Here is a 229,237-nt window from a genome sequence, read left to right as displayed (position 1 = left end):
TTCTTATTAATTATCTTCCTTCTAAATTTTAAACAGTGATTCTTATAGTCAGAAAGAATCTCTCAATTAATATTCTTCTTTTCCAAAAATCAAATAATCTTTTTTTATAGCATTAAAATAGCTCTAGTTTTTGGTTTTTTATTTGTCAGCAATCCAAATAGTTAATACACAGCAAAACTTCATAAGCCAGCAAATATCTGATTGTCTTACAATGAAATCAGTGAGTAATCATAACAGGAGTGATAAATATTCTCTTTAAATTTAAGTATAGCTGGTGATTGTCTTTCTTCAAGAGGTGGATTCTAAGACTAGTACCCTTGTGTTTGGAGTCCTGTTAGTGTCTGCTTCCACTTCTGTCTGTGAGGCTTCTGCACCCCAAGGACTCTCCCACACTAGACATGGTCATGGTTATGAGAAGCTGGGCAGTAGGCAACATAATTCATATCCTGCTCTGGGCTACACCTTTAAGTACCAGCTAATTCTTTCAATTCTCTGCCCTAAGTATCATAATCAGAGATCATTAAAACCAGATATATTGCCATTACCTGTCATTTAGTAGTTCTTTGCATCCATATTTTCTACTAGCAGAAAATACTTTCCTTTAAAACTGCTATTATTTGGACAAACTATTGGAAAAAAATGAAATTTAGAGGAGATTAGAGAAAATTCATTATGAGAAAATTCTTCTGATTCTTGGCTATGTAACCCTTAAGTATCTTTAGCCACAGAATCTTTGTATTAATTTCTTCTGAAAGGACTTATAAAAGATGTAATTCACAGATGCAAATCTGAAAAAGATTAGTATTTGCAGCATTTAAATTACTGGTCACATTGTCACATGGTAGAACCTCTAACATTTTTAGAGAATACAGAATGTTGGCATGCAAACCAAGATTTTGTTGAAAAGAAGCAAAAAATAGTTATAATTTCTGTGTTTCTGTAATTGTGTGATTAACAGTCACTATTAGCTCTCCATTTTGTATCATAGAGTGGATGAGTTACATTTATAAGTGCAAAACCACTCTCAGTTCCCAAATCAAGGCCTCCTTTGTCACTGATTCTGGCAGTGGTGGTGTATTTTGGGAATTGGCTGCATACACCTTCAGAAAATGTCTGACCTTCCTCTGCAGCCCTTAAGGAAGGGCATAATTCAGTCTGCAAATGCTCTCTCAATTACCTCAGGTATGCAGAGATCACAAGGGACGAGGAAAGAGAACAGCCAAGCTCCCAAGTAAGAAACTCCTCTCCTTATAGATCAGATGCTTCTCTTCACAGCATGTAGCAGGAACCATACTCTTATCCTGTCAGGTGAATGAGGGGGACAAGGAGAAGAGATAAAAGAACTGTTTTCCCCCTGGTCACTAGCTGGTTCTTTTCTGACTGCTTACTTATGCCACACAGCAAGAATTTACACTCTTTTTTCATGATATGTTTTTATCAGTACTTCATAAGAAATTCTAAACGCAGCAACAATGAAGCTGCAGTTGTGAAGGTTTGGAAAAATGCTCATATTAGATCTTTAAATACTATTTTAGGAAATAGGATTTTTTGTATTATTAGCCATTATATCACATACTATTTGTGATAGTTGCCTCCAAAAAACTCTCTTTGAGAGCAATGCTTCTCTAAACCAGCATTTATGAAGATACAAGCCCTATGTATCTTGTGCTTGATTGATGCTTTGCCCTTTCAAGTGCCACCACCTGACAAGTGTAATATATAGAAAATCTGAGCATCAGACTTGCTTTCTCAGAGTTTGTTTAGAGTCATATTCATGCTACTTTGTTTACCTTCTCTTAAAATGTGTAAGGGCAGCCAGAAGAACAGAGAGAAATTGTTTACAGCATCTTTGCTGAGTCTTTCCTTTACAAGTACAAGATGGTCTATATTTGATTTTAAATAATCTGCTAGTCTCAGGTGAATGCCTTTTCATTCAATCCATTAAAGCAAAGAGATTTGCAATACCCTTGGCAGTCCTCTGAAACCTGACTTCACCCAGGCATGGAACATCTTGCTAATGCAAGTTGCTCATCTGTTTCATTTTGCCATTAAACTTTCCCTTACTTACCATTGTTTTCTCATGCAGGGCTTCTGTTTTACTGAATGGTAAAATCAAATCAGAGAAGCTGCCTGTGTCTGGGCTCTGTGTAAATAAAAGAAGGAATGTGCTGTATGCCATTAATTCACAGTGAGGAATCTAAACTAAGGCTGGACAATAATGGCTCCAGTGCAAACACTGCTGGTAAGAGTTTACCAGTAGTTCACCTGTTCCTCCAAGCCATGACACCATTGCATGGGATAAATTGTGTGTGGGTAAGAACAGTAGGAGCTTTTCAAACTTAAACAATCCTCAGCTGTCCTGTGTTGTGTCTGCAGTTTCTTTTAACAGGAAAAGGTGACATGATTTGTCACTGCATCTTTGGTGGTTCAAGCTTCCCTTTCTTTGAGGCAAGTCCGCTTTTATTGATGCCTTTCCTATGGGCGAATAGCAACGATAGTTTTTTACAAACTCCACAATGTCCAAAAATGAGCAAAATTAAAGGAACAAGAGAGGAGTGAACAAGAGCAGAGTGGCAGGTGTTTATTGATGATATGATGTCTTCATTGGAGGTGTAAAGATAAGGCTCTGGATCTTGGCATTCCTGCTGCCTGCTTTACTGGACCAAACAACCTACAGAATCCCCCCAGTTTACAAAGGACTTCTTAAACAAATTAGTCTTCACCACACTTGTAAAAGACAAATAATGCCAACACATGTAGCACGTTCACATAAAGATAAAATTAGTATACCACAATCAACTGCCTGAGATAAGAGGTGCCTACAAGACCTTCAAATCATTAGGGAGTAACCTTTGAAGTCTGCTCTTGGCTGCTACCAAAGCCTGCCTGGTTAGCTCATCTAGTTAAAGCACATCCTTTTTTCTCCTGTTGGCTGGATTTCAGAGGCTGTTTTGGCAGGAGCCAGGAGATCTGCAGCACTCCTGGTTGCACCAGGCCTTAAGAAACACCTGAAATGCTGAGATGACAGCACGCCTTAAATAATTGGAGATGACTGGGCCTAGGCTTCTCATTTAAAGAGACAATTTTCTGCTGCTCTTCAATCTGTACTTGATTTATTTGTTAATCTAACTTGGTAACACTCTCCCTGATACTTCATCTTTCTCATGGCAGGGACATGCTGTGGGTGACATCCCAGGCTGCTTAACCTACTGTGCTTCACAGAATTATGGGAAAGGAAGGAAAGATGTGCAGCAGAAGTAATCATCAGATTTCTGATCTACCACACCTGGAGTACGATCACCTCATTGACAATCAAATGTCCACTAAGGAGCACATTAAAACAGTCTGTCTCATCTTCAAAAACAAACAAGGACACTTGTGAAGACAAAACAAAGCAGCTGTATGCAGGAAAAACAAAAACAGAGGTAAGCCTTGTGCTCAGGTGGGTTTTACCAGATGTTAGATATTTTTCCAACACATGTTTAAAAACTTTAAAGAGGTTTGTTTTTATAAAATTCTATGTTTATCTGGTTGCTAAACTGTCTATAAGGTTGTCTCACCAGAAATTCTAACTGGCACCCATTCCGATATGTGTTCTACAGGAAATTAGGAAATTCATATTAAAAAAAAAATTTCCAGAGGAGAACAAAAGTTTAGAAATACTAGAATTTCCTACCAAAATTTTTTCTGTTTCTGAAAACTAAATATTACTCAAATCTGTATCTTTGAAGATGGAGTAAATTGCTAATCCTAGCTTAGATTAATTCCTTACATCGTTCTGTTTTCTGAAACAGCTGAGGGAGTAACCCTGAAAAATTGCTTAATGTAAAGCAGGGCCCTAAAACTTGAGAACTCTGTGGCAGAGTACCAGGAAGCTCTGTGGTATGTGTGTGAATTCTGGGGCCTCGTGGGACCCAAAGATTAGTAACCACAAGAAGCTTTTGCTTCAGTTGAGCAGAAATCTGTCATTTGTTAGCAGTGTGAAAAACTATCTTTTTGTTGCTATTGAATAATTTTGATTTCCAGGAATCAGCACTTTCTAATAAAAATGAGTGAAAAAACATTCCACACAGAAGCATGCTGCTAGAAAATTTCAAACCAGATCATTTTCCTTACAGTATAAACTTAGAGAGCAGTGATTTAATAAAAGGCGCCATCATCCCTTCACACAGCCAAGTACTAAGGAAATACACAGCACAAAGTATATTTGTGTAAGTCTGTATGTAGAAGGACTGGAAGTATGAGGAAGTTAAAGTTTGGAAAGGCAGAAAAGCAAAAGATAAGTAATATGATGAACACTTTAAAACAAGGAATGGGTTTTTTTTGTTCAATGTTCCCTGAATGTTGTCTGTTACCTGAAAATTTCTCAATAGAGTTAACAGTAGAAGTGGTAGTAGAGACTGAAAAGGCATTTTTATCATCTTGACACAGAGAGCACAACAGTAAACAGTAAACATCAGTGACTTCTGTATTCAAAGTATTCCACCTGCCACTAGGTAGGAGTGGAGCTGCACTGAAATTTAAATGTTAAGAGGATTTGAGTCTGCATACGTGCAGCTTCAGTACCAATTAAGGCATTCAAATTACTTCTTTCACTGTGTCTTATTTTCCAGGTTCTTAAGAAATAGGTCACACAGCAACTATCATTTCTGATTTGCATTTTAAAAGCTAGCATAGAGGAAGTGACCTTCTGGCCTTCATGAAGTCATTGAGGGAATTCCCATACATTTCAGCACTAGCAGGATTTTTAGCTTAAGAATCAAGGGCTAAATCTGAATTAAATATCTACCTTTAAGAGGAAGAAAGTAAGGATGTTTTCAGATGTAAATTTTCATATTTTTCCTTTCTCCTGGAAAATTGACCCAAAAACCTATTTGGGAAATAAGTAGAAAAAAGGTTTTTATATTGCCTCCTCAACTCAACAGTGCTGGTCCAGTTGGCCCTTGTCCACTAATGGTAAGACCGTAAGATTTTGAAAATCTGGGGTCCAGAGAGTTATGACAAACCCGTAAGGAAGTTGCACAGGGACTAGCTACCTCCTCTGTGTTTGCAACTTTGAAGTCCAGCTTTATAAATCAGAGGAGCTCTTAATTCTAGGAAAAGTTAAAGATTTGCAAATCTTTTGCAAAAATAGATTTGCAAAGAGAAATTGAGACATTAAGAAGCCCCTGCCATCAAATTTACAGTGTAAATAACCATTGCTATCTGATCTAAAAGAGAAATTTGAGTTTATAAGGGCTTACGTAGAAGGAATGTTACTAGCTTAATTGGTCAAGCAAAATTTACCACCTACTTAATGATATAATTGTACTTCCCTTATTGCTTCTGGATTGTCTGGCTTCCCTTCGCCCCCTCACACGTGATATCAGGTCTGCAGACACATTCACAGGGTTCCTTAAGGGTTCCTTATTAGAAAAGAGACCTACCATAGCTTCTGGCAGGATTTTGGGATCTTAAAACAATTGCAGTCATTATTTAACTTTCAATGCCACTTCTGTGATCTGGTTACAAGTGAGTGACTGCATTTTAAGAACATTTGAGCCATCAGGAGAGCAGATTGCTCATCTTTCCTCCTCAGGAGTACTGTCTGTTTGTCCCAGCAGCCTCAACTCTTCTATACCTATGAGCAGTCCAGGAATTTCAGTGCATCAGGTCATTCTCATTCCACCTGCAAGGGGCAAGAAGCACATGCCAGTTGCCACAGCATTAGAAAAGGAATATTATATATATGATCTAGCCATCTATACGTACTTAACCCCGTTTCTGCTTCCTCTCTGGCAAAAAGTCTTGATGTACAGCACTCAACAGCATATTTTAGTCTTTAAAAAATAAGAAAGCTTCCATTTTGCAACATTGAGAAGTACTCTTCACAAATCAGGAAAAAGTGTTAGATGGAACATGCACTGATGTTAGTTGTAAGTACATATTTAGTTTTCATACGTGATCTGGAAACACTAGATTTTTTTTATAGGAGATTAATTTATAAGTGATTTATTCCATTGAAGTTTTGCATGCAAGGTGTACATTGCATGTTGTGAAATGCATTACTGTTGTAACACTTTGAGGAAAGGATTCTCCAGATCTTGTCCACCACTGCTGACAAGCTGTTTACCTCTGTTGCAAGCTGTCATTAGGCTACTAAAATGCAATTATGTTTTGCATTGCACAGAACTGCAATGAATTGGATTCTGATAATCCCCCCACGTTTCCATAAACACCAGCACAAACACTGTTTTGCTTGGTTATTTTAATTACTTTCTCCCAGTAGGAGAGAGCACCCACTAATTGTTGTTCGGTTATTCTTTGCTCGATTCTTGCTAATGGAACGTGCACTGCTTCCTGTCTTTGCTCTGTACATTTTAGTGCCGGCCATGGCGGTAGAACAGAGGTTATTTTAAACATCTTGTCATCTTTGCTACGGCAAAATTAAGCTGTTTTAATCACTCAGGAACAAGCTATTCCTGCAGAAAGAAAAATTTCTCTTCATGACACCTATCTGTGATCAACCTCTCTGTCCACTGGGTGACACCAGCAGCCTATCTGACATCTGCTAGCTGTGCACAGCGCCACAGAACACGTATCTGGAGAAGATTTAACCACAGAGCTGCTTTTTTTCCTGGTAACACTAGGAACATTGTCTCTCTGGTGGTAAAGTGAGATAAATTAATGGGAAAACCGAAATGCAGGAAAAAAACTAAAACGTCTTCCAAACCTACTACATGTAGTTTACAAGGCTGAAGGAGACAAAGCGAGAAAATACTCCATAAAATACACATTGAACTGAGGGCCTGTTGTACAAACTCATTAAGAGGACATGCTTTAATATGAATGACCCACAGCTGAGGAAAATGATTGTGAACAGCTCTGAGTCTCAGGTAACAAATTACTGAGATGCAGTTTGATTCTGTCCCATGTTACCTTTTTTGCATTCCCATATGGAAATAATTTATCAGTTTTGAAAGAAAGATCATGATAACATGCAATTTTTTTCTGGCTGATAAACTGATTAATCCTTAGAACAGCTTACAAACTACTTTTTAAAAATAATTTAAAGACATTCTCATATATAGGCAACATTTTAGTTTGGTTTTGCTGTTGATTTTGTCACTTTTACTTTTCCTTTACCTGTAATTCACTGCAACAAAGATTAGCCACTAGTACATGCTCGATTTTAGTCCTCCTCTGATACAGATATAAACAAAAGATGCATGAGGAGTAAAACCTAAAACCTAATTAGACTGTCATCGTGGTCTTAATTGTTTTAAAAGCTCAATGGTAAAAGCTAGGTGGCTGGTTCTTTTGCTCAACAAGAAACTAACTGTTGTTTAAGGAAGAATGGAGTTTGTTTTTAGAAGGAATGTGTTAATAGTCCTTCCTGTCAACACTCCTAATGTCTGTCATATGGTAAATAATCACTCCATGAGCCTATTCCACCTGGTTACCCCTCCTATGGCCTTTCAGCTGATAGAGTGAACATCCCATACAAAGGGAGCTCTTTTTGCTGTTTCCAGGGGAGTATTCAACCCATCTTCAAGCAATTCCCAGACAGACTCACCCAGCTGTTCCTGTGCTCAGCTGGAACAGCTTTATGCTACCAAGAGCTGTAGCAGTTCAAAACCGTTTCCCAGGACTGCCTTGTTGTTATGCTTGACCAAAGCCGTACTGCAGGATACCAGCATTCTCTGAGGATAGGGGGACACTGAAGAAACCTGCCTGAAGTAGCAGCTCCAGCTCTCCTGGTGTTATTGCATACAGTAGTGACCCGAAGAAAGATAAGAAGCTTCAAATGCAACTCTGCCAGAAGTCACAAATTGGAAAGGGTCACAGACATCTCCAGAGCAGCTCAAAAGCAAAGTAATAAATAATATTCAGAAATTCTGGATTCTAAAATAGGCTATGGTACTTTTCTGTTGGACAACGGCACAGCCTCTGCTGAAGATCTGAGACTGGCCCAATTGCAGTTTAAAAGTAATAGTCATAACAAATGAAGTCATTACATTTAGGGTAGACTACAATTCCCTTTTTCTGTATTTCTGAAAAATTTGTCATGTGCCAGAGATGACAAAATTCATTGATCAATTGGCCACGCTTGATTGTGTCTGGAATGTTCAAAGCTTGTTACAGACAGCTCCAGAAGCATTGTGCAATACTCACTAATTGATAATCAGTTGGTATATGAAATCAGTAGTCTGCTAGTCACTAAGTGCAGAGTAATTTACATGAGGAAAAAGATTCAGAATTATTCATAAAGATGCAAAATGGATACAATAGCTTTTAACACTGAAGTAAGAGATCTAAGACTCATTCATTGACAAATCCCTGAAAACTTTTGATCATTCTTTGTAATGCAAGCACAATGTTAGTCAAAGGGTAAACAAAACATTCTTGAGATTCTGGTACACAGCACGTGACTGTCTTCATCACATCTCAATGAGGGATATAAATATAGAATGGCTGTTCATATAATGAAGGACTAAATAAGGTAGCTTACAAAAGAGGCTAAGATGAGATAAGAGAGATCTTTTTAAAGCAGAAATGTTGCGGCAAAGGAATAGGAAATAATTATTGATCGTTTCTCAACACACAGACTGATCCGACGCACCAAGGAAGAGATAAACAGCAGATTTCAAACAAAAGGATGTTCTTTTTCTTATAGCACGTCATTAAATTGTGGAACTCTTTGCCACAGGATGTTGAGGAGGCCAAAAGTGTAAGTGTGTTCAAAATGGAATTAGATACATTCCTGAGGGCTGGCTCTGTTGGCAACTGTGAATAGTCATGGCCCAGACACAACTTTTGGTTGAGGAAATCCCTCAATTGTTAATCCCCTGGTAATGGAAGTCCACTGAATTGTTAACTGCTAATGGCTGATATGGATCACAAAAAGAAGGATCTTCTTTTAAATGTTGTTCCATTCCTCCCCCAGTTACCAGGCACTCACAGGGGACAGGATGGTGGACAAGTTCAATGAGCCTTTGGTATAATCCTGCACATCTGTTTTTATACCAATATGTGCAAGGTTATTGCTTTAATTGGAGTAAAATTTTAGGATTAGGGAGGAAAATGCACAGAGTTCATGAGAAGAAGGTTCTTTACCTCTGAAGTCATCCTTGGCAAAATATATCAAACAATTTTGTATATATTTAATTTTTAAAGCCTTGATGAAGCACAACTAATGTTCCCAGGAAGGGAAGGTTTCCCTCAAACTGTGTAAAAGATTAAAAACCTACTTAATTTTACATACTTTCTTCTGGAGGCAGATAACTAATTTCCTCTGGTCCTTGGAATTTCCTCAGATGATCAGGAAAAAAAAACCCTTTAAATGAAACACAATTGTGTCTATGTCTAATAATTTAAAAGGCTACCCTTAGTACACTTAGGACAGAGTCCATCCTTAATTTCCTACTAAAATTATTGTTCAGCTAAACAAATACAAATGAGTTTGAGAGAAGGAATTCATGGCCTCAAAAAAAAAATTAGGTTCAAGTTTTAATGAACATGTTAAGCAAGAAGGAAATGCTGTATGATATTAAACATTTGCCTTTAGACAGCTTTCTATATAGTCTCTTAGATGCCTCAAGGAAATGGTTTTACAGAAGCATCACAGTAACGTAGTTGCTCTCAGGGGCAGTTGCTTCTCCTGATTGTGGCATGTACTTCCTGCCATATGGACAATCCCACTCTCTCCCCCTGCCCCCATCTAAAGATCTTCAGCCAGGACTTAATTCCGGTGCTTTCAAAATGTTAGGGAGCTGTGTGCTTGAGGGGTAGGAGGCAGAAGGGAACCAACATTTTATTTGCAAGAAGTGCCTTTTCAAAAGCATTGTTTGTGCTGAGTTAAAATAACTACCAAACACCAAACATTCCTTCACTTTTCTTTCCCCTAGGATTTTCATTCCTCTTTTTTTTCCAAAGTAGATGCCTTTTCTATGTAGTTTACATTTTGATAATCATTTGCTATTTGTGAAGAAATGACAAGGATAACATATGAACCCTACAATAATAAAACATGGTGTGCTTACATACATGCAAAACACAGTGCTGTTCCAGTTTAAGAATGAACTTAAGCCAAGGTACCTCTTTGTCCCATCAGTGCCATACAGCATGGAGCAGTGGTTAAATATCATGAGAGCTGGCTGAGGGGCACTGGCATTAAATGATTACATTTCTAGATGTATAATCACCTCTGGATATGACTGAGTCACCTCTAGCAGCAAAATTCTCAACAACTGCATTTTCCAGTTTCTGGAGCATGTCAAACTGACACCATGATGTGATAGAGAGGGGAAAGCAACCTGAAATCTAACCCATATCCATGGGTCTGGAAACGTGTTCCCGTGCTGAGGAAAGCAACAAGGGCTGTGAAAGTTACTGACACTTACTTAGTGTTTACTTAGTGTAAGCACAGATGGATTTGGTCCATTAGTCCAGATTCTCCATTTATCTCAAACAATGACAGAGGCCTCTCCAACAAGCAGCAGAGTGCCTGGTTTGTGCCACTGGCAACCTGCTAAGTGTGAAAACCAGCCACAAGCTCACCAAATGTGTGAGGAAGCTGGAAGAGGAAAAATGAAAAGGAAACAAAGCAGGAAGAGGAGAAAGCTTGCCCTCGGTAACACCTGCTGCATTTACCATTAGTGGTGAAATTCTACACACCTGTAAAGAGACATCTATGGGGAAATCAGCCATCCAAGCATAGATGCAAAGCCTGGGATGAAGAGTAGGGAAATCCATGGATTTTCTTCCCCAGGATATGAATATGTACCAGACTCCCATAAAGGTCAGGTGAAACCAGTCGAACTTTAACCAATCCCAAACTTCCCCATCCTCAGCCAGTGTCCTAGCATGCAGGTTTGAGATGGAAAACCTAACAAAGATTTCATTAAATCCACTGGTAACTTTTCATTGCTGTTCCTACATGAGTCTAGGTTGAAAATATGGAGACAGCATAGTGATAAGGCACAGTACACATTTATAACTAGTTGTACCAGCCAAGCTAATTTGTCAGCATGAGGAACTTTATAGGTGAGGTTTTCATGACACTTTTCCCTTGAAAAATAGAGTACTGCCTTGAAAAAGGTGAGGGAAAATTACACCATTTCATTTCAGCTGATTCTCAGGATCCAAAACTCTTAAAAGGAAGGCTGCATTCCATAATTGCATTTGCCTTCCAGGCTTGCCAGCTTCTTAAGTGCACTCATTGTGAGACAGGCTGAATGCTTTGAGCTGATTCAGCAGCTTATCAATGGCATGAAGGAATTTCTGCCAGTGAATTTGGACTTCTCTGGATTGAAGGGTTGAATGGGAGTCTTCTGAGAATATAATTCAAAATAGTTTCTGCCATTTTTTGCTGCAGATAATTAAGATGACAGTGTTTTTAGTAATTTTCTTCCAGTAAAAGTAATGCTTAAGAAATAAGCCCAGGATGTGGAATCCTCTGTTTATACAGTGAACCTAGCAATACACACATCAACTCTTTGCACAGTTTTATGGTTCACAAAAGATATCTTGAAAAGGCCAGTCAGGAACTCAGAGGGAAGTCAATGCTGCTTCAACTCTTGGTTTCTTAGATTAAGAAAAGCATTTTGTTTATTTTGTGGTGATAGTGTTACTTGTTTGCTTATTAACCATTACATTATTCACTATCTCATTCCAATTATTCAGCCAAGCAGCAATTAATCAATAATGAATTTTTGTTACTGTCATCCTACTGTACAGGCAATTTGGTTTTCAGTTAGGCCTTTAGGCAAACGGTTAGTGACAGTTCTTTACTTCCTCCATGGTCTAGAAATAATCTGAAGAGGTCGTCAAGCCTTGCTGTTTTTACCAGTACAAAATCAATCTGTCAGTGTCATTACAGAGACAAGAGATGGTGCAATCCTTACAGAGCTGTAGACATCTACAAAACAGAGCTTTAGACTTGAATTGATTTTCTAGAGTCTTTCACAGCCCCTGAAGGAAAACAGGCACTTTCACTGTGAAATTTGTCTCCTTCCAATGTACGGTGGGAGTGGGTCAAATGAATCACATGCTGGAAATGCCTGTTTCTCTCCTGAGGGATTCAGCCTCAGGTGAGTTGAAATCTACTTTTGCTGGTTAAGCTGTTGGTAAAAACTCAGTGATAGAGAAGCCACAATATCTTCATAAAAATACATCTGAATGCTTTATTCTCTCATTGCTTGGCAGTTTTTCCTATCTAGTTTTTGTTCCTATAGTTAAAACATGTTCTTTCTTTCTCTGTTTACACAGACATGGAAAACAGGCTGTTCTCTTTCTTTCTGTAGAAGGTCATATTTTTATGTCCCTTTCTGTCTCCCATAACTGTACTCCTGCACTCAGTCTTCATGTCTGTGTGCTAAACAAGCCCAGGTTATGCAACCCTTCTTTATTAGTTGTATCTTCTGGAGCTCTGGCCACTCCCCTTGCTTTCCTGCAGATTCATGCTGGTTGATATGCATTTGGCCACTCCAGCATTGCTGAACTTACAAGTTATAGTTTGTGTTTCCCAGGTTAGATTGCTATCTGCATACCTCATGGTGATTAAAAGTTGTATGCCATCATCACCAGCACAGATAATCTTATAATGTGAAAAGGACAGCTCAACCATCTTGTTTGTACATTGCAAGCCCAAGAAGGGTGGTACTACAAACCCAAAGAGATAACAAAGCTTTCATTACATGCATTTCAGCTATAGTGATCAAATTTAAATAAACTTCAGCATGAGCAAATCTTTTTTAATTTTTAAATGTGCATGCACATCCACATATGTATTTGTCTAGTTGCCTCTCTAAGGGGCAGTTTGAATCAACAGAATTGTTTTTATGATGAGAGCATATGAAGTTTGGTAATCCACATGAAATATTCCTCGACAGAAGGCAGAAGGAAATTAACCTCAAGAATGACCATCTCGGTCAAAAAATGCTAGGGAAAGAGAACATGAAGACAGCCCTAATTGACTCCTTTTGTCAGCTGGAATGATGCAGAAGGGCACATAAGAGGAAAAGTATGGGGTGGGCTGAACTCACAAAACCCCTACTGTGCATTGCTTAATGTCTGCATTTAATATCTCAAAGTTCCCATTCTCCCAAAGGTTAAAAGAAATCAGGATGGAGATATATATGCTTATAAAACCAACCTACTGTTGCCAACAATAAAACACTTTTTATTTTGACTTTTTTTTTAATGTTCTGACAGATTACTGCATAGAAGTTCAGGATTGCATTAGTATTAAAGTTCATCTTTGACCTTTCACCTTTTTATGTGGAAGAATTAGGGAGAAAAAAACATTCCTCTTTGCCCTGGCTTGCTTATTATGACTCTCTCAAGAATTTCAGTCTGGGGCTATATGCCAGAACTATGTTTAGCTCTGAGAGGAGAAAAAATGTCCCCCCACCCCCCCAGAATGCCACCATCCAAATTTATCTCTCAGCTTTTACTAAAGACCTGGGTTTAAAACACTCTGGATTAAATTTATCCCAGTAGGAGTAAAAGCTTTGCTATGCCAGTTTATACTTACTGAGAAAAGTTGACCTTGAGAGCTGCTTGCTAATGAATCTTATTTTATAAGTTCTTGGTGTTTTAGAGGTGAAGGAAGCCAGAAAGGTGTCCTGTAGAAAGTAAAACTTTTACTTATGCCATAAAATGCCAGCCTGTGACAGTCATGTGTTACAGAAGGCTGTAATAAGGGTGACAGAAACTTGAAGAGCACTGGAAAACTTTGACTGGTAACATTTATGTACCATGTGAGCACAGCAAAGCTTCAAGCATACTTGAATTTTATGCTTCAAGGCACAAATTGATTGCTTGTAGAGGAAAGAATAATGAAATTCCTCAATGTCATAACATCACAGAATCAACCAGGTGAATTGTAATGGAAAGGGTTACATTCCTCTGACAGCGATGATGATTGCCAGAGGCAGCCTTCTCATTTATATTCACTTAGAAAAGTTTCAATGCAGTGTGCATTTATGCATCAGATCATTTTTGGAACAGAGGTACCTACCCCGTCCATCAGCCTCTTCATTTTGTACATTTATGGACCACATGTATCAGAGAACAGCAGTGCTGTTTGCAAAGCACTCTGTAGGCAGTCCCTCAGTGGCAGAAGTTTGCTTCCCTACCTGCTTGTTAGCCACACTGAAACACTATCAGAGCTCCAAATGCAACAACACAACCAGTGTGCATCCCACCGTGTTTTGGCAGAAGGATAATGCCCATGGTTACACAAAGCCAGCATGGGAGCGGTGCTGGGGCTTCCTCATCAATGTGGCAGTGGAAGGCTCAGTTGGACTACACTACATGTGAGGACCAAGCCAAAGTGCAAATCCCTGGTGTATGGAGCAGAGGCAGTAAGCTGGGCTGGAAGTGGCTGGGGGTTTCTTCTCATGTTCTTTGTGCCCCCACCATAGGCAAGGAGAGAACATGCAGAACTGAGGAAGAATGATAAGAGAGATAGAGAACCAAGAGACTGGATGATCTGTGTAATCAAAAACATGATAGGGAAGGGGAGAGAAGAGGAAGTTATGGGAAGCAGGATGAGGCATTGTCAAAAATGAAAAAAAAGCAGGGAGAGAAACATAGTACAAGATATGAGGAAGAGAATGAAATAAGAATAAGAAAATCAAGAAATAGTGAGGAAATAAATAAGAATTTGTCTCAAGGGAAAGAATACAGACATAAAAGGGTCCATGTAGCCAGAGAATCAGTAGCTGAAGCCAAGTGCTAGTTGTCATTTGCTGACGTATACTCAAAACTGTACCCCAAGGAGAGCTTATAGGATTCCCTCTGGTATGATGCTGACACAGCTCCCAGCAGTGAATTTAAACAAGAGGACAGAGAAACAAGGACCTTTGCTGTAATGTGACATGTATTATATTGATGTAATTGTTCATCACTTCCAAATCTACGCTGCTTTGAGTGCTCGTCTCACACAGGTAAATAAAGCTCTTCATAGTAATGGGACTAATGCTACTCAGCTGAAATAAAAATGTTTCAGAGTTGAGTAAAACATTGCTATAATAATTTTTGCTATAAAACTGAAAAATCCTGTTCCCCCCCTCTCAATTACCCATAAGTAAAAGCAGTAAAAGCAGTGTTCTATATTACATTCATTACTGGTTATATCACAGATTAACACATACTGGTATGAGTGTAAGATGAAGGCAATTCAGTGGTCCTTTGGATTTCCATCTAGTGAACAATACATCCATTGTTGCTTGAATATGCATTACCCTGAAGTATTCATGGAGTCTTGCAAGCTGAGAGCTTCCCTGAAGTAAGCCAGAGGTTTCCATGTTTAACACCAGGAACATCCCACAACACAAGCAGCTTTGGATAGTACAACAGCTTAAATGATCCTTACAGTTTCAAATTCAATTCAGCCAATTTTCTCTGAACCAAGGCTCCTTTACACTGCCAGAACAGTGACATGGCCCTTCATGTCAGCATGAATCTGACCCAACTATGTCACTGATCAAGAAAAGGCTATTGCTCTCACCTTCCTTCTTGTGTCTAGTATTTCAGCAGGCTTTTCCTCAAGCCCTAAGTCTGACATCATCCATATGCTATATCTATGCATATGTTATATGTGTGGAACAGTCTTTGCCATATGTTGGAAAATTATTTATCTTATTTGAACTTACTCTGGTAATTTTGAATCTGGGGACATAGACTAGTGTGTGATACTGTGACTAAAACCCAGAGTGAATAGAAGCACCATAAAAACCCAGAAGGCTGCCTCCTTTCATTTGTTCATATCTTACTACAAAATGTATCGTTATCTCAACTTCTTCAAGAATTCTAGCACAAAAGAGAATTTGGCTTTTAACTCATCTGCTTTGTTGAGAATGTCATGATGTGATAGCAGTCTATAAATACCACCTTCAGGAAACATTCCAATGGTTGAGACATGGTTAAATTCACTTCAGAATCAAAATCAAGTTCAAAACTGTGGAAGTAAGAGTAGGGAAATGTTTTTGGATCTTTCTGAACAGCTCTGAATTAGCTTTAGTTTTGTGGTTCACTTTTCTAGGGAGAAAAAATTACTAAAGTTTCAGATTTTGCCTACATTTTGAAAACTTATGGCTTTGAATATCACGCCTAGTTAATTCCTATAGGTTTATAATCACTTGTCAAAATAACCTTGGTCATCTTTCTTCTCTAGAAAAGTTTCCTAAGAGATACAGTATTTAAACAGGAAAGTTCACTGCTACTTACCAAAGTTTAAAAGCAGGATATCCTACTTTACCCGTTCTTGGTAAAATGACAAAACAACAACAACAACCACTACAACAACAACAAATCAAATAAAAAAAATTGTTAACATATGAAGAGAAAACCCAAACAGTTGGTATTTCCTGTGTCTAAGGTACTTCATTGTGTTCATCTTCAAATATGTCATATTATGACACACCTAAACGGAAATGTTACCAAGATGGATGGTGGGTTTTGATAGTCCATGAAATAGCATGCAAAATGTTGTTTCGTATACTCCCATATACTCTTTGGAAATCTTGGAAGGACCAGAAGAATCTGAGTTTTATTTTTAAATTCTTAAATAAAATAAAATATTTTATACATAAAAGTCATGAAAGGTGAAAGCTGATCCCATAATAAAGTTGTAAGTTAGGCTACCAACAACCCTCTTTGTTTTTCAATCTATCATCTTCATTTAGACTAAGAGGTTGCTCTTGCCAATTCAGCATTTTCTTTGTTCTCTTCTTTGGCAGATGTACATCCAAGGAAAGCTGCTCTTTGCCAACTCTATTATCATTGGGCACAGCCAGTCTACTAAAGAGCTTAAAAATAGCTAAGACAAAGAGTGATTATCACATGGGTTACTTCCAAGTGATTTCACGTTCAGGTATTTTACTTTCCATCAGCCTTGGTTGTAATAATTTCATTCTGAGACCTTTGGCTTCTTTGTTTAATTTTTTATATATAAAGCACTGTGACTCAGAGCAGCAAGTACAGTAGTCTCAGTATCAAAGTACTTGGACATTTTTGGTGTGTTTATTAGTTCTTCATCTTGTATATTCCTTCCTGTCCCATTCAACAGTTTGGGCTGTCTAAATCCAGCTGCTGAGTCACAGAATCTTTACTATTAGTTACTGTCAAGGAGGAAACAAGAAAAGAGAGGAAGGTCCTGGGCTCATCCCCTGTTTCTTTGTGCATGTCTGACCAAGACTTGTTTTATGGGTTGTTATATATACATTTTGGCACTTGTCATAAAAATTTAATTGCAATTAAAGGAGCAATTACTTTTGCCAGCTGTCTTCTAGCAGTTAGCTTCTTAATTTCATTAATATTTGCAGGGAAGATTTAGAAACATAACCTAGAGAAATAACAGGAGATGGTCAAATACCTCACATCCTCATACTGAGCATACAGCTCCTGAAGATATGAGGAGCTAAAGCATGTCCTGCAATAGTTGGCTCTCTCACAGAAGTTTTCAAAGCAGAAATAAAGATAGGCAGGAGAAGGAAATAATTGCAACTTCTGCAATTTATTTACTACATGGCTTTTTGGAACCATATATTTATTTTCAATTAAAAGCTGATGCAAGCCAGTAATCAAACTGAAACTTCAAGAGTGCCTGGAATGAATGCAAAGATCACTGTTTTCCATTCTTGGTTTAACCAATAGATCATGCAGGCAATGCTGCTGCTGCTGCTGCTGCTGCTGCCGATGCTGATGATCTATTAAGCTACTGTTAAGAGCTAAGAAGCAGATGATAACAGTGACAACAAAGAATAACACAGAATATAGGCCAAAATGAATTGAGCAGCCTTTTGCTGAGCTGATCTCAGCTAGCTTAGACAGGTCATGGAATGTCTCTGACTTCTTTTTAACTTAACAAAACAATGTATTTCATTTATATCAAATAATGGCACATATTATAGTTGCAGTCCATTCATCTCTGAAGGAAGCTTGTCACTTCATGAACACACCAAACAATTACTGAGTTGTAGAGTATTATTGAATTACCGAGTGGTAGAGAAGTCAGGGATTAAATATACCAGATAATTAACAGTAGCATTGTCGAATATATTCATTACTGGCCTATCATGCTTTCTCTCCAAGTCAAGCATTCTTGATTGAAGTCTGGACAGATCAGCTTTAGGCTGGGTGTTTTTGCAAACACTTCTGTGAGTGATTGAGAAGGCTACAGTGGCCTATGGAATTCCCTGTGCTAGTTCTTCTCTACACTAGAATTTTCCTTAATATTTTCCACTGTGGTATCATCCCTAAATGCAACTTTAGAAGCAAATAGCAAATGTATGCAGTTGCACAGACAGGCATTTGCCTAATCTAAACCTACATATAACCCAAGTCAAGTGTGGTCAGAACCAGCATGGTTATTCTACATGTGTGTTTCTGCTTCTTGCTACCACAACACCATGACAAGAAATCCTTAAATGGACTGGGACACTCCATGGGGTTCTTTCATGCACAGGTGCAACTGTGGCACAGAAATAGTTTTAATGAAGGAGAGGGCGATGAAGCGTCTCTGTGAAAACCAAGGCTAAGTGACATAGCTATTTCCATATACTCTGCCATAATTATAAAGTTGGTGCTAAAGATGAGATTAACTTCATCCTTAAGTTTCCAAGAGTAGAAGCTTCTGATATTTTCCCTTCTTGCCAGCTGATTTCCAAGCCCTAAAAATTGCCGGATACTCAACACACAGGTGCACATGCATGTTCTGTTCACTTCCTTTCTTCCAATACCTTGGGCCCACTGTACAGGACCTTTGAACTCTTTCCTCCTGCATACCATTCTGTGGGGAAGAGAGCCTATTGAGAGCTCCAGGTTAGGGAACATACTGCACTGCTAAAAAGGAATTAGCATCAGTGAAACACTTAAAATCTTGCTTTTCACTGGGAGGATAAGAGAGCACTATCATTTCTCTATCATGTTCATGGAGTGATTTCTTGTGAGACAGCATTTTCTTGTTTGTAAATCAGCTGTTTCTTTAATGGAAGTAAGCAAGCAGGTCCTAATCTGCATTCACTTTTTTCCACTTCATTTACCTGTACGATGAATTAAGCATGGAGATGGCACAGATAACTGACTAACTTAAATTGATGACCATATTTCTAGGAAAAAATAGTCCTTGGAATCCTCTTCCAAATCTCTCCTCAAAATTTGCTTCCCTCAGGAAGCCCACCAATAACTTAATGAATGTAGGCAGAAACAACCATCCATAAGAGTTATGGGCTTCATAATTCAGTACATTTTTTGTACTTGTCCATTTGTTTATACCTTGAGAGTCCCATTCCAGGTTTCTTCTTTACTATATTATAAAAATACAGACTGTGCTGCAAAATTAAGCTTAATACAATAAAGCTGATTATGTGTTGGGATCAGTGGAACAAGATAATGTCTGAATGATTGGCTTTTTAGGACTGGTCTGGATCCACCTCAGGCTGACCCACTACACTAGAGCTGGTTATTTGTTATGGTGTGAGTACTTCCAATATGAAGCAGCACAGTAGAAGGATGAGAAGAACAGGTTTTAATGAGAGAAAGAAGAAATACAGCAATACAACTGATACAAAAATTACACAATATAACACAAGAGTCTAATAAATTAGCAGAAAACTTGAGAAACAGGAAGAAAGTTTCAGATGGTTGAAGAAAGAGGCTTGCTCAAAAAGATACAATCTTAAGTCTTCATAGATATATATACATTCTTGGCAGTATAGGAAACATACAGTTCTAACATAGAAAATATTGACTGAAGTGGTAGTATCAATTCCTGAAGTATATTTGCATATGGTACATTATGAAGTATACACACAGGCAATTTAGCATTCAAGAAGTCTCCAAGTAAAGGAAAACATTATGGATTCCTTTTTGGTAGACAGACATCTCCTTCTAACAGCAGCAATTGCATCTATTCAGTATTCCATATGAAAACAAACACACAAACCTGAAAACAGCAAACATTAAGCAAGACCTTTTGCACAGTGAATTATGCACCAATTTGGCAGCAAGATTCAAAAGAAAAAATACTCCTGCCTCACCTCTTGCCTTTCATGATCAAATTATTTCCCTTCTTCCCAGTAACCTCTAAAGCTTGCCTTGCTGGGGATGTGAATTAGGTGAGAGTGGGTCATACCTAAGTGAGAAGAGTGGTCAGTAGCTGTTAACCCTAAAACCAAATCAGGGAATGTTTACAGGAAGAGGTGCACATCAGCCCCAACTCCTAACAGCAGCAGAACACAGCCTTTGATAAGTTCTGATACAAAAGTCTAAGCATTACCAGGGAATGGAAAAGCTCCAGATAAAAGGAGTGACTCTGTCCTGTTGCTGCTCTTTTGGCACTTCTGAAGCCTACAAAGGAAGTCTGTCTCTTAGGAGTCACACACAAGTGAATACATCTCCTGCAGAGCACCTAAGCCCCATTCCTGGATTAAAGATCTACTTGCTACCAGTGTCCTCAACTGACACTGACACTTTATTTTCTTCCTAAAGCCCCACCTACACAGCCATTTAGGTGATGCTAAAAGGAGTTTTGCCAACAGTTGCCACAGCACAGAGGTCTCTGAAGGATGAGGGGAAGCTACAATGGGAGGCATATGACACACAGAAAAAGCATTCTTTCTTCAGTCATCACTAATTCAGGAGAGAGTAACAAGTGCTCATTACTAAAGTGCTTGTACCAAGGAGTAAGCAAAATATACTGCAGAAACTATTGCCAGGATTGCTTAGAATTAATTCCATCTTCAGGATGAAAGTGGAATTATAATAAAATTCTGTATAAAAAAATCAAGCAAAGTGCTCATACAGCATTTTTGCATCCCTGTTTAAGCATCCTCTATTCCATTCAATCATTACTAATTGGAGGATGGATAAGCCACATCCACTCCACCTAGGCAACTGTCAGGGATACAGGATAAAGAGAAAAACCGATACAGGCATTAGTGAGGCAGAATTTTATTACAGATGCTGAAGAAATAATAGCAACCAAAAGGACTTTAAAAGTGGTTAGCATTACAGTTAAGAAAACTACTTCTGAAACTAGGGAAACCTAGGCACAAATTTTAAAATGGCTTAAAAATAATCCTGGTGATATACATGATTAAATATGTAAAGAAGACTTTAGGTCCAGATTCATATCCATGGGAAAAAGAATAGAGGTAAATGAAAGTACAAAAAAGAGAAACAAAATAATTTGAGGAAATATCATAGGCAGGAAACCCTATCACAACAAAAGGTCAGCATCCAGGAATGTCTTCCTGCTACTGCCTATGTCCAACCCAGAACTTGAGTTCTTGGAGCCCTAGCAGAGCCAGCCCCCAGGCTTCATACCTGCTTTAAGGACCTGCTGATCTAAACCTCCTTGAGGCTGATCGAATGACCCTGTTTAAAGCAGCATCAGCCACGGGCAGGGCGGGTGCAGGGGAGGCTCCACAGAGCCAAAGCACACAGGTTTTCAGTGCAGTGGAAGGAAGGAGACGGACTTCACACAGAACTTAAAGGAAGAGATGCAGAGCTTGATTACACAGCTTGAGCACACAGCACAGAAAGCAGCAAGTTTTTCTATGGAAATGAAAGAAAGATAAAATAGAGAGGTTTTTTTTAAAAAAAAAAAAAGCTGCTGAAGACTACCAGTCTGGTGAGCGTTTCCTGTCTCTACATGGACAAGAAACTGTGGATCCTTCCCAGTGTCTGCAAACTTCAGAATGTATCATGTGATTTCCCTCTGTAGCCCTGCCAGAAGTTTCTTGCTGCAGTTTGTTCTTTTGAACATTTCCTCTTACATTTTAGCTCTCATTTATTAGCCAATTAAGAAGCAGCTTATCAAGATTCTTTTCTTTCCCTTCCCTGTGTTCCTTGGCAATCTGTGCTGCCTTTAGACCCCATTTTGGGAAATGCTAGGACTAGCAGGCAGGAGATGTTGAGGAACATGTATTTGTTTTACATGTTTAAGACAGGGCAAATGGCCATACAGGCACTCACAGCAGCTCAGGTGCAAAGACTTGACAAGTGAAAACAAAGTGAAGCAGCTTTTCTAATAAAAGATGTAAAATTAGGTTTGAAATACTTCCAGAGTTTGCTTGGTAAAATACAATTCTTTTGCCTTTGGATAGCAAGAATTAAGTTTTTGTTTACCTTTCAAGTAAGTAACGGGATAGTTTGATATGAAAAAAATACAGCCTATTTGCTAGACAAGCCTTGCAGTGGGACATCTGGCAATACACATTTACATCATGAAGGGGTGTGTGTGTGTGTATACACATATATATCTGTATGTATGTATATACACACACATATATATACATTTATAAAGCTTATTCAAACCTCTTAAATTAAGAAATAATTTGTTTATGCTCCTCAATAAAAACTCAAAATGGTTCTATTCAGGGAGATTTAGTAATACTTGTATTCTGAAAACACCTGCTCTTTACCAGTGGAAAGGTTTAAGCACAACTGCTAGATCCCAGCAGCTTTCTGAGATCAAGATCAGGCAGCTGTGGAGCCAAAGCACATTAACATAGCAGCTGGAGAGTACATGTTCAGTCCCTACTGCTGAAAGCAGCAAACTTGTTTAGGGGAAGGCAGACTCAGCCATGCCTGTGCCAACCTCCTGTGGGAAAGAACAAGTAAGGCTCGTGTAATGAAGAACATGTGTTCGAGGGTCAGTCTTGCTGAGGAGGCATTAGCATCTTAGAATCATTAGGGAGGGAAGGAAATTCCTGGGAGTGAAGTTCTGAAGTCCAGAAAGAAACAGGAGGCCAGGTTGAAATGTAGGTCAGAGCTTCCTGGAAGGAATGTCAGGACAGACATTGCACCAGCCCGTACCAACCCTTTTGTTTATGAGTTTATGACTGAGGATGCATGGCAGCACCTTGGTGTGGATTCCCTCTAGCCTATCATTTCATAAAGTTTAGACAAAGGCCTCAGAACTAATGGAAAAAAGTGGCCAAATTCCTCAGCAGTTGGCAAGAGAATGCTGGAGAAGAGCTGAAGGCAGCTAAGAGGGAAGAGAGAGACAATCAGAGAAAAGGTCAGACTTAGTAAAAACTGGAGCTTTGAAAGACACCTGCAGAGTCATCGCACTTAGCTCAGCACTCCTGTGGTCACCCATCTCAGGAGAACCCTTTGCAGAAGTGGTCAAACCAGAAGAGCTTCTTCAGCCCAGGGTCCATCTTTTGCAGTTTGGTTACTAATGTTTAAGTTTCTGCAGGGGATGACTTATCTGGTGCATTACAGATAGTCCCACAGGTGAGAAACAAACTATAAAACCCTCCCCAACTGGTTTGGGTGGCCTATGAAAAGGAAAGGTGGGAAGGAAAAAGTTCACAAGTGGGATTGCATACGGCATGGATGCTACAACAGAGGAAGACAGACAATAAATCCAAAATATTTGTGAAGCATCCTGTTCCTATTTAGGTTTCACTCAGCACTGTTCTGTGATCACTGCAAGCTTTGCAGACCTCAAGCACACAGGTGTCTGCAGACCACCCGTGAAGATCCACGCTGGGACATGAAAAGCTTGGACTGCAATGTCATACTGAGCAGCGCAGGAACAGCCAACATGAACTTGTTTAAATTTCACCAGCTGTGCCTTTGGATGAAAGATCTACTGGACAGTTTGTACATTTCTGGCTTTTATCCCATAATACAGCTAAAGCCTATTATTATTATTATTATTGAAACACAGATATCAAACATTATAAATAGCCTGCATTTATGGTGCTTCTATTGAGATCAAATGCCTGATTCTCTGTCAGTAATGGCTATTGAAGATACTGACATTTCTATTTTTGTTTGTTTAGGAATGGACCTTTCTTTAATAGCACAAAGTAACGGAAAGGATTGGTTGCTCTCTCTTTTGGAAATCCGAGATTATTTTCAGTTCTCATCCACACAGCTGGAGAAGGTCAGGAAGCAATCTTTAAATATTAAGATTTGAGCATAAATCAAGCCAACTAATGACACTTATTTTGGGACCTTGTAATAGAATTGCAGTTATTTTTAAAATGCAACTTTAAAATGTTTTTCAGTAAGCCAGAATTACTTATAAGAGTCAATATACACCAAGAGTGCGGTATAAATTTGAGCTGCTATACATTATTATTTCTGTTTTGACTGTACATTCCCCTTTTATGGTGCCTGCCTTCTGTTTCAGTTCTCAAGCGAGAAAGTCAGTACACAACTCTAGGTCTAGTTATTTCTGTTACAAATACGTGTAAAAAGAATTTGTGTGTTATTTTAAAATCTGAACCTCTTAAGAGTGGTGGTAAAGGGAGAGGACCATGGATGTCAGAGGGTCCAGAAGGATGAAACGAGTAAGTAGAAAAAAACATGCACAATAATTTCAGTTTTACTGGCAGTATCATAAACAGTTCCTAGAAACTTTGGGGAATAAGACACAAATGGTCTTGGGCAGCCTAGGCCTCAAGAACAAAAGGAATCAAAATGAGTGAGGAAAAAATGAGTGGCATCATCCTCTTTAGGACTGAGGAAGCCAGCTGCAAGTTAAAGCACTGATGCACTTCCAGTCCTATCCATATCCTAGATCACTGAGTGCTCACAAAAGCCAGCCTAGAAGAGGGACTGGATTTCATGACCATGAAGTGATTTAAGCTGTCATAGAACTGCATCCTCTAAAGCAAACTGTCCAGGAGGCCTTTAAGATTTAAAGCTGAGAAGGTACAAGGGTCAAAATATGCTGATCACATGAAAGTAGTCAAGTTTTGGTCCCATTCAACCCTTTTACAATAAGCCACTTTGTAACAGAGAAACTTTTTCCTTGTCTACTAAATTGCAGTCGCTTTTTCAGAGTCCTGTGTTCAATACAGACAGTGTAACATGGGCTAACAGTGCACTCACCCTGTTGAGCCAAGTTCTGTTCTGATAAGCTGCCAATAACCTGAGCCACAGCAGTGTGAAAGGGAAGGCAGCACATCAAGAACAGTTTCATATCAAGCCACATTGCTTTATCCATCTAGAAAGGAAGTTCATGGGAGGTAGACTTTACCCCTTGCTATGACTGTGTCTTACCACACACCACCATTACCTCTTATCTGATTTCTGCAAATTTCCAAGTTGAATAATTTGGATGTATTTTTTAGCATTTAAAATTCCAGGTGGCAAAATAAACACATATACAGGAGGGAATTAAATATAATGAGAAAATGAATAAAGCACACCACCAAGCATTTTAAATATTAGCCTTTGGTTGAGAGGCCTTTGGTTTGATCTCTGATATCCATATATCCACTGCCATGTTTCTTGTGTGATAATATATTTTGCATCAGAGACCAAAAAAGCTCTGCAAAGTCAAATTGAAATTTAAACAAGTGTTGTTTGGCATCTTTAGTTTGTGTTAGACCAGGTGGCAGCTGTTGGGAGATAATTTTGTTTTAACAACTTTTTGTTTTGTTAGCAAAGAAAAACATTGTCCAGCCAAATCCTGCTGACAGTGAATAAATATTTCTCCTCCATCAGACCAAATATTTTCATTTGCCATCCTAATAACTAGGGCTAAAAGATCTAAAAGGATTTTTCTTTCTATATGGACTCAAATATATTTAAAAGGTTTGGGGTTTCATGGGAGGTGATTATTACTCTGTACTCTTCACTGCTGAGGTTAGTGTGGAGTACTGCACCACACTTTGGTCATTATACATCCAAAACTGGAGAGATTTGTAAGGAAAGCAAAGAAAAGGCAGAAAACAGGACCTCTGCAGAATGACTGAGGAAAGTAGAACATCAAAGAAGTTTATTGACTAATCTTCTCATGTGTACAAGACAGTAATGATGATGTACTGGCACTGGATCTAGGAATAATTGAGCAAACATGAGCCTGAGCACATCTATGGAGAAGGATTCCATCAGAACCTGTTAAGGTGACATCCACCACCACTGGGTCAAGAAGTCCCTGAGCCACAAATAGCTGAGGAATAGTCTGGAGAATATCCCTACGCAATAGTTTCCCTCAGCATCTGTTTAGTCCCTGTCACAGACAAGATCCCAGAGCAGCCTGGCCCTTTACACTGACCAAGTGCCATTCTCTCACTCTGCTCAGATGACATAGTAAGAAATCTGTTAATTCTAAAAAGCAGTTAGCTCTGGGAACAAGCCACTTGCAGAACTACAGCCACCCTTCACAAAATAGTTTAAAGGTCAAGGGCAGTTTAGTGTACTTGTCCTCTTGTTTGTTAAAAAAAAAAAAAAAGGAAAAAAAGAAGAAAGGGATAACCTACAAGATTGCAGAATTTAGTGTGGGCAAACAACTCCATGCAGTCCACCATATAAATTAATGAGAAAGTTGCAAATTTAGCACTTCTGAAAAAAACATAAAATTTCCAATATTGTAACAAACAGTCACATGGAGACAGGTGTGCTCGGGACAAAGTCTGAAATCTCAGTAAAACTGGCTACTCTATCAGATACTATCTTGCATTTAGAAATCTAAGTACATGATTCAGTGATGTCCAGCAATCCTCTGCTGGGAGTAAAACTGTCCCATTTCTCTGACTGATGGCAGAAGCCTTCACATTTGCAAATCTTGCCTGTAGTTGACAGAGGTACATTTAACTGCATTTGCAAGATGCTCTGCATTTGAAAGATGATCTGTAACTCTCTACATTTGCTTCCATGACACAACAATTTAATTTCTGTCATGAACACATACACTTAAAAAAAGGGACAAGTTACCTTCTTATCACAGATCTTTGCCTAGATTTAAGCCTTTACCTAGATTTTTAGCTGTAAAGTGAAGTGATATAAAAAGATGTAGTGTTAAATTGTAATCCAATCCAAGAAGCAAATATTGTCTTTGGAGTGCTTTCCAGGTAGAAGGAGAAGAAATTATTTAACCCTATATAACTTGTTTCTTTACTTCACAGGACTACTAATTAGAAATGGGATAGGGAAAATGCATTTATTGTTAGCTCTGCTCTTCACAAAGGATTTTGGCTGCTGATATTCTTTGTCATAACCCATAATTTACTGTGGACTTCCTGCTAAATGTTTCAAAAAGTTGCAAAGCTCTAAGAAGCAAATGTTCTGTTTTCACAAAAATCCCTATCTTGGGTAACGAGCCAAAGAACACAGAACTGCACTCAGACCTTGACATGCTCAATATATTAAGACAACTCATTAGAGCTAATGCACACTTCAGTGTGTTCATAAACATTATTTTAAAGGCAGCAATAAATTATGCTAAGAAATCTTTCAGGTTCATGAAGGAACCTACAACATGTATATACAGTCATTTCAAATGACATAATTATGAGGAAATGTGGATCATAACAGAGTGCATGACATACACAGATGGAACCTGGTTATCAAATCGAGAGAAGTCAGGCTTTGTGTGCTGTACACTGTTAGCAATATTTTTCTTCAAGGAGAATATTAAACAGATCAAAAGAAATGACCTGATGGCTGTTTTATACAGAGGTGATGAGAGGCAGAGAAAACAAGTGAGTCCAGGTGTTCATATGGGCCACTTCTATGACTGCATTAAGTTAGACCATGGAAATCAGTTAAATTGCTTGTAGAAAATCTATTTGTTCAAAGTAGGATCAGGACTTCCTCCAAAAAGTCATCGTTTGATCACAGCTGTGTCTAATGTCAAGGCTGTAATTTCACACTACACCATCTTTGCCAATAAAGTAAATGTGGGCTATCCTGAGCCTCAGGCCAGCAACACAGTACATGCTGACACAGCTGTTTTGAGGTAACTGCTGTTACTGCACTGCTGCAATGAGAATGGTGACAAGCAAAAATGCCTAAACAGGGTGAATTTTTTACCTGGTGGACTCATGAACTGGTTTATAACATGGCCACAAAACCCCATGTTGACACATCTGCTGGAGGAAAATTAACAACTCATGATGGACAGGGCTTTTTAGGCCAGTTTCATTACCAAGACCAGCATATAATAAAACTGGGCCCCAAGTGAGCCACCAAAGTAGATTCTCCAGGATTTTTACTAAGGACTGCAGCAAAGGAATAAAGAGATAGCAGCTTTTATAAATGTGAGATTGGTCACCAATTCCAGTACCAATGCAACTCAGGCTACTTCTGACTTCATCTGAAACTGTGAACACAGTGATAATTAATATCCTAAATCTGATTATATTTCCAGGTTGGTATTATAGTCTTACACACCATAAACTATGATTTGGATCCCATAGAAAAAGGTCAGGAGTACCCTTTCTGGGATACACAACATCAGATCGTGAGATGATGGTGGATGAGTTGATGGAAAAATATTGATGGAAGATACATTTAGGCTGTCACAACAATTAGCTAGGAACAAAAAATATCTGGGCACTTTGTGAGGATCTCAAGTTAAGAATGAGGAAGACTTCTTCAGAAGCATGGACAATGCTTCAAACACAATCTATCCAAAGCAGCTGTTCTAGACTTGTCAAAAAAAAAATTGCTTACCACAGAGAAAATAAAAGTGTTTCATCATCTTAGCCTAATCTTTAGTTATAGAAGAATACACTCTACCACTAAGAGGAGGCTTATCTTCTGAATACACTATGAAAAGCATCTGATTTTTTTTTTCCTACAACCTCCTTAAGACATCAACCACTCAGCTTCCAGTCACTTACACAAAATAAAGGACACAGAACACAGTGTTACTGGTCAATGAAAAACGGCAACACGTTCTCTTCCCAGAACCTGTGTGTGAGGGAGAAGACAGGCACTATACAGTGAAAGAACACTGTAAGTCATACTCCCTTCTCTATGAATTGGTATTTCCCTCTTTACCATCTGTGAAAAAGTCCACATATTTCACAGTGTTCATGCAAAATCACTAATAGAGGCCAGGGAGTTTAAAGAAAACACTCAACTTCTGACATACCATCAAGAGTTCCACCCTAATCTGCTGACCAGTGTTACCTTGCCTGCTTTCCATCCTAGGAAAGATATTGCTCTGCACCACCAGCATCTAAAAAGTCCTTTACTCTATAGAATCTGCAAAACACAATAAATACTCTAAGTAACTGATGCAGTGTTTTGTCCTGGAAGTGTAGCTGGGTCCAAGTAGAGTATTCCACACAAAGAAGTGGTGCTCTCACCATTAGAGACACGGGAGCTTTGCTTTGTTATGTGTCAGACAGCAAAAGGAAGAGAGGGCAATGAAACAATTAACCAGCTCCTCTGTGAGGTTAGCATGAGTTTCCTGCTCCTTGTAACACCACCACAGAGAAAAAAGCAACCTGCATAACCTCATACCAAATATCCAGACTTCATCATCAGTTAACTAAGTTACAATAAACAAAATACACAGCTGTAGTTCTCTCATGGATTCTTAATCCCACAGATTAAAGTTGTGATCTAAGGAAAAGTGAAAGAACATTAGTGAACAGCAACTATGGTGTTCAAACAAAACACTGCATGTTGTTAAGCTCACAGATAATTTCCTTTAAGAAAATTACTTCAGGACATAAGCAAAAATGTACAATCAGTCATTATATCAAATCAAACAATTACATTAAGGTTCAGTTTACAAAAGGTTAACAAACAATTAATAGCTGGCTTAATAAATAGGTGTTTACTTCTCATCTCTGTCAATCCAATAGATAGCTTCTAGCTATCTGTAATACCTTCTACTGATGTGCTTATAACCTTCCCTAAAATTTACTTACAACACATTTCTCTAACACGAATTACAACTTACAGACATCATTTATTAACCCTTCATAAAATTCTAAATAAACCTTAATATGAAGCAGGACTAACTTTATACTATTTCAGCCCCATACCCCAGGACACATGAAATACTAGCTCTTTCAAGTTTTTATTTAAAATTCTACATTTTAGCTGGGTGCCACATCACTAGTTGAAGAATCACAAATGCCTATCATGGCTTAGCCAACACACTGCAGACACAAGCAGTGAAACAAAAGTGGTGGGGGACAATCACAGGGAACAGTTCAGGTTCTTCCAAAAGAAATGTCCTGGCTGTTTTTGTTGGAACAAACATTGATACCATGACAAAAGAATCAGAGAGGAAAAAAATGGAGTCTGTTGTAAATCAAAACATTGCTTTTCCCTCTTTTTAGAAATGAAAAACTACAACATGTCATAGAAAATAAATAAAACAGAAAACACAAAGGTAGATTCCAACCCCCATCACTAGGATCTTAAAAAGGGACAGCCATCTATTTCTTGGGTGCATCCCAAACTTCTCTTACCTGCAAATTTTCAATATACTTAGAAGTCCTATTTAGTGTATCAGTCTTAAGGGAACATGATGTATTATATTGAGGTCTCCTTTTTTTTCCATCCAGTATTTTCAGCTTCAACCCCGCACCTCAGTTTTTTTCCATCAAACTGCCTGCTGTTAGTTTAATAAAGTTCATCTCAGACTTATACTTTTCCTTCACTTTCAGAGCCTCTCTCTTCATTTTCACAGTTGTCCACAAGGTCTTCATTCTCCCGTGTCTTTTCTTCTTCCTCCTCCTCCTCTTCCCCATCATCTCCAAAAGTCTCTTCCTGCATTGTAGTAAAAGTGAAAGACCTGGCAGCAACTTGTGCAGCCAGACCAGATGTGAAGTTAAAATCTGTTGATATGTGGAGCTGGGCCAGCCTATGCTTGATTTTTGAATGTAATTCATCCTTAGAGGGAGGCTGTGAAGCCTCTACTCCATCCACACTACTTGGCTTGAGCTCTTCAGCATCCCCTTCACACTGATAATACATTCTTCCTTCAGCCCCTGTAGAAACATCTTTATCTGTAATACTGTCTTTGTTTTTCTCCACCTCAGGATCTGCATACAAATATTCTGTCCTGCTTTTATCAGCAGCATTCACTTCTGGATTAGAGTCTTTTTCTTCAGATTTATCACAGCTTTGGCTGCAGTCCTGCTTTTCTGTATCTGAATTCATATGTGATTCCACATTATTTAGTAGCTTCAATGGTTCTACAGGAGACAAGGGTTTCACTGCAGCTTAAAAAGGGGGAAGAAATTAAATGATAACTAAAAGTGAGCTGCTATATACAAATAATTTATTTGCCTGAAAAGATGCAAGATTATAAGGGTTAAAATTACTTTAAAAAATCCCAAAACAACAGAAACACAACCCACACCAAAACTTAAAAGTATTTTCTAATCACAGAGCTGAAGTGAAATGTGACGGCTACGTATAACTATTCCTTAAAATCTGTGATGTGAAGAGACAGCACAAAATTGATGGTGTTTAAAGCCAGCATCAAACACAGAGGATGTATTCAGTGTTAAAGCAAAACCCGAGTAAAACTACTGTAGTGCATACAGATTTAACTGTCTTCTTGTGAACAACAGTTTACCTAATCCACTAAAGACAGCTGGTACATGAAAAAGTCCTTATAGGCAGTATCTGATCTCATACAGCACAACATACAAATACAACACATAACCACACAGTCAGGTCAGGTGTCCTCACAAATAAAGTGTGGTTTAATTTAGCCTCTCTTGAAGTTAGTAGCAGCAGTGAGTCCCATTGCCAGCAACGGGATGCTTGCCAGGAAGTCTCTCCTCCCAGAGTTAAGGGTTAGTGTAACTTGGTACAATCGCTCCTTGAAGAACAGGCGGCTTTCATGTTAACAAAACGATATAATGTCCATTTCCAAGTAACAGATTCCCTAAACTGCAGCAGCTCCATTACAGTAGCAGCACGAGCATAAATGAGAGCGGCAGCAGCAGATTCCCAAGTTGCATTTCCCTTTCTAATTCCATTCTGACTTTACCCCTGCAAGCAGAGATGAAAATAACTCTGGGAAATACACAAACTTTCATGGGAAGCAAAATTTATGGTATTAGGATTTTTCAACCGCATCCTATTTCAGTAATATTACTTTAGCTAGCTGAAGGCAGGCACATCATTATGGTTGTCACATTGATAACTATTGTCATTAGCACACTGAGAGACTGTGGCATTGAATGTGTATTGCACCGTTTGCTTTAGAACTTGATATACCAAAGGAGCATTGCACCAGACTCGTCTCAGTTGTTTACGGAGTAGTTCTTTCCCTGTCTTGTAAAAAATATGTTGCTACTTATTTCTGCCCATTTGCTTGAAGAGACAGGAATATGCACAGTAATCTTATCATTTGGGAGCAAACTTCTTGCCTACTTCCTCCAAAGAATACTTTGAAAGGCAAAATTTCTCAAAAAAAAAAAAAGATACTTGAGATTGGTAGCTGGCCAATTTATGGAGTTGATAAATTAATAAGCAGGGTGAAATTCATCTGTTTTGAGAGCATGGCTTTCCAAATCCAATAAATAGCTATATAACAACTGTTGTATGGACAAGGTGGGAGAAGGGGAAACAGCTGGATACAACACAACCACCAACAGAATAAACTGTTTTGCAGGGTATAGGTTAGGGAAGGGCTAGAAGTGATTTTGCAGCAGAAGAAAGTTGTTTGACAGTGTTTGACAAATGGAAATGAAGCTACTAAAAACTTAGCAGACCTTTTCAAAAGCACTTTCATGTAGTGGCTCAACAAGAGGCCAAAGGATCAGAAACATAAGCTTACCTACACTCCCATAAACTACCTATTACCCAGACTGTAAGAAGTATTACCATGGTACTGGGCCTTGGAAAACTTGCTTTAGTCTAGTGCTCTGCTAAGATGATCTTTTTTTCTTCTGGAATCCAACCTATCATCTCCAGTTGACTTCATGTTGTGCTCTTAAGACATATCAGCTTATTTGGAGCTGACCTCTTATGTGGAAACCCTCACCAGCCCCTCCTTAAACGAACCAAAAACCCTCATGTCCTTGTTAGGATAAGTCAGAAAGGCTAGTTGGGTGCCTTCACTAAAAAATTAAAGCCTTTGAATATTTCAGAATCTTTTTCCACAATAATCACAAGTTAGGAAAACACAGGATTTCTGGAATTTGATCATCCTGTAAAAGCAAGATTCAAGAGGACTATGGAAAAGTGGTATCATGGCCATCCATTGGCTTGGGTCAATGGAGACAAGAATATGAACCTTTCTGGCTTTCAATCTTCAAGATAAGGCAAGTCAGAAATGTGGAAAGTGCAGATCACATAAATGTCTTTTTAAGGACTGACTTGTGTATGGATAAATTAAACCATAATATGCCAGGGTCCATGATACCATATTTACTGACTTGTGTTTCTTTTGAAAGGAATTGAAGGATTTCCCTAAAAATCAGTAGATGTTATAGCAGGTGTACATATCAGTCTGTCAGATTAGACACACACAATCTGAGCCAACAGAAGACAATATTAATTACTTTCTTGAACTGCCCTCATGTTTTCCATGTTTGTACAGGATGAAGATAATCAATGATTAGTCCTACGCAGCTGGAGAAAATCATACTTTCTTCCCTCCTCACCCTTTTATCTCTAATCCTAAACCAATGAAATAGGAAAGGAAAAGGAACCAACATGAGCCACAAAGGCTTTCTGGTGAACAGTTATTGCAAACTACAGGAGTGAGTTGACTCTTTCCAGCTATGGCCACAGATGGCCTGAGGATATGCTGGTAGGTATTACCTGCTTGGGACAAGTATTACCTGCTCAGGTAAGGAAATGTCCTAGGCAAGTTCTCCTGACAAAAACTCTTTCTGCAAGGGTTTCACTAGGTCTGTGAAGACTTAAACTGGAGGTAGGATCACTTCATCCTCCAACAGTTAGGAAAGGAACACTTGAAGAAATTTATATGAAGAGTTGTGTGGTGTCTTATCCAACAGAAATACAGAAATCCTATTCCTGAGCAAACTGGTGCAATTTGATGTCTCAGGTTTTTAACGCAACTAGAAGAGAAATCAGTACCAATAGTCAAGTAATCTCTTTTACCACAGCTGTAGCTTAATGGATGTAAAGAAGAAAATTGCTAAGAACAGATATTTTTGATGGTTTGATGTCAAAAGAGACAGTCTCATAAATAGGTATGGTCTGTTACTTTGTGTTCCTAGTAAATTACTGGAAATTTGCAATCCTTGGTCATTTTTCTGGTAGACACCGTCAGAGGCAGAATCCTTGGATATGGTGCCAGACTTGAGGGCTGTTTTGCATAACATAGAACATGGTAGTTTTTAGAAAGCTTTTCCTAACCTGTCTTAGAGAGGAAGAAATGAAAATAAGAGAAAGGAAAAGACAAACTCCTGCCAGTTTTAAAGAGAGTAAATCAAATAGCTCAAGCAGTGAGAGGAATCAAGTTTTAACAGACAAGCTGTCTTGTTGAGGCAAGAGAAATTTTCATATCCTGCTTTCAAGTGCAAGTGAATGGAGACACGCAGCAGTCCTCAGAATTAGAAAAGGCTAATTTGAAAGAACTCTTCTTCTTAGGTTGTTGGTGTTGGTTTTTTTGGGTTTTTTTGTTTGTTTGTTTGTTTGGGGTTTTTTTGTGAACATATTCTGTATTCACTCTCTATGGAAACAAAAGGCAGTTTTATTATTTTATTTCACTAATATTTCAAAGTCCAGCTCTTCAGTTTAAGCTATATACTTTTGTACATCTGGGATAATTTTTCTGCTAGTTTCTTTAAATTCTGAAAAGCAATTTATTTATGCACCCTGATAAAAATTCATATTTACTGGAAAGCCATGAAAGAAAGTCAGTTCAATCTGCATGGTTTATATCCTGACAGCTTTCTTTATGTCTTAATATTTTTGTGTGTTGAATATTTTAGCTCAGTGTTTTGTTTAAAGCCAAATTCTCACTTCCATGAGTTCATTTCAATATGTAGGAAAATGACTGCTAAAATATAAAAAGATGGAATGGCAACTAAGACCACACAGCTCTGTCAAAGACACTACTACAGCTAAGCAAGGTCTGAATTCCAGCATAGTCAGAAATCCATGGCAGACGCCCATGTTTTTTAAGGAAGGTATTAATTTTCAAAAGAAATGCTTACCATGTTCACTGAATAGTAGCTGTTTCCACTTCTGTCTTTCAATTTCTGAAGCTTTGAATCCCAGTACAGATTTCAATTCTTGTAACACCCTCTTAGATTCCTGTCTCTCTCGCTCTTGCCTCTCTCTTTCTTCTTGGGAGAAGCAGTAAAAGTCTTCCCTTTTGTATTCATTATCTGTATCTGAATAATCAACATATGCTTCCAGTTCCTAAAGAAAGAAAGGAAGAAACTCTTGATCTTCACTGTCAGGTGCACTCAATCCTATGATCTGATTCATGATCAAGTGATGTCAACACAAACCAACCACAGTAACAGGATGGAGCCCTGTTTGAGCAGAGCCAGTGGACCTGACACTGCTCTTGGTGGTATCTATATGATTTTGGAGCAAGTCCACTCATTAACAAGATTTACCTTCATACACAAATAGGAGCAAGTGATATACCTTGAAAATGGGAGACCATTTCTCTGTAATTACAGGTGGAAATAAGCAATGCTGATGTGGGTTTATTTTTTTTTAAATTTACACTGTAACCAGTTCTTGGTAGTCATGCATCGTGCTAATTTAACTTACATAAATCCTTATTAAGAGGATATAGAGAATAGCAAACTTCTCTTCCAATTTTAAATATACTGGATTACGAGCATAAAAAAATAGAGCAGCATTTATATTATAACAAATTTTCAATAAAGTAATTAGTCCCAGCTTTTTGATATGGAAAAACAGCTAGAGAGAATACATATGGGGGAGAAGCAAGGGAGGGACAGAGCAGAACATGGATGTTCACTGTGCTTTCAGAGTGGATCTGCCACTCAGTTCTGGGATGGAGGAGGCCCACCTCTCTTTAAGACAGCCCAACCATCACCCAGGAGGTCCTCGAACAACACAAAATTGTTCAGTGTTACAGTAAAAAGATATCCAAAAACGCAGAGACTAAGCAAACGGAAGGCAGGATGATTTGTGCTTGAGTTGTCACTTTTTCAGCTGTGTCTGTTTATCCAGCAAAAGTAGGACTATTTCATATACTGCCTTTTAGCAATTCTCACATTTTATTACTTTGACTTGTGGTGCTGCTCTCCTTTGGTCACTCATTTCTAATGATATATATGAGAAATGTATACTAGTGCTCTTTTTTCCAGGATGGGGAATACCTCCCCATGGAACAGCAAAAGGAGTGTACACATTTTTTTGACAAGTCCAATTTTGAAGTGGTACTGGCCACTTGTCTGTCTCAGCAAGACAACAAGGTCACTGCACAAGCAACTGAAAAAAAGAATGGATACAGCAAATAATCCTCAATTATTATTTTAAATGATCCTTTGTTTTTTTTTACCTGCTCTTCAGGGATTGGATCTTTGTTTTCTATGTATATGGCAGGCTGTGTTAAAGGTACTGTAGTATGCTGTAGGTTGTCACAGGAAACTTCAATTTTGCCTTTAGGGGAAAAAAGAAAAGGGATTTAAAAGAAATAAAATTGAGTATTGAATGATGTTTCTGACTCACTCAGGCAGGGTCCAGGTATTTTCATAAGCAGGATTTGCATACATGAAAAAAACGGTGAGAAGGTTGGTTAGGTTACACTGAAACTGTTAGACAGCACTTAAGTAACTTGGCTGTTTTTATAGAAGCTGGGTGCAATGGAACTTGGCTGAAACACTTCAACTAACAAATCTCAAAAATTTTATAGACTTTGAAAACCTGCAGATGGCAAGCAAAATCAGTAAAACCAGAGAAGAGACTTTGTTCGGAAGTTTAAAAAAATTATAGATAAAACAGCTTCAAATGACTGGAAAATATTGGAAGAAATAATTAAAGAAAGTTTACAGGAAGGTATTTGTGAGGTAGCAAGGAGACAAATAACAGCCAGCATGAATTTGTTGAAAATAGAAGATGTTAATTTTGCAATGCAGTAACAGGTCTTGCATATAGAAAGAACTGAAGACATCCTGCATTTTGTTTTCAGTAAGATTTTTGACATGGTGTCATGACATCTTTATAAGGAAAATGCAAAGGCCAGGAAAAGTTGCTATTAGGTGCATAGAACAGCCTCTTGGATCATCACAGCATGATTACCATTTTCAGACTGGAATACATTGAATGAGGATTTGTCTCAAGTCCAATACTCTCCAATATTGGCAATGGGTGAAAGAGAGGTGTTGCATCTCATTAAATCTGCTGATTTGGGGATAATCTGCAAGAACACTGAAGGGCACCACTAGAATAAAAAATAATATTGGAAAATCACTGATACAACCCAGGTAGAAATGGATTTCAGATCCAGAAGTTTGGTGACAATGGCTGCAAATATTTGTGCTTTGGAATAGCCAAGTGCACAAATGCAACACAACTGACTGGGGAGCACCACTGATAAAGAGGTGAGGAGTCTCACCATCAACTCTACCCCACTGCAAGCAAAAAGCCAAACCTCAAACCAGTACATACAAAGCAACAGCAATGACTGTTAAGACACATGAAATAACATTTCTACTCCGGCACTGATCGGGCTGCAGATGGAACATACTGCCCAGTCTGGGGCCCTTTCATTCAGTAACACAGTGGGGCAACTAGAGGGAATATAGAGGAAAACACTGGACATTATAAAGAGGGCTAAATAAAGTATAGTCACCAGGGAAGAGCTGAAGCATAGGGAGTCATATAGAGAAGACAGAAAGAAGCATAATAATCATCTTTGAGAATGTAAGAGCCATCAAGAGGAAATGGATTTCCATTGTGGATGGATCAGAAGTAATACTTTTAAATTGCAGCAAGAGGTACTTCTATTCAGTAATAACATTCTACTGGTAATGGAATTAAGTGCTGGAATAGATGCCTGGAAATACTGTAAAATGTCTCTAAAGGGAGTTTTTTAGGAAGAGGTAAACAACATTTACTCACAAATACTAATTTACCCTTGAGAAGTGAAATGGGTTAAATGACCTTGCCAAGCCCCACCTAACCCTATTTTCCATTTCTAATCTATACACTGAACACTTAGGGAGGGTGAGATTGCAGCAGAGTACCATAGCCTTGGTCTTATAAATATCTAAAAAAGTTGTGTCCATTTGCAAAGATGGTTTAAAAAGAAAAAGGATGGAATTTAAATAGTTTGAGGGACAGTGTTTCAAAGATTAGTAATACAATGCTGTAAGTAGCTAAAAAGAGTACTCCATTCTGTAATATTAACAGTAGATTACTACATGCTTACCTTGTTGAAGCTTTAAGTGATACATTTTATCAGTGAAAAAAAGCAAAAGAATAAAGAAAAGAGCTGAAAGTTCTAGGAAATGAGCAAAGATGCATATGTAGATGAATGATAGATAGGTCCATCGTTGCCCAAGGAATTTAAATAGAGGTGATCTCCCTTAAATGTGCTAAAGCCCCACTTGTTCTGAGGTTCTGCTCTGTACCTGACAGGATCAGTAAGTAAGTAAAGGCACTGATTCTAGAAATACACCAAATCATGTAAAGGAGGAAGCCAAACTGCATTCCCTGAAGGAACTATATGCTGAAATATAAGATACATGCTGGTGTCACCACCAATGACAGGCTGACAGGAGGGTGTGAGTGTCCAATCTATTACACTGAAAGGCTTTGCTTTGGCTCTTTAATGTACCTGTAAGAAAACAGGTCTGACATATAATGATTCAGGGCAAGAAGCTTGTTCAAGGGGACTCATCTCTTTATACAGATGGCTCTGCTGGCTGAACTAGTTAGTTGGACTAAACATCTATGGCAGCAGAAGTGCTCAGCATCCACTTAGACAAAAGGCTCTAAGCCCATGGGGTTCTTGAAACAGCTCTTGTCAAAAGATTGATTTAGTTTTGGATAGTAATGCATAAATGTAAAAGCTGAGCTGAGCTGTTTTATTTATTCAACAGGAAGGTATCTTCTCCCAAAGAGTTTTCAGAAAGTATTGGAAAAAAAAAAAGAAGTAATTTACATAACATGACTGACAGACCAGCTGTTAAAATTTGTAGGAAGACAGCAAAAGAATTGAACTTGATTTCATGTACAGATTGACAAGGTCAACTCACAGAAACTTAGAAATATATCAGGAAAGTCAAATGTTGTCAGATAAAAATAGTTTTCAATGACCAAAATAAATTAAAGTAGCTCCTGTGAATTAGTTCAGTAAACTTGTTGCAAAATAGAGGTTCAATCCCAGCACGTTTCCAGGAAAGCAGTGGGCAAAAGTGAAGGATTTTTTTTTTTTTTTTCCCATGCAATCCCTTCTAGATCACACACAAGGTTATTTTTGTACTGAACTTTAAAAGAAGCAAGTTATAATAAAAAGGCCTGCTGAGAAATTTATACACAAAGTAAAAATAAAATTAAAGTAACTAAAAATACTATTGTGTGGAGTCTAGAAAGAACTTTTAAGCAAAGGGGAAAAAAGATCAGTAGAACTGTAGGTTGTGAAGGTGTCAACAAAACACAATAGGTCAGCACATGCAAATATATCAGGCTACATCTAACATCCTCACAGGCTGTTTTACACAGCACTGAGGGGGAAGCTGTAAGACTGCACTATCAGGCAAAGTGCACGAGTTTGTTTATACCATGTCTGGACCTGCACAGAACCTGCAAGAAGCCTCCCAGTGCTCCAAGTTCTGATGTAAGCATGAACAAGCTTGGCCTGCCTGCTTCTAGGCCCACAGCAATATTTATCCATCTACTGGATATTCCATCCATGCATCATTAAGAGCATAGTGCACTTCAGATTTGGATTTCTGTAGGTAACTTGCTGATACCCCAAGTTCCCCCCTCCAATTTTCCTAGTGCAGTCTCCATTACCAGCATTTTTCAGATGCTGGGCTGTGCCTTCCTAGGACAGTAAAAATGCTCCTGGAAAAAAGAAAGATTAGAAATTACAGGTTCAATTCATGTCAGGAGAGCCTAAATTCACTTCAGTTATTTAAGCTGGTTATGCTGCACAAGAACAGCATGGGCAGTACAGATCCCTAAGGAGAGGGACAAGAAACAAAACACTGGGATATGCTGGTCACTAAGACTCTTAAGAACACCAAAGGGTAGCTCACTCTCTTTGAGAGAGGAAGTAAATGGGTTTTATATGCTCAACATGTCCTCCATGATTTGAAATGTTCCAGGAAATGTGATTGTCAAAAAAGTTTCATGACAATGTCATTATCATTTCAATTAATGGCATCATTTTAATGCAGTAAATAAATGAAGATCTTGAGGGCAATTCATTAAAATCCAACCCCTTCACAGGTGATTTCACCCATCAAAGACAAAAAGCAATTCTCAGTCTACCTGAAAATGTAACCATCTGAATCCAGAGGTCTAACAGACTGAGTTAGCATGGTTGCATTTTTTGCTGAAACAAAAGCTTCAAGGCCATCAAAATGAAAAAGTCTGATATAAGGACACAGTTTTTCAAAGTGTATGGTTTTAAGACCTTCTTCAGCTAAAATTCTGATACACAGGCTGAACACTGTCACTGATTCATTTGACCATTTCATCTCTGAAGTGTATCCCATTAGCTGCTAAAATAATCTCTCACATTTACCTTTTTTATTTGGGTTTCTTCCACTCATTTTTTCCACCTGAGAAATGGCTTCTTCCCAGCAGCTGTTGCTTGCCTGGATATGAGGCTGAATAAACTTTAGTTTTTGTTCCAGAACCTGACGGGCTTCTGTTGTCAACTCAGGTGTCTCCTTAGTGCTAACAAGCTTTTCAAGCTCATCCTCAAGAATTATTACCCTAAGTAATGAGGAGACAAACAGCAGTAAGTAATAATAAATATTTGACTCCACCATTCTTTCCATTATTTAATGTAAAATACTGTTATTTCCTTTAAGTTTTAAGAACCCAACTCAGTCAATTACTCAAAGATGTCCCAAAATTTTAAAATGAAAATATTTTTTCTACATCAAGATACATTGCTTATGTATAAGATTAGCAATGCAATACCTGAGATTGTTATAGTAATTCTTACATGTAAGGTTAAAGGAGTAGGACAGTCTCAACTGTTTCACCAAGGCAGTGACAAATCTTTAAGGATATTTACTAGTTAGTTACTATGAGCTGAATGTTCTTATAAAGCATTAGATATGTGGAAAAATCAATGGAAGATGATTATGTTTTTTAAGGGAGTCACAAAAGCAAGGCAAAATCTTAGCGCACTGCATATCTTCAAGTTTTCAGATACTCAAAGAATACCCAGGAAAAATATCAGATTCCATAGTAAACCTTTGGGCCCATACTGAGTGAAGATATGGCTATGACTGCAGAGACTTTTTTTGCTTTTAACTGGGGACACAAGCAGACAACCCAAAGAACTTCAAGTCCAAATCTTTCTGTTAATTCAGGTGTAAACTCACTCATTGAGCAGGGCCTTGAGGTGCAGCTGCAGGCTGCGCACGGCTGTCTGCAGGCTGTTGAGCTCCCTGCACTGCTGCTTGCCCCTGGCTGCCCACTGCAGGCCCGCCTGGTGCTGCGTTTCGAAGTAGCGGTAGAACTCGTAGCTCCTGCGGAGCTCGGCCAGGCAGGCGGCGTGCGTGCCGGGGAGGCCCTGGGCCACGTCGCGCAGGATGCGGTGAGGCAGCCGCTCCGGGCACGCCGAGGGCTCGGGGCACGCGTTGGCCGGGGAGAGCAGCAGCGCCAGCCTCCTGAAAAACTCTGAACTCTGCCCTACCCAGAGCTGAAAGAGGACCTGCAAAACAGGGGAGGGTTAGCTCCGTGCACCTGTGTACATTTACTTCCAAAGTAAATGTACGAATACACCATGGGAAAACATTCCTTGGCCGGCAACGGGAACTTTGAAAAACTGCAAAAATCCGCTGACTGTTTTTGAAGGGTGTTCCAGAGCGCGTGAGGTTCAGATCTTGTGAACCTTAGGTGACTGTTAATTCCTTGATGAAGGATATTAAATGCAATTATGCTCATAAAGTTGTCAGAGTCCAAAACCTCATATTCCCGTCGGCCAGTTTCATTATTTGCTATAATCTCCACATACCCTACAGCTCATAAAGGGCTGCCAAAATTCCAGTGGCAGCAAAGACATTTTTCCCTTTATAAGGCCAAGCTGTCATTTCTACAATCTAATAACTACTGCATTGCCCCACACCCAACTTTGAAACATGAGCCTAATTGCACTGTACTTCAACAAAAAAATATTCTGCATCTGAAGAAAGTTGGGCTGCCAACTTATTTCTTTTTTCAGCCAAAGTAAGAAATTCCACCAATACTACTAAGGAAGGAAAGTCTTTTATGAAATGGATTGATTAACAATGTTATATATGATACTAAAGAGGACAGTCCATCTAGGAGCAAGGCAGTCCAAAATTTCAATTTCTTGAGAAGTTCCACTTCCAATGAAATGAAAAGAACAGTTTTCTTAGTTTAGAGAAGTTTGCTCAGTAGACCACGACAGTACAGCAGCACCTTTTATGTCTAAAATGCAAAGGAAAGGTTATGATACTTTTCTCTGCAATAATGGCCCTTATTAAAAGGGATCAGCTATAGGTGATTATGAGGTGGAGACTGAAACTTGTTCGCAAGCATTCCAGACCAAGGAAGGCAAAACATTTACTCATCACATCAAAAATACTTGGATGCAAACTGAGAAAGTATTCCAAAAGAAAAAAGAATCTCAATTTACAAAAGATGCTCATGAGAAAAAAGAATACATGAATGACATGAAATTAATTTGGGGTATACATGCAAGACTGATTTGGCTGGGTGCAAAAATACAAAGCAAACAAATGGGCAGCAATCACTCAAGTGTCCCTGAATGTGTAGTGCCCTGGATAAAAAATCAAAAGCTCATGCTGTAATAAGCACAAAAGAAGACCAATCCCTTCCACCAGACATAAATCACAGGCAGTAAAAAAATAGCATACAGAAATAGTGGACTTCAGGAACTGATAATAATAATCAAAAACCTACCTGAAAAAAAGGCACATCGACAAGAGAAAAGGAAATTCCAGATGTATTTATGGTTGCAAGCAGCTTGCTCTGTTAGTAACTACTGATGATCTTTGCTGACACAAAATATCCACCTGGCTCTCCTCAGCTTAAACTGGGATGTTTTTCTTAAGTGAAAAATCTTCACTCTTTAAATTGCTTTACTTCAAGGACAAGGTAGCCAAAAGACACATTTGTCATATGGCCTAGCATGACCTACACTTTATTATAGAGGCAAATTCTCTCAAAGTGAAAAAAACAAAACCAAAGAGGACTGCACACACATCCAAGGCTCACCACACAAATATGTCCCAAGGTTATCAAAGTATGTTATACCTACAAAGGAATCTGCTTAGGACTGATTTTTGTTAATTTAGCTTGGTTCAGCTATACCACACCCAGTCTACATTGCTGGCTTTTATGAGTTACCATAAATTGAGATTTTCTAGTTGTTGTGATCTTAAGTGTATCCAGAAAGCATCCTAACCAGTTTAACTAAAACAGAGTTCAGTTAAATTACTGCAAGTTGCAGGTAAACAAAGGCTTAGCTTACAAGGTTGGGCACCTCTTACCGGCTTCTTGTGCTTAAAAAGAAGTGGGTAAATTAGCAGGCTTACATGGTTGCAATTAGAACTTCAGCTAATGAAGTGCAAGAAAAAAAATCCCAGAAGCTGCTATTTATTGTAGCTCTTAGCTTAAAGCTAATTAGACAAAGCCTCAAAGCTTAGTAATCACTATTACTGGTAGCATTTACTGTCCGAACAAAAGAAGTCAAGGTCTATAAATTAAGAGAAAAAATGTAACAAAAGCCAACCTCAGAGAAACACAGAAGTCATATAATAATGGAATTTTCCATTAAAAAGACAATGCTAAAGGGGAACTGCCCTGGCAGAGGGTCATTAGAGTATAGAAGGCTTGCATTCAAATTAGATCTTCCTTCCAATTGACTCATTCAAATAAAAAAAACCTAACATCTCAAAACAAAATAGATAAAAAGGCCATTATATGGTTGTCACTCTGTTCAGTTAAAAGTTTTTCAAAGATCAAAGAACCACACTGGCTCACGGCAGCAGGGGTCCAAGCTTATGATTTCTGCTCCTCAGTATGACTAAATGCAGCTACTCCCTTTGGCATTTACAACTAATTTGTGATTTTTGACGTCTCTCTTTTTAGTCACATCAAGAGATAGATAAAAAAAGAATTAAGTACAAATCCAGAAATTATTTTATTCAGCTGGGATCAGGTTAAATCAGAGAGCAAAAAATCACGTTTAAGGGGATTGATCAAGCTGATTATAGAACAACTGACTTGAACTTCCATCATTTGCAGAAAAATATCCTAATGTTGTATTGAGTAACTTCTCTTTCTCTACATGCACAAAGAAATCAGGTGAATGCTGATAAATGTAGAACACATGATAGAGCCTGACTGATAACACCTTACCTCCATTCAGTGTGTTGCTACAGGCTAGGACATACAAGCCACAGGACTTCATGACAACAGAAAGATGTTCACCAGGAGCCTGCATGGATGCATGAAGCTCTTCTAGGAGAGCTTACCTTGAGTGCAGGCAAGCTGAAGCCATCAGTCAGATTGTGTGCCTCCTCTTCAGAGACCTGCTCTTCACTCAGTCCCAGGCCCAGCTCCTTAAAGGGGACCACACAGATGTAGCTGGTCACGTTGTCACTCTCCGAGTTCAGAGGGTAAGTTTAGCTGGAGTTAAGGTGGTAAACAAAGCCACTTTTGCATTAAACACACACAAAAGGAAAGAAATACTTAATAAGGTTTCTCATTCCAGGCAATTTTTATGAAATCACATACTTTCATCCCAAATCTACCTGAATCCTGTTTTGCAATCCTTATTTGAAGCACAATTTTTAAAGGCTCTTAGAAGGATGAGAGATAAGACACTGACAAAACACCTATGTCAAAATACAAACATAAAAAGAAACAAAGTAGATTAATGAAAAATCCCTGCATCCCTTTTAAATGAGTGAAACAGCTTAATTTTAAATATTGAGTTTCCAAGAAATAGTTCATGTCAATCTTAAACCAGAAATTAACAGAGGAAAGAGAACAATTGTGCAATTTTAAGTTTAAAGGTAGCCTGTGTTATGGACTAAACTCAGGATGTGAATTCGCTGAGAGGTCTGTCTGTGGATGGACTGCTCAGAGAGGCCTTTACAGTAAAAGATCTTCGACATTTCAGAGAGCTCTGTGAAGAACAGGAGCTCCCTGACTGTGTCATAACATTAACTTTATTGATTACATCATTGTAAAGACATTATGATCTTGGCAGGATGGGTGGCAAACTGGTATCTATCAACACCATTCAGCACATTTAAAATCTCAGTAGGAAAATGTACATTTCTAGTCCTCAAAAATGCTTAAAAAGTAGGAAGCAAGCCAAATATAACTGATACCAGAAAACAGAAAAAAATAATTCATAGACTAGGCAGCATTTATTATTTTTTAAAATTTATTTATTATTAGAATAGCACTAATTTTAGGATGGCCTCAGGCTGGGGAGGAACAGTTCAAGATTTTTTGCATGTTTTCTGATAGTTACCCAGTCACAAAATAGTAAAATTAATTTTAAAACAGAAATGTAAACTTATGGCCATAAGTACAAAATCACATCTGTACCACAGAAATATATATATATATATTTGTAAAGCATTAATAAAAATATGGTCTTAATTTAATATATTTGGTTTTCATTTATAGTTTGATCTAGAAACTGAATGCTCTCATCTCTTGCACATAAAGCCAATTAGAAGTTCTTGTCTCTTGTCCATCTAATGTGTTTTCAGGGGGAAGCTACGAGTTCCATCCGCTTTCACACCCAAATTGTCCATGTGCTAAATTCTCATAGGATTGAACTCGCAAAACTGATTTGCTCAAGAGACTTTTACCAGTTAAGCAGAAGAACATTGCAGGAAAAAGTAATATTCTGTGTCCCAGGAAACAGTAAAGCAAAGTGTCCAGGATGTGTAAAAAAACAACATTCCTCCCTCCTTTATTCCTGATGTCTGGAAAGGAACAAGCCTATTAAGTGTTCAAACAAAACCCTGCAATGTAAATTAATTAGGATCAGAATATTACTGCCGTCACCAGCAGCTGCCTCACATAAGTAGTGTCTACTCTGAATTAAACTGACAGCTTGCCCAGCAGAGGGAGCACATAGGATGAGGATGGTAACTCCATCAGAAATTGAAAAGTCAGGTCAAAACCCTTCAGGACCACTAATCTTAGAAACTACTTGTACTCCTTGTTAGCCTTTTCCTGCAACATGGCATTTCCAACAGTATGAGCACCACAAAAAGCAGTTTGGACACACATGGATTCCTAAGTCATGCTAAAAATAAATTCCAGGCAAAATCTTAAACATGAGGTTTGACCAAGGAGCCACTTACCCATGCTGTGTCTCAGCCAGGGATTCCCAGTGGCCTCCTGCACCTCCTGCCTTGCCTTCCTCTATTGCAGCCCTTCCACTCCCATTTCTATCTGACAGATGAAAGCAAAGAACTGATCCCATGCCCCCACTAACTTCCTAAGGATCAAACATTTAGAGTTTAAACACATACACACCATTATATACAGGAACACACTTCCTTTGTGCACTTTGATCTCGTCGTATTTTTAGCCCTACTGACTCCTAGTCAGTAGTTAAAGCCAAAATACTAAAGCCTAACTATCTTAGACTAGTTAAATTTTTCTTTGTCTCCGTGAAAATATTTCATTCATCTGTTTAACGTACATGCTTTATTAGCTTGAAAGAAGAGAAGGCAATGCTACTTAATAATGAACTGTCAAATCCAGAATAAAATACCTGTACAGTGAATGTCTAACCTCTTATCAGGTTAGACACTCTTATTTACCTATAGAAAAACAAGATTGCTAATGTATCCCTGTATGTAACAATTTAACATTCATACTTCAGTCTTCAAAAGCACATTCCCATCTGAAGACCTAACAGGGGGGCCTCACAGGATCCCTAGGAAATCTAAGCTGCTCTTCTACAAATTCTCACCTGCTCACCAGGGGTGAGCTAAGCATGTGATGAACTGGCTGGTCAAGGAAGAAACACTGCACTGAAAAATGCCCAAGTGTCTCTACTCAGATATTTCAGTGTGGCAATTTAAGCGTTTATAATCTCAAGAGGGTACTACTTTTTGTTTAGCTTACTTGTTTTCTTGCATGAACTTTCCCCCTCCCTAGTTAAAGGTATGGGGTTTTCTAACAGTTCATGATGCAATAACTAAACCTTTACAGAGCAGAAACAAGTTTTTACTAGATTTACTACAGGAAATTTGCAAATGTCCCTGTGCCCGGTGCATCTCAAAGGCACAGAATGCATTTTATATGCATTCCATTCTAATAGGGTTAGATATCACTCCTTTTAAAATACCACTATCCAATGTTTGGTTTTATCACTAATAAAAAAATAACACTATTTATGCCTTGACAGCAAAGAACATCACCTCACACCAAAATCCAAGCTTTTTAAGTTTACGTGGTGCAATGCCCAAGTCCTACCTATGAAAATAGTTCAAATCAGACCATTCTGCACAGCAGAGGATGAGATTATTAACATCAGCCAGTAACATAAGCTACAAGATTTCCTCCATCCAGCTTGTATATAGCTACACCAGATTCCCATGATGCAGAACCCACAAGGCTCTTAAGAATAAAAGTGTTAAGCAGCTAGCATGCCAAGGGAAGCACTGCCTGAGTTACCACACAATTCAATGAAGGACAGTGCAGAGAGCTTTTGAACTGGTCTGCACAACATCCTGTAAATACTTAACCCAAAGTGCCTAATTCCTAGTTTAGGCTTTCAGCCATTGCATCCTGCTATAACCTTAGATTCTGAATTAAAAGAGAAATACCCTTTTCTATGGCATTTTGTTCTGTGACTTTGAGCAATGCACTCTTGCTGACATGAACAAATCAGAGCAAGAATGGTGTGAGCAAATGCTGAGTTGTTTCTGCTAGTACCCAACTGTCTCTCCACACAAAATGTAAGCAATATGACTTTCCCTCTCATTAAATCACTGGTCTACCAAGTTTGACACAACTGCCTGGTATAAGGCTAAAATATGACTGCATATTTTCTCTTCTACATGGGAACAAATTTTAATTAGGTAAAAAATACTTAACTGTACTCACTGAAGGCAGTTATCTAACTAAAAGAAGGTACACTAGTCACAAGCAAATATTGCTGAACTTCTAGTTCTACTGAATAGAAGTGAGAATGATAACATATCAAGTTTATGCAATTTGTACCATCATGAATAAAGCTGTGACCTAAAAATTTTAATTCTCTGTCACAGATTCATCAGACTGATCTCCTTCCAACATAATTTGAGATATACATTAACATAAAAGCTTAATTTGCTGCAGATAATTTGGTAGAAGAAAACCAACTTACCTTTGAACACAGGGATGGCAAGTGAAAGGCCATATTGTTCAGAGAAGAGGATATGTTGGTGCAAGGGATATTTTGGGCTAAGAGGAATTATAAAACAAAATCCTGAAGGGCTCTGAAACACATCACTAGCACTTACACCAAAGCATGGGTGTCAATAATGATACAATGTTTTCAGTGCACTGAAACTTATCACAATGCACAGTACACAAAAAGGCAAATTTAAAGCATGTTCCAAACCAAACACAAGCCCCAATTTACTAAGCTACCTTTTCTTTCACTTGTTTATGTAATTAGATGCTGTGTGCTTCTAGACATCCTGACTCTCAACATTGGCACAAGTGGCAGTAGGCAACATGGACTACCTGAAGTGGAAGGTTTTTAGAGGAAGGATATTTTTTCAGCATGTACAGAGTGGCCAGTCTTGCAGCTCGGAAGTTGGCTCTGACGGATCGATACACGGCTTTCCGGAGGCCAATCAGGTGCTGACTAGGATGCTGTCCAGCTTTATTAAATGGGCAAGCGGCACTGACCCTGTCAAGCAAACTTGAAAAGTAAAATGTGATACAACTGTACAGATGTCCTAAAGTATTTTTAAAGAACAGTACATCAGTTTTCCTATTTCATTGCTTAGACAGCTTTTTCAAATCACTCAGTAACTATGAGACTAAACCCTGATCATATCAATGATATATTTAATCAAAATTTCAGACAGCAGCCAGGATTCCTCAGTAAATAGCCTTCATCTATTCTCATCTGAGCCATGGCAAAACTCCTGAGCACATTTATTTTCTCTAAAATTTTCCAAAATGGTGTAGTAATGGTAGACATACCGTAACATTATCTCAATCAGGACACAAAGCTATTACAAGCCCACTGTCAGCTTTGGAAGTTTTAATAAACATGTATTTAACATATACCTCTTTATATCTAAATTTATTTTTCCAATAATTTTTGCAGAAAAAAGGTGCCAACACATAGCTTTCCATACAAAACACTATATTCTTTTAACCTTCTTGATGCAGAAGGTTTCTAGGTGAAGAAAAATATTATTTGAGAAGTGACATAGATTTTATCACCATGCAATGAATGGCAGCTGTGTTTGTGAGAGTCTTGACAGGTAAACATATGACATGTATACACCACACAAGCATATTGGAAGATAAATTTGGTGTCTGGCTATTCAGGTGAATATACCATTTAAAAGAAACAATGCCATTTGCCTATTAGAATATAACTCAGATTGGCTTTAGCACTGTAAGAAATCATCTCATCTGGAAATAAAATGAATTGTGATCTGGGTGAACATTGAACAGGTCTGCAGAACTTTAGGCTCCAGCTGTATCTTTTCATACACAATCTGATGTCAAACCTGTGACTGAGACTCTGGAAACAGCCTAGGTGCACTCTGCTTGCTGGAACTGATTTTACTAGAATCAGCTCAGGAGTTAACATGGTCTGGACAACAGGACAATCAATTGTGATTAATTCTTTGGGGACTGGAAGCCTGCTTCTGCTCTCACCTTTCCCAGGGCAGGGTGAAGAGGTGATTTCATGTGCAGTCACTTAAAAGGGAAAAGCATACAGGGTACCTGGTAAGCCTGAGGTGGGTTGCTGCATTGGTAACTATTTCTGTAGTCCATCTGACTAAAAAGCTGACCAAGTCAGCAGACTGACACTGCTGGGAAAATGTCAGTCCTACTCCATGTGCTCAGCTGGACCATGCTGCACATTGGGAAGAGAAATAGCTTGTGGCCTTCACTATCAAATATGAAAACCAGAGCAGCCCACCCAGTGAGCAAGGCTGGAACCATATATCAGTATGTTTAACACCATTAACACAAGCAGATTCATGCCAAATATTGCCATATATTGAATATGCTAGCTGAAATACTATAGAAAATATCTGCATACCATTTTAAATTATGTGTTATTAAAATGGTTTATATAACGTCTCATAAATGACTTTAAAATCTGAAAAAAATAAAAACCAAACTGTGTTCATTTCCATTTCTAAATGTAAATTGAAAATGCTAGCCTTGCTGGATCTTTCAGTAGGGAACACAGCATGTAATGCAGTACATGCCAATCTCTAACCTTTCCCTAGCTTTTGGAAGTAACAACTGAAGTGTTTATGTATAAACTCTCACATTAGTTTGTAGACCCAAGCCCATGTGAATTGTCAGAAGAAAGCTCAAAGAAAAGGAGCAAAATTCTTCTACCATAAAAAAGAAACAGAGATCTATATTCTACTACAGTGATGCAGACTTTTCCAGCTCCTATAGAGAACAAATATAGCATAACTCAAGCACAGCACGTACTGCCAGTATGCAGCAAAAAAATCTGCTTTCCTTCTGGAATGGATTGTTTCAGTGCTTTTTATAAAAAATTCTTCCTTATTTGACTAATTTAATTAGTAGAATCTATTATATGTCTTTCTGTCAGGCATATCATATCCCTAAATTCCTAATGTTTCATTTATCTTCACAGATCACAGAATGGTTTGGGATGGAAGGGAATATGAAGATCCTCTAATTCCAAACCCCCTGCCATGGGCAGGGACACCTCCCACCAGGCTTCTCAAAGCCCCATACAGCCTGGCCCTGAACACTTCCAGGGATGGGTAAGTCACCACTTCTCTGAACAATCTGTCCCACCATCCTCACAGTCAAGAATTTTTGTCCTAATATCTGGTCTAAACCTGCCCTATTTCAGTGTAAAGCCATTCCCCCTTGTCCTATCAGCACACACCCTTGTAAAAAGTCTCTCTCTTATCCTCTATCTATTTTAATTGGACTTAAAGTTATCCAAATGTTACCAGCTTTGCATATCAGCGACAAGTAGCAAGAAGCAAAGAAAGTTTAAGGGTGAATTTCCCCTTTTCTACAGCTCCAAACCCACTTTACTGTATAGAACAACATGTTTCTAAATTAATTTTACTAGCCAAATCTTAAATTGGCTTTCAACTTTTAACAAGTTTATATAAACACATTAATAAAAATCTATTACTGCACTCCACCATGAAAGCAGTTCTTTAAAGATGCTCATATAGATCAATATGTATTAAGTTCACAGAGCTTAATTCAAGTTTAAAATACAGTAAAAAGGGAGCATTTCAGAAAAGAAGCTAATTATTTTGGTGACAAGCAAGGGAATAAATACTTGCTGCTTACTGCTGCAGCCTTCCATTATGTATTCCTTCAGTTCTTGTTTTATGATGTGCAAGATAATGGGCATACTTTCATTACCCTCCAGAAATTCCAGGCTGCAACCTGTGATCAGGCTTCATTTGGCTAATTGCAAATGAAGCAATTAGACAGAAATACTGCCCTACCTTTGCTATACAATTTCTGTAATCCAAGCCAGCCAGGTGAGGTGTCAGCCTCACAGAGCTGGTACCAAGCAGACACACCTGAGATTCCAACAGAGCCTTAAACACTTCCAAAGGCCAGGCTGGAATCAGAAAATCAAGTTGTCTTTGAGAGCAGCTAATGTAAGAGAAGCCTGACAGGATTACAGAATCACAGAGTAGTTAAGATTGGAAGGGACCACTGGAGGCCATCTAATCCAAGCTCCCCCCTCAAGTTCTTAGTTCCTGATCGAATTCCTGTTCTGGTTCCTGTGGCTGCAGTCAGTTTTACTGGGAGGTGAATGAAAGCAAAAGGATGTTTGACTATCTATTTGAGTAGAGCAGGCACTACCACACAGTAATAAACCACTTAACCTATAGAGAACTGACCAAAACCTCATCAGTAATAATCTACCATTTACAGAGACAGTCCAGAATCAATTAATAAGGGGCAAATAGGGTGGAATAAAGCAAAGCCATAGATATCTCAATGGATGTATAAATTAGGCTATGAGAATAGCAATGGATGGTGTCATGGGGAGGAAAACCAGCAGTGGAGCATGAGGAACTTCAGGCCAAAGCTGCAGACCTGGACTTGCCCTGTCAGAGTTTAGCTAAGTACAACCAGTCAAAGTCTGAGCATGGCACTATTTAAATAACAGCTGCAGTATCTTTCCACTCACAATATGGTCAATGCACAGGCCTATGCTGAATCAGGAGTACCTTAAAACAGCTGCACATGTAACACTGACCAGGATACTGCACCTCATTGAAATCTCATTCCTTCAAGGATGTAAAATAATACAAGAGGATACTCAGTAACTTTTCAAATGCAACCATTTCTATTGCCATGAGACTGCTTCTGAAAAAGCATGAAAATTACTAAGATTTGATAACCTTACTACAGGAGAAAATACTAAACTTTGTTCTGCTGGTTTACTCTAGAAAACTCTAGGAAAAGAATTTCACACTGCCCTGTGCAGCAGCATCTCTTGCATATGTGGATGCAGAAAAGGACACTCTGGAGTGAGAAGTTCCTCTAGGCTAAACCAACCCAAAACTTGTACAGCATTGACTTCTTTATACTGTACAGTTGTTCCAGTGAAGATGCTGGCACAGTCAAACTTCTCCCACTCCATCCATATACCCAAGTCTTTTGAAAAGCTTGCCAAAGTTTCAAGTAAAGAAGCTATTAGATCAAGCATCAACTTAAAGACCAGTCTGTTTTTTGTTAATCTGTTATCTAAGATATGTAGTAAAAGAACAAGGCAGCAGCAATTTAGACATTGACCACAAGTTCATTTGCTTAAACTTAGGCAAAAATCCAAATGTTTTTCTCATCTGTAATTTGGACAAGCCCGAACAATAATTTCTTTTAAGAACCCGTTTGCAAAGATAAGACTGCCTATTGCTCAAGTATATGCTTCTTCAGCAAAAATCCAGAGCAAAACAAAAACCACATAGCTAGGCAGACTGAAGACATGCTTATGCATTCCAAAGGCAGAATGAAACATTTCTTCAGTGAAATACACTGAAGGTATCTCAAGCTAAAAAATTAATCCAGAATTTTAAGACTGAAGTTGCACACTTGCATGTAAGAACATGTGTGAGTGTAGAATAGTTGGTCTGGCACAGATAAACATCTTGTTGCCGAGAAGGGAACTTATGATTTTTTTTAGAAAGAATTTTGACTATTTTAGGTGTTGGTGTTTGCCACCTCCATTAGCCTTAAGCAGAATTGGCACACATGGATTCATCATAGGCGGTTACAATGCAAAAGCATCCACGGCAATGAGAGTGCACAGCAACAGGCCTGTTGGCTTTGGAATCACTGCATACACTGAACATTTTCTGATGTCCTTTCACACAGCAAATCAGCAAAACTTATCAAATAACTACAAGAGCTAAATACTCAGAGCACTTTTGCATCCCTTAAGTGGAAGAAAGGCAAATTCAACAGTAAATAACTTAAGAATCTAAATGTTTCAACACCTGTATGCAAGAAAAAAAGACTAATGTTAACTTTACTTGAGGTGGGAAATAATGTTTCATGGTTTTTGCTGATTACTGTGTTCTCACTAGTTCAAACATATTTGTTAAATAAAAATAGAATGGTTTTCATGTAATCCTGTTTTGTAAAATATGAATGATTACTTGCAGACCAGTTTATTTACATAAATTTGGTAATGTAAGATAAGAAACTCTCTAAATGACTCTCCAAAATAGTTAACTTAGTTCAAAGTCTATTTCTTCATATATTTCATTGCTATCAGTGCAGGACATTCAAAGGCACCTGAGTTTTGTGAGACTTAATTCATCTTCAGGATGTGGGATTTTAACACTGAGATATTAGAACTCATACTTTTACTATGAATGGTAATTATACTACTTCATGTAAGTTAAAACCATTAAGTATTATGTTTTCCAGTAATTCCAGTTGTTATGGGAGACAGTGTAACAAGACAATTTTAGACAACAGCTGGTTTGTATGGATCTGTGTGTTAAGTAAAGTGAAATACAGACTCACAGGGTAAATCCTCTGGAAATCACTTCAGTCTCCTGAATGAGTCGTAGAGATTTCCTCACGAGGTTAGTGAAGGCCCGGCTATTGGCCACTGTTTCTTCCAGCTGGATACAGTGTTTTCGCAGGGACATTTGCAGCTTGGCTGTCCTCCACGTGCCCCACACTCTAGCGGCTGCATAGAGCAGCAGGGGCGTGCACAGCAGCCACGAGGATTCCTCCCACCACGAAGGAAACATGAGCAGCGCACTTACAAAGGCAAGGAACAGCGAGACATCCCTGCAAACAGAGACAGTACCACCACCACACATTACTCAGGGCAAACAGATGGGAAAATTACCAAATTCTCAGTTACATTTGAGATTACAAGATCTTACTGTGGGGCTTTTATGTAGGTCCTGAAGGGAGCTGTAAACACTGAAAACTGCTCTTTGTGACAGGTTTCAATGAATACCTACATGATATTACTTGGCTGGTAAACTCTAAGGAAACCTTTCTTCAGCTTTTTTACAGCATGAGTAGGAGAGTAATGTACCACTTTGAAAGGTCAGTTTCTCTTACACACTTACATGACTTTAAAAAAATAGAAAAGAAAATTAAAAAAAGAGAAAACCTGACTACTCAGCATTATAAACCAGGGCGTGTAGGAACTGTAATATCTGTACTTCCAGGTTCAAGAGTACAGTAGGGAAGGGCATGTTTCTTTTGGTAGCAAATACCTCAATTAGTGCCAGCTGTATTTTTTCTAGAGTCTGACTCATTTAACTTGGACACCAATGCACCAATAGTTTCTAACACAATTTTATAAAGATGGCTTGAATAATCTTTTTAAAAAATTTGGCACCATTTGAAAATCTGTAAAGAATAGATTTCCTAGTATCTCAGTTATGTCTCAAAGACATTTAGAAAGCTTATAAAGTTGTTACTTTCCTCTATAAAAATTCAACATAAATAAGTAACTGCTAGAAAATACACTGTGTTTCATATATATTACTACATGGTTTTGTAAAATAATCACACTCTTCAGAGAGATGGATGGGATACCAGCTTCAAGGTGCATTACTACTATATTTTTCCAGAATGTTTTCAATGAAAAACATTTTTTTCCTTCATCCCTTAAAGCTGTGTATCCTGCATTTAGGTTTGGAAGTATAAACTTGGCATATTTTTCCATTTCTAAAATAAGGCACAATCTCTGCGTTTCTATATCCTGGACAGTTTTGTGGTCAAATTTCAACCAGGTTTACAAGTGTTAACTCTTTAAGGCTTCTGGCTACTGAAAGGTTTTAGTAAAAATTCAGAGTTAAAATATTCCAAGTATGTAACTACCTCTGAAAGGGACAGACACACAGTCTCTAACCTCCTTGGTACAGTAAAAAAAAAAAAAGTACCACAAATAAAATAAATAAAATCACAACAATGAAAGACTAGAAGGGATTTAACAGCTCACTTCATTCATTTTCAGCTTCTGGTTGGTTAACCTAGATCATCATGGACAGGCCAAAGATGAAAATGGAGACTCCACAGCCAATGTCATGGCTATTCCAACTCCTAAGTATCCTTAGAGTTCAGAAGATGTCCCCCAAGTCCCAGTTTGAATCACTGGCAGATTAATTGCATTATTCTTCCTCATATCCTTCCCTTTTCTGAACAGAACAAATGATGACTGATCACCACCTTGTACATATCATAACACTCTTCCATCCCAGAGATATGCAGATCCTTTCCTGGAGTAGTACTGCATACCCAATTATTCATCACTTGGTGTTTCTTAATTGACTTTTCCTTCCCAAGTGTAGCATTAAACTTTTGTCTTTATCGAATTTTCTATCATTTTCAAAGTATTTCTCCAATCTACTGTTGACCTCTGGTCAACGAAAACACAAACTTGATGTCATATGGAAGGTGAACAACATTCACAAATTTTGTAAGTGTACTTTATCAGCTGAAAGTTAAAGAAACTGAATAATGCCAGGACCAGAAAAATCTGGTTCAAAAGTTCTCTTGTTTGACAGAGAGCATCAATATTGACACAACTTAAACAGCTGAGGTGTGACTCTATAATAATTTTGTCTAATTTTTTAGGGTATATATGAGAAAATAACACTGACCCATATTATGTGATATTTTTTCCTACTGATTACCACATTTCCAAGCAAGACACTGTCAGAACAACCACTGGCATTGTTATTTTTAAAATACAGGGGGGTAGCTATTCGGATACTGCTGCCTCACACACAACATATTTTATAAAGACTACACCAAAATAAACACTTTTTAATTCAGTATTCACACTCATGTCTCATTTTCAAAATCACCTCTGAATAGCTCCAGAAATTAATTACTTAATCAACTATGCTAGTTCCTTCTTATAGAATATATTAGTCAGGGAGTATTCATTCATGTTCATGCAGTTACCTCAGATTAAAATTCACTCTTTCAATAAAATGCCCAGTGGAAAAAACATGCTTATACAAAAATCTGGGGACTAGTAGAATAAAGACCCAAGGACGTGAGAATAAATATAGTTACTTTAATGTTGCATTTTATATCAAGAATGCACAATATACTTTTTGCTTGTTTCTCAGTGACTATAATGGTAGATATCCTCAATACAATACCAAATATTAGGAGTTGCTAGGGAGCGTAGCGTTGGAAGCTGTCTGTTTTCCTGTTGCTTACACTGCCCTGCAGACAGGATACTGGGGTCAAGGAATTCAATCAGTTCCACATCCTCCTGCAGCAGAACTTCCTGTTGCAGGATGGTACGGAGCGTGTCAAATCGAAATCCAACATCCTTACCACATACAAATGGGCAGGAGAAAAACCAGGCATTAGTAAAGAATATGCAAATTCTTAAAATTAAGTTAGCAGAAGAAGAAAAACACCCACACACCCTACACTTTACTGACAACAATCTGTTCCCAGAGCAGTGAAATGTTTCAGATATAGCACAAGTAGCTACTTTTTTATTAAACTTGTTTAACCTTTAAAGCTCACACACTACCTAACAGTTCGGGCTTGCAGGATGCATCACACTGACTTTGTGATCTGACCCAGATTGTAACAATAACTGGAAACACATGACAGAGTATGCCAATTAAAAAACAGAAAATTACTTTTTTTTTAAAATGTCATGACATCATTTATATCATTAACAAACAAACAAAACTTATAGAGAGAAAGAGAGATACTGCTAATTAGTCAACAAATGTCACTTGTGGACACTTAATAACAGCAGTGTCAGCACTGGATCAAAGCCTCAAACCAAGGCAGTGGAGTACCCTCCTGCAGGATTCTGTACCTTTCCCAAGGGACCTCCATCCAAACATGAAACAGCATGGGGCTCTGAAGACCTCCCACCTGCTAAACCTCAGGCAAGCTTTAGGGAGTTACATGGTTGAGAATTTTAAGCCATTAGCATTTGCTACTTTTGCCCCAACTATAGCTCTTGAAGACAAATATGGAGCTCATGAAGACAAATACAGCCATCAGAGTAGCCCCCTGAAATTTTTATTTGCATACTGCACCAAACCATAATTACTTCAAGTTAAGAATGTCATAACAAAACCCAACAAACACTGAACATGTGCATCCCTGAATCTAGCTAAGTACAGGAGAGAAAAGCGAGTATTTCTGAAAAGTCTCTAATAGAAACTTTTAACATAAATGTGACATTTCACAGTACAAAATCTGTTTCATTCTGTCACTGACAGAATGAGATTCTTTATGAAACCATAAGATAGCTAGTTGAGAAATTTAATTCCATGCACAGATGTCACCTCAGATAACTTTCATTCTACTTTTAATGGAAAACATTTGTCTCAGGACTGTGTGCAAGAGGAAACTCTGCCCTCCTCCGACGCATCCTGTGTCATTTCAGTACTCTGCTGGAGTGTGCAGCAGGACAAACATGTTTTCCATGTTCTTCAGTTATGCCTCCATCTTAAGAAAGTAAGGCTAAAAATTGCTGTTAAAATCCTTGATTCAAGAAAAAAAGTCAATCAAAGATCACTAATTTTTCAGAGGAAATTATGTCCTCCTGAGATAAAGGTGAACTGAGATACAGCAGAACTCTGTGAGAAATGGAAAATTCTAACGTCTCATGTAGCTCAGCATTTTCTTTTGAAGCTCCATTTGAAGCCATCATCCCTACAGCATGGTAGAAAAAAATAAATCAAAATTCTAGATTCTGGAACAGTCTGAAGTGACATTTGCAAGCCATACTAGGAGCATGAGGGAGCTGGGTACAAGTTAAAGCAGATCTGAGACAAGCCCAGACTGAAAAGTGGTGCTGCAGAGAAAAAGCAAACAAAGTTTGCTTTGCCTTTCCCAAAGGCAGAAGCCCTGTAGAGAGCAGTGTAGAAACAAAGAGGATTGTTCCCAGGGCAGTAGAGCTACACTGTGGTGGTGCTGTGCCTGAGCTAACAAGCTGAAACAGAGGGTGAAGCAATACACAGTTGAAGCTCTAGAACCTTCTATCTCAGGTGGTCTCTGTGAGGCACTAGGCTACAACATGAGGACTTTCTCAGTGTCTCCCCACTGCCTTCCACCAAAGGGGTACCTACACTGCAATTAAACTCATTTCAGCTTTCAATAATTTCTTAAATTTCTCAAATATTTTATTATCTTCCACATTTTGAACATCTTTAACCCAGCTACTGATACTGTTCCTGTCCTTTTGTGCCCAATTTGGCACTGGTAACTGAAAACCAGAATTAGTATCATCTAAAGAATAAGTCATACTCTTAGAGCCAAAACCAACAATACAGACCAAAGATGATGTTCAGAGGATGACATACAGAGGAGAGGAAGACCTGTGGATTAGGAAAGGAAATGGAAAAATAAAAAAAGTGATCACTTACCAGTCGGTGAAGTATGTCATCATTTTTCTTATACTGTGGAAAAGGAAACCAGCTTCTAAAAAACTCAACTAGTTTTGACAGGATGCCTTGCTGAAAGGAACAGAAATTATTCCAATTAAAAAAAACAAACCAAAAACCAAAGCCAAAGTTAAACAAATAACAGCAGACAAATCCTTTACTTCTGCATTTGATTTTCTTGTTAATTCAGACCCAAGTACCTGTAAGGAAGTTTCACTTACTGTGTCTGGCCTAACTTCAGAGTACACTAAGAGAACATCTGCTTCCTGTCAGTTTGCTTGTGAACAGGAGAATAAAATGAAACCTTCAGTAACCCCACCTATTTGGAGCATAATGGATTGTTATGCTGTTCTGTTAAAAATAACTACAGCTAAGATTATATTGATCCCAAGTTGGCAGCTACTCCATTGATAGGAAAGACTTTCTCTCTCCTGGGGGATAAAAACCCAAAGACTAAATGACTGGCAGGCTGAAGAGAAGTAAAGACCAGAACAGGGACAACCTCTCCTCAGCAGCCCACTGCAGTTTGAGCAGAACTCCAGAGAAGTTGTAAACAGAGACAGGAGGAGTGATGGTAAGAGGAGGAAATGCCCCAAAAACTCCCTGTCCACACCAGTGTGAACCACCAGGTACTTTGTCTCTATGTTGCTTCCCACACAACCTAAATCCACACTTTTGTCTGAGCTGTAAATGTAACTTAAGATGCCACTAATGGAAGTACTCCCTCTCAGTCATCACACATTCTACACATGCATCTTCCTAAAACAAGAAGCATGACAGATTATAACTGAATGGATGCATGGTTTTGCTTAAGTCTGCAGCCATTCAATGAACAAAAAAGCACAGCTTTTGACACACCATTCTATCTACTTTCCCCAGACTGAACTGACAGGAAGTAGTTTTCAAAATATTTAGTTATATATATTTCATGAATTCTGAGGCCCTGTCTCAATCTTCAGACTGCTGACATGTAATACAATCAGGTAAAATGTATGTCAAAAAAATTAATTGTGAAGTGCCTACATTCTGTGGCATACTGTTTCAAAATAATAATAAAAAAAACCCCATACAGATTCTAATAGCTCAGTGTATAAAAGCTAACAGCTTCTGTTTCTCCCTCTTGTTTGGGTTTTTTTCCATTTTTTGTTCCCCTCTTGTTTGTATTTTTCTTGGTTTTCCCCCTAACTACAAGTAGGAAATAGAAGTACAAATGCAAGCAACAGGAGCTCAGAGTTTTGTAGTTAACCTGTGATCAGCCTGGCAGCCTTCTGAAAGGCAGTGTGACCACTCTGGTGCAGCAAGGCAGGGCAGAACAGCCTTAACATCAGGAATTGTCATCCTAAAGCCCTTGTGCTTCAACAGTTTTTGAAATAACTTATTTTGGTGCCCATTTAAGTAAGCTAACTCAAGCTTTTCTTAACAAATGTCTCATCTTTCTGTGTACAGTTCGAGTTTGAGATCTATGCCACAAGGAAGTGTTTTTAGGTCAGTGAAGAGGCAAACCAATAACAGGGATCTCATAATGATAGCTCTTCCCGAAACACTGACATCATTGTGGCTTAGCAGGAGGAGCTATCCCAGCAATTCACACTTAAGACTATGGAATAAATCCAAGTGATTGTATTTTGATGTTGCTCAAGGGCAATTACATAAGTTAAAAGAATGTCACTAACTGCAGCACAAGATCATCCTTCAAGTTTCTTGCAGAGCAGTGCAAAAGGAAGTAATATTTTCTAATTACAATTTGTTGAAAATTGAATTTAAATGAACAAAGGTCTTGCTCTGCATTTGAATTTCAGACAGGTATTTCACTGAAAAGTACTTTTCCGTACATTGAAAGCAGGGTATGGAAAGAGTAATCCATTTGATTTAAGAATATGCCTCTTGGATCTTATAATTTTCAACTGCTTAGCCTTTGTAAGTCTTTGGATTTTTATCGTGAACATTTAAAGTTACACCAAGGATAGTTTTACACTGACTGCTACCACCTTACTAAACTAGACTGTGGAGTTACTGAAAAACCCTAGCACGCTACATAAGCAATCTTTTAGTTTATTCTCCATGGTTTAGTTTAAAAATAAAGATCTGAGCTTGCATAAACACTCAATAGGCAAGTCAGTGCTTGAAAATACAAAGCAAGACAACCCACTGTCTTGGGCTGTGACCCAATACAGTACAGCAACACATTGAATTATTCACATCCTTGGAATAGTGTCTCACAGTTTGCATTCCCATTGGGAGTGTTACTGACAAGTAAAACTACTTTCACCAACACACAAGTCAGGTCATGTTGCCAGGGCTTCCAGAGTATTCTTACAGCTTTAGAACAACACTCAGTCAAACTCTCTGTAAACTAAATAACAAAGATGCATAACTCCTAACATTTAAAAAATATTAGCATAGTACATGCACATTTTAGGTAAATTAATTTGAATCTAAAAAATAATTCTAAGGACTATTTCTCTTTTGTAGACAAATTCTTCAGAAGAAGCTAATGCTACACACTGAATACCTTGCATTAAGTGGGTGGGAAAAAGGCAAAGGACCGGTCCCTTTGCCATCCCACATCAGGTCACCTGCACAGCTACTCACAGCTAGCCCCAACACAATTCTCAGAAGCTGCCTCCAGCACCAGCTCTGTTCTAATGGCAAAATATCATCATATCTAAGGTGGGACAAGGTATGACAGTATAATCAATTTAAACATTCAGATATGCACAGCAGTCTAGGAAGATGGCTGAGAAACGAAAGATGTAAATGGGAAGTGATAAATTCTGTAAAGTTCAAGCAGAATTACCCAAATGAGATTTAATTCCAGCAAACAAGTCTAGGACCTCTTACTAGCAGTGCTTTTGAGTATCAGGTGATCATGAGACCAGGACTATAGCTATAACTTTCTCCAGAGACTGGCACAGCTAGGAACACTGCACCTACAATTACTATGCTAAATCACACGTCCATAATCCCTCAGATGGGAGCTTGGCATTTCATCAGCCTCTAGAACACAATCTTAAAACACCTTTACAGCTTTTTAATTCACAGTTCATTAAGACCATATTCCAATTAAAAAAAAAAAGGCCAAGAAAACACCACCAAAACTACATGTTCTGAGAAGTATTTAAGATTTGCTTCAAATTCAATTTGTCCCTCTGCGTTTCCTTAGGCCTGAACCACACACTTTGCTTGGCAGGACAGCAAGACACAACAGAAATATTTTTATCAGTCACTAGGAACCTCTTCTTCTCCTCAGATTTGTTTTGTCAGTCTCTGAAGATCCCAAAGCAGACCTCTGCTGTGCCAGCTTCTTGCTGCATGTCACCTGCTTTCAGCTGCCCAGGGTTCCCACTTGACTGAACAAAAGAGGAGGAAACAACTCAAAGACAAGGCAAGACTTCAGCTTTTACATTCTTATTTTAATAAAGTGTTTAAGGCATTTGGAAACTTGCTTTTCAGAATAGAAGGAAAGTGATATATACATACTGGGAATCACTCAGTGTGGAACAGCATCTGCTCCCTGTAATCATAGTTACATCAAGCCTCAAGGAAGATCATTTTATATTAGGACTGTGGGTAGGTACATTTTCAGAAGTCAGAAACCATTTATTTTCCAGACATTTTATCATTTCAGTAGACTAGGCCAGGTGAAGGCCAAGAGAAGGGAAATGGTAACAGTCTTATGTAAAACTGAGGAAATTACTGGATAGGAATGCAAATTATTTGTCTGTATGTCATAAAAACATTGCAACAAAGCCTCAGATCTTCCTAAATGCAGTCTACTTTTCTAAATGTGTGGCCAGCTGCCTCTCCCTCATTTCTTTCCTGTTGAGACACTCTACCAAAATGGGACACAGAAATCAAATGACAAAAACAGACTTTCTGACATCAGGTTACAAAAGAGAAGTGTTAACTCTTCCCAACTGGTACTGGAATTGCAGCAGGAAGAACCTCCGACAATTGATCACTAAAAATTACACACAGGTTTCTTCCTCATTTCTACTATGTATCCTTGTCTAGACAGATGAGACAATGTGAACATCACTCAGTGTTTGTAAGAAATGGACAGCCCATTTTCACACACCCACTCCCTTTGAGTTGCAAGGCAAACCATGAAAAATTACTTCTACATCTGACACAATACTGGAGGAATTGCTGCCAACACAATAAAATTAAGTGTAAAATGCTTGAGGGGTAGGGAGGGGAAAAAAACAGAATACCTGAGGTTTCTAAAAGCAGTATATCTTAATACTTTTGAGGTTCTTAACCCCACAGCACTTTTGTATAAAATTCAGTGGAGATTATATACACAAACACAATATCATACTGATTTTTTGACTGCCACAAAAGTAACTATGCAGAATAATCAAGCTGACAGTCCATGCATTACTTCATAGTAACCAACAGATTATCAACCAATGAAATGTCATCCTATTTTTTAAACTAACAGTGAACAAATGTAAACATTAAATAAATAAATAAACAAACAAACAAATGAACACTTAATCAAAGTCTTCGTACACTAAGTCAGAATAGGTACCTTCAGTGTAAACATACCACAAACCAGCCACTAACTTTAAAGAGAAAACATATTTTCAGGTGATTCTTGAGGGTTATGGTGAGTGCCAGCTGACAACTTTGAAAAGCAAAAGTGGTAGACCTAATATTTCCATGAATACTTTTTAAGGTAGCTCGAAATAAAGACAATGGTGAGCTAAATCCTGATTTAAATTCAGCCTTGCTTTGTGACCAGTGATAGAAGTAATCATTATTAGAAATGCAATAGCTATCCACATCAACTATCTCATTCAAATTGGTTACTGCATTTCTACTTCCCAGAAATCCTCTTTCTTAATATGTTGTGTCACAGACAAAGCTATACTTAGCAACCGAATGCCTGGGAAGTGCTGGAAACTATAAATATTCTGTTCTAGAAAATTACAGGTTCTATTCCCAGAACATCATGCTAAGCTAACATAATAAGATCCACTACATAAGATGATTTTCAACACTCAAAAAATTATTTATCAAAGCTTCTTGCTTCCCTAGCTTAGGTAAGTGCAAAGAAACACTCCAAACTATACTGATTAACCACAACTTCCAGATATAAAGGGCTGAGGTTCATTGTCTGGGGGGTTTTGCCTTTGTATTTTTAAATACAGGAAGTGATTTCTCTCTGTTCTGATTTCTCCTATTTGTGAAGCAATGCAGTTCTCTTGTGAGAAGACAAATACTCAGCAACAGGAAACTGCTCACCTTCTGGGCAGCACGCACAGTCTGCTCCCTTTGGCTTTCTGCTGCTGCACATTGTTCTGCCTTCTGTGACGCTGAGGAACATACTTCAAAATCTGTGTGTCCCAAATCCTGCAGATATTGGTACAGTGGGGAATTCTGAAAAGGCAGTTATAAAAAGAAAAAGGAGAAATAAAAACAGTGTTAAAAATCATTCCGTGTTTCCCACAAAACACCACTGTGAATTCATCAACCACACATGAGCAATGAATGGATTGAGAAATGGAAAAAAAAATTAGACAAAGGCTTCTGCTGTCTCCAAAGATGGTACTGGTATTCTGGCTTTAAAAAAAAAATCCCACAGCACACAAACAAAAACCAACTCAAGTTTTTAAAATTGCTGCAAAATGAATGATTTACAGTCCTTAATAAAACAGAAAAAGTATGGAATTCTGATCACCAGAGAACAGTGATATTTAGAATGATCAGTTATTTATCTATATAGATCTGTGAAATATCTTCCTGTTATCTGCACCAGGTATCTAGATTTACTTAACTCTTATTTTTCAGTTATCAACTACATATATGGCAGTATGTAGGGCACATTTGATGAAAACAATACCTAGGGTAACTCCAGTTCTACTCAGGACACATAAAGAGACTTCATTTTTAAGAGAAACTCTCAGCAATTTGTCTGATACAGTCCAGTTGGACAGAGATTAATTTTGAGCTCTGAAAATTTTTATTAACGAGAGTATGCAAACACTAGCCAACTGCATAGAAAGAACACCAACATCCTAATTTAACATACTATCAACCAAAATACTGTATATAGAAAGTAAAAACCTTACAGTAAATGATGCACAGTTGTGAAGGCCTGCAGAAATAACCACCTACAGAACACCTACCACTAATTATTACACTGACTATTATTAACTTGCTGGTGCAAGTTGTGAAGGGGCCCACCTAACTCTGACTATGTACCAACACAGCCAAATCTCAAATGACTGCTTGCCATGAAATAAAACTTGATAGCCATCATGCATACCAGCTGAATAAATTTTTACCTTCAGGAATTTTTCTTAACCCTATCACTAGAGTGCTATTTTAATCCCTCTTATCTATTTAAGGCATGAAAAATCATACTTGTGTTTACTCTGTTTCAGTTACTCACAACACATTCAGCATCCAGTCATTACATGAAACTTAAATATTCATACCACAGGTACAGACAATAACACTCACCCACAATAATAACAATGATTGTGCAAAACACTAGGATAGGTTAATGACTCATTTCCTTCTGAGAAATTTCCTGTGTGATGACACAATCCTATGTTTTCTCCAAGTACCCCTCTTCCATGGTTGAGTACTTTTTCAAAATGCATCCAACTCTAATTAAACTGTGCCGTTCTGGACCAGCTGTTTCTCTCTAAGTAGAACATGCTATTTTACCAGAATTCCCTAATTAAAATGGAGGAGAAAACATAATAGACTAGAATACTTGTTCTATTTAAGACCCTGTGAAATTCACTTAATAACTTCAGGACAAAACTGAGAATATGCACAGATATGCATAACATTGTCTTAAAATGGTTTTCATACAGAGCCAGGCTGTGCACTGCCAACACACCTGGAACAACCTGAACACCTCCACACAAGAACTTTTAGGGTAGCATGGAATTTTCCCCATTTAGATGAAGACACAGACAAAGTAGTGGGTAAACAGAGATTTTTTCTTCAAAAATCATAGTTGTAAGGCTTGCTTCAGGAACTTCAAGGAAATACTCATTAAAAAAAACTTCATATCTCGGCTCTTGGCAAACCTGACCATCATCTTGACCATACTTGCACCTGCCATTATATGACACATGACTGACTGCTCTTTATTGGCACTCACCAGCATACAGACAGCTGGCAAAATAACCCAAAAATAACAAGGAGTTTTTCTACTATTATCTCAGGGTGCACCTTTCTTTGGGGTCCATGATGAGAAAAATTTAAAAGTTGATCAAGAAAACTGGTCTATTGCTGTTTAGATTAGTTCCATTTCCTAACAAAAACGGATGAAGGAAGGCAGAATGAGAGGTAGAGACAGACAGAGATTATCCACTGAAAATGGATTATCTAAAATTTGGAAAGCTATCACTAGTAAGTGCAATATGGCATAGATGTAAGAATGCCCAATTCTTCTGGTTGCCTAGCTACATCACAACCTTCTATCTAACTGTAATTAGTAGATTTTCTACTCTATAGAAACAGTAAAAAATACACCATCTCTCCAAACATTAATGAAATTTCACATCTCAGTCCCTAGCTAGGAAGAATAATTTTATTTGTTCTTGTAATTAAGGTAGAATATGGGCACCTTACTAGTTTTACATAAATCCCTTCTGACTAACTCTTAGAAGACTTTTACATGGTCTTGTAATGGGTAAATTTACACATTTTTATCCCTGTTCAGAACTGGAAATTAGTTTTCTGACTATTAGCTTAGGAAATCAAAATTAATTAAAATTCAATGTAAATGTTATTCCTTTAATTAGATAATGGGTTTTATCTTTCAGTTGGGTCTTCTCTTTCAGTTTCTCAGAAAGTACTCAGGCTACAAAATCTTCCTCTAACAGATTTCTTTGGCTCCACATGCTTTGTCTATTCCATTCTTTCTGAAATATTATTAGCAGAACGTACTTGCATATTGGAAGAATCCTGTATTTTTATAAACTTCAATGACCAAGAGCTATGCTGTGACTAAAATTCCTTATGTAAGTAAAACCACCATCGCTCCTTGTTTCTGAATCCATTAGAAACATGCAAGATGTGGACAAAGAAAGCAATGAATAAGAATTGGGCTGAGGCCCTTCTGAAATTAGATTATTAGGAATCTTAACAACTAATCACAAAAATCATCCATTAAGAATGAGGTCTCTTGTGTAGCACAGGCAGCTTCACATTTTACTTAGAAAAATCTTAAGATTTCACTCCTATTAGAAATACTACAGATGGCATACATACATTAGTCTATGCTAACATAAACCCACACTATTTATTTATTTATTGTATTTCATTTCCTACTAGCGTGTCACTTGCAAAGCTGTGTGGTCTGTATAACTCATGGTTGCCTATAATCAAAGAGGAAAAAATGGAGGATGTCTCCACCAATCTAGAGATAGTATCTCCCATGACATGTAAGTAATGGCTAGAAAATCCATTAAAGCAATTTTTAAAAGTCAAAGGGTAGATTTTATGTGTGGATATTCATACAAAATTTCCAATATTATCAAGGAATCAGAAAATTATTAATTATGCTACTACACAATTGCAATGTGATACCATTAAAACATATTATTTTGTAGACTGTGTTTCAGCATAAAAGACAGAAGTACTACACTTAATGCTTACAAAGCATGTTTCGTCCTCACAAAGCTCTAAAAACAATAATTAAATCTCATAATGTGTCTAATGTATCACAAATTATAGCTCTAAGTTTTTAGCTTAGATCCTTACCCAAACCTCTCACTCCTAAAAGCCTTCTTTCCCATAAAAAAGATTGCAGACCTGCACATATTCTTGAACATGCACTTCTAAATGTGAGAGAAGTTCCTTGGTTTCAACTCATGCTGTTCATCAGCACTGTCAGCTCAGCTGCTTTCACCTGCAAATATCATGATAATATCAAAAAAATACACTTCTTGGTTGGGGAAAATAGGAGGCCTCTGCCTTGTTTCCTCCCAACTTCTTCTGCCCAGAATTCATACATTCCTTTTTACAATAGTCCAACATTAAAAAGGAAAAAAAAAAAAACCAAAACACAACACCTTTTACATTTCTGCATGTGATATAAATGCTACACTTTTATTTCAAGAAATTTAGGATAGACCAGAAAGTTTATCCTTGCAAGCAGTAATAGGTGGTAATAAAAAAAAAATTAGGCCTGTGAAAAAGCTTTTACATTAGAATGTAAGGTAAAGGGACAGCAAGTTTGTTTCAATGGATGGCACGAAGAGGGAATTTTAAATACAAAATCTCATCTTCCTATTAATACAGCATATTATTCTAGAGGAATCTATTCCATGTACTTTTGAATTTTTACTTTTAACCACTCTCAAGTTAGATAATAACTAGAATCATTAGTATTACTCCCATTTGACAGTCAGGTTTGTTTGTTTATTTCTAGTTGTTTCTGGCAGAATGACATGGTAATGAATAATGTAAAAAGTAGAGAGGAAATTTAAAAAAATAATTAAGCTTATTATTATGTTACCATCATACTATCAGTTACATTATCAGTTATATTATCTAAATATTTCCTATCAATTGGTATCAATTTGGTATCTTATCTAAAGTAATTGATACCAAAACAAGGTTTTTCAGCAATATGCTGTATTTATTTCTAAAGTTTCCTCCAAGTTGCTGCTGCTTCTTATAAGTCACTTTCTGAGACACAGGAGACAGGGATTACATTTAGGGCCAGTGCATCTTTTAGAATTATGTTAATTGTCCAAAATGAGTGCTGGAAATGAAACAGTTCCAGAACTGACAGAAGACTAAAAGCCATTCTTCTCTGATGTACTTTATACAGATTATATATAAAAAAATTGTTAACAATTGAAGCAAGATAGTCAGAAACAGCTGATGTACTGAGTAGGAACATAGTTTCTGAAAGTTTGAAGAATCAGAGTTTTCTGTGGACTCAGCAGAGACCAACAAAAAACCACTTATCTTTTTATGACTTTTCTAACTCACTACAGTAATACTGCAAAGTCATTCAATTGTAACCATTTACAGTACAGTATAGGTTTATCTAAGCTTCCATTAACAAAATCAAGAAAGAAAATCCTTTCCTCTTCATTCACAACTCCATGAGCATATTTATTTTACATCCATAGTGCTAAAAATTATTTCACTCACAAACATATGTTTAATTACAGTTCTCCTTTTTTCATTGCTGAAAGTGGTTGAGACTCATTCTAAACCCAGGATATATTTTGCAGGATTAAAGAACAGTCCACTAAATTACTGTGGGTCTTTAACACTTCCCCAATGCTTCTTTTAATAGAGCACTGACCTGGGTTAGGAAAAAACACCATCTAAACTGAAGACTGCAATTGTGTCTGCAATTATAAGACAGTAAAATTTAAAAAAAACCAAAATCAAGGCAAACACTAAAATATAATCAGACATAACATTGCCTATTACTATGTGATGGAAATGCTGTATTAATAGAAAATTCCATAGCCTCAGAAAACAGTTGCTTTTGGTAGATAAATACTCAAATACTTACATCTATTACAGCCTTGCAAGCACAGATACCACACTTAAATATTTGAGGCATTTTGAGAAAAACTTTGCATGCACATATCAGAGACTAAGACACTGTTAGCTTTTATAGCCTTGTTACAATAGCAGCTGAAAATCAAAGCCACACCCAATTATTTTTGCTGATGCATCACGAAGTAAATGACTCAGGATTTCTCCAATAAAGACAGGGGCTTCCCTCACCCATGTTCTTTACTATAACACAATTTGCCACTTAGTATCTAATTAAACAGATTAATCTTATAAGTAGTATTTAATGACATTAAGGACAAAGGCTTAAAGATCTCCTCTTAAAATACAGATGTTGTTCAAAGCTGAGGTTTCCAGTATGTCAAAAACACTGTGGGAACTTAAGCCACCTCCAAAACAACTACAATTATGAATTATCAGTTTAAAACCCCAAAAGATTAAACATTTCTACCAGAATGACAGCAAAAGCTAAGGTATGCTGAACAGGTGGCTAAACTCAGAACAAATTACCAGTATTGAAATCTTCCCCTCTCTCCAAACAGATGTGAAAGAGTTGAGCTAACACTCACAGACAGCGCGATCTTTGTCTCCTGGAAGAGCGTGTTCCATTTTTCTCTTTGGTACTGCTCCCAAGCACCTGAGAGAATGTCGCCCACCTCCCCGTTTCGCTCTGCTTGTCCCTCCAGGATGATCCGAGATGAGGATGAGAAGAAGCTGTCACTGTAACTGCACCTGTGGCCCTGCACAGAGGCATTTTCCTCCCAGCATCAGCGGATGCAGTTTGAAACTTGCCAGGATCATGCGATTTCTCCTGACTAATGTGGCTTTCTAATTGGGAGGAGGGAGACGAAGATGACAGATTGCTAAAGGCTTTTAAAAAGATGCTGCTTGAAAGAATTATTGCACATTGATCTCATATTCAGCCATTAATAAGACTTTCCAAGCAATGGTGTTTAAAAGCCTTGGTCATATTCTCCTGGCTGGTAACCACCTCCTCCTGAGCGCCGGCTGACAAAGAGCCAGGCGCTGCTGACACGGCTGCTATTAGACAATGACTTCAAGGCAGCCAGAGAGTCATTTAGATTTCCTATTCTGCTTTCACTGCCACAGCAGCACAGACCTTGGCTTCTCCAGCACTACTGTATCATCTGCTTTACAAGTAGGCTCTGAGAATTACTTTCAAGCCATTAATCTATTACTGTTCCCAGATATTTTTTGATGCACAATAATTTGGCCAGTGGCAGGACTTGGCATGGGGGGGTGGCATGGGGCTGGGTCAGGGGAAGTTTGGGTTGGGTATCAGGAGAGAATTTTTCACCTTGGGGGTGGCCAAGTTCTGGAACAGGCTCCTCAGGAAGGGGGCCATGCCATCAGACCTGTCTGAGTTCAGGAAGCATTTGGAAAATGCTCTTAGGACTGTGATGTGGTTATTGGGGTGTCCTGCATGGGGCCTGGAGTTAGGCTCGATGACCCAGATGGGTCCCTTCCAACTCAGCCTATTCTGGGATTCCATGATATGTACCTATTTTGCACGGACTCGTGTTCCTCAAGAGTTGGGAAGTTTTACAGCCTGTGTATATTTCTGTATCACTGTATCTCTGACATGGGAATTCTCTTTCCTTTGCATTTTACAGCAGGTGGCTGCACATTACTGCCATCGTGGAAAAGCATTAGAAAAAAACATTACATACTAGACAAAGCACTGAAATTCACTGAGAGCTCTGCACTGTTTACCCATTCAAAAGTGGACCTGCAAACGCAGGTGAAAAGCTGAGCAGGTTCTTTCTGACAGAGATGAAAAATACTGGAAAAACTGCAAGTAAAAGTGGTAAATGTTACTTTCCCTGAAGGACAAGATAAGAAGCCAGCCGGCTCTGCACCTGGAGTTTTGGGTGAGAAGTCACTCATCAGACTAGGCTGATGATACAGCAAGGCTGCTTTGCTTTATACTAGTCACTAACTCACAGATTTACTCCTTCATTTACATTCAAAACTCAACTAATTAAACTAATGCATCCGACTGATAAACTAGTGAAATATTTCTGATACATTTTTGAAACCTCTTTAAAACATTAGCTCCAAATAATCAACTTATCTACCACAGATCATGTCAATTCTTACTCCTAATGACACACACAGTAAAACATCTTTACTGAAGAGAAAGGCAATCAAGAAACAAAAGGCAGTCACATTATGAAGATTAAAAGAAAACTATACTGAGCAATTCTTTCTATTCCAGTGTCTCAAGAAAGTTGATTCATGACTTGAAGTTGTAAAAGGAGTACTGCAGTATTAACCCTCTGTACATGACTCCAGAGCAACAAATACAGAGGAGGATTAAAAAACAGACCTCAAAATTTACTCTGAATCATTGTGTACGCTCATCTTAAAATTTTCTATTAAAAATAGTAACAGCAATATAGATTTACACACTCTATGGTCCATATAATACTTTAAGCTATTTCTTCTGATATCCAGAAATGCTCGATGAATTGACTTGGCCTCTGCAACAACCAGACTGTTCTTCACATAGTTTTAAGCTCGCACTTTATTTTCTCTGTGGTATCATCTGCCCCCAGTCATGTGATGAAAAGGAGCACAGTCTGTCCTCCCCTTCAACTGAGCAAACCGCTGAGAAGCAAAATATCTGAAACAGTCCATCCATCACCGGCCCGTGCCTGTACAGCACACTGCAATCCTCAGCAGAGCCATCTCCCCAGGCTGCATTCACATGGTCAATTGAACCTGCCATTACCCATGGGTGCAGCTGAAAGCTGCAGTACCACTTTAGAACACTGATGTTCTAATTTATGCAGCCGAGTGCTGAGATGGAGCAAGGAAACAATCTGATAGGAAAAAAAACAGGATGCTTTTTTTCCTTAGCCGAATTAGTTTGTCTCATCAGTCTCCTGAGCCACTGTGCAGCATCACCCACAAAGGCAGGTGCCTGCATAAAGAAGAGGATATGAATAAACTGCAAAAGAGGAGTGAAGCCCAAACACTTCTTCTGCTAACAGCCCACACTTCAAGAAGACAAAGCACAGTCCCAGAACCAGCTCATTAGAATGACAAGTGACCTGTGACTTTGACAGAGCTGTGTATTTAGAACTGCCTTTATTGTATGCATACATAAAAAATAAGAGTACTACATCTTTAGTTCACCCAATATTCAGTGAGAAAAATCCTACTAACAGAGCATTACTGACAGTACTGTTGAAGGTATGTGAATGCTGGTTTTCAGACACATTTCTGATACATTTCTGATAGTTATGTACCGGAGCCTTAGGCAGAGGCCTGTTGGTTAGAGCATACAGCTGTTAACTATAGTATCATGGAATCAAAGCCCATCTGTCTAGTGAATTGGAAGGTCCTAGCTTAATTAAAGCACCTGAGTTGCATTTAGGGGATGCAGGGTAATGGCCTGTGGACTTTAGCAGAAACTAAGAGGGTTTAACTCCTGTTTAAGGCTTTGAAGGCCTTCGGTTTAGGTAATCCTAAATTTCTTAGATGATGGTGAGGGTTATGGGGGAGATAGGAAGGAGGCTTCTTTTTCCAAATGTGTGTTTGAGACATTATTTTTTAGAATACAGCATTACAAGTCTGATGCTTGACAAAAAACATTATTTTGCAAACCCTAAAGTTTTCAGGTTTTTGAATGAAAGTGACTTAAAAGTCTCATCACAACAAGAAGTTTCTTGTAGGGGGATAGAATATAAGAAAATAAAGATAGTGTAGAAAGTAATCTTACCCCTAAGGAGTTGCAGCTGGGCCAATTATCAAAGATTAGGAACAGGCCTGACTTTAACAGGCCACAGCTGTAACCAATAAGAAGAAGAGTGCTATAAAAGAGTGGGTTGGCTGGTTGGGAATGGCATTGAGTCAGTTTGCTACTTTGTGAAGAGTCAGTGCTTGGAGGAGCTCCCCAAGAGAAAACACCAAGAAGGTATAACACTTTTGCAATAAGGAGAGAACAGTATGGAACCCCTGCAATAAGGTGACAACAGTTTCAGAGGTTAGATACCATGTTTTTTAAACAAAATTTTTTTAGAACAGTTTATTTAGGTGAAAAACAAAATTTGTGAAAACACGTGACTGAGTGTTTTGATAAAAGCTCAACCTTTTAAACATGTGGTTTACAAGGGTTCAGATAAGGACTTGAACGTTTAGTGATGTACCAATATTCTAAGAAACACCATATTTTAGACATCTTTTACTATTGTAGACATGTAGAGAATGTATTAGCTAAAGGCTGTTCTGTATGCAGTGTATCATGCTGGGAAATGGTGGTGCTTCTGCCTAGAATCTCTTTCCAATCTTACAGAAATCTGTGGATCAGAACATTACATGCAGGCAGCATCTTGGTTTGATGCCTAAATAAGTAGTGATTTATATGGTATTTTTCAGTCTGGGACTTCTACTTCTAAACCCAAATTTAAAAGTCTGGAGTTACAGTAATGATCAGATCCTCTAGATCTAGAATAAAACATTAGCTTCCACAGTGATACAACCATCATGACACACAGACAGCTCTTCTTTAAGATGTAATTTCTACTAGTACTGAAATACCTAATGAATAGCAATATTAAGTAAATAATATGGGCAGAATTGGTTGTAGGAATGGCACAAGACTCATGAATGAATTAAAACAATGTCTCAAGTGAGAAAATATCCTTCCTAATTAAAAATTTTTAAAATGGAAATTTTATGCCAATGAAATTCAGTATTGCACAATTGTACATGTACATAATTCTGATATACAGCCTTGTATTTCAAACACTACATATGCAAAAGCCCTTAAAATCTAAGGTGGTGTCAGTTTGATATTGTGTGTGTCAAAATCATATATTTGTGCAATCTGAGTAACTTTCTTCTAAATACACAGAATTAAATCAGAAAATAAAGTCAACTACAACCCCTCTACCAGAACCGCTCTGACACAGCAAGGATCACTTTCTGGGATTTCAGGAGTGGTCTGGGTGAAACTGAGGAAGGAGTTGGGACCGGTGAGCCTGGAGAAACCTCAGGGTGGGTCTCATATCCAAAGAATGCAAAGAGGAGAGAAATGGGTACTGTTCAGTGGTGCCCAGTAACAGGACCAGAGGCAATGGGCACAAACTGAAACACATGAGGTTCCCTTTGAACATCAAGACATTTTTCTGGTGTGAGAGTGACTGAGTATTGGCACTGGTTGCCCAGAGAGACTGTGAGATCTCTCTCTATCCTTGAAGATGCCTATCTGACCATGGTCCTGGGCTACTGATTCTACATGACCCTACTTGAGCAAGGTAGACCAGATGATCTCCAGAGGTCCCTTTCAATATCAAACATTCTGTGGTTCTGTGAGCACAGCTTGAATATCTGTCCAAAGGTAAAAAAAAGGCAAACAAGCTTGCACTCATTAAAATATAGGACAAATTGCGCAGCTGAAAACAGAAATTGGAAGCTGAAAATGCAGTATTTGGATCACCTTCATCCCAGTGTTCTGAAAGAATGGGCACAGGAGATAAAAGATGCAGCAGAAAGTATTTTTAATCTATAAACTCAAAAGCAGAAAAAATTCCAAGCATAGTGCCTATATTTAAAAGGAGAAAAAGCAATCAAGAATATGTCAGGTCTATGAATTTGATCAAAAGCCAGCATGCTACTGAGAATAATTATTCTTTCTTGCAAAATTCAAAGACAAAGAAAAAACCAAATGATCATCAAAGAAGATATCACACTGGTTCACCAGAGGTAGATTGTACCCAAGTTACTTGACATCTTTCTTCGATAAGACAGCTAATTTTTAGATAAAGGAAATGCAGGAAGTTTATGTCAACTTTTTATGCTATTCTGTATGGTTATGGACTTTTGATACTGTGCCATATCAGTTAGATAAAAAAGATGGGAAAGGAACCAAGTATGTTGATGGCAGAGATAACAGTGGTCTACACTGAATGGAAAGCCCTTGGATCAGAAGGTTACTAATGGGGTTCATGAGGAATGAGTCTTTGGTCAAAGCTTTTGCATTTTTAAAAGCTTTAATATTTGCCATAATTAAACTTATATCAAAAACCTTGCTAATGACATTTCCTGATAAGACCAAGGAGCATCATATATGCAGAAAAGGATTGAAACATAATAGAAAAAGAACGGGAAGGCCTTAAGTGGGTATTGATAATGGCATGCAATTTAACAACAGACAACAGCAAGACCTTACACAGAGGTGTAAGGTCTCCAATTATGTGGAAGCTGTTGATAAAATCAAGGACACATACGAGCAGTTACCCTATCATATTATATGAGTTAAACTCTACTCTCAGAAACCAGCACCAGGATAAGAGGGCACAGCCTCAGGCTGCACCAGGGGAGGTTCAGGTTGGACACCAGGAGAAATTCCTTAACAGAAAGAGGCCTTAAGCACTACTGCCCAGGTAGGTGGTGGAGTTAATATCCGTGGAGGTGTTCAAGAAACAACTGGCCCATGGTCCTAGTTGATAAGGTGGTGATCAGTCAAAGGTTGGACTTGATCTCAGAGGTCTTTTCCAACCTAAATGTTTCTGTGATTCTGTAAATTCTAGAGACAGATAAGAACTATATAAGATAATGGAAAATATTAGCAGATGTGCAAGTAGGTATGAAGTGGCCATGAATAAATTTCCAGTCTGAAATTAGGTGGCAGTTATAAATCATCAAAGTCCTGACACAGTCCCTCCACTGGCATAATGAAGAAATTTAGGTAGTTTGAACAAGAAGCTTCTTTAATTTATACATTAAAAAAAAAAAAAACAAAAAAAAAAAACCCAAGAAGGAGATCACATTGTCCACACAACAATAAAAAACCTAACACAATTCCAGTCTCATACAAATACATAAAATGCTGAAAATTTGCAGAGGATTCCAAGATACACTGTAACTGCAGCATGGTGGTCTTCCAGGTTTTGTATAAAAACTCATCTTAAGCAACTTAACATCAATTTGTAATCTCATGATCTCCCTTAATAAATTCAGACAGACACTAATAAAGAACACCATTTATTGTTCCTCATTGTTTAGTACAATCTACTCTACACTGCCACAACTTTTAATTTGTCATGCTACTGGGTAGACAAGGCCAGGCCCAACACATCAGGGGCACCTCTGTGTTTCTTGAGTTCTGTTCCTCCCCACTGTGTTTGTAGTATTTTAATTAGAAGAGAAACTGCTTGTAACAAATGCAAGAACAGAAGTGCTGGGACTAATGAGTCAATGAATAAAAATTGCTGGCTGCTGCAGGAATTAATTTATAAATTGGATAGAATATGGCAGCATTTAGTAGACAGAGTAAATGCCCATCATTCGCTATTGTTCAATCACGATGATCTGCAGTGGCATTTGAACTTGACGGAAAACACTGCTCTCCCAGAGCAGGAATGAGGTGTTTGTGCTTCTTTGCCTTCAAAGATAAATTAATGTAAAAGATACTTGGATAGTGGTCCTTGGAAGCTCAGAAACATTCATCAGCAGGCCATGATCTGTTTGATGCTGCAAAATTTTTAATGTGGACACCTGTTATTGATGTCTTCAGGGCCAGCTGGACAGAGCTATGACCCAAAAAAACATGCAAAAAATAACCTGGAACACATGAAGTATATCTCATTTGCTTCCATCCTTTTGGGTATGAGGCAAGTGAAAGACACTTCTTTCCTGATTACCTATTTTTTAGCACACCACCACCCCTTATAACATCCATTGGTATCTTGCTGAAGGGAGCTCCAAATGCACAGAGAAAGCAGCTGTTCACAGCAACTGAGGTCTAAAAGCTAAAAGCTTCTTGCAACAGTGATTGCTGAAGAATGGGAAGTGACCTACTGAGGTGCAGAAAAAAAAATGTAGTTGCTCACCAGAAATGGCAAATAATTAAGGGGGAGAGTTTGAGATCCAAGAAAACAAAAATTAAAAATACAAGTATGTTGTAACATTAACTACCCAAATACTTTTTGGCTCCTTGCCAATTCTTATATCTGGCTTGTGTGTGAAGTATGCTCATAATGCTCTGTGGAGGCTTCATTTTAGAATAACATAAACCCTGCTGAGTACTCCTGAAGATAATTTTGGTGTGTATTTCACAGTACCCATTTTTATGAGTTGGCAGCCCACCCAGTTTTGTAGTCCAGCCAATCAGCCAACCCAAACAGCCTGTATTTGTCCTACTGTTGCTTTTCTGATTTTATTACGATGTACCTCGATATATGACAGATCTGTTACTGTGTCATTCAGAGTACCTGTAAGTGTGCATGGATACATACACACACACACACACACACTTGGTACAGTAAATGTACCCAAGAGCCTTTATTAGTGATGGAAGTCCTTTCCCAAAACACAAGGATAATAATGAAGAGCATATGCAAGGAGATCTTTGACTCTATGCAGCAGAAATTTTTCAATCAAAATGGTAGTTGCTGCATGAACTGAAGAACTGTGAAACTGTAAAACAAGTACCACTTTTACTGAAGAGAGAAATGCAGAGGGCAGGCATTATACTTGTGAAATAAAGTATATTAGATTAATATTATATAAATAAATAAATAATATTAGATTAATAGTATGAAAGGAAGCAATTAATGCATCAGCAACATAAACAATAAATCTTATTGTTAGGATCCGAGGTTGGTTGTGGATGAACACAAAACTTTGTGGCATGGACCAAAGACTAAAGACATACTGCTTACACAGCTGAGAAAAAAATAATTGCTTATGTAAAGAGTGTTTTGCATCCTGGTTGAAGGAGAGGCCTTATTGCTATTATAATAATTACTAATTTTATAACAGCATTTCTTTATAACCACTTCGTACACCTGCAATACAAGGTGCGCCCTCCATTAGGATACAATTACACTCACCCGCTGCAAACAGACTGGATTTTGTTACCGAACGGCAACAGCTGATATGTTTAGCCACCATTATTTCAATAAGGCCAAGATGATATTGTAGCTCTAACAAGACGTGATATAACTAGACGCTGTTTATGCAAAGCCAGTAATAACAAACACTACAGAGATAAAGCGGTTCCAGTGCTCGCTGCACAGTTGCGTGCAGAAAGACACCTTTTCCGTGAGTGACCCCGACTCAGAAGCAGAATTTTTTAGCTGTTCACTCCCTGTGCGCTGACCCCACAGTTCAGCCCGGCGGTGCTCACGGGCGGCTCTCGGGGAACCGCCGCCGCCACGGGCCCCGCGACACCTCCCACCGCGGCCGCCCGACAGCGGGGCCGGCCGGCGCGGCACCGCCGCACAAAGGATCGCCCGGCCCCGCTGAGCCGTCCCGCCCTCGGCCTGCGCGGAGGGCGCGGCGCTGGCCCCGGGCTGCTCCGGGCCGCGGGACACGCCGAGCACCGCCCCGACCCGCCGCTCTCGCCGGTCCCGCCCGACGCTGCCCGCCCGCGGCAGGCGCTGCCCTGGGCCCGGCCCCGCGCCCGCCTTGCGCCCCGCGCCCCCCCGGCCCGCCCGGTGCACAACCCCCCGGGGGCCGCGGCGCAGCGAGGGGCGAAGGCACTCGGGCCCAGCCCGCGCCGGGTCGCCCCGCGCCCACCTCAAACACCACTTCTTCGTCGAACTCCGGTGTCATCCTTGCCCGCCATGCCACCCCCTCCTCGCGGGCACGCTGGGAAACCGAGTCCGCCGTGCCGCCGGCCGCCTAGCCCAGCCCCGCCCGCCGGGCGCGGCCTGGCGCCGGGGAGAACTACAGCTCCCAGAAAGCATAGCGAGCGCCCGCTTTCGGGCGCCAAGTGGGCGGGGCTGACGGGGGAGGGGCGGGGCGGGGGAGGGGCAGCGGGGGCGGGGCGGGGCGAAGGCCCGGCGGGGCGAAGACCCGGCAGGGGTGGCCAGTAGGGGGCGCCGGCGGGCGGCGTCTGAGGGCGCTCCGTGTGCCGCGGCCGCGGGGTGGGATGCGGCGGTGGCGGGCGGGGGGAGCTACTCCTGCTCCGGCTGCTCCTCCGGCTGGGTGGCGGCGCGGGGGAACAATGGGCTCCTTCTCCTCGGCCCTCAGAGGGGCCGTGGCGTAAGGGACGAGGGGAAGCGCGGCTCCGCGCCTGGGGAGCACCATGAGCTCCGCCGGTGAGTGCCCGGGGAAACTTTGGGGAGCGGCGGTTTCCGCCCATCCGGCGGCCGGCGGGGTGTCCGCGTGCCCCCGCGGCCGGACAGCGTCGCCTGGCTCGCCCCGCGGCGGCGGGGACGCGGGATGAGGGGCTCTTGCCGCCGGACGGCAGCCGCAGCCGCCGGCGCGCTCCCTGTCCCGGCTGCGCCCTCGGCTCGCTCCGGGGGCAGCGCGGGGAGGCGGGCGGGGAGCGGTGAGGGGCGCACCCAGCTCGGGACACAGCCCTCCAGGGACACAGCCCTTCCCGGGGTCCGCTACGGGCTCCCCACACCCTCGGCACGTTTGGCCGCGGGGCCGTGCGGGCACGTCCTGCCCGGCGCTGGGGCTGCCCGGGCTGTGCTGGGCTCTCCGCTCGCCACCACGCGTGTCCGAGCGGGTCCCTGCGCTCGGGCTGAGCTCACGGCCGGGGAAAGCTGCTGGGGGCCGGGCTGTGCCAGGAGAGCCAGCACCGGGGCTGGGGTTGTCGCTCCGTCTGACTCCGCGGAGCCGCGAGAGTTCGTCAGCTGCGGCTTTGCTTGGGATGTACCTGCCTTGGCCGGGATCTTGCACGCAGGAGCCCCGCGGGGGTGCTGGAAAGCGTTCGCTTCTGGCCTTTCCAGCTGCGGGTTGGAACTGACCTACTTCAGTGCTTTCCTTACCTTTCCTCCCCCGTTTCTTGACCGCTGCCAATTTACTGACTAAAAGAGCTCCAAGGCAAATTCTTGGTTCAGAACAAGAGCACCCCGTGTTTAAGGGAATTGCTCCTATTTATATTTGCTTGCACGGTGGTGTGCTAACTTAGCGCTTTTGTTCAGACATCTGTTAGATTCGTAGATTCCTTTCTTATCTGCCTAACAGGAGTCGTTTCTGCATTGAAAACCTGTCGTGTAAATTATGATGTATTGGATGGAAACATAGCTAATTGTAGGGTTAAACGGGAAGCAGCAAAGTGCTTCCTGCAAGGATTGGGGTGGTGGTGGGTGTTCTAAAGAAAAAGCAATACACAGTTATCAAGCAAAAATATCTACCTAATTCTCAGTGTTTGCCTCTCAAGTATGTCAACTTGCTATTGACTCCAGCGTTAATTAAGTTATCTGAGCTCTCATAGCTAATCAGAATTTACTGGAAAATGAAAAGCGATTTAGTGTATCTTTCCGCTTCATTTAAAGCATTTCCATTTTTAATATGTTTGACATAAGTGATTTTGTTTAGATTTTGAAAAGCATGTAATAAAGCAGGTTATCTCTGCTTAACCAGCTGCATTGTAAGTTCCCGTTTTTAGTAGTGCTGCCGACTGTGCAGTTCACACTGATCCTTTAAGAGTTAAACAGCTGTGCACATAAGTGTTAGGGGGTGCTCAAGAGCTGGGCTGTTAAAATTTGATACGTACTAAGTTTCAGAAAGTTGGGTAGATTTTCAGTACTTAACAGTGATTTCATGACTTTTAGATCTTAGATGGTGTGACTAAATCGATTTTAAGTGTACATTGTGGTGGTGTTTATGGGGAAGGTGAGGACAACGGGGTTCAGGTGAACAAAGTAAGCAAAAGAGAAAAAGGGATACTGAGGAATATGAGAAAGTGGGACAGTTTCATGACAAATCTAAATTTTAGCAAGTTTTTCAAGAGGGAGGCATAAAGAGTACTGGGGCATAAAGAGGGAAAATGAGGGGTATTTAAGAGGGGATGAAGAGTATTTTGCGTGTGATGTATTATGTGAAGATAAAATGCATGGGGAATAGGTGAAACAAGATTAGAGATTCCTGATCCTGCTGACAGCATCATGACAGCCTTTGACATTTCAGTTAAGGAGCTCCTAGGCAGGGTATGAAAAGGCTGAAGACTTCCAGAAGACAGTTCTGAAGGTTTAATATCTCTCTCTTGTTATTGCTGCAGAACTTAGTGCCTGTAATATACAGGCATTCTTTATAAAGCTATTGTTCATAAAAAACATACAAACTTAACAACTCCTGTATTTGAATTTCAGTCTTGTGTTCTATAGAATCTGTTTCCTACACTGAAATTCAGTTCTTACTCAGCCAGTTTTCTGACAACTGGTTGGTAATACAGCGTTTCTGTAAAAATGTTATTGTCTGTGAAGGCTTCAGGTGGAACTTGAAATGCTAGAAATCTTTCCTTCAGTTTGACTTGAAGGACTAAGTGCTTCTCTTGGGTCTTCTTTTAATGTACCTTTAGGACAAAGCAACATGGTACACCATCATTTGTATTGCTTTAATTTTTTTTTTAAGTAGCATTTGCAGGTGTATGCTTGATATGCAGGGCTTTTCTCTAAGAGAGATATTGTGCTATTTGAAGGGACTTTGGTATGGGGAGAAACCCCAAACACAGCTTCTCCCCAAAGACAGAAGTTCCAAAAGGTCTGAGATTGATAACCCAGCCTTAACCTTGCTGCAGCTTACCTTCTGCCTTTCTAAATAATGTCTTGCTGTGTATCTTTTCTATTTCCTCTACAGAATTGTTTCAGTTACATCTCAGTCCAGAAGTAACATAACTCCATGATGGAGTTCTGCCACAGCTGTTGCTTACATGTTTTAAAATGTATATGTAAGTCTGGAATTGTTGCAGCTAAGGAACTATAGCACTTTTAAAAAATACTTCTATATAATTTGAAGATGATCTCATTGTAGTGATCAACCCATATGTTGGTTTCAATCTTCACTTACACCTATACTCCTGCCATTGCTTTCTCATGCACTGCACAAGATATATTTATATATATACACACACTACATCCATGATGCCAATGAATGTCCATTTACTCATTTCTGCCTGAAAGTATTATGCTGGCTTCAAGTATGTGCTTTGCCTTTAAAAGGAAAAAACAAAAGCTCAGAGTTATGAGTTTGACATTTATTATTTCTTGCTGAAGAAACAGTCCTTATATGTGAATCTATAGAGCTTATTTAATGTGGGCAGAATGTATAACTTAGGCTTGAAATTGGATTTGACAACAACAATGAGAAAAATGTATTTTAATGTCAGAAATGTAGTTCAAATGGAAAAAACATAGCAGGAACAGAATAAACAAAATCAACATGACTTTTCCAATCAAACTTCATTGCTTTCAAGGATTGAAAAAAAATGGGGCCTGCAGCGTTTAATGTCCCTTTAACCCTCGAATGTGTCAAGTCTCATTAGGGTTACTCAGCTCTGTCTCTGCATGTGATCTTAAAAGGTTGTTTATTCATCTCTATGTCCTTGCTCTGAAGTTATCCCTAACTTTCCTGTTTTATTTCAATAAGTCAGTGAACAACCTAAGATTTTGAAATGGATGTGTTTGCAGTTTAATTAGGATGTTTTCTAAAACTAGTGGCTTGGAAACCTCAGTTTTCCCTTGTACTTTAAAAACTACATGTGTTATCTTCCGGGATGTTGTGACTCATTCCTTTTTTTGTTTCTTTTGAGCATTGTGGCACCTGAGAAAATCAGAGCCTCTCCATAATGAAAAAATAAACAAACATTTGCAGGAAATAAATTAATGATCACACAATACTTTTTTGAGGTGTTTACCTAATGAAACTTTCTTTTTGTAACTGAAAACAAAGTAATTGACCTGAAAAGCCTTGTAATGAGTCTTTAAAATTAGGCTGCTGGAGAACAGGATTTTTAGAATATTTATGTGTTTCTTTCTGCAGTGTATTGAGTGCCAGTGCAATAATCTCTCAGCATATCCCAAACATAGCAGTAATTCTCTTTCTCCCTATGTGTTCCTTAAAAGCAAGATTGGCTTTCTTGTTTCGAGACTGAGTTGTAGGGTTTTGTGCCCAAAATAGTCTCAGGAGCAGCAAATTGGCTGTTGGAGCAAGCTCTTTCTTCATGTGAGAAAAACAGCCCATTGAGCTCTTGGTAGATACCTTCTGGGCATTGCATCATTTTCATATGTAGCCTACAGATGTGATTTGCAGTATCTGAGAATTCAGTGTGCATATGCAAACAAGATGCCGCAAGAAAGCCAATGCATATATTTGCTCTAGGCCAGCTGCTGCGTGGTAGCTGTTTGAAGCCCTTTTCTTTTCCTAGTGTGTGTGAAATAGATTTGTCAAGTAGTATGTGAAATATATGTAACCCTATAGGTTGCAGATAAGGAATAAACCTTATAGGTTACAGCAAAGAAATAAACTGCCATATATATTGTGTGGTAAGATAAGAGTATTCATAATATGACCAGCTTCTATAAAGTAGCTGATTTGTTAAATTCACACCTTTGCTTACCCCATAGTAATTTGATTGTGTGCCCTTTTCTTAAGCTTATGCTGAGTTGCTGTCGAAATCTGATGCCACAGTGATTTATTGGTTTACTTTCTTCCCACTGTTTTGTGGTTCAGAAGGGGCATTGCTTTAGGGTAGGTTGCAGGATCCTGCCCAGGTGACTTGAGATAGTCCATAGAGCATCCTGAATACCACAAGGAGAATCTCTGTTCATATGAAGCATTGTAAGGAAAGGAATATCAAGTTACATCAGCTTGATAGTGCCTAGAACCATTTGTCCCTTTTCATGGACAGATGCAAGTCAACATGACTTGTTCCTGCTCTTTTGTTATTCCAAAATATGGAAGCTGTTAGCATGATCTCAAAGGTATTGGCCTAAAGATTACCTGGGAAAAACACTCCTTTAGCAACAGTAGGGTTTATTGCAGATGGGGTAGTTCTATTTGATTTTTTTGCCTCAGTTCACCTTCACATATCATTGTTTCTCCTTGTTCCTATGTAGGGCAGGGAAAAGAACAAGAGATAAAAATTTGAGAAGGATTTAAAGCTGTGTATTAATAATGCTTAAGATTGCAATATCTTACTGGCCTTTCTGTTCATTCTCATGATAGTGCATAGGAGAAGACACACAAGTGTTTTTAAGTGAGGTCCTTGGTTGTCAAATTCTATCATCTGAAGAACAGAAATGGGCAGCACTTTAGGGTCAAAAGATTGAAAGTATAAGTTGTTTCAGGATGTTCTCATCCTCCTCTGAAACAAATCAAAGGAAGAACAGGAGCAGTTTCCAGCCAGGCAATAACAAGTGTTGGTCACAGAGGAGATCAGCAGGATGAGAATGGGTGTTGCTTTTTCCTCAGCATGCTGAAGGATGTAATTCACCAGAGAGATAAATGTCTGTTTCTGTGCTGTGACCTGAAGTCAGACAGAGAACACGTGCATTGATCTGCAGAGGTGGTGCTAATGGCAATTTGTTGTTAGACAAGGAATGCCCTTTTAAATCTACTTCTTCTAAGGGGGTTAGGTGTTGGTATTTTTAAGCACTTTTTTTCCTTCAGCACTGAGCCTGGTATTGGCTGTTCCTGTGTGAGCAGCAGATTTCCTGTTAGTAATGGCAGCATTGCTAGTAACTTTATTTATGGATTTCTTCCTTTGCATAGTCAAACAGGTTGGAGGATATCTCTTTGACAGTTTCTCTGGCTCCGAAACATTTCATCTGTTTATGCAAATCAAATTTTATATTTCTACTCAGATTTGCATTTATTACTGGAATCCCTGGATGCAGGGATTCTCTTTGAGAAATGGGTTAAGGTTGGAGGTGGGAGTGGGGAAAATCATAGTGATTCTCTAATTTCCTGAGTATGACAGGCTAGAGAATCCAATGTCCAGTCCAAAGTTCCCTCTGAAAATTCTACACAGGTCAGAAAGTGAGTTTAGGTTGCCTGTAAGTGCTTGTGGCTCCCCCACAACACTAGGTGAGATATTTCTGTAGTTAATTATCCTTTAGTTTTCATAAGGTTTAGAGTTTTCTTTCTAGTTTGAGCATGTCAAACCTCAGTGGTCAAATATGGAATTTCATCAGGGTAAGGTGGTTTTTTTTTTGGTTTGGGGTTTTTTTTTTTTGTGATTCAAGAACCATCTGTTACCCAAAACCTTTCACATGTGCATAAGTATATTTTCTATTACCATCTTAGTTTTTAAATTCTTGGTTAAATTAACCAGGATGAGCTTCCTTGGGATTTGAAGCATAACTTTTAGACCATGGATGCTTCTGTAGTTATTTCTAAGATTGCTGGAAGGTGACATTGCATTTCGCTTACAGTCTGGTAGGTACTATGTACAGAAATATTTTCAACTCCCTTCATCTTTTATAATTAGCAAATTATTTACTGCTTAGCTTCAGACCTGCATGGAGCTCTCATAAAATAATTATGTACAATGATTTCCAAACTCTCTTCAATTTTGACTCTCCTAAGCATAACCAACCATTTCTGTCCTTAGATGAATAGCTAGTTCCATGTGGCACCAGGAAAAAGCCCACTGTCCAAACAACTAACTACCCCATGCATTTGCTCTATAACATTTCCTTGATTATATTTATTGGTTTTTACCTTGCTTTTGCTTGCCATCTAGCAAAAAGTCATTCTCATATGACATCCAGTCATTCCTTACACCTTTATATATAACAGTTGCCTCCTACTTAGATGTTTTTTCTATTCTGGATGGGAAATTGTCCCTTTTAGAGCACTGTTATGTAGAACTGTGGTTTTCATCCAACAATGAGTTGAATTAGTTTATACTGAACTTTGATTCTCAATTTCTAATGTCAATCTACTATACTTTCACCCTTGTCAGCTGCTATAATTTTTTTCTAAGTAGTTCATTGCTTGTATTCTTCAGAAACTTAAAGATATTTTGTTGAGGAAAACTACTGGTATGCATTCCTTCTTGGAGCCTTTCCTCTCACATCACATTTATGTTTGAAAGGGCTCTTCATCGCATTCCTTTCTGATGGTTGACTGCAGATCTGTATTGATACCAAGACTGTAATGTGCCTGTTAGTACATTGACCCACATCTACTCTAGATGTAATGTGCAATCAGTTTAAAGCAGACAGTGCTGTCTTTATTATCCCACACAATTTGCTGGTCTCTTCTGTCTGCCTGAATGCTTTTAACATTGAAGTAATTTGAAAAATTCTAGTAGGCTTCAGAAATCACGTCGAATTGCACTTATTATCAGAAGTGAATTTTTCTGCTCTAGTCATTATCCAGGTTTCCTCCACTGGCTTAGAGACTGTTCTGTTTGCTTTGCTTTTCTTTACACTTTCATGGTTTAGTTTTAATAAAAACTAAACCATGGGGGGTTTTTGATAGTTTATAGTCAGGTAATAGTGTCACATCATAACTGCTGAGTGTGCTCCCTAATAAATACTAGTTAAAAGCCCGGCAGAGTTATCTAGTTTGTTGGTATCCAAAATGTAAGGCACTCCCATTATATAGAGAGAAACTTGCAAGGTTTATGGACTTCAGTTTGTGTGTGGGAAAAATAACCCACAGGATATTGCTTACCTAGCCAGGGTTTAATGTCCCGTATCTTTGTCAGTCTGTTTCTCTCACTTGGGCATCAGGAAGGGTTCCAAAGCAGCCTGTCTCTCTCCTGTTTCCAGGGAGCTTTAACAACTTAGTAAATATTGCTGAGCATGGCCCAGGTCTACTACTGTGTTGTGTTCTGTGACAAACTGGGCATCCCTTCTTTGTCTTTCTACCATGGAACACAGGCTCCTTTATTGCCATCACCTCATACTCCAATTGAATAAGCAGTTGACTTGTCTGAAAGTGGGTGTACAGCTCTCCTTTGCTCATCAGGATCACTAGTTACCCACCTAAAGAGTTAATTTTATTTTTTCCTAGCAAATTGTTGATTCATTTCTCTGTGGGTTTGACACCTGCCTTTAGATGGGATGCAGAAGGTGGGATAACCTTAGAAGTAAGTTGCAGTTGGCTCATTGTTGTCAGTGGCTATAGGGAGCTGTACCTTTGGAAAGAAATTCTGGATTCCCTCTTGTAAAATTTCGTAAAAATTGTCTCTGCCATCAGAGACATCAGAGACTGCCATCAGAGTTTTATCTCTTCACTAATATAATGGCAGCAAGGGCAGCCATTCTCAGTGTAGGTAGAGGCAGGCTGGGTACCATTTAGTGATTCATGTCCTAGAAAAACATGGTTTTACTGTTTCTGGCTCTCTGCTTAGAGCAGTGGCTTGCTGTTTAGGGAGTAGTTGCAACTGAGGGCATCTGTCCTTCTTTTTAATTTTTTATTTTACCTATCTAGATTTCCTTCAGACAAACAAATCCCCACAAAACAAACCTAAACTTTGAAACTTCATTCTAATCTAAACCAGAGATTAGGATATAGTGCATATCTATAGTAATAATGGTGGTAAAACACAACCAAACACCAAACCCACACTTCAAAGGGAACAATAAATCAATGGCTTACCCTATCTATTTGCATGTGAAACATTAACTACTGTGTTTTCTTGAGGGTGTTATTTAACATGTATATAACTTACTGGAAGTATACTAAAATATTGATCAAAATAAGGGTAGTAAATACAGAGGTAATATATAAACAGTACAAGAAGCTTGTTTACTTTAGAAATTTGCACATATAAAAAACACTCAAAGCTCTTAGAAATCTGAAAACATTCCAGCAAATGGAAATGAATTGGTTATAAATAATCCCTGAAATATTCAGATATTTCAGATATACTTTAAAAAAAAAGCAACCACAACACAAACAAACAAAAAACCCCAAAGCTACTCAAACAACAGGTTCAAAACTCTACAATCTCAAAGTTCCTCATGAGCTCCTTTTCCTGAGTGCTGTACACTCTCCCTAGGATTAGTCATCTTGTTGTGCCAAGTGGGTCGTAATTCCTAATAGTGGTGACTGTTTCTAGGTCAGACAAGTTGGGAAGGGTAATTTTGTACAAGGCACAGAAATAGTGTTTTACAATAGAAAGGTACTGCCTTGCTACAAATTACTGCACTAACTTCATACCACAGACTAACTGAGCTGTTGGTAGTGATATGCCAATTTTGCAGCTGGTACAGTAATTCATCTCAGTATTGTTTGAAGAGGAGAGAAAGGGAACGAGGAATTTTGGGTTACACATTTCTCAAGGTGGTGGAGGAAGGGACTGAACTGCCCTAGTCACGATTCTGGCTGTCCCATTGTCTTTGTGGTTTATTGTATGTGTGGCACTTAACATACTTGCAACGTTTTAAAAGGGCATTGCAGTTAAAACTGCAGAACCAGGCAAATCTGCTCTGCTTTTCTTGGCATCAGACTTTAGCATGTGAGGGAGTACATGTACTAATATTATGTTAAACTGTTTGTTTATGAAAAGACTTTGAAAACTTCCCTACCACTTCTTGATGTGCCTATTTAAACAAAGAAAGGCAACTAGTAAAGAAGTGGTGTTAGGGAAGGAAGGCATGCTTTTAAGAAAAATGTATCCATACACACATTGAGTTCTTGTGGATCAGAAATGTTACAAAACTTTTAATGCTACTGCATTGCAGGTAAAGTTGTTCTGTGGGCAGTGGTGACTAAAGTCTTTGTTTTCCATCCTTCCTAGAAATTAAGAAGCCACCAGTGGCCCCCAAACCAAAATTTGTCCTAGGACACAAGGCAGCGCCTCCACCTGTCGCACCGAAGCCTGATATTGTACTTCTGGTGGGATACAAGCAGCAAGGAAAACCAAGCCAGCAATTGCACCGAAACCAAAGGTTCTCAAGAGCTCCTCCATCCCTGAAGTTAAACCTCCATCGTCTACACGAAAAAGCACAAAAAGCTTTGAGGAGCACAGGGAAGATCCTTCTCAAACTCTAGACCATTTGAACTATAAAAATGAAACCTCAGAAGGGAGTACTGGAAACACAGCATATATTCTACCTGTGTCACCTTGCAAATTTGAATGCCTTCATAAACTTGGAAATGGAGAGAACACCTGTAAAACTCAGATCATTCTCGAGCACTTTGACACCTTAGAAAACATCAAGCTTGGTGAAAGAAATGCACTGTCTCTGGGGGATAGTCACAATGAAAAATTGGCAAGTAGAAGTCAGGTGGTTTTGAAAGCCAGCATTTTGGAAGAGAAACTTAAGGATGTCCTAACTCATGGTGTGTTTCCTAACAGCAGTCCTGTGAGACACAGGTATGCAGACAAATTTGACAAAGGGAATGGCAGCGGTTCCAGGAATGATGTTAAAATAGAGTTTATGGAACTTGTACAATCTTCTGAGGTAGTTAAAGGGAAGCAACAAAATGCTGATGGTAAGATTATTGCTGATGAGTTTCAGATGTCTGAAGTTTGTCCTAGTTTGATTGAAAATAATCATAGTTGTTCTTCCTCATTGGACAAGGAAACTCTAGAGATTGAAAATTTAAGTAGCAATAGGATGTTTTCAGGTGAAGTAGGGATGAAAGCAGATGCTGATAAAGCCTCCCTTGAAACATCTTCAGTCCTGAGCTCCAAAGTGCTTCCTGTCCCTAAGCCAAGAAAGCCACGTGCTGCCTGTCTAGTCCGTCAGGATGGCATAGACAGCACAGGAGAAGGAACAAAGGAACCATCTAATTCAGAGAAAGATTCTCATGGTGTTGTGGACCAAAGCTTGAAAAAGCCAGCAAGAATTAATGTCCTTGGTCAAAGTGTTTGTTATAATAATAATGCAGAAGTATTTCATCCTGAAAAATGTGAGGTAACTCAAAGCAATGCAGAAAAAGTGTCTCAGGTAAAGGAGCCTGCTGTGAAAGAGTCAGCTTCACAAAATCTTTTGCCTCAGTTTCCACACGGAAATCCTGATTTGGGGAGACATGTTGAATCTTCTTTAAATGCAGACCATAACTTTGTGGATGAGATAACAGATGACACCAGTATGCCAGATGCTGTGGACAAAAGGACTGACTTTGTCAGGTGTAATACCCTGTCCATGAGTTTGCCAAAGCAGGTCAAATTGGCAAGCAGTCAGCACTCACCTGCTGCCAACAGTCTCCATGTTTCCCCACAAAACTTGGAAAATAAAGAACTTAAAATAAAGGATGAGAGTTCCCCAAAAGTTATTCCTAAGAAGCCACAGAGACATGGCCTTCCAGCTGCTGGCCTGCTGAAAAAAGCTGCGTCAGCAGAGCTTGTGGACAAAAGTTCTTACACCTCCAGTGAAGACAAATCAAGCAGCCTTTTAGAAGGATCTCACTTTGCACATCCACGAGCCAAGGAGCAGGATGCACTTTCGTCTTATGACATACCCAAACGTTCTTCTGAAAAACCCATCTGGAAGTTACCTCATCCTATTCTTCCCTTTTCAGGAAATTCTGAATCATTAAAAACTGCCGCCAGTTTCAGCCACCTGACTGTTGTGACAAAGCCTAGGGCCAAGTCTCTCTCTGCTGTGGACATGGACAGGACAGACAAGCCCTGCAAAGACCATCACAAGAAAAATAGCTTGAAAAAGCTTCTGAACATGAAATTGTCGGTTTGCTTAAAGAAAAGTGACTTCCAAAAATTTCTGTCTAAAGGCAGCCAGTCAGTGGAGAGTGCTATTGCCAACCTTTCCAATGGGAATGGGTATGGAAATAACAGCAGTAATGTAGGGTCTGTAGGCAGTGAAAGGAAAGCTAAATCGGCCAAGGCACATTCCGTAGAAATAAGTAGTCCGGCATTACAGAAGAAAAGGCAGAGAAACAGAAGTCAGCCTGAGATGCGAAATAACCAAAGACTGGAGTCTTTAGAAAGACATGGACTTTTGGGAGAGAATTTGTCCCAAATGCCTTTGAATTCTGTAACCAGCACTTGTGATCCAGAGTACGAGAATGTGCGTCACTATGAGGAAATACCCGAGTATGAGAACTTGCCTTTTGCTATGGGTGCTAGGAGAAATCTCTGCTCGGAATGGCAGAACTCCAGCAGCATGGAAGACCAGAGCACTGACTTCTATGAAGTTGAGGAGCCTTGTGAAGCTACAAGCCGGCATTGGAGACTGGACAGGTAAAATAAAGAGAAAAGGGAACTTAAACAGCTGCATTGTAACTCTGTTGGTTGTAAATATGTTTAAATGATAACTTGAGAGGCTGTACCTCTTCAATTAAATGTCAGCAAGGCAGTTGTTTCTGTATATCTTTCTGTAGGCTTTTGTTATTTTGAAAACTTGCACTTGGCAGTGAGTCAAAAGGAAAAGTAAGCTAGTTATTCCTCATATATTCCTCAAAATTTGGGAAACTTTTCCTAGTTTTATTAAAGCAAATCAGATACAGTCATGTATTTGTATTCAAGAATACTTCAGTGGGGAGGAATGAATTGTACCAGTCTCACAGTGAACTGCAACCATCCAAAGAGTGCATAGTTGCTAGGTTTGTAGGGGGAATGAATATATTTTTAGATCCGTTGATAGAGCTGGGAAGAGCAGACAAGCTTTTAGTTATGCAAATTCTTTATCAAGTCTGGAAAGCTTTTTTGGGTATAACAGAAGCTACTGCCTCTCTCTAAATACAGTGAGTCTTCTGAATCTGTCTGTGCTCCCAGCAAAGGTGATAGTGGTGCACAGTTTCTGTGTGACTCATAGAATATTAGCATGATGGGGTTTGGTAACTCTGCAGGTTGCTGCTGTGTTTCTTTAGCTCAGGAGGTAGTGGAGACAGATAGTGTCAGCAGATTCAAAAAGGGATTGGACAGGTTCATAGATATGAGGAAACGGCCTCCATTTGCCCTAGGGATGTTTAGATTTGATATTAGGAAAAATTTATTCACTGAAAGGGTGGGCGGTCAGGCATTGGAATAGGCTACCAAGGGAAGTGGTGAAATCACTGTCCCTGAAAGTGTTCAAGAAATGTCTGTTTGTGGCACTTGGGGACACAGTTCAGTGATGAACTTGGCAGTGCTGGTTTAACAGTTGGACTGAATGATCTTTGAGGTGTTTTCCAGCCTTAATGATTCTGTGATTCTACATCCAACACAGCTGCTAAATGGAATAGGCAGGAATAGATCTTTTAATATTTGTATTGATGTGATGGATACTGGGAGGAGAAATGGGCCACAGGGAGTGGCCAGACTCATGTGCTCTCCCTAAACAGCATCACTTAGTGTGTCTGTCACCATGCTAACATGTAAAGACATCACTTTGTCCCAATATGGTATCATACAATTTCTTAAATTCCGCTGATCAGTTTCTCTTACAGATCCTAAAGATCTATCTCAAACCAGCAATAAGGATTTGAATCAAATATGCAGCCTGTATATTTCAAAGTCCCCAGCAAACTTCTTCACACTATTGAGAACATATTTAACTTCCTTTTTCACTGAGAGTTACTAAGCTTTATTTCATTTTGGATGTGTGTACAGTAAACACATGCTCCAAAGAATCTGTGTTCTCTTATCTAGGAAGAGACAAATATTTTAAGGGGCATCCTATGTTAATTGTTTTATAGCTAATATTATCAACATGGGTCTATTTATTGGGAAGGGTGAAATCTTATAATGGAAAATAGGATTTCTAGTTATGGGCTAGGTACTGGTACATTTATTCAAGTGGTTGTTGAGTATATTTATAGTTTATAGCAGGGTGTTTCTTAGTTTTGTCTATGGTATACTTTAAGTTCCTGACAGAGTGATGCTTTTTGTTTAAGACTAATCTTTGAGCATCTTTCAGGGATTTTGACCACGCTCTCTTGGTATTTCATCAATTTGGTGTATCTAAGAAGGATGAGGGCAAACTTGCATAAGGATGCATTTCATGTGTTTATGTGACTCATTTGGGGTTGGGTTGTTTTGTTCTGAATACTGGTGAATATCTGTCAGCTTTAGGAAGAGGATAGTTTTGCTGTATGAAGCATAGTAGATGTGAGATTGCAGTTGCTCCTGAAGTGAAATTCTGTAGTTTTCTTGTTTGGCTAAATGTGTGAGATTTATTGTTATTTCCTCTCCACACAAACCTTCCCCAGTACCAGTGGTGATATAAGGGTTTAAGTGGTCTCTCTGACACACCTGCACCTGAAGCTGCTCCCTAAATTGGGTGTCCTTTGCTGGGTTTGTGTTGTTTTTCTTTAAAAAGCACCCATAGAAAACAAGAACCTGAGCCATTAATGTGTTTATTTTAAATCAAATGAAATAGTCGGAAACTGCCTTAGGAAACAAGTAATGCATGTAGTTACTTCAACAGATTTCAGAGAATAAAGAAATCCCTAGGGGAAAAAAAAAGGGCTCATAACAGTACAGTAGTCTCCTGACCTGGAACAGTGCTGCTGAGACAGCAGGGATGAATATTCGTTTTGGCTCTGCCTTGCGAGGTGGAAGGGTCCTCGCCCAGACGGGCCAGGCAGGCAGCTTCTCCACTTTTCCCATCAAGTATTATCTCAAATCCTTTGAAGCTTCCTTATCAATGTTGTCTTACCCTTTCTGCATAGTTCTGTAAGAGCTTTTTATCATTTCCTGGGCCAGGCTGTATTATAAAACCAGTTGGAGAAACAGTGCTGCTGTTGTTACTGAAATGATTGCCTCTTGCGCTTTCCCCTGCCTGTCAGAACATGCACTCAGCTCTTTTTCATAGATTGTGCCACACAAATTCCTGTAATGCGCTGCTAATGGGGATCTCAAAGCAAATTATCTTATGATTAAAACCAACATACAAATGAGATTGTTCTTCTGAGAAATTCAGACGAGTAGCCCACACTTCTAGTCATAATAGCACATTCAGTATATTAAGTCTGAATGCCAATCTTCACCAGAAGAGTTCAGGTGTCTTCAGCTCATGCTTCATTTCTTTCTGAAGGAAGAAATAAAATTTTGATAATGTACTGAATGCTTTGGTGGTTACAGAGGAATCTCCTTACAATCCCATCTGGTAAAACCAGTATGCTTTAATGGAGAATGGTAATAGCTTTTGATGCTTTTATCTGAACTTCATATGTCACGTTTAATTCAGCTATGTATTGTTTACTTGAGCCTTCCCACAGGGAATTACATGCAAGTGGCAGGCCTGGGTAATTAATGGTAGGTAGCAGTTGTCAGGATTTAATTTCTGAGATATTTGATGTCAACCTCCTTTCTACTGAAAAGAGAAGGCTTGGTGTTGAAAGGAAGAGAGTCGGGGTCCTGATCTGGTGTATGAACCACTGAGGTGGAACAGGTGCTGCTGCTGAGAATCAGAATGGATTAGGCTTTTGTTAAGTAGTTCAGGGGAATATTCTCAATAAAGTAAATAATGTCAATAGCTTGGGAGCAGATAGTATATGTTTTGTTTCCACTATACAAAAAAGTAGTCTTTCAAAATGGTGTTGAAGGATTATTTATTTTTGTCTAGCCTACCTGTTTAACTGCCAATTTAAAATGGATAATTTAGATGAATGGGCTTTTATGAGTACTCTATAAACAAAGTGAGTAAAGACTAGATGCTGTGAGATAGAAAATGTTCTGTTAAGTGTAAAAGAAGTTTTAAATATCATTTTCCAGTTAGATAACAGGAAATGCAGCTCCCTGGGATTGCTGGGTTTTGTAGGGTTTCTTGTATGTTTGGTTTTTTGGTTTGTTTGTTTGTTTTGGGTTTTGTTTGTGGTCTTCCTTTTGGTATTATGTTTTCCTATGCAAGGCAGTTGTATTTTAGGTCGAGCGAGTCTACTCCTTCAACCTTCTGGGAATAGCATACTGTATTTACTGGCTACTTTTGACAGTGTTCCTTGAAGATGTTACAAATGTACATGATTGCTATTTTATTTATGACTGTGACATTGTGTTTCCAGCTAGGATTTTTCTTTGGAAAGGCCTGGAGAGGGTGGAGTACCATGTAACAACAGTCCTTTATGATTTCAACTTTGGTTTAATCAAATATTACTTTGTATTTTACCCACACCTGCTGAGTTAGAATAATCCATTGGTTTTCTAGCAATGAGCATGTCAATGCAAAATATAAGTTTAATTTTCTGTACTAAATTCTGCTCTGGGGACTAAGTCCCCAGAGGTCAATTAAGTGTTCATGAAAACCTTTGTGGAATATTGAATTTCGTATTGAAATCTGTGTGGTTAAGCCCTTTGCTTTGATACATATTCCTCTTTGATGTTGTGGTGGGGGTTTTTTGTATGTTTTGTGGGAGTTTTTTGTGTGGTTTTTTGGGGTTTTTTTGCAATTGCAAAATTCCTATTCAGAAACACTGAATTAATAAAAGACTGCAAGATCTAAATAGCATTTAAAATATTGCAAGTTCAAACGCTTATGCTGAGATTTGAATGCACAAAATACATTTTAGATATTGGATGTTTTATATCCATGTCTTACTTTTATTGAATTTTTTTTGAAAGATATAGCTTCCTGATAAATAGAGGCCAAATATGTAGAGATATATATTTTTTATATTTCATCAGTTTCTCAAAGATTATTTTCTGATCTGAAGAAGGTCAGTTCCTCCTTCTGCATCAGCTCTGCAGTTTTGCCTTGTCTTCCAGTCTCCCCCATGTGTCTAGCTGGCTTCTGCCATCCTTGGTTGTACATAAAATTCTTTCCCTGCAATTGCCCATCAGGTTTTAATGAAATAGCTTTGCTAATAGGCTATTTAGCTTTCCTTTCAGGCTTCATTATCCTTGGCCACGTGTTGTCACTGGCTTTCTTTTTGTGTTGTGCTTCCTTGAGCCTGCCTTTCTTTTCCTCTCCCTGCTTTTCTCAGTCGTGGTGCAGCAGGGATGCCTCTGCCAGCTCTGGGGGTTTGTCAGTGGGGAGTGAGTCAGAGGGCTCAGAGCTGCGGCCTCTGGGGCGGTCCCAGCCCCCGAGGTGGGAACAGACAAAGCAATCCTTGCCTATCACATGAAAGGAATAAGCCGTTTTGCTGACTTGTCACTTTTTGCTCTTACAGACCATGAAGAAACAAATTCTGTAATTGGTAGGCATGTGTAATCAGAGTCACATCAGGGAGGCATGGAAATGTTTCTGAGAAGTGGTAGTAGTGCAGTTACTTGGGAATATTGATGTTTCACATCAGGACTTAGGGGAGAGTGCAAGTGCTGGGATCCTTGGGTCTGGAATTCCTCTCTTTTGTAGTGTCAAGTTCATTATTTTGTACCACAAGGGTAGCTACATGGAAGGCTCGCAGTTAGTTGCTCAGGAGAGCATATGGACTGTTTTGGGTTTTCTTTTCTTTCTTTCCAAGAGACTTTATGTGAGTCAGTGTCTCCATGGTGTGCTTTTCCAGTAAGAGAAGTTTTCCTTAGCATTGGAGTGTCTTTCAGTTATACAGCTTTACAGTGTAGTCTGCTAAACAATCTGAAATAAAATGTATATACTGTAAGAAGAAAATAGGCAAACTGGAAAAATACTCAAATCTTCTAAAGCAAACTGGTAGAACTATGTTGGTACTTTCCTCTCTTGCCTCTTCCTCTTTTTAAGATTTTTAAAATATCAGACTAAATAGAAATTTTATTAGAATCTTGACACATCCTCATGCAAATACGTTTTTGAGATGTGCTGATTTAATGTGTTTTGACAGTGGGAGAGATTCTGAGGTCTGATTGTCTCCATCTTCAATGAGAGAGAGAAAGAAGTTGGAGAACTGCATTTTTCCAGTACTGTTATTCTGGTGTACAGTTCAGTCAGGAAAAGATTTAAAATGTCTTATGACATCAAAATAATTGTGAAGATCCCAAGATGGTAGTGAAAAAGAATTTTTGTCTTTGATATTTGTTTAATCCCTCTTTTCAAGGGCTCCCTCTTGATTTTGGTAAAAGAAAGAGGTGGGTATAGAAGGCTGACACAGCCAGGAAAACTGACAGAGTTGGAGGTGCAATAGCAAAAGTCTTGTAAGTGATCAGGTGGTATTAAAAGTGCTACATAAAAACAGGTGTGGTTTCAATCAATGTTACCTTTTTATTTTACGAGAGGCAGTAAGATGGTGTCAGTGGTGATGAGGCAGGCGGTGCTGTGAGCACTGCCCAGCTGCTGGGTGAATCCTCATCTGCTCTCCAAAAGATTTGGTGGCTACTTTGGTCAGTCTTGTGCAGTCTAGAAAATTACATCACATTACATATTAACCTTGATGCACATGCAATCCATATTAAAAATGGCATTGAAAGAGCCATTTTGAGGGTAAGCTGTGCTATCCCTTGTTTCCCACTGAAGAAATGCTCATCCCAGATAGCAAAAATGTCCAAACTTGTGTTGCCGTTGCTCCCCCGGTACAATAGAAGGATGCCCTTGTCCTTCCGGTGCCGCTGGCCTCAGCTCAGTGCCTGGCTCTTGGCCTCAGCTGGGGGGTGCCTCAGTGTGCCTGGGGGAGCTGAAGGAAGCAGAAAGCTCCCGTGTCCCTTAGGCTCCTTCCTACCCCCTGGTCCTGGCTAACAGGAACTCTAGCGTCACGCACTTTCGGAAATTAATCTGCAGTGCTTTATCTTTTTCTTTCCTCTTTTATTCCATGTCTGTGTTTTTCCTAATTTTGGCATTCTTCATATGTATTTCCTTTTCTTGAAGGCAGAGGAAGCTCAGTTAACGCTGCATATTTGTCACCGATGGTGGCCTTTCTCCCCCGCCGTGTGCGCTCTGTCTCCTTTTGCCAACCGTGATATAAATTAGCAAAATGTAGCTCTAGAGAATACATCAGATGCAGAGTGGAGAGTCTAATGGGATATGAGAATTGATGAAAGACCCATTTATATGTTCAAGAGCAGCCTTTTCCTGTGGGTTATTTTCAGCATCAGCTCAGGAAATGTGCTTGTGGAGCTCTGTGGCACAGTGATATTCCAACTGCATTCTAATGTAGTAGTATCTGTAAAACAGTATGATTTTTAGGTGGCACAAAATAAATGTGCAAAGAAAGTGATCAAAATATAAACTTAGTTTTTTCTATAAACGCCAACAGTGATATTAATATGCCACATTTACCCAGCATTTATATTTGACCTAGTTAAAGATGTTTTAATGATTTACAAAACTGTGCACCTATGTTGTTTCAATGCACTAGATAAAATTTAGGTAAAGAAATGCTTGGTTTTATTTTAAATGCTAGAATCCAGTAAGCTTCATTTAGAAACATAAACTTTATGCAAGTTTTAATTTTTCTTTGAAATACCTTTGTGCTTATGAAAAACTGTTCTACTTAAGCAGAAGAAGACTAAAGAAATCTTTAAGATGCATATAAATAAATAAAGGTAGTTTTAACCAAATCTACCATTTTGAAAGCTACAACCTGAGCCTTTTGGCTCAGTGATTTCAACTGATGAAAGTTCACTTGGGTTTTTTGTTGCTTTTTTCCCAGTGGTGTTTGTGGAGGTGGGCTATTCTGTACAGCCCTCCATCTTTTTAGAGAAGATGAAAAGTTTATAAAGAGTGTCTAAATCCCATTCTTCTAATTTGTGCAAAAGATTAGAGGAAGACATAGCACAAGTCTAATAAATAATCTTGCAAGCATCACAGTTATTCTTTACTCTCAGTCTGTGTTACTCTTGACCAAACTATTTCACCCTCTCTTTTCTGACATACTGTCCAGGAAGCTGCATCAGCTCCCGTGCATGCAGAGTTGTGTGTTTAGGAACTTAGCCACTCCATTTTTATTTCGGATCTAGGTCACTGCCTCTTGAGTAATCTGTTACTCAGCTTTTGTCATCTTCTCAATATCTGGTATGTAAAAAAACCCAAGTGCAATAGGATGTGCATTATTTTTAAATTGAGTGAGCAGCTGTTTGAAGAGAGATTTTGGAGCCCTGATTCAGGAATAGTCATGCAAAAATCATAAAACTAATGCTGAGTCAATAGAGAAGATATTGGGTAGGGCCTTGCATTAACTGTGATTACAGTGAGCAGAAGTAGCTATGCATTGAAATGTCACTGTAGCTCTGGCAGGGTAAGATCAATTTTATTTGAAATGGGTACTAATAGGAAGTTTTGTTCTCACTTGGTTTGAGTTTTCCCTTTCCTATTTGATACATTTGTTTTGACTTCTTTTGTCGCAATTACATTCTAGTTTACCAGAAGTCTATTTAGTGTGTGCTAGAGTTCTCTTGTGGTTTTTCCTTTTTTTATGTGACTGGAAAATGAAGTGTTGTTTTTATTCTGATCCTGCCGTCCTTTCCCAATCTACTTCATCCCACATGGGTCTGTTTTGTGAGTTGAGGGAAGTTAGAATAAGAGGTCCTGATTGTGAACGATTGCCATATTTTTCTGGTCCTTTTTTATATTGCTTTTGCCAGGAGCTTCTTCCAAAGATCTTTCCCATGAGCATTGCAGCTCTTCCTATGAAACAAGAATTAATGATAGGGGAAGGCAAAAAGATTTAAATTCTACTGTAAATCTCTGCAAGGAGATAATTCGAGAGCTGTTCACACCTTTTTTAAACTGTGCTTTCTAAAGTCATGCTGCAAAGTATGCTCATGACTGTAAATTCTCTTTACCTACCCTGGGAGACAGGTAATCCCTCACAGCATTTGGTGGTGATGGAAGCACCAGTGCAGGGATCCCTTTCCCATTACATGCTTCCAGCCAAGGGTTTAAATCCCTAGGTTTTGCCACAGTATTTCACCTTACAGTACTAGTGCTCGATACTGTCCCATTGTACCCTCCTGGATCATATTCTGCTACATTGGCATCATCTGCTTAGGGCACCTGTGCTGGGGTGGGTAAGATAAGGAAGACTCCTGGCCTAGGCTGCATTTCACTCTCATTTTTTGCTTCATGGTCCAATATGCCCAAAGCAGAATGGAAAAGCAGAGGGACATGGAGATGACAGTGAGGGAGGGGATTTTTTAGCTCTAATTGTAGACAGTCACTGTTGTTCAGAAGGTCTGAAGTTCAGGTGACGGTTCTGAATTTATGACAGGTTAGGCTCCAGGTGCATCTAGAGTGATATAAGATTCATCTTTATGCTTTCTAGACTGGCTTGTGAAAGGAATTGTGCTGGTGTTGACTTCTTCAGGCTGGTTGTGGAGGGAAGGTATTCAGCAAAATGTAACTCATGCAAAAGGTGCAGTAATTGATGCCTTTACTAATCTTGCTGATCAGTTATCTCATTATATATTTTCTTAAACATTCCATAGAAACCCACTTGTCATCTTGGTTAGTATTCATGATTATTTGTCAATCTGAGTGTCTGTCCTGCTTGTCCTGATGTCAGCCGTGCCTGGCTGTTCAGGAGCTGAGCAGGCCCACTGTGGGCACCAGTTTTTTTGCAGACTTTTAAAGCGAGACCTCTGTCTTTCTTATCCTTTTCTTTTCTAATGTGGCTTTGCTGTGCTGAGTGTAGAAATATCTGAAGCATGCATGTGTGTTTATGTTGAACTTTCCAGGGAACTGAGGAATTGTCAACAAACGTCTCACTGAAGATGACTTCGGTGAGAGGCTGCCTGTGGTGAGCCATCCTTGGGTGCCTCTGGCCTCAGGAGCTCACGTTTGCAAATCGCAGCTAAATAAGGTGATAATTTGAGACTGTTTGCACCTTTTTTAAACTGTGCTTTTTAAAATTGTGCCATGGAAATATGGGCATGACTCTGTTGATCATAGTGTGCCTGAAGTAGGGTTACTGACAGAATGAATTATTTAATAAATTCTGTACCTGTTTTTTTAATGTGAAGCACATATGACAAATGCAGGGTTTTTGTTTTGGGTTGTTTTTTGGTGCTTTTTGTTATTGTTATTTTTTGTTTTGTTTTTTGTGGTGTTTTTGCTCAGAATGTGAGTCAGCTGTATTTTTCTTTCATCTCATTGAGGAAAGTAGTATGTGCTGCATTGACCTGGGGGTAACAAATGCTAAACCAAATGCTGCTGGCTGCAAACACTGGGATAACTTGGTTCAAGCAAGTCAGGTGCAGAAGTTTGCAACATGCTCAGCCAAGTATAGAAGGAGCTGCCAGTGGCATGATCTAACAGCCCAAATGTCATGGCAGCTCTCACAGTGTTTGTGATATCCTCCTTGCCCAGAAGTCCCAGGTGTAACCAGTGAGTGCCAGAGGTAAGGACTGGGACAGAGAGGGTAGTTCTTGGTGTTTGTCCTGGCAAGAGTAAACTCCTGGCATTTCCACATGGCCTCTCTCAGCAGCCAGCCCATTGCCCAGGAGGCAGCAGACAGCTTTCAAACTGAATGAAAATGCATTTCAAGTAGATTGTATTGAGCTTTTCTTTTGTAGTGTATTTCTGTCGTCAGGATTATTTCTGTCGTCAAGATCCTGGCTTTCTGTAAAAAAAGTGAACACTAATGAGTGCATACAATACACAATACTTATGATGTTGTTTAAAATAATTCAGTTTCAATTCTTGAAGTCTTTAAATTGAAATTTGAAAAAGGAACCTGGAGTGCACAAACTCTTTTCAGTTGTAGTTGCTCAGCTGGCTGCTAGTAATTTCTGTTTTCTAGCTGTGATTCTTGAGGAGTGTTTATATTTGTAATTGAATCCTTAAAATTCCCTAACCAGCTTGTAGAGAATATAGCACGACAGTGCTAAGCGATGCAAATAGTCATGGATTCATTGGTATGGTTTGTTTGCCCCTTGTTTTGTGCTTTTTTTATTTTAAAGACCACTATAGAGGTCTGTTTTATTCCTTGCCATGCCAAGTGTGGCAGGATCATTCACAGAAGGAGCTAATGAATCTCACAGGTGTGATCTGTTAGTCTTAAAAGATATAAAGAACAAGAAGATAAAAATCATGTCAAGTTCCTTGGGATCACACCAATAAAAATTCATATCTGGTTGCCTTTTCTCTTGTTATTAGTCGTAATAATAATAATAATAAATTAGTATCATTGACTTCCTACTGCAGAAGAACAAATGGCGTAACTTTAGTGCTGTTGTGTAAAATCATATTTGAGCGGGCACCTTGCTATCTTGCTCTCTTGCTGTGAAAAAGCACCATTTTTGGCAGAGAAGCTGAAGCCCAAGCCACTTGGCTGCAATAAGGCAAGCAGTCTCCAGGGCTGGCAGCCCCATCAGCACTGCGAGACACAGCAGCATCCACCAGCCTTTCTCACACTGTCCACTACCCCTGGAGAAGAGAGATGTGATCTCAGCTTCAGCTTTTTTCATCTGTGAGTCTGTCATTAAACCAGAGAGGTGACTGATGCTGTAGAAGTAATCCCCCTGGCCTGGGTTGCATTTCATCTTCATCTGCTGCTTCATGGTCCAGTGTGCCTGAAGGAGAAATGAAAAGCAGGGGGACATGACAAAAACAAGGGATGGGTTATTTTTAGCTCTAATGGTAAACAACTACTGTTGTTCAGGGAATCTGAAGTTCAAATGAGGGGTGAATATTAAGCTCCAATTAAGCTCCAGGTGCATCTAGAGTGATATGAAATTCATCTTTGTGCTTTCTAGACTGGTTTGCTGGTGTTGACTTCTTCAGGCTGCTTGTGGATGGGAGGTATTGCAGCAAAATGTAACTAATCCAAAAAGTGCTGTAGTTGATGCCTTTACTAATCTTGCTGAACACTAATCTCTTTATGTATTTTCTTAAACCTTCCATAGGAGCCCACACATGATCTTGGTTGGCATCCCTTATTATCTTAGTGCTTTGCCAAGTATGCTTGTTTTCTAGAACTGGTTTTCTTTTTCCAAAAACTTGCAGTAATTAAATAATAAAGACGCTGGACTGTCTTTAAAAAGAAGCATTAAATAAAAGCAGAAGAAATTCACTAAACAAAACAAATGGATTATTAACCAAGCATTAATTTCACTTTTGCTTTGACTTTCCAGGAGCACCTTCTGTTGTTTGAGCACCCAAATCAGGGAATTGCTTCCTAAATTGTTTTGGGATACTAATTCGAGTTCTATATTTACAGTCCTTCCTTGAAAGAGATTCTGAATTTAGATAATACCAAACAGAAAAGATTCTACAGAACATTTTGTTTCTTTAAGTCTTTTACCATTGCATTTTCCCAGAAGTGAACAGCTAGAGTTCATGGAGGGAATCAGTTGGTGAGGCATGCTTATAGCTATTGGGAGTATGAGGGGCTGTGAAAAAATGACAATGTTATCAGCTATTGCCTTCACAGAGATCCAATGTGCTTTTAGGTCTTAAAAAACTAGCAGCTGAATATGCCTTAATTACTAAAATTGATTGCAGGGAATGGTGATGTTAAAAACTGAAAATGGATAAGCACTAATAATAGTTGCTTGCTCTCTGGGGAAAAATGAGGTGCAAGCAGCTGTGAAAAGATGGTGAAATGCTGTAATGATACGAAAAGGATTTGAGATGAGATATTATAATAGGGCATGTTAAGTTGCTCTCTGAAGTTCTGGTATGTTTTTTTAGTTGAGTAGGAACTTCAGTTTGTGTAATTTTGCCTGCATGTTGAAAGCTTGCTTTTAAAATAAATAAACATAAACACCCACAAAAAACCTGCAATAAAATACTGGAGGAAGAGACAGAAAGATAAAGAGGAGTATACCAGACTCTTTTAAAACAACAAAAGGATGAGAAATGAAGAGTTTAGCAGTGTTGTGTGCAAGGCTCTGTTCATTCAGCATTCCTACATATTTTTATTACTTACTGAAAGTAGGAAAAGGATCTAAAAATAATGAAGATCACAAGGAAACGTGTGTAAAGCAGTAGCGTGGATGAATCTATTTTAGCAAATACTTTGGAGCTGTGGAAACTTGCTTTTTAGTAGTTATGGTGATGCTAACACTTGAAGTCATTCCAATATACTATAAAATACTTAATGTTGGAGCATTCCATGGCAGAGAATCTTTCTGAATGATCTCAGTCAACCTTAAAGTACTATTTGCTTTCTAAAGGAGTGGGAAACTGAGACTGAAATGGTAATTGTGACTTCAGGCCATAGTGCCCTATGGAGGGTCCAAATCAACAGTGTCTGAAAGTGAAGCCACAGGTGTATCTGAAGCTTCTATTATAAGACAAATAAACTAGTCTGAACTAGTCTTAGTCATCTCTTGAAGACAATAAGTGGTTTTTATGCTGATTCCCATGGTAATAGTCTGATGGCAATTGTCAGGTTTTGACAGTTTATCTTGCTGTATGTCTTGCTAGGAGCAGCATGTTTTATTTCATTAGTATTTTACTATTGCAATAGGAAAATACAGCACAACATAAATGCATCATCCCATAAGCTGCTCATTCCAAGACAAACAAGTGATTCCTTCATTTTATGTGTGAAATAAAAAAGCCCCACATCTATATTTAGATTACTTGCTCATGAGATATGGCAAGATGTTCTTACTCAGTGCACAGCACAGTGAGTTGGCAGGGCTGGTGTTTCACATGACTGATAATGCAGAAGTTTCTATGGGTAGTGCTGTGGGTAGGACAAAGAATCGTGATGAAGAGGGAACAAGATAGAGACAGTTCACAGTATCCCCAAAATACCTATCAGAAGAGCCACTTAAAATAAGCCTTACTGCATGCTTGTGGTATTTTGGAAAAGGGGCATTAATATGTGCTAGAAAATACTCTGTTTATTTAAAGATTTACTACTATTTCCAAAGGCAGTTAAAGTGCAAGGGATTTCACTTTATCCAGAGATAACTTTAAGAGAACCACACAAACACTTACGTTATAGATGACTTCAGAGGTAAAAGTACAGACAAGAGTAATCAGTAAATACAGATCTGCTTTCTGTTTCACCAGAAAAGCTGTAGCATTTACCATGAAAGGTTAAGGTGTAATGTCTGAGGGTGATTGCCTGTTCTTCAGCACGTGGCTGATAAATACAAATGAACACAGTAACTCTGTCCCCATTTTCTATGAAGAGGACACAACTGGAGATATCACCACAAAGGTATCTACCCCGGCTCCAGTATTGCATCCTATCCCTGGACTGATGGCTTGTTTGATTCTGGAAAATAGCTGAGTGTGAACTGACTCTTGATCATCTAACCATCCAATGTGTTCTTTCTTTAAAAAGCAAAGAAAAGAAGGGAAAAAGTATTAAAAATACCACTAAAAAAACCCTCAACAAGATGTATCATGTGGAAGAACCAGAGTGCTCTGAACTGAGCAAATACAGGATACAAGTGGAGTAGACAGTGTATGTAAGATTTTATACATGGTTCTCTAAGCTGTCACAGCTTTTTTTACATGAATAGTATGGGCATAAGCACCAGAAAGGCCAGAAAAGGAGCTTGCTGCTTAAACATTGTGATTTATAGGAAGAAAAAAAATTTATACAGCGAGTGGCTGTCATTTGTGGACACTTACTATACATCCTAATTATCACTAGTTAATTATTTAAATTTTTACTGTATTTAATTTTTACTGAAACTTTCTATTAAATAAGCTGATTAATCTTATGTTTAGAAATTGCTTCACACAACGCAGGCCAGCTAGTTTGTTCTTCATCCTTCAGTGGTGAGGGGATTGGGTTTGTACAAGTAAAACACAGCTTCATCTGGAAGTATTATTGTTTCTGACTTCCAAAAGGGTAGATTCTCTAAAACTTCTGAGTTTTGGCATAGCTGCCCTGAAAAGTTTAAATGAAGAATGACAACAAAGTCTGGGAGTGGGCATCCAGTAGAATATGCTGAGGCAAAAGAACAGTGGTGTCACAGGTGTGAAAACAATGTTTTCTTGATGAGAAGGAATCTCAGTTAAAGGAAATTAAAACGGCAGTTAAAACAAATATTAAGGGTAGAAAAAAGGGCAATAAAATGTCTATTAACAAAAATAGATATTAATGAATAATGGACTAAAAAGTATATTCCAGTGTGGTCAGAGTTAAAGCACTTAATATATTTTGCAGTAGGGAAAAAATACCCTTGGTCAGAGATAGATTCAGTGACAGATGTGCATGGTAAAGCTGAGTAATTTAGTAAGGGAAGGAGCAGCAGTAATTTCTGTTGCAGGTTTTGACTAAAGCTGGGGCATATATTGACCTTATGTCATGCTACTGATGTAATAAAGATGTTTGTGTTTGTCATTATAAAAGCATATGAGATGGCATCTACTAAAATAAATATTCTCAGCTGACTGTGACATATAAACTAGACAAGGAGTTTTCTGAATTGCTGAAGTCAATAAATAACTGCAGAAATCTTAGTTTCCTGATAGCATGATTCCAGGGAAAGCTCCAGTAAAAAGCTGCTTTTTTTGTCTTCCTGAAACTTCTGGAGGTGCTATGGGAGCTGTCCCTGGCATACACCATATGCTGTTGACATCAGCACCCATCTCTCTGCTGGCTGCCATTTTCCTGCATGCAGCTGATAATTTCCAAACCCAAATAAAGGATGTTTCTCTGCACCCAGAGTGCTGCAGTCTTGGCTCAGGACCTCGTTGAACTCAGTGATGACCTTACAGTCTCCTTCCTTCCCCCGCCCCGTTTGGTTAAGGGAGACAGTAACAGCTTGGGAGTTTCCCAAGTCCTTCCTGTGTTGTCATAATAGAACCAAGTTATTTTAATCTTCTCTGTGTCTTCATGGCTGACCAAGGTCTGTCCACAGGCCAGCTATTCTTTATCTCCAAATACATTTCTATTTGTGATCAGCATTTTTGTGTTGGTTTGTTTGTTTTTAACTCTATCTTGAGCATTGTGTAATAAACACTTTGCTGTAGCAGAATCCCCTTCCTTGACCTGCTGGGCACTCTTGCTGAGGGAGCCCCCAGTCCCTCTGTCCACGTTGCTGACAAACCTGTTTAACCATGCCAGTCCCAATACTGAGCCCAAGCCCTGAGGAATACTTCTGCTTTTCAGATTGCTAGCAGACACCTTCTGTGGGATCCATGGTGACAGATTTTCCTTCTGGTAGCTATCACAGATAGAGGTGGCAAGTCTGAATAGTTACCCTCCATCCCTGCTTTCCTCTGATTCAAAGCAAGGAGAAAAACAGTCCTAACTATACCTTGCCTCAGGAGGCAGAGGGCCAGGTGTATGGAGAAGTGTGTAGCCCTGGCAGTCATTGGCTGTATAAAATTAGGTGTTGGTCAGCCCACTGAGATCTCTGCTGGCTGCAGCAGCTCGTGGACAAGGTTTCCTGGATTTGCTTTTTGTTTTGCAGGATAGCTAATCAGTTTGGGCTCATGTCAATAAATCTGTGGCATCCCAGCATCTTTTTGCAGACCTTGAACACGGATTATGTGATTTTTAGATAGCTTTAATGTAATTGGAAATTATTAGATATTTTTGAGGATTAAAAGTAGGAACCCAGAGATTTGGTGTGTTTCCATGTAACCTTCCAAAAACTTAAGGCTGTTTCCGCTAGTCTGTTTTCCTATCTATCTTTCCCTACCACCTTTTTTATTTTCTTCTAGAATTGCATTTCTTAAATCTCTACTGAATTGTCAAGGCTAGTTAGAGGAAGGAGATTGTGTGCCTGTCTCATGCAGTTCCTGTATTGCAAAAATGGCTGAAGCTAATAAAAAGAGACCTCTGCAATGATTGTACAGCAGCAGAACAAGATTTTTGTACAGCTTTGACAGCTCTCCAAAAGGTGTCTGTTTTGGGGGGATGGGTGTTCTTAATTGCAAAAGATTCTGTATTCCTGCTTTTAAGAAGAGTTGTTGGACAGAATGGTTATGGTATTGCTGTCACTGGAGCAGTTGTTTAGCAAATACATTGAGAAACGGGCCTGTATGTACACGTGCATCAAGAATTTCACAAAGAAAGCTCCAGTGTGAGTACCATATCTGGAACAGGACCTGCTGCTGGGAGACAGGATAGCAAAATGGCTATGACCTTTCTTTATCCTGCACACAGTACAAATGTTGCTCTGTACATGGACATAGCAATAAGGGAATAGATTTTGTTGTTAGGTGAACTCTGCTGGACATGAATAGTATAAATACTCCAAAGGTACTGTGGCTTTTGCTTGCTGTCAATGAGCATTGTATCAATACTAGCGTATATAAAATGTTGCAGAGTTGCAAGTCCACTGTGGAAAAGCCTCCAACTGCTATAATCTTCAGACTACCCTCTACTATTTTCAGGGTGTCTGACACCAAGTAGATAATTTATCGTGGGGTGAAACAGAAAGCTCTTTACATAATTGAAGTTGATGTATATATTTTAATACTAGGTCCTTAGAAGAACACCATGATCATCCCGATGTGGTAATGGGAGATCTTCAGTCAGATGAGGAAGATATCATGAACAGTTCTGATGAAGATGATGACACAAATTCTGATTCCAGTAAAGGGGAGACTGATCCTCAAGAAGATAAACAGGTATTTTTTTATCTTTATCTTCTGAAGCCATTTCTCACTCTTGCAGTATTTCATTAGTTGTAATGTGTTGGGATATTTTCAAATGTAAACCACCTGTTGCCTGTTGAGGTTGAGATCTGACCTTCTATTACCTTCTGTGAGTGTCAGCTTGGAATGATTTTCCTTATTTTAATTTTATTTCTTCTTCAAATGAGGAGCAGGAATACAGTGTTAACTACTCTGAATGAAATGAAGTTATGAGGGTCCTGTCCCTCCTTTTGGGGGTACCCATGTTTTTACTTCTCAGCCCTGGACGCCCTGAAACCAGTCTGCCCGTAGACCAGGGCCTCTCCTCAGCACCAGTCCCGGCAGCTGTTTCCTTTGATAGTAGTTATATCTGCTTCCTTTCTTTAAAAATAATTAAAAACCAAAACAAAACAAAAACAAAGCCCCAACAAGACAAACAGAATAACCCAATGAAACTTTCTAGTGCTGGAAGAGAAGACTTGGCATGTTGGGCCTGAATGTTGTTAAACCAAATGAGAGGACTAAATTGGGAAGGAGAGTCCAGGGAAAAGCTTGTTCCTGTGAAACCAAACGAGATTTTACCTGTATAGAAGCTAACTTACCTTACATGCCTCTACAAATGCCCTCAGCCTTTCACAAGGGAGTTTTACGGGAAAGTGTCCCCATTAGGAGGGTTCTTAGGCAGGTTTTATGGAGTAATTCAGCGCTTGCTGTGAGGCATCTGCCACCCCTTGCTTCAGCTGCCTGCAGCACGTGCAGCCGGCAGCTGGGAATTAACAACCACCTTCTCACAGCGAGAGCAGCTGCCGAGGAGAATGAAGCAGTCTCTGCATCCCCCATCAGCTGGGCTTGTTTCACTTTTCCTTACTGCAAGCATCTGGCTGTTTTGATGCTTTATATCTGTTAGGGGACTTACAGGGCTTCTTTCCAGTGTTGTGTCGGAGAGCCTTATTTGTATCCCTCTGGTTCCCCCATTAGAGACTCTCAGAGCCAGAGTATCTTTGTCTGAGCAAATGCAAAGTGGCCCTTTCAGCACCAGCTGGTATGAGAAAAGTCTTTCAAATGGGGTTGTGATATTTCATTTTCTAATTGTTTAGCGGTAGCATCTTGTTCTCAAACTATTAATTTTCATCTCATTTGCAACTGACACATTTACAGTGATGGCAGATACCTTGCTTTGCATAATTGACTTACTTGTGAATTCAGTCTTGCGGGGAGTGTGTCAGCTGTGCTTTCTAAATAGGCACCGTGGCCTGAGAATAGGTGTTACAATCTCGCCTGAATGTGATTGACTCACACTGGATAGATCTCAGTGTTCTTTGGAAATGAGTTTAATTTCATAAGAAAATTCCAGATCTGTGTGCAGATGTCTATAGTATATTTAATAAATAATGTATTTTGGACATATCTGGTGTTATACAAAACTATTTAATTTAGAAATCAATTTTAATTCAGTAATTAGGCATGGTGTTACTTAAATTCCAATGAAAAAATTAAAGTTAGATTTTGTTTATTATTTTGAGTGCAACAATATCATTAAAACCAACCTATGAGTACTATCTCTTCCATGGTTTGTTTTCCAGCACTTGAGACTAACTTCTAGATTTCAAGAAGAACTAAATCTTCAGAGAAATCTTGTAACATTAGTGCTTATGAATCAAAGTTTTGTGGATAAAATGCCACTGATACCTGATATTCTAAATAAACAGTTCAGTGCCCATATTGTACTACCACACTCAATACAGCCTTCCCAGGACTTCCATCTCACTTGCATTGTATATCCTGTGATATTTTAGGGCTCCTCATCCTCTCTTTCTTTGCAGCCCATTAAAATGAAAGCCTGAATGTGCAGTAGATGTGCTGACAGCTGGCAGCAGAGAAGCATATGGCAAACCATGAGAGCTGTTTGGAGAAAGGTGTTCCATCTGAGGGAGATCCTACATGGGAGTTACACTGTGTAGCAAACACATTTGCATCCCAGTGCCTGCCCCATTTGCTTTGTTATACCTGTTACCTCTGTCTGAGGTTGGACAGGGCCACTGGTTTTTTGGAAGCCAAATGTGCATGTGAGACCCAAAATCATCTCCACAGTGTTTCAGGCAAATGACAAGGCTCACATATCTGCATCTTTGGAGTATAGTTGCTCTGTATTCCAGCAGCTCCATTAGTAGATTGTCAGAAACTGGCTATTCTCTTCAATGTGAATTTTTTCTGGTTTTTTTTTTCTCTTGTCGTCTTGTTTTCACTAAAGAAAATGTGTATGTCTTTTAAGATGTTCCTGAAACACATTTGAGTTCACTGCAAATATTACTGTTGCTGTATTAATCAGAAGCAAAGAATCAAGTAAGATAGAAATACTACCTGTACTTTAGTACTTTTGCTAAACCAGTAATTGTTGTTTGCTAGAACTTCATTCATTATGGGCTTCCTGTAATAATTAAAAGAAAAGGCTGAAGGTTTGCTCCTAGCTAATATTGTTGTTTCCAGACACAAGCTAAATTAATTTTCTCACAGATCCTGAAAAAACAGAAGGTGTCAAAGCCAAGAGATTTCAAAGCAGTATGAAATATTTTTCTTAGAAGTAACTATCAAATAATTACATTGAATTTAAGGAACTAATAGCTGGAAATTATCTTATGACAGTTTTAGTAGGTGCATAGTGTAACATGTAATTTTATTTGCAGGGTAAGGCAGCTGGAAAGAAAACAAAGGTTTACCACATTGCCAAGGAGATCATGAGCTCAGAGAAGGTGTAAGTGTCAATGCTGTTCTTAATAACTATTCAATTTATTTTAATTGGGCAATTAAAATGTAACTGTTTGCTTTTTCTTGCTTTTCTGATAGGTTTGTGGATGTGCTAAAGCTCTTACACATTGTAAGTACGCAAAAAAAAAAAAAGCAGTTTCCTTTTCTATGTATTTAATTTATTAAAGTTTTATGTTTAGGCTTTATGGTAGTGACTGTGCCTTTTTTCTGCTGCATCTACATATTCAAAATATAAAAATTAATCTAATTAAGCTGTACTTCAATGTTTCATATTTTACATAATGGATGAATATTTTGGTGCTTCCTTCTGGATCTCCTTAATAATTTATGCAGTTTCCAGCTGAGTGTGGGTATTGAATACTGAAAATTTAATATATATCAATTTATGTTAATCAGAATCATATTTATAAGCCAGCTTGTACTGGCTTATAAATAAGTACATAGCAACAAAAATAAAGATTTTGGTTAGAATAACTCCTTAAATGGTGGAGGGGGGCAGGAACAATTTATTTTAGAACTGGTACATTAAAATGGTACATTCTTGAAGTAATCCAATTAATAGCTAGTAGCTCTAATGGTGCATCCATCACCATGGCAGTGTATTTTTGTGAGGCTGCAGTTCCTTGACAGACATTTGCTTTCTGATAACACCTGTGATTGTAGTACCTGCAATGTGCTCTACACAGCCAGGGTTAAGTATTTCATCTGTGTTTGTGCAGATCAGTCATCTGTAAAACATGCTGTGCTGAAGGTGGTAATAGGAAATTAATGAAGAATTCTCTTTCTCTGTCTTTATTTTGCGTGTTTTCTGTCAAGTATGAAATTATATGTGTTTGTACCATTTTGTCATTCTATTAAGTGCAAACATAGTGGTATTTTTTTTCTTGGGCAATAGAAGTGGTTATATTGCAAACAGATGCATTGGTCTCAGTCCCTTGAGAAGCATGTTCTGTGGAACAAAGGCTCTTATAGATGGTTGTATACAGTCCTGTAATACAGAGATTTTTTTTTCAGGGAACAAAAAACTCACCACATCTTTTGCTGATTCCTCTTAGCTTTCCTCCTAGTAACTGTTTTTCTGATTCTGTTCAAGCTTGGTTTTTATGAGCTGGCTCAGTCAGTTGAATCCAATATATAATTTATATTCAACATGGTTTCTAATACTGAACTTAATCTTAAATACTGACAAAAGAAAGAGAGTTGTCCTAGGCAAGTTTTAAGCTGTGTAATTTAAATTATCATATTTTTCAGACATTTAACTTATTTGTTAAAGGTATCTTTGCTTTTCAGTGTACCAGATTCTTAGGTAATATGTGCAGTACTGGAAGAAAGCCTGTTGGTAAGGAGGATGTAGGCAAGCAGAAGAACAATGTGAAAAAAGGGAAGAGGAGAGAGCTTAGGAAGTTTCTGGGATAAACTTAAAGCTGTCCCCACAGTGTAGATGTGCAGTGCTGTAGGATGTATTTTGCTTTTCCTTTAATGGATAATTTGCAACTCTATTCATGACAGTCTACTGGTTTCTAGCTGCCAAATAAAAACTATTAGAAATGTTTTTGTTGGCTAGCAATGGCAATCAGCATGTATTCAGCCTGGTCTAACAGGGAGGATGCTAGGTTAGGAGTTTAGAAAATACTTTGTCCTTAACTTGTCAGTTGGCCTGCAGCAGGAACTTTGGTGGGTCTCCTTGTCAAAGAAGGTACTGGTTTTGAGGCTTTGTGTGTGTGCATTCTTCATTAAATAAGAACTGCCATAGCTGAGAAAGGTTGTAGACACCCAATTTTTGTTTCCACAGAGTGGTATGCCTGAGAATTTGTTTGTTTTTCACACACATTATTAAATCAGTTAATTTAATAATATATTTCTTATGGATAATATTTTAATGCTGATAAAATGATCTTTTTGATTTCATGTGCACTGACCACTTTGGCTTGCTAACAGGCAGTCAAGCAACCTCTGACAAATTTCTGCATTAGAACTTAGACTCTCCCCAGACTGGGTGGGCTCTTTTACCCATAGTAAAGATTTGGCTTATTCAGGGATGCTCCATTGCACCTTCTGAGCCATCTATTAGTGGTTTTCCACTTGAAATTTAGTGACTAATTCCATTAGCAATGATCTAAAATGAAAAATACTCTCTTCAGTATATTTTACCAATGTCAGCTAAAAGCATCACATGGCACCAAGGAAGAGGACTGTTGATGTAAGGAAAAGCTTTTTAATTTGCTTCATCTTAGAGCCTTTGAAGTGGAATCTAAAGCAGTTGAGGAGGTAGGAATGTGACTGCAAACAAGTTACAAGTACCACTGAAATTTTTTAGCATTTTTTTCTTTTATGTTGACAAAGTCAAGTTAGGTGGAGCAACTCTTCCAAGATACCAGAGTGCCAGCTTATGTGGACCCTGTGGCACACTACAAATACATCTGACTGCTTCTCTTGAAGACACACTGCAAAATTATAAACACTTGGTGATACTTCTGTAAATACTAAACAAGCCGGTCATAACAGAGATAAGGGGCTCACCTGGCTTTGCACACAATATCAAACAGACTCAGCAAATGGGGTTGCTTGAGGATGTAATCACACATTAGATGTAATCTTGAATTCTCTGTATTTCTGTTGCTGTGTTAGTGCTCTTTTAGGGTGAGATTCCAGTAAAATGCTTTTAGAAACTTGTGGAAACAAAGGAGCTTAAATCAAACTAGCTCTTCTGTATGCACATTTATGAGATGGTTCATGCATTGCCTCCTGAGAGTGAACCAGGGTTGACAATATGGGAGAAGTGCTATTTTTTCCTAAGGATGCCTGCAGAAAAAAGAAACAGTGAGCTGGGTGTAAAACACAAGTGACATAAGAGAAACAAGCTTATCACTTCTCTCTGAGTTGCCCTGTGCCTGAAAAACACCCAGTGTTCCTGGAAAAAGGAGTAAGGCAGGATTAGTGCCCCTTGGTACTTCTTTGTTGTGGGATTCTTTGGAGATGGTTTGCTCTGCATGAGTGAGAGAACCTCCTCAGCAGCTTCCTGGCACTGTGAGGGTAAGCTGTCTGGCTGTTTGTTGTAAATTTTTGGAACATTTTTATTCTGAATTTTGTTCTTTTGCCAAACCCTCCACTCTTTTTCTTCTTTCCACTCTTTTTGATCCTGTTTCCTCCCTGCTGCTTTGGTATAAGCAGCAAGGTCCAGCAGAGCAACTTGGTTTTTTGAGATTACTCCTTACAGGAGTAAAAGCCTGTGGGCTTTTGCCTGAGCCTTTAAATCTGTGCTTCTGACTTAGACCCCTGTTCTGTCCATATTTGGACTCTGAGCCCAAGTAAGTAGGAGCTTGTCAGCAGGCACCTCTTAGTATTTCTGCAGCCACAAGATCAACCTCTTATTGCAGAAGGCAGATAAGAGGTCAGGCATAGTTTTCTATTGTGTGTTCTTCCAGAGACACGAGAATGAAAAATTCTGGTTTAATATTACCATTTTTTCATAAGAAAATAGCAAAATTCTGTATATAAAAAATGACATATAATTTTATATATCTATAGATAGATAGGTAGACAGACAGATAGATAGATATAAACTGATGTCTGTTGTAGCCAAGCATTATGAAAAATAATTCATGGTAGATTTGGAAGAAGAATGTAATGGAAAATAAAATAGCTATGGCCTTTGAGCAAAGTTCTGACTTTGGGTCCTGGCTTACAACTGATGTACTGTTTGACCATGAAAAATTCTCTCAACATCCAACTCTTTTTCCTCCATCTGCAAAATTTCAATATTTGACCTGTCTGAGGTGAATATGTTGATAAATGTTTGGTCTCTGAAGTACTTTACAACTGCTAAGACACTTGACAATGAGTTGGAACTGTGGTCCTCTTACTAAGAAGACTAATAAAATAGTTTTAGTTTAGAAGGAAGTATCGTTCTACTACCCAGCCTATTGCCTGAAATAGCATTCTGGGAATATGCCACAGTCAAATCATTGTTTATTGTAAAAAAATCAAATACATTGTTTTGTTAAGGGCTTATAAATTATTTTATTACCTGAGACAAAAGGTGTGGAATTGTGTGGCAGCTTTCCAAAAGTAATGGCATATGTGAAAAATATGATCCACACTGAGTCATAGTCTTGATTAACTATAGTTGCTGTAGTTTAACTTAGCAGTTTATGGCTAATAGTCTGACTCTAGCTAGGAGTGCCTATTTATATTTTAAATAATCTATTTGTCAAATCTTCTGTAGCTGTATTGCTAAGCAGTCATGTTTACAGTTTGTCACATCTAGCAGCCTGGCTGTTGTGAAACTTCCTCCTCTTCCCTCCTCCTTCGCCATAGGATGTCTGTATATGTGTGTATTCCTTGAAAGGCACCCAAGTGCAAACATGCTTTTTTTCCTTAAATTAAATTGATCTTTGAGCTATCTGCAGGTGTATTTAGCTGGGGGAGTTGTTCTTCAGTGTTTTTTGGTGGTTTGTTTTTGGTTTTTTTTTGCTGATGGTATGTTCTGGGAGAACAGATCTAAGATGAATATTGGTTGAAGCGTGAGGAATAGAATCCGTGACTATGTTTAGATTATGTAATGCTTTCTCTTCCTATTAAATTGGCAAGAAGTTTTCATTTCACCCATTTGAAATCATCTTCATTCAACTGTTAGGTACCTGAAGGTGCACTTGACCCAGTCAGCAGCTGAGCAAGGTTTTGGTCTGCTCAGTACCTCTTTTGATTTACAACTGAAATTGTCCTTTGCTCCTTAGACTGACACGGGCAGATCACTGCAAGCTGGGAATCCTCTGATGGGAAGAACTGAGGGATTGTGAGTCAGGGCCTTTGCAGAGGGGAAGTGCCTGGGCTGATTGGAGGTGATTCAGAACAGGATCAGAATTATCAGATATCTCAGCCTTTTTGTTGTTTAAGGAAGTTGGATTGAAGGAGTGGTGTGAGGAAATAAAAGCAGTGCTGATGGTAACCTCCTCAAATATTGTTTAAAAACTCCACAGCTATAAGGGGAGTGTATACTAACACGATAAATAGAATTTCCTACACATTTTCAAGTTGGAAGTGTTTTATCAGGCAACAGCTCAGCAACAATATGTGCTCAGAAGCCTTTAATATGCCTAGACTAGATTTTCATGTGGATAAGTACCCAGTGGGAGGCTGTCTTAGCCTAGCATAGACTAAAACTGTTTCTGGTTTGGAAAGGAGGTTCTTTTCAAGGATGGCAATGTGTGCTGTTCTCTTGAAGGAGCTGTGTGAAAACAATTACCTTTACCTAATCAGTAAAAAGTGATATCAGAAGATTATTATTGGACCAGAATATAATGTAAACCTAGATACTGTAAACAAGCATTTCAGAAAATGTACAATAGCCTCCCGACTTCTGAAAGGAAAAATAAATCCTGGTAAAAAGCTGGGGTGATGCATTATAACTAGCATAATATTTTGGGTTTTGTCATGCAGCATATGAACCATGTCTAGAGTTGCAAATGCTTTTCAGTGAAATAAGCACAATAATTCCAAAGTGTGGCAAGTTGGTTTTTGGATTTGCTTTTTCTTTTTTAGGTTTTTTTTTGATGAGTAAGATTTCAGTGTTTGAAAGATACATTTTTAATTAGAAAATCTGTCTTTAACATTCACTTGTAATGGATTGCTGCATTGCTTCAAACAGAATAATTTCTAGGACAACCTAGGTGGTTGCCTTTGAACAAGCTGATGAAAGCAGTGCTCTTCAGCAGTTTTATATAGGACAATGTGCTAAATATGTTTGTAATATAAATCACGTCATGCAGGCAAGTACAGATATCAGAGCAATGTATATTATATATTATATATATTATTATATTATTATATATATTATTATATATTATTTGCAAGAGCAATTCTGCTTTTATTTAGCAGTGAACTGATTTCGATTTAGAGGGAGCTAGGTGCTGGTACTTTAAATTATTTTTACTGCAGTTTCTAATTTCTAAGTCATTCACCTACTTGCACTAAAAGTTGTCATCTGAATACTTTTCCACCCCTTGGGGTGAAATTTCAGGGTTTAGTTTGTAAATTAGCTATTTTTATATCTGGTGATTAAAACAGACCTGATCTATATTTTGTCCTTTGGATATGAAATTACTTTCTCAGAAGGCCAGTACCTTCAAGTGTAAACACTGGTAATTCCGGCCTTGTTACATTTGTTTTTCTTTTCCCACCCCCGATCCCCAGGCATGTGCTCTCTGCATTCAGCTCTTGAGTTTATCTCAAGATGAACTTGGCATGACAGTTACTTCACACCCACTGCCAGGTTAAAAATAAATCTTAATATGATTACAGTGACAAATGCATAGTCAGTAATGAAGATAATTTTAAAAAGTATTAAAAAAGAGCATTGAAATTTATCTGTTGTTGTTTTGCAGGCTTTCGAAATTTGAAAGGTTCACATTGTCTTTTTTCCGTGTATTTCCTCTCTGCAGCACATCCTCAGTTTACTCAGTTGTGGAAAGGGATATAGGGGGTGATGAAGTAAGTTTTGGTTGGCTGTTTCAATGACAGAGCCTTTCATGGCATAATCTATAAAACATAATGAAGCTGATGGACTTTGGGTCAAGCTAGTTGAAAAACCCAATCTGTATTTGGAAAACGCCCTGCAGACTCTTTGAATGCCGTATCTGGAAGTTAAATAAATGCTCTTAACTACAGCTGACGTTCCTGTGTTATCTAGTGGTGCCTAAACCTGGCTCCCTGCTTTCCTTTTGTTGTTTGGTCAGGGAAAAGCCTGGGTTGTTGATTATAGTACAGACAAAGCTGCTTTGCTTTTCATCAAAAAAATGCAAGTTGCCTTATGACATTCAAACCAAATTCTTGTCTCATCCTATGGCAAAATACATACAGTACATTGTGTGCGCATACAATTGGGGGTGAGGGAAGAATACTATCATAATATGATGATGCATTTTGCATGAAGCTCTCCAGAATGCCTCATTTGAGCTTTTGCCATTGTAATTCTATGTATCATTTCAGTGTTAAGCAATGCCCCAGGGTCAGAAAAACCTATAAGATGCAGCTGGTAGTTAACCTATGTGTCACTAGTCTGCACAGAGGATGTAGACCAGAACATTTCCATATGAATAACGCCATCTGTTTTTTAACTCCCTTGCATTTAGTTCTCAGCCTTCCCCAGTTACAGGCAGTGCCCTGTATCTCGTTTCAGTTTCTTGTCAGAAGTGCCCAGTTACAGCCTTTGTGACCCACAGGGTCAGAAAGCAAGAAAGCGTGTCTGGAGCTCACGTTGCCAGAGCTGACGTAATGAGCAGGGAGAGCAGGGGAAAGTTGAGGCTTCAGTTTGAGAGACCCTAAATAGTGCCAGATGCTGGACTGATGGGATAGCTAATAAGAGCTGTAGTGGTAGACCTAGGGAGGGGGGAAAGGGGGATTAATTTATTTTTTTCCTCAACCTGAGGACACTACAAGTTTCCAAAGACAGCCATGGACCCCATGCACATTTGAAATATAACTAACTACAGTGTTTAGAACATTTTGTTGGTTACTTTTTTCAAGATACCTGCAGATCATGCATGTGATATTAGGTTTCTCTAATCACAAACTCCAAAAGAGCTGTTTCATTCTCTTTTTGCCCAAATTTAAGTGAGACACAGTAATATGTAACACTACGTAATTTATATTTTCTTTTTTGTCAGTTAAGACAGTGTTGTTTTTCAAGTAAAATGCTAGATTGCTGAACTTTTTGAAAGATTTATTTGCTTGTCAATAGGAAATATACCCTGAATAATGGATACTGAGTTTCAATCTTGGCAATGCTGATTTGTGTGGGATAAGATTTTAATTTTGAATAGTTTAATGAGGACCAATGAGCCTCAGCTGTGTCCTGTTGGGAGCTGGTTATAGCATAAAAATGCTGTAAGATCCTTCAAGAGTAAGTAGGGTGCTCCTCCTCCCTTGTAAATGTCTCAAAGGTACCAGTCAGTGTTGGCTTTGATCATTGCCAACATTTGAAATCCTGTGATTCCCATGTTGTCACGGTATCTTTTTGTTAGATGTTAATTTCTCTGTATATAGAAGAGCTGCTACATATAGTAATTTTTTTTTTACCCTAGCTTTTTACCCTCCAAAATGGCATTTGCAGATGAGTTATGAACACTAGGATGGTTTTTAAGATACTATGATTGTATTAGTTGATATGAAAGTTTTATTTTTTGACTTACATATTTGCCAGAAGACACTCTAGGCTGACAGTAACCTTGCAGATACAAGCCTCGTTTAGCCCACCTTAGTGTCATCATAAGTAATTCTAACACATTTCTTAAGGGCTTGTTGTAAAAATAATGAACAACTTCTATATTATGCATACAGGACCAAGAAAGTAAAGTTCCAGTGTCAAACCAAAAGGATTAAGGCAGTCCCAGGGGAGTAAATGGAAACTGCAGAAAAACAACCCAGATGGTACCTGCCTTGCCTTGGGTAATAGGGAGCAGTGCCTGGAATGTCTGTGATGAGAACTCCTTTGCACACTCAGTGTTGGTGCTTTGAAGGCTGTTCACTCATGGCAACGGGGGTTTCTTTGCTCTTTGTACTCCACAGGATTTCAGGGATGCTGTGGCTCATGCCTCCAGGCAGCTTGGGAAGCCAGTGATTGAGGACAGAATCCTGAACCAGATCCTCTACTACCTACCTCAGCTCTATGAACTCAATCGGGACCTCCTGAGGGAATTGGAGGAGCGATTATCTCACTGGTGACTATCAATAAAGGGATTCCACTCCTTTGATGTTGAAATTTATCTGGGGGCTTTATGTGACTGTGATCATGGTTTGACTCTTGTTTGTGTTTCATGTACCTTCCTAAATGTCAGAATGTACTTTGAAAGTATAGGAGATTATTTTTTATTTAGGTGTGCTTTTGTGCCATTAGATGCATCCCAAAAGGTCCAGAAGGCACGCCAATACATTTTTGTAGCAATCACAGTTTTTATTTGAAATTTCATTTTGAATTGAAATTTCTGGCCCCTGCATGAGCATGATAAGTGCACTGATTTCATTAGGGAAAAAGGAGGCTGTTCAAAGACTGGTTTGCATTTTAGAGGTAGTTTAGATCTACTTATCAGTGTCACAGATTGACAGCCACAATCCCTTTGAAGATCGTTCTCAATTACCACTGGTGGGTGGAGCTGTACAAAACCCACTGACACAGGCACTGCAATGGGTAAGGACTTTGCTCACCTTGAACTAAAGTGTTCAAACAGTTCAAGACCCTTTTTAAAAGACTGTATCTTAAGTGGTTGTCATCTAACACTAGTGTGTTGATGTGTGCATGGTAAGGTGTTTCAGAATAGCAACTGAGATGGGAACTTATCTGCTGTAAGCTTTTTGTTCAGAGCATAAACTAGCACATCTTACTCTGAAAAAGAGAGATGTCTTGCTGTAGGGTTAAGATGTATGCTATTTTTAGCTCTAATTGCATCTTTTTTGTTGTTGTTCGTTTCTAGGCTTGAGCATCAAAGAATTGCTGACATATTTGTTAAAAAGGGTCCCTACCTAAAGATGTATTCAACTTACATCAAAGAATTTGATAAAAATGTTGCATTATTAGATGAACAGTGTAAGAAGAATGCAGGATTTGCATCAGTAGTCAAAGACTTCGAGGTATTGTATTCTTTTTCAAAGTATAACCTGTTTTGTGCCTTTTTAGCAGTTGTGATCTTTCACTGGGCTTTAAAAACTGTCCTTAATTTGTTTGTATTTTGGTGATGGGGCTTTTTTCTGCAGTCTAGGCTTAAGACAGGAAGAAGACAAGAGGCCTTTTGAATTCTGCAATGTTGCAGATTCAGATTTTTTTTGAATGCAAACTCAAGATAATTAGCATTTTTGAAGCATGGATCTTTTAATTCTGTGTTGTCTTTAGAGGTGTGGATTAATTAAAACTCCTGCAGTGAGCACTCCTGTCTTCTCTGCCTTTTTGCCTAATGAACACTGACAGCGATCACAAAGGAGCATGTTGCCCTTGCTATCCTGTTTCCTTTGTTTTTGGGAAGCTTCACCTCTCTTCCTCCTAGGTCAAAGCACCTGTTTTGAATCTACAGAATATGAGTGCTTCCTAGTGTCTTTCATGCATGGGTAATTCTGCATGCAGTCTTCCACATGGAAATGCTTGCTCTGTAGTGTGGTGCTTAACACTGTGGCAGTATCACTTTTCAAAGATAAAAAGCTTATCCAGTATAATCAGTAGTTGTTTGGAGGCATGTTTTCTTTTGCTGGAACCTTTGACTGCTGTGGAATTGTTATTTATTTTGGGTGTTTCTTTCAGATGAGCCCCCGCTGTGCTAGTCTGGCCCTCAAGCACTATCTGCTCAAGCCAGTTCAGAGGATTCCCCAGTACAGGCTTCTGTTGACAGGTACAGTCAAGCTTTTTGCAGGCTTCAGAAGCCAGTCTTCACATGCCCCAGGACACCTGTTTTCAGACAGTTGTATCCATCTGTAAAGTGTGTTTGTCTGACTTCACATATGTGAGGCTTTTTTAAAACATGTCACAGTATTGAAGCTCTTTTTAAAACATTGCATGGGTTTAGAGGCTTTTCTTGCTAATATTGATTGTGGTAAGATACACAAGCAAAGTCCTAATGTTTACAGCACTGTGATGTGTTCTGATGGTAGATTCAACAATACATAGAAAACATGAAACCTATGATAGTTTTTGCTAGAATCTGTGGTAATAGAAGCCTGTAACTTCCTCAAAGGGTTGAAATACTCCTGTCCTGCTTTGAGTTTTGCTTTTTTGGTTTTTTGGGGTGATGGGGGTTTAACAAATGAAAAAGGCTGTATGGGAAATTGGAGCAAGGAGAAGAAAGATACCTATGCAACTGTGAACTTTTGTGAGTAGCTTCTCCATTTCTTCCCCACCCAGGTATTTTGTCTGTAAAATCCATTCTCTTTTAAAGGCAAAACACATGTTTTGAGTGCACACCAGTAAGTGCTTAAGACTTGCTACCAGAGCCAGCTGAGGAGCTGATTTGTAGCTAGGAAATCTGGGCTCTGTACTCTGCTCTGGCACTGGTGTGTTTGGGTGGCCTTGAGCAAGTGATCTCCGTGATGCAGTGGGGTTTTCTGTCTGTAAAGGGAGGGCACTGACAGAGGCCTCCTTTGTGAAGTATTTTGAGATGTGTTTGTTGTAAGAGGGGGATGGCTCCTGTAAGGATTTGGAAATACTTAAGGCATTGTTTTTGAGAGCCATTGCATCTTGATGAGCAATTTAAAAATAACCTCTGTTTATGTAGTAACTGCAAAATAAAATGCTCCGTGACCTTTTTTTCTGGCTCTGTAGCAGCTCATTGGCATTTCCCCAGCATGTACTTAGACTAGTGATGCTGTGGCAGATTCAGACTTAAGTGCCATAGAGCAGTTTCCAAATTATTAACACTGACTTTTTTCATTTTAATAATCTCATTAAACTCAAGGTGTTGAGAAAAGGGGGAGCACTCTTATTAAATGGAATACTTTATAGGGGAAAACCTTAATGGTACTTAATTGATGAAATCAACCCATAAAAGGCAGTGGGGGACTTGCTTTATTTTAAAAGGATACTCACTTAGGGCACGGTATAGTTTGTTAAACACTTCAAAATCAGTGGAGCCTCGGGTAAGTTGAAAGGTTTTAATTGAAATGGAGTTTGGTTGAATAGGGGATCAGGATGGAGCAAATGCCATTGTCAATATACACAGCAGAGTGATGGATGGCACTGAAACAAAGCTCAGATGTTGAAGGGGAATTCCTCGTGATGATGAGCTGTCATTGTGGCTGGGACAGAATGTTTTAGACCTGAAAAAAGCCTCATCCTGTTCTGATGGGAGTTATTGTGGGGGTCCCCGGTCTGCAGACCTTACTGTGCTCCCCAGCTTTAAGTACACCTGCAAATGCTGCTGAAAGGAATGGGATTGCCATACTGGTGGCAAATTTAGAAACATAATTTTCTCTTGTTCTGTGGGAACAATAAAATAGATCAGGCCAAGAATTTAATTATGCTGGAGCTGGAGAGTGATGTTTTGGATCTGTTTCATTTTCAGCCTGTTCAGTCTTTCGTGCACGTATGTTGCCCTTGAGTTCTGACTCTTCCATGTCTCTGTGGATGACCCATCTGCTTAGTTACCTTCCAACATCTCTGTGTAATAGTGAGCAATGCCTCTATAAGTTTGTGCTATATGAACATCTGGAGGACATGCAAAACATTTGTATCTTCTGTTGCAGTGGGTGAGATGTAGCGAGGGAGCAGCTGCCTAGGCCGGAGGTGGGGGGGATCTGTGGGGGAGGAGGGCAAGAGCAGCAGAATGAAAATAATCCAGGAAATGAAGCTGTCAGGCCTGAGTCAGCAGGGATTTCTTCCTATTTAGATGTTCTGTGTCAGTGGGACAGCTTTGTACTGGTAACCTGCTGCTACTCGGTCACATCACAAGATTGTTGCGGTGCTTTGAAGTGGAGTTACTTTTGTGCTAACAAAAGCAGGAGCAGGTGGACTCATAAATAAGCCAAGGAGATGAACAGTTTAGCACCGTTTCTGCTTAATTATACAGCTTCTCCAGTCCAGTAAGTGGACTTCCACTTCTTCACATAGTGGCCCTGAGTGCTGAACAGTAAATATTAGATGCCTTATGGGGTAGGCTAATCAGAGGCCTCTGATTTCTGAGAGAAATGAAAGAGGTGATTCTCTTCTCCCAAAAACCTCTAATTTGAGTAGATTACTTGAGACTGTGCAATATGAACAGGCTCTTGATTGTCATAGGATAAGCCTCTCTCCTCTTTTTCACAGCATAAGGTTGGCAGAGAGTGTCTTTTATTATCCTTGACTGGGTTATAGTGAGCGGAGGCTGAGTGGGATGAAAAATTAGCCTTTTTGCACTCTGCAGCTTTGCAGGTTGGAAATAGAGTTGTCAGGCTCAAGGCCAATTACATGTTGTGGAACAATTGCTTTGAGTTTAAATTAATTACATTAGACAACCCAAGACAAAAAGTAGTTAATGACGCAGAAGATAATTTTAAGCAGAAGAAGTGATAGCCACTTCCCCCAGCAAGTGGAAGAAAGAACTGGGGGCTGCTGTCAGGTAGAAGTAGGCATACAGAAATTTTCATCACAAAAACAGTACTAGTGTGCTTTTATGTTTATTTTTGATGTGCTTTGGGGTGTCCAGCAGAATTAAGAATTTCTGAAGGTATAATTAAGGTCTTTCTAGTCTCAACAACGAAAGCTTATTTCAGAGGGGATTTTTTTTTTTTTTTGCAAAGACATTAGATGCCATTTCACCTTAATATCTGACTTCTGTATTTATTTCATCTAGGAGTACTTTTGCAAAAATTTTACTGCAACATTTTTCATGTCTGTGAAATCAGCTTGTCTGTATAGTTTATGCCAGTACCTCCAGAAGGCTGTTGTAAGCACAGAATTTCCAGTGTGTATTCACAGAAGAGACTAAAAATATCTGTTCTGATGCCTCTCTGAAGCTGAGTTTTAGCTGTGAACTGAGGTCCACTTACCAGATAAAGAGAGTACTAAGATGAAAATTACCTATTTATCACTTTCAGGATTTTACAGTTGTTTTATTGGCTGCTGCAGTTTTGTAGGACAAAGGCTGCCTTTGGTTTTAAATACGTAATTTTAAATGAATGCTGTTATGTTAAAAATCTTGATTTTACCTCTTCTATTCACTGATTATTTAATTTAAAATGCTTGAAAATACCCATCCAAAAATGGATTTGAGTAATGGTGTTTTGGGAAACATGTTATAAAACATGAATATGCCAAGAAATAATTAGTTCCCATCTTGGGTCTCTGGTTTTATGTTTCCACTGCAATTACTTTGGATGTTAAATTGGATGTCTTCGTGTACGAGGGACAGTGTCTTAGAGTGCCAGCTGTACATTTGCAGATGAGGAAATTATACCCACCTTACCTCTTGTTCCCAGCCTGTAGAGGTGAGTGTGTAGTTTGGGAGTCTTATTTCTGTATGAGCTGTAGGGACTCATTTTTTCTACTGGGAGATTCCCATAGGAGTCTTTTGTACTGGCTCCAATGAACATCAAGTTGCAATTGTAAAGTTTTAATTTGTGTTGGCTTAATGGTGGAGTCCAAAGAGTGCTCTGGCACAGCTCCAATTTGAGAGACCACCCGTCCACAGGAAGGGCAGGAGAGGGCACCTGGTGTTGTATCTGTGACAGGTTAAACCAAATTAAACCTGATGTGAACTCTTCCCAGTTCCTTTCAAAATACCTCCTGTTAATTTTTCCCCCCCCTCATACAAGCCTTTTACCAGAATAACCCAAGGTGAAGAAAGATTAATTTTTTTTTTAAATGGAATATATGGCCACCTAAATACTGCATTGGAATGGCTGGTAGCTACTACAGCACAAGATTTTGAGGGACATGAAGGATGCAACATTGATGGAGTACAGCAGACAAAGTTTTGGTCCAGGTCAGACTTGTCTTAAAAGATCACATGTTAACCAAATCCTGCTAATGATCAAGCAGAACTCTGAGGAGAGCAGAAAGCTGAGTGTTCCCATGGCCCAGTCAATTGTGCTTCCCAGAGCTCCCTCCCTGTCTCCCAGCCGGTTCCTCTTCCTGCACCCCAACCTGCTCTCCATGCTTCTCCCTTGGATCCTCCCTTAGGTCTCTGCCAAACAATAAAATGTCAGTGCCAAATGTTTCTCTTCCTGTAGTTCTGGTTTTTTCAAAGCTTTCATTAACTGTGACAAGTTCTCTCACTTTTCATGGCAGTTCTACTGCAGAAACATGTTTCATAATTCCCTTTTAATTTTGTGCATAAGGAAAAGATTACAATGCACTGAATGGTCTCTGAGGGGCACGCATGAAGCAAGACATCTTATGAAGGCAGGAACAATTGGCTCCCAATCCTTTTTGAATGAAAGAACGAATTTGGGTAGGGCAGGCATATGGGAGTTGAATTATTTCACTCCTACATGAAGCTTGTACAACTGAGAAGCTAAAATTGAATGCTTACTACATTACATGTAATTAGTTTTCATTAGATCTGCCAGAATATTAATACTTCATTTAAAAGGTAATTATAAATCAGTATTTGTTGACTTTATCAATCTGATGTATATCTCTTGGAATGTTTCTGGTTTGGTTTCTTTTCATTTTAAGAAGTTCAAAGATTACAGAGTACATGATTGACGTTTTACTGAGGGTATATATTAATCTTTGACAGAGTATTGCACTTTTTGATGAACTAGACACTCAGGGAATGGAAACTCGAGGGGGATGTCTTCATGTATAGTCATACATTTGGAGTTAATTTTAGAGAAGTAAAATAGATTTTAAAACTACCAAGACTTTAATGGATCAAGGTTGCCATCTCGTGGTTGAACTACAAGTCTCATTGAGAACTGAAAATGCCTATTTGAACATTGAGGGAAGTATATTGTTTTTATTACTGAAAAATATTAATCTTCATCAGATCTTCTGTAGTGGACTATTTTTTTAATAGCTCCTAGAGACTAATTTTGGTGTTCAGACAAATATCTATAATCTTCAAAAGTTTTTTACATCACCTTAAATATAAATGATTGCAAGTATGTACTAATTTTTCACTTGCTTGTTTTTTTCTGGAATAATGTATACAATATATCACTTTTCACTAGAGAAGACTACTGTTTCAGTAACCTATCTCTTTTGCTGATATACTTTCATTATGGAGATGCTAGTTTTCACTTTGTTATTACCTCAACAGATTTAAAAGATAAAGTAGTAGATCTTTGTCAATTAGGTAGTAGATCTGAACAGCAGATTTCCAGGAAAAAGATGGGGCTTACTACTTTCTGGTGTTGTTTATTTATTTAACAAAACTATCTCTATATTATTTTTTCTTTATACAGATTACTTAAAGAATCTTTTAGAAGAATCTGCAGACTATAGGGATACTCAAGGTAAATGTCTCTTTAAAGAAATAACAGCATATGTTTCAAGATTTTAAATGCAAAATGCTAAGTCAGTAATAGAAATGTTTTCTATTTAGTTCTAAGTTTCTCACCAGAGATACTAAAAGATTGCAAGCTTTTGTTTCAGAAAAGTTTGGACCTGGCAGTCATACCAGCTCACGCTTGAATTGAAACCAAGAGATAAGAGTGAAGTTCCACAGGCAGTTTAAACAGATATTTTAGGCACTGCCATTGAAAGAGACAGTCCCTTGCATCTGCAGACCTTTATAGGCAGCATGCTCTCTCCAGCTATGAGCCTTTGTGGCCTCCTCCTCTCTCTTTGTGCCAGGAAAAGCATCCATGTGGCAGAAGTGAGCAAGATCAAGGAGCTGCCACGGGTAATATTTAACCTGAGGAGTTCTCCAGTTTGAGTTGTCAGAAGCTGCACAAACACATGTTACTCACACAGGTTTTTGCCTGCATGTGGGGAGAAGGGAGATCAGAGGAAATGAGAAGTCATTGGTGATTAAGAGGACAGGACCACACATTTCATGATAGTGCAGGATTAAGGTGGTTTAACTTGAGCATATCAATGCACTGCACATTCAGGCTGTTTCCTTCTTCAGAGTGTGCCTCAGCAGTACAAAGAATGCTCCCAGTTGATGTTTCCATTTCATTTGCATGAGATCCTGTCACATTTGTGCAAGTCCATTACCTTTAGAAGAGTTGTGCAGATGTAATTGATTGAACTTCAATAAATGAGCACCTTCAATGTACTGAGCCAAGTTTGCTTTGTCTGCTGGTACAATACCATGAAGTATATGAGTAAATATATTTCTCAAGACATTTAGACATATTTGAGTATGTTGAAGATACAAGTCAAAAATAATTTAACTTACGGCTCTTCAAGAGATAGAAGAGTTCATCTTGCACTTCTTATAGCTGTCAACAAAATACTTGCACTGCATGTTAAACAGCTGACCACTTGAAAAGAGAGCAACCTAAATATATAGTTCACTTCTTTGTGGTTTCTTCAGCGTCTCTGGTTTTTGTAGTTATATCTTCCACAGTGTTTTTCTCTCCCTTCTTATATCAAAGATAGAAGCTGAAGTTAAGTTATAACAATGCCTAAGTGTTAATTTGACATCTGATATATTTGGTAGTCCATCTTAGAATTTGGGTAAGAAAAGAAAATCTAATCTTTAGTCACCAAGATCTTTCTTGTAATAATTAAGCTTATCTTACTTCCAACTTTGCTTAGTTGTTTAGTTCCAATGCAGAGCCTGGGAGTGAAGGGTAGGAGTGGAGAGGGAGAGTAGGTTTGGTTGTGATTAGTACTCTTGAAAAAATACCCAAATAGCACAATTCTTCTTGCTGACCTTAATTTGAATACATTACTTCAGCTAAGTGGTATAAGTGGAATGCTCTTCCCTGCCAAAAAGCACTTTGTTTATGGACTTTGACCCTATAGATTATTTTATGTTGTTGTTTAGATTCATTTAGTCTTGGCTGTATAAATAGTCCTGAGATCCTGGAACTTTCCCTTCACTAGCCAGCAAATGTTATCATTTTCTCTAAAATTCTTCAATCTTTCCTGAAGTCAATAAATAAAATTTTAAGGTTCTAATATATATAGTAACTGAGAGATGAAGGAAAGTATAACAGAGAGAATCAGGTGCTCATTCCTGTCTTTGTGAATTTAGCTACATTTCCCTTCATCTTCTTTCATGTGGGTGGGAGCTGGGGAGGGTTTTGCCTGAAGCAGCTCCAGCATTACCTAGAAAGAGACCACCAGCTACATTTCAGCAGGCTTGCTTGGTTTCATGACAACTATATCTCAACTTAAATTTTGATCAAATCCTTGATATTAATGTATCTTAGCTGTTTGACTCTGTGCTTGCATTGCCTTGGTTTGTGACAATCTTTTACGAAAATTCTCCTTCAATTGGCTTAGGAGGAGCTTTTTGTTCATGTCTGTTTAGTTTCTTATATGGTTTCCTGAGGTTCTGAACCTTTCAGTTCAGAAAGCTCTGTCTTTTAACATACTTGCTTTCCAAATATGAGTCAACAATAAAGGAAGTATATGCATTCTACAGTACTAATACTCTAATGATTAGCTAGGAAAAAACCCGAGGCCTTGGTTTTACCTGGTTTGGTAGGCTTCTCTGTGGACTTTTAACCAAATTTATTCCTTTCTTTGAAGTGCTTGACTGTAATTCAGTTACTCAGAAGGTGCTAAATGCTTTAGAGACTACATTTCAGCACAACAGTTGTTCCAGCTTTCGGTTAAGTGTCATTTTTCTAACTTAAGTAAAGTGCAGGTTTTTGGATAAGATCCTTGTATGGGATGGATTCTTGGACTTGGACTGAACACTCACTGTGTTCACATAATCATTTTATATAACTGCTTTTTGCACTTACACCTTAGGATCTCTCACAGTTGAGTTCCTGGTTATTAAATATCAGTACTTAATAAAATTGCTCATATTTGGTAACATTTTCCATGGATTTATTTTTCTTTTGGTATTGCAAGTTCAAAATTTAGAAATTTGAACTTTACCGTTATTTTGAGGGGCAGAAAAACTAAAGGCAGAAGATAGAAATGACAAAGATTTATATAATTTTTCTAGGTAGTCACCCATGAATGGCAGTGATGGCATTTGGGTAAAAATGGCAAAAACTTAGTCCCTATAGAGTCTCTGTTAAAATGTTGTTAACTTTTCTGCTCTAAGTATAGTAAGTAATTTGTTGTGTGAGAAACTGGAATTTAGCTTTGGCTATGTTTTGAGCAACTGTAAGAAATAATTGACACTGTTGGTTGAAGCAATGACTTACTGGGACACACTTATTAAACCATGATCCAAAGACTCTGGGATTTTTGGGAAGTGCTCCTGAATGCAGTGTCTGTACAATAAGATCCTTCAATCTTGGAATGATGTGGAAATGCAGTATGGTATCTGTGCTTTACATGATACCAATGCTAACTGGTCTGTATAACCAAAACATCATTCCTTCATCTTTCAGATGCTTTAGCTGTTGTTATAGAAGTTGCAAACCATGCCAATGACATTATGAAGCAGGGAGTAAGTATTTTGCCATATGAAGCTGATTGATTAAAGCTTTTTCTCTTTCTCTCTATCTCTCTCTCTCTTTCTCTCTTGTTTTTGTTCCTTAAAAAAAATCATGAATGCAAGGGCAAGTACTTACCTTCTACTTTTTCCCCTCCAAGGATAACTTTCAGAAGCTCATGCAGATCCAATACAGTTTAAATGGACACCATGAGATCGTCCAGCCAGGAAGGGTAAGTGCCCCGTGGCATTAAGCAGATTGCAGGGAAAGTGAAGATGATATTCAAGCAAAGACTGATGCTGGAATATACAAAGAAGAAAATTGGTCCCTTGCTTCATTATTAGGTTCTAGCAGTCAAATGAATATTGGTGCTCCTTATGTGTGGGGGTTTTTTAGGTGTTTATCTGACAGAAACTTAAAATTTTTAGATTATGATTCCTTGCCAGATCTTGCAGGCAGGTTTTTGTCCTCAAGCTTAACCCTCTATTTCTCATGGTTTCATGTGCAGCATGGAAAACTAATGCAGTCATCCACACTCACTTTTAGAGAAACATAAGGATAAACAGCTTTTCTCAGAAAGGGAACCCTGAATCCCAAAACTTGTGCAGCACTTCTAGTGTAGAAATAATAATAATAATCATGATAATAGTTATTAAAAAGTTAGTTCATTTGCATGGCTTGTGCCCTAAAAGGCTAAGTTTTGCATTCATTGTTTTAATTTACTAGGTCTTTTTGAAAGAGGGAACACTGATGAAGCTATCACGAAAGGTCATGCAGCCAAGAATGTTTTTTCTGGTAAGATGTTATGTATGTTGCTATGTGCCTTATTCTAGTGTAATTTTTAGTGGTTAAAACATTACACTGCAAGCATAACTAATAACTGCAGGTAGTAGAAAAAATTACTAATTGTTGCTGTTCTATTCAGTCAGTTCTAATGTAGAGATATTATCTGTGGCATATGCACTAATTTTAATGAGAAATCATTTCTCATTAAAGCATACTATTTTGAATAATGCTCATTTAAAATCTGAGAGCTTTCATGAGAAGACATTATCTGTGGTACTGTGGAAGGTGGCACAGTTACTCCCTCCCTCTGAGCTGCACCAGATCTTAAAACCTACAACTCTTGTCACTGCTTCTGCAGCCTTCCCTCCCTCCTTTCCTTCCTCCCGTCTCCCTCCTCCTCTCTCCTTGCCCTTGCAGGAGCCCACGTGCATCCTGAGCAGAGCACTGGGTGGAAGTTAAGTACTGAGTTCTTTTCCTGTCTCTGCTACTGCTTTGTTTTGAAACTTCTGTGCATCTCTGAAGTTTCTGTTTCCACTTGAACCTTTTGTTTATCTCTTCTATTTAGACAGTAAAGCAGCTGTTATCCTGTAATTTATTCCATTATTGGTCCACAGTCCTGGCTGAATCCTGTCTTGTAGTTACCCTGATATGAAGAAATACTTCCCTCGGCAGTCCTGGAGTGTGTATTATACCAGTTACCGAAATACTCTCAAAAATGTGGTGCTATCTCAAGCTTCACAAACTAGATATTACTAATTTCTGTGTCTCTTGAATTTTCTCTGTGTTGTTTTATGGGGCAAGGGCTTTGTTTGGTTTGGGGTTTTTCACAGATATAAATGGTACAGGCTAGCATTCATACCATTAGATGCAGTGATTTTTCCATTTATCATGTTGTGAAGATTTAGCAATAATTTTAAACATTTGGCTATTTTACAAAGAGTCACATAACAAAAACTTAAGAGGCACTTCAGGTTTTGGTATTTGTTTATGTGTAGTAAATGAAGTTTGGATCCATGTGTTGAACAGCACAGAAAATAAAAAAAATCTTAGTTATTGTTCAGTAAGTGCACTCAATGAATCCAAGTCTGGAAGAACAGGAAATAAACAGTAGATGTACTTAAAACTGGTAAAATTCACAAGGTACAGTTAAGTTTGTCATTACAAATTGCTAATCCATTCTGCTATCTCCTAGTTTCTGTATTGCTTTGATTTGTTTGAATGGTTAATTCTAATATCCTTTTAAATTAGTTTGCTATACTATATACCTGTGTACACCAGAAACATTTTTGTCCCTTTTGACAGCCTGTTATTTAACATCCATGCACTGTTGACTCATGTGCCAAATGTATCTTTACACAAGGAGGATATAAATAGATACCTATTGTTATCTAAATTCATACATGAAAATGCTTCTTGGATTCTAAGTGGAATAATAGGAAGTAGGGAATACTTCTGGCACAGTTATCTCAGTGCTGTAGGAGTTCTGTACTTCCAGTAAAATCCATCTGAAATTATCTGTCTTGTAACCAACTTTAGTCATTAAAAGCATTCTGTATTACAGTTCAATGATGCCCTGTTGTATACTACTCCAGTTCAGTCAGGGATGTATAAACTCAACAACATGCTGTCATTGGCTGGAATGAAGGTGAGTCACTTGTTAAAGTGAGCCTTTCTTCAAATCTACCTAAACTCAGGCTTTCAAAGTTTGAAAACTTAACTGTTTTTACTGTTGGCAAGAGATATTAAATATGCTTATATTGTTCCAGAGCAATCCTACAGGCTTGACGGTTTTTTGCATAATGTGGCCTGTGGAATTGCTATCTAGGTTTCCCTAAATATTCTGTTGCTACAGGATCATCTTGGCTGCATTTCACCCAGTGTTGTCCTACTCTGGAATAGTCTGCCTACTAATTTTTTGTATTTTGTTTAGACTGCCTCATTTTTGCCTTTTAACTGCTTTTTATTGCTGACACCCAGAGATTAGGCATCTTTGCCTGATAAGATCCTGGTGGATCAGTTCTCTCTGGTTTATAGATTTGCTAACTATGAGGGAAGATACAACTTTTCTTCCTGAGCACTTGTGAAAAGCATCAAAGTTAAGCCTTGAGCCCCCTGGGTAATGATAAGGGACATGCATGCAATAAAGTGACTCAGTAGCTGACATGACACTTAAAGGGAACAACAAATCATTGCCTTGGGAATCATTGTCTCCAGTCCTGTCAGAAAAAATCGCCAAGTCAAGTTGTAGTGCAGATCTGGCACTCAGGTCCAAAGTTTTGCAAGTGGAGCTACAAAATCTCTTTTGCCAGCAGATGTCTTGCAGTGGCTCAGACCCACTCCTGATTTTTAATCCTCCTTAAGTTTGAAATTTGGCGGCTCAGAAGATCAACAGGGCAGCGCAGCCCTTGCCCACTCTGGGATACACCAGTGGGCTACACCTCATCCTGCAGCAGCAGCAGTATCCTTTTTTTTGTCCAGTTGCAGGAGGTGCTTCAGGCAACATGACTGGGCCTGTGTGGAAGGTGTCTGACAGCTCTTGAGCTTCATTCCCCTGTACATCTCCAGTGTTTGTGTGAGGGCCAGTGAAATAAAAGGATGGGCTGTGTGTAATCTTAATGTAGCTGGGCCCTCTGGACTGGTATATAATTTCCTCTTTCTGAGTATTTTCTCTCCAGTGTTCTCCTTCTGCAATAAAAATGTAAGAGATTTTCCAGGAATTCAGATTAAAGCAATGACAAAAGTACCATTTCAGTTTGAATGTGAAGTTTTCTCTCTCGGCTGAAGGTTAAGAAGCCAACGCAGGAAGCATATCAGAATGAACTGAACATTGAAAGCGTAGAGAGATCCTTCATTCTTTCAGCAAGGTAAATCTTTAAAAAAAAAGTGATTTTGAAACTGTGTGTTTTCAAACAGGCCACACAAGCTTTTTAGGGCTTGTTTTGCACTTAATGTCATGAAAAGTTACTCTTGGCTAGAGTGATTACAGAATACAGGGAATCAGTAAATCAGAGTGAATACAACCATTGTTTGGTTCCTCTTTTTCACCTCAGCTACGGAAATTCACCTCACCTTCAGAAACTTCCAATTAAATTGAAATACTATCCTTGCACTGCCTTTCCTTGAGAGAATTTCAATTCACTTCATTTTAGGCTTTGCTTTTCAGTATTTTTTTGTTCTAAAATTACTGATATGCTCTATGTTACCAAATTCTCTAAGTAACAGCAAAATGATACATGGTCACTGAGCCAGCTCTGGTCACCTTCATTGAGATGCCTTAAGCAAAGGCCTGTTTTTGTGCATTGTTGTTTTTATGGTGCTTGAGTTGAAGTTTTATGTGTTCTGACATTTGTGACAGTGCTGATACCAATGAAGAGAGACATGTTTTCTCTTTTATTTAGCAAAGCTGAGCAAGAGCAGACTGCTGCTTTTTGTGTGACCTTGTAAATACTGACATGAGAATGCACAAAGATAGCAGTATCTGTAGCTGAGGGGTAGACCAAGGTTAACACTGTCAAAGAAGCCAAAGGAAGTAGCTCAATTGTCAGAGCAGTAGTTATTTATAAAAACACACTTGAAATGGGTAATTCTGTATTTCTTCAACAAATTTAAACGTTTTTTTAGAGGTCTTCTGCACACTGGGGGAAAACAATGCATTTCACAGTTTAGGGTAGGGCTCTGCTCCAGTGTAATATGAACAGCTTTGTGCTGCTTAGGTGCCTTGGTGACTACAGGTCACACAGACACATGAAGGCATTCAGGGGATGGCAGCAGGCAATGAGGATTTATCTCTGCTTGACTTGAAACAGTGTTTCACTTTTAATTCAGTTGTTCTAAAAAAGGTAAAAGAATAATTGGAACTTCTGAAAATGTTATCATCTTAACATACAAGCTACTTATTTTCCACAAAACAGGTTAGACTAGTCTTTTTGATGAACTGATTAAGTGCTAGATTAAAAGCAACTCCTTTAATCTAAAGAAAGATGTGCTGGTCCATTGGGGAAAATCCCTACAGATAACATGCTCATCAATTTGGCAGAGTTTGTGACATACTTTTGTCTTAACCTTGAAATTGCTGGAATTAACCTCATATTGCTGACTGAGGCTGCTACAATTTGGATTTTTTTTGTTTGTTTGTTTTTGTGGTTTATTCTTTTAGTGTTGTTGATGTTGCATCTTTGGGAGCATTCAGCTCTGTTATTTTTGTACTTGCTGGGAGCCATGCCTGTGCAGGAGCCCTAAGTTAGACAGCAGGGTCAGAGAGAGGTTGCATTTGTGTGGCATGAAGGAGGTGCTGGAGGCTCCAGATGTAAATGACAGTTTTCAGATTGTTTTCTGTCTGTCACCAGAACTGGCCTGCTGTGGTGTAGGAGGGAAGCAATTGAAAAATACTACCCGCAGCAGGTGCTTGCATATATTTTTCCCAATCAACTGTGTTTTTCCTATTGATAAATATTCTAAATGTGAAGAGAATTCACATCTTGTCAGCCCAGGCTACATCTTCCTTTGCATGATGCCTCATTCTAACAACTTGTCAGGTCCTATATGGTAAAAAAAACAACCTTATTTTCAAAACTGTTCAAATTAGTCTTAAAGACACTGGAGACAAATTTCATTTCCATGGGTTTTTTTTCAAATAATAAGCATTATGTGGAGTGTACACCAAAGAAGAGATTCTGAAATGATCCTGGGAGCAGAGACAAGGAAGTGAAAAATTAAGCTGGTGAAAAATTGCTAGTAATAAAAAGCAGGCTAGTTAATAACAGAAATATAGATGAATGCCTAGACAAGAGTCTGTCACTTCAGGTTTAGTTTTACTGACTGCATTAGTATTGCACTGTATCTAGTCTGGGTTGAGGTTTCAGTTTTCCTGTGATATCTGTAGGAATGTGAATTCTTTTTCATAGTATAATGCAGCATTGTACGAGAAATCTCTTCATCAGAAAAGCAAGTTAATACATCTGCATGGTAGAGCACTGTGCAGAAGTAAAGCTTTGGTCCTGGCAACAGCAGTCAGGGCAGCCTGACGTGGTCTGCCCCCTCAATAAGGCTGGTGAAGAGCTACCCCAGGCAGATAGAGCTGCATCTCCTCCTATCCTACCTTAGGATGGTCAGGCAAGACAGGCTCAGCTGGGAGAGGTGCCCTAAGGCTCTGGAAACAAGAGGGACACACTTCCCCAGTGTCCTTCTGGGGCCACTGAGCCATTTAGCTGCAGTGAGTAGCTGGATGTGTGCCCCCAGCACATGCATTTGCCAGTGCTAGCCATTGCTAGGGTTTTCTGTAATCCATTTGAGGCTTTCCACTGTGATGTTAAATCTTAAATAAATAAAAATAGTAATGTTTAAAAAAGCCAATAACACCAATTTTGTTTAGTAAACAAAATCACTTTTGTAAGGATGCAACAAATAGTGGATCTGCAGCAGGGGAAACTGTGGGGGAGGGCTGGAGTGACAGCAGAAGGAACTGCCAATTTTACTGCAGCACACCATTGCATCAATTCCATTGCCAGTGGCACCACCTTTGCTCTTCCATTCTGAAGGATTGTAAACAATCCTAAAGGCTACCACTAGCAAACCTACTGAGCATGAGGTTCCTGGTGAAATACAAGAGTGTAAGCCTGTAGCTCATTGTGCAAGCCACTGCATACAGAGCAGTCCCCACATGGTGGGGATGGTGGTGGTGCGTAATCTCCAAAACCTGTGCCATCTTTCAAGTTAATTAACTGATACAGTTACAGGAATCTAATGAAATGTAACCAGATTTTGAAAAAGCCAAAGGAGTTGATTAGAGTTCTGAATATTTCGTAGTTAATGCAGGCCAGTTGTTCTTTCCGGATGAGGAAGCAAAGGTAAATAGACTGAACAGAATGTTCCACTCAGAATGTGAGATGTTGGGACAGACACTAATGCATTGCTTTGCCCTTGCATGTATCTTATTTCCTCTCCTTTTGTTCTGATTTTGTTGCTGTGTGTGCTAGATCTTTTTTCTTTTGCTTGTGCCTCACAGGCTTCCCATGTGTTTACTTTAGCAGATTTGTCCTCTCTGATTCTGTATAGCACTCAGTTTCATCCCATTCAAACCCCTCATTCAAAATATTTTCCTTAAAGGTCCAAAAATTATAAAAGCTTCCAAATTCACCTACAAAACCTCTTACACAAATAAGGCTGCCTAATGCCAATTATTAAAAATAATTGGCATTAGGCACCTTATTTGTGTAAGTCATTGCTTACCTCTTCCCTAACTTTCCTTTCTGTAGATTTTTGTTCAATTCCTTGGTTTAAACAAATTAATTTACTTGATACTAATTAAAAAGCGGGGAATAGAAAAAAATTATGGGAGTGGATTCTTGTTTAAATTTTAGAAACCCTTTTTAAGCTGGCATGGCATCTTAAACAGTCTAGCTGTTCCTCTGCTACAAAACTGCTTCATCCTTCCTCAGAGCCTTCTCTGTGTTGCTGGCACAAGTAGTTGTTCAGCTGTGTGATGGGAAATTAGTTGGTAAATTGATCCAGAGGAGGGACAGGTTGATGGCTTGCTTTAATATGGATTTGTTTCCCAATCCAGCCTGCTGCATAACTGTGTCTGTTCTGGCACAAGAGTGAAAATAAGATCTAGTGGCTGAGAGAAGGGATACTAGGCTGCCCTTTGCCGCAAGAACAGCACAGATTTATGAAAATGGTGTTGTACCCATGGACAGAGGAGGTGCTTGGGCACTGCACATAATCCAGTATAGCTGCAGGATCCTACTGCACCAGGCACTCCTCGTGCTCCCTGTGCCATGCCACTTCAGCCTAATGCTTTCCTTGCACTTGATTAGTGATTCACCACCAGCCATGGGAAAAAGAGATGGACTAAGCTTACCTGTCTGTCTCTTTGAGTTAGCTCATCCAATGGAAACATTTTGGGGAAAAAACATTATTGTTTGAAAGTAACATGACCTGGTAGGAGCAAATAGTTAGGAGCACAAGGCAGGAGAAGAGTCAGTGTGGTTTTATCTGACAGAAGCTTGGAGTTTCACAGGGTTGGGGATAGCAAACTGCACTCTGAGGCAGAAGGAGGTGGGGAGAAAAAAGGCTTGCTGAAATTTCAGGTTGCCTTCAAGATGGAAGGCCCGTGCTTTTTGTTCTAGGAGCATCATTTAAACAAGTATTATTCAGGCTATTCAAGGGTGTGGGGAGGAGGGGGAAGCAATGACAGACAAGCCTTGAAAGAATTACAGGGATTTTGGAAGGAGGAAAGGGAAGGAGGGAATCCACATGACAGCAGACATATCTTTTTTAGTATTAATCAACATAAATAACTAACACTATGCCAAAGGTTAAAAAATAATGCCAGTTGCAGTAGGAATTGTAGATGTTTTATAAACTTGTAGATGTTTTATAAACTGGAATTACAAGAGAGTTACTCCACTGTGTAATAAAGCTAGTGGAATTCTAATCAACACTTGCTTCTTAAAATGTTAATAATAATAAATTTCTTTTGTGGGTTTTTACTCCAACAGTTCTGCTAAAGAAAGAGATGAGTGGTTAGAAGCTATCTCCAAGTCAATTGAAGAATATACGAAAAAGAGAATCACATTTAATCCGAGCAAAAGTCTTGAAGAGGTATATCCTACCATTATTGTTGGTTTGTTCCCTTTTTGAATATAAAGTTTCCTGACAGGTGCTTAGAGAAACGAGAGGTATTCCATAACAAATAATAAAGCAGGATGGTAAATAATTGAACAGATGGTAGAACAGAATATTTCATAGTGTTATCTACTTCATAAATTTATTTTCTTCAAAAAAACCTAAATCAGTTTTCACAGTTCTCTCTGTAGCCTTGTGCACAGAAAGATGAAATGAAAAGGTTTTAAAATAAAGCAGCTATTGATCCAAGTAGGCTGGTAAAGCTTGAAAGTCATTAAATGCATCTCTGTTGTCAGGCTTGCATTATAATGGTCACTGATGAAATAGTAGGTAACATTTAAGACCATGACAATTTATCAGAGAAGGCTTTCCAACACCATTAGCATTATCTTGTAATCACTGATGAATATTAGTCTTATTTCTCCTCACTGAATGTAGTGCTATTGTGCCTATGTTCTCTCAGGCAGATGCAGAGAAGCAGGAAGAAGACAGTCCTCTGGGATCAAAGGCTCCCATCTGGATCCCTGACACCAGAGCCACGATGTGCATGATCTGTACCAGTGAATTCACACTGACATGGAGAAGGCACCACTGCAGGGCATGCGGGAAGGTTGGCCGATCTTGTGGTTAACTTTTCAGTTGGCCATTTAGGTTCCTTGTGTGACATTCAGGTGGAGCCTTGTCATCCCAAGCACTCTTCTCAGAAACCCTGTACTATGATACAATTACGTGGGTTAGAACCAACATGCTGGGGTTGGTGGTTTGGGGACTGGTGTTATGGGTTTTTTGGACAGGTGTTATGACAGACCAGTATTCAAACTTCAACATGCTACATGTTAGTTATTTTGCATTCTGGAGTGCTACTTATGGTTATTTTGCAATTACATAATACCCACAACTGTTAGCTAAAATGAAGAAGTATCTTCCTCACTAATTTTCATAAGATAAATAATGATTTTCGATTTTAAGTTAGTACCAACCTTCTTTTATATTTACACTTATGAAAGCTATATCTAATAAACTTTATCTTTCTTCTTTTAATCCAGTGGGAATACAAAGTTAGAATGCAATGCAGTTGAGGCATCTGTATTGTAAAGAAATCATCAAGAGAGCAATAGCTTTTTAACTATTTCAAAAAATTTATAATCAAAACAGTTGATCAAATCAGTAACACAATATGCTTGTTCTATTTTAATGGATTATTAATGTTGGCTTATTGCCTCCTAATTCACTGATTTTTTAATATTTAAATTTTCATAATTTAGAGGAGGAAAGGACACCATGTTAAGCATAAAGACATGGGGAAAAGCCAAGATCTTAAAACATTTGCACTGTAAAATAATGCCTATTTCAGGGTTTCATGGGCTTAAAAGTGCTGAAGTGAATGTCTTTGGGTCTTTGGTGATTTACAGGTGCACATCATGTACAGTAATGCTTTTATATGTTTCTATCTTGTTTCCAGATTGTCTGTCAAGCTTGTTCATCAAACAAACATGGCTTAGACTATATGAAAAACCAGCCAGCTAGAGTATGTGATCATTGCTTCAGGGAGCTACAAAAGCAAGGTAAAGAAAATCTTCACAAACTGTATCTTACTTTTGTGGCCTTTATAATGTGGTATATGTGTGCCTCATCTTTACTGCTGGGTTCAAGTGCTTAGTTCTGCTTGTGCCTGAAAAATGATAGGCACCTGAGATTCTAAGCCAAACAAGCTTCTGTGCATCAAGTTAGGAAATGAATTTGCAATACATTGGCTCTTTCTTCCAGAAACATGTGTGCCTTTACCCTATGGTAATGACATGTAGCTTATATAGCTTTCCTTTTGAGGTGACAAGTGTTACATTGCTTTTCATTAATCACCAGGTACAAGTGTACATTAGAGTCCTCACAGTTTATCCTGACCTCCCAGGGGCTCATGTGTACTTTTACACTCTGTAATTTGTATGTTTGTAAACTTCATTTTTGCCAGCTGAGCTGCTGAGATGGCTAAAGTTCTGGGGCTCTGTAGAGACACAGGCCTTAATCTTTCTGAAGCTGAGTCTCTGCAGGGCTATAAACTGGCCTCAAGCCACTCTCAAGCCTCAGCTCATATGGAATTCAAGAATTTGGCATATGTGTACCTCATATATGAAAGCAAATTCCTAACCATTGCCTACTGAACACTGGCAATACAGAATTCAAAATAAAACACCACAGCTAGAGCAATTTTCACTGGAACACTTTCAGAGAATGTGGTGCCTAGGGGATAGCAATGGCTGGATAGCCTAATGGTAATAACATTTCCTTAAAGATGAGATTCAGGGTCAGTGTCCTCATCCTGAGAAAACTCTAGTACATCTCATTGAAGAAGCTTCATATCATTCTGCAGAAACAAGTGTAAAATCAATGGAAGCACCTCCCAGTGAGGTGGGAATCCAGTCCCATCTCACAAGACTTGCTGTGAACTAAATTGAAATACTCGAGTATAAAGTACCCAAATGAGCTGTAGACAGACTGAAAGAGCTTTCTGGTCCACTTCCCTCAGCAAGGCTCCAGTGTGACACGAGCTCTCTGGGGTATCAGGAGATCTGAGGTGCCTGGTGAAATGATAAAGCACTGGATCCCAGCAGGCTGGGGGTGACATTTCCAGTGGGGGTGCAGAGAACAGCACGGATAATCCAAGAAATGACAGCGGGAGCCTATGGTGATGGGAAGGGCACTGTCTGCACCAGCTGCAGGTGTCTGTGCTGGGCACTAGAGGCTGCTGTGCTGCAGGCCATTGCAGCTGCCTGAAGCTGGGAAAAGGGCTGGGGAGCAGGTGCACTACAGCTGGTAATCACATTGCTCTCCTGCTCTTCTCATTATCTCAGAGCATCACCGAGTTCAGGGCCAACTCTAGAAGTAGACTTTATGAAACCACTCATTCCAAGTGCAGGTCTAAGAAAAAGTGTTGCTAGAAAAAGGATTTTTGAAGAGGTGAAGTGTTGCATAAGTCTTCCAAGAGAGATGAGTAACTGCCTGTGGCAGTGCAGAAAGACAGTATATGCTGGGAGATGGGAATGTCCAGAAATGTGTGTGTGCTGGAAGAGGAACATCCCTATTGAATAAGGTTGAGAAGTTAACAGATGTAGAGAATTGAAAGATAAAGTACAGAAAACATAGAGGACAGCTGTAAAAATGTGCTGCGATTTTTAAGACTTAATTTTCACCCTCTTTATGAGCAAAGGCAGTTCAACACCCAGAAAACAGACTTTGAAAACAAACAAGACTAATTTGTTTAGTTTTAAACTTCTTGTGTTTTTCTAGTATGGTTGTGATTTGGAGGATTCTAACTCATGGTGTTGATGATAACATTGAAAAGTTAATTCAGTGCTGAATTTCACATGATTAGGTGTTGCTATTGCAACCCTGTAATCTGAATAAAAATGCCAGCTGCTTTTAAGAAGAAAAGTCCAAGAATGAATTGCCTGTGTTTAGTTATCTGTGACATGAAATCAATATATCCATCCTGTGCATTTTAGATAACCAGTGCACTCCTAAGAGCGGATCCCCAGTCAACCATAAATCTCCATCAAGTGCCTTGTCTACAGTATTGCAAAGTATTCCCTCTGGAAGAAAGCAGAAAAAAATTCCTGCAGCCCTCAAAGAAGTAAGTGTTTTATTGGTCAAAAGTGGTACCTTCTTGGTATTATATCATCAATATTAAGAGTGGGGGAAAAAAATCCTTATTTTAACCATCTTACCGAGAATCAAAAGTCATAATGTGTCTCTGAGGTTTGGGCCTTAGTTTTAAATAGGCAGGGACATGAACAATGAAGCACTGTGTAAACTGCATGAACACCTGTGAGACTGTGATTCAGAGCTATAGTTAAAGTTGTAATTTCTTTCTTGCTTCCCCATGTTTCCCTGAATTGGGATGTATCACTGTACCAACAGTCAATGACAAGACTCCTACACCAACTCAGCTCTTGGTTTATGATTAGGAAGGGTAGAGTAACCACACTTACTGCAGGTCTTGGGAATGGGAGGAGGTGATTTTTCAGCAGGTTTGCTGATGACACCAAGCTGTGTGTTGCAGTCCACACACTGGAGGGAAGGGATGCCATCCAGAGGGACCTGGATAGGTGTGAGAGATGGGTCTGTGTGAACCTCACAAAATTCAGCAAGTCCAAGCCAAAGGTCCTGCAGGGAAATCCCAAGCACAAATACAGGCTGAGTGGGGAATGGATTGATGCCAGCCCTGGGGAGAAAGAGCTGGGGCTGTTCGTGGGTGAAAAGATCGACATAAATTGGCAGTCTGCCCTTGCAGCCCAGAAAACCAACTGTGTCCTGGACTGCATCCAAAGCAGCATGGCCAGCAGGGTGAGGGAGGAGATTCTGCCCCTCTGCTCTGCTCTGCTGAGACCTCACCTGCAGTATAACTCTGGGGTCCCCAATGTAATAAGGACATGGACTTGCTGGAATGAGTCCAGAGGAGGGGTACTAAGTTGAGGGAGGGCTGAAGCACCTCTCCTAATAGAGCAGGCTGAGAGACTTGGGATTGTTCAGTCTGGAGAAGAGAAGGCTCCAGGGAGATTTTGGAGCTGCCTTCCAGGACCAGAAGAGGGGCCTACAGGAAAGCTGGAGAAGGGGGACCCTTCATAAGTTGAAGGAGGGTAGGTTTAGATTAGATACCAGGAAGAAATTCTTTACTATAAGAGTGGTGAGGAACTGGAACAGGTTACCCAAAAAGGGGTTGTGGACTCTCCATCCCTGGAAGCATTCAAGACCAGACTAGAGGGCTTTAAGCCATCTAAGCTCTAGGGGAAGGTGTCCCTGCCCATGAAAGGGGAGTTGAAATGAGATGATCTTTAAGATCTCTTCAAAGCCAAACCACTCTGATCCTATGATTCTTCTTATACAGGAATCTGTGTTCTCCAGCTGTATGTTTTCCTCAGCATTTCAGCTCTCTTGTCCTGTTGTATCCAACTTAAGTTCCATCCTTTACTGGAAACCTCTCTTCCAGACCAGATGAATGGTAGCAGGCAAAATAATTTTTCTTTCATCCACCTGAGTTAGTTAGCAACATTAACCTGAGATCAACCTCTGACAGACAGGGCTCTGGAAATGTGTTAAAAAAAAAAAAAGCTGTACTGTGAAATCTTATTAGGGTTTGTTGATGCTTTTTTTTTCTTCCTCTTCAGGTTTCAGCAAATACAGAAGACTCTACAATGAGTGGCTACCTACACAGATCTAAGGGCAGTAAGAAACCATGGAAACACCTGTGGTTTGTTATAAAAAATAAGGTGCTATACACATATGCTGCTAGTGAGGTAAGAGACCACATATTAGAAACTAAATATCCAATGATAGCACTGTCTTTGTAACAAAGTTGTTTATTCTTATGATCTAGAAAAAAGCTATAAAATTAGATCACCTTGCACTATTTGATCTGATTGTGATGCAGCATTTTGAAAAGGCCTAGTGAGCTTGATACCATAATACATTGATATAGCTATGGTGTTTCTGATTCCAGATGTAGCTTTGAGTTCCTCTGCATTGCACACCATTGCTCAGTTGTAGGTATTTTCTGAGTCAGCTGAATACATGGGGGATCTGTTTGCATGCATCACAGTACTAGTGTACTAGTGGCAAAGGCAACCATTAGGTATTTTGAATGCTTGCAAAAGGAGTAAACTAAATCTCTTTACTCTCCTGAAACTGTTGTCTTCAGCCTGGAGTTGTTATTTGATATAAAAGAAACACATCTTATGTAATGGCATTTGCTTTTTTATTTAAAATATGTAGTCTGATTGCAGTGTGGAATAATCTCTAACATATATATATATATATATATATATATATATATGTATAAATGGTACATATATATGGTATCCCAACATGTGCTGAGGATCTATTTTATTGCATCTTAGAATGTTCTTAGAATCTTTTGTAACATATATGGATGTATTGATCTTCAGCTTCAGGTTTTTGTATTGTGTTATAGTTTACTACTAGCTTTCAAGAGCAAAATATCCAAAGCATTTGTTTTAAGGTATTGCTATCCCTCACTTTCTTTCAAATTGTAAGGCCCAACCTATCCTGGCCATGTAAAGAATTATCCTTCTTCACTGCACACCACTCCCACTCTAGTTATTTCCTGGTTTGTGCTCAGATTTTTTCCTGGGTTGTTCCTGCCAGCCTTTATTTTAGAACTTGGAATTATGTCTAAAACCTGTGATGTTGTTTCCACTACAGCACTGGCAATACTAAAAATAAAACCCAACCCAAGTAGTTCTAAAAACAGTTTAAAGAAGTATGTAGAAAACAATTATTTTTACATCAATTACAAAATTATTTCAGAGCATTGTGTTTCTTCTGGCCTTTGCAAAGGAAACTGGAGAGGTAAAAAAAGAGCAAAGTCTGTGAGTCACCTTAAATTTTCTTTTGCTTTGTTCCTCTGAGATGTCAACTTTACAGAGTAGCTTCAGTTTGCAGTTCACAATCACAAAATTAACTTTCCTATTTTCTTAAACTGAGGAATATCCATTCTTAGTTTTCATCTTGGTGAGCCATTGCAGAAGACATTATTTAGAGAGTCTAAAGGGAAGGTGCAGTGTTGCCTTGGCCACTTAAGCTACTTATATTGGTTCCAAGTGACAGAAAAATCAATGGTAAAGAAATAACCTATTAGTGGTACGAAGACCTGCGACAGTAAAACAGATTACTCAGCCTTACATGACTCTTTTCCAATATCAAGAAATGCTGCTGTCACAGGACACTTTTGTTTCACTGTAGAGGCAATAACCAAAGTCTTCACCTGATGTGTCAGTGTTTATGTAAATTTGGGGGAGTTAGCTATTTTTTTTCTTCTGTTCATGAGCATTGCAGGATGTTGCCTGCAATGCCTTCCACTGTTTTGGAACTTGCACAGGATAAAAATAGTCCTTTTTTCCTTTCCAAGAATGCTGTGTATTGTATCCATTAATAAAAAGCCAAGAGTATTAAAAAAAAAACAACAGGTAACTGAGGTAAATGAGGAAGGGTCTTTTCAAGTCGACTATTAGTGAACACTCAGCAACTTGTTTTCCCCTATTCTGTTGATTTCCAGCAAAAGAAAGTGAAATAAGTTTAGCCATTTAAAGATTTGGATCTTGACTTCAGTGCCTGGGAGCACAGGTTGCTCCTCCTTTTAGCATACTCAGTACAGTTAATAGCATCCCACTTCACTTCTGAGCTTGCTGCAGAGAGCACTGGGCTTGATGGGCCTCTGGTCTGTTGGTACAAGAAGTCCTTGCCAGGCAGAATGATGGGACCATGCAGTGAAAGCCAAGGTAGATGCTGTCAGGGAAATGAAAAGAGTATCAGCAATGTTGAAGTCTGTGAGGTTTTACTTCCTGTCCCCTGACTCATGCCTGGAGAATATAAAGAGCAGAATTCTGTATGTGTATGTTTATAACAATTTGTTGTATTGTCTGCTGCAGTGGTATGGTGTGTGAAGTCTAAATGCATGCCTTAGTATGTCTTACAAGCTCTAATTTTGTATTTTTTCCCTTTTTTCCCTGTTACATAGGATGTGGCAGCATTAGAGAGCCAGCCTTTACTTGGATTCACAGTCAGTGAAGTAAAAGGTGAAAACTCAGAGTCCAGAGTGTTCCATTTACTGCACAAAAACACTTTATTTTACATATTCAAGGCAGATGATCCCCATTCAGCTCAAAAGTAAGAAACTATTTGAATTCATTTCTGTTACATATTTCTAGAAAATTCAGAAGTGGTGAATGTTAATATTCACACATTTAGCATATGTATAAAAGATCCATATTATATCATAAGTAAATGAAAGTTTTAAATTATTTAAACATAAGGTTCTGGTTTCGTTAGGGCTTCTGAAATGAAGGAAGCAGACTCTCTTCTGCAAAAGACTGAGTGTAGAATGAGCAAGTCAAAGATAAAATGAGAAATCTTTCTTTTTCCTCACCCATTTCTCTCTCATCCTGGTCTACTGAAGTGAAAATTGAATGTTACCTTTGGATAAATCCAGAAAATATTTTTAAGAATTAACTGATATGCTCCTTTTTTAATTTCACCTGTTCATATTAGTTATTCAATATATGGCAGTGAAAATAAAGCAAACACTAAAATTTGGGGGCCAAGGTTTGAAGTGTGTGAGCTGATGCCCATGAGCACTTAGGCATGCACTCAGACCTAAAGCTTGCATTCAAAGAGCATTCACACAAGCTGTTTCAAGTCCTGTCTGGACTTGGAGTCATATTTATCAAGCTATGAATTGTGTTGGTTTCATGTAAAATAACCTGGAAGCTTGGTCATTAATCAGTAGAAAACATTCATCACATGGTCCATAAAGTAAACTAGAAATGAGCATAGAAGGAATACATGTAAAGCTCTCTTACACGCCTCTCTTATCTGACTGGTTTCATTGCCATTTCCCCAAATGAACTTTACATTATTAAATAGATTTGATGCATTTACAAGTCCATTATTAGTACTTAAACATTCAAATGGATGCAGGTTTAGTTTTCTGCAAATAGGAAAATTCTAAAAACAAAGTATCCAATACAACAGGAAATTTTGAACAGCTGAGAACGTGCTTAATGACATTTCTCTACAGAAGAAAATCTGGAAGTCTTTATTTGATTTTTGGGAGTATTTTGTGCAGATGTGCATAAATGTTTTTTTGTTAATTAAGATACTATCCTTTTGTTTCTCCTGTGTCCTCATTTGTACTATATAAAACAAACTAAAAAACCCCCAGGCATTCAATAGGTTTATTTTTCTACTCAGACAATGGCTTTTCTCATCAGAAGAAAGCTTGAAATTGGACATAGTGTATTTTACTGAGGTTAGGAATAACATTAAGTACTTGGAATTTCAAGCTTTCTCCAAGTATTTAATATCCTTAGGAGATTTATGCTGAACCTTCAGAATAAATGCTGCTTTTACAGCCTTAAAAGGAAAACCAAAAACATGCTGTTGGCCTGTTTGCATTAGCAGACACTATTTTCTCTGATAGGACCAAAGAAATACCTGATCTGTTTGTCTCAGTGCAATAATAAATTTTAACAGATGGTTACTTTTCAATGTGGTTTTAAATTCCAGTGCTGTGTTCAATGCTTAAGGTGTTTATGATTTTTTTTTTTCATTTGAATTCTACTTTAGTTGTTTTTAATGTATACATGGCAGTAGAAAATACTAAAAATATTACTAAAAAGTAAGGTAGATTTTTGAGCTGTGTGTGCAGACATGCGTGAGCATGTCATGATTAATATGTTCATGCCAAAAGCTTGAATTCAAAGAACATGCACACAGCTACAAAATTAAATGCTCAGGGCAAGGAAGAGCCAGCATCTGTGACTAATGTTTAGATACCCTGTGAATACCAAGACAGTTTGAATTTCCATGATAAAGATAATTACAGTCTTTGTTTCATTCACTTCTTCCAAGATCTCCACTCAGGAAAAAAATGCTCATTATGTGGGCCTCTTACCTTTACATACACACAGTTCAGCCCTCACTCAGAAAACAGAATTATTTGTTCTGTAGCATTGGAGTGATTCAGGAACATTAATTTTTGCATTCTTGAGAAGCTGCGGATGTTTATTACTCTCCTAACCAAGCAGGAAAGAAACCACAGCTATAGGGAGTAAAAGTATCTGAATATTAACTTTGAATTTCCAGTTTGAGAAACCTTGGATCAGCTGTTTGGGACTTCCCCCAGTGCCCTCTATGCCCTTCCCTGCCTTTCCATGTGCCCTGTGACCTCCTCCCTCAGCCCCACCAGTCCTTGGCTTTTACCTGCTGCAGAAGCAGAGCCTGGGTTATGCAGATGCTGCCTCAGGTACAGCAGTGTCCTCATTCCTCCCAGATCATGTTTGCAAGGAAAAAGAGAAAGGAGTATTGGGGGTTTTTAAAGGTGTGCAGAACCTTGGCATAGCCTACTTTTAGAGCATTTGATTTCCCAGCTTCACCAGTTCTTTGTGCATGTAACTTCAGTATTGGAGAGGCACAGGAAAAAGCTTCTATGGGATGGCCTTGTACCAAGCAGTTCTGTATGGCTGGACTCACTGGATAGATTTTGGTATTTGCACTCACAGACCAGCTGGATGTATGATGTTCCTTCTTGTATGAATCTGAAGCTAGTGACAACACTGAGATTTATTCTTTTATCAGCTACTTCCTAACAGTGTTTCATTTTCTAACAGGTGGATAGAAGCTTTTCAAGAGGGCACTGTATTATAGCAGTGTCATCATTGTGTCTGCAAGTTTTAAGGAAAATATCTAAGGATGGTGATAAAACAGACTACAGCAACTGTTCAAAGAAACAGAATCCTGCCATCACAACCTATATAAAATTGTATATTTGTCAGGATCAGGAGTTGTTGCATTTTTAGTGTAAAATAATATTTTTCTAAAGAATTGTATGTATTTCTGTGTTGATACAAAATGTGTTATTTATTAAATTCCAGTGTTTACTTAAATGGGCAGAATTATTTGTGCATTGAAGTCCAAAGTGTCCTCAGAGTGGCAGATTGTTGGTCAACAGGTTATAAACTTTATGCTTTATGAAAAAAACAAAACAAACCCACAAACCAGATTTGTTGCACTTGTGCATTTCCTTGTGATTTGTGTATAGGTTCTTGAGTTGCTGATGTTCACTTTGCAATTTAGCAAAAACAGATTGGTATAGGAATTTCACAGATTTGGGATCTTTGTTGACTATGTAAGCTCCTTTTTGAGACGTTGTCTGATTTTGATGCTCCTTTCCTTGAATGGCAGTTGAAATCTTGCATACCAGTACATTAAAACAGTACAACAAATTCTGTGTCTCAAAACCAAAATATGGTTCAATTATTAAAAAACAGAAAAGGGAAAAATATTTTAAAAAACAGTTTGCAATTACAGGGATAAGGCACTAGAGCTGTTACAGTACTACAGATGCCAAAGAGACTGAGTTATCTTCCAGCAATTGCAAGATGAATTATCTTTTTATGTTTCCAGTAATTATTCAGAGTAAAAATACATTTTTGATAATCAAAGACAAGATATCTTATTTGTTTCAAAACTTCATGTCAAATGAGTTCTGTACACAATATGAAACACTGTATTGTATAAACTATTGTTCAAAGAACAGTAAATATGTGCACCCTCCTCTCTGAAAATCTTAAAACTATTGTATATTTAAATATTATGTTTAAACTGGAATTGCCAAGATAACAGAGCTTTTCTAGTGCAGAAGGCATTGAAAATGCATACCGTATTTTGAAATACCTTTTGTTTACAAATATGATTTGTTCTGTTTGACACTTTAAAACAGAATTCAGCTTTGGGTGTTTGGGTTTCAGGGTTTTTTTCTTAAAGAAAATCATCGGTATACCTCATTAGGAAATACTTACTGATGATTCTGGTGCATTTAGTCTATTTAACTTCTAAATATGTTAACACTGTAATAGCATAAATGGAACTAAAACTATGAAACCCACATGAAAAAAAGCCATTTTTATGTCAAATGTAATGCATATGTAGTCAGTTAATTTTACTGTATGAAACACTTGTTATAGTCCCCTGAATCAAGCTAGTTGTGGTAACAAAATTAAGAGCAATTAACATTTAATTAATAGTTTGAATTCCATGTTAATAGCTATTCTGTGGCCTCACAGCAGAAAGGAAAGAGATGGTAGAATAGTTAATACTCATCACAAAAAGGCCAAGAATGAAAATGCAAACCAAAATTCTCTTATTTATTGGAATTAAATCCCAATATAGCCGGATGGAACGTGCCTGGGCTCGTCTGGCCTTGCTGCTTGACCAAGGGCAGCAGCTGTGGTGGTTTCTCCTCAGAGACACCTTTGGCTGGCTGGATGCTGCAGCTGGCGCTTGGGACAAGTCCAGGCACGCAGGAGCTCAGGTTTGCCTCTGGTGGAGAGGCTTTAGGTGAGGTGAAGGAAAGGAGTCGGGTTCTGCTGGAGGGTTTCGATCCAGAGCTTTATTCCTGGCCCACAGGCCTCTGAACGCAGCAGCAGCTCCCACAGAACAATGAACCGCGTGGCTGCTGTGTCCCTGAACCCCGGGGAGAGGGGGAGGGAAGGGGCAGGGATCCTCCCGACCAGGTAAGGGGGGAGCCTCAGGGGACAAATGACACCGGGATGGCCCAGTGTCCCCAGGGCTGAGAGGCACCTTTGGAACTCTGCCAATCACTCGAGCCCTTCTGGAATGCCAGGACTGACGGACAGCAGTCAGCAGGGGGCAAGGGAGGGGAAGGGAGAGGTTGTTGGCACACCTGGGGAAAGAACTGGGATAGCTGGAACAGGCTATTACATCACACCGCAACACTTATTCCCTCAATATACCTCAAGGTCAGGTCCAAGATACTAACAGAGCTCTGAAGAAGCTTAATTTCCAAGAGCTTCTCCAAAGTTAGTAGTGGGCTTGGAAGTTAAATTCTTAATATTAACTATACAAGAAATTTCACTGACTTCCAGCATTTCAGTAGAGTACCTTATGAATCAGGGACTTAAGGCTGTAGATTTGACCTCCGTCAGGAACGCCAGAGATTTGTCCAGATAGTGTTGGAAATGCAGTAGGAGTCTGATCAAAGCCTTTATCCTCTTTTATTGTAATACAAATGTGCTAAATGAATACTTTTCTCTTGTTATATACAAAGGGCTTTTACTTAATTTTCAAAAACAACTGCTGACTGAAGCTAAATAAATTATTACCATGTCTCTTCAGGGTGATTTCTGACATGATTTTTAGTGTATCCAAAACCAAACTGGTATCAATATAACAGAGATAGGATGTATCTCTTCCAGTTTATAGTATCAAAGGGAAGAGCTTCTTCATATTTTCACAAGGACTGCACACCAACGAAGATGGCAAGTCATGAAGCAGCAAATGAATCAGGAATTAGGCTAGGAGCAAGCTAATTTAATTTCAGTTTATGCTTTGATATTTTCCCTGCTGCAAAACAGAGCAATAAAAGTCAAAACACATTGAGTAAGGTGCCCAAGTTCTGCTTCATGTGGTGTCAAACTACCTCTAGAGGATTTGGTGCAGAGGGAGAAAATAGTTTAGTGTTCTGTGGAAATCAGAGGACTTCTTCCAGAAGTGGTTGATCAATCAAAAAATTTGTGACATGAATAGATTGGAACAGAGCCTTATAAACAGTAGTATACATATTGCAGTCACATTCTGTGTGAAATAAATTGTCTTTGTAAATGTGTTTGAATATTTCTTTTCCTCACTCCTGCAGTAGTGCTTTGTGTCATATGAAGAACCCACAACACAAGCATTTTCATAACATTTTCAGACGGTTGCTTTTCAAACTCGCCCTATTTCTCCAGTTCACCTCCCAATTTGATGCATTACCATCAAAAGTAAAATATTCACGTCTTGATTTGGCTAAACACTAAAACAAGATCAGAAGTTTTTTGACACCTGCTACCTCTTCTTATAAGAATCTATAGTTTGTAATCAATTTAAGATTGGTTAGTAGAGTATGAGACAAACATTAGCATTGAATATTAGTTTAACATTTTTGTTCATAGATAAATTAAAGCTTCTAGGATCTTGAATTCTCTTTAACTTAAAACTGTGTGCCCAAAGGACTTAAAACAATCTGAGCAGCTGTGGAACACATTTTACTAAATATTTTGTGCATGGAAACTTAATTACTCAACCATGTTTATTACATCATAACATAAAGAGATGTCTGGAAAGACAGATTCAGTGCATTTGTTTGCTGTAACTGCTGTCCCCTATTTGCCATCCAAATAGGATTTTATTTGGAGCAGTCCTAAATCATACTGTCTAAGTGGAAGAATAGAATTTTTATTTTGTAACTGAAAACGGTTTAAAGTTGTAAATATTTCTGTGGATATTCATCATTTTTGTATAAATAAATTCACATTATTTGAGTCTGCGTCTTTTAATATTTTCAGGTTTTATGTATTATGTAATTTGTGTGTTCAATGATTTTCAAACAGCAGAATTTGTTGCCATTACCTGCACATCAGTCTTACTTTAAAAATCATTCCAAAGAATTAAGGGGGTTAAGTCTATGTGAAGGTCATATGAAGGGTGTTACATTAATAAATCCTTTTGCAAAATGTAGTTCTGCTGTGTCAGTCAAAGTATGCCTGAATCCCAGCTTCTATTGGCCTTGGGTCCTGCACGTGGGTCAGAACAACCCCAGCAGGCTTGGGGCAGGCAGAGTGTCTGGAAAAGGAGCTGGGGGTGCTGGTCAACAGCAGCGGAAATGGAGCCAGCTGTGCCAAGAAGGCCAAAGGCATGCTGGCCTGGATCAGCAGTGCTGTGGCCAGCAGGACCAGGACAGTGACTGTCCCCGTGTACTCGGCACTGGTGAGGCCATGCTGTGAACACCACGTTCAGTTCTGGGCCCCTCACTGCAAGAAACACTCTGAGCTGCTGGAGCCAGTCCAGAGAAGGGCAGTGGAGCTGGGGAAGGGTCTGGAGCACAAGTCTGATGGGGAGTGGCTGAGGGAGCTGGGGGTGTTTGGTCTGGGGAAAAGGGGGCTCAGGGTGACCCTACTGATCTCTTCAAGCACCTGAAAGGAGGTTGTAGCCACGTGCTCAGCTTCTCTCAAATAACAAGGAACAGGACAAGAGGAAATGGCTCCAAGTTGCAAAAGGGGAGGTTTAGATTAGATACAAGGAAAAACTCTTCATCCCAAGGGTTGCCAAGCACTGGCACAGACTGCCCTGGGAAGTGGACTCACCATCCCTGGAGGTATTTAAAAGGTGTGCAGAGGTGGCACTTTGGGACATGGTTTAAGTGGTGGACTTAGCAGTTGCTGGGCTAAAAGTTGGACTCAATGATTGTTTTAGAGGTCTTTTTCAACCTAAATCATTCTTTAATTCTAGAAGTTATTTAGCAGGGCATGTAAGGGAGAGATTTTCCTGTCAGGTTAGTTATGCTGCTTCCTTATACATGTTTGAAAGCAGGGTTTTGAAAACTTGCAGTAATAGCAGAAAAGGTTTTGCTTTTCTGTGTGTTGTTGATAGGGATGTATCTCTTGCAATCCTGGCTGACACAGCTACAGAGGCAAGCCTTCATATACAGATCAAGTATTAATTGGGTCACTTGCTAAAAAAAACCCCAAAGTATGTTTTACGGGTTACACTGACATTTCTGCTGTACTGAGGATATCAGAATACTTGGCTTAAATAAGATTTGGTGCAAATTGCTTGGCATTTGTTAAATTAAACTGTGCTAAGCTCCATCATTTAGAAAGGGGATGTGCAGCTCAAGCTAGTTTGGGAAGTGACAAGCACTATAAATTGAGAGTGCTGCAATATTTGACACTTAAAAGAATTGCTTAGCAAGTAAATTTTTCTGACTTAAAAATTCTTCACTGAGTTCATTTGCATTTGGTGTTTGGGAACGTCTTTGATCAAAAGCAAAATGCTTGCAAATACTAAACTAGTGATCTCAAGCTAGGGTTGATAGATAGAAGTGCAACTTGTATCCAGGGACTGGGAGCAGGAAGAAAAGAGTAAAGGAATTGACAAGATAAGAGCGTGCATAATTTTACTAATGTTAACACATAAATTTGCTTGTATTCTTTGGGGTTTTTTTTCCTACCACTGCTGCTCAGATGTTGATGCTTATGTCATTTGATTCAGTAGAAATTACACTAAATAGTCTCAATGATTTTCAGATCATGAAATTGCACATACAGCCCTGGTGTGAACTAAATGATCTTGAAGTTGCTGCTGATCTCTGACCACAGCTTGACCATCTTCATTGAACAGATGAAAGAGTAAGAAGGGAAAGGCTGTATTTTCAGTATAAAACTCTTACTCAAAATCAAGGTAATTTAAAATAATTAGTATAAACTAAGTAAGTAGCTAACTCAACTTTGGTCCAAACAGATGTTGAGACCAAGCCAGAGCAGCAGCAAGTTGTTCCTGTGGCACTGCCCCGGCAGGAACAGGCACTCATTGGCAGCCAGGCCATTGCCTTCCCAAGAGCTGTCCAGGGCACTGTTGACATGTAAGGATGGAACTTGATTCTGCCATGCAGGCAGAGCTCAGCTCTTTCAGACTTTCAGACTTAGTTGAACTGCTACAGTGACTGTGCAAGGCACTGTGTGTGCCTCCACCATGCTGCATATTTCAAACCCAATCTGCCCGTGTTGCCCATGGCTCTCCTCAGCCAGGAGAGCCCACCAAGCTCCCCAAAGCCCAAATGCTGTGCTGTGCACCTGTGATGTTCAATGGTACTTGGTCCCATTTCTCTGCAGGGAACAGCAGTGGGGGTGTGGAGACTTGTGCTCTCCATTTGATGGGCAGAACACAAGAACAGTCTTTAGTTTTGGATCCTTCACTCTAAAAAGGAGCATCCAGAGGTGGTCAACAAGGTTCATGAAGGGTGTTTAAAACATGCTTCATGAGGAAGGCTTGAGGGAGCTGGGTTTGTTTAGTCTCGAGAAGAGGAGGCTGAGGGGGGCCCTCATGGCTCTCTCACAACTACCTGTAAGAAGGGTATAGTGAGGTGAGCGACTGCTCTCTTCTACCGTGCCTGCAATGAGAGAACTAAAGAAGTGCCCTTAAGGGGTCCCAGCAGAGATTTCCAGATTAGAAGAAAAAAATAAATCTTTTTTCAGTTAGGATGATCGCTGGGCACTGGGATAGGCTGCCCAGGGACGTCGGAGTCACCATGCCTGCGGGTGTTTTAAGAGGCGCCAGGATCTGGCGGTGGCTGGTGTGGTTTAGGTGTTACAGTGGCAGCAGTGCTGCTGGACGGCTGGGGCGATCCTAAAGGTCTGTTCGCACCGCGATGTGTGCTCCCAGGGCCCTGCCCGCAGTGCTCCGGGCCCGGTCCCGTTAGCGGCCGCTGCCCAGGGCCCCGCCCTCACCGCCGCGCGCCCGGGCGCAGGCGCAGAGCCCGCGGCGGGGCGGGGTCGAGCGGCGGCGGAGGCGGGGTCGCGAACTCTGACCCCCGGGAGCCGGAGCCGCACCGCAGCCAAAGAGACCCGCCGGACCGGCCACCGGGCCCGCCAGGTGAGAGAGAGACCCCCGGCAGCCGAGAGGCGCCCCCCGCGGCGGGCGCGGCCCGGCGGCGGGAGCACGGGGAGCGAGGGCGGCCGCGCTGTAACGGTGCGGGCCCGCGCGGCTCCCGCCGCCACCACTGCGGAACGTGCAGCCGAGCGCGCCCGCCCCGCCCCGGGGCCCGGCCCGGCCCCGGGCGGCCCCGCGCCCCCCGACCTTTCACCTACAGGAACCGCTTGCGTGTCCCGCCGCCCCGCATCCGGGCGGCGCCGCCCGCCGCTTCCCGCGGGAGCCGGGCAGAGGAGCCGGGGGGGAGGCGGCGGCGGGCGATGGGCGATGCCCCCTCATGCAGGGCCCTGGCCCCGCGCAGCCATTTTGTGCGGCGGGGGCGGGCACGGCGCTGGCTCCGTGAACCGGCGGGCAGGGGAGATGCGAGGGCTGCGAGCCGGGGCGGCGGGGAGGGCTGGGGATGGAGGGCCCCGGCGTTGCGCTATAGCCTGGCCTCGCCGCCTCTCCCTTTCCCTCTCCCGAGCCCTGCGCTTCAGCATTCCCGGGGGGTGATCCTGAGCTTCCCCGAAGCCCCCAGCCACTCTCTGCCTGCCGACGGCATCACCCCGCTGGTTCGCCTCTCTGGTATATCCCTGGCGGCTCTCTGGGTTTGTTTGGGTTAGGGTAGTACGTCCTAGAAAACACCCGGTATTATTTTTACTGGGTCAGATGATCCTGTCTCTGTTCCTTCTTATCGCTGGTAGAGTATTTCTTCGAAGCTGCGGACTTTGTGGAGTCTTTATTTTTTCTTTGTTGCTATGCATCGCTTTAAGTGTAAGAAGCACGGCCGCATTCCCCAGGATGCGCTTACATTTGCAGGTTGTGGAGGGAATAGAGGAAATGCCGTGTGTTGTGCAGGTGAACTTATGCAAGAGAAGAGGGAAGAAAAGTCTTGATAGTGGTTTCACTGAAAAACGAGTGTGTGGACATGATTCTTGAAAAGCCAAGTTAGGCATTCATTCTAATGTGAAATCTCTGATTTGAAGCTACTACTGTCAGCAGAGCGGACTTGGGAAAGTGGTGTAGCACGAAAAGCTGCATCCACGCTTGTCATGGAAAAATAAGATGGGGAAAAAAATTCAAGTGGTTTTCTGTATGACAGCTTCCTGGTTTTGGAATCAGCATTATATAAGTAGAAGTATCTGATCAGTGGGAAAAGGTCACCATTTCTGTGCCAGTTCGGACAGTGTTAATCTGTTGACTCTAATTCTTTATGGCTTTTTCTGTAAGTTTTTTTTCTGAAGATAATTCCATGGATATTTTCCCCACCCCCTTTAGTCCGTGGTTGGCAACTGTGACATGAGATGTCCAACAGAGCATTTAGCCCATGGCTTGCTCCTTGCTGTACAACTTTACTTGTACAGTAAAGTTGTTTGAGTGAAGTCTTAAGGTCTGTGACATGTTTGCCTGCTTCTCTCTGTAGCTCTTTCTCCAGAGATATTGCTGAAGCTCTCTTATCACAGGGCTAAGTATTTTCATGTGATGCTGGTCAGCTGTATGTGTGCACGTGTGTGATAATACAAGGAAGGTAACTGAGGTCACCCAGAGGAGTGTGCAGTCCTCAGCTGCTTCTGTGCTTCCTGTGCACTGCTCTGAACGGTCGGGCACCACTTGCAAAGTCTGCTGCATTCTGCAACAAATCAAGATGCTTATTACAGAAAGAAGCTCACAGTAGATAAATTAGCTAGCTTTAACTCTTCTCCTCAATTATTAATATTTCTGATTTTCTTACTGGTTGTATTTTCTTGTGAAACATACTCTTGAATGGGACAAGTTTCATAGGAGTTCTGATATCTTTAAGAATAGGTACATCCCAGGTTAGATTGTGGGATAGGAGGGGGTTTTTGTTTGGGTTTTCATGGTTTTGGTGCTTTTTTAAAGCCTGCCTTAATTTTTCAGTTTAAGGTTCTTAGCCTGTGAAGAAAAAGCCCTAAGCAACATATATAACTCTGAAGCTGACATTGTTTTGGGGAAAAGGGGTTGAACCACATGACCTCCAGAAGTACTTTTCAGCATTAATTATTTCATGACTGTATTGTTATTAAAGGTCAGGGGGAGCAGACAGGTGTGCAGGGAACCAAAACCAAACAAAACCCCACTGATGTTGTAGCATGCTCACCTGTGAAATACAGTTACAGAATGCTTATAGCTAATGTGGTAGTCCAGTAAAAGTGACTTTGATCCATAATGTGAAATCTCATATTTACAATAGTAAGATTAGTTTGTTCCCTATGCTTATACTCAATTTTTGCTTTAATTTATTGTGTGCTTATTATATTATGTAGTTAAAGTTTGTGCAGCCAGTGAATTTGCTGGAGTTTCCTTGGGGTGAAGTAAAGCAGTCTCCATGAAGAAAGTAATTTGTGTCTAATGCTTGAATCAAAAAAAAATGAAAAAAAACCCAGTACCTCAAGCTTAAATAAGGAATTCAGCTGTATGTAAGGACTAGAACAGTGTCACATCTAACTTGTGCATGTTTGTCATGGCTGTGGACAAAGTGTGGCTCTCAGCTGGCAGGTGCTGCAGCTGGTACAGGGTCTGTGTGTCTGTCCTGCTTCAGCAGCTGTCCTGGCTTAAGTACTTTTAATAGTAACCTTTGCTAACCTGAGTTATTTTGGCTGTTGGGGATCAGGGAGCCTGTGGTGGGTTTAACATCCCCTGTGGAGCAGCAGTGATCTGCTGGGGAGGGTTACCCACAGGCTCTGGCTGGCACAGCTCTGCTTTTTATCACACACAGGCTGCAGTGTGCAACCAGCAGTGACCATCAGGGGAAACTAACCCGTACCTGCCTTACTTTCTGGCAAAGTTGTTTTTTTTTTTTTCCTCCTCAGTGGTGTTTCAAGCTGCTTTTAGCATTTTGACCTTGTGCCTGTACATTACTGGAATAAAGTAACCTGCTGCAAAACAGAATTCTATCAGTAGAATTTTATGGATAGAATTTAATTAACTGTACCTTTACAGTTTTTACTCTTGTGTGTGCAGACCTGTCCATATTTTTAACCTTCAGTCATCAGCTTTTAATTCCAGAGATCACTGCACTACTTGGCAAAATCTTAAATCAGCAAAGGATTTATTTTTTGTAAAACTAAACTCTTTAAAATTCCAGTTCTCTGAGACTGGAAGATGGCTTGTGCTGTCTGAGTCCTGTGTATGTGATGATGCAGTGCTGCAGATTTTGTAAGGAAATACGTTCCTTCCTGAAGATCATGGTCTAAGAACTGCCTTTCTGTATCAATATTTAGATTAATTTTGTTGACTTTGCCAGGCCTTCTCTAAAAGGCTCTTTGCATTTGTTTAACTTAAATTACTTTTGTCCAACTTGGTAGCAAGCCAGGCTGGACTAAGCTCAGTATTTGAATGCCTTTGTCGGAAGTTAAAGCGGAAACTTGAAAAATGTAAACCAACAAAAAACTAATGCCAAACCCTCTGCTATTGTCATATGAGCCCTCATAAACGGTTATTTCATTCCAAATAAGTTGAGGTTGCTGTTTATACTTTAGCAGTAACTTTGTGGTGTGAGAACTACCCTATTTAGTGTGGTAATGTGTTTCCTTTGAAGTCTTAGCAGGACAGTGTGTCAACATGATTCTTAATTGGACTTAATATGAAGATTTTTTTCTGAGTGCCTTGCACATGTTTATAGGAATTGAATAAATCCCAAACCAAACCAAAAAAATTCCCAAACACACACCCACACCCTCTTAACAAAATCTAATCCTGTGTAGTTGATAACAAAGGAAAAAAAATGGGAATCACAAAGTGACTTGGGTTGGAAGGGAACATAAAGATCATTTCATTCCAACCACCCTGCCATGGGTAGGGATGCCATGCACTATATTAGTTTGCTCAGAGCCCTATCAAACCTGGCCTTGAATGTTCCCAGGGATGGGGCATTCCCAGCTTCTCTGGCCAACCTGTTCCAGTCCCTCACCACCCTCACAGTAAAGAATTTCTTACTATCTAATCTAACCTGCTCTCTTTCAGTTTGAAGCCATTTGCCCTTGGCCTGTCTCTACATACCCTTGTAAGAAGTCCCTCTCCATCTTTCTTGTAGGCTCCCTTCAGGTACTGGACGGCTGCAGCTGGGTCACCCTAAGGCTTCTCTTCTCCAGGCTGAACAATCTCAGTTCTTTCAGCCTGAGGTGTGCCATCCCTCTCATCGTTGTGGCGGCCTCCTCTGGGCTCCCTCCAGCAGCTCCATGTCCTTCCTTTGCTGGGAGCCCAGACATGGATGCAGCCCTGCAGGTGGGGTCTCACAGGAGCAGAGGGGCAGAATCCCCTCCCACAGCTTGCTGGCCATGTATTTTTGGATGCAGCCCCAGGACATGTTTGGTTTTCTGGGCTGCCAGTCCACCTTGTTGGGTCCAGCATCTCATCCAAGACAATCCTCAAGTCCTTGGCAGGGCTGCTCTTCATCAGTTCATCCCCCAGAACATTTTATGTGGGTCAATGTCAACAGTGATTTACTGGAAGGATGTGTGAGAAACTCACTTTTGTTGTATGAGGGTTTTGCTTCTTTGTTTGGGTTTTTTGTTTTGTTTTTCCTTTTAATCTGAGGGAAGCTTCCATGGATATGCAGATGTGCAAGTTTGTAAGGCCCATATTGGTAGTATTGTTGAAGAGGCTTGCTGATTTCTGTAGAGTATCTTCTTGTATCTATCAACTACCTCATCTGTGGCTGTAGTTCAGTGAATATTCCCAATATTCCAAATGGTCATCTTGCATAACACCTGAAAGGCAATTTGGCATTATAGATAAGCTGGTGTAACATTGTGGGCTTTTTTCCAAGAAGAAGTGGTCTTGATTCTAGTCCTACTTGCTTTTCCTATGTTGTGTGTTGTTAGGTGCAGGGTGAATCAAGTCAGAAGATGAGTTTACAGCTATACAACCATGAAGGCAAATGCAGAGTGGAACAAAGCCAGCAGTGGGGCTACCTCCCATGAAATACTGTAATTGTACCATAGAGAATGTATTGCCTCCAAGTGTTTGGAAAGAAGGGTTTGCTTTTGCTGTGATGTGTTAAGGTGATCTTTCTGTGGCAGCTGGAATGGACCTGGCTGAACCTAATCCAGTGAATGGGGAAGTCTTCGGTCAGATGAGCTTCCTGATCCTGGTTCATGGTGCAGCTTCAGCTCTGGTGCAGGGAATCAGTTTGGGGTTTTTTTTATAATTTTTTCCTTTTGCAGGCTTCAGGTAGAGATGCAGGCTATGGCTGACAGTACACAGGGCAGGTTACCTGACTAAGTGGCTGTCTCCTTACCTAGCTCTGGCATGTAGCCAGTGCTCCTGGGAGTAGACTCCACTTGCAGACAGCCCTTGCCTTTCCTCCTCCTTTTCCCAGTTGGTTGTGGGACTAGTGAGCTAAGTCAGCTCAGCTGTGGCTGATTGGGCAGGTTCTAGAGATGCAATGATAAAAGAAGCAGAAGCCAAGGCCTAGAGGTGGGGCTATCCCTTTGGTGGCCCAAACTGTAAAAGTTATTTGTTAGTCAACTGAAAATTTATCCTAGTGATTCTATTTTCTCATGTTTCCTCCCATTGTAGCACTTGCTTACAAGAAAAGGTAGTGAGAGCACTGATTTTAAATTAATTGCACAGGCATGCCTACAAATGCATCTCTTTCTGTATTGCTCTGTGCATTTTAATTACTCCCTTATGCTTTTGCAAGTGTCTCATTTTCCCTTGTTTGCCTGCAGGTCCAGCTGCTTCAGTTTTGTGTTGTTACTTACCCTTATATATGCACTAAATCTTGGTCTCATGTGAATTTAAAAAACAGTATCTAACTGGGTGTCAAGGGTCATATAAATATTCCTCAGTTCATTAATAAAGAGAATCATACTCCTTTAAATCTGCCAACTCTTCTGCCCTCATGAACAGTGTGGTTGATAGAACAATGATCCAAGAATAGCTCATTTAGCTTGCTGTGTTCATTGAGTTTTTCCTATATGAAGCACTGAACACAGTAGCATCATTTGTTCCACAAATGTATTTGAATTCCTTGGTTTAATTTACTATCTGTTAAGCATTGCAGAATACTGCTCTAACATATAAAGAAATCTTGGGGGATCTTTAACTTATTTAAGCACTAACTCAGGCATGTTTAATCATAGAGGGATTGTTAAGTGCATTCTGTTTCTTATGTAGGAGTTTATTAAACAGCTTTGGCACAGGCTATGCTGAATTCTTAATTAGTATATGATTAGTTTGCTAATGGAAGTGAGGACTAGTTTCCATTTTAAGGTACAGAGTACCTGTAAGACCAATGTTATGACCTGAGCTAAAATCCTTAGTTGACTTTGAGGTATATTGAAATCATTCAGTACTGAAGCAGTATTTCTACAGAAGGAGATTGTTTCCACTTCTTTTGCAGTTGGTTTTCTGTTATATTCACTTTTTGAGCTTTCCTAAAAAGTCACGTTGACCTTCCTGGATTTTACTGTGTCATGGTTTAACCCCAGGCAGCCACTTGCTCGCTCGGCCACCAGCGGGACTGGGAAGAGAATTGGAAGGGCAAAAGCTGGAAAACTCATGGGTTGAGATAAGGGCAGTTCAATCGGGAAAGCAGCAGCCACACAGACAGGCAAGGTGAAACAAGGAATAATTCACTGTATCCAGCTGACAGGCAGATGTTCAGCCATCTCCAGGGCAGGCTGCTGGCTGAATATCTGATGTGATGGCAGGGCCCTATCATGTGTAATGCCTGCTTGGGGAGACAAATGCCAGTGCTCCATCTCCTTCTTCCTCTTTCCATTTTTATATACTGAGCATGTCATATGGTACAGAATATACCTTTGGTCACCTGTCCTGCTGTATCTGCCACCCATCTACCACATACCTCCAACTTCCTCACCAGTGTGGCGGCACAAAAAGCAGGAAAGGTCTTGGCTGTGTGTAAGCACTGTAAGAAAGAACAAAAACACCTCTGTATTATCAGCCATGTGTTCATGACAAATCCAAAACACAGCCCCGTACCAGCTACTGCAACAAAAGTTAACTTTCCTCCAGCCAAAACCTCCACACTGATAAAAGAACAAAAAGTGAAGTTCACAGTAACTTCTGCAGTCATAACTAGTTAATGTATTTGTACCTCTAAAGTATCTAGAACATACTTGTGTGACTTCATTAGTTTAACAGGTTGATTTCATCTGGGAAAGACCCCTGTATTAAGACACATTCCATACATAGTAATTAGAAGAATCATTATTCATTCCATACCTAGAGTCAAACTTGGTTTAACAGTGCCAGCAGGCTAAATTAAACTACTAAAATTGTTCAAACACTGTTTTTGTAGCAGTAAAACTGGTCAGGGGTATGCGGTACTTTTTTCCAAAGTAAACTAAAGATCTTTGGAATGGACAGAATTTTCTCACGTTGTGTCTTCATGCTGATGTGGTTTTTCTTATTTAAAGGAGATTACATCAGAATCAAGGCACTTGATAGTGGGCCAGCTATACCAACAGTGTAATATAATAAAATGAGAGATGTTGTCTTTTATATCAAATTGAGCATCGAAACCTACAGAAATACACTTCCTGGTACTACTTTTAAAGTCCTTAGTCTACACGGGTAAAATATTTAAAAATGCTATTAATAGGAACCTCCTACTAAGACAATTAAAGTTGTGTAACTTTTGTCCCTGGAGAAGGTTAAGTTAAATGGTGATGTCTTCTGGGTATAACTTAACTGTAGTAGTGGAGAGGTTAGTGCTTCTGACTACCAACCTCAAAATTGCTGTCTGCTCTCATGGGAATGTTTCCTGACCCATTTCAGTTGAAGTAAGCCTGAAATACTTTAAAAAGTAAGTATTTCGTAAGTTATTTTGACTAAAATATTGAGAATTGTTTCTTCCTCAGCACGTAAAAGCCGAGGAAGAAGTAGAGACAAGGGGTTTAATTGGTGCAAGCTAATGAAAGTTTTCCACTGCTGTGGTGGCCTACAGAGTGCTTAAATAACAGCGGAACACCATTGGGCTGATGATGCCAGATTCACCACCACCCTGTTTGTACTAACTGATGATAGTGATTATTTAAAAATAATACTGAGTCTTGTCAAGAAGGCTCACTAACTCATTTACTAGGGAAATAAATGAACAGGATGTAACTTACAGACAAAAAGATTTTGGTAGCGTGTTGAGTCTGAAGATTGAACAGAAAAGCAATAAATGCATTTTAAAGCATTTAAGAGGAAGTCTAATGCCTGCCTTCTGTCAAAATGCCTGCTTTTAGATGCTGCTTCTGGTGGATGGGGGGATTGAGCTTTTGTAAGGAAAAGAGACGGATATATAATTCTGCTTATTATTTTTTTCAAATGTTTTTGAAACACCTTCATTTTTTATTTAATTATGTGACAAGTAATGGTGTCAAGCAGTCAAGGAATAAATTTGAGAGCAAGTGCGATGATCATCCTTGTAAAGCAGGTCTAATCCGTCTAAGTACAATGCTGATATTTGTGTTACTCTCTACCTAGAGCAACAGAAGCAAAACCTTTCTGTGCCATGTGTCTTCTGAGAAGAGGATTTTTCCCTGTTCCCAGAAATAACAAAATAAACAAAGGGATAATCACAGACTAGGGGATACAAGGCTGCCAAACTAGAATGTATTGTACATTTGCAGAGGCAGTGGTTTAATCGTATTGACAGTCTTAATGTTGTTAATTTGACATAGTTGTCATCAACACATCTTTTTAAAGGAAAATTTTAGAAAGGTTATGTTTGTTCTGTAGTTTTACAGTGTGTCAGATTATAATGGTAGAAAGTTAAAGAAGGAAGTAAGAGCTTAAGCTGTGACAGTGTCAGTGGCTAAATGGCTGTGGGACAAAGCACTTCTTACCACTTCATTCTTCAGAAATTTTGTGGTAAAAGTAAAGGCAAGGATCTTGGTCTGATGTGAAAAAGGGAAACCAGTAGAGCAATTGAGTAGTACTTGTTATAGGCAACTATAGGCTTGCTGGTTGAAACAGCAGCAGTTGAAAATCATTTTTGCAGGAGTATTCGAAGTGAAATATAAATAAGGCAAAAATTATTTGGGCAGTGCTTCTAAACAACATAATGCTTGTGTGTTGGCAGGAGCCTTGGCTCTCCTTTCTCTCTTCTAGTCATAATAAAACTAATATTACAGTTCTTTTAACTGTTGGACATTATAAAGCAGATGCTAAAAGTAAGTGCAGCTTTTTTATGTTGTGGTCTCTGGTCTTGTAGAATTCCAGGTTTCCTCCTTTCAGTGTTTTAGATAACGTTAGAAAGGAAGTAAAAATGTCATTATCACTCTTAAATATCTGAATAAAATTTGATTTATCATGATTTGTCTCATTCATTTTGAAAGGAGAAGAGACTATTCTAAGGAAAAACTGACAATTAATTGACTCCATCTACTTCTTTCCTATACTAGCAATAAACATTTCTCATATATGGGCTGCTGTGTTCTTTGAATGTGTATGGCATGGTTTTGACAAGCGTGGAAAAGAGCATTTCTGAAAGCAAGAAGATTCACATTAGATGAGAACACCTTGCAGATCACTTCTGGTTATTGAAGATCAAAACTCAGACTGATGATACTTAGAATAATTAAGGTTGAAAAAATATTGAATTCAGCTGTTAACCCAGCATCCCTGTGATTGTCACTAGGCCTGATGCTGTACACTTCCAGGGATAGCAATTCCAACTGGGCAGTCTGTGCCAATGCCTGACTACTCTTTCAGTGAAGAAATTTTTCCTAGTATCTAATCTAAACCTCCCCTGGTACAACTTCACTTCTTTCAGGTGCTTGTAGAGAGCAGTAAGTTTCTGCTGTGCCTCCTTTTCTCCAGGCTGAACCCTCCAGGCTGAACAACCAAGTTGTGCTCCAGCTCCATTGTTCTCTGGACTGCCTCCAGCACCTCAGAGTCTTTCTTGCAGGGAGGGGCCCAGAACTGGACATGACATTTGAAGTGTGGCCTCACCAGTGCTGAGTACAGGGGGATGGTCACTGTGCTGGTCATGCTGGCCACAGCACTGCTGATCCAGGCCAGGATGCCATTGGCCACCTTGGCCACCTGGGCACGTGCTGGCTTGTATTCAGCTGCTATTGACCAGCATCCCCAGGCCTCAGCCCCTTGATCCTGCCTGTCCAGATCCCTCTGCAGAGCCTTCCTACCTTCCAGCAGGTCAGCACTCCTGCCCAGCTCAGTGTCATCTGCCAACTTAGCGAGGGTGCCCTTGATCCCCTCCTCTGGATCATTGATAAAGGTGCTAGAGAGGGCTGATCCCAGTACTGAGCCCTGGGGAGCACCACTGGTGATTGACCACCAGCTGGATGTAGCTCCATTTACCACCACTCTGGGCCCAGCCAGGCAGCCAGTTTTCTACCCAGGGAACCCTGGTCAAGCCATGAGCTGCCAGTTTGTCCAGGAGAATGCTGGGGTAGATGGTGTCAGGTCTCAGCTTTGCTAGGCTCTGGGTAAGCAACATCCATGGCCTTTCCTTCATCCCTCAAGTAATTCTCTTTGCTGGAAAGTGAAGGTTATGAGGTGTTTATGGAACATTTCTCAGTTTCAGGTAGCTTTGAATTTAGAATATATTTATTATTTCATGTGAAACAATTCAGCCACTGAGAATATTGGCTGGAGTAACTCAGGAAAATAAGCTTTTAAAAATATGAAAAATGTGCAAAATTTTAAAATTTACATAATCAAAAAAAAAAACCAGCTGAAGCAATTTTTTTTTTTTTGCTTAATTCCTTGCAGGGATGTCTAAAAAGTGATTAAGCATACCTGATGTGAAGTCTAACACAGATACCCTAGGTAAGCAAAATAAGAACTACAAAACCTTTTACAGCTGAGTTAGCTGTAAAAATCTGTAGATTTTAGCTGAGAACTTGTAGATAGTTCTCCTTGACCTGTCCTGCTCTCCTGCTGTCCTGTCCCCAGCACAAGATGAACAGCTTAACACAGCTGCTCCGGAGAGGGAGGACCTGGCTTCTTGCTCAGGTGCCTGTGGGCTTGTGTGACTCCAGAGTGACCTGTGTCAGCCATCTGGCTGGGCCAAAAGCAATGGGCACAGTTTTGTGGTGCAGTTCAACTGAATTATCTGCTTCCCACCAGTAACAATGGAATGAAGATTTGCCTCCTCCTTGAATCTTCCTTCTTTTCCTCCCTCTCTTGACTTATAACAACATATTCTCCCTTCTGGCTGCAATAGAATGAATCTGACTGCAAAAGAAATCAAGTTCATTGTGCTTACCTAGATGATGTTTGGTGCATTTCTGCCAGCTGAATTTTCTCTCCTTTTAGTGAGTTGAATTTTCCTACTGGAAAAGTGGGGTCAAGACCACTGCAGCTTGCTCAGGGTGAGCAGGACCTCCTTCCTGGGAGTGAGCTGTAAATTCTGTTCAAAGTGCTTTTGAAATTATTCCTTGACTTGGCAAGTAAGAAAGAAGTTTCTGCCAGTTCAGTTACTTGAACTGATTTCTCAGGCATTATGTGTATGCTAGCACATGAAGAGATGAAATTATAAGCCAAAAATGGAAAATGGGATAGGAATGCCTATTTAAGCTCTCCATATCTGCAACATGAAATATTGTCTAAGAGTTTATACTTGAAATATTGAAGCTGATTTTTTTTCACTGTTACACATGCTCTTCAGAGCAAAGTTACATGGTTTATTGGAGGTGATTTCAATTTAGATAGTTTAGTACAGAGTACTGGTGTTACAAATACTGATTTTGTCAGTGCACTTTGGTTTAGGGATTGCTGAGTTAAATAAAGCAACAAGACACAAAAGAATCTACTTCTTAGTGTTTATGCAAATTGAAAGTGCAAGTCTCCAAATATAAAACACTGTGTGAGTAATATGTAAATTCTTGTCAATAATAGTGAGTACATTCCTTTTCCAGTGTGTGTATGCCTCAAACTCATGATTTGTGTAGCTTTGACAGCTGGTTCTGCATCCCTAAGTTGAACCACCTTGTGCTTGTTCCAGAAAGCATGAGGAGGTAGGATAGGTTCCACCTTTTCTCCAGGTTCCTCTTCATCATAAGAGTTCAGTCTTGTTTGTGTACTTGGTGTCCTATGTTCATGCAAGTGCAGTTCAAATGAGTCTGTTTTAGATAAGTTTCAAAAATTCTCTGCCAGGTTTATGCCTCTCTGAGAGCCAGTTTCCCTACGACTGGTGCATCGTAGTTGCATACATATGTATCCCTTCACTGCTTTACTCCAAGGTGAAACATGCCAGTTTAAATCACTTTCAGTCCTCAAGCTAAGCTGTTTTACTTAGCTCACATCTTGACTGTGAGGGCAGTTGCATCTGATTTAGGAGAACTAACCAGCTGGTGCAAATTAAGACCTCAAAGTGATTTCTTTGTTACTGTGTAATGAAGTAGCACTCATTTCTGGCACTCTGTATGTTAACAGTACAATATTTGATTGCTAGTATTTTATTTAAAAGAAGAAAACATTGATAAGACACATTGCCTGCCTTGAAAATTCCAAGTGCTCTTTGAATAGTGATTGTGCTGCAGCTCACTGGATGCAGAAGTGGGGTAATAGAGTGCTCCTGCAAGGATGCTGACGCCTAGATCTTCCTAGGAGATAATGATTTTCAGCATAAGCTTCAGTATCATATCTCTATATGCATGCCTGTTATCTTTTGTCCTAATTTAACTAATAATGCAGCATGCTAATGAGTGATTAAGAATGGTCTAATGCACAAATATTTCTGTATTTCCCCTTTCACACATTAACTAGGCTTTAGTATACCATTGGGCATGCCTCCAAGGCCTGCAATTCTTGCTCTAGTCAAAAAATATTTCTCTTTCCAATTTTAAGAGCAGAATTAGCTTGAGTTAAGCTTGAGTTAAAAGTGAGTTATTTTTTTCATTTGCATGGCTCATTGGGGAGATTTCAAGTTTTATTGAGGAGTTGGTAATTCCTAGGAGTTCCAGAAAAGTTAAAGAACAAAAACCAGTATTAGTGTAAGAGTAGTCTTTGTTCATACAAGAGGTAGGTATTGTAGTGTTTTTAATTTGCTTTTGTCAGTAAAATTGTTTATACGGTGCTTTATAAGCTGTGAATGTTCCTTTTAAGTACTGCCTAGTGAATATTTGTATATCAATAATATAACATATAATGTATGCCTTGACAAATAAACAAGGCATGCATCTGAATCCTTTTTGCTGCATTAATGTAGCAGTGTCTGTTAAACCCCACAAAATTCTTCTTAGGAAGATTTGGGCTCATGCTGTGGCTGCAGTATTGATAATGAAACATCATCTTTTTTTTAAACACTTACCTTCTGTGTCCCAAGTACTGCTGCCTGTTAGTTACAAAATTGACCTTCAAGCACTCCTGTTAATACTAAAAAATCTGTATGGGTCCAGAAGTTAGATTTGCCCCTCTTGATTCACATTAACAAAAACCGTCTGTGTTCCAGTTTTTTAAGATGTTAAACATGGACCTGCTGATGTCATGGTCAGTAATAGACTTCTGTTCTCACAGTGATTTTATTGTTGCTTCTTGGAAAAGCAGAAGAGGAAAAAATAGGAAGTCTCTGTGTGAGTTATTTAAATAAAACAATACAAGGTTTTCAAATAGCAAATTATTTATTTTTATAGTATGAGCATAATTTAAATTCTGCAGGGACGTCATCTTCATAAAACCGTGAACGCACTTACGTGAACTATATTTTCCCCAGAATATTTTTACTTTTGAAACTACAGATGTTAAGCATCTTCTCTCCTTTCTTTGACAGGAAATTCTGGTGATTAAAGATCATGGCAACCATAGAGGAACTGACCCATCAAATTTTTGAACAGCAAATGGGAGAGGTACATAAATTTTGAGTCCTATATAAGAGAAATTGAATAATAAAATGCACAGACTGACATGTAAAAGCCCAAATCACAAAATAAAATTTTTGATACAGACAAGGCTTCTGGACACTTCCTCAGAAGGAAGAAGAGTCTACTATGTCCATTTTAAAGTTACACTGCAAAGCCTTTTTGCCAAAGTGCACCCCACAAAAATTAAGAACAATCTAGCAGGGTTTCCACTAAGTCACTAGCTTTTCAGCTTGCTGTCTGAGCCTGTAGTGGTTTTCAGAGAGCCATCTGGTTGTGTAATTGCTTTACTCCCTTTTAGTTTAAAAAGTCAGGACACAACTATGCAATTACTTCATTTGTCATTTTTGGCTTCACTAGTAAAGTTTTGCCATGCTCTTCACTTTCAGATATATGTGCTTGCTCAAAAGAAAGATTGAGCTCCTGTTTCTGCAGATTTCTAGTTTTGGTTCTGTGTGACCTGTGTGCAGAATCTGTGTACTGCAGCCAGAGAACTGCCAGAGGTGCACAGATAGTTTGGGAGTGTGGATATGGGTGTACATAGTTATCTAGAAAATTTCAGCATAGCATGGACTATTTAAAATTAACACCACTTTAAATTAGATAGAGGCAGTAATTTATTTATCTTCAATAAATGTTATTTTTTAGCTTGAAATATCCACTCTTGGATTCTTGTCTAGACGTAGACTTACTTCTCAAGTAATTTTATTTCCTCTCAGCATTGATTTCAGATGGAAAGGTTGGAGTGGGGGATGGGATGGTTAATTCTACTCTGAATAAATTTTCACAGCTTTTATTTTTGTAGCATGAGTTGTTCTGAGTGCTGCTAAGGCAATCTCAAAGGATATAAGGGGTTTGTGGGATGTTTGCTTGTTATTGCTTGTCCTCTTCATTAGGTGAGAACACGTGTTTAATGCAGTTTTGTTTTGGGACTGTAATTCTTGGTTGAGGTCTAAATAGGGCGGTGTTTCCTGTTTAAATTGGTTTGGTTTGACAGTGCAAGGCTAGCCAAAGCTAGCTGAAGCGTACATTCCCCTCAGGATGGTGTGATGAAGGTGTTTTGCCTCTGGGGTTTGTTTCTCAATTTCGTAATGTGATTCCAGGAGACACTGAGCTGACTTAGTATCTCAGTACCATGGGAGAGACAGATCCTTTTTCTGTTTCTTTCCTTGTTAATTTCCCCACCAAGAGCAAGCTAATAACCCAGCCAAAACAAGTGGAAGGTTTTCTGTTGGGTTAGCATAGAGTAGGGTCTGAGAAGGCTCCAGTGACTACCAGAGCCAGCACAAAGAAAATGACTGGTAGCCAAAGGAAGGCAGGGAAGAAAACAGGGAGAATGAAGGTGCAGTGCTGCTGACAGCTGTAGCTGTTCTTGTTCACGGTGAAATCACAGCTGTACAGTTTTCATGGCTGTTGTTTTGTCAGCAGTGTGGATTAGGATTTGTGCTTTAGCAAGGTTTTACTGTGTCTGAGATGGTCACACTGTATTTGGCAGCAGTGTAGCTTAACCATTCCCCAGTCCTCACTTAGCCACTTATTCTCACACTGTGCTAGTCTTGCTCATGTAAGCTCTGTGTGTCATCATGCTGTGGACAAAACCAGGAAAGAAAATTAATGACAGCATAGGGGAGGAGGTCATCTCCCTATTGGCTGTGATCAGTGTCCTTATTTCGTACGAGGTGCAGCCCAACCAGGCACATGGTTGAAGGACTGAAAAGCATCCCTGAGGGCAGTGCAAGCTGGGACTCCTTAAGCCAAAATGGTTGTCAAAGGTCCATGCCATGCATGAATGTGCTGTCTGAAAGGTGGAATCAGCAAGGAAAGCAGTCTCACAGGGGCCTCCATGCAATAACTTACGTTCCTGCCTACATACAGGCTGTAACTGCTTGGTGGCATTCCTAATCACTGAGAAATCATAGTTTAAGATCTAGAGAGCTTCAGCAGTATTTTTGCTAGCATTTATAATACTCTTGTTGAAGTAGTTTTAATTGAATTTACAAAAAAAATTTACATGAGTAGAACCTGAAAGGAAGAAGACCTGAAAGGAAAATGTGTTCCACTATTGAGGATAATGGAAATTCTTCTGTGTCTCATTGAAATAACGATCAGAAGTGTTTTGTACATAGATTTTGATTTTTTAAATAATGTTAATTGTTGTTCATGAAGCATTTTAAATCACAAAATTACCACAACAGTTTTACAATGGTGTTCACAAACATACTTTTGTTAATTTAGGGGCTTTTTACATGAAAGCAAAACATTGAAGCAAAATATAACCCTGTCTGTATGGAGCATTGTGGAGTGATTGTCGTTGCTCAGATTCTGCCATCTGCTAGTCATCTTTTGCTCAGTGCAAGATAATTCCTATTTCTGTATCAAGACCACATTTCTTGAATCACGTAGCAAAGCTACCTGCCAAGAGCATTCTTTCTTTAATCTCTGGCTGGATACACTAAACTATGGTGGTTCATTTCCACAGTCCTGCCAATTTGCTGTAACAGAGGAAAGCTATATCATTGTTGAAACAGTCTGTCACACATAAAAAGTACAATTTTAAACAAATTTTGCAGTTACACTTATCAATATTAACGGAAATAAAAAACCTTGTTTTCTGCATAGAAGGAAAACTGTCAAGCTGACATTTTGTGGGGTTAAAAAGTACATGTGGATCATGACATTTTAAGGGAGCAAATGTGAAGCAGTTCTATAGCATGTAGCTTATTTTGTAAAGCAAAGGTAAATGCACATAAAACTTTAATCACTTCTGAATCACCACATGTACCTGTCGATTTGAGTGGCTGATGCAGAGCTTCAGTGCTTGAAAGTACCTCTCTTGAACTGAAAATGCTGCTCGTTGATGAACAGTTTTTGTCCTTTACTTAAGCAGAGAAGCAGATATTATTGAAAAGTACTTGTACTCAGAAAAATTGGGTATTTTTAGAAAGCAGTGTACAGAAATGACTCAGCAGTAGTTTGACAAGCATTTCTTTTGGTGGTGCTGGCAGTTTAAGTAATCTCCCCAGCAGATTAGCCTCACTCATTTGCTCTGATGCATCTGCTTCTGAGCATTGTGGAGACTGGATTGAAGAAGATCTGTGCTAAGAATAGCCTTTGTTTGCTGGGCTGCTTTTCAGCCTGCACCGGTGTCCTGTTCCAGATCACGGAATGACTGACCAGCCAGTTTTACCTACCACACTGAGGGGAGAGGAGCAAGTAGATTAGGAGATTGCTACCAAAAGTAGCACCTTTTTGGGCAAAATTTTAAAATCAACATAGGCTAATGGGAACTCGTATTTCTGCTAGAAGGGGAAGTCTTACCCTCCACCCCATCCCTCTCTCATAGTGACCTCGAGCTGTGTGTTCTGGCCTGCTTTTGTCTGCTGATACTAGCATTTAGATGATGGTATGGTTGCAAAATCGGGAAGCTGATCCAGGAGGAACAAAAAGCCTCACAAACTCTTATGAAATAGTACCTTTACTGCAATATACATATATATTCTCTATATTAATTGGGAGGGGCAGAGGGGCAATGAGGTGCAGAGATGTATTGGTATAATGGTGTAAATACTGGGAATTATTGGTAATAGAGATTTGTAGGATGTTGCAGGCAGTTTTGTGAATAGCAAAAAGGTTTTGGAGTTACCTGGGAATTTAGGACAAAAATTTCAGGTTGAAGCTGTCTGTAAACTCTGTGAAGAGAAATTCTCTTGTAGTGCAAAAAATCTGGCCTTTCTGATCGAGCCTCTACAAATAGCAGCTGTCCTTAATTTTTATTGACAGATAATTTAATGAATAACACAATACTTTTCCCCCTATGCCATTGGCTGTAGGCTGTGAAGAATTTTTAAAATACTGATAATTGTTAAAATACTTTAATGAACTGTGTTTGAGAGCATTCACACAGAGATTTTAATACAAGATTCACTGTTTGCAAACTTTACGCAATTTATTAGTTTTCCCTACCTTTGTTAATAGCTCTCCAGTATAGAATTCTTTAACAGAAAAACAGAATTGAAACTGCCAATTGCTGTGTTTCCTTACAAAAAAACCCTTCTGTCACTTCAAGTGAGCCATTAAAGTACATGTATTGCAAACATAGCACAGCTATGATGGTAGGTATTGTGTCTCATGAATATCAACAGTAGTAAATATGCAGGTCGGTTGCCATACACGGAGGTGTCAACAATTAATTGCTTCACTTAAAGTATTTGTAAATTTCACATTGGAGGGTACTTTGAAATGGGTCTAAATCAGAATTTTCTAATTAGAAAAATTAAGGTGTTGAATTAGATTACAAGCATTCGCATTTTTTATAGAATGTCAGACTTTCCATGGCCTTGTTCAGAGAAATTGGAAGTTGATGAAACCTGAAGGTTTACTCCATTGAGGTAGTGGCTCCATTAAAATAGTATATCTGTTGTCAGTCCATGACATTTGTTTCTCCTTTCTAGGTTACACATTCCCAGGAAGGTGGTACACAAACACTAATGGATGGGACAGCACAACGAATACAGATTGTCCCTGCAGATTCGGGCCTCTCTTTATCACAGCGTATACAGGTATGCTTCATCTGATGCATTTTAAAAGCAGAGATGAGCTATTTGCTTCTGCCAGTTTCCACATGCAGTTCTTTTTTGTTTTCATCATGTTACTTGCTTTAATGTAAATATTCAGCCCCAAATGACAGAGACCCTTTCTGTATAAATAGCAATAAAACAGCATTCCAGCCTTTCCTCTCTTTCCTTTTTTCTTTTTCCCTTGTAAGAATTTTAACATCACAAAAATCCTAAATCACTGAACAGAAAAAATACTTTTTGCAAGTGAAGCAATTCCCTGAAAGTTGAATATTTTTTCTATTTGGTAGTTCAACTAAGTTGGAGGATTTCTACATTTTGGAGCAGAAGCGGGGAGGGAAATACTGCGCTGTATCTTTGAAGTAATGAAAAAGTGCAGAGAAACTTCATGTCTGAGAAGAATACTGATTTTTGGTTGTCCCAACCCATGTTGTATCTCTTGGTATTATAATCCATAACCTGGCCAAGTAATAACCTCCAGCTGAAGTGAGGGTAGTGAAGTTTTTGGCAATGTAGGTACTTAAAACAACACAGAAATGTGTTTATGGAGACTAGGAACATTTGGGGAATGAAATTTTATGTTTTATGCCTTAGAAGCCAGTGCAGATCAGTTTTATTTTTAATTTTCATTGTAGAGAAAAATATCAACTGCAGAATAAATGTAAAAAATATTCTCAGATATATGTTGTTCATACAAAAGCACACATTTAAGTGAGCCAGCTGCTAGTATAATCTTGGCTGCTTTTTCTTTTACCAGCTTCACTCTAAACATTGTCCTCTGTTTTTTTTCCTGTTTTGGTGCATTATGTGCAAGCTTTCAACCTTCCAAGGCTCTTCACAACCACCCCCCATACAATATGTGTTTTTTTTAGATTTATTACCCCCCCACCTGTGCTCTAGTTGTGGTATGTGACTTACCAATCGTGTAGGTCTTCATTCTTTCAGCTGCCTCTGCTCTGTTTCTACACTTCCTGTACAGCTGTACTTTTTATTAATTAATTTGTGCTCATCAATTAAACAGCATTCTGTCTTCAAAAAGGATGGTAAGCACTTTGGCTGTTGTCTCTTGATGTGTGTGGAACAACACTCAGTCAAAACACTCATCCTTCCTGCAAGAGACATCTACAAACATCACTAGTATCAAACTTAGTAATAAAAACTTTGCTCAGAGAAGGATTTATGTGAAGAGCAAAGTAATTTGTAGGAATAAATGTATCTCTGTGAAATGTCCAACATAAATGCTACATTTAATAATTTTGAGTTTATATTTCCAATCATTATTTTTTCCTTTATTATTATTAAATGCACCTAATTATCTGAAACAATGAAATAGAAAATCCTCAGTAGAAGATTCTTTAAAACATGTTTCATTATTCACTCTTAGGGAATGCTAGCATTTCTTCTGGGAGAAAAGTTGAATGTTACATTTGTTCAACAGGCATTCTGCACAAAATTGCTCCTGTTATAAACAAGTGCATTAGTTGTCTGTGTTTAGACATTTTCTTTTTTGTAAAATAGGAACACACAGATACTGAGGTGTTTAATTTATTGAAATGATGTTCAAATGGAAATCAAAACTTGTTAACAAACAAGGCTTAAAAGCAATAAAGGAAAATAACATCTTCCATTATCATCAGGGTGCTTATTTGAAATACATGAGGGTAGTGTATTTTTATGCAGTCAATCCTGAATTGATATATTCCTGTTTTATAATATTATTGTTTTAGCAATACTGAGTTTCAGGTTATTAAGAAAGATAATGTGTTGTCACTGATTCGTGGTGGATTCGTGGTCAGAAGTGTTTTTCCTCTTCCCTTTGACAATGTTTTTCTCTTACCTTGACATTTAGGTATTGCAAGTTGTTGTGCTGTGCTGAACTGCTTCACTTTTCAGTGTCCCCATTGCAGTGTAGGTGGAAGTTTTGCAGGTGTATGGCCGTAAGAGTCAGCTGCAGTCAAGAACGTGCTTAAGTGTTTAAACTGCTTTCTCTCATGGCTCTGACAGTTGTCAGATGCTTGTCAGGTGCAGAAATCACTTGTGCAGGTTGAATAGCTTTGTAAGGATATTAATGTAGCACTATACCTACTTTATCATGTAGTGAAAACTGCCTGGGCATCCTCCTAGGATTGCAGGAGCCCATTGGAAGACTGGGACTCTATTTGTTAAATAGAAGGTGAAGTGAATTGGGTGAAGTATCAGTGGTTCTTCTGCCTACTGTCCTGCCATATTTATCTACAAGTACATATATTTTTTTAATTACACAGCTGGGCTACAGTAGGAAAAAAGATGACTTAGTATATATGTTCCAAAAATAGTTTCAGCTGTACTTCAAGTTTGTGTCTTTACTGTTTGGGGCATGCTGGTTTTTGGGTATACTTTTTATAAACCTAGCTAGATGGAATATGTACCTTTTTTGGGGTACTCACAGTTATGCTCTTAAGATTTGATATGGAGACAGATTTTAGTTAAGAGTGTCTTTCAAAGAGCAGGTCTGGACATTCAAAAAACAGTGCAGTGTTCTGTTTGGTTTTTGTACATCTAGGCACCCTGTTGAGCATAATATACATTGGATTTCTCCTAATCCAAATAAAATAGATGCTTGGAAGGAAAGGGAATGGAATATCAGCTACTTTGGAAATAGCCAGAAATTACAAGAGAAGTAAAGATTGTGAATGAAAGAAAATGGAACAAAGAAAATTAAATTAAGGAATGAAGGGAAGTGAAAAGGGCAAGGAAGTTTGCCTTCTAAAGAGTATAGAACCAATCTAAAGGAACTTAAAGAAGAAATAATGGTCTGCTGTAGCCATATGTGGTCCCAGACATGAGGATATATGAAAAAACTGAACAGAAAATTTATCATGTCGATAATTATTGTCATGTTTTAGCATTGTCTTCTCACCCTACACCCCAAATCCCATGATAACTTTTGTTCTTTAGCATTTAGAATGTCATCATTTACCTGCACTTTTCTCTTAGATATGCTTTTAATCATATTGTGTAGAGAAAAAGATTTGAGTTTTGATCCATTAAAATGTTAAGAGCACAAGGCCACCCGAAGGAAACATATTTGTTTTGTGTAATGAAACTCATGATTTATGAATATTTGAAAGTGGCAATATTGTGTTATAACTGCTGAAATTGGATACTCATCACTGCTTATCTTTTTAAAATGCAAACTATACGCAGGCATTGGGCATTTAGAGAAAGTAATAAGCCTGTTGTGAAGGTGCAATAGCAAAGTTGATAAAGAATTCATGTGAAATTATGCCTCGTTCAGTTTCTTTGTGCCATAGTTCTCCACCTAGGAAATACAATTAATATTGGCACCCCAATTATGGGGAACAACTTATGGTGAATATTAGACAATTAAATAAATGTCATCTGTAATAAAAATAAAATTCATATCTGTAACATGAATGGTAGGGATGTGTGGTTAAACATAAATGTTTGTCTACAGTTTAAAAAACAAGTTAATAGGAGCTATTTTATTGATCTGTAATTCAAAATAGTTTGCAGGAAACAGTCTTTGTAGGAAAATTCTCCTTAGTCTCCAGAATAAACCAGGCAGTTTTCCATATAGACATTTTTAAGGAGATATGCAGTGACTAAAAGTGAGATTTATAATGGAATATATATATATAATCCTGATCATTTTCTCTGAGGATTATAATCTTCTGACAAAGTTGGCAGAAAGTGGAGGATTATTTAATAAAATTCCGCTGTATTTGTGCTTGAAAACAGGGATAAAATGGAAAAAAACATACTGTAGATCTGTTCTTTTTCCTTAAAAAAAGAAAAGAAAAAAAGGCAGGGAAGGAAATTCTGTTTCACTAATTTATTTAGAAATGTATATGTAAAAAAAGGTCCCCACAAAATGAAGCCTAAAATGTATATACAGGTACAACAATATAATTGCTTTTCCTGCTGTTTACTGCTTACTTTTTTCACTTGCACATCTACATTTGTGGTTTTAAGAAGTTCCGTGTTAAGTAACCAAACCTTGGAGGTGCTGCAAACACTTCATGTAGAGAGCAGTGAATTCAAGATTTAAGATTTCTTATAACCTGATGGGTCTTAGGGCTCAGCTACAGACATGCCTTGAGTTCTGGATGTTAGAGTTGTCAGGAGTTTCAGTAGTGTTGTAAAAACATGTGTCAGTTGTAAAAATTGAGTACAAACTCAGGTTTTACTTCAAACACCCTTGATTGAAATATGTTTCAAATACAGTGAAAATCCAAGTTTTTGCCTGAGTTTAATTTGCCCTTGTGTGATGGATGGGAAGATGATCCTGCTTCTCAAATGTGAAAGGCAAAATCCCATTTTCCTCAAGTGCCCGGATTGGGTCCAAAAGGTTAAATCACCATAACAATTGAGATAAATGTATTATTAGATTGTCACAGATCAGCAGACGGGCCAGAAGATTCAGATTGTTACATCACTTGATCAGAGCTCAGCAGGCAAGCAGTTCATCTTAACAAATCATGATGGCTCTACCCCAAGCAAGGTGATCCTTGCCAGACAAGATTCCACTCCAGGAAAAGTTATCCTAGCAACTCCAGATGCTGCAGGTGTCAACCAACTGTTTTTTGCATCCCCTGATATATCTGCACAACACATCCAGGTAGATAATCCACTTTATTTCATATTTTTCATTCAAATGGGATAAGAAAAGATGTTTTATTTCCAAATAAGTCTGTCTGGGTTCTCCTTTTTGTTTTTTGGGGTTTTTTTAAGTATAATTTTCCTTGCACTACGATTCACTGTGGATATTTAAAACTTATGAAAAAACTTTTCTTGCTTTTAAAATTTATATGTTGGCTCATGACATTAGGAAGAATACAGTTACTTTTATTGTCATTTCCAGATTCTGCCATGCCAACAGTCCTTTATTTCTGCTCGTTAACTCTCTATCTGTTTTCATGTATTGTTGAAAAACATTCACTTTTCTCCATTGTCCTTCTCTTAACATTTCCCTTTGCTGGTTTTCCTTTTTGCACACTGTTGCAACTGCTGTTCAGCTGTGTGAATTGTAGTCCACAGCAGTACTCAGACTATTTAGTGGGGCAATACATGACTCTATGGGGGTGAGGAAATAACACTAATGATTTTGTGTTTACTAATGTGATATTGTAGCTAGGCAGGGTTGTAACTCCCTTAGCTGGTCCCCAGTGTACCTTACTCCCATGCACATTGTATGTGCCATTTCCTTAGTTGCCACCCTTCAGCTTCCAAGCTTTCTGTCCCAGCCTGGCAGGGATGGCATGGCACTGATGTGAAGAGTGTCAGAAACATGCAAGAAGAGCTGGGAGATGTGACCTGCTTCAGCATGAAGTAGGAGGACACTGCATCCAGCTGCAGTACAGTTACTGCATGTGTTCCACCCAGACACATTTATGCTGCTGTTACAATACATCAGTGGTGGGCCAGACTACATTCAGGTAGCTGCAGTCCATTTAGTCTCATATCAAACACTTAAACATTGTGACCATAAACAGCTGCTTAAGGAAAAATGTTAAAAGATGGCCAAGTAAATAATGATCTTTTTGAGCATATCCTTTTACTTCCATTAGCTGATGATACAGAGGAACCTCCTGATTTGGAGACTGCAGTTAGACCATCATATTTGATAGCTGCTATTAAATTTAAATAACCTTTTTTTGTTATTTATATAGATCATGTAAGCTTTATTCTGTATAATATCCTATGGTGCCAAGAATATGTTAGATTATTTGACCATCTGAGAGAATTGTTTAATTAGGTGTCTCTTGCACTAGAAGATACTATTAAGGATTTGTGTGGGGGTTTATAGATCACTACAAAATCCTCTTTCAAGCAATCTCTTTTCAGCTGCAGACTCTTTAACTGTTCAGTTTGTGCTCTTCTGTGAACCAGTCCACTGATTCACTACCTACACGTTGTGTAAGCTTAAAAGAATCTCTGTATTATATAATATTGCAATTTTTGAAATTCACAGTTTTTTGTAAATGGATAGCCTAGGTCCTTGCTCCAAAGAATTTGATTACTGTGAATATAGGACCAGTAGCAAAAGCCAATCCTATAGAGAGGCACTGAAGCATGCTTAGTGTTATACACTTTGTATTTTAGATAAGCCTCAACAAAAATATAAACTAGTGGGATATGAGTAGTCCACATAAAAATTATTTTCAAAGACAACTTAAGAGATGAGAAGTATGCCACACTGGTTTATAAGGCAAAATTCAGGAAAAGAGGAAATCTGTAAAAAAAATTGAAAGCTGTAGTTCTGATTGTATCATTTGAGCAAAATAGATCAGTTTGAGAAGCGACAGGGTATTCTGTCACTCCAGTTAAATTGTTCTGTTGTCCTCCGATATATATGGGTAGAGATTTCCTTTGTTCATTTAAAATTTCGTGAAATACAGAGTACCATTCATTTGCCGTTCACCTGCATCCCTTTGGGGTCTTTTGTATTTTCTCCCTCAAATGATCTTTCCATCTCCAATTTCACCTGTTTTCTTCTTCTTCTTCTGTAGCCTTCACTTGAAATGCCCATTTGTTTGTTCTGCCAAAAACCTCTCTGTTATTGCACCTTATCTTTACATTGACTCATTTGGCAAGACCCTTTCTCCCATCGCCTATTTTAAATTCAGTGGCTCTTTTCATATTAATAATAAATTTTTATTCTTCATGTTCAAGGTCAGTTCATAAGTTCTCTGAGTCTGGGGTTTTTATCTCCTCATGGGCCGATTCTGTAGTCCTTCCTTATGTGGAACTTCCCATTTCAGTGCAGCTTTAATTTATGGAAGGACTTAGAATTTATATTTTCTATAATATCATGAAAATACATAATGTTACTACTGGAAATTTGGAAGGATCAATAGGTTAATATTCTCTTAACTCATCATCTTATTTTTCTTTAAAAGTTGGTGCTTTTTTAAAGAAAACATACTAGATGAATCTCAGAGACTGCATTGGTAACAAAGCTAACTAGAAAGAAGTATGCTTGTTAAACTTTCCTACATACATCGTCTGTACTATGTTCCAAACTCTAAAAAGCACAATTTCTAAATTTTCTCTCTGGAGGAGAGAGTACTTTCTGTTTTGGTTACTTTCCTTTTTATCAGAGGTCATGTTCTGAACATGCAAAGCAAGAATGTGGAGTCTGGCTTCCCTTTAAGGCACAGTAGAAGTTAAAAACTCTTAAAGCTTCTAAACTATATTCTCTTTTGAATGAGAAGAACATTTTTTTCTTTTCTATGTCAAGATGATGTTTGGTTGTTACTTGTGATTTGTATGTTCCTTTTTTAAATGGATTCTTTTCTGTGCTTTATTTATGTTGTGGTGGGATAGTTTTCAAACATTAAGTGAAATGTTCTGGTGCCTGCCCTGTAGTACTGGGATTCTAAAATTATGGGCTTAACAAAGCTTTACAGGTGCCAGAGATAAATGACTGAGACAAGACAAGAATATTTTAGTAATGTCAAACTGTCCTGAAAGCCAAGCTATATACCAGTTGGAAGTTAAAGGTTGTGTCCAGAATACATTTACTTTTGGTCCATATTTATGTGTATTATAAAAAAAGAAGGTAATAAACCTCTGTGTAGGTCTAGTAGCCTTTGCAAGGAATTTTTTTTTTGTTCCATCTATTCAATGCTTCCATCTCTTTTGTACTATCAATGAACCACTAGTATATAAATATAAAATTGAACAAATGGTAAGAGTATGCAGATGCTGAAAGTTTTTCAAAATGTCAGTCCATTTTGCAAAAGTAGTATTTAGAGAAATGAGATCTTGAATTCTTCTCAAAAGCATTACAAGTAAAACTCTTGTTCCCTCCTGAAAAGGGAGCACAGTGGCATGACAGTATTAGATGTAATCAAGAAAACATGATACTTTGTAGATTTAGTCCCCTATCTTAGACAAAAAACACAAGCATGAGATATATTTTATTATTTCTAGATGGTAAGAAAAATTAAAATTAAATTCTTTCACACTTTTTTTCAGATTTTAACGGACAACTCCCCCAGTGAACAGGGCCTAAATAAAGTGTTTGATCTGTGTGTTGTGTGTGGAGACAAAGCATCAGGTATTTGGTTTTTTCTTTCTTTTTTTTAAGGTGGTGCAATTTTATAAAGGCAGTTTAAAATTCTTCTGAAGCTGTGTAACAGTTTGCATGCATATACATGTATAAATTTCTATACACGCAGTGGAGATTTTCACTAAGTGGTACTCTAGTATCCATGGATAGAATTTATTGTTGTTTTACATAGAATGATAGAATATCCTGAGTTGGAAGGGACTTTCAAGGGTCACTGAGGTCCAACTCTCGGCCCTGCACAGGACACCCCAAGAGTCACACCCTGTGCTTGAGAGCCTTGTCCAAACTGTTCTTCAGCTCTGTCAGGCTGGTGCTGTGACCACTTCCCTGGGGAGCTGTCCCAGTGCTCAGTCACCCTCTGAGTGAAGAACCTTTTTCCTAATATATAACCTAAAATCTCCCTTCCCAGCTTTGTGCCATTCCCTTGGGTCCTGGCACTGGAGGGAGTAGGTCAGTGCCTGCTTGTCCATTTCCTCTTGTGAGGAACCTGCAGACCACTGTGAGGTCTCCCTTCAGCAGGGAGCAAACTTGCTAGAAAGTAAAATGTATTAAATTTTTTTTTCAAAAAATTGGCAAAGTTTTACATAAAAAATACGGTTGCTAGAGCTCTAAATACTTGTCAGACCTCACCCATCTCAGGGAAATTTCTGCCAAACTTAAGGCAAAGATCTGTTCGGTATGTTCTAATTGTTAAAACTTCTCTGACTCCCCAGAGGAGGGCTGGAGTCTCCCTTCAGGGGCTGGAGATCCAAGGAGGTTTTCCTCCTGTGCTGCCCTTGGAATATTGGGCAGTGGTAGTGACTCTGGGGAGAGTGCCATGTTCCTCTGAGCAGCTGCAGGTTTTGGGGAGCCTCCCATGTGACAAGCACTGTCATGAAAACTGCTTTGCAGATACTTCCAAGCTGGAATCCAAGAAGCTACATCAAAAGAGTAGGTGAAAAAGCAGCCCAGCTACTTTGCAGAATGAATATTCATAATCCAGCTGCTACTAAAATGTTTCAGACAATATTCTTTTAATACATATGATGCTTTTGAAATTTCACATTTTGGTAGTGGTAAAAAGGTTGTCGTAGAGGAATCTAGAAAACTTGTCAGAATTTCTAGAAACTTCAGGAAAGAACCTTAAAATGTTTTCTCCTAAATTAGGTTATATTTGTGGTTTATTTTGTAATGTGCCATATGCATTTCAAGGATTCATAAATTAAAATTGTTGTAACAGCCAAGCATGCCTTCATCAATCCTTTTTATTAGTGTTTCTATTTTATGCAAAATCAAAATAATTTACTTCTAAAACTAAAATCTTACTTTTTGTAGTATATTATAGAAATTTTTATATTATACAGAAAACTTGCAGAACTGGTCTTCAAAAAAACCATTTTACTTATTTTAGATTATTCTTTCATTGATGTTTTACTGCAAGAACTATGGACATACCATTACCCTGTTAGGAAAATGAAAGGTGAAAATAAAGCTTTGAAGTGATTGCCTCATGCTGTCAATGCCATGTTTGCACTTTCCATTGTTGCGTTAGATTTAAGGCATACAATTTCAACAGCTGAAATTGTAATGAGAAATCACAGGAAAATCACTAGAGGAATCTATAAATTAAATTTTTTTTGCTATATTCTTACTGACCCGTTTTCTTAGCTTTTTTTAACACTGCTGTCAACAGATAAGGAAATAATTTGATAAGCAACTTGCTTGTTTGTAAAATCTTGTTTAAGAGCTTTGAACTAGAAAAATAGTTCTTGTTTTTTTTATGTTTTATAGCCCCAGTATATTTTAAGATCTGCAATGGGAAAAAGAAGTATTCCTTTTCTGGGTAAAATAGCTAATACTTTGTCTTTAATAAATGTCAAGTCTATAAAATGAATATGATACTGTAAAATTAATGTCAGGTTTTCTGTTGCTTTGTAACTAGGGCGTCATTATGGAGCCGTAACCTGTGAGGGATGCAAAGGATTCTTTAAAAGGAGTATACGGAAAAATTTGGTTTATTCCTGCCGAGGAACAAAGGACTGCGTCATTAACAAGCACCACCGGAATCGCTGCCAGTACTGTAGGCTGCAGAGATGCATCGCCTTTGGGATGAAACAGGATTGTAAGTCTGAATAAGAGCAAACTGCTTCACCTGCCAGCTGCTTCGTGCTACAAAAGATATGCTTTGTATAGATACAAATTGTTATCTTGGTTACATATTTTTAAATCGTTGTATCTTTTTCCTCTTAAGGAAGTTTGGCGTGTCAGAATGTTAAATGCTTTCAGGTGTTTGCTTTAAAAGCTTAATAAGCTCCATCCCACACGATGAAAGTGAATGAATTGTTACTCCTATGTGGCAAATATCAAACATGTCTGCATTTTTTTTGTGCAGTTCAGGTTAAGTTACTGAACTTTTTGAACTCTACTTTCCTTTCAGTTTTTCCACAACTGAGATTGCTGTTCACTTTTGGCAAAGCTCTGCAGAGAGAGTTATTCACAAGGCAGAGATCCATAGTGACCTAAAGTTCAGTTCTTACCGATTCCTGCAGATTCCAAGTTCCTTTCTAGCTTTCCATACATTAGATGTAGTGGTAGTGCAATATCAGAGCAGTATCAGAATACTAAATACACAGAAAATCAGAGAAAACACAAATTCTTCAGACCTAATACTGTGACACTGTTGTAGTACATACAGTATTGGTCTTGTTCTCTGCTCTCTGTCATCCTACACTTATTTTACTGACCCTCTTGCACTTCTGTGGACATTTCCTCCTTACAGCCCTGCCTCTGTCAGCAGAAATCAGTAACACAGGGGAAATTAATTCAGAAAGGGAGGAAAAGCTGGAGCAGTGAAAGTGGATCTTTACCCTCTAGTTCAGCTGGCAGTAAGTAAGAAAAGGCCCCTCCACAGAAGACTTTTTAAGCAGAGCAAAATCACTTGGCTTAGGGATCAGAAGGCAGGAAAATAATCTCTGGGTCGTGGGGGAATAGTGAGTGGGAGAGAGGACTCTTTGGTGATAAGAAGTCTCATTCCTCAGTGGGGTGGAGAAAGGAAAGGAAAGAAAACTTAACATGGTCTTGGACTGTAGCTCCCTCAGTGAAGGTTATTTGTCCCTTGAAGAAGCCTGGGCCTTTTCTCAGCAAAGTGAGAGCTACTGAGCACAGCATTTACAAAAGAAGATGAAATACTTGCCTCCATCTCCCACCCTTTAAAGCACTATTTGTGGACTGCAGGCTGACTTCAATAGCATTGTCAATACTTAAAATTACAACATATAGGGTTTAAGATGCTTATCAGTGTAAAAATTTGAATAGCATCACAGTCTACTGCTATCTTGAAAAGTTTTTAATTTTTTATCTGAAGTTACACATTTTTCACATTTCCACATTTTCCCTATAGAGGGTAATACTGTAAGTTTCATTTTAATGTTCAAAGCAAGATTATACATTTGTAGGCTAAAGCCCCAGTTCATTCCGCTTGTTTCACTGAGTTATTCAAATTTAAAAATCCACTTATTCTCTGAAGTCAGGACCCTGTGGGCCAGGGTCTTGCCCAGATTTATCTTAAATGGTCTGAACTCAACTTTGTGAATGTACCTTTCCCTCTGTATTGTCTGAGGTCCTAACTTGAGAAGCTTCATGAAGTGAATGAAGTTATATGGATTAACACAGACCCACAATCCATGGAAAAACATACCACCAGTCCTTTACAAAGGAAGTGAAAATGTGAGATAGTGAAACTGAGAGAATGAGAAGCTTTAAGCTGCCACTTTGATTCAAGTTAAAAATGAGGGGATGTCTCCCTTAATTTTAACTTTAAAATGTTGCAATAAGTTCCATCTCAGACTTTGACTACTACATCATTTCACTTAGAACTCATCAAGTTGGTGTGCTGGTTCTATCCAACTTGTTAGCTTGTGGTTATGAGATATATTTAATATATATATATATTAGCTATTTTCAGGATTATTATTAAAAACAAATACTAAATAAAGAAAAAAGTAGTACTTCTTATTCTGTTATTCAGGGTGATTTAATAGTTGGATATTATTTCTGTAGCTGTACAGTGTGAGAGGAAACCTATTGAAGTGTCAAGAGAAAAATCTTCGAACTGTGCAGCTTCTACAGAAAAGATCTACATTCGGAAAGATCTCCGTAGTCCATTAGCTGCAACCCCAACTTTTGTAACAGACAATGAAACAGCAAGGTATGTAAATTGTATTCAGAAGTGGCTATCTCTATCTTCTGGAAAAAAAAAAGATTGAATTTTAAATTAATCAGAATTAAAACTTGTGCTGTTTTCTGTCAGATCAACGGGTTTGCTGGAATCAGGAATGTTTGTTAACATTCATCCGTCTGCAATAAAAAGTGAACCTACTGTGCTGATGACTCCAGATAAGGTATGTGATGATATGACTGATATAATAAGTAGAGCTAATTGCTGTAATTGTATATGTAAGGAGAGAAGGGTGTTCTATTTGGTTAAATTAATTTTTAAAACACTCCTTTACAACATTCACCCCTGTCAGAAATGTCTTCTCTTTACAAGAATCCTCTTAGCATCACACAGTAAAAACACTGAAAATACAACAAAGTAAATGCCCTTCCTTCACATTTTTAGGAGCCTTAAGGGCAGTATTATTTTAATTTTTGTTCTGGGATAATCCTGACACTTGCCCTGTTCTTTTAGACAAATAAAGTGAAGTGTTCACAACTTCTTATAGCACTATTACACACTATCACAGTGCCATGTGTAAATACAGTTGGATTTTTTTTTCTCCTGAATCACTATTTTTTGGCAAAACTGATAAGATTTATCTCATCAACAATTTTATTTATGATCTGTTTTTCCTTTGTTTCCATTTTGTTGCACTTACTGATCCACTAAAGTCATGTGGTAGCCTCTTCACATATGCACAGTATTTGTGTTTTTCTAGCTGATATTAAATTACCTCATGTGAGAGAATGGATTGTAGGAGAATGGAGATAGTGCTGCAGGCAGTCTTGCCCCTGATAAGTTGCAGCTGTGTAAGACAGGTGAACAGCACTGAAGGAGAAGAAGCATGGAATGCTGATGTGTATTGACCAATCACAAAAGAGTAAAAGGGCAGGCAGGTATTATGCATGTGAGAGAAAAGGTAGAAAGAGTTAGGAGGAGAGAGGTGGTGTTAGAACTAGCAGTTGTGCTGTGAGAGGAAGCGGTCTGTTTTGCTTGGTGCTGCTTGTAGGATTGTAACAGAAAGAAGGTATGAAGGTTTAATAAACTGCTGATGCTTGCTACCATCTTTGGTGCTAATCTTTTGAGTCCTCTGTCAATCAGGGGAAGTTTTTAGATAACAAGGGACTGACACTGGTGTCAGTCGTGTGACCACTGTCCGTTTGGTGCCCTGTTGTAGGGGTGAGTGACAACAAATGGTAGGTACCCTGTGTGAGGAGTGATCAACAGCACCCTCATACTGTTTTCATGTATTTTGCTTTGCTTGTTCTGTCTGGTGTTAGCAGCAGCACACTTGCCTGTAATAATGTATTTTTCTTTTCTTTTGCTGGGATAGAGTGGGACACATCTTACTGCTTCTCTGAGTTGCTAGACAGCACTGAATCAGCACTGAATTTTTTCCTTTGCAGTTTGACAAAGACATAAACACCAAAAAGGCTACAGCATAATTCTTGTTATGCTTGTTTAAAAAGGTGACTTTTCATGCATTCCTTCTTCTCATTCTCCTCCCCTGTTACTACTGACTCATTTACATGGCTAAGGAAGATGCTAAAAATATAATCTAGAGCAGTCTTATATTCCTGGTGATAGACTAGTGCATAGAGATGTGAAATCTTTCTGCACTTGCTTACCATCAGTAAGCATTCTTTCTGAAAGAAATAGATAGCTATTACTTTTACAAGTAAATGTCAAAATATTCCATATTTTTGATGCAGTGCAGTGTCTGATGGCTGTATTGTGGTTACTCATGTACTGAAAACAGTTTTCTTACAGGTAGATCTTCGTATATGCTCTGTTCTTTATTTATGTGAAAGCTAGGCTCTTCTCTTGCAGGCTTACTGCTGCCAATTATCTGAGAATTAAAAGCTGTTCTTTTCCTTTAGGTAGAAGCATGTCAAGGAGATTTAAGTACACTGGCAAATGTAGTGACTTCATTAGCAAATCTCAGTAAATGCAAAGATGTGTCACAAAGCAGTACAGAGCTATCCATGATTGAAAATTTGAGTAATGGAGATGCATCATTATCTGAACTCAAGCAAGAAGAACAAGCTAGTAGTGATGTTACAAGGTAAGGCATATTACACTTAAAAATACTATCCTTTTCAAGGTCTCTGTCAATTCAGACCAGACAATTAATTAAATCATTACAATGTAGGAAATTTATCTGCTTTAAAAGTAATAGTAATATCAGCGTAAGCTCATGTAGAAGGTAAATGTTGTAAGATTCTTCCAAGTGAAATTAAAAGAAAGTTCCATTAGAGAAATAAATCCTTTTAGTTGTTTGTACTTGAAATTGATTTCAGTATAAATGTTACAGTTGATTTTCTTACCTTTTGGTTGGCCATGCTAAGGTAGGTCTTAGTTAGGTCTTGTACTATAGTCTTAGTACTTTGCATTATCCTGGAAAACTTGTTCTTAAGAGATCTCATCTGTGTTAAGTGCCTGTAACTATTAATCACCTTAAAAGCTTGAAAAGCAATTTTCTCCTACACAAGAGAAGTTAGAGAATTCTCACTACCAATATTAATACATTCACTGAGTATCTTACAAACTTGTGTTCAGCACTGTTTTAACTGAGCTATTGTGGTAAGCATATGTGTAAGATGTATATACAGAACATTCACAGTTTTTCCATCAATCACAATCCTGTCCTTCCTTGGTTGTCATTTCATACAAGATTCTGACTGCTGTCCCAGCAATATTCTTTTACACACCACCCACATTTTACATTCTGTTCTGAGAGTGTGTGTGGAGTAAATCTGTTTAGGGGAAAAAGGTGGGCATATAGTGGCTGAAAAATCTGATTTCCCTTGTGGTCTCTACTGCTTTGTGTAATTGCAAGCAGATTACATTTTTCTGTTCCTTTCTTTATATACTGCTTAGAAAGTCAGTCTGACTTCTTATAGATGCTGTTTTGGGCCTTTGCTGTGTCCTCTTCAGTAAAGAATGTTAGAATATGCTGTGTAAGTGGTATTGTTACATGTGCTGATAGCCATCATTCAGTACTATGGCTGTTCAAAGAGATGTAGTAATCTTTCATTTGCTGGGACTTCCAGATGCTTATTTTTACCAACTTCAGGGTTTCTGTTTAGTTCTACAAGTCTGTCTATAAAAGACATCTGGGTCTCAGCCAGAGAGCTTGAAAGAGCTCTGACTTGACATACTCTTGTCAAGTAGGTTACCTAATAGCTGTACAGTGGGGAGGTTCTAGTTAAATACTGCTGTGAAAGGGAAGTTGTTATTCCAAGAGAAACTAAAAATTTTCTCTAAATTACTGAGTTCCCTGTCAGGCCCTATGCCAGCATGATCTTACAGATGTGGATGTTTATTGAAGAAGAACAGTTTAAGGGACTTCAGAGAGCACTTTTCATCCATCCATGCTTTTCATGTATTTTATTCATTGCTTGCAGTACTGTTTCAGTTTTGCTGCAAGCTACCCATTGCTTTTATATTGTAATTTTATGTGCCTTGTTCTCTAATGCTTCATGATATTATTTCTTTACAGTTTATCTGCAGTCTTATATATCTGTTGATGACCAAGCCTGACAAAAAGAGAACCAAAATTATCTGTAGCAAAGGATATCAATACCATCTACTTTAATGTTGATTATGCCTCGTTTTCTCACTCTGTGGGCTAGATTTTCATAGCTCCCAGGCAAGCTTTGTTCTAGAGTCTCCTTTTCACGTTGTTCTACCTTACAGACCTTGCTCATGGTGGGGCTTTGTGTAGGAAAGGACTTACGTTGCTGAGCCATGAGGAAGCAAAGCTGCTACTGACTTCTGCTGGCTTACTACTGGCAGTTTATGAGCTAGGAGGGAGAAGATTTCTTTGAAAGCAACATTGAAGAATGACTTGGGAGGAAAGTGTCATGGGCAGACATGGTTAACAAGTGTACATGCCCAAACTATTTTTCTAGCACTCTTCAGTCTGTGCTAGAATAAATAAAGGATAGTGACAGATGCATGTGACATGCACCTTTTGGGGAAAGGGGAAGTCTTGTTCTCTTAAATTTCTGTCCCTGCCACATGAAGAACCCTGCAGAGATCCTGGTGTTTCTTTAAAAGCTGTCACTGAGCTGCTGTGTTTGCCTGTTCTACCTAAGACTGCAGACTGAATTATGGAAGACCTGAAACTCAGATCTTCTAGCAGGAGTCCATAGTATAGTTTCTAGAGCTGAGCCATGAATGCCTTCCCTTTGTGCCAACTTTGCGCATACCCGAGACAGAAGATGGCCCAGGTATGTCTGTATAGTCCACTTGGGTATGCCCCAGTCACCCTGGTGTATATACCTCAAGGTACACAGGCTAGTGAGGACCAAAAAGGAGTTCATTGACCATCCCAAGCCTTGAGGCAGTGTCAGCAGCTCTTTCCCTGTGATATTTCATTTGGTTGTGCATAGTCATGTTAAACAGCTAGATTTTTTTTTTTAGCTTGTTAGTGAATTCATGTAGCTAGAGAGAGTGTGGGGGTAGAGAAGCTGGCCAAGTTCTACGCCAGATTTTGGAATTAAATCAGTGATTTTAGACTCTGTGGTAATAAACACGTCTATAAATTGAGAATGAGCACTACATACATCAGCTTTTGTGAAGTTTTCTGGCCTCAGTGCATAAGTTTTTTATGCAACACTGTATAGAAATGTTGCTGTTCCCAGGATTTGTCATCTGTCTGTAGGCAGTGATGAAGTCTGTATTTTTGATTGAAGGTGTGTCAGTTGTAGTTCTCAGGTGTATTTATGAGCAGAAAAACAACATGTGATAACAAGCAGCCAAATATTGAATAATACATCTGTGCTTGTCCTGACATGTGCCCTCTAGCATCTGTGCTTGTGGAAGCCAAGAGTCACTGCCATGCAGCAGAGGTTACTAAGGGTTGTATTGAAAGCATGGGAGTACTTTCTATTACATATTTTGAAGCAGTCTTTTCAAATTAAGTTGAAAAATCTAACTACAATTCATGACTTTAAAAAACCAAAAATCTTACTCTGTTTCTGCTTCATATCAATAAAGCCTGTACAATTTATACATGCACTAAGTGACTGTAACAGCAGTCTGGTGATCATGTCCTCAAAACACTCATGCCAGCACTCTCAGTGAACATCACTAAAGAGATCTTGAAAAGCAAACTGTGATTCAGCAGCACAACCAATATGTCAAAACTGTGAATTTGTTGGCAACTAGTGTAAACAGGATCTGCTGCTAATTTTTGTTTCAGAGTTCGATGGAGTGTCAGGAAAAGCATGCCTACTGACTTTTATTTTCCAAATCTCACTCTTTGAAAAAGACTTCTATATACAGGTTTCAGACTTGTGCAGGTTCCTTTTAAACTGAAACGGTCTCTAAAATGAAATTTTCTTTTTGTTTGTTTGTGATATTACAGGGCATTTGATACTCTTGCAAAAGCATTAAATCCAGGAGAGAGTGCAGCATGCCAGAACTCTGAAAGTATTGACACCAGTGCACAGCTGCTTGGTGGAGAAACAAGCATGAACATTGTGGAAATAGAGGGGCCACTACTCAGTGATGCTCATGTAGCATTCAGGGTACTGAATACTTTCTTACTGTTGACTGCTTATAACTGTTTTGACATAGTGATGTACAATAATGATCTGGCTAAGCTTTATTTTGAATTTCTTAGAGGAGTATTTGTTCAGGTATTAGCATTAATTTCCAGTTAATAAACTGCTTTTGTTCGCTGGTTAATTCTTTGTTTGGGAGGAAGTCCTGCACTCTGCAGTGGTTTAGCTGCACTGGTTACTTACCTTAAAAATACTGGGTAAGCCATACAAAAGGATTTACATAGACAAAGTATTTGCATGAAGGAGAGTCAGCAATTCATTGCATGAAGCAGAGTCAGCATCCACATTCTCACTTGAATGGGTGGATCTGATGCAATCTGCAGCTGGATTTTGAGACCTTTAAGTGTATCTGTCACTTTCTTGTTTTTGTAGATACCCTATTTTAGCATGCTAGTAATTGACTTAAATACAGTTGCTGTGTTAGTTAGCCATATATTTTCTGGATTTATTTCTCATTTTACAAGGTTGCAGGAATTCCTTCTATTTTTTTTCATCCTTTATATCCTTATTTTTCATAGATATAACAAAAGGCTTGGTCACCTGAAAACTCAGTAATAGGCATTTGGTTAAACTTTACCCCTCTTACAAGCATCTGTTTTGATCATTCAAACGAACATCTCTAATGCAAATGTCAGCATTTTCTTTAAAACTGCATTAGCCAGAACATTATATTAAAAAATATTAATTTCTGAAGACAGAATTACATGTTCTAAGCTATTTTGGGTCGAATCTCTGTCTTCACATATGCAGGTAACATCACTAATTTTACTTACTAACATTGTGAAGGGTCCTTTCTGATACATGTTGGTTATATTTTTTGTGAGAAGCTGTGTATTAGGTATTTTGCTCAAACATCAAAAGATTTCTTTTGTATTTCTTTGTAAAATATTAATTAAAAGTAAAATAAAAAAAGATTATTTGTGAACTAGGATTCTCACACACACATTCTCTCTCTCCAGGAGCTGTAACTCCTCTAATGTAAGCAACTTCATTCCAGTTACAATGATTCTTCTCTCTTACTCTTTGAGAATGTCTCAGAAGTCAAGTTTCAAGATTTTCTATTTCCAGTTGTCCCAGACATGAATCTCTATGAGCGAATCAAATTTTTGTCTTTTTTGTTGCTGTGTAGTTATTTAACATACAGAGTTTAATGGTGTGGTTAAGAATGCAAAAGGGAGTCATTCAGTTTGGTTTGGATTATAACATATTTTATTTTTTCATTTACAAGAAACTCAAAAGACTGATTTCTTCCTAAATGTATTATGAAGAAAGTAAAAGAACTCTTACACTTTCTTCTTTTTTTCCTACTTTTTTTTTCTTTTTTTTTTCTTTTTTTGCAGCTCACCATGCCTTCTCCTATGCCTGATTATCTTAATGTTCACTATATTTGTGAGTCTGCCTCCAGGTTGCTTTTCTTGTCCATGCACTGGGCACGTTCCATTCCATCTTTCCAAGCTTTGGGGTAAGTGTTCCATTTATTCACTTACGTTGTGCATATGTGCTTTTGAATTTCTGGGTTTTGCTGGCTTCTTCAGAGACTTGTAAAAATATAAAACTACTAATTAAACCTATTATAAATCTTAATTGTAAGGTAAATTTTCTGAATTAAAACTACTCCCAATTTGAGTCCAAATTCAGGACTTGGTTGGGTTTTGAAAGAAAAAGGAGCAGATTTAAAACAATCAAACGCCCTCACACTGCTGCTTCTTAAAATATTTTGAGAAAATAGGAATTTCTATCAGCTTTTTAATAGCTACAGCTCTATGCTTCATCCTCATACTTATCAGGTAATCACCAAAAAGAAGCTCCTGTCTGAATCCCCCGAATTTTTATTCTTATAAGGTGAATTACTAGTAATAATCTTGCCTTTAATAACCTACGTGAAGAAAATGGTTTGCTAGATTGAGCAGACATTCAGAATGAAATTGTCTAGTTTCAGAAGATTTGCCAAAAATAATTGGCTCCTGTAACCATAAGGTAATTCTAACTGTTCTTTTTACAGTTTGTGTAACATCCTGCTTCTCCATCAGAATTCAGTGTATCACTTTAATACAATTTTGTAGTCCATTGCTGGTCATCATTTAAAAAAAAATGTCCACGCTGCATGGGAAAAATTGATTTATCCTATATTCAGAAGTAATTTTATGAAGATACATCAAACAAATAAAGATACTGTATCAGATCTGACACAAATGGTGAATAAATCATGACAATTTGTTCTCATCTCAGTGTTTCTGTTTAATTCAACATCAAAATAGCGTGTGACTGTGGCAGCAAAGAGAATTCCTTTTTTAAAATGGGGGATTGTCCCCTTTTCTAGGAAAGCTGTCAAAAGCAGGATGATCTGTGATTACCATTTATGTTTACTCAGATGCTTCAGCCAAATTATTCTACACTTTTTAAGGAAAGATACTGCATTGTGTGTAATTAAGCCTTTGTGTTGGAGAAGGACAAAGGAATATTGTATAAAGTTAAAGAATAGTAGGGGTAAAAAAATAGGTAAGTATTATGTTTTGTTCTGGTAGAAATTGTTGACCTGCAGAATTACAAAATGCATAGCAAATAGACATAGTACATTATGTCAAAAGGTTTTTGTTACAGAGAGACAACTGCAAATTAGTACAAATTGGTATTCTAATAAAAATTGGGAATTGCTTCTTAAAGATAAAATGTAGTACAGAAGACCTCTCTCTCCAAAAAGATTTAGCAAGAAAAATCTGCACCTGCTCTTTTTATCTGTTATTTCACAAAATATTTTTCTGCTTAAAAAATGTGGAGTAGTAAGCTGCCATAATAGTGTTAATATTCACCTGTAATAGCATTTATAGACCCAGTCAAGATCATGGGCAACAGTATATAAATAACATAAATTCAATTTTTCTTTGAAGCACCTAAAATGCAAACTATTTTCAAGTGGAGATTTATTTGAAATTAATGCACCCTTTATAGTTGGAGTACATTATATCCTATAATTTTGGCTTTCAGAAGAGTGACTCATTTCACTTTTAAACTGAAGAGAAATTCATGGTGCATGATGAGTAATGGTTTTGTAAGGAAGATGGATAATTGTACCTAGGTTGTTTCCTCCTCAGGCAACATTCTCCTTTAGTCACAGCAGGATAGTTGCCTTTGACCTAATGATATAGTTAATGATTCCAGATATTGATTAACTCATCTTCCTGCATGGGCATCTTTCTTCTTAAGAGAGTTTCCTATTGAAACCGTACCAAGCTGGTAACAAGCTGGTTATGGTTTTGTGAGGCTGCTTAAGCAAAGTTAAGAACTGGCTCTGGTGTAACTTTGATCAGCCATCAAGATGCTGTAGTTGATATTTTTACCTACACACACGTATCAGGAGTAGCCAGTACACCCTATTTTCAATGGTGCTGAGCACGGTCCCTCCGCTTATGTTAAAGGAGATGAACAAAGATGTGACAAATATGTGCAGAAGCTGCATGTACAGTATCATGTCTACCATAACAAGAACTTGATCAGAATGGAAATATTGTTCTCAGTAAGCTCTTTGTAATCCAGTTAAGGACAAGTCTGTGTTCACCAGTCTTTTGGCATCTTAGGATTGCACTAAATCATCAGAACTGTTCCTGAAGATTATATCTGCATTCTTCAAAAATCCATTCCACCGTATTTTTGTAGTTGAAATCCTAGCTTTAATATGCTTTTCTTCTTGGATAGATCTTGTACTTCTTTTAAATTTCCATTATTTGTATTCACTGGCTAAAACTGAAAAGTTGTACCTGAATTTGGCTCCTTTCTGGTGGGATTTGCTTTCTAAGGTACTGAGCTCTTGTTAAGCTCTGTGAGTTAGAGCTGCTTGGCATAACTAAAAGTTAGGTTACTAATATCAAAGTGGCTGAATATGAATTGATACATTTTATTTTAAGCTGCAGCAAATAAATCGTTATGACTGGTATTTATACTTTAAAGTCTGTATTTCAGACCTTATTCCAAACTTGAAAGGATGCAGACAGTAGCAGCCAGGAAGCTCAGAAGCTTGATCACACATGTTCCATATCACCTCTATCTTTAATTAAAAAATTATACCAACCTGTCAGTTTTCAAGTGGGAAAAAAACCCAAAACCCATGAGTCTGTTCTATGTCCACAATACAGGAACAGTGCAATCTTTTTTTGCCCGTGCATACCAATGTTGTCCCAAATCCTAAGAAAGCTAGTATGATGGACACTGTGGCAGTTGTCATTTACTGTAACTTCAGCTTGCTTTTGTAATAGAAATCTGTCTCCTTTTAGGTCACTTAAACAAAAATGTATTGCTTTATAAAAGTCACTTTATACAAGGTATTTTAATTCTAGCATGCAAAGAAAAATGATGCAGAACTTCATTTTGGTGTTGGTTGTAATGATTGAATTAGATTGGTGTTTTATGAAGTGTTCTTCAGATTTAAAAAAATGTGTGAATGCAAATGGCTGGTTTTATTAAATTATTGTGCTTTTTAATAGACAGGATAACAGCATATCATTAGTAAAAGCCTGCTGGAATGAACTTTTTACGCTTGGTCTAGCACAATGCTCACAAGTTATGAATGTGGCAACGATCTTAGCTGCTTTTGTTAATCACCTTCAAGGCAGTTTACAACAAGGTAAGGTGTATACTGTGCACATTCCAGACTTGGGGAATTGATATTTTTTAAGCTTTGAAGTGCACAGAAGCTCGCTATTTATTCTTCAATTGTTATTGTAAATTTACTGTTTAAAGAATTTCATGTTAGTATTGAAACAAAAGGATACTAGCAACTGCAGTCCCCAAGATAGAATATTTTAGCAGTTTTGCAAAAGTCAGCTATGGTAATATTTAACTCCAAATAAATTTCTTTTTTAATTTTTGTGTTTTGTATTGTCTAATAGTGTTCTGCTGTCTGTTAATATCATCAGCCCAAATCAGGAATATTTTGGGCAGCATCAGTGTTAAGAACACAGGAGTACTGTGAATATGATTCCTCTTTATGAAGGATACAAAGTAAAGAATGACCCACCTGTCCTTGTTCTTCATAGCTGTGACACAAAGCAGCTAAATGCCGACTTGGTGATACAGTTCCTTTAGATAACTTGGCTTGTTGACTTCCATGTATTAGTCTACGTGGAAGTCTTCAACAGATCTCCACTAAGTACACTTTGTTCCTTGGTAATCCTATGTCCTGCATCTTTGGCATATTTTTCATTTAAATGAAAGACATATCAGTTGGCCTCTTTTATGATAAGGTAATTAAAGAATTATTTCCAAGGGGTTTTTGTGATTTAAAAACATCCACAAGATCTTCCTGTAAATAACAATAGCTTAAAACAAATGGATCAAATAGTGAGATGTACTGGAACAGCTAACAAATCTGATTGTCTCTAGCAGATAAAAATGGAATCTGGAAATTTTAGTCTATGTAATATTAATGTATGTTTACCAGAAGGGTAAACATACATTGTAGTAACTAGTCATATTTTTATCATTATTAAAAATACATATTTCTGCCATTTAAACTGGGAATCCAGGTTGACTGCAAAGACCAGTTGTGCAGTCTGCCAGCTGCAGTATCTCCAAGAGATACCAAGTTTGTGGAGTCTAGAGACTCTAGTTGGATGGGTTGTGGGTTTTGGGGCTGCTTTGCTATTGCTGACTCAAGGGGAACAGCTCTGCACCAACACGTTCCCCTCAGTGTAAATCAGGGGAAGTGAGTAGTACTCCTTTCCCAGCAGTGGCATGGTCTCTGACTAAACCACCCACAAAGCTGGACACGGTCTGATCCTTAGGCACAGAGCCCAGGTCAGCATTAGCAGTGTAATGCTTTACTTATAAGTAGTTTCTTCCTTCCTTGGTCATTTCAAGCTCTAGCTCATGCCTCATAACTTGGAAGCATTAGCAGGAAGAGCCTAATTGGAAGAGGTGGAAAAAAAAAGAGTTAATACTCCCTAATTGCTGGTGTCAAGATTATTCAGACCTGATAGGAATTTTTACATGGCATAGATTTCCCATTGTTTGAATCTAATAAAAAATATTTTTTAAATTCCAATGTGAACACATTTTTGCACGCATGTTAACTTGGGAATTTTTCTTACGTGTGTCTTGATTTAGATAAGCCGCCAACAGACAGGGGAAGACTAGTAATGGAGCATGTCTTCAAATTGCAAGAGTTTTGTAACAGCATGGTTAAACTGTGTCTGGATGGGTATGAATATGCATATTTGAAAGCAATTGTCCTCTTCAGTCCCGGTAAGTAATTATTCCAAATGTTACATTTTAATCTGTGCTATTTATTTCTGCATACCTGTTTCATTATATGCAGTTACTGCCTCATTTGTTGAGCAATCTTGGAAGGTTTGTGAGGACTGTAGGAAGAGGAGGGTTAATCTTCTACTGTAAATAACTGAAGGTTGCTTTGGGGACTTTTTTGCAGGGAGAGACTTTGATTCTTTTTATTTGTAGATTTTTATTCGTGGCTGTGCCACTTATGCTTTTGGCTGTTTTGGGTTTTTTTCTTTTCATTTATTTATTTATTGCTTTTAATTCTGTGCCTCCTTTCTGGAGTGCATTTTTTAAAGACCTGCAGTTTAATTTTCTGAAGTGTTGCTCTTACACATCCAGATCAGATAGATTGAACTTGGGATTTTAATATATGAAAAACTATTTGGGCATCAGTTCTCACATTCAGAATTACAGAAACATCACCTCTCCTCCCACAGACAATGCATAAGCATTTCTGGCAAATGAGCACCACAAGCATTCACTTATGTTATTATTTCTGTCTTCTAAACAGTATTTGCTTAATGTACTCTCAGTAGCATTACTAAACATACATTAGAAAGTGAAGGTAATATAACTTTATTTCCCTTCTGGGTGATTAGTGTACAATAGGGAGGAAGAGTCCTCTGGTTATGGTAGGTACTTACTGAGTAATTACATTGTGTATCCCATATGCCTGGATGTAGAAAGATACAAAATTAATTTTCTTACTTGGAAGTTGCAGAATTAACTTCTCACAAAAGGCATTTAGGTATTGTATCAGCATCCTGCAGGCCTTAGATTTATCATTCAAAATTGGGATTTAATACAAAGCCAAATCAAGTCTTTTGATGAAAGAAAAATGTGCAAATCTCAAGCACTTCCTCTGTCTCCAAGAGTTTTTCACTCTCACATTTAGAAAGTGTCTTCAGTTACTCCATTTCACATTAGAATGTGTTAAAAGCACCAGCAGCTTCCTTAATCTTGTTGTTCTGCCTTTTGTAGATGCTGATGTCCTGTAGAAAAGATTGGAGTGGATGTTAAAATGCTCACAGAATCTTAATGACCCCTGTCAATAGTGTAGGACATGGAGGAGATCTGGGTGTTTGGTTCTTGTCAGTTCTGTAGGTTTATTAGATCCAAGAAGAACTTTCTTTTTGCATTCAGTTGCAGTTCACCCTTACACAGAAAAATTATTTGAGGTGAGAAAAACTTTTAGAACTTGGACACTTCCAAAATGTAAATTTTAAGCAGGTTTTCTAATATATAGAATTCATATATTGTGAGGTTCTTGCTTTGCAGTTTCCCTCGGATTTGCATGATCTTTTCTATATCTACCTGTAAAATGGCAGCATCAGCAGGAATTCATGGTATTCATCAGTGTGCAAACAAAACCCTGCATATCTTACATTGTTACCTACATATATATATATAGCAGTAATGGAAGACTTCTGAGATGACAGACATTCATGCAAATAAAAAGTGGTATAAGTAGAGTCAGAACCCTTCAGGAAAGATGATAAATTTCCAGAGGAATTCCTATTGTGATATTTTTCTATTGTGGGTCACTAAGGAAAATCAGATTCTGGGTGTTTTACTCTAAGACATAATCCTGCTGTCAGTCCTTATGACAAGGAGAGTCTTGCATAGTGGTTCTGTGTGTTTGCTTGTACAGTTCACTCTAGCACTGCAACAGTTTCAGTTTCCTGATAAGCAGAACTCACCATTAAACCCACAAAGTTTAAACACAATGTTAAGCATGCTAGAAAATCTTTGCAGTTTTCCTTTTCTGCTGAAGATTGAACAGTTCCAAATACACCATTATTACAGAAGAGACTTTCTCTAAGTGGATGGTCGGAGGGTGTTTGCCGGTTTAATTTTAATAAATAATACTTGCAGGAGATACAATTCTCCTGCAAGTGTTCTTACCCCAAAATAATCCTTTTCATGGCATTCCTATACAAAGAACTGGTAGAGGTTACTTCAGGAAAGAAACAAAATTATGGGAGAATGCCTCAAGTCCATTTTTTTAGAATTATGTCCACTAGGATTTATGATAGAATCCTCTGGCCTGTGTGGAAAAATCAATCCTATAAGACACCAAAAAATACTTCTTGAGGAACCTTGCACTTGCAAAGTAGTATTTACCTATTTGTTTAGTCTGAAATTTGTGTCCTTCCAATTATATTTGACAACACAAAAGGTAGAAGAAAAAATACCTTGGAAAATACTCTAGTCCAGTCACATGATTGAGAGAAATTGTCTTTAGCTGATGTTTTCAAATTCACATTACTAATGAGTAGTTGCTTTAATGGCAATGTGTTGTCAAGACTCTTGATCCTTAAGCCATATAACAAAATCTTCCTACATGTGAAAGTCATCTTTGAGGTACCTTGAACAGAAGGGATGACCTGGCAATGACTCACAGGCCAGAAATAATAATTGCAGGGATTTTACTGCTGTGCTGCAGGATGGGGCTGGCCTGTGGATGCAGCAGAGCCCTAAGGTAAGAACCTCTGCTTTAGTAGGCCCTGGTGATTCAGCTGTGCCAAGCCAGCTGTTTGATTGCCACAAGGCAGCCTTGGACAAGGAGATTAGTGTAAAGGGTGTGCCAAGACAACTTGACATCTTTCTAAATGGCTGCAAGTGTACAAGCAGTGGTCTGCAAAGTACTCTTTCCAGAAGTTGACTTCTTGCTGTGTTCCTGACATGCCTCTAAAAGCAGCAGCACAAAGTGCTGCATTTTGCATGTCAACTCTAACTCTTCACCTACATGATTTGTCACGCTAGTATGACAGTAAAATTTTTGCATTCAGATAGATGGATAATGAAATTACAGACCATGTAGAGAGTTCAGAATTACTACATAATAATTTCTGAGAGTGACTTGGCAGTTAAGTTGATGTCCTTTCATTTTAGCAACACTTACATTTTGAGTAAGTTCAAATCGCTGCTAAAAATTATGATTGGCACATTAGAAATTTTTGTACCAAATGGTTGAGAAAGAACAGTCTGCTACATACAAGCCTATCTGAATTCAACAAGCATTTGGACAATGCTCTCAGGCACATGGTGTGATTCTTGGGATGTCCTGTGCAGGCCCAGGAGTTGGACTCAATGATACTGATGGGTCCCTTCTAACTCAGCATATTCTATGATTCAATGTGTTTTGCACATGTCTTAGGAAACAGTTCACAGCTTTTTATTCTGCTTCTTTCACTGATCCTAATTTTATACTTCACGTTTCAACTAAATATTACTTGTGCATCCAGTGTTCCAGGAAGTGTCAGTGTGTTGAAACAATCCTGTTTTACTGCTCCACAGAGAACAGAATTGTATCATCAAGACTGACATAAACATTGTAAGCACTGAATTTATTTCAACTCTTTCAAATGTCTGAGTTTATTTATGGAAAGTTAAGTAAAATATAAACATAAAGAAAGATAAATATAAGGAGGTAAAGTAGTGTTCACAACTAAAACTGAAGTTGCTGCAGCTACCACATAATTATTTCAGTATGTTGGCAACTGGATAGTCTGTATGGATGTTAGTTCATTTTCTGTAGAACGAGTATAACAAAGAAGAGGGGTTTTTTTTCAGATCACCCAGGTCTAGAAAATGTGGTACAGATTGAGAAATTTCAAGAAAAAGCTTACATGGAGTTCCAAGACTATGTAACAAAGGCGTATCCGGATGATACCTACAGGTCTGTAAACTTAGATGCTTACTTGATTGATTCTCTTTTCAGAATCACTGATTTGTACAGTTTTTCATGTAATAGATATATACATCTTCTTCTTACCTCATTAAAATTAAGGAATTACCTTTAGAGCACTTCAAATATTATGCATGTGGTCAAACATATTATGTGTAGTATTTTTCATGTCATTATTACTTTCTAAAATTCAATATTCAAAATAAATATTAGTAGCATTCAATTTGAATTGCATGTATTTGGAATATTTCCTTATTTAGTCTCAAATCCAAACATACATAGTACATGTAGTTGACAGACATTTGCACATTACTGTTCATAAATTTAATGCTATTCTCATTTAAATATTTAAGCCTTTAATGAACTAGATATGGTAAACTTTGACCAGTAGTGTCCCTTGTAATTTTTTTCTCTTCTTTTGCCAATAATGTCATGGAGAACAACACCAAAATCTGTGATTTGCTGCGTAACACTTTTCACCAAATTTATTTTCCAGGCTATCTAGACTTCTACTGCGATTGCCTGCTCTCAGGCTGATGAGTGCTGCCATCACTGAGGAGCTGTTCTTCGCAGGACTGATTGGCAATGTTCAGATTGACAGCATCATCCCATACATTCTGAGAATGGAGACAGCAGACTACAACTCTCAGATCATAGGTCATGGTGTGTAAAAGGAGCAGTCCAGGATTCTGTACCATGGCAATCATGGTGATGTAAATGCATACCCTGTCTCCAAGAGATGGTCATAAGCCTTCCAGTGCACCTTTCCAAAGAAAGCTCATATTCCTCCTTTCCAGTACACTTGGGAAACGTGGTGGAGTGTATTAGGATATAGGATCCCTTCCTGTTCTTCATCTGTCTTCAAGGACTTGTAAATTAACTTGATATCTGAAGAAGGTCAAGAATTGTCCATCCTATTTTTGTAGGTAGACGGACTTGGAATATTTGTTTATGAAGTTCAGGCTTATGAGGAAACTGAAGAAGCTTTGATTGAACTAAGGTATCTCAACTTAGTTTGATGTTTTAGACAAATAAATTAACTTTCCTCTCTGAGCTTTGTTTTCAGTGTTTCGCTGCTAGTTCTTTTTCACGTATCAAATGAAAAATACATAATCAAACATCCTGAAAAGGCCAGTTTCCATACAGACAAGACCCAGCTTAGTTTTGGCTGTTATTTTGAAGAGTGATTTGTTTCCTGCTGAATTAAACACTGGATACCATACCCCAAGTGCAGGGAAATGGAAGACGTTCACATTTAAAAATATTCTGATGTTAACATTGATGCAGCTGATCAAAAGAGAAGCAGCACAGAGTCAGTAGTGACTGTTTTGCAGATGCAACAGAATACTATATTTTAACAATAATGTGGTAGACATCAACTGTTTTATACTATGAAAAACTAACAGAGAAGTGTATACTGCAGGCATTCAAAGACAGCATACTTCTGCTTTTTCTGGTCTCAGAGCTTTCTCACACTACCCCTCCCTCTTTAACACTCAGTGCCCAGTGATGGAGGCATTCTAGATGCCTCAAGTTATGTCCATGTCATTATTTTTTGTTACGGTTAGCCTTTGGCTATGTCATTCTCTTTTCCAGCCAGTCCTGTACGATCACTTTTCAAATTAGTTTGTCAAATCTAGTGTCCTTCCATATGGGAGCATAGCCTCTGCTGCTTTTCCTTTACTCATTAGAAATGGGTCTAGATACTCCATGCATGTTGCCTGAATCATACTCCATAGCTCCATCTAAGGATGAGTTTAAATGCTCTTCTGTCTTGAGGATGTGACTCACATGACAAGTAACACTGACATGTGGTTGCTTCTTGCTTCCTTTTGCAACAGGAAGTTATGCACCCCTGGCATGTTTATTTCCTGCTGCTTAAAATGAGAGAAGTATCCTAGTGAAAATGATGGCCTTCTCTAGACATTAGCATTTAGGATTTTCTGAATCTTGGGTTAAGGCCAAGTTCTATTTAGCGTGACCCCTTTCTTTCTCTGGCAAAACTGAGTGAGGAAGAGCCTGACCCAATCAAGAAACACATGCCTGCACCAGAGATTGCCTAGCCAGAGGATCAGATTAAATGGAGGCCTTTGCCCACTCTGCAGTGGCAGTTCCAAGGCCACCCTAACACCAAGAGACTACAAGATGAGGCTTGGGTTATAAAGTTCTTGAGTTCTGTAGTTTTTTCTCAGCATCTAAGGATCACTACCAGACAAAAAACCTGAGATCTGCCTCTGACCCTGAATTTCTGTGTTCTTCTCAATTCTACTGACTGAGCTGCTTGGATCTTTCTCTAGCCTAGCTCCATAATCAGAGACTGTATCATAGAATCACAGGATCAGATGATGGTTGGGGTTGAAAGAGGCCTTAAAAATCATCTACTTCCAGCCACCTCAAGGGACAGGGACATCTTCCGCTAAACCAGGTTGCTCAGAGCGCCACTCAACCTTGCATTGAATGCTTCCAGGAATGGGGCATTCACAGCTTCTCTGGACAAGCTGTTCCAGTCCCTCACCACCCTCACAGTAAAGAATTTCTTACTATCTAATCTAACCTGCTCTCTTTCAGTTTGAAGCCATTCCCCCTTGGCCTGTCACTACATGCTCTTTAACAAAAAGTCCCTCTCCATCTTTCTTGTGGGCTCCCTTCAGGTACTGGACGGCTGCAGCTGGGTCACCCTAAGCCTTCTCTTCTCCAGGTTGAACAATCTCAGTTCTCTTAGCCTTTCCTCATGGAAGAGCCCCAACAGCTCCATGGATGCAGCCCTGCAGGTGGGGTCTCACAGGAGCAGAGGGGCAGAATCCCCTCCCTTCTCTGCTGCCCACGCTGCTTTGGATGCAGCCCAGGACACCTTTGGCTTTCTGGGCTGGGAGTGCCATTGCTGGGTCATGTCCAGCCTCTCATCCACCTGCACCCACAAGTCCTTCTCAGCAGGGCTGTTGTCCATCTGTCCATCCCTCAGCCTGGATTGATACCGGGGGCTGCTCCAGGTGCAGCACCTTGCACTCAGTCCTATTAAACCTCATGAGATTCCATGGACCCATTTCTTGAGCCTGTCCAGGTCCCTTTGGATGGCATCCCATCCTTCAGGTGTGTCAATCACACCACTCAGCTTGGTGTCATCAGCAAATCTGCTGAGGGTGCACTCAACCTCTTCTATGTCATTAACGAAGATGATTACACTGTGTTTATATGGACCCCACATGCCAGTGATGTCCCTTGGGATACTGAGCCACTGAACACTACCCTCTGGTTGTGACCATCCATCTTTCTTACTCATCCAACAGTCCACCCATCAAATCCATCTCTCCAGCTCAGAAAGAAGGATGTTGTGGAGGACCATACTACACAATTGGTCATATCCAATCCCTTAGATCAAAGCCCTTAGTGCTGAGGACCCCTGATGGCATGGAACAATGTGTGTGGGCCTTTGCTGTGCCTTTTCTGTGTTGGAACTGGCCATGGCAGCTGAGTTCTTCTCATGTTACACCTTTTGACGGTTCTATGGTTCAAGTTCTTTATCTGTTTCCTGGAAAGCTGTATGAAAATGACTATCCTGTACCTCAGGAGGCGTGCATCTCATCAGTGGATCATGTAAATTTGAAGGACTGTTGCTGCCAACCTGAGGTGCTTGTTCTCTCCCCACAAGTTAGAGGCCCATTTTTGATCTGTAGGACCAAGTTGCAGATTGGAGGTCGATCATTCTCCAGTTCAGCTCTCCTCAGAAATTCTGACTCTGCTTTCTAGTCCCTTGCTATCCCCAACCCGCTTCTGACCCTAGCAGGCACAGGAGATTTACAGTCCTCTACATTAAAAGTTTAAAGGAAATTGACAACATATTACTTCTGAATATGCTGGAGATAGCTTTCCAGGCATTCCACTACTCTTGGAAGAGTTTTACTCTAATATTCTCCAGGTTTATGAAACCCAGGTAATAGTAAGATGAAAATAAAATCCTCTTTTCCTTTGTAATAAAGCACAGTATGCAAATCACTCTCACATCCTTGAAGAAATTTTCCACTCCATAGCTTGAGCCTCAGGTGTAATACGGAGTTCTTTGTTTAGAATTGACAAAAAGGTTCAGCTGATGCAGCCTCTCATGTGGTACTGTCCAGCTTTGGAAACAGCTGAGAAAATATCAGGGTATCTACAGATGTAAATTTTTAGCAATTGAATCCCTCAGTTCAGCCATCTTTATTGCTCGAGAGACCTTGAGATCTTTCAGTCCAGCCTTCCATGGGAGCAGGACCCCAGAAGAGACAAACTATCTAGTACCCTGTCCAATCACATCTTGCAGTGATTGCTCTCAGCACGGGAAATGTCTACTAATCAAGATTGTCAAGACTTCTTAAGGAGAGTGGCCTTGGACCCATGTCAGCCACTTGCCTTAATAATCTAGGGTGGATTTCTTCTGGGCCTATGGATTTCTGTGGATTGAGCCCTTGCAAGAGGCTGCAGACCAGCTCTTCACCTACTGGTGGGTCGACACATCCATTGTTGTAGATACTTGATCCAGTGCTCTGCAGTCCAGCTGTGCTGGTAAAGATGTAAGAAGTAAGGAAGATACTGAGCAGCTCTGCCTTATCAGCATGACTAGTGAGTAGCTTCCCTGCCTAGTTAGGCAATGGCTCTGGATCTTCCCTGTGCTTCTGCTTACTACTCACATATCTGTAGAAACCTTTCTTGTTATTCTTGACATCTTTGGCCAATTTTAGTTCTGTCTGAGCCTTAGCATTCCTGCCCACATTTTTGCATGCCCTAGCAAGGTTTTTACTGTCCTTGATGGGTATTGAGCTGCCTTTCCATAGCTAGTATGTGTCTTTTGTTTGTTTGTTGGTTTGTTTGTTTTTTAATTTTAATTGGACCCTGTTTAGGAGGGGACGTCCTCAGAATCCGTTTTCTCTGGATTCCTGTCCTCTCTTTGTGCCCTAGTCTGTTTGAATGCAAGTTAACTTCAGTCACAGATGGACTGCAACTACCATGCACTGCTGGGTCAAGACTATGTGCTTAGGATGTGTTAACTCATAAGCACAGAAACCTTGGTCATGTTTCACGAGGTTGTTTAAATTCAGGTGTTTGTATATTGTGAGGGCCAAAAAAAACCCTGCATTTTATGATGTTGGATACCTCTGACATTTGGACTTCTAAAGAGCCAAAGTGCATACATACCACACATAGCAAACAGCTCTGGCTACTGGTAAGTGACCTTTTTTCCCCCCCAAAGTTTTACATTTTTATGATAATAAATTTTCAAGATTGATGTAAAGGTGGAATGCAGCTGATCTATGCTGCCTGCCAATTAATCTGTTTTGTCTTTATAATGATCTAAAAAATGCATCCCATACAGGAGGTTGTTGTTTCAGTGTTACTCACTTTGCTCAGCAGGATCTTAATTAATTATTTCAGATCATTTCATTAATCATTCTCAAACTATAAATTCATCCTTTTGATAAGGAATGAGGCATAATGGGGTTTTCTCAGGAATGGGAGCTTTAAAACAGGAAAACACAGGAATCAACATGTTTTTTCCTTATTCATCCATGTTAACCATTACAGTCCTCTTAAGAACAATGTAACAGCTCATGGAAAAACCAAACTGTGAAGTTCTGGTTTTGTTTTGTTTGCTTTAAGGTAACTGCTTCTAAGTTAAATGAAATATATCGCTACCTTCAGCTGAGATCCTTAGTGTTTCTAACAGTTATTTTTTATGATTGCATGATCTCACATTACCACCTGTGTGATTTATTGTCATTTATAGTATTATGAATTAATTCCTTGGTACTGAATGAGAGACTGGCTAATATTACTGGGTTCTGTCAGTACTACTGTCAATACAATAACTAAAATGTGAATATTGAAGCTTAATCCACCATGGATATTAAACTATTTCATCATTTTTCTGATTTCTTTTCAACTTTAAATTACTTGTCAACTTTTTGATCTTTATAAGCCTTGAGAGTTTTCAGAGCCTGTCAGGATTTAACCAATTTGTGGCATTTACCCACCAAAAGCTCTTTGCCAATGAAAGGAGAAGTTTAGTTTCAACAGCTTTAAATTTTCAATGCTGAGAACATGAAAAATCATTTTAATATAAATCACATGAAAGGAAAAACAGTTTTAGAATCCTATAATTTAAAGACAATAGTACTGTCACACATAATAAGCTTACGAGTTTAAATATTTTTTATGAAACTGTATGTTGCACACATGTGGGTTTAGGTTGCTTGTTTCATACTGCTAAAGTTCCTAGTGCAAGTAATTGTTATATTTTTAACTTTTTTCAAGAGTTCCTTCATTGCAATACCTTCCGTAGTTACAAACCTATCTGTCATACATTTATTCTTGTTGTGTGATCTTCAGGGTCAGTGAAAGTCAGTCTGTTGTTTTTGAAACTTGTCCTGTGCATTTTGTTCAGCCTTTGTGGTTTGCTAGTACATCAGTTTCAGTGTAAGCAATACAGTATCACTGTATTTGTCTTGCTGTTGTATAAAGAAAATCACTTTAAATGTCTTGAAACCCAGCTAAATTAGAAAACTCTATTTTGGATGTATTTTTAAAAATAAATTGTAAGTTTCTATTATAGAAAACAATTGCAATATCCTATTATTTGTTAGTGTTTTATACAGATTGTCATATAGACCTAGAACACTGTACATTATTACAAATAGTTTGTGGATCTTTCACATTTTTATTATACAGTGGAGTATTCTCAGTTATATTCAGTCTCTGGGATTTGTGGTAGCTGCAATATCTTGCTGTTTACTAACCTTTTTGCAATTAACCCTTTGTTTCCATGCTTACTACTTTCTGGCCTATGCATTTGACAATTAATAATTTATTGTAAAATTTCATTTACTAGTGTTTTGGTTTTTAAAATGCTGTATGGAAATATGTATTGTAATGAATCCCAGTCATGGATCTTCATGTCATATAATGCAATAATGGATATTTGGAAATTAGTATTTGATTCATTATGGATCAGTTTTAGGTTGAAAGTTACAGAATGGTTGAAGAAAGCATTTTTTCTTCTGAAAGAAACAGACTTCAGATATTCAAGTAAACTTATCTCAATTTTAAATACTACTGGATAAATAATGAATTTATTGATGTTTAAATTTGTGAAATCAGCACAAGTTTTGGTCTATTTCAGAACTGATTTCTCAATGATAATTTTAAAAGTGTAAGGTTTTTAGTTGTCATCTTCTGTTATAAACAAATGTGGCATTTGTGTAGATGTGCAGATAACCCAGAATGTTATCCCAAATGAGAAACTAATTGCCATTCTTTCCATGTTTAAATTCTGAACTGTTTTTATCATGAAGTAAATTAACTGACACGCTGCAGAGAAAATGTAAGGTGCACTGGTAAAAGATAAAGTTTGGATAATACAATGAGTTTACTAATTCCAAGAGCTGGAAATAAGCATTTAGAGTCTCTTTCTCAAGAAATTTTACTCCAGGCTCTATCTTGCCTCTGTTTTGAAGACTTATGTTTCTTGGTACTTAGAATCACAGAATGGTTTGGGTTAGAAGGAGTCCTAAGTATCATGTGGATCCAACCCTGCTATGGGCGGGGACACCTCCCACTAGACCAGATTGCTCAAAGCCCCATCCAGTGTGGCCTTGAACACTTTCAGGGATGGGGCATCCACAACTTCTCTGGACAACCTGTTCCAGTATCCACTACCCTTATCATATAGAATTTCATAGAATCACAGAACCATTAAGGTTGGAGAAGACCTCTTGGATCATTGAGTCCAACTGTTTCATCCTTGTGTGTCCAATCTAAATCTGCCCTCTTGCAGTTTCAAACCATTGCCCCATGTCCTATCACTACATGCCCTAATGTCTTTCTCCATCTCTCTTGTAGGCCTCCTTTAATTATTAAAAGGCCACTAGAAGCTCTCCTCAGAGCCTTCTCTAGGCTGAACAACCCCAACACTGTCTGTCTTCATGGGAGAGGGGCTTAAGCCCTCTGACCATTTTTGTGGCCCTCTTCTGGATCCACTGACTTCTACAGGGCCCTGTTACCCAGTCAGTCTGCTAATGAACTGCTCTTTCTTCTGCTAGTAACTTTCCACAGCCTTTTGGCCACCTCTGTAGCATTTGACTTTTTCTGTCAACAAACATCCCTAGCACCCAGGCTGGCCTTACCTCCTAATACCTCTGTCAGATAATTCCAAAGAACATTTCTGTTTAATCATAGAATCCATCTATGATGTGCTGCTTTGTTTTTCTTCCCATGTGTACCAAGTCTTGTGTTGATACATGCTGTGGATAGCCTTACCCTTGCCCTGATACACAATGGCTAATAGAGAGTACAGTTTTCTCTTGGGTGAATCTTTCTGAGAAGTAGTCAGGGTTGTGCATTTGGCTTGACTGTAAGAACCAGCTGTGCCCTCAGAGGCACTTTGCTGCAGGTGCAAGTCATTTGGACTGCTGGAGCATCACCATCTATTGGAACAAAATCCCAATATTTCCGGGTGGGACGTGCCTGGGCTCGTCTGACCCTTGCTGCTGGGCCAAAGGCGGCAGCTGTGGTGTCTCACCTCAGAGACACCCCTGGCTGGCTGGAAGTTGAAGTCAGGCACTCGGAACAAGTCCAGGCACGGTAGGAACTCAGTTTACCTCTGATGGAAAGGCTCCAGGCTAGGTGAAGGGGAAGAGGAGATGGATTCTGCAGAGGGTTTAATCCAGAGTTTTATTCCAGAGTCACATATGTCTGAATCTTGGTAACAGCTCCACAGAACCCTGACCGCATGGTGTCCGTGTCTTTTAAGCTTGGGGGCAGGGGGAGGGAAGGGACAGGTGAGGCACCAACCAGGTGGGAGGGGGGGAAGGCTCAGGGGACAATGACCCCAGGGCTGAGGGGCATCTTTTGAACTTTTGCCAATCACACAATGCCCCTGCTGGAATGATAAGATTGACTGACAGCACTTAGCAAGGGGGCAAGGGGAAGGGAGAAGGTATTGCCACGCCTGGGAAACTACTGGGATAGCTGAAACAGGAAATGGCATCACACTGCAACAACCATCTTCAAGCATCAACATCTGGATGCTTAAGGTTCTCGTGGCTGTTGATACTGGTTGAACAAATGCATTTCCTGATTATTTTTTTAATAACTGGATCTTGTAGTAATGCTTGCCCAAATATATTTTTAAGTTAACTCTGCTTGGATTAAGGGGAGGTGGTGGGGTGCTGATAAGGAGACAGGAATATTTGTGTTCTGTGTGAAATCGTAGGGGAAAAAGGATAGCCCAGAAGGGATGTTATAGGAATGCTTTTAACTAAACTCTGGTGGATTTGCCTGTGACAACAGAGAAAGCAGATGGAACTGTGGGTTTTTCTGAGCTAACACAGTGCATCTCACTCAGCAGAACTGTCTGCTGACATCCAGAGAACCGAACTGCCATGCTCTGAACCTCCTGGCAATACCAACTCCCCAGATAAGAGAGTAGGTGAGCAAGAGACATGTGAGCAGCCAACCCTGTGGCTTTGGTCCTTAGCAGACCTGCAGTCCAATCCCTCCCAATAAGCTGTTCATGAGGTGTCTGAGCTCCTTTATGATGACTTCAGTTCTCCTGCATCCTAGGGTTTTACCAGGGAGCAAACTGAACAGCCACCTAGTTTGGCTAATGAAGGCTCCCTGAGGAACAGCTCCAAAAGGAATTTTTTTTTCACTCTGTAACCAGGAGAATTTTGCCATTGAAAAATCAAAGATGAAGGTAGAGTTACTGCTGCAGAAATAACCCAGACACTTCCCACAAAGGGGCAGGTGTTTTCTAAAAATGCCAGTAAATTAATTATTCTAGGGCTTTTGAGAGCTAAACTGTCCTCACAGCTTACATACTGAAATGTTTTTGTAAATGATGGAGGTATGTACTTTCTTTTTTGGTAATATTTCATCATTCCAGGCTATGAAGTTATCTTCTAACGTTTTCAAACAGTAGAACCCAAGTGACAAAAACTTATTTCACTGTGTTTTAGGAAATATATATGGATGATAAGACTAAAAAAATGTTTTAGTGAAAGCATTAGAGATTTCACTGTTTAGACTAAAGTGAGAGACACTATGGTTAGAGACTGGGTTAGATTAATATTGGACACTTAATTGTGGAGATTTGTGTTGTGGATTGGACTGTGCTTCTGGAATTTTGCAGTTTTAGAGGGATGGGGCAGGAATAAGAGCATAGTTATGCTCTTATTTGTTAGTCTTATGTTGGATTTTTTTTTTCTTAATTGAATTAAGAAAAGGATTTCCAGTTTTGTTGTAATGGATGTTCCACAGTTGTGAACCACTGCAGATTAAATTTACATGACTTTCCATACTAAGAACAGAGGAAATGGCAGTGGAATAGGCAAATGTCATAAAAGGAGTTCTTCTAAGGTAAAATGTAAACACTAGATTATTCTGTAGATCTGTTGACTTTTGCACTTTCTGAGAATATATGAACTTCAGTTTTTCAAGATCAATTGTACCTCTGAATAAAGCTCTTTAAAACTAAACTAGGATTCAGTGAGATCGGTTGTGTGCTAACAAAATGAAGGGAAGTTACGTGTCATCCTTTGAGTCATTCAGGAAACAGATTTGTTTATTTTCGAAAAATATGTTGTTTGTTATGCTCTCTTAGGAAAGAAGCTAGTTACTTGTGTTCAGACTTGAGAGGGGTTTTTAGGCTTGAAAAAGAGTCCTGGCACTAATTTTGTGACATGTACTTGAACTAGAGGAGAAAAACAAGGCAGCATCAAATATATTTAGCCAGAGTTTTTGAAGCAGTGAGGTTCAGTGTGCTAATTTTGGGGTAAAAAAACGCAACATCTAACAAGAGTCTTAAGTTTGAAAACCCTGGGAATCAAATATTTTGTATGGGTGCATGAGTTTGACAAGCACTTTGAGTGACAAGACAGAATTTCAGTGCTGTCATCTCCCAAAGATGTCCCAGTAAATCCTCAGGAAGACATACTTGCATTTGCATTCCACTGCATTTAACTTTGACATTTGCACCTGAGTTCAGGGAGAATTTTTGAACACAGTAGTCAGATTCTCTTTTTCATGCACAGTGACACATTAACAGAAGCAGTTTGAGTAGATGTGATGGGACTTCAGCCGTTATTAGGAAATTAAATCCTCAGTGAAGATCTCACTTGACTAAAGTAATGGAGAAAATATTTAAAATGCAATCTAAAGAAGATGCTGTAAAATGTTCCTGCTACTAAGAAAGTATTCCCCACAAAATCTTCTGTAGCATCGAAGTCACATTAAGAAGCTGATCCATTCTTCCAGCTTTGTGTCACAATGCCTTGTCCTCCACAGAGGACACTTTCTCAGACAAAGAACCATGGTGCCACATAGGTCAGTGAAGTGATCCAGATAATTTTAACTCTTGGGGGGAAAAACTCACAACAAAAAACTATATTTTTTCACTGCCAGCAGAGAAAATGCTCATGGAATTATACTCGGCAGTTGGTGAAAATTATCTCAGTTACATTAATCAGGAATAGGCTTAGAAACTGGCATAAGCATTGAACCTATACAATGTTTCCAAAGTTGGCTTCCCAATTTAAATTATACTTCTTTCATGTTTTACACTCAATCATCGGTAGTCTATATCAAAATAATGGGGTTTGTGGATGAAGTTAAAGACAGTGAGTGAATTCTGACTGTAAATGTTTTTATGCCTGCTATTGTACACTTACCTGACCAAATTTTAATTCATTTACTAAATTTTCTAAGACTTCGGACTGTGGAAATGCAAATAACCTGCTACAAGTATACTGAAGCCTAAGACTTGTTGCAAAAGAGATGCTGTCGTTCGAGTGCTGAGCACAGAACCAGCAGGGCCTATGTTTTCTGTTTGAAAACAAAACCACTTGTGTTAAAACTAAAAAGTTTTGAGTGGAAACTCAGACCACTAGACTTTACATTGAAATGGATCTATTTCCACACTGGGAACTTGGCTGAGACAGGTTTTTCTCAGTCTCATTCTCCTTTCAAGTTTAGCACTACCTACTTAATTTTTCACTGCAACTCCTCTGCTTTGTCCCTTCCCAAAACCCCAGTTTTGACAGTGACAGCGTCCAGCAGCTCGGCCTCTCCATGTTGACAGCTGCTCTCTGCTCATCGGCCGGCACTGGCTGCAGCACTGATGATGTGTTTGCCAGGTGCTTTTTCAAGTCCCGCCTGCTCTGACAAAGTACAATGGATCTATTTTTGCCTGCCCTGTCTAGCCCTAGCCTTATGAAGGTCTGGGACAGTTTCTGCACCTTGCCTGCTCACCGTGGTGGCAGTAGTAAAGTCCTGCCAACACCCACAGCAGGCCAACCAAAGGTATTCCTCGGGCTGGTGCAGAACCAGGAGAAGGCACTGGGACAAGATGGAGAGGTGGAGTGGACACATGGATGAGATGATAGGAACACATTCCTTGCTGGCCTGCCAGGGTTGGGAAAAGCCAGGAGAGACAAGACTGTCAAGCTGTCCCCTTGCCATCGCCCGCAGACTGCACGGGGTGAGATGTCACCTGCCCTGCCGCTTGGTTCTTGATCCGGGCAGCTCTGGACTCCTCACTGCCGAGTCTTGGTAACTTTTCTTACCACACATCTGTGTGAAATATGGGATTGTCAGTAGACATTTCTATTATATAGAGGCTTTTCTCCCTATCCTGAAGTTCCTTGTATCTTGCCGACCTTCACGTGTAAGCAGCAAGCAATTGTTATACGAATCTAGACAGCGCAGACTGGAAGCCAAACGGCAGCAGACACCCTTCAGCGGCCGCACGGAAGGCCCGCAGGCGGATCCCGCCGCTGGTTCCGGTTCCGTCGATGTCGCCAAGGGCGGCCGGGCGTGAGGCGGGGCGGCGGAGGCGGCGGCCCGCCCCAAGATGGCCGAGTACGTGCAGGTGCTGAAGCGGGCGCTGAAGCACATCGGCGGCCACGGCGGCGCCCGCGGCGCCATCCTGCAGCTGCTCAGGTAACGCGGCACCGGCGCGGGCGGCGGGGCCTCCCCGGTGCGCCACCGGCGCCCCGCGGGTCACCTTGAGGGGCGGCCGGGCGGGGCTGGGCGTGAGGGGGCGCTGCCCGAGCCGGGCGGTGCGGGGGCCGGGCAGGCCTCGGAGCGAGCCCGCTCCGCTCCGCCCCGCGCTCCGGCGAGGGCGGCGTGTCCCGGTCGGCAGCGGGTGCTGGGCTCAGAGCAGTCCCCAGACAGGGCCCGCGGCTGTGTTCTCTTCCTGAGGCACCTCGCAGGGTTCCTGGATGCTGAGCTGTCCTGGTGTCCGGCCCCAGTCCGTAGTCCTGTTGGCACAGCCGTGTCTCTGCGGTAGCTGCACTCAGTGCGTCTGTGTACACCATCGTGCTCTTTGCTCTGGGTCACCTCAGGCTGGCAGTGGCTTTCTTGAACAGTACAAATCGAAAAGCCGTGCGTCTGCTGAAATCCCGTGGTCCAAAGCAAGGGAATTACTTCATCTGCCTTACTGGCTCTGTTTCTTCTAATTTGCTTCAAACTGCAGATCACATCTGCTCTTTGGCAGTGGATTGGCACCGCTGACCTATGCTCAGCTTTGGATGCCCTCCAGCCCCAGCGGCGTTTAGTGCAAAATAAGTTGCAGCATTTGTTTCCATTAATGTCTGAGTACTTCATTCCCCAGCTACAGAACCTTGCACTTGTCCACATTAAATTTTCTCCTGGTTATTTTTACCCTCACTCACATCTCATCTCTTTTTTGTGACAAGGGTTTTCAGTTGTGATACAGCATGCTTGAAGCTGCTCCCAAATAGGAGCGCCAGCTTTACAAAGGTACTCTTTTTTCAATCAGATCCTTGATGAAATCAAGGGTGGAAGTCTAAATGTGTGTGATGCAAATTCAGCAGTGACAGTAACCTGTGTTACCTTTGTAGTTAGTCCTGGAAAAGAATTAGGATGTGTCCAGTAAATGTTTTAGGCCTGACCACATGCTAAAATGCCTTTTTTAATCAACATTGGGAAGTCAGGAATATGGGATAGGGGTGATTTGCAAATACAGAATTTCCTGCTATATATTAAGGGCTTTCTTATCTTAGAACAAACAAGCCAAGCTTTGTGAGCCTTCTTGAAGGCTTCCCCCAGCCCATACACATCATAATGGCCCTTTTTCTGTTTTTCTTGTGGCTTAAATTGATCTGTTTTGAAGAGTTAAAGATAATATTTTACACAGGTGCTGATCAGTATTTTCATACAGTGGCTTTAGTTGCTGTTGAGCTGTAAAACAATTCATGATTTCCCTGGCTAGTGCTTTACTGCTATCATAATTACTGTTTTCTGTCACACACCTACCCCCCTCCCTCCCCTAGCTTGTTTCCTCCACTTTGGTTTCCTTCTCAGGCTGTAGCCATTACTCTGACAGTTCTCAAGAAGAAATGGAGCTGGGGAAATGAAAGTGTGGAAGAGTTTGAGTGTTAGCTGTCATCAGAGTGTCTCTTCCTAAGCACAGCTGAAAAAATGTCTCCTCAGAGATCTTTGTGAGTCTGAGATCACAGGCTGTGTTCACAGCTTTCTACCACACAGCAGAAGAGGGCAGGCAAGATTGGAGGCAGTGCTGTCCTTATTTTCCTCCAGAAGACTGAAGTTAGTGTGCCAGGTGGGGATGCACAGCTGATCCTCATAACCACACCAACCACAAACAGCTGCTGCCTCCTGCTCACCTTTCAAGCCATTAAATCATCCCTCCCAGCTCAAGGGATAGGTTTGGTGTTTAAAGGAAGAGTTATCAAGGTGTTCTTTCTTGCAATGGTTGATTTTAAGAAGTTACCACTGGTAACTGAAAACAATTATTACCCGAGTCAGGAGACTCTTTCTCTTGAATTTCCCTGCTTTTCTCTATATGTTGTCCACTGAAGCAGCTGCAGAAGATTTCTATGCTATGAAGTCAAATTACTAAGAGCCTTTGTGGCTGGAAACATTCTCCTTACTTAAAATTCAATGAAATTGGTTGGAAAATATTCTCAGGAGGCCATAAATACCTCTTAGTGTCTGATATTGGTATTCAGGGCATGAAGTCAGGACAAGGGCATAAGAACACTTGCAAGGAAGGGAGAGCAGCAGTGGAATGGCTCTTCTCTTCCAAAGCTGGGAACTCAGGCTTGTATAGTTGAGCCAGAGATCTTTGAGTGTTTCAGATGAATGTGTCAGAGAATTTTCTGCCTGCCGCCACAGCAGTTTAAAATGAGTACTTGCTGGAATGATTGTCGACTTCACACACCCTGGGAGAAAAGACAACAAAAAAACTTCATCTGAGTAGATTCTTTCTCTCACTTGGGATTGAGTTGAGAGTGTGCATAATACTACAAACAACTAAAACCTTAGAGAGGAAACTTTTCCCTATCTAATGCTGCCTGGGATGAATATCAGTAAAAAGGAAAGCAAAATTGCAAATATAGAGGGAGAAGAGCACTTTGATTAATTTTAAGGTTTTATTACTCGAATGTAAATCATAGGCTCAGTTTAATGATTGATTTCTACAATAATGTTAAATTATGTTCTCTGTAAAGAATTGAAACTCGTATATGCCTTATCTGGGTCATTGTAAGTCTCACAGAGTTGCAGGGTGAATGCATGGATCTTTCACAATTATACAAAAGCAAGAAAGTAACAATTAGAATTTAGGGATTAGCGTGTGTTTCCTTGGCAAGCAGCTTCAATATGGCCTGAAATATTATTACTATTCCTCTCTTGGAGGTTACTGCCCGCACAGACATGTGAGGTCTCTTGTGCTGCTTCAATGCTGAGCACTTGCAATGGCAATTCAGGCTGAAACAGTAGCTGCTAGTAGTTGAGAGGGATAGTAACATTTCCTACTTAGTGGATTAAGGTGTGCCTCTGGGACTCCCACAGTATTTAGGGGTTTGTGGGTGTTAAATTGTTACCTTGTAGAGTTGCTTTATATTTTACTATAATGAGCTGTTAAATGAGAGTCCCCAAAAGCCTTTTTGTATGGCTTTTGTTATTCTGTCACTGGGGTGCATGTTAGTTGCAGGAATTGGGGATTGATTTGCAATCATAAGCTTGAATAGTTTTTTTAAAAAATCTCTTTGCATACATGTGTACGGATTTTTACTAACTGTGAAGTAACCTCTGTAACAATTTCATTCTGAGAAGACACCAACTGAAACTGTTGTTTTGATAATTCACAGGGTCAATGATTTGAAGACTGGTAATCTGATAGGAATTGACAAATATGGAAACAAATACTATGAAGACAAAAGAAACTTCTTTGGTACGTGTGCTAATGTGAACACCTCCCAGCCAGCTGTGCAGCTCCCACATAGCTTGTGTGCTTTCTGCTAGTGAAATGCAACTTGTGGCCTGCCTGACTTCCCTGCACTTGTCTTGTGTGAGTCTTATACTTACAGAAATGCTTTGACAGCTTCTGTTTCTCTGTCGCATCCCTCATTTGCAAACACAGTCTATCTGAAACAATGAATATGGGATAAATATAAGCCAGTCATATGGTCTCTCTGTAGGTAAAGCTACATGATAATGTGATTGAGAGTTGAATTTGATCCTTGATCTAAAGGCTGGTAGTTTAACAGGTGGGGAAAGAAGGAGAACTACCTTTGAAATTGCTTCACAGCTTTACTCACTTACATGATCACTTCATGATCAGGGCAAAGAGCACAGGTTGGCTTAAACTTATTATTTCCTTAAGTATAGGGATTTGAAATCAAGCTTCTAGAGAAAAAGGCAGCACCTAAAGCAAAACAGGTGACACATAAGCAATGATACACTGGTCAGGCCAGGCTAACTGCTGACTGTAGGTTAACTTGGAGTGTAACCAGGGAAAGCACTTGCTGCTTAACGTTGCTTGGTAGTTTTGTGTAGCTGAAATTTAGTTTAGTCTTAGGTTGTCAGTGGCAAAGTCCTTTTGGAAAAGACTCCTCATAACAGAAGGAAAAAAACCCCAAACCTGTTTCTCTGCCTGAAAATTTGATAAGTTCTTATTTCCCATTATTTATACAATAGCCAATATTTCCTGCCTTGTGAGAGTTAGATTCAGTCATGTAAAACTACAGTAACAGTGGAAATACAGAAGACTTTGAAAAATAAAAGCTGTGCTGGTTTAAAAATAAGTGCCCATTATGGTAGATACTATCACTCAAAATGTTTTCCCTTGGTTTTCCTGAATTCTCTCCTTTATAAGCAAATAATTTATTCTTTTGAGCTAATATGATATTTCTGTTTGTTTACTTAAGGTCGGCACAGATGGGTTGTATATACTGAGGAAATGAATGGGAAAAATACCTTCTGGGAAGTTGATGGAAGCATGGTGCCCCCTGAATGGTAAACTGTTTAGCTTAATAGTGTGAACAGATACCAATTGTGTAATTGCTTTATATTTTCTTATATTACAAAGCAGAAGGTGGAAAAAAAGTTTTCACGGTTGTAGCTGTCTTGCTATGACCAGAAGATTTCAGACTCGTTATTTCTAATATTGAACTGCATTCATGTTTATTGCTTGCTGTCCTGGCAGAGGCACTCACTGCTTTTTGGACTGAGAAGAGCATTTTGCCAGCCAGATTGAGCAGGTCAAAACAGTCTTTAATTTTCTTTATTACTCGTGATTCCTGGTTAATGGTAAGAAGTAAAATATTTGTTATTTCCATCATTAGCAAGAACATCAGGAACATATGGCAATGGTGGAACAACCCACAGCTACTAACAACATAATTGTTTCAATTTATATACACTGATGTGGTAGTAAACAATAAAGTGCCAGGATGCTCCATATGTTGACTGCTACTTGACTATAATTTTTATTGAGGTTTTGTTTTCTTTTCATGCATTTCAGTAATAATTTTGTACAGCTTTGAGTTCCAGAAGGTCTCTGGCCACAGCTGTTGACCCTTTTTTTGTTTTCCTAGAAAACTCACACCATGTAAAGTAACAGTGCATACTAGTAAAAACAATCTCTGTGTAATTCTTGAGGAACAGGAATAGCTCTTCAGCCACAAGAGCAGAAGGTGACATCAAAGGAGAAGTGTTTGGGTAGACTGAGCAAACACTGGTTTTTATTACTCCTGTGACAAATGTTCTGTGTCAAGGCTGGGATTGATCATAAAATCTCCTAAACTGTAGCTCTCACTGGAACATTTGAGGAGTGTGTGGGTAGACTCTCTAGCTGGTCAATTTTGTTTCAAGCTCTCCCAGCTATATATTATGTTTAATGTGGTTAATGCTTTTTTCTGTCTTATTTGGTAAGAACTGAATGCCATTGTTTTTGGAAGTGATACCAGAATCTCGCAACGCCAGGATGTTCATGCCTTGCTCTCTGCATAACTGTTGTTTGGTTCTGGTTGTTGTCCACTATTAGACTGTGCTGGGTTTTAAGATTTTCTTTATTTTGAGGCACAGGTTTTGTTTCTTTTGGGGGTTTTTTTGTTGTTTTTTTTTTTCCTTTGCTTGTGTTTATGGGATATTTGTCGCCTTTTTACAGACCTCAGTAAAGGGTTTCTTCCTGAGAATCAAAGTGATGTTTCAAGGGTTAAGTAACTTGTTTACTTCACAGAAATTAATGAGGTAGAAAAACTTGTTTTCCTATCAATGTGGAAAAAATTCCTTTAAAAGAAGCAGTAAAGATTTCATTATTTTCAAGACTGGTGAGGGTAATGAGGCACAAAAGGGTGAACAGTCTTGTGTTCTAAGGTATTTTTGTCAGGAAACCTAGTTGTGCAGTACCAGTCAGGTTTGTGGATTTGGGGTTTTTTTTGGGGCAGGGGGGATAAGGAGGGGGATGGTGTTTCTTGCTGATAAATTTGTATGTCCCATGATAACATGTGTTCATTCTTATGTAGCAATCCTAGTTTGGTGACACATCTAAATCACTGATGTGTATTTCCATACAGAAATCTTTAAAAATAGAAATATTTTCACTGGGAATAAATGCTGTCTCTTAAGACTTTTTTAAAATTTTTATCTGGGGCTATACTGCCTTAAATTTTTATTACGGCATAGACTTCTGAATTGAGACTGATAATATTTTGTACAAGCTGCTGTCAGTGTAACACTAGAGTTGTGCAACAGGTAATGAGTGGTTATTTTGGACCCAAAAATTTGTTGGAAATAAATTAAACTGTGTGAAAATACTTACAAAGAAAGTAATTAATCCATAGTATAATAGTATGATACATGTTTGTCATCCTTGGCTCAGCTGGGAAGTATTTAAAGTACTGCTGGTAGAGGTGGGCGTGATCTGAATGCTTCTTCTAAACGCTGATGTTTTTACTCTGGAATTCAGTTAATTCAGCTCAGTTCTGTGAGTATGCTGTTGTATCCTCTTCTTGCAGTAAGTTCTGTGCCTTCAGGGTTGCAGAATGTGAATGATTGTTCAAGTACAATCAAGTGAATCTCATGCAAAAAAAAGCATTTTGGTATGTTGCAAAGTTCTGGAAATGACTGGAAGAAAATGCTACACTTTACCCTTTTCTCTCAGATACGAGAGAAAAAGGAAACCACCTTGTATGTGATAACATCTTGTAATACCATTTTAGGAGCTACTGAGTATTTTCAGTGTTCTGAAATAATTGATGTAATGTCTTCTGACAACGGATCTACTGAAATGGTACAGTCTAAAGGAAATCAGAGTGCTGTTTTGACATATGTCTGCTCTCCAGGGAATCGAGACTGTTGCTTTTAAAAAGTGTTTCCACACTAGAATATGTAGGCTTGTAGTTTATTCTGGTTTAGTTGCTATTTCACTTCTTTTTTACTCTGGGTTTTCTTTTTTTTTTTTGGTCTCTAAAATCCAGATGTTGGTATCTACTTTGCTGGAGACAAGTTAATTAGATTGTTAAAAAATTTCTTTAATACTTGCCTTTGAATGATGAGTATTAAGCTTCTTGTAAAGCTTTACAAGATATTTTGACTTCCTTTTTTCTCCACAAAAATTAATCTTTTTCACTTTTAGACAGTGAGAGAAACCAAGTACTTATTTTGTCTCTTACTAGTCAGTGTTGTTTGCAGGAACTCAGTGCTTCCATTTTTGAGCACACTGATGGGGTGTGCTCTGTGAATGTATAAACAATAGAAGTTAAATCCGTTTATAGCAATGCCTGTGGGGACTCTGCTTAGTGTTTTCATGGATGTCTCCATTGCAGCATCACTAATCCTTGGCCTATGTTTAAGCTATTTGTTTATTGTATTTCTGGTGTAATGTACTTTGGTTTGCATTTTGGCCGGATACCTTGAACAAACAAATTGACAACTGGTGCAAGTGTACATACTAGTTAAAAATAAATTACTCTTTCAGTATGATCCTGTAGGAAAAGAAGAGCTGTAATTTGAGAATAGTTTTTCCTTTTGTAGGGACACTACATTTTGCCAGGACTGTCCTGTGTATTTGTAGTGTCTGTCCTTTGAGGTTTATATTCATATGACCCAAATCTGACATCTTTGGAAGGAGCTCCAGGAGTGTTTACCTCATATAGTGAAGAATTGCAAATTTACCTTCAGTTTAATAGTCTGCGTCCTCTTTAGTTGATCTGACAGGGAGAAGGGTAGCACCTCACACTTAAAGTGCCAGCACACTAGAAAATGTAAGGAAATGTGCAATTTCCTGTAAAAATGCTGCTTTTCAAGTCTGCCTTCAAGGAAAACAAAACAGAAAGATTGAACAGAAAAAGAAGGGATTGGAAAAATTTCCATCCTTCTAGTAGCTTCACAATAAATTTGTGGGGGTTATTGCTCAATTAAATGCTAATTTTGTGTTTTCAGGTAAATTGGATGGCATCTCATTGCCATGGTGCAGTAACTTGCATGAGAAATTAAAGTTATCTCCCATGGTAAACAAATAAACACATTTGATATCCCTTTTTCCTTCTCTGCCCTATGACCTGAGCCCACCTGTTAATTTCTCTTGTCTCATTGCAGCATGGCTAACGTGTGGCAAAAAGGGGATGTTAACAAGTTGGCAAACATGGTGAGCTGGCACAGGCTGTGCCTGAACCTTGCAGATGCACATATGGTAGTGGCTGCTGAGTTTGTGTAGCACCAGTTCTTGTTTGACAGCTTGTACATCACGTTACTGGCTCCACTCCCTTGTAGCTTCAGTTAGAAATCTACTTGCTTTTGAATATTTGTTAAAACTTTGGGAAAAATTCTACATAGTCTTGAGAGCTTTTGAAGATACTTTGAGGTGTCTTTAGTCCATTTATGCAAGAAAAAGTGCAAAGGTTTTGCTGGCCTCAGTCTGCTTCCTAGTGACTGTTCACTGATTCAGGAAGCTGCTCCAGCCTCTTCAGAGCTGCTAGCATCCTCCTGATTTTTCTGTGCTCTGTGCAAGTTGTCTGCTTCTTGTAGGTTTTTAGTCATTAATTGCTTTTGAATCTTTTTTTCCACGATGGGTTTATAGGCAGAGTTTATATAGAAAGAAATCTGGCCATCTGCAGGATGTCATATCTCTTTATTCATGCTGTTCAGTCTAGTGCATGAAAAGCTTTTCTTGAGCATCTGGGGGTAGAGTCTGAGATTTCAGAGCTTCAAACGATTCTTTGAGGCAGGTGTCAAGGGGAAAGTCTTCCCAAAATAAAGTTTTCAAGATTTTAAGTGGAAAGTGGGAGCTTTTGTTTAGGAGAACAGACTCTGCAAACCAGAATGCTTTTGTAAGTCACATGTTGTGCTTCTAAAGGGAATCTTTTGTGACCAGGTTAAGCCCTGAAACTCCTAAATATAAGCATAATTCATAGTGGATTGATAGTCTAAACAAACTTTTAAAATCTCTTCATGTTTTTCAATACCTGTGACTGTACTGGCATGTCTTGTCAGTGAGCAATTTTATTTTTAGTTTCCAGTGAGAAAATATGATTCAAGGATCCAGAAAATCTTAACCCCAAAGATACTAATTACTCAAAAATGCTGTATGTTAAAATATTTTATTGACTTAGTCTTTAGAAGCTGCAAAGCAATAGTTTAAATGGCAGGTGAAGCTACTCTGTTAAATGCGATTGTGAAACCTTTCTGATGTTTCAAGGAATGAATGTGTGACAAGCACACTTGTAAATGACAGAAGTAGCAGACATCACACAAGCTTGGAATATAGCTGATTTTAGCTGAGCATTAATACAGTTCTAGTGCTGTGCTTGCTCCAGCCTGTCATTCAGGGCCTTTGTAATGGAATTCTGTCTGATAAGTTTTTGTCCATCCTGGTGGTGTGCATGGCTCTTGGGGAGCATGAGGATGGTGAGGTGTGATGACGCCTAAATGTGCCTAAATAGGGATTTGTGTGCAGAGGATCCTTATCCTCTGTTACCAGAAGCATCACTAGGTGAACATGTGTGTGCTCTGAGTTGCCTGTATCATGGTTTAACCCCAGCCAGACCCCAAGCCCCAGCTGCTTGTTCACTCCCCCTCCAGTGGGACTGGGGAGAGAATCAGAAGGGAAAAGGCTAGAAAACTCACAGGTTGAGATAAGCACAGGTCAACAGGGAAAGCAGAAATTGCACACAGGCAAAGCAAAACAAGAATTCATTCACTGCTTCCCATGGGCAGGCAGGTGTTCAGCCATCTCCAGGAGAACAGGGCTCCATCACGCATATTGGTGACTTGGGAAGATAAATATCATCAGTCCAAACATCCCCTTCTACCTCCTTCTTCCCCCTACTTTATATCCTGATCATGATGCCACGTGGTACAGAACATTCCTTTGGGCACTTGGGGTCACCTGTCCTGTCCCAATGTCCCATACACCCCTAGTCTCCCTGACAGTATGGCAGCACAAAAAGCAGAAAAGGCCTTGGCTCTGTGTGAGCATTGCTCAGCAGTAACAAAAACATCTCTGTGTTACCAGTCCTGTGTTCAGCACAAATCCAAAACACAGCCCCATACCAGCCACTGTGAGGAAAATTACCTCAGCCCAAAGCAGCACAGTCACATAAGAGTTAAATTTACTGTATTCATATCCCTTGCACGTTGCAATAAGAGCCTTCATTTTTATTTTAAAAAAGAAAATTAACTCTGCCCTGGCCGAAGCCAGCATATGTTACAGTAAGCAGTTTTGAAATTGGGGCTCCTCTGAAGTGATACTGCAAAGCATTTTGAAATGCAGTCCTTGAGTCAGTAAGAAGAATGGACTGTTCTTTTGGCCTCTCATGCCACAAACTCAGTTTCTGTGTCAGCACTGGAGAGCTTGTTGGATGTGAGCACAGGATCCCTCCTCTGTCAAGTTAGCTTTTCTGCAGTGTTTCTGCCAACCTTGATGCAGGCTGTCACAAGACTCGTGATACCTGAGGTGATGTGAAGCACAGTAGTACACAGAATTATTCTGACAGGTGAGAGTCGGGCAAGAGAGTTCACCCAAGGTGAGAGCTTTGTGTGGTGTGGCCAGGGCATTTCAGAGGCTGCTTAAAAATACCAGGGTTAAAATTGAGCAACATCTAATCCTGTATCATCAGACCACATTGTGATTAGTAGTGCTATGGGCCCACCTTTTTCCAGACAGAAATTGTTAGCCATTTATCTTTTTTTTTAGTAAAAGCAGTGTGAAGTGTTCACTTTGAATGAGACCAGATTTACAAAGGAGAGCAGAGAGAGGAAGAGCATTACACACGTGTGTAACTTCCAAACTCCAGAGTGGATCATTTTTCCCACAGGAAGTTGTTCTTTGCCTCTAAATACAGTTTTTTCTTCTTAGTTTTAAACAATCTTATGGTTCTATCTTATTTCATATTGAAGCCAGTTTCCTGGCAGCCCTTAGTCCTACAATATGTGGCTTTAGTTTGGGGGTTTTGTTTGGTTTTTACTTCTAGAAAAAGAACTTTAGGCTGACACTTTTTTTTAAAGTGAAATTTTTGTACTGAAGTTATAGCCAAAGTTGTGATTTTTTTTTTAAATACTTGTCAAGAAGCAATTTGAAAAGATTACCAACTTTCTGTAGAGCTCTTTGGATTTAGAATATACTTGTCAGTCTATTTCTCACCACTTTTATAATGGTTTTGTTTTGCTGTATAAATGAAGTGCTGATTGTTCCTAAGGGCTGAAGATGCAATTTTTAGGTTTTCTAATAGAACTAGAAAAGAGGACTTCATATTTTTAGGTCAAGTCTTTGCAAAAGCTGATTAGCAGAAATCTCCTTAATTCTACCTCAGTAAAAAAATACATAAGCTTGCAAAAATGTCATAACCTTACTTTTGTTGTAACTACACACAGTATGAAGTACATGTAAACTGACAGATAATTAAAATGTAATTCATATTTGAAAGTTTCTTCAGGCACTGAAATAGGAAAGGGATGAAGTCAATTCAGTTGGTCCCTGCTGCAGTGTTTCAGTAAATTGTTAGGGAAAATGCTTTGCTTGATCATTACTGTTGCTTACACAGAGAAAGACTGACATTTAGTTCATAGGTAAAGGCTAATCACTGGAATCACTTGGTAATTACCCTATTTGATTGGTATTAATCATTGTGTTGTGCAGACAGTAAATATTTATGTGCTTGTTTTAGGTGTACTTACGTCGTTAATCTGTATCCCAAGTGGCAGCCTCATGTATGCTTTGAAAATGGCATGGAAATTGTTGTGCAGTGTAGGCTTCTGGTAATTGAAAACAAAACGAATCGCCATAACCTAACAAAGAAAAAGCCCAGGCAACAAAACCAAACGTCGTGGTCTTGTCATTTGTAGTGCCTGCCTTTTCCTGGCTGCCTGGTGAAGGCTGCACAAATGAGTGACAACAACTCTGCCCAAATACTGAGCCTACAAAGGAACAGGAAATTTGAACTTACGTGTGCTTTCAGTTGCTTGGAGGCAGAACTGTTACTTATCAGTTATGCTTGTGAAACTAGTTAAAATCAATATCCTGTTGTCTCATTCAAAGTCACACTGGATTCAATTTTTTTGTCCCTTCTCAGAATAAATACTTAGTGTCTCTTCAGAGGAGGACCCTTGGGAGTCAGGAGATAGGCTTGGTAGACATCCTGTGATGTTCTTAATAACAATATGTCTTTTTCCTCTTAAGGCATCGCTGGCTGCACTCAATGACGGATGACCCTCCAACTACTCACCCACCAGTTCCTCGTAAATTTATCTGGGAGAACCATAAATTCAATGTGAGTGGCACTCCTGAGCAGTACGTGCCTTACTCTACTACTCGCAAGAAGATACACGAGTGGATCCCACCTAAACCAGCCAGCAAATAGCAACAGCATGACTTGTCTCAGCTTGGGCTTTCAGTGTAAATTGTATTTTCACTGGTTTTCTTCGGAATAAAAGCCTCCTATAGTAATTGTACTTTAGTTTATTCAATTGGGGGCAGGAAACAAGTGAGAAAATTTTGGAAATAGGACAAAATACATGACAAGTCTTAATCTCATCAAGATATTGTGCTTTTTCTCATATTGTCAGTGTCCTGTCTTCACATAAGCAGCTCTCTAACTCTTTTTAGCATGATAACCATTCCTGTGGTAGTTACTTTTACTTGTGTCATTCAGCAGAATACAATGTGTATGCATTTGAAATACAGATTTCTCATCTTTAACATCATCCTTTTACTGTCTCTGCATGGCAGATAATGCACTCTTCACACACTATTTTGGGAAGCCATCTCTATAAATTTTTAGAAGACAAGTTAGAATAGTTTGAACAGTCAGGATCATAGTTTTCATTCATAAAGTGTTCCTAAGTATGTGCATGAGTATGCAAAAATGCATTGCTGTGTTCCAGTATGGGATGAAACATAATATAAAACTTGTAAGGCTACATGAATCAAATGACATCTCATCCATAAGGGAACTCAGCCATAAGAAGAGGGCCCTCTGTCACAAAAATCTCTTTTGCTGTGCAGGTGCACTGCAAGATGTTCTCATAAGAGTTTGAGATGAACTGTTTGCTGTCTTGTGTCAAGATTTTTAAAGGTCTTTGGAAGTTCAATATTGCACACCTTTTTAGGAGGTAGAGAAGTAAAATGAGCCAGAACCTAGTCTCAAAAATATGAAGCTGGCAAGTTCATGTTTGAAAGAGAGTTGTTTGGGGCTGTGGCTTTTTTTTTTGTATCTTGCTAATGGTTGACTTTTATTCCAGTCTCCTTATGTATTTTAGCCAAGTTTGCCCTCTCCACAAGGCTTCCTGTACCTGATGCCCTGCTCTGTGGATAACTGATAGGAGGTGTGCCTACCCAGCCTCTCATTCACCCCAGCACCTCAGCTGGTTGGGGAAGAAAAGAGAAACTTCATGGGTTGAGAGAGATGGGAAGAGTGCTTGCCAGTTACCATCGAGAGCAAAAGAGACTTTAATTTATTGCCAATAAAAACTGCATAGTGAGAAACAGTCAAAAACTGTAAAACACCACCCTCCCTTCCTATTTCTTCACACCTTCACTCCTGACTCCTCTGCCTTCTCCTCAGGGAATGGTGGTCAGTCTGTAACAGCTATTGTGGGCTCTGCTGTTCCTGCCCCTGCTTCAGCCTGGCTCCTCTTCATGAGCTGCAGTGCTTTTGGAATAAAGCCAGTATGGGTCCTGTTGGGAAATGCTTGCTTGCTGCTGTGGATTCCTCCTGGGGCTGCCAGGAATCTCAGCTCTGGCAGCACCTCCCCACCCTCCTCCCGCTTTCAACTTGGTGTTCAGGTGACTGCTGCCCACTTCTTCCCCCCTCCCATCCTCTCTACCTGTGCAGTATTTTTTTGCCCCACCTCAAATGCTATTTCCCAGAGGTGCCCCTGTTTGGCAGCTGGACTGAGCCCTGCCCTGTGCTGTGTTGGCTGCATGCAGCACAGGGCAGCCCTGGCCTCTCCCCACAGAGGCTCCTGCAGACCCCACTCAGTGTAATGACTTGCAGAAATGGTTGTTAAAGATGGCTGAGGAGGAGGTTGGATGTATTACATGCTTGCAATTGCCTGTCCAGAAGAAAAAACCTTTGCTCCCCAATAGCCTCCACAGTGGCTGCCCCACTGACTCCACATTGGCTGATTTTCCTTTGCATGCCCACCTGTCTGGATTACTTTAACCCTCACATGTATCCTTCCTTATTAAATCAAATTTTGTATTAATTAATTGTTTAAAGGTGGGGTTTTTAATTTCTTTAAAGTAGTTCTAGTCTTTAAATTAGTAGGAAGTTGCACCAACATCCCCTAACCTATCTAATTAGAAAAGGATAATGTTTAATTTACTTTAAGTCAGCAAAAGCACTGGGCACAGCTGAAAAGCAATTTGAACCATACTGTGTAGCATAAGTGGAAAGGACTTGTTTAACATTTTTATCTTGATGGATTATTTGACCTTAGGAACAAAGTTGCCTGGTGCCAATGGAGGGCTTCATCACTAACACTCATCTATACAAGTCCTGTGGGCTCAAACACAGGTAGAGCAATTAACTCTTAATTCTTTTTTTTTGCCTCTATTTCTCCTTAATGAGTTTTTTTACCAATTTCATTTCTCTTCCTTTGTCCTGTGGCTTTTTGGACTGCATCCTAAAC

At 39.1% G+C, this 229,237-nt stretch overlaps 4 protein-coding genes across 12 annotated transcripts; 3 read left to right on the top strand and 1 right to left on the bottom strand.

Moving 5' to 3' along the window:
* Nucleotides 1–19,501: 19,501 nt before the first annotated feature.
* On the bottom strand, nt 19,502–79,090 carry VEZT (vezatin, adherens junctions transmembrane protein). Of its 5 annotated transcripts, none has more exons than XM_036400384.2 (12): nt 79,032–79,090; nt 64,215–64,349; nt 58,947–59,036; nt 56,703–56,878; nt 54,088–54,360; nt 48,608–48,757; nt 44,340–44,487; nt 41,196–41,527; nt 40,382–40,575; nt 36,185–36,285; nt 34,854–35,061; nt 19,502–30,929 (listed from the first exon to the last, which is right to left on the bottom strand). In XM_036400384.2, the coding sequence occupies exons 1-12, from the start codon at nt 79,065–79,067 to the stop codon at nt 30,349–30,351; spliced, it is 2,424 nt and encodes an 807-aa protein (XP_036256277.1). In that variant the 5' UTR covers nt 79,068–79,090; the 3' UTR covers nt 19,502–30,348. The 5 variants fall into 5 exon arrangements, with proteins under 5 accessions (XP_036256277.1, XP_036256278.1, XP_036256279.1 ...); XM_036400385.2 differs by having other exon boundaries at nt 19,502–30,923; XM_036400386.2 differs by having other exon boundaries at nt 48,608–48,745.
* A 351-nt stretch (nt 79,091–79,441) lies between these two features.
* FGD6 (FYVE, RhoGEF and PH domain containing 6) lies at nt 79,442–152,677 on the top strand. The gene is given in 22 exon segments (XM_036400708.2): nt 79,442–79,555; nt 88,945–89,034; nt 89,037–91,353; nt 108,286–108,433; nt 111,124–111,191; nt 111,284–111,314; nt 119,771–119,922; nt 120,673–120,829; nt 121,491–121,578; nt 127,067–127,117; nt 130,133–130,191; nt 130,338–130,409; nt 130,904–130,972; nt 132,525–132,608; nt 133,748–133,827; nt 138,463–138,565; nt 139,053–139,199; nt 140,052–140,154; nt 142,090–142,217; nt 143,752–143,880; nt 146,121–146,269; nt 148,771–152,677. Coding segments are annotated over 22 exon segments (4,275 nt in total). The 5' UTR covers nt 79,442–79,542; the 3' UTR covers nt 148,808–152,677.
* A 2,834-nt stretch (nt 152,678–155,511) lies between these two features.
* NR2C1 (nuclear receptor subfamily 2 group C member 1) lies at nt 155,512–209,223 on the top strand. Of its 5 annotated transcripts, XM_036401208.2 has the most exons (16): nt 156,123–156,211; nt 166,343–166,399; nt 169,344–169,419; nt 173,883–173,990; nt 178,396–178,626; nt 181,989–182,070; nt 184,004–184,183; nt 186,121–186,268; nt 186,371–186,461; nt 188,161–188,345; nt 191,655–191,817; nt 193,194–193,315; nt 196,332–196,471; nt 197,953–198,090; nt 201,700–201,805; nt 202,311–209,223. In XM_036401208.2, the coding sequence occupies exons 3-16, from the start codon at nt 169,366–169,368 to the stop codon at nt 202,483–202,485; spliced, it is 1,923 nt and encodes a 640-aa protein (XP_036257101.1). In that variant the 5' UTR covers nt 156,123–156,211; nt 166,343–166,399; nt 169,344–169,365; the 3' UTR covers nt 202,486–209,223. The 5 variants fall into 5 exon arrangements, with proteins under 5 accessions (XP_036257103.1, XP_036257100.1, XP_036257101.1 ...); XM_036401207.2 differs by lacking the exons at nt 156,123–156,211; nt 166,343–166,399 and adding an exon at nt 155,520–155,590; XM_036401211.2 differs by lacking the exon at nt 169,344–169,419 and having other exon boundaries at nt 156,125–156,211.
* Nucleotides 209,224–214,653: 5,430 nt separating this feature from the next.
* On the top strand, nt 214,654–227,308 carry NDUFA12 (NADH:ubiquinone oxidoreductase subunit A12). The gene is made up of 4 exons (XM_036400696.2): nt 214,654–214,780; nt 217,975–218,057; nt 219,034–219,121; nt 226,785–227,308. Exons 1-4 carry the CDS (start codon nt 214,692–214,694, stop codon nt 226,963–226,965), a joined length of 441 nt encoding a protein of 146 aa, XP_036256589.1. The 5' UTR covers nt 214,654–214,691; the 3' UTR covers nt 226,966–227,308.
* The last annotated feature ends 1,929 nt before the right edge of the window (nt 227,309–229,237 follow it).

Source organism: Molothrus ater, chromosome 5 (genome assembly GCF_012460135.2).
Source record: "Molothrus ater isolate BHLD 08-10-18 breed brown headed cowbird chromosome 5, BPBGC_Mater_1.1, whole genome shotgun sequence".
Lineage (NCBI taxonomy): Eukaryota > Metazoa > Chordata > Aves > Passeriformes > Icteridae > Molothrus > Molothrus ater.
This window is presented reverse-complemented; position numbering and strand designations above follow the sequence as displayed.

Coding starts and splice junctions, on each gene's coding strand:
- NR2C1 (XM_036401207.2), top strand. CDS start 169,366: ATGGCAACCATAGAGGAACTGACCCATCAAATTTTTGAACAGCAAATG. Junction 196,472..197,952: donor TCAAGGCAGTTTACAACAAG/GTAAGGTGTATA, acceptor GTCTTGATTTAG/ATAAGCCGCCAACAGACAGG. Junction 198,091..201,699: donor AATTGTCCTCTTCAGTCCCG/GTAAGTAATTAT, acceptor GTTTTTTTTCAG/ATCACCCAGGTCTAGAAAAT.
- NDUFA12 (XM_036400696.2), top strand. CDS start 214,692: ATGGCCGAGTACGTGCAGGTGCTGAAGCGGGCGCTGAAGCACATCGGC. Junction 214,781..217,974: donor GCCATCCTGCAGCTGCTCAG/GTAACGCGGCAC, acceptor GATAATTCACAG/GGTCAATGATTTGAAGACTG. Junction 218,058..219,033: donor AGACAAAAGAAACTTCTTTG/GTACGTGTGCTA, acceptor TGTTTACTTAAG/GTCGGCACAGATGGGTTGTA.
- VEZT (XM_036400384.2), bottom strand. CDS start 79,067: ATGACACCGGAGTTCGACGAAGAAGTGGTGTTTGAG. Junction 36,286..40,381: donor AAGAAACCCAAATAAAAAAG/GTAAATGTGAGA, acceptor TTTCCCCTAAAG/GCAAAATTGAAGTTTCCTGT. Junction 30,930..34,853: donor GCTACTATTCAGTGAACATG/GTAAGCATTTCT, acceptor CCCCTTTTTAAG/CTGCAGTGAAACCCTTGTCT.